Here is a 258,564-nt window from a genome sequence, read left to right on the forward strand (position 1 = left end):
TTGCATCCTCTTTACAAAAGATGTATTTACTTGTTTACATCCATACTGCAAATTGTTTTCCATAAGAACCATGCTCTCACTGAAGGGAACAACATCCACCCGGAAGCATGATTCTGACACCAAAGGTCTTTCAAGAGCCTTACTAGCAACAAAATTAGAACCACACACAGAATGCTTATCAACACTCATAGGCCCATTGGTTCTATCCATATTGCCATCACAACTACCTTTCATGGAAGTGTTACAAGCCCTAATGGGACTTACATGGCTTGGAACCTTTTCACTGATAGGCATGTCATTACTACGCATAGGATGGCCATTTTCTGCTTTGAAATTTTGGCCACCAAGGTTCCCCTCATAGGCTACCTTGGTATCAACAAGTGAGCTGTCTTCTTACAGAAATTGTTGGAAGCTAGGATGCACTTGTACTGAGCGGGGAAAACTCCAAAAGCTTTCCCAACATCTCTGAATATGACCCTCGTAATCAATGGCATACATTTTTGCTTCCCTTAACGACTTAGGATTCCGCAGTCCCACTTGGATTTGCGTATTAATCTCTAAGCCATTCAGAAAGAGCTCACATAGCACATCATCTGGTAGAGCACTAGCTCTTCTTGGCCAAAGCCTAAGAGTACTATCAAAGGCTCTAGCATACTCTTTAACAAAAGGATAAGACTCCTGTCTAAACTGCATAAGCTGCCCTAAGACCTGAATCATAGGGAGCTTCTTTTCATACTCATCTAGAAATCTATCACAAGACTCCTCAAATGATTTGATCGACCCTCTTGGGAGGCTCCAGTACCATTTCCTTGCCTCTCCCTTTCGGGTACTTGGGAATACGAGCATCCGATGTATATCATCGAACCCACTTGCAATGCAAGTTAGGTAATATTCTCTTAAATGAATCATTGGATCCTCATCTGGCAACCCATAAAACACTAGGAGATCCCTATAAAGAGGAGGACATTTAGTCCTCCCTTTTGGGATCAACACCGGGTCATTAAAATCTTCATATTCATCATGATCTGGGTCCAGCCTCTTAGGATCTTTAACCTCTTCCATCCCCACCCTTTTCGGTGTAGGGGGGTTAATATCCTCATTGACATCCCTTTCTGCCAACTCACTGAGTGGTCTAGGGATTCCTATAAATTTCAACATGTCCTTTTGATTCCCTCTTAGAGGGTCTTCCATACCTTTCCCTTTTAAAGGAAAGTCCATAACGGGTTTATATAAGAGCTTTTGGTCCTTATCTACAGCCGATTTATCATTACCACTTCTTAAAACTTGGGAACCGTGCCTTTTAAGCAACGGTTTTCCCTTGATAGCTAGGGCTTCTAACATCCTTGTGATGCCTACTATGTCGTCATGGTGGCCCATTACACAGGATGTCTCAACCACAAGCATATTCCATCGTATATCAGCACTTTCCCATGGCATTATGATTTTAGCATGATGACCTGCTGATGCCATAACTACCCTAGTCTCCAACATCCTTGTTTCATGCCCTCTAGGTTGATGGATGGTTAAATATGATTTCTCTTGGGTAGAGACCATACCAAGGCGAACCTCGGCCCATGCCATCGTATTAGAGGATGGGTAAACCACTAATAAAGAATCATCGAGACCAAAAGAAAATGCAGAGTGTTGGCTGACTTAACGAGGAGAAAGTTCAATGCTAGACCGCAAGACATGCCCGATGTCCAGATGCTACAAACCAAGGAACAACTACCTATCAATTGGGCACTGGAACTAAACCATTGGGAGCAGTGGGAGAACAGGTGCATGCCATTTGAATTTGAATTATTCTACCCTTCTACCCTAAATTGAGTGCTACTCCCTCAAGAGGTTGAAGGAGCCATCAAGGTCACAAAGAGATTGGGGAAGCGATGGTTGGATGAGAGGGCTACAAAGCACGCATTATGGATAAGGGAGCCTATGAGGTACTAGGAGGATAAGATCACAGAAGAGCCAAGAAAGGTCAAAGGCTATGAAGCCCAACCTAAATGGCTCTAGGACACTAATTTTGAGGTATAGATGGCTTTTTGCAACACAGTACCATATGAAAGGGATGACCCCACCTACATGCTTACTCGAGGTGCCACAATGTGGATTTTGAATAGGGGAAGCATGGCAGGTACAACTTCCCTTTGACCTAAAATGTCAATGCCACCATTCTTGAAGAATGCCTCATCTTTGGAGCACAAGATGTCCAACCTTCCATTATCCACTTTTTGGATGAGTTCACGGCATGTCCCAACCCTACTTTCCTTATCACTTGTAATTACCTTTGCCTCTTGCAAATTCTACTAAAACAAAAACCAATAGCCCAAGAAGAGCACCTGCCACCTCTCTATTTTGATATCAATGTAGGGATAGACAGTTGTGCAATGACCTACCTAATGTTAAGGGCTGCTCTCTTGCCAAATTTTGCATGGGCCTTTCTAGAAGATATGAATGATAGCAGGTTCTCAAAATGTAATCATCCTTTCCTCTCTACTACCTCTCTCAATGTAAAAATCAGCCAAAAGGGCTACATACAAAGCTATGCTTTCCTTAGCAAATCTCTTAGGCCCCCTCGAAATGTAACTATTGAAGGGCATCATGATGATGTATAGTGTGCTCCCTCCCAATGTATCTCATTAAAAAAAATAAAATAAAAATAAAATAGGAAACAAAGAAAAGACCCACACAAAGCAAAAGGAAAGGAATAACGAGGTTTCCCATGTAATATCAAAGTGCCACAAACATTGCACCTAGGGGTTCTCAAGTTAGATGCATCTGGTGGCCTCATTTGGCCAGCTCCATGCGTAACCCCCTAGCCCTCCCTATCCCCCCACTTCACACTTAGGGCACATCAAGGACATGACACACCTAGGGAGTTTGCGCTCACCTATGAGTAGACCTATCTCCCTAAGTCACACCCACATCACCTTTCCTATATGCAAACTAGGTCCTCAAGTGTGGGACAACACCATAGGCTTCCTTGAGGTTTGACCCAATTCCCAATTTTACTAGCATAGACACCGTGTTGCACTGCACAATGAGGTAGGCATACTCCCCAAGTAGTATACTTCCTTTTTCTTTTTCAAGTATACTAAACAATTGTGATCAACCATCGACATCAAAGGGCCCCATTACCCACTCAAATCTATCCTCGACCTCAGCAATCTCTCATCCAATTTTGTGATGCTTCTTCTCCTTGTTCAATCTCCATGAAGCCCCCATCATCAATCCACATGGCAACCCCAGCCAAGCCCTCATCAACAAGTGCCCACAAGTGCCATGGGACCAACAATTGGCTAGGAGGGGGTAATGTTAACCCCAGTGCAAACAAAGCAAAAAGAAAATTAAAAAGACACAAGACAAGTGGAAAAAGGTGGCCCAACCAAAGAAATACAAGGAAAAATTTCCAAAAACTCAATGACAACCTTAAAATTATAGGGCAAGCGCAAAAGAGCAAAGGTGCATTTTAAATATAAAAGTACACTCTAAATCTTTGTGAAAGAGCACCAAGCTCCCTGTGCATTTTGTAAATGTAGATGGGCATAGGTGAAGGCATAATGCAAATAGGAAGGGAATAGGAAAAGAGGGCCTAGGCTCAAATGGCCAAACATGTAAAAAAGGGATGGGTGCCCAAAAGTATAAAAGGTAAAAAGTGAATGAATAAGCTCGTTCTTTTGTGTGGCCAAAACTAGCTCTCCTCCTCCTCCTCCTCCTCTTCTTGCTTGCTTGCTTCAGCTTGTGCTTAAGAGAGGGAGTGAGACAAAGTGAGGGAGTGAGTGTGTGAGGGTGAGGGACCATCATGGAGAAACTCTCCATCTTCTCCTCTCTTCTTCTTCCTTCTCTTCTCTTCTCTTGTCTTACGCAGTGTAGCAATGGAGCTTGGAGCTTGGAGTGTTGGGGGTAAAGACGCCTCCGCCGTGCCGCCCCGTGTATTACTACACTGACAGTACCCACCACTGCACACTGCAGGTGGCGGGCGCCCGTCACGTCACTTTATTCTTTATTCTTTTAGTGACAGTTTGAATAAAGGAAGGCCCGGTCACACATTGTGACTGTTGGAGTTCCCATTTCTTATCTCTCTCTTTCTTGCTCTTGCTCTCCTGCCATAGCTCGCGTGCAAGCTTCGATCCTTCTCACCTTTCATGGAGCTTAAGAATCAATCTTGCTTGAGCTTGCACCTTAGATCGCGGAGTTACCGGAGTGCTTGAGGGAGGAGGCAACTCGATCGAGCATGGAGGTAAGCTCACTACACTCGTAGGTGTGAGAGCACGTACAGCTATGTGAGAGATAGCCATTGCACTTGGCTTGAAACGCATGAAATAATAAGTGGTCCGTGTGTCTTGGCGGTCGAGCAAGAAGCTCCCACAATGGGCCATAGAAATGTGAAGTTTAAGGTTTTTAAGGAAATTGGATTATTTTGTATAATTCCAAGTCAAGAATCATCCATGAATGTATTTTTTTGGTACTACACTCTTGTTTATATTTCAAAAAATATAAAGTAATTATAGTATCATTGATGATGCAACTGGCATTATGCCATAATACTCAATTTCTTCCAAAAGAGTCTAAATATCCAGGATTTCTTCTTGCATACTCCAATAATGGACAAATTTTCTGCTTTGAGCTATTATAGATTCCTATCAGGCAATCCTTTCTTATTCCTTCTAAACACCATGTTGTTTCTCTTAAGCCATAGAAACTCCAAGGCCACTCCTAAGATGAGGCTAATCAGATTCCAAGTCTTGTTGTCAAAGTCTAAATGGTCTACAAAGAAGACATTTGGCATCCCAAATTCACTTCTCAAATTGGCCCCTTTTAACCATTTCTTGAGAATCAACCATACCGGTCTCATGTGCATACAATCCCAAAATACATGATTTTATGTCTCCTCTACCACTCAGCCATAGAATGGGCACAATGGAGAGACCCTAATCTTCTTTGTGAGTCTAGTGCATAGAGGTAGCTTCTTTTATCAAAATTCTCCATCTCATCACGTTGATTCTAAAGAGGGAGATGCTTTCAAACATTGCAGCCTCTCCTCTTCCAAGTCAATATCTTTGCCAAGGAACATTTCCTTCATCCATTTATGCTTCAGGGTCAATAGAATGGTTGGTGAAGGAGTCTTAATATCCCTCATTCATGTACAATGTGCCAAGGCTTTCCTAGCTAGGCTTTTTAGATCATATAGCACAAAATTAGTCCTCTTAACAATAGAGGTTTGCTAGTCATCTTTGCATGATTGAATAATAGCTTGCAGCCAATCAACTTCCTTCTCGTTTGGGCTAAATTTCCTGGACAACTCATGTTACTGTAACAAGCCATTTCTTTATGAATCCCATGCATCCTCCCAAGTCCTTAGTCCTTTGTTGTGCAATACTCTGGATAGTTTAGAGTTATGGAAGCATCCAAATATTTCTATTCAGTGAAGAGTCTCCCTTTGTAGCACCCCTCATCTTCTAGTTAGTATTGACCATGAACTTCCTTCACTACCTAGCTAGACCTTGAGCTACCTCAAAAACATGTATTTTAATATGGATATACATGCAACCCAAGACATCTTGACAATGCATATCCTCCCACCTCTTCCCATTGATCTTAACGTTTGCAATCCAATGCATAATTAACACCATCCAAGGCTGAGATCCATTTAACCTTCTAAGTAGTGCGAGAGTAAGACTTTCAGCCTTGAATTTTCTCATGAATCCATAGATAAGTATATTTTTTATACATATGTGAATGCTGCCATTTTTTATAAGAGGGTGGAGATTCAGCAATCCAGACTATGCCACAATGGTTGGTCTAAATATTGTGTGGTAGTAAATTGGATGCACCTTTTTCTAGTTGTACTTGTTTTTGCTCTCATAATACCTCTTATATATCATATTGTTATGCATTGATTGTTCCTAGTTTTTGTAATAAGGATGAAACTCTTTCTTTTGAAGAAACATAAAATTTAGAAAATTGGATTGCTCTTATGTAATGTGAACTATTATCAAAAATGGTACTTGATTTTTATGTGACTTGCCTTGAGGAAAAAATATGATTGATAGTAAATTGGTATATAAGTTGGAGCAAAAGCTAAATAGCAATGTTGATTGTGATAAGGCTAGAATTATGGCAAAGGGTTATGCCTTGAAGCCCAATGGGTCCAAGCCCGCTCCTCCCCTCTTCCTATCTTTAGTTAAAATGTCCCACCCAATAAGAGGCATGCCCTCTCTATCTCCCTTGGACCAGAGAAAACTTCTTAGTACCTTCCCAATGATCTGATTCCATGAAGTTTGAGAAAAGGGCAGAATAGAGCCCACATAAACAATGACTGACAAAAGGATGCTCTTGATGACAATCAACTTGCCTGTGCAAATGAGAAAGGGACTTCCAATCTACTTTGTACTTTCACGTGAAATTTGTCAATGAACCACTTGAAATGTTTGTCTACTTCAACCACTAAGGCATTGTCATTTGCAAAGAATTGAACCATTGTTTGAGATCGATCATGAAATGGTAGCCCTCTAATGGAGCCACCCTGTAATGCCTTATCCACCCTCCTAAGTAGAGGATCAATTATGAGAGCAAACAAGGGGTGCCAAAAGGGCACCCCTATCTTATGGACCTGTGAAGCTCAAAGGATGATGTAATCATACCATTTATGCTAATAGTTGTAGTTGCTTCCTTGAACAAAGTGGTTACCACATTAATTAACACTAGACCAAACCTCGTGGCAACTAGCACTGCTGAGATAAATGCCCAGTTCACCCTATCATACACTTTGTCCCAATCCATATTGATTAGGACAATGTCTTTTTTGCAAACTCATAGCATGATCTATTGACATTATCAAGTTTAGCATCACATCATGGACTAAACCAATTGATTAGAACCTATTAGCATGCTAAACTAAAATTTAACTCTTAAAGGCAATGCTTTAGCAAGCACTTTATAACTGAAATTGAGCATGGTGAGGGGCCATAAGTTGGAGAACTACGTCCTGTCCTATGCTTTCAAGACAAGTTTGACTAACAATGGGTTCTATGATGGGCAAGGGGAAGAGTATGAAGAGGCTAATGACCAAGGTGACGATCATGAAGACCAATCATATGAAGAAGACCAAGCTAATCGGCAAGTTGATCGTTTAGTAGAAGACAATGCATACGAAGATCACTTGGTAAATGATTAGCCGTATGGACCATTTGAGAAAGAATATTTGCATATTGAAAATGAAGACTCTAAAGTTCTTGATCATGCTTATGATGGATTAGTTGTGCATCAACTCACACTCAATCAGGGACTACACCAACTAAAAGAGAAGTTGGATGCATATGACTATGGTTATGAAGACTTGGATAATGATTTTGATGACAAGTATGCTGATAATGAGGATGTACATGAGATTCATGATGGCTATAATATGATGGATAATGGATATGCTTATGGCGATGATTATAGGTATCTTTCTTCCTATTCATTTAACCCAGGTGGTCAAGATTATGAGTTTGATGATAGTTTTTCCCCTCTTGATCATTATTATGATTGTATACCTTTTGATCCAAGAGATTATGGATAGTATTTTGCACCTTCATTAGGGCAACATCCATATTGGGATCCAAATGTTTATCTTGCAGAGGTTTATTTAGTTGAAGACTAGTCGTTTTATCTCTTATTCTAAAATAGACAATTTGTAGACAGCTCTTTGTTTTGGCTCAATTTTAATTCTAATTTGATTACAAAGGAGACATACTTATATGCGCTAAAGGTATGTCCAATGAGCTTTCTTTTGACTCATAGCACACTTGATTTGGATATTCCCTTCAAAAGATATCTCAATTTTACTACAACAGGGCCTGTAGTAGATAATAAGCTACCTATTGTTTGCAAGTGTCTTTTCTTGGAGTTATGGTGGTATAGTTCTCAGTTTTATCATTTCAAATCGATGTCCATATAGTCTATTTGCTTTTCCACTTCTGATGCTATCCATTACTTAGTAGATATTAGTGTTTTTCCTATTTTTCTAGCCACTTATAACAAAGTAGAACTTTGATTCCCTTTACATTCAACTATTGTAACCAAGCCACCAATGTTTTTGCAGGCAAAAGCTTCTTTTGAGTGGGGATGGAATGTAAGAGATGGAGAATAGGGTACATAGGGGTAGGTATAAAAGGTGAAAGTACCAATCATTTTGTATCCAGATTTGACATAAGTACAAGTCTTTTCTTGTTTCATCTCTCTCCTCCTATCCTTTCATGGTTGCCAACCATCTCTTTCCTTCTTTTCTATCTTTATCTCTCCATTTCTAGTATTTCTCTCTCCTTTTCTAGAATTTCTCTCTCCTCTACACTCTTCTTATCTCTTTCCTACAGTCTTCTCTCTCCTCTCAAGTCCCTTCATGACATTTAAGAGCGATCTTGTTTTGGAAGATGAAGATAATGCATAACGGTTTAAAAATGTCATATTATTGGAGTTTGTGAATCTAGCTTGGGATGATTCAAAGAATGACGTTAAGGCAAAGCCTAGCTTGAGACATGATGGATGCTTATTTGCAAAAATTAAGATGTTAACTACCTTAATTTCGTAGGTATTTCAATTCATATACACCTCAATTTTCAATAGAGATGGGTGAATAGGTGAGTTGTGGGCTTCCAATTTCTTTGAGAAAATAATGATCAAGATTGATGTAAGATAATGAACACATAAATTGATATAGAAGAAAATTGGGTTGATGTCTGAAAGGTATATTTCAAGAGATACAAGGGCAAAAGTCTATGTTTTTGGACAATAAAGGTCATAGGGAGGTAAAGGTATGAAGAAAAAGTAGAGAGACCAAAATGTTCCTCATAGTCTTTTTGAAGATCATGTTCAAACTTATCAAATGGGAATGAGATTTTCTCCATCGGTAGTACTTCAAGTTGTTTAGATATAGGAGCTTGAGTTGGATGATAGTTTGGATGTTAAAATGAAAGTTAAGCCAATGTTACAAACTGTAAACAACAAGGTTGGGAACTTCCTTGAAAATTACCTAAATTAAGCAATGATTTATGTCTAAGTATGTAATTCGTTCGCTGAACTAGCCGAGAGGATTGTTTGTGCTTGTATTTCATATGTATTTAAATTAAGAAGTTGTGCAAATGTCATTAATGCTGAAGGATTATGCTATCACTCAGAATAGGAAAATTGGTGAGTTATAGTCTAAAGTTGAGAAAAGCTCAATAGAGGAGGGCATACATGTTTACTTGTTAGTATTTTTGAAAGCAAAAGATATTAAAATGGAACTTGCAATACCTGATGCTAAGTTGTAGGTTAATGGGCTGCTATTTGGGATAGGTAGAGGCAGTATTAGTTGGAATACCTGAATTTTGACCAAAAGAAGTAGATTTTTAGAGATAAAGTGTTTGTTAAACTATTTAAAGATTGGACTTTTGCTTTGGAGTCCAAAATGAAGACAAGTTAGAGAATTTCTCTAATATGATGGTTAAATTGTAGACTAAAAATCATATTTTGTAGCAAATAATAGTCTCTTTTGTACCTAAAGAAGTAGGTTATTTTTGGAATGGAATATGTTGAAACACAAGGATGTTTGCAAATTTAGAAAAGATAAAATAGGCATAGACTCAAATGGGTAATACTATTTGGAAATAAACTAAGAGGAGATTAGAGGTAGGATAGAGGCTGTAGTCTCTCAAAACCTTTCATATCGAGGAGCTAAGAACAGCAAGTTAGAAAGGATGAAGAGTCGGAGACAAAAATTGCTAAGCCTAACCAAAACATTAGTTGTGTTCAAAAGTAAGCAATAATGCCTCAAACTCAAGAAAATGAAGCCAAAGTCTAGATGAACAAGTTTCAAAGTTCATATTAATGTTCAACAATCAGCTCAACTTACTCCAAAAGAAATAGCTAGGTACTTTGAGTAAGAGAGAAATGTTGGTCCACTTGTTGATTCTTAAAATCCAATGTCTTCTTAGTCACATTTCAATTGTAGGATACTAGTTCGGTTTAGTTGTTTTGTTTTCCCATGTGAGTCGGATAGTTAATATTGGAACATAAGCTTTATAAATGCAATTTTGATGAAGGATTATGAGTTTAGTCAAGATTGGCATCCTCTTCACCAAGTTGTGCTAATTGTTGAGGTTGTCAAGGCCTCTAGACTTATTATGCATTGGCCCTAAGGTCTTTGGAAGATATGGATAATCATGCGAATATTTTGTGTTCTAGTAGTTGTAGAATCACACTACTGTTCAAAGTGAGAGGTGCATAAAAGTTAAAGTTATTGCATAAATCATTATATTTGAATTGTTTTGATGATAATTCTAAGTGGTATTTTGTTCATTAGAATAAGAATGAAATAGTATTTTGATTTCTTCATTGTCTGTGCAATATTCAATTCTTTGAAATAATATCTTGATTTTCTCATTATTTGTGCTATATTCAATTTTAGTTTTTGAACATCTAATAAGGAATGATGCAATGTTTGATCATTTTAGTTTTGCATTCCAAGTGTCCTATCTATTTGTGCACGGTCAATGGTGACCTAGTACATAAGGTCGCTCACACACACACACACGCACACACGCACACACGCATGCACGCACTGTGCATCTCTCTCTCTCTCTCTCTCTCTCTCTCTCTCTCTCTCTCTCTCTCTCTCTCTCTCTCTCTCTCTTTGTGGCAATGGTGGAAGCAGGAAGGGATGAAGAGGGAAGCAACAACTCTCAAGTTTGTGCACACAAGCATAAGCTATCTTTTTAATTTTATATGTCATAAACATGAATCTTTGTTTTGGGTGGGGATTTTGAATCCCTTTATTCCTCTCTTACCCACTTACAATGCATGTTTGCAACTTGCCCCCACAAGATTTTACAATGTATATGTGGGTTATTTAATGTATATAGCCCTACTGGACATTTTATTTTTGCTTGCATGTTAATACAATTTGCATGGGAGTAAACTTGCCTCTTAGATTATACAATAAACATTATTCTTATAGTGCATGTATTTTGAAAACTAACTCCAAAATGTTGTGGATTGGTTATGGGACTAAAAGCTTAGTAGAAATGTGATTTGAAGAGTCATTGCATCCTTAAATGCTATGAAAAATAGTTTGTTAAATTTTTGCCTTCCCTCTTGGTCTCTTCTTGCTGTTTCAAATGCCAATTATCATGAAAAGGCTTTGTTATAGTTGGAAGATAAAAGAATAATTAGTTTGCATAAAAAGAGAATGCAAGCATGGGCCATAGAAATGTGAAGCTTGAGCTTTTTAAGGAAATTGGGTTATTTTGTATGATTCCAAGTCAAGGTATCATCCATGAAAGTTGAAATTGAGATATATAGTCCCTTGTCAAATTGTTTAGGATTTGTGTTAAGATTCCAATTGAAAGATTTTTTTGATGTTGAAGTCGAGAAGTTTGTCAATGGCTTTAGGTTGAAGCCTACCATAGGTGCCTATTACAAACAAGCAAAGTTTTTTTCCATTGGTGAAAATATAAGGATATGCTTTAATATCAAAAATTGCATGGTTTCCATGATGAGGTATTTGTCAAATTTGTTTAGATAAGTTGATCCAATCCAACTTCCATTAGTAAACGGTGATGATAATAAAGTCAGCGATGGTAGACTTGAATTAATGAGGGAGTGGAAAGCTAGGTGTATAAGTAAATTATTTATATGTATACTTTGCATGCCATGCCTTGTCATTCCTTACAGCGATTATTATTTATTTAGCTCTTAATTCATTGTTCTTTATGCTTTCAAAATACAATCTTTCATTTGCATGTCTCTTGCTTAGTTGAATGCTCTCAAGCAATAGATGATAAAGATGCATCATGTAGATATGAAGTCTTCAACATCTATTCCTTTTTAAAGTCTTTACATCAAAGAAGATGGTATGCAAGAGGACTTTGAGTAAAAAGATGTGGGAGCTCTCGCTTAACCGCCAAGACCCAGGGACCGCTTATTGCTTCAAGTGTTCCAAGCAAGCTCTCATAGCTATCTCTCACCTAGCCAATGCGCCGTCGATCCTCTCGGGGCATAGTAAGCTTACCTTCATGCCGAAATGAGTTGCCTCCCCTCTCGCACACGCCAGTAGCTCCACAATCCTAGATGCTAGCTCAAGCATCCTCAAGCCTCCTTCATATCCAAGCTCCATCCACCTTAGCTACGCGCGCAAGAAAAGAGAAGAGAAGAGAAGAGAGAAGAAGAGAGAAGAGGAGATGGTGAAGAGCTTCACCCTCTTGATCCCTCACTCCCACACACTCACTCCCTCACACTCTCACACAACCTCTCTCAAGAGCACACACACAAGCAAGGAGAAGAGAAGACAGGACTCTTGTTAGCCACATACCAAAGAATGAGCTTTCATTCACTTTTTGAACTTTATATACAAAATCCTAAATTTCCATGGGCACTCATCCCTTTTTACATGGCCGGCCATTGTGGCAAGGTCCCTTTTTCTAATTCCCTCTTCTTGCTTCATGCCCTAAGACTATACCCGTCTATTCTTTTACAAATGGCATAGGAGGGAACCTGGCACTCTTTTATAAGGGTTTTTAGAGTTTTTTTAGGCGCCTTTCATTTAAAATTGTGCTTTTTACCCCAACTTAGCTTTAGGGGCTGCCTTTATGCCTTCGCTCATTTTCCATCCTTTTTTCGCTTTTTCTTCATTTTTCGCCATCTCGAATTGGGGTTAACATTACCCCCCTACGAGAGGGGTGCCAGTCTCATGGTAATTCTAGCTGTTTGTTGGGAATGGGTAGGCGGTCGGCAAGTTGCTGATCAAATGATGGGGGGGGCCACATGTGGACTCGGATGCTTTGGAAGCTTTGGCAATGATGTTTGTCGGAGAAGCCAATCAGATGTCAAGTGGATGATGGGGCCTCCGAAGTTGATGGTTTGCAGCATTTTGTAATACCTAAAAGGAGAAGGTGCAGTGCTCTACCTAAGGGAAGTGTCTACCTTACTGTGTGGTGCATTATGCTCGTGCTAGTGGAATGGGGAGATGGATCTAACCACGGGCAAGCTTGGGTGATGTCCCACACTTGAGGACCCCGTTCGTGCGGTAGGGAGGTGCGATGTGTGTAGCATAGGGTGGCAGGTCTAATCATAAGCGAGTGTCACATCCCTAAGTATGTTCTGCCCTTGATGTGCCATAAGCGTGAAGTGGGGGGTCAAAAAATGGCTAGGGGGTTAAGAGTGGAGCCGGCCGACCGAAGCCACTGGACACGCCTAACTTGAGGACCCTTAGGTGCAATGATCGTGTCCTATGTGGGCCTAGTTGTGTCTTCATGTAAGTCTTTCTTTCCATGTCTTCTTCTTTTTGTGATGTGTTTTCTTGCCTTCCTTTCTTTCTTTCTTTTTTTTAAAAAAGCCAGGATGATAGCCAATTTCTAACTTTCGTCCTCAAAGTGAGGTGGAGAAGGGGGCTGGATGTATTTGCTCAAAAACTGCCAGCTCTACATGTATCCCTTGAGATTCATGCGAACATGGAGTGAAGTGGTGGAGAGGAAGGGATGGTTACAACGGGTGAACTGGCTATCATTCATATCTTCAAGAAGAGCAAGGCAAAAAGAGGATAGAAGGCTAGCTCTCATCATCAAGCACGTCATGGCATAGCTATCGATGGCGTTAGGATCAAAAAGAGGGATGGAAGTGTAAAAATTACACGACTCAGTGAACAAAATCTGAGAAAGAGATAGAGATAGAGAGTACACAATAGATAAGAGGAGAATTAGAAAATTTCTTTAGCTTCAAACAACTGATATAGAGATGGCTCTGTCCACCCATGCACTTCCACAGTGAAGCTTAGATAGCGATCTAGATAAAAGATAAGTGAAGAGCTTAAGGCTAGCTAGAACAACTCTGACTGGGTGAAAGATAGATCATTGATGGCTGTGAAGGGGTTTAGCTTTTATAGCCCGTGAAGACAGTTAGGTCGGCATGACCAACCTATCATATGAGCCTCCACTAGTCGGCCAGGGAATATTCCCTTTACCATCGGACCGAGGACGCTACCCCCAAACCCCCGCCAGGGGGGCCACTGGCTCCCCTAGGACCCCCTAGCTAGGGGCCGCTTCCGCAACCCCCAGACCCCAAAATAGGGGCTCTCAACCACTGTCCAGGCTCACATTTGGCTTCTCCTCATAATGGGGACCTTATAACTTTGAGCACCATGGATCATTGGTGGCACCTTATGAGGGTGGGTCATTGAGCATATCTAACAGGAAGGGCACATTTTTGTGGGGCCCAATTGTACATGAGGTTTAAGTCATGCACCCTAGTCCATTGCCACCTTGGTTTGTCTAACAGATCTTGGAGTGGCTTGAAGTTTGTTGCTGGATTGCCAGCTAGCTTGCCAGTCAAATACTCCAGAATCTCTTGGAGTTTTTAATTATTTTTTGGCACTTGGAATGTGACAGGTTTAGGTCGCCCACGAAGGGTTCCTGCCATCATGCAAACTAGTATGGAGGGTGTGTCTTTTGACCTGCCAATTGTCTTGATGGCCTGCTCGTATGCCTCATGATGTGAGAATGGCAAGTCAATCGTAGCAAGGACATGCATCCAGTCTCGCTCATCCTCCGAGCATGGGATATACTTGGTCAAGGGCCCATAGGACTTCTTGACTTGAGCGTTACCTTTAAGCATTGCAGAGATGGTATCCAAGTCAACTAATGAGGTCTTCCATGTGTCCATCTCTACCCTCATAGCTTCCATTCTATTGCCAAGGACGATTAAGCTATTACCCCAATCTTTGATGACTCTGGCATTGTGCATCCAGGGTCAGCCTAATAGGATATCGTAGTCTACTCCCTTCATGACTATAAAGTCAATCGAGAAGTGAATGCCTGCGATTTTCACCGGCCAGCTTTTAAGTACCTCGAATGGTTTCACTCTCATACCCTTTGCTAGTGTGACATTGAACCTGGTGGTCTCGACACATGGGTTTCCCCAAGTCTGAAGCACTTTGTGACTCAGGACACTAACCCTTGCTCCTATGTCTACAATCCCCTTTCTCATTGTGTCACCTAGGGCTAAGATAGGTAAGATTGCATGCATCTCAATGCCTTCCTAGAAAGCATTAAAGTGCAAGGACTTAGGCACAGAGTGCAACATTAGACTCGGTATTTGTGTCTCTGCATCATGGTCATACAGGCCTGCGGCAACTTGGTCTCATGATCCTTCAACCCACTGCTTCAAGTCTTGCCATAGGGTGGGATGCTGCCTAAGCAGGTCTCCCAAGCTCAGCGTCACAGGGGTGGTCACAAGTGTGGTAAGGAGGTCGTTGGCTGCTCGTCTTTCTCCTATTTCAAATTGTTTTGGGCAATGGCTGTGACTGATTTGCTGGCCTGTAGCATCAAGGCTTTGCCTAAGCGGTACCGCTTGCGGCGCAGTCGCATCTCTCAATTTTGGTCGAGGGGGCGGTACCGCTTGCGGCGCAGTCGCATCTCTCAATTTTGGTCGAGGGGGTGGGACTGGTATGCTCATGCTAGAGAGATCTTCGATCTCATCCTCTAGAATGGGCTCAGTATCTTTAGGTGCTCTTAGGCCTCTTTTACAAATTTCTTCACTTTCTTGATAGCCTCTAGTTGGTGCTTCAGATGCGGGTATTCCCCTACTAAGCTTAGCACTTCCCTTTTCGGTCGTCTTAGGAGCTAAGGTTTCTACCTCTTCCTCGGTGACCTTCTTTCCAACAGGCAAAGTCATGGCACTCTCAATTTTCAGCATGATCTTAGCTTTGGGTCTCTTCTTTCTCCGTATATGGCTCTCCTTCCCGATCAAGGCTGCATCAAGGTTGCTAGGGCTTGGCAACGATATGTCAGCCTGCTTCGTTTGTGCTCAGGTCATGACACACAATGGGATAGGTGTGGCCTCCCCATCGAGGTCGATGTGGAACAACCCCAATGGGACGGATGGCACATTGGCTAGGCTTAAGGATGGTTTTCACTTGGGACAATCAATGAAGAGATGAGTGATTCTGCACTTAGGGCACCTTAGGTCTACCTTGTCTCTATTTGGTTACTCCCTTTCAAGACAACGTGATGAGACATGCCCTGGATGACCGCAAGTCTAGCACATGATCGGGTCCTACGTCTGCCCTCCTAGACCTCTACCTCGGCCTCTTCCCAACGCCATCACCAGTATTGGTTGATAGTCCATAAGGATTGTGTTGCCCTTGTTGTCGTGCGAGACATATGGGTAGACATAAGTCTCTTCCTCATTTGGCTCCTCCACGTAGTGGACTGGAGCGTCACTCCGTAGATGGGTCACGTAGGGACCAGGCAGTCTAGGTATGCCTGTAGGGTTTATGTCCATTCTAGGAACAGCTGGTTTAACGTTGTTAGGCATAGGAAGGGCCAATGGGGCTCCCCTTCCAAAGAATTGTTGGGGTCTGCTCGCTAGATATGGCTGGTCGTATGGTTGTGAGTACGGAAGTCTTCTCGGTAATCTACAATGTGCAACATCGTGACCGAATCTTCTGCAATTAGTGCAAGGTTGTGACATAGGGTCTTGACACTCAGCAGACAAGTGGTTTCTGCCACAGTACACGCATTGGATGTGTGGGCGCGTTGGTCGTCTCAACATATCCTGCAATTTGGCTATCTCCATTTTTACCTCAGTCAAGTCTTGGTTTGTCTCAATGGCTTTCCCTTTGTCCTAGGCTGTTGGACCTGATCATTCACTAGAGGCTGACGCTCTCTCTGAACTCTGCGAGTTGGTCTCTTCTAAATTTGAGCTCCTGGAGCTCCACCCTTTCAGCTAGTCATCTACTCGAATGGCCTCTTCAAATGCCCTAGCTAGCGAGTCCCGCTGTAAGCTCGAGTTGCCTGCCAAGGCCTTATAAAGCTCCTCACTCCGTATTCCACTGATAAGCATGATAGACACCGCTCTTTCAGTAGGTCATTCGCCCATGGGGATTCTCTTGAAGAGGCTCCTCACGTGGGTGACATAGTCATGGCTGTCCTCTTTCTCTTTCTGCTTGACATTAATCAGTCTTACTAGCAGATTGTCAAAGTATCTAGGCTCGGAGAATCTCTTGATGAAGAGGTTTTTGAGGCAATTAAAGTCCGCTCATTCTCTAGCATCTAGACTCGTGTACCAAGTCCTACCCTTGTCGTCTAAGCAAAGCCAGAATGCTTGAGAGCGTTGAGTCAAGTCGGTGAGGCCGTTGGCCTCACAGACTTGCTCGAATTGCTCTACAAAGTTGTAGGGATCATCATGGGGTTGGTACTTGTCGAGTTGCTTTGCAACGATTGGGATTCTAGACTGGCCCTTAGAGCCTTGGTTTGCTCCTAATCCTGCTAGTAATGATGTCAGCACTCTGCTCCACTGTTGTGTTGTTGAGCAATTGCTTCATGAGAAGCTCACTCAATGTCAAGTCTCCTTCCAGGGGTCTCTCATGTTCGGTCTGATTCCCGCCTGCTAGGTTTAGCACCCGCTGTACCTCACACAATTCTGCGTTCTATCTTAAGCTCCTAGAACACACCGGCCTTGGTTGTATTTCACTATGTCTTCTTGCAGTGCCTTGTGGGGTAGCTTCCGTTCCTCTTCCAAGTCTGTTATGATGTCTTCTGCCATTCTGCCGCAGTGCTCATACCGAGCATGCGCATCGTAGTGGCTCACTAGCTGTTGAATTACCTCTGGAAAAACTCCTAAGTCAAGTTCCTCATTCGGCCTTCGGTCTAAGCTTTCCTCTGTTATGATCACATTCTCGTGCTTCACCAAGCTGTCGATCAGGTTAAGCAAGTTGATCAGATCCATTTCTCTAGCGCCGCTTGCTTGGTCCTACTTTGTGCTTTGGTCGTCCATCTATGTCTTGGGATCTTCTCCTATTGGTGGATTCCTTGAGGTGCTTATCTGAGTGAGTTCATTGACTTATTGCATCCAATCCTCAATTTATCTCTACTCAGTGCGTGTGTGCTCTTTCCCATGCACTTGAGCTCAATCAGGCTTTCAGCTGTCCTTAAGTGTACTTCAAGTGAGGAAATTCAGGGTGAGTGCAGAAAACAAGTATCTAAGCGGCTTAGATACTCTCGCTTCGTTTTAGGCCTGATAGGCTTGTTGACCTACTTATGGCCGTCTTGTCAGGTTTTAGGGTCTCTTGTTGCATTGTCTTACATGTTTTAGGTTTGTTTAGGGTCTTTGGCTCAGCTAGCTTTCACTAAGACTCTAGGTCTTGCAATAGCCTACTCAAGCTACTAAGTGGCTGCGTCCTACGAATTTGTCTCTTCCCCACGCCAGAATTGAGTTCTGTGCATCGGGAGGACTCGAAGGTTTATGCGGCCCGAGCTCTAGTCGGGTCTAGTCTAATTTTCTACAAATTTGGAGACTCATCCCAACTCGTTCGAATTACAGGGGCCGAGTGATGGATTCAAATGGGCTGAGGGCTGAATGGAAGTTGTGGGCCGAGTGTGTCGCTCGGACGGGTTGAGTTATTGTGGTCGAGGGCCGAATGGGAAGCTCAGGCAGGGTGATTTAGACGAGCCGAGGAGATTCACTCGGACGGGTCAAGGGGTCTATTTGGACGCGCCGAGGCACGCGGGCTGAGGGCTAAGTTTTGATATGGCTGAGTGGACTTTGGGCCGAGTGAGTTCGTTCGGACGAGGTGACTCGACTAGTAGGCCAAGTCAACCAAGAGTAAGTGGGCCAAGGGCTAATTCTAGGATTCGACCCAGGAACTAGTCACTTGGATGGGCCGAACGGTGTGTGACGACGGTCGGGAAGCCATTAATTTACTCAAATCTTGCGACACATGCAATCACATCACACAAGAGCTTCCAGATCAGTACCAAGGCATAAGGGGAAGGGCTTGATATACCTGGAATGAGCAGTAGGCTCCCTGGCGGCAAGATTGAATCGAATCTCCAAGAGCTCTCTCTCTCTCTCTCTCTCTCTCTCTCTCTCTCAATGTCAGGGTGTGAAATGGGCCCTTTCTTGACCTCTTGGCTCTTAAACCCCTTCCCGGGTAAGGTTTTGATGTCCCCAATCACTCACTTGTAGACATTAAACATCCCAAGCACTCTTTTTTCCCTTTTTTGTATGATTTGTGCCCTGTTTTACATCAGTAAACCCTATGCTTTTCTTATTCAATTTCCTAATCTTAACCTACGCTAAATGCAACAAAGATCGAAGGCAAAAAACTGAAATGATTTCTCCCTCTTTTCCAATCATCAAACCAACAAAATAACCCAAAGTACTTACTTGTTTCGAAGATCAAAAACCCAAACTTCATACCTATCTCAAGCTCCGTTTCGAGGATGAATCCCTTACTTCGATGCTCAATATGAGGTGCACAAGTGCTCAAGCTTGAATCCGTTGGTCCTATCAATGGAACCAAAATGTGGGAGCTCTTGCTCAACCGCCAAGACCCATGGACCGCTTATTGCTTCAAGCGTTCCAAGCAAGCTCTCATGGATATCTCTCACCTAGCCGACACGCCGTCGATCCTCTCGGGGCGTAGTGAGCTTACCTTGATACTGAAATGAGTTGCCTCCTCTCTCTCACATGCCGATAGCTCTATGATCCTAGATGCTAGCTCAAGTATCCTCAAGCCTCCTCCATCTCCAAGCTCCATCCACCATAGCCGCGCGCGTAAGAAAAGAGAAGAGAAGAGAAGAGAAAAAAAGATAAAAGAGGAGATGGTGAAGAGCTTCACCCTCTTGATCCCTCACTCCCACACCATCACTCCCTCACACTCTCACACTCCCTCTCTCAAGAGCACACACACAAGCAAGGAGAAGAGAAGAGAGGACTCTTATTAGCTACACACCAAAGAAAGAGCTCTCATTCACTTTTTGAATTTTATATACAAAACCCTAAATTTCCATGGGCACCCGTCCCTTTTTACACGATCGGACATTGTGGCAAGGTTCCTTTTTCTAAATCCCTCTTCTTGCTTCATGCCCTAAGCCTATACTTGTCTATTCTTTTACAAATGGCACAGGAGGGAGCCTAGCGCTCTTTTACAAGGGTTTTTAGAGTTTTTTTAGGCACCTTTCATTTAAAATTACACTTTTTACCCCAACTTAGCTTTAGGGGCCGCCTTTACACCTTCGCTCTTTTTCCATCCTTTTTTCGCTTTTTCCTTCATTTTCCACCATCTCGAATTGGGATTAATAAAAGGCAACCCAAAAGAATAATCATAAAGTTCTTTATGGACCTTAAATGTGATCTTGTTTTGGAAGATGAGGATCATGTTGTTGAAATATTAATATTTATAGGCTATAAAATATAGTTATACTTCTTTGAACTAATCATATGTATGTACATATGTGTGTGCACATATTAAGACTTACAATGTACACACAAGCATATGTATATATATATTAATGAGAGAGAGGGAGAGAAAGAGAGATTTTCAATGACAATAGTTTTTGAATAAGAGAGAGAGAGAGATAGAAACAAGTTCTTAATGAGACACACATGTGCATGCATGAATACACACATACATATAGAGAACAATCAAGATAGGTTTGTCTAGTGTATATTAATTAAAGATATGGCTTTTAAATATTATTGCTTGTAAAAACTCTAATCCACCTTAACTGAGTAGTTTATCAAGTCTTTAAAAGCTCTCTCTCTCTCTCTCTCTCTCTCTCTCTCTCTCTCTCTCTCTCTCTCTCTCTCTCTCTCTCTCTCTCTCTCTCTCTCTCTCTAGCTTAGATGAAATTCCTCTATTTAAAATGATTTGGCCCAAGTACAATTACACTAAAAATTCACATTTTTATTATAATTTCAAAGTATAAAACTTTTTAAAATCTTTGATAAGGTCTTTTATTTTTCCAAATACACACTGCAAAAGATAATAGCCATTGTACATTATGTTAATTATTAGTTTTCTATGTTAGGATAATTTTTTTTCCAAAAGAGAGGACCTTTTTTTTACTCATAAGGTCCAAATTTTTCAATATAGTTCATTAAAAAAGTCTCAATCTACTATGTCTCGCATTAATACATATAATAGATATACACATAATTTAATCTTCCTAGCTAGTAATTATTTTTTATCTTCTCTCTCATTAAAAATGTGTGTGTGTGTGTACTCTTCTCTCTTGAGTCCTAATGATATATATATATATATATATATATATATATATATATATATATATATATATATATATATATATATGAAAAGTGAATATAATGGCTATGCACAAACATATACATATAGAGAGAGAGAGGCACATACACACATACACTACTTAATTTATTGTTTAGTTAATAATTGAATTATTAAATTTTTAAATTAATTACTAAATAGAAATATTAGAGGGAGGGAGAGACAAAGACGAACGAGAGAAGAAAGTGCGAGAGAGAGAGATTATGTGACTTGCTTTGACTCTTTTTTTGGACGAGAAGGGGGTTGCTAGCAACTTGTCGAGAAGAGGGTTGCTTGCAACCCCTTTTTAAGATGAAAAAATAAATGCACAAGTCGCCTTCATTTCTTTGAGGGGCCTTGTGAAATTTTTTTGTACTGAAGAGGGGGTTGCTAGCAACCACTTCCCAGTGATTTTTTTTTTTTCGCAAGTCCTCTCTAATTTTTTTTTTTACTAAACATGGAGCTATCAGCAACCCCTTCCTAGCCAAAATAATAATAATCATAAGTCCCCTTAAAGAGATGGAGGCAACTTGTGAATTTTTTTCAAACCGAGAAGGAGTTACCAACAACCCTTGTTTGGCGATAAAAATTCTCATGTCCCCTTAGAGAGATAATGGAGGGGAGTTGTGATTCAAAGCTCTCTCTCTCTCTCTCTCTCTCTCTCTCTCTCTCTCTCTCTCTCAATGAGGAAACTACTACAACATTCAAGTGGACAAAGATTTGCTCTTTAAGTTTACGTAAGAGATAAAGAGAATTTCAAACCAAACGATGATATTGAGTCTCAGAAGTCATGCAAGTTACCAACATGGAGACTTCTCTATAGGCATAACTAGGTATCCTTCTATAGAAGTGTTATAAGATTCAAGATACATGCTCGACTTTCTTATATACTTAAAATATATATGGCGAATATTATGCTGGCACAAAGGGAGAATAGATGAGAGAAAATAAAAATGTAGAGAGAGAGAGAGAGAGAGGTAGAGAGAGGTAGAGAAATTGGCAACACACTAGGGACTGAAAGATGGGCCAGTCCCCCCCTTGTGGAGTTATATTATTGACAAGGAGCAAGCTCCTCCATTACACATAAGCAAGCTCTTACTTGTAGATCTTGGAAATAAGATCACGGTTCCTTGCACGGTATACAATGGGCTAACACTTGCACAACTTGGAAGTTGGTACTGTGATCCTTCTTGAGTCTCTTTCTCTCCTACATTATATGTGTAGGGATCTCCTCTTGTGGTGCTTGATTTCAACAGAGCTTCTACAGCACTTGCACCTTCTCTTCTCCTCTTGGAACTTGTTTTCAGTAGAGCTTCCGCAGCACTTGATTTCAGTAGAGCTTCTGCAGCACTTGCACCTTCTTTTCTCCTCTCAGATGCATGCAAAGTGATGCTTCCTTTACCTCTCTTACACCCAAGGAGAGCCCCCTCTTTTATAGGCTTTCAAGAGCTTCTCTTCTTGGAGAGAGACTTGAGTTGATCTTCATGCAAGATGTGGTTGTTCCAGGACCTACTCTAGAGCATTAATTTCGAGATGTCTCTCTGTGCATTATTTGGATGAAAAAACGTCCAACACAAAAGTTGTAGATCTCACTGTTTCCGATAACCTATGTTGCCCGTTTTTAGAGATCGTCTTTCTATCGCGAGATATTGTGAAAATGGATTCACCATGCCTTTTTTTTAAAGAACAGCTTCTCAAACTATACAACTTGTGGTCCATGCATTCACCTTAAGGAGAGTTCATTATATTGCCTTGGGCCTCAACCTTAAGATTGACTTTCGCATAAAAGCTGTTTGTGTCTTTTTAGACCTTAGAAAGATAAAATCACTTCTCTCATCATTTTCAAAGGATCACATCTCTTGTCTTTCTTAGTGAGAGAATTACCTCTCCTGTCTTTCTTAATGAAAGAAAAGACCTTAAACCTTGACTTGTAAGGGAGAGGATGACCCCAAATGAATGCAATGCTCATTACACATAAGTAAACATTCCCAGGCATCCCCGGATGCACACTTCCTCTTCTTAGAACTTAATCCATCTTCATTTATGTGTAACTCCTTGGTTACACTTGAAAGGGAGCGATAAATCGAAGGTTGGACTTAAGAGCTATGGCGGGAGAGCAAGAGCAAGAAAGGGAGAGACTAGAAATGGGAACTCCAACAGTCACAATGTGTGACCGGACCTTCCTTTATTCAAACTGTCACTAAAAGAATAAAGAATAAAGTGACGGTGACGGCGCCCACCACCTGCAGTGTACAATGGCGGTGACTGTCAGTGTAGTAATATACGGACGGCTAGGCAGAGGCACCTTTACCCCCAACAATCTCCCACTCAAGGCGAATCTGCCCCAATGAGGAGTGAAAAGAAAAAGAAAAAAAAAAGATAGCATATGTACAACAGGATAAGGAAAGACGTCATCTCATCCCATGCCCATCAACCTCTTGAGGAAGGCAAAGCGCTATGTAGAGAGGCTTTTCTGAGCAGATCTGCAGGATTCTGGTCAGTCGAGATCTTGACAAGATCAACAGACTTATCCTCAACGACCCCATGTATGAAGTGATACCTCACCTCAATGTGTTTTGTCTTCGCATGAAAGACCAGATTCTTGGCTAATTGAATAGCACTCATAGAATCCGAATGTAGTGTAGGGATAGCATCAATACCAAGGTTAGCAACTAAATGACCCAACCAAATGGCCTCCTTGCAAGCCTCAATAGTTGCAACATACTCGGCCTCTGTAGTAGAAAGGGCCGTGCATTTATGCACCCTAGACATCCAAGAAACAGCACCTCCAGCATAGGTGAATACATAGCCGGAAGTGGACTTTCTACTATCTGCATGTCTTGCATAATCAGAGTCAGTGTACCCCATGACTCCTGTATCCTGGCTGCCATAGCATATGCACATATCTGCAGTGCCCTTCAAGTACCTCAGGATACCCTTCACTACATCCCAATGCTTCTTGCCAGGTGTAGCCACATAGCGTGCCACAACACCAACTGCAAACGTAATATCTGGACGAGTGGCTATCATGGTATACATAAGACTGCCCACTGCGGATGTATAGGGAATCTTGGCCATCTCGGCCCTTAGCTCATCTGCCTGCGGACAATCATCCTATGATATCTTCACATAAGAAGGCAATGGATAGCCAATAGGCTTTACGTCCTGCATGCGGAAGCGCTCAAGGACTTTATGAATCTACTCCCTATGTGACAAGTAGAGGAGTCTCTGATGCCTGTCGCGTCTAATGCGCATACCAAGTATGTGAGTGGCCTATCCCAAATCTTTCATCTCAAAGCTCTTCTTGAGCTGAGCCTTAAGAGCATCTAGCTCATCATGAGCTTTCTCTGCTATCAGCATATCATCTACATAGAGTACCAAAATCAATAAAGAACCATCACGGGCTTTCTTCGTGTAAAGACACGGATCCATAGCACTCTGGCTATAGCCCTGTGACTGCATAAAGGCATAAAACTTATGATACCACTCCTTAGGTGCTTGTTTCAAGTCATAAAGACTTTTCTTCAATTTGCACACTAGGTGCTGCCTGCCAGGTTCTGCAAAGCCCTTAGGCTGCTCCATATAAATCTTATCATGCAAGTCCCCATGTAAGAAAGCTGTCTTGACATCCATCTGGTATAAATCCAAGTCAAGGTGAGCAACCAAAGACAAGACTAAGCGTAGGGTGGTCATCTTAACCACAGGAGAAAAGACCTCGTCAAAGTCCACACGATACTCCTGCTTAAAACCCTTTGCTACCAATCTAGCCTTATATGTCGGCTTGGGGTATCCAGGGGTACTTTTTAGCTTATACACCCACTTGCATGGCAAAGCCTTCTTGCACGTAGGCAAGGAAACGAAATCCCAAGTATCATTCTTATGCAGGGAGTCTATCTCAGACTACATAGCCCTCTCCCAAGAGTGACTGTCACCCTTGCGAATCGCCTCATCATAGGTGAAAGGCTCTCCTGCATTTGTAACCAAGACATAATGCATCGAGGGCTAAAATCTATCAGGTGGACGTATGTCTCTAGTAGACCGTCTCACGGCAGGCTCTACTGCCTGCCCAACTACCTGTCCAACACCCTAACCATGAGCATCTCTATCAGGCTGCCTATGCATTTTGTCTTCATGGAAGACTACATCATGACTGTGGATGACTTTCCACGCCTTCGGATCCTAGAGATGATAACCCATCTCGCCTACATCCCCATAACCAAGAAAAATGCATTTGACACTCTTGGGATCCAGCTTACTTCTCTTGTCCCTGGGCACATGGCAAAATGCCTCACATCCAAAGACACGAATATGCGCATAAGAGGGAGGTTTTCCAGTCCATACCTCCTCTGCAACCTGGAAATCTAAACCACTAGAGGGTGATCTGTTTATGACATGCACAGCTGTACTAACTGCCTCAGCCCAAAAGCTCTGTGGTAGTCTTGCATGGCTAAGCATACTGCGTACATGCTCCTGGATGGTTCTATTCATCCGCTCAGCCAAACCATTCTAGGGGGTGTAGGGGGCGGTCAACTGACGCTTAATACCTCGCTCATCACATAACTGCTCAAAAGCACATGAGACATACTCACCCCCATTATCTGTCATTAGGCATTTTAGCCTATACCCAGACTGGTTCTCAACCAATGCAAGCCATCTTTGAAACACAGCCAAGACATCGGATTTTAACTTAATGGGATAAGCCCAAACTTTCCGTGAAAAATCATCTATGAACGTAACAAAATACTTTGCACCACCCATAGACTGACAAGGCATGGGCCCACAGACATCCGAATGTACCAATGCCAAGGGCTCACTCATGCGTGGCCTACCAAACTTCTTATGTGTAGATCTAGTCTGCATGCCATAAAGACAATGCTCACATGAATCAAAACATGCATAATCAAGGGGCGGTAAGTACTGCAAACCAGAAAGCATTTTCATTCTCTTCAAAGACATATGGCCCAAATGAGCATGCCAAAGAGATACATGTGGGATAGAACCCAACAGACAAAACATGATCAAGGGAAGAAGCTGATACAATCAAGGGGTAGAGACTGTCAGCTTTGGCACCTCTCACAATCACAAGTCTCCCACGACTGATCTTCCATACAGAGTCTCCAAAACATACATGATATCCTGTGTCATCAAGTTGTCCAGCTAACATGAGACTGCATGTCAAAGCAGGTACATGATGTACATCTTGCATAACAAAATTGTTGTCAGAAGGAAACTGCAGCCTAACATCACCAATGCCCACCATATCAAGAGAGATGTCATCACCCAAGCGCACAGAACCCGAAACAGTACGGTATGAATGAAACCACTCTTGGTAAGGTGTCACATGAAACGACGCATCTAAGTCCAAGAGCCAACATTGTGCATACATAGAGTGTATCTTTGTCATCTGCGAAGCACTAGAAGAAGCTGCTAGGATATAATCATCATCATCAATATTCTCAGGCTGCATAACATTGATCTCTTCAATTTTAACACTAGAATTTGCAGGTACTATGCTGTGATCAGAAGACTTATCCTGCACTTTGTTTATCCCCTTATCTTTGTGCCTTTCATTGTGCAATTCATGGCATTGTGGCCTAATATGGCCCTTTTTTCCACAATGGTGACAAGTAACATCTGCATTCCTGCCACGAGATTTGCTACGTGACTTCCCACGAGACTTGGATCGAGATTTCTGAGAATCCCATCCATGGCCACTACCACTGCTATGCTTTCCATATCCATCATTCCTGCCTCTAACTGTCATAGCATGAGACACAGAGAGGCATCCAAATTCTTACGGTTAACCTCTTCCTGCAAAAGAGCACTCTCAACATCAGATAATTTCAAGGTAGCAGTAGAGGCACATAATGCAGTGTGGAATACATCCCATGACTCATTAAGAGTACCAAGCAAGAAAAGAGGAGTGACATGCTCTGCAAAAGTAATATCTTGCGAAGTCAAGTTCTTGAGTATAGCATGGAACTGGCTCAAGTGAGCAGACATAGTCACATTCTCCTTCATGTGCAGATCCATAAGCTGCTTCAGCCAATACATCTGACTCATTGGACTTTTCTTGTCATAGAGATTTTTTATATTTTTTCACAACTGCCATGCACTCTGTTTTTCCTCAAAGACATTATAGTGAACCTGTTTTGTGAGAGACAATACAATAGTGGACTTGTATAACTCATCAAGCTCAAGCCATTCCTTATCTGGCATAGTTGTAGGCGGATGCCCGCTTAACCTCAAAGGTTTGATTTGTGATTTCTGCACCAACACACCTGCCAAATCTGGCTCTTCCAATAAGAGTAATTCATACCATCAAGCTTAGTAATGTTGAAAATAGCATGATCAGTGGACGAACTCGCCATAATGTAGTGGAAGACTGTAGACAGTTCAAAACTACTTGTTGTTTACTGTAGAAAATGACAAAAAAAATCACCAACATCGAGGAAAAATAGCGAAGAAAGTGGAACCAAAGCTGCTACCCACCAAGTACTAGTGAAAGTACATCATTTCAGAGTGTTTCAGCATGAAAATTTCATGTCAGTCCATACATATATGCTTGCTGTAATAAATTTCAGATTTCAGTAAAAGAGAGCTAACAGTGCCAAAATCGGATCCCAAGGCAATCGGATACTACCAAGACCAAAGCTGGGATCATGCAGGCATAGCATAAGCATATGCGGTCGATAAGCATGAATCCAACATCTAAGTATGTCACACAAACATCTGCCAGTTGAGTAGGCACACCCCCCAGGCAACGGGGCAAAGTGTTCCTACCACTACCAAAACTTGACACAAGTAGGTGTCAGTTCACAAAGATACGGATCCAAAACTGAGACTTAGCTCATAAGTATACAGTGAACCAAGACATATGATGTATCATCCCAAAATGTAAGAAGTCCCAAAGTCTCAAGTGTATGTAACTACTCAATAGCATGTAACGGCTCAATGCATAAAAGTGCCACCTGCTCAATGTCTGATAAGCATTCAAGAATGCTCCCACTGGCACAAAAGTCGTATGTACGAGCTCAGGAGCTCAAGCCAAGGCAAGACATAGTGCCAATGACATAAGTCCAAGACAATACATCAATAGTACATCCCAAACATGTAGGCGGTAGAACATCTGTATGTAGCATCCATAAGCACGTAAGACATCAAGTACATCCCAAGATACAACTCTGGCAAGCCAATAAATAGCTCAAGTAAGCTCCGAGAATCCAAGGTCAATCCAAGACTGAGCTCCAGTAGCAATAGGCTCCAAACGATGTAACTAGCATGTAGTAATGGCATAGGCTAAGCATGTCAAGACCGGTCAGACATAAGCAACATACATGCCATAAGTACATCCAAGATGGAGCATCCAAATGCTTTGCAAAGCGAGCTCAAGCTCAATCAACGATCCCGAATCAAAACCAAGCTCTATGTCGAGCCCCAAGTGTCAATACATCACCATATATGTCCGAAACATAGCCTGAAAAGCATAGGCATAAGTATACATGAGTAAAATGACTTCAGCCCAACTATGTACATCAATGATTTACTATTCAAAATTGAGAATTTCAGCACCAAAATCAGCTCCAAATGGTTGCCAAACAATAGGCATACATTCCCCTAACATTCGGGCATCAAACGGGACCAACCGGACATCAAATAACAATGCCAAACAAGCTGTAGCATCAAATGTCAATGCAACACTGTCATAAACTGCCTGTGGACTGTTATGACAGTCCCAAAATAGTGTTCAATTAGTTCAAATGCTATGCCAACACATCAACCATCAAAACCAAGCATCAAAGCATGTTCATATGCCCGAAATGGAGCCTTTCCAAGTGCCAATGGAGGGGGAGAGCTGCTGTTGTGACTGCCAATGCTGAAGACACATATGGGAGGGCTGTGTATTCTGCCAACTGTAAATGCTGATCCTGGGGCTGCAAAAAATAGTGGCCAAGCTTTGGAGGGGTCCGGTTAATGCCAAGGAAGGCCTCAAACAAGCTCCAGCAAGTTTTGTTCAAAGGCAAGTGAGATATAAAGCAAGGGAGCTTCAATGGTGGCTACCCCAATCTTGTTTACAGCTTGCGAGACTTGAGAACTGAAGTAAACCCTGAAGAAAATGATCAAATACCTCTGATGTAATGCCCTGAAGGTGCCCAACAATGCTGAGAAGGTGCTCAAGAAGCCGAGGAGTGACGAGAGCTCAAAGGAGTCGGATATGGCTGCCGGGAAGGAGACCCAATGCAAGTAGGGAGTCGATGGGATGCTGAGAATGTCACGAACCAAGCTCAAGAGTCAGAAAGCAAAGCTCTGATACCAGTTGAAAGGAAGCGATGGATCGAAGGTTGGACTCGAGAGCTATGGCGGGAAAGCAAGAGCAAGAAAGGAAGAGACTAGAAATGGGAACTCCAACAATCACAATGTGTGACCGGACCTTCATTTATTCAAATTGTCACTAAAAGAATAAAGAATAAACTGACGGTGACGGGTGCCCATCGCCACCTGCAATGTGCAGTGGCGGTGACTGTCAGTGTAGTAATACATGGGCGGCTAGGCAAAGGCACCTTTACCCCCAACAACACTTGGCAGATGCTTCTTTCCCCCTTCATAACTTGTACTACCTGTACCAGATATCCCCGTCACAGTGCTCTGATCACCCCATTAAGTGTTCACTAGGAATATTGGTCTCTAAATGGACTTATGGCCATGTTAAATCATCATAAACACTTAAAGAAAAGCGAGTCATTAATTTATTGACACGAATTTATTAAATAGAGAATGCATAATAAGCAATCAATTTAGTGACATCCCTCTGGTTTCTAAACTGAGCGTCAAATGGGGGATAATTCTTAAACTTAACCAGATACTTTTATAATACCTTACGTGACCTTAGAGTATTGTCTTGATGGTGTAAAATTCTTTCAGGCACAAAGAACTCTTCTTTTTCTTCTATGTCAGGTAAATTTTCATTGATTGGTTCCATTGGAGGTTCTCCAATATAGGGACATAGTAAACTTATATGGAAAGCATTATGAATGTTCCGATGACTTGGTAGATCCAAACAAAAAGTCACATCGTTTATCTTATCTGTGATCTTGAAAGGGTCATAATAGTGATTAGAAAGCTTAACCACTTTACCCTTTTGACCTTTTTGCTTCTTTAAGCGAGCCTTCTCAAAATTAAGAAGAACATGTTGTCCCAAATTAAGATCTAACTTACGACGATACTTACTAGCTTTGCATTTCTGTTTCTCTTGTGTTTTTTGGATAGCAGATTTTACTCAAGTGAGAGCTGTATCAATGTCTCTAATAAACTCATCTACTGTAAATATCTTATCCTTCGTAAGAAGGATGGGTGGTAAATGAGGCTTACCATAGATGATCTCAAAGGGTGCCTTACCAGTATTAGAGTGCACCGTATTATTGTATGCAAACTCTACTAAAGGCAAATACTTTTCCCATTTTCTTTGATTATCAGAGACATATGATTTCAAAAGATCCAAAACAATCGAATTAGTACTTTTACCCTGCCCATCTATTTGAGGATGAAAACTTTAACTTTGTCCCAAGGTTCTCGAAAAGAGCTTTTCAAAAGAGGCTAGTCATGTCGGGATCTCGATCACTTATAATGGACTTAGGCATGCCATGATATTTGAAAATATGAGCAATGAATAGCTTAGCCATATGATCACAGCTTTGATTTTCTTTTGCATAGGTATAAAGTGAGCTTGCTTACTGGATCTATCAATGATAGTCTAGATTGCATCGTTGCCTGCTTGTGTGCGAGGAAGCTCCATGATAAAGTCCATGGCTATACTTTCCCAAGGCTCATTGGGAATAGGTAATGGCTTCAAAAGACTAGGTGGTTTCTGCTTGTCATACTTTAGTTTTTGGCATATCTGGCACTCGCGGACATATCTGTCAATGTCAGCTCTAAGAGTGGGCTAAAAGAAATATATTTCCAATGCTTGAGTAGTGGGTAGAATACCCCTATGTCCAGCATATGGAGATGCATGTGCTTCATCCATTACATTGTGTCGTAATGGTAATGCTATACAAATTGCTTGATGATGATACAAACAACCATCTCGAATTAAGTAAGGTGTAATTGACTGACCTGAGTTAAGTTGATCCTATAAGGTTGAGAAGTCGGAATCAATTGCATACATTTTGGGTAAATCCATGAACTCGTTATGGTAAACAGTTGTGATTACATTCACTCGAGGTCGCCGTGATAGAGCATCTACTACCACATTCTTAGTTCCAGATGTATGAAGGATTTGAAAATGAAACATAGATAAGAAATTTGCCCAGCGCATCTGTTTCTCTGAGAGCTTCTTCTGAGTGAGGAAGTATCTTAGACTTTGGTGATCTGTTTTAATAACAAAATCTACACCAAGTAAGTAGTGTTTCCATACTTGAAGAGCATGTACCACTGCCATAAGCTCTTTCTCATATACCGGAGCATGTAGCTCATGATCCTTGAGGCGTCGGCTCTCAAATGCTACTATATGATGCTCTTGGTTAAGCACAGCTCCAGTGCAATCCCCAAAAGCATCACAATGAACTTCAAAAGGTTTTTGAAGATCCGAAACTATGAAAACTGGTTCTTGAGTCACAAGAAACTTAATCTTTCAAAGGCTTGTAGTTGGCTTGATCTGCAGCGAAAAGGCATTTGCTTCTTAGTAAGGTCATGTAGAGGAGATGCAACATATGCAAAATCTCGTATGAACCTCCCATAGCATGAACATAGACACGATAAACTTTTAAATTCGTGTACAGAAGTAGGTGTAGGCCATTCAATAATGGCTCGAATCTTCTCAGGATCCATTCTCACCAAATTGTGAGAAACAATATGGCCCAAGTAATGAATTTTCAAAAGGAAGAATTCACTCTTCTTAGCATTGACTTATAGTCTATGCTTGCGAAGCTCTTGAAAAACAATAGATAGATATTTTCTATGCTCTTCTTTAGATCGTGAAAATATTAGAATGTCATTAAAGAAGACACTTGTGAACTTTGAGTGAGGTCTAAAAATTCTCTCCATCATTCGATTGAATGTGGCGGGTGCATTAGTCAAACCAAATGGCATGATGTATTGAGGAATCTTCAATTATTAGGGCATTCATGAAGACTATACAAATTCATGTGTAGCATAATTCTTCTTTTATGGCTTGACTTTTTGAGAAGAGTTGGCTATGATTCTACCCTTTTTGTGAGAGCACACAACCCACTGTTATAATTTGACCTTGTTGTGAGAAGATAGGCTGTGATTCGACCTTTTTGAGAAGAGTAGACTATGATTTGACCTTGTTGTGAGAGCACACAACCCACTGCTATAATGGTATAATGAATCTACATACCCAATTTGCATTAAAAACTCGTATAGTCCAAATATTGTACAAAAAGCTGTCTTATGAATATCTTCGGGTGCTATTCGTATTTGGTGATAGCTGCTCTTGAGATCAATGTGACTAAAGATACTAGCCCCTTGCAATTTATCCAAGATATCATCTATCCTTGGGATACGAAAACAATTCTTGATTGTGATCTTGTTCAAAGATCTGTAGTCTATGCACATACAGAAAGAACCATCTTTCTTTTGAACAAGTAAGACTAGAGAGCATTATGGAGAAGAGCTAGGTTGAACTAATCCTTTTTTCAACAATTCGTTTACTTGTTTTAGGATCTCCTCTTGTTGACTTGCACTTACTCGATAAGGCGATTGGTTAGGTGGTGAACTGCCTGGGATAAGATCAATTGTGTGATCTTCCGAGCGCTTAGGAGGTAACTCTCCTGGGAGTGATTCACTAAAACAATCTTCATATTGTTTAACCAAAGCATATCTGGCTTGATCAATTAAAGAGAGGGATTCTTTTCAAGTGTAAAACTTAGAAGCATTAGTTGGTATTGTGTGTTCATTAGAGGCATCAAGTGCCCTTGAATCATTAGCTTCTTTTGACTCTCTCACAAAAATCATGTATGCAGAAATAACTTTCTTCATTTCTTTAGAAATGCTAACATGACTAACCATTGGCACAGGCCAATCTCCAACATCAGCAATGCATGCTATGTTCCGACCCTTGAATTGAAATGCAAGGGTCTTCTTAACAAAATCAGTAATAGGTCTAATCTTGTAATGCCGAGGCATGCCTAAGATAACATCGCAGTTACCAATGGGTGCAAGTAGGAAAGATTCTTGGTCACAGTACTCCCCAATTCTAAGATTCAACTTCCCTTGGATAGGAGTAGAATTTGTTGTAAGTCCTTCAAATGCGGAACCTGATTCAATTGGTGTTCCCAATCGATCCGGTGGAATTTGTATCCTTTCAACAGTATCCATTGACACAAATTTATCTGTGGAACCTAGATCAAAGAGTATCAAAACTCGTTGATTGTTGAGGGTTCCCCAACCCTTTAAGAGTTGTCTTTTCTTCTCATTTGAATGAGTATTAACTTGCACAGCCGGAATAGAATTTGAGAATGGTAGAGGAGGATCTTTAACCACATTTGCTTCCTTCCTTTTATTAGGACAATCAAGCTTCATATGCCCTAACTCACCACAAAGAAAGCACCTTCATTCCTCTTTGTACTTTTGTATCTCAGAGGGTGAGAGATACTTGCACTTCTTCTTGTTACCCTCTAGCTTTGAATATTGATCATGGGTAAAGGTAGGTCTTCTTCGATTAGTCCTGTCTCTTGGTTGATCATAGAGCTGCTCTTGTCTAGCTCTATAAGAACTCATCTCCAACTTTCGAGATGTATCAGGTGTATGCAAACTTTCAGCTATGATGGCAGACTCTATCATGCGAGATAAGGTTTCATGTGGATACGCCTTCATGGTTATGTGTAAATGAGAGAGTAGGCCGGCTTCAAACTTCCTTTTCTTCTCTTCATCGCTGATCTCCATGAAATGAGTAACCTTGAGAAGAGTAGACCAAAACTTGTCCACATAACTAGTGACCTTCTCATGCTCTTTCTGGCCCAACCAATCCCACTCCTTCTTGACATCATTCTCAAAATCAGGAGGCAATAATTGAGCATAAAACTTCTTCTTGAACTTTTCCCAAGTCGTGGATTTCCTTCCCTCCAAAATAAGAATCAACCACCAATTGCCAGCGCTGTCTTTCAAGTGCATGCCTACATGCCTTAGCTTGGACTTTTCTGAGAAATTACCATTAAAAAAAGCAACTTTAAATTGCCTAACAAAGGCTAACACCTTAGCAGGATCTCTCTTACCCGTAAGAGTCAAACTTTATGTCCTTATCCCCAGACTTGAAAGTCTTAGTCTTCTTAAGCTTGCTCCTCTTATGGTCCCTCTTTGTCCGTTTGCAGATTGTACGAGACTTAGAACCAAGAGAGTAGGAACTAGAAGTTGATGAGGAGGAGGAGAAACTTGAGTAATCAGGGGAGTAGCTGGTTGGTAAGGGAGATGACTCCATCCTTATCCGCCTCACTCGAGGTGAGGTCTTTTTACTCTTCTTAACCTGAGAGTCCTTCTCCCTTCTAGGAAGCTTCTCAACAATTGGATGCTTTGCACCTTCACCATCAATTTGTGCAATGGTGTTTCTCCCAGTATCACCACCTTTTGGAGGATTCGGTCCTTCATAAGTAGCTTCTTCCCTTGCCCTTAAGCTGTCAATCAATTGATGTACTTCGGGAATTTCCAACAAGCTACGATACTCTATAAATTGAGCTTGTAATTGCTCACTTGTAGGCACTTCATCAGTTGCCATCTTTACCTTCTTCTTACAAGGATCACCTTTGCTTTGAGAAAAGCAAAGAGACCTACTCTAATACCACTGTTATAAGATCCGAGATACACACTCGACTTTCTTATATACTTAAAATATATATGGCGAATATTATGCTGGCACAAAGGGAGAATAGATGAGAGAAAAGAAAGATGTAGAGAGAGAGAGAGGTAGAGAAATTGGCAACACACTAGGGACTGGAAGATGGGCCAGTCCCCCCTCCTTGTGGAGTTATATTATTGACAAGGAGCAAGCTCCTCCATTACACATAAGCCAATTCTTACTTGTAAATCTTGGAAGCAAGATCACGGTTCCTTGCACAATATACAACCGGCTAACACTTGCACAACTTGGAAGTTGGCACCTTTTGATCCTTCTTGAGTCTTCTTCTCTCCTACACAATATGTGTGGGGCTCTCCTCTTGTCGCTTGATTTCAGCAGAGCTTCCATAGCACTTGCACCTTCTCTTATCCTCTTTGAACTTGATTTCAGTAGAGCTTCTGCAACACTTGCACCTTCTCTTCTCCTCTTAGATGCATGCAAAGTGATGCTTCCTTTACCTCTCTCACACCCAAGGAGAGCCTCCTCTTTTATAGGATTTCAAGAGCTTCTCTTCTTGAAGAGAGACTTGAGTTGATCTTCATGCAAGGTGTGGTTGTTCCAGGACCTACTCTGGAGCACTAATTTCGAGATGTATCTCTATGCGTTATTCGGATGAAAAAACGTCCAACAGAAAAGTTGTAGATCTCGCTATTTTCGATAACCTATGTGGCCCATTTTTAGAGATCGTCTTTCTATCACGATATATTTTAAAAATGGATTTTCCATGTCTTTTTTTTAAAGAATAGCTTCTCAAACTGTACAACTTATGGTCCATGCATCCACCTTAAGGAGAGTTCATTATATTGCCTTGGACCTCAACCTTAAGATTGACTTTCACATCAAAGCTTTTTATGTCTTTTTAGACCTTAGAAAGAGAAAATCACTTCTCTCGTCACTTCCAAAAGATCACATCTCTTGTCTTTCTTAGTGAGAGAATTACCTCTCCTGTCTTTCTTAATGAAAGAAAATACCTTAAACCTTGACTTGTAAGGGAGAGGATGACCCCAAATGGATGCAATGCTCATTACACACAAGTAAACGTTCCCAGGCGTCCCCGAATGCACACACAAATACATATATACAATGCTAATGCACTTCCTCTTCTTAAAACTTAATCCATCTTCATTTATGTGTAACTCCTTGGTTCTTGTGTACACTCTTACACTTGGCAGACACTTCTTTTCCCCTTCATAACTTGTACTGTCTGTACCAGATATCCCCGTTACAATGCTCTGATCAACCCATTAAGTGATGCACTAGGAATATTGGTCTCTAAATGGTCTTATGGCCATGCTAGATCATCATCAACACTTAAAGAAAAGTGAGTCATTAATTTATTGACATGAATTTATTAAATAGAGAATGCATAATAAGCAATCAATTTAGTGACAAGAAGTATATTTGTAATGGTATCTTGTTGATGTGTTCTCTATATGTAATAGAACTATGAATGGTAAGTTCATACATGGGCAATTGGAGAAGGGGACATTACAAACTTTGCTAAGGAAATATAGAAATTAGGTGCGCTTGAAGGAGGAGTAGCTCATATATCATATATAAGGATCACCAGATTGAGTAGCAGTGGTGGAGCGAGCAGATGTATCGAAGATGTCATATCTTCCTCGACTACCTAAAGGTGAATTCCCCTCCAACGAGAAGGCATTATACCAGAAATACTTGAAGAAAAAAATGTGCAAATGATGAGGATCTAGATTCATGGTAAGTAATTCCACATGTATGCTTTAGAATATGTCACACTTTTATGTCTTCTTCAAAGGAGAATGCGGCTAATCGTAGGAAAGAGATACATGTGATGCATTTGTTCTTGTAACTCATTCTTCAATAAGAAGTCAGGGTGAAGCCACAATTTTTAAAATGTTTTGATGATATTGATTGGCTACACTCTAGCCCTACAATGAGGCTACAATGATACTATTTATGGATAATAGCATAAAGAATATGCAATGTAATCCACCTAACTCATTTATATATCCATTTACATTTTAAGAAAATCCCATGGATACCATCCTCTTCAAACACATGCTTTCCTATTTGATTGAGGAAAATCCCTTGAATACCATCTTGTTAAAATACATGCTTCCGTGTTTCACTGAGCTAGTAAGTTTTCACGAGGGAGTCTAGGAGTTTGTTAGAGAATACCCATTTCACCCTCCAACATTTGAGTTGGATTGATATTTAATGTTTGCAATAAATATGTTCATTTACTTTGCATATAGTAGTTTACTAACTTGCAAATGCATTTGTGGATTTAGTATTTTTTTTGTAGTTTTTGTAGTAAGTTCATGCAGTATAATGTGAAATGTATCAATATATTAAAATACTTGATTATTGAAGTTTAGAGTTTAAAATGATTTTTTAAAAAATGAATAATAGCTACAAGTAACGAAGCAATACAGAGCTATATTTTATGGAGATTGTGAAGCAATTTTTTGCAAGGGTTTATTGTAAATGTATGCATAACTTTAATCTATATGTAAGCCTAATCAAATGAGAGAGAGAGAGAGAGAGAGAGAGAGAGAGAGAGAGAGAGAGAGAGAGAGAGAGAGAGAGAGAGAGAGAGAGAGAGAGAGAGAGAGAGAGAGAGAGAGAGAGAGAGAGAGTAGTGTGCAAGTATAATTGGGTGTGTCTATAGTTTGCTCGTGTGTGCATAACTAAAGTACTAATACATCAAGATGTGATTATAAAATATGAGAAAAAAAGGGAGAGAGGGAGGATGTGAATGTAAATGTAGTGTGATATCTCATATGTATGCATAATTGACCTATTAACATTGTGATAATATTATTAAAGATAAGCACATAAGCTTAATCTAGTGATGTAAATAGGTTAAGGAGAGAGAACTACTAATTCATTTTGAGAGAGAGAGAGAGAGAGAGAGAGAGAGAGAGAGAGAGGTTATTTAGAAGGAGGAGAGGGAGATAGATGTCGTGGATCCCCAACATATGTGTGTATGCGTGATATATATATATATGGTTTTTGGGGGAGTGATATGTCGATGGTTAGTCCCTAACACATGAGAGAGAGAAGGAGGTTATTTAAAAGAAGGAGAGGGAGATGGATGCCATGGATCCCCAACGTATGTGTGTATGTGTGATATATATATATATATATATATATATATATATATATATATATATATATATATATATATATATGTATATATAGGGGAGTGATATGTCAATGGTTAGTCCCCAACACATGAGAGAGAGAGAGAGAGAGAGAGAGAGAGAGAGAGAGAGAGAGAGAGAGAGAGAGAGAGAGAGAGAGAGAGAGGAATCAATTGTGGTTCTGATGAGGAGAGTAATATGTGGTGATGTAGTGGTGGTGCTAGTGGTGGTAATGTTATTAAGGGGAGTGAGATGTCAGTGGTTGGTCCCAAACATATGAGGAGAGAGAGGAGAATTGGTTGTGGCTCTAATGAGGTGGAGAGTAAGATGTGGTGGTGCTAGTGGTGGTGGTGGTGGTGGTGGTGGTGGAGGTGGCAATGGCAATGAAGGAGCAACGTTGGTGCTTGATATATGCACAAAAGAAAAAGAGGAACAAGTGGACTATGTGGAATATATATATATATATATATATATAGAGGGGAGTGATATGTCAATGGTTAGTCCCCAACACATGAGAGAGAGAGAGAGAGAAAGAGAGAGAGAGAGGAATGTGTAAGTGCAAGTGTATTTGTTTTTGCTCATGTGTGCATGATAGAAGTACTAATACGTCATGATGTAATTATAACATATATGGAAATAATTGAGAGAGGGGAGATGTGAATGTATACGAAGTGTGATATCGCTTGTGTATGTGTAATTCAACCACTAACGTTTTGATAATATGATATAAAATAATCACATAAGTTTAATGTAGTGATGTAAAGCAATTAATGAGAGAGAAGTACTAAAGTATTGAGAGAGAGAGAGAGAGAGAGAGAGAGAGAGAGAGAGAGAGAGAGAGTGTGTGTGTGTGTGTGTTATTGAGGGGGAGGAGGAGAGGGAGATGCATGTTGTGGGTCTCCAAGATATGTGAGAGAGAGAGAGAGAGAGAGAGAGAGAGAGAGAGAGAGAGAGAGAGAGAGAGAGAGAGATGTTATTGAGGAGAATGAGATGTCGGTGGTTGGTCTCCAACATATGGAGAGAGAGAGGAATTAATTGTGGTTCTGATGAGGAAGAGAGTAAGATGTGGTGATGTAGTGGCGGTGCTAGTGGCGGTAATGTTATTAAGGGGAGTGAGATGTCGGTGGTTGGTCCCCAACATATGAGGAGAGAGAGGAGAATTGGTTGTGGCTCTAATGAGGTGGAGGAGAGTAAGATGTGGTGGTGCTAGTGGTGGTGGTGGTGGTGGTGGTGGTGGAGGTGGCAATGGCAATGAAGGAGCAACATTGGTGCTTGATATATGCACAAAAGAAAAAGAGGAACAAGTGGACTATGTGGAATAAAACTCGAGGTTGCCAGAAACAGCTTGCTCAAAAACCTCGCTTCTCCCATGTACTTGATATGAAAAAAAAGTAGAGGGATTATAATATTCCTCATAATCTTTTTGAATATCATGTTCAAACTTATCAAATGGGAGCGACATTTTCTCTATTGGCCATACTTTTGGTTGTTTAGATATAAGAGGTTGAGCTGGATGATAGTTTGGATGTTAAAGTGAAAGTTAAGTCAATGTTACAAACTAAAGCTAGGAACTTCCTTGAAAATTACCTAAAATAAGTAATGGTTTCTATCTTAGAATGTGATTGGTTCATAGAACTAGCCAAGAGGATTGTTTGTGCTTATAGTTCATATACATTTAAATAAGGAAGTTATGTGGATGCACTAAAGCTGAAGGATTATCAAAATAGAAAAATTGGCAAGTTGTAGTTTGAAGTCGAGAAAAGTTCAATAGAGGACCATACATGTTTATTTGTTAGTCTTTTTGAAAACAAAAGATATTAAAATAGATCTTGCAAGACATGATGTTAAGTTGTGGGTTAATTAGTTGCTATTTGGGATACGTAGAGGTAGTTGTAGTTGGAAGACCTGAATTTTGACTCACAAAAGTAGATTTTTAAAAATGTGCAATATTCAATTTTAGTTTTTGAACATCTAATAAGAAATGGTGCAATGTTTGATTATTTTCGTTTTGCTTTCAGAGTGTTCTATCTATTTATGCATGCTCAATGATGACCTAGTACATAAGGTCACTCACATGGACACACACACACACACACACACGGATGCACACACTGTGTGTGTGTGTGTGTGTGTGTGAGTAGTTGGCTATGGTGGACGCAAGAAGGGATGAAGAGGGAAACAATAACTCTCAAGTTATTGCACATAAGCATAAGCTGTCTATTTAATTTTATATGTCATAAACATGGATCTTCGTTTGGGGTGGGGTTTTGAATCCTTTTATTCCTCTCTTGCCCACTTACAATGTATGTTTGTAGAATGTCCCCTCAATTGTTTACAATGTATATGTGGGTTACTCTATTGTATATAGGCCCATTGGACATTTTATTTTTACTTTCAAGTTAATACAATCTGCATGGGAGTAAACTTGCCTCTTAGATTTCTTCATTGTTTACACAATACTCAATTCTTTGAAATAGTATTTTGATTTTCTCATTATTTGTGAAATATTCAATTTTAGTTTTTGAACATCTTATAAGGAATAGTGCAATGTTTGATAACTTTAATTTTGCATTCGAAATGTTCTATCTATTTGTGCACAATCAATGTTTGAACTAGTATATAAGGTTGCTCACACACACACACACACACACACACACATCCCCCCCCCCCCCTCTCTCTCTCTCTCTCTCTCTCTCTCGTTGGCTATGGTGGAAGCAAGAAGGGACGAAGAAGGAAGCAACAACTTTGAAGTTTGCACACATGAGGACAATTTATCTATTTAATTTTATATGTCATAAACATGGATCTTGTTTTTGGGTGGGGATTTTGAATCCTTTTATTCCTCTCTTGTCCACTTACAATGCATGTTTGCATCTTGTGCCATGAGATTTTACAATGTATATGTGGGTTATTTTAGTATATATTGGCATACTGGACATTTTATTTATACTTGCATGTTAATACAATTTGCATGGGAGTAAACTTGCCTCTTGGATTGTTCGATAGGCATTCTTCTTGTAGTGCAGGTATTATGAAAAGAAACTCCAAAATGTTGTGGACCAATTATGGGACTAAAAGCTAACTAGAAATGTGATTTGAAGAGTTATTCTGTCCTTAAGTATTATGAAAAGTTATTTATTGATTTTTTTGCTTCTCTCAATCTCTTTTTTATAGTTCAAATTCCAGCTATCACATATACTTAGTAATTATTATTATTTGGAATTGCTATAATGGCAACTTCTGAAAATTGTGCTTTTCATTTGGTAGCTTCCTTTACACTTTTGGACTTAAACAAGTACTATTTTTAAAAATTTCTATACAACAAATCTTAAGCTCAACTAACAATTCCACCATTGTATCCAATAGATAAGCCGTTTAGTAGAGAGTGGGTGATGCTTTCACTAAATATGCAAGTAATAGTAAAAAGTGATTTTTAAAAGTCACACATACATATGTGCATGCACACATTTGGATTTCTCATGATTTTTCCTACTTGTGTGTGCCTTTGTGGATTGGCAACACACATTGGGCCTCATATCCTTACTAGAATCTCTGATTATTTATGTGCGTCTCCACAGATATACTAGCAACACACATGCTGGCTTGCATCTTCACCACAATCACTAATTGTTGGTTGTAGACTACCTTTGGAGCATATGGCTTTGGGCTTGGAGGCCCATCTCTTTTGAGCATGTTACAGAGATTGTATCTAGCTTTGGCAACCTAAATTTGATTGGACGCTTTTGGAAAAGAAGATGTAGATTGAGGATCATGTCATACCAAATGCAACAAGATATCCAAATTTTGCAACATGAGATTGCACTAATTGTTATGGTAGAGACAATGGGGATTGGAGCTACAATCATACAAATGTGGCAAAGTTATCTATTTTTTGTTGCTATGGGGGTCATCATTGCCATGGTTAATGGTACCTAGGCCCATTATTTGTGGTTTGCTGGTTTCTTCAGTTTTATTGCTTTGTTTCTTATTCCATGATTGGGTAATATATCCATCCTAGCTTGCAATCTCACCTGCAACAACACGTCCCATAAAACGATCTATATGATACCGAATTCTCTATGGCCTAAATTCCTTTGCTCAACAACTTTGAAGCACCTTCCTCTATTCTAAGAGTGGTGCATCGAAGGTATTATGGTTGAGTCAATGCGGCAAGCATGAATCTTGTAACAAAAAGTCTTATATTGCAATGGATGTTAAGATATATATTTTGCTTGTATTGCTACAACTTTCTTGTAACATGCACTTAAACAACCATAAGGGAAGGGAAGAGTGATTTTGTCCAAATGTTAGTTGAGAAATCAAGGAAAACACCATGCTACCATGTTCTTATGTATAGATAGGATAGGGAAAAGGATCTAATTGTAATAATTTGATATTATAGATATCAAAGAGCATCCTATCACACATCCCATTACCTTAGCTTGAAAGCCAAATGAACAATAAACCTTAATTGAAATGAGAACCCCTGCTTGTGACCCTTAAGGAGTTTAAGCAAGCTATAATGTGTACTTATATGAATACATTGTGTGAATACAAGTGTCTGCTACCCAACCAAGCGATGAACCCAATATATTTCCTCTTTGACAATTCTACAAATCATTGTACACGCCTTTATATTGAGGTATGTTTGCTCTTCATAAAGAGTTTTATGAATTTGGTGCAAGAATTACTCATCCATACTGGTGCATAGATTGAGCATAGAGATTTCTTTGTGAGAGAAATATTGCCCTTGGTTTGAATATTGCCACTTGCATGAATTAGAGAAGTGAGAAATGCTAACCAAGTAGACAACTTCAATCCCACTTGCACCCACCAAATTAGAGAAGTGAGAAATGCTAACCAAGTAGACAACTTCAATCCCACTTGCACCCACCAAATCCAAAATATTAGGAGAATCCCACAAAATATTCTCACCCACAGAGAGAGAGAGAGAGAGAGAGAGAGAGAGAGAGAGAGAGAGAGAGAGAAGAAGAAGGATGATGATGATGAGATAATATAAACATAGAGAGAGGGAATATAACATTTATGAGAGAGAGAGAGAGAGAGAGAGAGAGAGAGAAGAAGAAGGATGATGATGATGAGATAATATAAACATAGAGAAAGGGAATATAAAATTTATGAGAGAGAGAGAGAGAGAGAGAGAGAGAGAGAGAGAGAGAGAGAGAATACAAAAACTAGAAATAGAGGAGGAAAAGAGGGGAGAGAAAGGAGAAATGGATTATTGAGTGAAGTTGTCATGTTCGCTTATCACTTCGAAGTTGCCACGAAGCAATCTATGTCAGTGTAGACTATATAATGTTAATTGCATTACATATATTTAGTAGATTTTAGTTAACTTAAGGCCTTAAAATATATGATATCATTTTTGGTAGTTTTTAAATGCAATGCCATTTCAAACTCTACTTGTATGAAGCACTGCAAGGGTATTTAGAAAACTTAGGGTAAATTTTTAAAGCTTGAAGAAGAAAGACAAATCCCTTAGTAGCAAGGAGTTGTTCTCGTGGCCAAGATTCTTTAAACCTTGCCAATGGGGTCACGGCCCAGTGGTTTGAGTGTGGGATGCGTGAGTTCAAAACATTGGGGAAGTAGTTTCCCTTCCCCAATGGGATACATCGTTACGAGTCTAAAATTCTTGCGATCCAACGCTTTGCGCCTATGCCTACGCCTGGGACCCCAGGCGGACCCATTGGGCCATATCACTAGTGCAATGCTACGCACAGCCTAGATATCGTAGATTCCCGCTTTAGACTACACAGGTTAACACAATGTCATTCATGAAAGGTTGATGGTAAGCTCAGTGCTGTTTCATCAGCAGGGGCTGCTGCCATAGCTGCCACTACGGACATTTTAGGAGATATAGAAAGTGGAGCAGTCATGGCTTTGTCTTCTCGCCTTCATCTTCCTTACTCTTACGCCAGGTCTAGCTTTGCGTCTGTCTCCTCCAGGTCTCTCAAACTCACAAAATCCATGTCCCGCTTAAAATGTTTCTGTTCTAGTAAGCCGCACGAACATCTTCTGCATGTTTCTCTCTCGGAGCCCAGCCGGTCACTATTCTTTCTTACACATCCTCGCATTCGGTTGGGATTTCGATTAGAAAGCCGTCGGGGGTTTCTTCACAGTACCTTAGCTTCTTTGAGAGGAAAACAAGACGACGAAGAAGGTCTCATTGGACTACTGGATGATGGAAGCATTGATAACAACGGCAGCATAAGCAGGCCTCAAGATACAAGAATAGAACCAGTAGAGCTCCACAAGGAAGTAGCAGAATCGTACCTATCTTATGCCGTTTCAGTATTAATTGGCAGGGCCTTACCCGACATTCGAGATGGCTTGAAGCCTGTACACCGCAGGATACTGTAAGTAGCACTTCACAATAAAAACCATATTTGTCTCTTATTTCGGTGCTAAGACCATGCGAGCTACAGAGTGAATCGCTCTTTGCTTTGAATGGCAAATGAAGGCTTTGAGTGGCAAATGAAGGCTATTTTACATTATTACAAGCTTGTGTCTTCTTGTGTCAAAGAAGAGGAGATTGTTTAATTGTGGCATGAAGGCTGGGACCAGCATAATTGCTTCCTTTTGCTGCCTTCCCGTAGCTGATTTTCCTGCATAAAGTTTTATCGGTTGTACTTGTCAAGCTCCAATAAAGGTCACTTGATATTGATGTGTTGCCAAGTTGCTTCTTACTGTTTCATTTGGAGATCAAGAATTTGAACATGCATCCTCGCTTGTAGAGATACTTTGCGTAATGAAAGGATGGTGAAGGTCTTTGGTTGGAAGTGGTTCCTTCTCTTGCTTTTACTTGACTTTGATGCACAAAATATATTCAACTTAAAAGTATTCACTTTGATGCAGATGCTTTGTCTTGTTTCTTCTTACTTTTTTGCTTCCTATCTCTAGATTTTGAAGATTGCTCACAATTTGAAGACACCATTTAGTACCATAGTTGCCTTTACAGCCAGCTTGATTCGATGTTTAACTGTTCATGAATGTAGGAGTCAATGGTTTATCATTCGTATTCTTAGCTGTTAGCTCTGTAGTAGCAAGTTCCATGTGGGAGATGATCGCCCCATTGGCATCATTTTTATAGTTAACAACGTGTGCCCAATGTGGCTACAGATTTAATGCAGCCAAAGTTTGAACACACATGCTACATCAGTTCAGCTAGATTTCAAAGCCTTACTTTGTGACCAGATTCTCACCAGCTAATAGAGTAAGGAAAAAGAGGTGGGCCGCGGGATAGAATGAAAGCAGAGATGGCAGTGATGCATAGATAACAGTTGCCTTAGGCTTGCTGTATGCATCCATAATGGAAATCGGGAAAAGAGGGTAGGACAGACACATGCACAAGGGGTATCTTAATAGCCAATTGTGGACTGGCAGCCACAGAAGATGGAATAGGGATAGAATGGAATGGTATAATGATGGGGGAGTTCAGTCATGTTCCAATCTACGATTCACTTCATGATTGCTGCATCGATCTCGGGGGTCTAAATGACAATTCTCACAGTTACAGCTTTGTGAACAGTGGTCTTCTCCGACTTGGTCATCACTTTGTTTGTCCTTGTGATCCTGATCCACATGGTCCCCCTAGTTGTGCTGGTTTGCCATAATTGTCCTTCAAGAAAACCTGCAAAAAATACAAGAAAAGATGTTGCAAATGGGGAAAGCAATTGGGAAGATGATAACTTTGGCCTGTTTGAGGTCCATTTGATTGGTATGCGGCAAGGATGATGATGCCAGCACTGAAATATGGGGAGTAAGATCTGATCACTGTTGCCCAAGGGGGACTGGCTTGCAAAATGCAGGTTTGACAGGTGGCTGGAGGTGGGAATGCAATTGTTGAAACACACACACAAAAAGATGTGCGTGTGTGTACATGCACAAAAGGGGCAAATATACACAGTAGAAATGCGAATAGTTAGAAATTTGGCTCAGTGGGGCTGCTTGCCTTCACATTTGACTTTGCACAATGGCTTATTTTAGGAACTTGTTTGAGAATGCCAAAGAGTACATGATAGATGCCCTCCATTAAAAGAGACATATATCAGAAACTGGCAGCCAGGTCTTCGGCAACCTTGGGTCATGGTATTGTCTTCATGAGCAAAACTAGAACCTTGGCATGTGAAAGATATGTATGTATGGTTATCCCTCGACAGCTGGTGTAAGGTGCCAAGGCATGACATAGTTTAGAGGTAGACTGAGGCACGTTGCTCGTATAGACTGAGGCATTAGTGAGGCATTTACTTCTCACCGTTTGGAAAAATTAGCGCCCTGTCTTGATTGCAGTAAAGCAGCCTGGCATGATAGGAATTTCGTAAAGACTTTAATTAAGGATGAAATTATGAAGGAGGTAATAGGAGTTGGCAACTTGGGGTATGTCAAAGCCATCGACAGTCGGCTATGGCTTGAGAGTCGAGACACATGGTAGAAATGCCAATAGACAGAACAATATCTATGTTCTCTCTTTTTTTTTTCTCGTAAAAGGTAATTGTATTAATTACGAAAAAAAGGTACAAGATTACATGATTACATGATTACAAGAGGCACGAGGGCCCTAGGCCAACGTGCGGGAAATCCCCGTCCTAATGCACTAAAAAGGTTACACCAATCATGGCAACGACCCAGAGGCAATTGCCATATGCCAGGGATGCAAATCCTCCCGAGGGAGCAAGTCGGAGTGCTGGATGAGATCTAACTGCCAATGCAAGAGCCCTTTAAGCCTGGCAATATGTCTCGGTACATTAGAGGCCAAATCAAAGAGAAAAGCATTGCGCATGGTCTATATGTGCCAGCATCCCCAGTATCTGAAAAAGTGAAATAAGATCTTCATATGTAACTGTGGCGGTGTGGGGTACTTTGGGCGCACAAAAACCCAATCGAAAGGAGTTAGTGAGGACCCCACCACTGCGCGCCAGATTTGCGACAAGAGTGACCAGATATTCTTGGCGAGTGGGCAAGAAAGAAAACGATGTCGGGCCGATTCCGCAGTAGTGGTGCAGAAGAAACAATTGCCATTCGAGATTCGACGCTTGGAAAGGGCCGAGGCAAGAGGAAGACCACCAATCATTACCCGGCAAAGAAAGACCTTGCATTTGAAAGATGCCTTATTCAGCCAGCCCTCCATTAGTGTTGCCTGCCACCATGACAGCGATTTCTGCAGTCCCCAAACAGTATTAGCTTTCACACCCAGCCATTGGTGATCTTGAATGAGAAGATGATACACCTGATTAGTAGAGGCCTTTTCCAGACTCAACCGGCCTGCAAGGTCCCAGTCCTGCCAAGGACGATCCACAGCCAAGGCAGGAAAGGGTTGTCTACCCTGAAGCTCGGACAAAAGCTTTCCCCATAAACCACGGTATCCGCGCGGGATCCTGAAAAGTCTCCTAGCAGTCCGAAACGATGCAAGGACATTGCGAGTGGCAAGGGTAGCATCCGCAATCGAAGTCACACCTAAACGGGCCATGCGGTTGAATCTCGGTCTGAGCTGATGTTTGTCTTCCCATGAAAGTAATCTCGATACTGCCAACAATTCCAGCTGAAAGGAGTTAGTCTGCAAGCGGTCCCCCACTGGATGCCAATGGGCCTTTTGGAGCACCGCTTTCCAAGAGCGGACCAAGTGCAGTAACAAAGAGGAAGAGGGATTGGAAAATCGAGAGTCAGCATTAAGGACATGCCACCAGGAGGCCCGAAGTCGTGTGTTACCATGGCGTAGCCCGCTGTCCTCAAGAAAATAACGGGCTATGATGGTCCACGGGTAATGATCCACACACATGGCACGAAAAAGAGACCAACGAAGAGCCAGCATATGAGTTTCTGCATCCAAAATCGCTCCACCACCCATGCGTTTCGGGGTACATGTATGTGACCATGAAATCCACGAAATGTCTGCCTGCAGTGAATCCTTCTTCCATAGCATGAAACGAATGGGATGAGTGAGAGCCTTCAAAGTAGTAGGCATCCACGGCAGCAATGGCAGGAAATACGTTAGCATTGGTAGCATAATTGTTTGAGCCACTTTGAGGCGGACATGGAATGGCCACGCTTGCGACTTCCAATACATAAACTTCGCCACCAGTGTTTGTGAAATCCACTCCAGATCTATGTTCTCTCTCTCTCTCTCTCTCTCTCTCTCTCTCAGTAAATATGCAATATATATGCCAATAGACAAAACAATATCTACCCTAGGAGTGATCACACTATGAATATATGCTAGGGAGTAGTCGGAGAGTGATGTCCACTAGAGACGGATCCTGAGGTATGTAACCACCAATTGTAGCTGAGATGATGCTGAAAATGATAGGGCAGCAGGGTGAAAACCAAAATGCAGCAATCTTTGACTGGAGCTGGTAAATGCAGCAATCTTTGACTGGAGCTGGTAAATGCAGCAATGTACTGCCTGAAAAACAGTGCAGCTGGTCACACAGCAGTATACAGCTGGGAGAGTGATGTTGGATGCTGGGAAGCCTGCAAAAACACAAAATGTAGGCCTGATTTGATTGCTTGATGTGTTGGAAGCAGTCGCTAGGGGCTGAAGATGGGCTGAATGCTGTTGCTAGGCAGCAGAACAGCAAATGCAGCAGCTGGCGCACCTCCTATGGACTGGGTGGCAATAGGTAGCAGGTTGCTAGGGGCTGGAGAGGGCGTAGTAGCAATCCGTTGAGGGCTGGACAGGCACTTGGTGGAGTAGACTGATGGCTGAAATGAACAAGATGGTAAGTGATTGAGCACACCATCTATTTAGAGATGAGGAACCATCCAAATTGGGATAGATTGCTTATGGGACACAAAAACTCTTTTTAGCATTAAAGTTTGAGTCTTGGGGTTGTTTAAATGAGCTAATATGAGCTAATAAAGGTTTGATGGGAAATGCTCTTTTTTTATTTTAACACCTCCTCTCAAGCCCAAAATTGAAACTAGAAAAGGGATTGCAAGCATAGCTCATCCCGTGTTTACCTTGAGATGTCCCACCCCAAAGTAAATAGGGTATCAGTCAATGGGTGCACGTTGGCTATCCAAGGACCTACCAACACTATAGAGGTGATGGTTATCTTATATCAGGAGTTTGAAGGGCCACCCCAAAGAAGCGAAGGCTTTGGACGAAGGGTGCTCATTGATCGCCTATTAGAACCTGCAAAGGCAAGTTTTTTTCCGCTTTTTGAAGTCATTGTGCCTTGGGGGGAAATGAGAGGGATGGTTGGCTTACAAATGGCAAAACAAATAGTATGTACTCAGCCATCTGCAAGGGTGTCGATGATGAAAGAATGATGGAGGATATGGAGGTATGTAAACGCCCGAACAACGTAGTATACTTAACAATTATGATATTCGCTTGTTTTTGAGATTTAATATAAAAAAGAATGAACACTTAAAGCTGAAAATGAAAATTACTCACAAAATTACAGCCATGAAAATGTAAAAGTAATGGAGACAAGATTGAGAGTTGAAGATGGGAAACCCCCCCCCGAAGGAATATATTTCTGCTCAACCCAAGTCCCTTAGGGAAGAGCTCAGTTACAATCAATCTGAGAATGAGGAGAAGCAATTCTCACTCTCACAAGATCATGCAAAGATGTACAAACACATGCATTATCTATTATGCAATGATAAGAACTGATTTCGTTACAGTATGAGAGAAGAAAGAGGGGAAATCATCCTTTCTCCATCGTTGATCAGCAGTACATGGATAGGGCTTGCTTCTTGTTACTAAAATGGAAGAAAGAGCTTGAGAAGGAAGTACTGTAATGAATTTACAGGCTTGCTATTCTGTAAAACAGCAGTGATTTGAATGAAGAAAAATGAGCTCTTATTTATAGGAGAGGGAAGAGCTAGTACAAAAGGGGAAAGTGGAGTAGCACAAGACAAGTGTCCAGCCACATGTCATGAGATGTGACAAGTGGTGGGACTCTTGGAAACTTGTGTGAGAAGTGTTTTGACACTTGTATCTTCTCTATGGCCTTCCTTTTTGGGTTGAATACTGACAAGAATGGAAACAACCAAATTTAGTAAGCACAGTCAGAGTTCAGATTTTACTATTTTTTAGAATGACATCCCTATTTTTTAGGACTAGTATTTTTAGGCTAATTCGAGGCTCCTAAAATTTAGGGACCTTCTAAAATTTAGGGATCCCCCCAATATTTGTCATATGAAAGCTTTTTCCGTGTACATCGCAAAAATGGTATCAGAATCTTCATGTGACTTTCCTATGCAAAGAAATGTGCATTTCAAGCTTTCAGCCCACACATGCACATTGTACAAGCATTTCATGATCATGCCATCTTGTTGATTGTAACTATCTGTTCTGGCGGATCTAGCCCACACTTCAAGGCATCAATCCTTTCTGTGTGCGAGTCTAACCTTGATATGTGTGAGTTCTGGACACAGGCGCCTAATCGGGCCATATAGGTGGAAGTGTGAACTATCTTTTCTCTAACCCACCGCATGGGTCCACCATAACCTGTGACCACTCATCAGTGGCCAGCTCCAATGCACTTTTCTTTATATCTAATTAGTGCAAAGGAAACAAATTTAATAAATCATTATATAGACAAATTAATGAAAAAGAATACAAATTCTGTTTCTATAGAGTTGTGATAGCCCTCTGGCTTTTATTCAGCTATCCTCAGTTGAAAAGCTTCTTGATATGGCTGAAGAATGTTTGGGTAATCCTTCATGAACAATTCATCTACCCATTGTGCATCTGTTGTGGGTAGATTCTTGAATTTTAGTAAGAATTTTCGTGTCACAAGGCCACCTCGTGGTTCGATCCTTGTGAAACAAAATCTGTTCAGGTTCCAAGAGTTGCTCTGTTTCTTCAACTTCTGGGGGATCTTCTGTAATGGGTCCCTTTGGTTCTGGTCCTATGTAAGGTTTTAGCAAACTTACATGAAAAGCATTGTGTATTTTCCAATGAGCAGGAAGCTTAAGTCGATAAGAAACTTCATTTATTTTCTTAATCACTTTGAAGGGTCCAAAGTATCTACTGGAGAGCTTTGGAAAAGATGAATTTTGAGCGGAACCTTGTTTGAGCTTGCTTTTATTAAACTTTAGCAAGACATATTGACCTTTTTCAAAAGCCAAAGGTCTTCTTCGTTTATCTGCTTGCTTCTTTTGTCGCTCTTGGGCAACTTTGATAGTGGCTCGAACTTGATCCATTGCTGTTTTTAAATTTGAAGCAAACTCATCAGCCGCAAAAATCTTATCTTTAGTGCGAATAATTGGAGGAGGAATCACTTTACCCTGTACTATTTCATTTGGAGCTTTTCCTATGGATGAGTGCATTGTATTGTTATAAGCAAACTCCAGTAATGGAAGATATTTCTCCCATTGTGACTTATGTTCACTAACATAAGCTTTCAACATATCCAAAAGAGAGATTCATCACCTCTGTTTAGCCGTTAGTTTGAGGATGAAAAGCTGAGGAGAACTTTAAAGTGGTTCCCAAATTCTCAAATAAAGCACGCCAAAAGTTACTTGTGAATTTGGAGTCTCTATCTGAAATGATCTCAGAAGGCATACCATGTAATCTGAAGATATGTTGAATGAAAAGTCTTGCAGTTTGTGCGGATTTTAATGTTTTATGATATGGAATAAAATGTGATTGCTTGTTGAATCGATCAATTATGACCCAAATCATATCATGACCTTGAGGTGTTCTTGGAATACCTGAGATGAAATCCATTGTGATAGATTCCCATGGATCTTTGGGCACTGGAAGAGGTTGCAACAATCCTGGAGTCTTCTGCCTATCATACTTGGATTTTTGGCATACTAGACAAGCCTCAATAAAGTTATGTGTATCTCTTCGTAATGTTGGCCAATAAAAGTAGTGCTCAATTGCACTTAGAGTGGCTGCCCTCCCTCTATGCCCTGCATAAGGGGGTTCATGACTTTCTTTAAGCACCTTTTGTTGAACAGGAAGAGTGACACAAAGGCGATTGTTCATGAGAACGTAACCGTCTTTCATGGAATAATCTGGATGAGAACCTCCTTGCTGTAAATTTGACCAAATTGTTGCAAAATTAGTATCTTCATCATAAGTATTCTTCATCGTTTGAAAATCTTCATGATGAGCCACTGTAATAGTTGCAATGCGAGGCACTCTAGAAAGTGCATCAGCAACTACATTTTGTTTCCCTGGAGTGTACATAATTTGAAAATGAAACATAGACAAGAAATTTTCCCATCTTGCATGTTTCTCCTGCAAATGCTTTTGAGTCTTGAAATACTTCAAGCTCTGATGATCAGTTTTAATAAGGAATTCATTGCCTAAAAGATAATGTTTCCATATCTTCAAAGCATGAACCACTGCTAAGAGCTCCTTTTCATAAATGTCATACCTTTTCTCCACATCATTTAGACGGCGGCTTTCAAAGGCTACGCCATGGCCTTCTTGATTTAGCACTGCACCAATACAATCACCGCAAGCATCTGCTTCCAACACAAATGGTTTTACCAAATCTGGAATGATAAGAACAGGTCCAGAAGTAAGAGTTGTTTTCAGCCTTGTGAAGGCTGCCTTCTCTTTTTCCTTCCATTGGAAAGAGGTCTTCTTCTTTGTAAGGTCATGAAGTGGAGAAGCCATATGTGCAAAATGCTTGATGAAGCGGCGATAATAAGAGCGTAAGTCAAGAAACGATCGCACCTCATGTACATCATAAAGATGAGGCCATTCTTGGATTATCTTGATCTTTTCAGGAACCATCTGAATCCCTTCAGAAGAGATGACATGCCCAAGGTAATTTATTTTATGCATGAAAAATTCACTCTTTTTACCATTTACCAAGAGTTGATTTTGTTGAAGGAACTGTAGAACAATCTCCAAGTGCTGATGATGCTCCTCTTCATTCTTGCTAAAGACAAGAATATCATCAAAGAAAGTACCGACATATTGTTGATGCTCTCTAAAGATGTGCTCCATCATTCGATTAAAGGTGGCTGGTGCATTGGTTAATCCGAAAGGAACCACCAAGAATTCATAAAGACCGTATGAAGTGCGGAAAGCAGTTTTGTGTACATCTTGTGGTATTACCCTAATTTGATGATAACCACTCTTTAGATCAATGCGGCTGAAAACCTTTGAGCCTCCTAGACGATCCAAAATGTCATCAATTCTGGGAATAGGAAACTGATTCTTCACAGTGATTTTGTTGAGGGCTCAATAATCAATGCACATCCTGAATGTGCCATCTTTCTTTTGAACAAGAAGAACCGGTGAACAAAATTGTGAGCTACTTGGCCTAATTAGCCCACGGTTGAGTAGGTCTTCGGCTTGGTTTCTGATTTCTTCTTGTTGAGGACGGCTCACACGGTATGGTGCTATATTAGGAGGAGAACTGCCCGGAATAATATCAATATGATGGTCTTCTGGCCTTTCTGGGGGAAGCTGATAAGGAAGATCTTTCGAAAAACAATCTTTATACTTTTCCAAGAGCTGAAGTCGCTCTTGGTTTTCAGCATTCATATTATCTTTTACATCAGTGACATAAAGCAAACAACATTGAACACAATCTTTAATTGCTCTAGAGACTTGCATATGGCTTATCATAGGTATGGTGTCTCCAGAAACTCCAGCTTGGATCTTGTACTTCTTGCCTTTGTTGGTGAGTTCTACCTTCTTTTTCTGAGAGAAGATGGTTGAATCTACTCTATGATTCCAGGGCATGCCAAGAATCACATCGCAACCATCAAGGTCTCCGATACAGAAGGTATCTTCGTCACTGTAGCCTTGAATTTGAAACTTGAGCTTGCCAATGTAGGGTGTCACAGTCTTCACTGTGTCACTTTCATCGGCATTTAAATCTTGGCGAACTTCTGCCGGAGTGTCCATCTCTTCATTCTTTAATCCAAGCTCTTTAGCTAATTGCAAGGAAATGACATTTTCATTCGCCCCAAGATCTATCAAGAATAGTGCTTGCTTACCTTGCAATTGTCCCCAAGCTTTTAATAATTTGCGCATCGTTGGAGTGTGAGTTGTGTTTGCAACTACATCACTGATAGCATTGATTTTCACTGGCGACTTAGGCTTGTTGTCAGAAACCTTGCTTTGTCCTTTGTTTGGACATTGCTTCGCTATGTGGCCTGTTTGTCCACATTTAAAGCACTTCCCTTCTTTCATGAAGCGCTGCTTTTCTTCTTCGGAAAGTTGCTTTGCTTGTGGATATAGATTGGAGCAAAATTGAGGAGCATTAGGAGGTGCATAGGGCTTCATCTTCTTTTGATTTAATGGCTGCTTTTGCCGCTGTTTTTGTCCTTCATTTGGGGCTGAATACTCCTCATCATCAGCTACTCTCTTCTTATCATTCTTTTGGAATGATTTGTTGCCATTGTGCTCTATTTCCCATGTCTCAGCATGGTCAATGAGTTCCTTGAGACTAGAACAATGATAATGATTAAGAGCAGTACGAAGTTTAAAATGCAAACCTCCTTGAAACTTCCTAAGCTTTTCCGAACTGCTGATCTTCTTGAAATGTTGGACCTTCAAAAGTAGCTCCCAAAATCTCTTGGTATAGTCATCGGTGACTCATTTTTCCTTTGCCAAAGCCGATCCCATTCCATTTTTACATCTCTTTTGAAATGAACAGGAAGAAATTGGCTTTATATCATGCGAACAAAGGACCGCCATGATTTTGGGGCAGCATGATCATATTTCAACCCCGTCCACCAAGTATGGGCTAAGTCAGTCAAATGTAAAGCTGCAAACTTAATCTTTTCTTTTTCTTTATACTTGTCACGACCATACAAAATTTGAAATTGACGAATAAACTTCAGAAGAAGATCAGGATTTCGGGAACCATCATACATACTGAACTTGATCTTCTTTTCAAGTTGAGATAGTGACTTAGTCTTCTTCTTCTTCTTCTTATGCCTTCGTCCATGCCCGGATCTTGAGGTTGAAGATGATGAAGTGCTTGATGGGGATGAAGATGGAGATGAGGGTGAATAATGTCGACACCTTTGACGATGATGAGGTCTTCCACGAGAAGGGTGTGACTCTTCGTCACTAGAAGAGGGTCCATCAGAGTAGGCGCCAGATGACTTTGAAGAAGAGGATGAGCTTTGACGCAATCTCTTTCTTTGTCTTGAAGTAGAATGGGACTATCTCTTAGAAGTAGTTGGACTTCTTGATCGGCTCCTTTCATTGGTATGGCTTTGTCTCCTTGAAGCAGATGGGCTTCTTTCCTTGAATTCTTTGGGATTCTCAACTTTTTCTAGTTTGAGAAGTTGCTCACGAATTTGCTGATTCTCCTCTCTAAGACTTTGAATGGCTTGAAGGATAGCACTCGACTGATCCATTGAGACTCTAAGAAAAATATGCTCAAGTACTCAATGCAAGGGCTGAAATCAAACAAATTTATAATTGTAAGCACTACCAGTGTTGGGGTGAGGACCGAGCCAAAGCTTTGATACCACTGTAAACGCCCCGAACAATGTAGTATGCTTAACAATTATGATATTCGCTTGTTTTCGAGATTTAATATAAAAAAGAATGAACACTTAAAGCTGAAAATGAATATTACTCACAAAATTACAACCATGAAAATGTAAAAGTAATGGAGACAAGATTGAGGGTTGAAGATGGGCAACCCCCCCCGAAGGAATATATTTTTGCTCAACCCAAGTTCCTTAGGAAAGAGCTCAGTTACAATCAACTTGAGAATGAGGAGAAGGAATTCTCACTCTCACAAGATCATGCAAAGATGTACAAACACATGCATTATCTATTATGCAATGATAAGAATTGATTTCTTTACAGTATGAGAGAAGAAAGATGGTAAATCAGCCTTTCTCCATCGTTGATCAACAGTACATGGATAGGGCTTGCTTCTTGTTGCTAAAATGGAAGAAAGAGCTCGAGAAGGAGGTGCTGTAATGAATTTACAGGCTTGCTGTTCTGTAAAATAGCAGTGATAGAAGAGGGAATATGGAGGAATTTGATAATGGAGAAGTGGGGGATGATGATGGGGATGGATGGGGCCAGTTTCTGACTATTTGTGGGTGCTGTACATGAGTTTACAGCAAAGAAAAATGATGTTGAATGAAGAAAAACGAGCTTTTATTTATAGGAGAGGGAAGAGCTAGTACAAAAGGGGAAAGTGGAGTAGCACAAGACAAGTGTTCAACCACATGTCATGAGATGTGACAAGTGGTGGGACTCTTGGAAACTTGTGTGACAAGTGTCTTGACACTTGTCTCTTCTCTATGGCCTTCCTTTTTGGGCCGAATACTGTCAAGAATAGAAACAACCAAATTTAGTAAGCACAGTCAGAGTTCAGATTTTACTATTTTTTAGAATGACATCCCTATTTTTTAGGACTAGTATTTTTAGGCTAATTCGAGGTTCCTAAAATTTAGGGACCTTCTAAAATTTAGGGATCCTCCCAATATGGGTGTCATATGAAAGCTTTTTCCATGTACAACGATATCAGAATCTTCATGTGACTTTCCTATGCAAAGAAATGTGCATTTCAAGCTTTCAGCCCACACATGCACATTGTACAAGCGTTTCATGATCATGCCATCTTGTTGATTGTAACTATGTGTTCTGGCAGATCTAGCCCACACTTCAAGGCATCAATCCTTTCTGTGTGCGAGTCTAACCTTGATATGCGTGAGTTCTGGACACAAGCGCCCAATCGGGCCATATAGGTGGAAGTGTGAACTATCTTTTCTCTAATCCACCGCGTGGGTCCACCATAACCTGTGACCACTCATCAGTGGTCAACTCCAATGCACTTTTCTTTATATCTAATTAGTGCAAAGGAATTTTTTTAAATAAATCATTATATAGACAAATTAATGAAAAAGGATACAAATTCTGTTTCTATAGAGTTGTGACAAGGTACGATGGTGACTATTGGTGGAGACAACTTAGCATCCACTCAAGGGTGCTTTATACAATGAGATCCATAAATAAATGCTACATGATGAGATTGCACAGGTGCCACTATCTGTCATGGGAAAAATTGTTTACTTGCCCAAGCGCCTTTTAACTCAGATGATAATGATCATGCAATGCAAAGGGTGAGTCCATAGGTAAGGAAGGGTGATATCAAAGATAATGTTGAAACTTTTAGATACTAAGTGAAGGGTAAGAATCTCTTCTTAACCATGGATGTTGATGTTAAAGGTGTCAAAAGATGACATACCAGCGAGATAGTAGGGTTGGCGGGGAGGAATACGGAGTGAACTCGGCAAACATGGAGAAGAGAAAAGAAGAGAGAAGAAACTCTGATGAATGGAATGATGAAGTTTCGAATCATGGAGTGAATGTGATACAAGGGACCAAGGGTGCCGTAGCACAAGGAAGATGATGAAGACAGCCACGAACCTCGAACCGCAATGTCCTCTTGAAGGGGTATGAGGGTAGTGGAGAGGTTGGAGAGAAGAGGTGATGGACTGAATGAATCAGCCGTGAGGAATGAATGAAAGAGTGGCCTATAAATAGGCACAGTCAGTCTAGGATGGCGCCTCTTTTTGGGGCTGCAAATCCTAACGCAAACCTTGAATGCAAAATGTAGAAATGCAAAAACACAAACTGCAGGTGAAGGGTTTCTCAACACCCCCTCTCAGGCCCAAAAAGGGGGAACAGAGAAGAGTGAGGTGGAGATGCAATGCTACATGCTGAAGAACGCTCATGCAGCAGGTGCCACTTGGACAGTGTCCCTCGTGGGGAAATTGTTCACTTGCCCAAGCGCCCTAGTACAAAGATGATGAAAACATGCAATGCATAGGAGGAATGTCAGACTTTGTGTAGTGTCAAGAACCATAAGGATATGCCTGTTTTTGATCTCGGAAGGTGGCTCCATGCTGACCAAGTGACCAAGGCAGGAAGAAGAGGAGGAAGAAGATGTAGAGGATCCCTAAGATCCAAGATTTCCACCGGAAAGGGAACCTGCAATAAAGACCAGTAGACAGAGTTAATTGAAGAACCCGAAACTCAACCTCGGGAGAGAAGCCACTAGCTCTGTGCATCCATGCTGGAAGAAATTCGAAGGCCTCGCCACCAAGTTGAGGCTGAACCTCCGAGGTTTCGATCTAGGTGGTAGCTGAAGATCTTGGATATCAATAGAAAAGATGACTAGTCGAAGACAGCCACCCTAAGAAAGTAGAGGATGGGGGAAGAACTTCATGTGGAGTAGGTTTCCCCTTTGAGGTGGGAGGTGGAGGGGCCCCCGCTGAAGTTGAAGACGAAGTAGATGTCCCCTTTGAGGACAAAGAAATAACATTTTCCTCTGAACTCCCCTCTGAAGTAGATAGGGAATCCAAAAACTCATGGATCACGGACTTCAAAATGTCTAATGACGAAGGAAGTGCCGCCAGTCGTGCCGAGAAAGGTATTTGGGGTGCTGAAGAGCTCCCGGAGGTAGCCTCTCGAACCTGAGTAGTGGAGGGTGGGGAAGGGTGGGGCTTAGAATGAGCAAGAGGTGGGCAATAGTTGCTGTCTCTTAGTGGAGCAAACTAGGTAGCCGAAAAAGAGGAAGGAGTCGAGCAGCCATTGTCTCTTGAAGGAGCAAATTGATGAGGAGACGGTATCAAATAACCACTGTCTCTCGATGGAGCGGATTGTAGATCCGTAGGTCGTTGAAGCCACTGTACTTGAAAATAAGTGGGAGAAGATTGCCGCTGGCATTGCGACGATCTCCAGGAGGTCATAGCGCCATTGGATGCGTCTTATTGCCTTGAGCATCGGATGCGTCTTATTGCCTTGAGCATAGTACTCTGATAGCTGATGCAGAACGATCTCTGTGGCCTAGAAAGAAGAGGTGGCACAAGGAGTGCATGGTGGAAGATGCATGTACTTTAGAGGGGTGGGGAGCAAAGGTCGAAGTTGCCAAGCATCGGTGGTGTATCCGGTGATGCCACAGTAGGAGCACCCAGAAGTTTGGTCATTTGTTGGTAAAGAAGCCATGGATACCAGTGTGCCTTGCTGAAGAAGGAAGAGGTCAACCACTATGAACCATGAACCGCAATGTCCACCTCACACCTCAAGGGGTGGGAGGGCAGTGGAAGGGCTGGAAGTAAGGTGCCAGTAGGAGGAGGATGCGACTAGTAGTAAGAGGTTGCAACTAGTAGAAAAACGCAGGTGGAGAGAAAGATTAAAAACGCAGGTGAGGAGAGAGAAAGACTAAAAACGCAGGAAAAAACAGCAGCAGCAATCAATATGCTGAAATCAGCTGCGAACAGTGTGTGATAGGTTGGAAACAGGCGCTAGATTGTTGTAGACAGCAATGGCCAGCTGAGATTGCGATGTTCTCCGTGAAAGGGGTGTGGGCAGCAAGCTGAAAACACCTGAAACCTGCAAAAACGAGATTTTGATGCAGCGGAAGAAGAAGAGAAGTGGATGCCGAACCCGCCACCGGTCTTTGCCTTTATTGGAGTGAAGGATCTTTGCCGCTGTTTGAGCAGATCCACCTTTGATACCATGTCAAAAGATGACGTACCAGCGAGATAGTAGGGTTGGCGGGGAGGAACATGGAGTGAACTTGGCAAACATGGAGAAGAGAAGAGAAGAGAGAAGAAACTCTGATGAATGGAATGATGAAGTTCCAAATCATGGAGTGAATGTGATACAGGGGACCAACGGTGCCGTAGCACAAGAAAGATGATGAAGACAACCATGAACCAGGAATCGCAATGTCATGTGGTGAGAAATCTAAAGTGATGGGTTTAGCAAACGAATCACCCAAATCGTCAGGAGTCCTATAAGGTTGGGGGAGAGGGATATCATATGCTACATGTATAGTGGTGCGCTACTAAGGTGGTGGTGTATTAGAAGGAGTAAGAGTAGTTGGTATGGTAGTTGGAGGAGGACCTCCTTGCAACTGTCCAGGGTGAGTACCACCTATGGATATGGTCGAGTCTATTGGGGATTCTTAGCTAGAAGACCTTGGGCCTTAGTACTTCACTCCTCATCTACTTGGCCCAAACATTGATAGTGTGTAAAATCTATCCTTTTCAAAGTTGTTACTAGATGGATTTAGCTTCTTTGGTGTCTGTTGTTTTGTTGGAGGAAGGAGTGCCACCTTTGTTTTGGTTTGTCTTTTTCCCATCTTGAGAGTTTTTGCCACCTCCAAAATTTCCCTTGAAGAAGAGGATATGAGAGCCCCCTCAAAGATTGAGAATGGAGAAGAGGTCTTTTTGTGGATTTGATCATGTAGCCTTATGTGATGCAAGATTTGACATTCGAACTCATAGAAGGTTGGCAGTTGGAGTAAAGGAATGATGTGTTGCATAAAGTGAAAGTGTTTAGAAGGTAGCTTGCTTAAGAAAAATGTGACTTGAGCAAGCTAGTAGTGGTGAACTTGGCAAGTAATTGGCTCTACTTAGCCATCTTGACTTTTAGATCATCCCCTTTCTTAATAGAAAACTTGAAACCAGCCGTTCTACTCGAATAGGGTGGTAAGTAACCGGATTTAATACTAATTATAGTAAGCATAAAATTGATATAAATTGAAAACATACACTTTATCACTTTAATTTTGAAATTGGACACCTTGTTGATCCCAAAATTGGTGCCTGTTACGGTATTTCTTTAACTTTTTTTGCAAATGGATGGAGTACATTGAGATCTTGTGACCTTCACTAATCCAAGTGTTTCATGCTGTCAAAACTAACCAACAAGTCTCCAAACCAATTTGCCCCTTGGTTTGCTTAGGGATTGGCCTTCATCGTGTTGCTTGAAAGACAAATTCAACCCCAAATTTGATATTGTCTAGCTGGTCTCTTAAATTTCCCTGAAGTTTTTCAATTTGAATTGTTGGAATTCAAGTCCTAGGCCGTTAGTTTTGAGTGCTGAATGCATTCGGAAAGAAGGATTCGCTCCTTAGCAGTTGGCCAACAATAATGACCAGTGGAAATGATTGTGCTTGTTACAGATTTAAGAGCACTGTTTTGCCTTGTTTGATCAAAGAATTAAAGGATAAATGGATATCTAATGCTTCAGGTTGAAGGCTTGAAGGGAGAGGCAGCTTCAGTTACCCCCGACTACATGCTTGACCCTAACCAAGGGGGTTGTTAACCGCGCCGGGAAGGTCGACCGAACCCGCCGCGAGAGGTCTCTCCGTTGAGCGCTACTTGGAGTAGGAGGACACTTGGGTGCCAGGGGGGGCTCTGGCCGTAAATCCCTCGCCTTTCGGGCCCTGCACAAGAGGCTAACGTGACTCGGGATTGGATCTTGAGCCCGTGGCCAATAATTAAATTGGCTAGGCCAAATTGTCTTCCAAGTATCATTGAGCAGCTATTGACCCTTAGATTATCATTAATTAATTAATTTATGCCTAGTCTTTCATGTCACCACTAACATTAGTGGCCAATAAATTGGTCTAGGTCCAAATTTGACATTGGGTACCGCCTAGTACTTGTCAGACATAACTTATTACAACTTTTGTCTTTGGCACCCACTACATTCTCGAGGTCCTTAGTTTGTTACTATGAAATAATTGCCATGTGCATCATATGCGTCAAACAACCTTGCACATTTGATTAATATCTTAATCAAAAGTTATTGTCAAGATTAGAGCATCTCAAAATTTCACGTCCTCGTGACAAAACTCTTGTATCTCATAATTGAGATTGATTTTCAGATGTGGTCTCTTGCCACACAACGATGAAGAAGATGACTCCAACGATCAGATGCTAGAAGAAAGTGTTGTATTGGTGAATGAAATGCATAACATAACCCCCACATTAACTCGACATTTGTTGTAACATTACGAGCTCTCCATTGACATATATGGTCAAGGTGGGCCAATTGAAGGTTTGGCATAGACTCTTAACTAACTACTAGGCCCCAAAGACCGTGAGACTCAAGTACTTGTTGCATAGGGTTAGACCAAGTGGTGAAATTTAACTTGTTAAAATGAGTCTTATTTGTAAAAGCATTGATCTAATCCTAGAATGGCCACCATAAGCCCTAGAGGTTGTGATAGATAAATATCCTCATACAGGTCACCATTCAAGAATGTGGTCTTGATGTCCAACTGATGTACATTCCAACCATAATTTGCAGCCATAGCAGTGACACACTTAATTGTACACATAGGGGATGCAGGAGAAAATGTATTCTCATAATCTATACCAAGTATGCTGGGTTTTAGCAGCATTAAATGCAGAATCAGCCATGGAAGTGTCATAATTGTGTGTTAAAAATGCATAGTCCTCTACAAAATTGGATGTAGCAACACCATTAGAAGGTTTTGAGGTTGATGTCTCTTGAATAGCCGAGTTGGAGTCTTTCTTCTCCTTTTCGGCAAATCTTTTCTTGCATTCATCAATGTAATATCCATGTTTCTTACAGTAGTGGCATTTTTCCTTTTTCTTTTGCCATTTTTGTGTCTTGGGCAGCTTTGGTAGATGCTTGTCCCACATTAACTTTGCGTTGATTGTTCACATACTACTTTGCTTTACCCTTGCCTTTGTACTTAGAGAGCATGGTTACATCACCTGAACGTATAGCAATATTTTTCCGAGTTTGTTCCTCTTGTAACAAGAGACCCTCCAACTCCGCGAATGTAAAGGGTTGTTGGCCCCCTCTCAAAGACAAATTCAGTGAGGTGTGGAACCCAAGATAAGACTTTGGAAGTGATTTTGGAGTGATAATCACCATATCTGCATCCAAATAACCTCATTGATATTCGGGATTTGCTCATGTAAGTCTTGCAAGTGTGTAATGTGATTAGTCATGCTGTCACCCTCATCCATATGTGCATTAGCCAATTCTCTTCACAAGTAAGAGATTTTGGCTTCATTTTGGGCTGCAAACATACTTTCCAAGACATCCCAAGCTGCTTTAGAGGACTTGCATGAATGAATATGAGGTATAATTGTTCTCTTGATTGACAAAGCAATCAATGACAAAGCTTGTGCATCCTTTGAATTCCATCTCCCTTGATTTGCTATAGGAGGAGCGGGAGCAGCAGTAGGGGCAGTTGGCTGCCCTCTAGCACCGCATTGAGGTGTTTGAGGTGCAAGGTCTTCCAATTGTCCCAAATCATTGGTGACTTAGTACCAAATATCCTTTGCAATGAGTAGATCGTGCACCATAAAACTCCACAAGGGATAGTTGGTGCCATTCAATTTATCCTTGAGTGCAGACTCCCAAAATGTTGTGATTTGTAGTGTCTTGATATGCCATTGCTGCAAAAATAAATGCACAAATTCAGTAGCCAAACACTTCCAAGCTGAAGTGTGAAATGTACTCTCCCAAGTACCAAAATCCTAACACGGGATCTTAATGCAAGCACAAAATTGTCAGACTCCTCGAAAAGCATGCCATCATTGCACAAATCAATACCCAATCTACAATTTACAGTGATTCTGTACAGCGATTCAGTATTGCACCACTGCACTTGCCTTGAAATGGGTGCCAAGTACAAATTTCAGCAACTTAATGCTGGAAATCTCAAATCTTATTGCAATTTCCCAAAATTTTTTAAAAGTCTCTGCCAAATCTGACATGAACAGCAGGATAACACTGTTGTAGCACCAATGTCTTGTCTTGGGATGCATGCCAAACAAAAATTCTCCAAAGAAATGTCAAGAAATCAAGAGCTGGGGGTGTCAGCAATTGGCTGGAACAGCAGACAGCGAAAATTGGCGTGTTGGCATCAACAGAGTGTTGGCATGGTAGTGGTGGCGTTGCAATTTGGTGAGGAAGGTGATAGGGTGAGGCATAGGCGACAGACTGGAGGTGGGGGTGCTGTAGACAACGTAGATGATTGGGGCGTCATCGTTGGCGTTGCAGGTGGCAGCACTATTGGGTGTAGGGCTGGGTGGCAAACGGTGGGTCATAATGACGGTGCTGCACAGTGTAACTGGCAGACCTAGGGCAGCTGTGGCGTTGTAGGAAGAGGTTGGGCAGCGTTGTAGACAGTTGGTGGAGCTGGCAAACAGGGTGCTTGTTGGGATTGCTGGGGCTGCTCATTGGCTGGGCAGTATGGTGGGCGGCACACACTTGCAAACTTGGTGGAGCTCCTCCTCCTAGCCAACTAGGATCTGCAGCTGAATTGGAGCCGGTGGTGGTGAAGGATTGAATGCTCCGATACCAAATGTTGAAAGCAGCCAGCTATGGAGGAGAGAGAAATGAGAGAGTGAACAATAGATAGTGTGACCTGAAGACGGAGTGTACTTGCTTAACTGAAAGTGATAGAATGAAAGTACAACCTAGGTCTAAGGTAGACCTAACCCCTTACTCAACTAGAGTCAACTAACTCTAAATGTAATGACACAACTTATTACTTTAGTTGTGTTCAGATTGCAGATTAATACTAAAACATTGGGCACTACCCATAGAATTGGCAAATTCTAATATGTCGGTTGTTATGCTGTGGTCACCACACTCTCTTCACATCAGTTCTTATCTTTGTTCTTTTGAACCGTTGAACTCGTGGTCTTGGGCTGTTTATTTATTTCAAATTTCACTAGATTTGTAACAAGTTTCGCATAGGCAATTGTGACAATTGTGCCAATTGATGGTTCATGTTTGAGCGGCCTATGCCGAATTTATTGCTTTTGCCCCTAGTTTCAAGGAGTTCTATGTGTTATTATCTTCTCTACATATCATTAAATGGCTTTCCTGTGCTGCAACATTGATGATAAGCTTAAAGGACCTGATTATCTCACTTGGAGTGCTGTTATGAAAAGCTTGGTTTGTGCAGAAGTGACTTTGGTATATTATTTCAGATTTCACTAGATTTGTAACAAGTTTCACATAGGCAACTGTGACAATTATGCCAATTGAAGGTTCGTGTTTGGGTGGCCTGTGGCTGGTGCTGAATTTGATTGGTTTTGCCTTTAGTTTCAAGGGGTTCCACGTGTTATTTTGTGTGCCTAGGTGTTTTTGTTTCTTCAAAGTTCCAGCATATGATGTTGTTATTTCTTCGTGTGGCGGTTCTCAAGAACTAAGCTTAACAAAAGCCCTTGATCTGTTTTGTGTAAAAGATTTTGATTATTGTGGACTGGCATTGTGCCCAATGAAATCTCGTGTTTTAGTGGTGTTGTGGTGGGTTGTTCTCCTTTTCCCTGCGTCACTAGAAGCTTTGTGTAGTATTTTGCTGGTCTATACTCTTTTGTTTTTGCATAGGTTAGCTATGTAATGTTAATCATTGTCAAATGCACTCAGTAATAAGTGTAAGAAAAGCCTTAACCTTCTGAATAAAAAGCTCACTTTCTGCTGGTCAGACTTTGATAATCGTAGACATTGGCTTGAACATTTTGGCAGTTTTGCAATGCATGAATTGGGATTGTCCTCAAAAAAGCCTTTCAAGAAATGTGCACGAGTTGTTGGTGAGGTAGGTTCAACCCTTTTCTTAACACCACATCTTTTGTACATTCAACAGGGCTCAAGGGGGTATTTTCATGATGTTGTTGTACAAATTCCCAATGTTTCCAGGTGTTAGGAAAGTTTCATCCCCATGGTGATAGTGCTGTCTATGAAGCTCTAGTTCGCATGGCTCAGGTAATGTGAGATTCTTATTCAGATCTTTATGCCTGCCAACATGTGGAATACTCTCTTTTTTATATGCCCAGTAGTCCAAAATGGTGCATATTTTGAATTTGCTATTGCATGTTTTGTGCCTGTCAGGATTTTTCTCTGCGATCTCCACTGATCAGTGGACATGGCAATTTTGGATCACTTGATGCAGACCCCCCAGCAGCCATGCGGTATACAGAATGTAGACTTCAAGTGAGCAAAGGCAACATTTCTCATTTGTTTGGATGATAGGCACTTAGAGCTGCAGCACTTGTGTTGCTGCTGAGTGCTGTTTGTTTTGAGATGTGAAAGAAATACTAAATATGGATGTTGGCAGGCTCTCACTGAAGCCATGTTTCTATCGGACCTTGAATTGGACACGGTATTGTGTTTGCAAAATACTAAAATTTTTTATGGTTAAGCTGTTGTCGATTGTTTGCATTAATTTCTTTCGGTCGCAGGTTGATTTTTCCTCAAATTTTGATGGATCTCAAAAAGAACCTTCAGTTCTTCCTGCTCGGCTGCCGAATATTCTTCTAAATGGTGTTTCTGGAATTGCTGTAAGGTTTTCTAGTCCAACAGGTGTACCATCCCTGTTTTAAACATGATCATATAGTTTTGCTGCTGACGAGTGCTTAGTTCTCTTCTCATATGCCAGGTAGGCATGGCAACAAATATTCCACCTCATAACTTGGGAGAAATAGCAGACGTGCTATGTGCATTCATTCACAACTCCAACGCTTCTGTAAGTATACTACTGTTTTGCTCATTAATTTTCTGAACTGGGAGGTAGGAATGATTCTGGAGTTATTATATGCAGGAAGAAATGTTGCTATAGATATTTAAGCTGTCAAAGGAGGTAGGTTTTGGACTTTTAAAACTGTGTAGAGAATAAGTTGTTGAAGGGGGTAGATTTTGGACATTTGAAGCATGTGTCTTGGTTTTGTGTGTTTTGATTTTGTAGGTTTGCTTGCCAAAACTGTGTTTTGGTGGGAACAAGTCTCTTCCTACCTTAATTAGGAACCTAGTAACAGTGATTTTAGTTCAAATGAGTTCAAGGCAAGATTAACTCACTGTCTTTAAGTATAAATTTTTTAAAACACTTCCAATTAGACAAAGCCAACCTTCATAATTTCAGTTCTTAAATCAGATCAAGAATGCATGAATAGCTCACTGGAGGTGGTGATATCTTGCTCTTTTTGGATTGCTTTTTGTCTCAGATTAGTCTATTTTGAGGTTTTGAGAGGCACCTAATGTCAAGAACTACAGAACAGATTGCCCCATAGTCTGCAACTGATGATTAGGACTGGAAAGATAGTTGAAAATGACCAATCAAAGTGATCTAACTGATCCAGTTGAGGTGATCAGGCTTCCAATTGAGGCAATCAGCAGGAGGCCTTTGACAACTGGCATGGATCCTGCCTCTAGGGTTGTGAGGTATCCCCTCTGTAACCCTAGAGGAGTCCTCCAGTAGTCGACTAGAACCCCTAGGTTTCACACCCATCACATGTGGCTTCCCTCTAGGAAACGGTGGACTCGGTTGAGTGAGGGAGTTTTGGACCTTGGTTCTACTCCACATGGGAGCCATTGGACGGTCTTATATAACATCCATTTAATAAGAGTCACTTCACGACCAATTCAAGAGGAGAATAGCTAACATTGCACTTGGTTCATAGTGAGTGGGCAGCCTTTCAAACTTCCATGGCCTCAAGAATCAGTACTTTACCAAACTCTCTTATCCAACTGGAGGTGGTCACAATATAGCAACTCTACATAGTGTTGGAAAGCTATTGGACATATCACCTAGGATGCAACCTTAACTTAGCAAGATTGGGGCATATATAATCGTACACTCTTTGATAACCACATGATATTTATGAACTTGAAGGCGCACAAAGCTCTCCTATCTCTCAAAATCCGTCCTATGTCAGGGGGCACTATTGCTTGGTCCTTTGCCCTATAAAAGGTACTCTAGTATCTCTATACAAACTCACTCCAGGTGGTGAACCTCAGCCCACAAGATGGGTTAGCAACATCCCTTGAGATGCTCATGACTCCTTGGCTTGGGGATTTCATTTGTCTTTGCATTATATCCTTTTCCTTGTCTAGCTCTCACAAGCACGGCTTCAAGATGAATCATAACGTCCAAAAACATAAGTCATCATTCCAAACCAAATCTCAATGACTTCATGATATGCATAACTCTATCCTTGCTTTTCCTATTTAATCTTTTCTATTTCTTTTTGCTTTCATTAAGTGCACCATAGTTACCATCACTCACCAGATCGGAGGGTTCTATACACTTAGGCACTACATTTGGGATCTCTACATACTCATTTCTAGGGGATGTACCTATGATGGAGGCTTCACCTCCCACACACACACTTTTGAGCTATCCCTCTCTGGGAGTGCATTGTAGAGATGCTCAAGTGTCCATTATTTGGTACCACAATTTGCCTCTATGCCATTATCTAGTGGACCATCCAATCATTACATTGTGTCCCTTGATTTTTCTAGAATATCGCTTTTATCTTTGACTATTTATAGGCCCGCCTAGCTATTTTTAGTGGATTTTCTCTTAGCTTTATGCTATTTTTGGCCTATATAGATGATTTATTCAATTAGTAAATTGATTGAGGTTTTTTTCTTTATTCTTAAGAATTGATTTCATTAGAATTTCGGTAAGCTCAATTTATTGTAAATGACTTAATTATCTTGGCTAGACCAATTGTGAAGATATGCTAGGGTTTGCATTGAGGAAATATAGAAAGTACGACCACGATTGAAACACAAAGACTTAGACAGTGATGTGCAAAACTCAAACCTAAAACACAAAATGCAACATGGAAAATGCAAAAACGAAACATAAATAGAGAAGAAAGAGAATTTTGAAGAAGTGAATGAATCAATGCTATAAATAAAGGAGAGATTATACAAGATGCTCAAGGATAGAGCTATCCAATAGTTGGTGGCTCTTGTGGGAGTAGGCTAAGGGAGGGGTCGATGTGTGTGGTCCATTGGAGATAGACCTTGAGTGTAGTAACCACTTGTTGGAGCAGAGGTTGATGAAGCATAGTGTTGAAAACACAAAAATGATTTGATGTAGATGATGGAAATTGACCACCGGTAAGTTGTAACAATGGAAAGTTGGGTGATAGCTGTAGACTACGTAGCAACAGTTGCTTGTTAGAGTGAAGTAGTGTGGAAGCGTATGACCAGAGAGAGAATAGAGAGAGAATAGAAAGAGAGAAAAAAAGATAGTGGAACGCAAAGAATTTGCAGTGAAGAATGCTGTATAAGGATGTAGGTGTCACGGATATGCCATGATTAAGTGTATGGATTAATTTTGCTCATGCAATATGAATCCACACCCCATGTGAATGCACCCTTAGCAGGACATCCTTGAGTCAACCATGCAAACCCATCCTTGCCATGTCATCATAGAGCCTCCTAGAAGATATGCATGTCATTGCTTGCATCATCGATTTTGTTATCATGGAATATTCTAGAAGATCTTTAGTCGCCCTTTAACACCTATAAAAGGAGGGGCTCGCTATAGAGCTCCTTAGTCTTGCCAATACTAGTCTTGGGAGCTCAAGGAGTTGAGATCTCCGAGTAAGTAACTTCAAGTTCTAGTTCTAGTTCTTGTCTAGTCATGGTATCTAGTCTTGTCTTGTCTTCCATTATACTCTTGTTGTCTTGTTACCTTGTAATCTCGTAGTACGAGATCTTGTCTAGTACTGTCTTATATCTTGTTCATTCTTGTCGAGAGAGATCTTGTAATTCTAATATCTTGTATCTATATCTACGGTCTCAAGTTGTGGGATTCTTCATATCCTATCGAGCCCTGTTGTCTATATCTATGGTCTTGGGTTGTGGGATTTTTTGTATCTTGTTAAGTTATCATTGTATCTTGTGTCCCTTCGTGGGATTACTTTGTAATTAGAATTCTTGTAACAAATCTTGCATCTAGTCTAGTCTCTTGAGCACAGTTTAGGGCTCTCATAATAGTTTGGCAAGCCTCCTTTCTAGCCCTACTGAGCACCATGAAGACGACCCTTGAAAGAATCATGGTCTCCCTTCAAAACCTCCAACAACAAATTCAAGACTTGAATGAACGATAAGCGCAACTTCGAATAGAACACCCTAACACCTTATGCATCTAGGCCCTGCGCTTCAAGAGATGTAAGACCAAATCCGAGACTTACAGAACAATAGAGGAAGTGATCAGATAATTCCGCGTGTTTATCAATTCCCAACAAGAGAACCCAAGATTAGTATAGAGCTCCTCTGTCTTGCCAATGCTAGTCTTGGGAGCTCAAGGAGTTGAGACCTCCAAGTAAGTAACTTCAAGTTCCAATTCTAGTTTTTGTCTACTCATGGTATCTAGACTTGTCTTGTCTTCCATTGTACTCCTGTTGTCTTGTCACCTTGTAATCTCATAGTACGAGATCTTGTCTAGTACTCTCTTATATCTTGTTCATTCCCATTGAGGGAGATCTTGTAATTCTGATATCTTGTATCTATATCTACGGTCTCGGGTTGTGGGATTTTCTGTATCTTGTTAAGTTATCATTGTGTTTACTTTGTAATTAGAAATCTTGTAACAAATCTTGCATCTAGTCTAGTCTGTTGAGCACAGTTTAGTGCTCCCATAACAACATGTATGTACATGGGTACAAAGAGTATGCCTGTGTATGTCTCCACCTCGAAGATCTAACACTCTGTGAACCTGGAGGGCAGCCTCCACAATCAGTAGCTTGGAAACCTAAGATCAAAATTGAGAAAGTGTGTGGAGATCGGGACCATTAAATAGCCAACAAAAAACACAATAAATAATGCAGGTTGGCTGCATTAAATGCAGCTGACTGTATAGTAGTTATTCGACGTGCATCGAGCTGACTTGCAGAAGGCTGTGCGACCTGTCTTGCTGTACCACGTGTCACTTGCTTTGCATGCCGCCTACTGACATTAGCTGTAGGGACTGTCTGCTATGTGGCTTACCTAGTACGATTGCAAGAAAATGCTCAGAATTGGAATTGCTTGTCCAGGGAATGCCAATCTCTAACACCTCCTCTCAGATCTTGGATAGGGCAGAAGGCTAAGGGATTTGTAGTGCTGTGGAAGTAAAGCTTGAGGAAGCGCCTTTGTAAACAAGTTTGCAAGATTGTCCTCTGTCTTGTAGTAGACCAAGGCAATAGTCTTGTCAAGAATCTTCTCCTGAATGAAATGGTATTGGATCGCGATGTGCTTTGTTCGAGCATGAAACACAAGGTTTTGGGTCAAGGCAATGGAACTCTCATTGTTGCATAGAAGAATAGTAGGATTTGTTTGCAGGCAGCCAAGCTCCTCCAAGAGCCGGCAAAGCCACACTGTCTCGCATGTAGTAGAAGACACTGCCCAGGGTTGTCTTCGTACGTAGTACGGACTGATTTGTATAGTACGATCCGTATGGTACCGTACCATACGTATTCGTATGATCTAGTACGAAAAATTGGCACTTTTTGGCCACTCTTCCCCAAGGCTATAACTTTCTTTCTTTCTTTATTCTTTCTTCTTTCTTTCTTCTTTCTTTCTTATTTCTCTCTTTCCCAAGCCTTTCTCAAGCCTCTCACACCCTCTTTTTCTCTCAAGCCTCTCTCTCTCTCTCACACACACACACACACACACGACCCCCCTCCCCCCCTCCCCTCCCCCCCCACAACACACCCTTTTGTCTCTCAAGCCTACTCTTATTTGTATGATCCTTCATGGATGATATATCTACTCCCATCTATGTAGTGTACCGTATGTATTCATATGATTTAGTATGAAAGAATGGGCCCTTTTTGGCCACTCTTCTCCAAGTCTACATATTTCTTTTTGAAATATGTAGGCTACATATGATTTAGTATGAAAGAATTGGCCCTTTTTGGCCACTCTCCTCCAAGCCTACATATTTCTTTCTTTCTTTCTTCTCTCTCTCTCTCTCAAGCCTTTGATACCCTCTTTTTCTCTCAAGTCTCTCTCTCTCTCTCTCTCTCTCTAGCCTCTCTCTTTCTCAAATTTCTCTCTCAAGCCTACTCCTATTAGTATGATATTTCGTGTATGATGTATGCACTTTCATCTATGTATTTGTAACTTGTAGGTAATGGTAGTGCACATTGAGCATGCGGCATGAGGTTTTGGCATGTTACCCCTTAAATATTCATCTTATATTCTCTCATAGCGTTGCTATTTAGACTTTAAACATCTATTCTATTATCTTCAGTCCAAAATAATCGAGTTATAAAATCTTAAGATACCATTTAGTATCGTATTTTATCGTACCTTATTGTATCGTACCTTTTGTACTTGACATCTATGACGCCGATTGATATTTTGCCTTAGTCGAAGATATTGCAATTGTGGGTTGCTTCTTGCTACTCCATGAAATAGCACCAATATCCAAGGTAAAGTAATAACCTATCGTGGACCTCCGATGATCCACATCGCAAGCCCAATCAGAATCACTCCATTTTGTAAGTACCAAGTCTGTATCACCTGTACCTATTGGATAATAGATCTTAGGATCAGGGATCTCTCGTAGGAACCGCAAAATCCTCTAAGTAGTTTGCCAATGCACCAGCTTGGGCTCACTCATGAACCCAGCAAGTACACCTACAACATAACATAAGTCAACATAAGTATTGAGAAGCCAGATTAAGGAGCCAACCAAGTGCCTATAACGTGTAGCATTTGCCAAAGGAGAATTGAAATGAGTTGTAGCCTTCCAATTCGGGTCCATAGGAGCGTAAGAGACTTGCATTGCTCCATCTCACACGTAGTCAAGAGCTCCTGTACATATCGTTGTTGGGAAATAAAGATCCCCCTCGGAGTCTGATAGATCTCATGACCTAGAAAGAAATGAAGAAGTCCCATATCTATCATCTCAAACTTCTCATGAAGTGCTGCCTTTGTCTGCTCGACCATCTTGGCATGATCACCTATCACAATCGTCGTCCACATAAAGGACAAACAACACATGACCTCCACTTGAGGTGTGAACATAAAGTTGGGGGTTGGCCTTGAAATGCCTATATCCTAATATCTCTTGGAGGAATGAGTCAATCTTCTTATTCTAAGAATGGAAAGCTTGCTTAAGACCATAGAGAGCCTTCCTCAACCTGTTACACCTTACTATCAGAAGATTCGAAGTCTCCAAACCTATATACCTTACCATCAGAAGATTCAAAGCTTGGAGGCTGGTCAAAATAGATCTTCTCCTTCAACTTCCCATTCAAGAAGGCAGACTTCACATCTAGTTGATAGGCCGGCCATCTCCTATGGCTAGAAAAGGCAAGAACAGCATGAATAGTAGCCATTCGAGCGGTAGGGGTAAAAGTATCATGGAAATCAATGATTGGGGGTTGTGCAAAACCTTGCGCAACAAGGCAGGCCTTGTGCTTGTACAACATGCCATCATTGCAGTACTTGGTCTTGAAGACCCATTCGACTCGAATGATCTTCTTATGAGGAGGCTTTGGTACAAGGGACCAAGTGCCATTGCTCGATCATGCCCCGCCAATGATTATACTGTAAAATCTCTTTCACGAAGATGGGCTCTCAATCTTGCATGGCACAAGTCATCAAACAGTAATTAGTGTACATAAGCTCAGTGTGGTGTGCCTGGTTCCTCCAAGAATGCTGTGGGCCATCCTATGGTTGCCACTCCTCAAGTACCCCCTCAATCCTTGCATCACGATGAGTGTCATGAGCCCAATGAGGAGGCGGCTAGATCTCCCTCATTGGTATTCATTTGTTGAAGTTTTTGGAAGGTCCACCAACTATTGGGGGGCAATCGGTGAGTCTGGTGGCTGAGAACTAAGATCCTCATATGAAGAAGAGTCCACACGAGGCATAGGCTCTAGAGGGACAATCGTTGGCACCTAGTCATCACCGGGATGTCCAAGAACGGGGTGTTCCTCACCCCCCTCTAAGGTTGGAACTTCCATGAACCGAACATCACGGCTTGTGTAGACATCCAGCTTAACGGGATCGTACAATAAGTAACCTTGAGAGTGCGAGCTATAGCCCACAAACACGTGTCTTTTGAAGCCACGTCAAATTTGTCACGTTATGTTTTCGGGATGTGAACATAGACGTCCCACCCAAAAACCTTGAAATAAGAAGCATCCGGCTTAGACCCAAAGTTTGCCTCATAAGGGGTCACACCAACAATGGTGGAAGTAGGGGATCAATTAAGAATGTGAACTGTAGTAGCCACAGCCTTAGCCCATAGACATTGAGGTGTCGGTCGATGCTCCATCATCGTACGGGCTCATAGAATGTGAACTGTAGTAGCCACAGCCTTAGCCCATAGACATTGAGGTGTCGGTCGATGCCCATAGACATTGAGGTGTCGGTCGATGCTCCATCATCGTACGGGCCATCTTGAGCACTCAACAATTCTTCTGCTCCAATATGCGATATTGCTGAGGGGTGTGTGTGTTGGCAAACTCCTAGTGGATAACACAGTCTGCACAAAAACGAGTAAGCTCATTAGAAACAAATTCTCCACCCTTATCCGATCGACCAATCCATAAAGTTGGAGAACGCCTTTGACTTCAACGTAAAGAATTAAGCCCATGCCATCCTACCATAATCATCCACAATTAGCATGAAGTACAAGCTCCCTTTAAAGGATTCCGTTCTCATTGGTCCACAAAGATTGGTAGAAACAAGCTCCAAGGGTGCTGAAGACTGCCTCGAAGCCTTGCTGGGAATAGCATCATGAGTTTGCTCCCCATGGATGCAGGATACACAAGGTTGCTAGCTTGTCACAATATTCGGCAAACCTCAAACAAGCTGTCCCTTAGACACATTCTGCAGTTAATCATAGGCAAGATGGCCAAACTGAGCATACCAAAGCTCGGACCAAGTTTGAGAAGTAAGCAGAAGAGAAGTCAAGGCCGAAGAAGACTGCAACTTATAGACTCCATTCTTCTCATAAGAAGCAAGAACCCGTCACGATTCATGATCAAGAATCCGAAAAGAATCCACATCAAACTCGACCAAGAGGCTGAGGGCACAAATCTTGTGCACCGAAAGTAGATGGTATTCCAACAGGGAATGCCATTGGTTAAAAGAAAATAAATAAAATAAAGACAAATCATTTTGGGGTGGGGGGGTAGGGAGCGGAATGGGGAATTAGAAAAGAGGTAAGATCAAGATTTCTCTTTATTCTGAACTCAGATGTAAGAAGTAAAAGAAGGCTGATTTGATGAAGGTAATAGTTGGTTCTTGCAGTTTGGACAATCTCAGAGTGAGAGAGAGAGATGCAGGGACTTGGGAAGGAGAGAGAGTAGCCTGCATTGTGATGAAACAAGGGTGGAAAACTGTACAGAAGAAAAGCAAGCTCATTTGTTGAAGAAAAAAGTGAAAAAAGTCAATGGGTGTTCCTGCCTGCTTGTTCCCTATGTGGGGAACAGGACAGGAGCATTGTTAATAGGCATTCCTATCAGGGATAGGTGCAGGAACTTTCCTAGAAATAGGATAATGTTACCATTTCTGGCTGTTAGGAATGGTAGTCTGGTTTTCCAAGCTGCCATTCTGCCCATGTTGCTATGAGTGTGACCCTCCTTATCACTCCATTATCAAAGATTCTGAGTGCGCCTTCTCCATCTTTATTTGCAAAGTGGTTTTCATAGCGTGACCTCCTTCATCACAACATAAATACTTCTCCTTTGACTTTGATGATTGCTCTTCTCTTATTTCTTTGAGCTGGGTGAAAATCCCCATCCATTCTCTCCATCCATACCACCACCAAATCTCTAGCTTTGTTGCTGCTCCTCAAGCAGAGGTGGTGTGAATGCCAAATTTTATCCAAGAAGACTGTAACTGCTCCCAATACTAGAGCAATGAAAAGTTGAGGTAGAATGGTAGGATGGAGGCTACCTGTTCAACAAGTTATGAGCAAGTTGTACACTGTAGACTACAAAGTGAAAAAGATCACAACGAACAAACACCCAAAACAACCATAGAAGAAGTTAATGCATACAGCTGGCTGTCCCTTTCTGATTCTATTCTTTCCTCAAATTGATTTTGCAAGATCCTCTAAGCTTTGATGGGAGTTTCTGCTGCATTTGGGTGACTAGAATAATTGAATTTACCAGAGTCCTGATGAAGAGTGAAAAAGTATGAGAGTTTCTGTCCTTTTAATCCTCAATGTGAAATTACGGTCCCTGACCTGAAGATCCCCCTCTTTAAGGAAGAAAAATCCTTGCAGTATCATGAATAAGATCGATTTTAGAACAAACAAGAGTAGAGATGAGAACAAAATAGGAGACTTAATGACACAAAAGAATGACTTGTATTACGGATGCCAAATGTCTCATATAAGGACTTTAGGTAATAGTTTATAATGTACCACCTATTGAAATAAATGTTGATGAATTAGCAAAGAATGGTACCCAGTTTTCCCTTTTGCTTAATCATGAATGCCTAAATAGTCTGGACTGCAAGCCATAGTCCAAGAACGACACACAATGTGAAATCTCGACAATTTTAGTGCATCTGCCTAAAAATTTTCACCTGATTATTGAGATTTGAATATTTCAAGTCTTCCATTTTTCCAAGCTAAGGCAACCTTTTACTTTTCTAGGTGAAGGTATTTGTCTACAACCACTCAGGACTTATACATAGTCTACAATAACTTACTTTAATCCACTTGTCTAGAACCTTTGTAAAGTCAAAATTGGAGTATTCCATGATATAGGTTAAGGCATTTCTGAGCTTTCTACTGGATCAACTTAGGCGAATTCTACGATTTGAATTCTGTCTACTTCTTCAGTATTTTGTTAAAGGAATTTACCAAGATTTTGATGAGCATTCTTGATACTGGTGAAACCTCTAGTCTATAGACCTTCCATGCACCAATACTCAAGCCAATACTACAATAAGAAGCTCCTTCACATAGATGTCATTGAGCTAGCACTAAGATTTCGTCTTGCTGGCTGGTTGCAGCTTCTTGTTTCTCAGGTCATTGAAAAGATACTTGATACCTGGTAAAATCCTGCAAATATCTAACAATACCTTCAAAATGCCTTAGATATTGTAGTAGGAATGTAATCCAAGAAAACTTCTTACCTAATGCACTTCTGAAGGAATCCAACTATTGCATTTCTTCTTTATTTATTTCTCTTTAGACCGGAGAGCTTAGGCAACAAGCTCAAAACGATTCCCATGATTCCAAAACTGTCCACCTATATATTATTAACTGTTTAGTATTTGTTATAACTTCCCATTAACCCCAACCTGCTCACAAGTATGAATGACTTCTGAACGTTTCATGTGAAAGAAACTAATACTAGGCTAATGCCTCTACAGTTCAACCAGGGTAACAATCTTAGCCTCAAAACTCTTTATAGACTTACAAGACATGAGTCGCATGGCTACATTTACAAGAAGTGAGTTGTGTGGCGACAAGCAAGCAACTACATGCAATTCCACCATATAGCATACATGCATGTGGAGTTTATTCTATGTTTTTCTTGTATCAGTATGCCTTCAACAGCTAACTCTTTGAAGTGTTTAGTCAGCCATTAAATTTTTTAGTACATTTGTTCTGTTTCTAAGAAACTGTTTCTGCAATGCATGTGATAATTTGTTGGCCTAAATGTCAGGAGCAAGAGCTTATGGAACATCTTCCAGGTCCTGATTTTCCAACTGGTGGCCAAATTCTTGGCTCTCTTGGGTATATCTCTGTCTAAATTCACTATGTAGCTTTTGCAAATCTGGCCCTAGCTATTTGATCTCATTTCTGACTGGCTGCTATCAACATACAGTATTATTGAGGCATACAGAAGTGGTAAAGGTAAACTGACAATACGAGGAAAAGCAACAGTTGAACAGGTTGACAAGAAAAGCAATCGGAGTGTCATCGTAATCACAGAGGTCTGTTGCTTTCATGTGTTGAGTATGTGCATTGCTGTAAGTGGTTCAGTCTTTCTGCCTCCAGGTGTTGTAGTAGTAGCTAATTACTGTACTTACTTGCAGATGCCTTACCAGACAAATAAGGCGATGCTAGTACAGAGAGTTGCAGAACTTGTTGAACAAAAGGTATGTTTAGGACTGTTGTTGTTGCTATAAAGAGACTTTCTGCAGCATTCCCATTTATTTATGCTTGAGAGTTTTTTGTTATCATGAGTTTCCATGCAAAATGCATCAAAGTCGTACGTAGTGAGACATGAGCTTAGCTTCTTTTCGAAAGTCCTGCTCGTCCCAAGCTACAGTCTTTAATGCTGTCAATCTGATAGATCCTAGCTTCCTTGTGTCAATATTGAACTGGATTGGGATTGTTTATATTCAAGAAGTCGTGGCATGTGACAGAAACAGCAGATTGAGATTTTCATCACAGTGCTTTATCATTTGCATTTGTTGAGTTTGTAAGGAGCTTCAAAAGCTGTTCATATTGACACTTTGTTGGACTCTCTGTCTATAGACCTTGTTATATTGCATTGCACAGATTATATTGCTTCAATGCCACAGTACATGATTTTACTGGTGTCACATGCAACCACAATCAAAAATTATTTTAGATGATACATTTGATGCTATTTATGCTGAAAGAATCTGCTTTTGTACTGATTATTGTGTATTTAGGTTTTGGATGGGATAAGTGACATACGGGATGAGAGTGACAGAAGGGGTATGCGTGTTGTTGTGGAGGTATGTTTCTCAATTGTAATTCAAACTACAAGACAATATAGTGCTGTTGCTTGCATAATTGGGCAGGACTAATCAGAGGTTTAGTATACATGCGTTATTCTCTTGAGGTAGTCTTTACGTGACTAAGTAGGAAAGTATGGACATTATTTATTGGTTATTTACTGAACTAAATATATGTTACATTTCCTTCAGTAAAAGTACTAGTAATTGCTGCAATATAGAAGATTATTTGTAGACCGCTCATATCTCCTATGCAATTGCTGTACCGGAAGGAAGGGTAGAGGGGCCAATATTGGGCTGTGATAACCTGACCACTTCCACCAATCCAAGTCTGTGAAGTAGGCACATCTGTCCCCATCTCCCTGGGGGACTGTCTCCTCTAAAGACTGAAACTCACCCCTTGCAGTTGCAAAGCACCACCTAATTGTGGTCTAATCTCCTCCCAGTCTCCAAAGCAGCAGCATCTAAGGGGGCTCAACTGTGAGCTTAACCAGCAAAGCTGTGCTTTGCAATGTGTATCAGTAACTCTAAACTTGCCTCTATTCTCTGCTGACCCAGACTGAGGACCAAGAATCATCCAATGAAAGCCAATTGAGGCTGAAACTTTCTGCTTTTACACTGGGCACAGCCCTTGTCCACCATAAAATATATCATGTCTCTAAATATCTATTCTTTCTATAATGCCACTGTTCTGCTGCTGCTGCTGACCACCAGATAGCATTGCTGGGCTGTGGCCTTGCCTGCCACCACACCTGCTGTCCCCCCCAGCTTCCACCTGTCACTGTCAGCCCGCCATTCTCCCAGCTTCCACCTGTTTCTGTCAGCCTGCCATCTCCCTGCATGTGTCCTGCCTGCTCCTCCTTCCTTGCTTGCACTGCTGTTTCCCCAGCTTGGAACCTGTCCTTGCCTTTCCCTGCATGCGTCCTGCCTGCTCCTACAGCCTCATCAAGTCATCAGCACCCTGCAACTGCCCTTGTCAGCCCTGCCAGTGTCCTGCACCTTGTCTTCTAGCTGCAGCTCCCACCTGTCCCTCCTCTAATCCCCTCAGCTGTTCCTTCCCTTCCCTTGTCCCGAGCCTTACCCCCAGCTGTCTCTGCCTGTCCATCTCTGCTAACCAGCCCTCACTGCCCATTCCCTAATACTCCCACCTGCCCCCACCTGCCATGGAGCCCATTGGCAGTGCTCTTTCGCGAAGTTTCTGCACTTTCCTCCTCAATTCTCTCCTCCCTGCAAACAACAGCATAAGGCCAGCAAAGCTTAGACAGTTCAGAAGCACAGGAATCTGCATGACAGCTGGAATGAGAAAACTTAGTTTCTGAGGCAGTAGCCGGTCTATCTTCTCCTTTAGGGGGCTTTGAGTGCAGCCCCCATGTCTGATATTACCCCACAAATTAGGTTTGATCCTGAAGCAAAAGCTTGGCATTAGAGGCAGAGTGGCAGCCATGGAGGTGTCATTCTGGTATGCCAATTGTTAGGTGACAGACCACCGATGCAACATTGAAAGACATGATAAAGGAAGCTTCAGTGGTACCCTTGGGAGGGTTATGAAAGTAACCCCACTAGGGAAGGGGTGTTTTAGGGTCGTCGGCTTCAGAACACTGAAGTAGTTTGCAGTTGTGCTTGTCACCAATCAACTAGACATTTGAATTGCAGTGGCTTTTGACAGATTTGAGGGCTTACTTAATGCGTGTTTGTGAGGGATAGAGATGCATGCATTTGAGGCATCAAATTGCCCATCCAAGAGTTTGAGGAGTTGTTGGATATAGAGTTCGCAAATTAGAGTTGTCTATCTAGAGAACTTGAGGAGAACCTCAGGGCCTTTGGAGTTGCGATGGAGGTGTCTTGTAGAGCCTTAGGAACCCTTATTGATTGACACAAATTCTATGGTTTTTTGGGTTTGTGACACTCAATAGCTAGATTGGAGGCGCATGACAATCATGCTTGGGTTCCGTGTGATACTTTAGTGAGATACACCGGTTCTTGTGTGGGCATTGATATTACCTTACAGCTATAGCTGATACCCTTACCCTTTAGTATTAGGTAAGAGCTACTTTATTAGAGCACAACAAAATAATCACTGGTAGGGAGGTGGTAGTGGCTAACCAGGTTTTGTTGCTACCATGTGGTATATTACATCATGTTGAGCCTTCTATAGGTCATGCATGGTGGGGTGAAGTACCTCATGAGGAATTTCATTTGGTTAGGCAAGATGGAATTCCAACGAGGGCTAAAGAAACTTGGGTTCTAATTATTTAGCCTAGATCCAAGGGTGGCGTGGGGATCATTTATCTAGACAAAGTAGAGCGCTAGCGGTGAAGCTTTTTGTGAGGGGTTGTCTTACAAGCTAGGAGCTGTGGAAGAAGTTATTGCTATGGAGATTAGAGACTATTGTTCTTTCTCATGGAGGACCATGGCAGCATAGTAACCATTGGATTTTTCACCACATCCGAGCCATAAGATTTTGACAATGTTTTCGATTGTTGCTGCATCTATTATATGGGCTTGAAGATCAATATCTACAAGACTTAAACTTTGCTAGATTGACCCATGTTGAGGCAACCATTTTCTTCAACCAACTACTCAAGGTAGAGAGGCTATTGAGCTAAAAATGCATTACAAACTGATTAGCTCTTTTAAACAGGCCCAAAACATGTAACTACCAAAAACCTTCATTGAAAAGATTTGTGTTTGTATCCCATAAGCCAAACCCTAATTTAGGAGGATCCATTCATCGATAAATAGACAGGCCACCAGCATTCAGTCCATCTCGTTTTGCAGGTTCTCAGCCGTTCTTTAGTGGCTGTCCAGCCCCAAGTGGCTGCTGCAACGTCACCATAGCCCTTTGGTGCCTGTCCACTACTGTTGGTGACTGTTTGTAACTGCTTATGAATGATCTTTCAACCCTAGAAAGATGCATCTTCAGTACCTGTTGGCCACCCTGATTAGCTTTCTCATGGACCTTAGACAACTTGAGTTTTTTCTTAGTGCAAGTCTGTACAGCATTTGGCACATCTTTCTCAACTGTTGAGATGTTGTTCTCAGCTTGGGTGATCAGTTTCCAACACTTTCAGCTGTATGCTGTTGCATTCAGCCAGATTCAGCCTCTAGACCGCTGTGCTTTTGTTACGAGCTTGTTGCTTTTCCATTCTCAACATTATTTCAGCTTCAGTTGGTGGTTACAACACTCGGGATCTGCCTTCGATGGACGCCATTCTCTGACTAGTCTCATTGCTCTGCCTTTGAAAATCTTGTATACTCTTTCCATCATTTACAACTTTGATTCATTCACTTCAGAGTTCTCTTCTCTATTTGTGTTTGTGTTTTTGGGTTATTGTTTGAGTTATTGTGTTTTAGTCGTGTTCCTACATTCGGTCTTTTTTAAGTGCAAAGCCTAGTATATCTTCATATATTATTAGAGCCTCCTCTTTGCATTGCATGATCATCTCTGTAAAAGGGCTCTTGGGCAAGTGAACAATTTTCCCATAAGGGACATTGTTGCATGCACATTCTCATCATATAGCATTATTCTATGCATTTCATTGTGTAGAGTACCCTTGATCGGAGTTGAGCTGTTTCAATTGGTAGTTTTTTTACCATCTTACCACCACACCTCCATACTTCTTTACCCCTTTACCTCTTCATCCTTTTATTTCATTATCAATTGTGACACCCATAGATGGTCGAGATAACTTGTCTATTTTGTGATGTGGTTGGTCTAACCATCCCTTTCATTCTCCTCCTAAAAACCAAAAAGACAAAAAGGTCTACCTTTGTGGGTCTTGGTAGGCCATTGGGTAGTCGACGAGCATCCTTTATCCAATGCTTTGGCCTCTCTAGGGTGATCACTTGGGCTCTTTGGGTAAGATAACCATTGCCTTTGTAGTCTTGGTAGGCCATTGGATAGCTGACATGAACCCTTTGTCTAATGCCTTGGTTGCTTTGGGGTGGGACGTTGTGGTAAAAATGGGCTTGAGCTTTTCTTACAGTCCCTTTCTAGTTTTAGTTTTGGGCTTGAGACAGGGTGTTGGGTGTTCAGCTAAAAATGCATTACTAATTGATTAGCTCTTTTAAACAACCAAAAAGAAGAAGAAAAGAAACTTGTTCTTAGATAGTTTTCGTGTCCCATAAGCCAAACCCTAATTTGGGAGGATCCACTCATGTATGAATAGACAAGCTGCCCACCATTCAGCTCATCTTGTTTTGTGGGTTCTCAACCATTAGCTCTTCTTTAGTGGCTGTCTAGCCACAAGTGACTATCGCCGTGCCATCATCAGGCCCCTCAAGGCCTATCCACTATCATTGACGATTGCTCCTAGCTGTTGGCTGTTGCTCATTCAGCCCCATACAACTGCATTTTCAGCTCTTTCTAGCTGCCATGCTGATCAGCTTCCTCATGGACCTCAGACAGGACCTCAGACAACTAGTGTTTTGCTTAGTGTAGGCTGGTATGACATCCGACTCATCTGCCTCGATTGTGGTCTTGCTGTTCTCAGCCTTGGTGATGCAGCCTTCAGCTGATGTCATTAGCGGCCGCCTATTTGTTACCTCTATTGCTTGTGTTTACTGCTGCAGCAGGCTGCTCTGTATCAGATTTGTCTCCCTTAGTTGTGGGCCTGCTCCATGCTGCTTTTGTGACAACTATGCACTCTTGCATTAGAGATGCTTGGGAAGAAGCCACATCATACATGGCTGCGAAGTGTGTCTTCAATGGCTTCTTCAACTCCAAGTTTGAGTATGAGTGAAAATCTACAAGTACTTGGGTCTTGCCATTGATGAAGGCAATGATCTTGCAAGTGTGATCAATAATCCTCTTAATCCACTCTAATTTGCCTAAAACTTCCATCAGAAGCTCTAGGCGATTTGTGCATGGTGTCTATACTATGGATGGAAATTTGGCCTCAAATTCCCATCTCATTGATGCACAGTTGGAGGCATTTTTTGTGACCACTTGGATTATCTTTTAGACCCAGTTAGGATCGATGGGTAGAGTATGTTATACATCCCTGATGAAATAGCACAAGGTTAGCATAGAAAGAGGGAATGGCCGTTCCGGCCCGTAGGAACGACCTAATGCATTCCAAACCCTTCGAGGAGGTGAAACGGCTAGGGAACGTTCCTTGCCATTCCCAAGGCCGTTCCTTAATTGGAACAACTGTTCCAAGCTTGCTGACGAAAAATTGACTTTTTTTCTAGTTTTTTCTTTTTGCTTGTGTCACACTCCTTCTACCACATGTTCACCCATCTCCATTGCCTAATGTGCATACACTAATCTCTCTCTCTCTCGGGTTGAAGATTCAAAGTATCAAGACAAGCCATGAGCCAATCACGAGTCCATGCAAAGTTCAAATTTGATGCATTATCAACTAGTACAAATCACAATCAAATTTCAGCCTATCCTCAATTCCAAGGTAATCATCCATTTATATTGTCTAATTTCAAGGGAAATTGGGATAATTGGGGCAATTCAAGGAAATTTGGAGCTATGGGGGTAATCGAGTCAATTTTGGGACATTTGGGTCAATTTGGAGCGTTGAGGGGTATTGGAACAATTAGAGGGACATTTGGGGCTATCGGGACTGTGTGGCACTGTTGGGGCTTTGAGGGCAATTTGGGCCAATATGGGGCCATTTAAGGCAATTTGGGCGATTTATAGCACCAAGGGGCTATTGGGACAATTTGGGTCATGCAGGGCATATTTGGGGCACTTAAGACATGTGCAATTTCCCCCATTCCCGTTCCCTGACCTTGGACGTTCCCCTTATTCTAGGGGATCTCGTACTTGTTCGCGTTCCCTGTTCTCACTCCCCGTTCTAGGTAACTATGGGGTTTAGTATTTGGACTAAGCCCTCAACACAATTGTGTTGCTGATGTTGCTGGTGGATTTGCCTTACCTCTCTTTGATGTAGCATGTGTCTGGTACCTTGGTATCCATGGTCGGTGTGCTACTTTGATCTCCTTAGTTCTCTAGATTGTCACTCCTCTCAGTGTGGGTGCTGTGTGTGTAGTCACTATTGGGAAGAAATTGGTGAGTTATGATTGATGTCCCTCTCTTTGTATAGTGCCAACATGTAGTAATGATGGGCAGAGCCTTTGAATTTGAATTAGAAACTGGCCAAAGGGGTGCTAGTTTGGGGGTTCGATGGCTAGTTCGAGGGAGGTGTCTCCTCCAAATAACATGGAGTATCTAGCTCGGAGTGTACTATAGGCTCTGCATCTGTAGATGTGCTCCTTGCTCTCTAGCTCGTCTTTGCATAATTTGTAAATTTGCTTAGCTGTGGGAATATGAAGCTGATGGCCAAGAAAATAGCCTCGATCATGATGGGAGATGTAGCAAACTTGGCTCTCATGATTTATGTGGTATTGATGGTTTGGTGTAGGTCATTCGTGAGAACATGATGATTTGTGTTCTCTCAATCTGTCCATAGGTATGTAACCAAATGAGGGGTCCAAACAAGTGCACCAAACATCATGGTTGGTGTGACCTATGTGTCAAATAGCCACTTTTGTGTGCCTAGTTGCACTAGCTCTCTATCATGGCCAATGCTGTGTATCCTCACGTGACTTGATCTATGGTTGCGTATGCCATGGTGAATCTCCGAACGGATGCAGTGAATGTGACCCCTAGGTAGATATATGAATCCACAACCTCCACTTGTCCTCCTCCTAGAGTGAACACTAATCTCCTCCTCATTGGGGTTGATGAGTGAAAGATTAGGATCTTGGTTTTCCCAACATTAACCACCAATCCATGCTATGTGCAAAAGTCATGAAGTGCATGAAGATGTTGCGGTAGACCCTCTTGTGACTCGGAGACAAGAGCAATATCATAAGCATAAATCATAATAGAGACCACTATACTTGCTATCTCCACCCTATCACCTCCTCATGTGATGTGATCGTCTACCTCGATGCAGAGTCCGAAGAGTGTAGGGGAGAGGGGACATCCTTGCTTCACTCTGATGGTGCTAAAGATCATGTTTGAAAGTCCTTTGGGGCATCTCACTTGGCCTACCATCCTCTCATACAGTGCATAGATGCACCAAATCATGTTAGAAGGGATCCCCAAAGTTTGCAGCCTTTGTAGTAGTCCATATTGTGTAATTGTATCAAAGGCTTTGTGGAAATCAACAAAGCAGTAATAGTAACTCAAGATGAAGGGAACTCGGAGTGATGAATGAATATCAAATCATATGCTGAATATGATACAATGGTCTTGAAACCTTCGGTGTCTTGGGGAACTAGGGATGAGGCTTGAAGGAGGAGTTGGAGACACGGATGTCAACCCAAAGAGCGCGTGACACTCTGAACGGATCCCAGAACACAGATTATCTGAATATCTGATGAAAAAGGTGGTAGCAGTGTAGGTAAGCCAGAGGTGGCAAAACACAGATCAGTCTGAGTCGATGATGATGTCAGCTGTCCTAATCAGCTGCAGAGGGCTGGCAATCAATAGGGTGGCCTGCCAGGCAGGAAAACACATGTATAGCTGGTGAGGAAGACCTTTGGAACCAAAATACAGATGTTGAGGCAGTAGATGACTGCTGTATGCGTGTTGGCTGGTGCTGGGTGGCCTGGAACAGCAGCAAATGCAGAGTCTCTGATGTGTAGACTGCTGAATCAACATGAACAATTGGGCGGGATCACAAAGGTGAATATGCAGCTGGTAAGTAAGGGAAATCAGGTTGCCTGGTTTGGGAAGAAGGCGGCTGGGTGAGATGATAAGGATGATGATGATGCTGAGGAAGCTCTCCGAATCAGGTCGCCTGGTTGGATTGACTGCATGAACTTAAGGGATGCACTCACACAAATCCTATTTGTAGAGGATTTGAGGCACACTTGACCTACTGCCAAAAATAAGCCTTTTAATAATAAAAAAATATCTTAAGTTATTTTGAAAAAGTGGAGAAAATGTGAGGGATTGTCCCAAGAAAAGGTGACTTGAAGGCCAATCAAAATGGAAATACAAGCACTGCTCAAGAGTTACACATAAGTATGGCTTCTATTTGTGACTTGGGTTAAGGGGGCCCATAGAGAATATAATTATGGTGGGCACCCTGGTACGATACTTATTCATATGGTAAAAAGGTTGGGTAGTTAGAGTGAATGTGCACATTTAAACTTTCATTTGTGTGACAAGGAAGGCCAATCTTTGGAGAAGGTAGCGGCGACAAGCAGTGGGTTTAGGTTGATTTGTGTGCCATGGAGGTATCCTCTCAAGAGTAAAGGAGTTATACTTGAAACCCTTACATTTGTTAAGCAAGCTACCAAAACTTGCCTCTCAATCATAGTTGTTAGGTACGAAAGGTATGATACGGTATGGTGTGATAAAATACAGTACTAAATGGTACCTTATGATTTTATAAGGTAGAGTACGATATTAGTATGTAAAAAAAGTAAGATGTTTTTAAATAACAAAAACCATAAATCATTAAATGATAGATCATAGAATACATGTTTAAAGTGGAAGTAGCCATTTCATTACAGAATAAGATGAATACATGAGGGTGACCATTGCGGTCTTATGGGCTGTGCAAAACATGCGATACAACTACAATCTAGTATATTTGATACAAAAAAGAGAGAGACCTATGAATCTATGATGAGGCATCACTATCATCATCATCATCATCATCATCATCATCAGAACCAAAACCATCTGAGTGCTCATCAAGAGAGTATGAAGATGACTCCTCGGTATTCAATGATGAGACATACTCATACTCATCCTAACTAATGAGGTTACCATCATCATCAAATGATGGCTTCCTAGGTGGCGGCTGTGCAGGCAAGGAGGGGATGTCATCATGAGGCACAGGATGTGAGCTACTAGAGCCTTGGCTTATGTATGTCTACAAGCCACTCAAACCACCCCTCCTCGATGATGGAGGGCGTCGAATGACCACGCCCATGTGACCACCTACTCGAACTCCTCGCCCATGAGCATGCTGACTGTGAGTGTCACGAGTATCTGCTGCTATAAGCTCTCTATAGAGCTCTGCAAAAATCATCTCCTTCTCCTTCTCCTTGTCCTACTCGGAAGAGTGTTGCCCATCAACTTGAATGCATCAACATTCATCTACACAATGCAGTGATGCATGTAAGATTGATCATTGTAAATGCTAAAGTCTAAATTGTAAAGTGTAAACTTCAAAGTTCAAAGTTTAAAAGTTAAAACAACAAATTTTAATTGTTATGGTTAAGTGTTTAAACTTTACTTGCTTCTGACCCATGCTCATCATAGTTCTCATCATGTGTAAGTTAGTGCGGCAGTAGACTAGCCGCTTTAACTGTTGTGTGCTAAGCCGATTGCGAATCTTTGTGTGAATAAGAGAATAGGCACTCCAATTTCTCTCACATGTATCCGAAGAGCAATCTTGGGCAAGGATCCTCATGGCTAAGGGCTGAAGGGTCTCTAGTGCATATCCAAAGTTTTGCCAACAAAATAAAGGCTTCACAAGTGACTCTCTCCTCCAACAAGTGGGAGAAGCAAAAGCCACATGTCCTCTTTGATCTACATAGCATCCTAGCTCCTCTAGCACTGCATTGTGGTCATCCATAGGGACCACACGAGTCAAATAAGTAAGCTGGTTTGAATGGAAACTCTTTATCATCCATGACCGTCGGTGACTTGTAGGCCGGAAACCATGGATGGGCTTATGCATCCACGCCTATCTCCTCTCTGCTATCTCTAAAATATATGTATGCTATATCTCTGTGATCACTGTACAAGCACGTGTCTCCACCAATGCCGCTCTAAAGCAGTCAATGAGAAGGCCCATGGTGGACCCCTCGCAATCACTCATATGCAACACCCTATAAAAGGGAGTCATGACAATGACAACAACACGGACTTTTTGCCAAAACTGCTCATTAAGGCACAAGCGCTGCATGGCTTTGGCCTCCTCTATCTCATTCTCATCCCACTCATTCCATAGAGTGGATACCACTGTTTGGCGCAAGGCAGTGGACGGCACCTCATAAAGGCGCTCCAGCAATAACCGCATGTAAGCAAAGCGAGTTGAAGGAGGCTTCTTTAACTCCAGTGTGCTATGCTTACAATACATCGCAAGTACCTTTACCTTTACCGTGAAGAATGTGACAATGGATGTAGCTTTGCGGACCACCTTCTTCACCCACTTGAGCTTCCCAATGTCCTCCATGAGCAAGTCTAAACAATGACTTGCACACGGAGTCCACACAATCGTAGGGAACTCGGCCTCAAGCAAATGGTCCATGCACCGACAATTCGATGCATTGTCAGTAACAACTTGCATCACATTTGAGGGGCCCACCTACAACCACAATTTACAAATTACAAGTAAGTATTACTAACGATACTTGGAAATTGGAGATTAGAGAGAGAAAGAGTCTAGAGAGAGTTGAAACTTGAGCCTTTGAAGTTTCAAGTTTCAAGTTTCAACTTTCAAGATTCAAGAATGAAAAGAGATGGGTCCTGGGGGTTGGGGGCCTTGCGGCCTGGGGGAAAAGAGAGAATCGAGATAGATGATAGATACTAGAGAGAAGTTAATTATTAGAATAGAGAGATAGATAGTTATGCATAAATCAAATTTCAGTTATGAATCCTGATAGTATCATAATGAAAGAAAGTGAAACAAATTTAAAAGGCAAATTGCAATGTATACCTCAATGATAGCTTGTCGAATGTGGCGGTAAATGAATGCGCCTGTCGTTTTTCTCCCTCTCTTGCTGTATCTATGGCCCGCAAAAAGTAAGTGCCGAGTGGACATGAGACGAGTATGTTGATGATGCCCCGTTTCTTACGATCACTCCATCCGTTGGTGAGAATGGAGCAACCATATTTTATCCATGCGGCTCGAATAGGATCAAGGGCTCTATCAATCCTCTCCTTCTCTTCATCAATCTTTTTTGTCCTCATGTGATTGTATATAACACCGGTCCACCATCCTTCACATGGATCCACATTGGCAATGGCTTTTACCATCTTCTTCAACTGCTCTTGCTCTAAGACATTGAATGCAAGATTGCCGTGTCAATCATCATATTTTTCTTCCATGTCTCAATTCGTTAAAGCAGTCCCAAAAGAGACATTGTGCCACTTTGTATGAGACACGAGAACTTTTGTGGCTCCAACAAATTCTATAAAAGGGACGTGGTGTGCACACCACCATTCATTTTGAATACTTGTGCCTAGCCATTCCACCACATCATCCAGCATGTGGAGGTGAGGTTTTGTTGGTGACTGATTGTCTGCTGCAACTCTAGAGGCTGCTGTCAGCTTTTTTGTGGGGTTCTGTTGCTGCCATTGGCCTCTATGTGTCATCTTACCACTTCTCTTTAGTTGCCAGCTCATCTTTTACTTCTTTTGTTGCCGTTTTGGAGGTTTCCTAGCCATTGTTTGCTGTCCATGCGCTGGCATTAGCTCTGTTTCTTCATCCTATCAGTGGGAGACCTGATTATTGATTGCCACACAGGCCTGTGGCACATCACCACTTCGTTTATGTCCTGGAATGCCTCAATTGTGGCTTTCTTTGCTTGCAGATCGGCGTTGCTATTGCTGCATGACATCAGATTTTGCATCATTGACATCATTCCCACACATCTAGAGCAAACCCTAGCACAATTTCTCAATTTCGTCATTCTGAACTCAAATTGGATGTGATTGATTATCATCGCTTAGAGAATTTAGATAAGGACATTATGTTTCAAATGAGGTTTTGACAATGCATCTTTTTGATTTTTCAGTTGAGCATGTGGTTTCAAAACTCAACATTTTCTTTGGCAAAAATCAAGCACCTCTCATGTCTCAAATATGGTAGATAAAGAATAAAATTTCTTTTGGAATGCTTAATTTTGCTTTGAACTCTATGAGTCTATCCTTGGACCCCTCAATATTTAACAAATGTTTCATGCTTTCCTCGGAAACTATCACACCCAAATACCAGCAAACGCAACAATGAGAAGTTGGATTTGATGCAGACAGTAGTGAGGAGAGAGAAAGATTAAAAACGCAAGCAGGACAGCTTGTAGGAGAGAAATAGGAGAGAGAAAGCCTAAAAATGCAGGTAGGACAGCTTGTAGGAGAGAGAAATACTAAAAACACAGGTAAGACAGCTTGTAAGAGAGAAAAAACTGCCAACGCAGGTTGCAGATGATGTGGTAGGCAGTACGGCAGTAGGTCTGTGCAGGAATAATAGTCGCCGGGTTGGGATCAGCTCCAAACTGCGAGAAGAGGGTTGGAAATGAGGCGCCAATTGATATAAATAGTAATGGACAGCTTTGGCTGAGATGTCCTTTGCGAACGGGGTGTCGGCAGCAAGCTGAAACACTTGAAATTTGCAAAAACGAGATTGTGGGCTAAATGGAGGGCAACATACACATTTATAGAAAGTTTGGGTATTCCTAAGTGGGTTTATGCTTATGGGACACAGAAACTCTCTAGGATCGCGTTTCTTTTAAATAAACAAGGTTTCTTCATTAATTAAGTAGTTTTGGGGCTGTTTAAGTAAAGCTAATGCATTTTTAGCTCAACACCCTCTCTTAGGCCCAACAACGGTGCCACGAGAAAGATCTTTTACCCCAAGATATCCCATCCCAAAGTAGCTAGAGCATCGGATAAAGGGTGCACGTTGGTTGCCTAGTGGCCTACTAAGACTACTGAGGCGATGGTTATCTTACCAAGGGAGCCCAAGTGATCACCCCAGAGAGGACATGGCATTGGACAAAGGATGCACGTCGGTTGCCTAGTGGCCTACCAAGCTCTACAAAGGCGAATGGAATCAACTATGGACTTTTTTGTTGTCGTTTTTTTTCTTTTTGTGGGAAATTTAAGAGATGTAGCATTTAGTGGGTGTTTAAATCAGTTTTCATATTGTTGAGTATCCATGCCCCAAACGTGAGAATGATAAGAATGGTCAGACCCAAGACCTTCACAAAACAAGCATACTATCCCTACTATTACTAGGTGTCGGTGAAGAAGGAAAATGGTTGTGGATATAGTAAATATATGAAGCAAGCAAGCAAGCTATAAGGAAAAAAACTGCCTTGGAGACTGCCATGGGAAATGCCACGAATATGGTGGATCAAGAGTCGATCACTCCAAAAGATTGAAAAGGGATAAATGCGTATAGATGCATGTTTATGTGAACAAAATGCCAATGCACGGGGTAATGCAAAGGGTGACGATGCCACTTGGACAATGTCCTCGTAGGGGAATTGTTCACTTGTCCAAGCGCCCTTTAACAATGGTATCATCCTGACAGTGCGGATGAAGTTACAAATGTCCATAATACAATACAGAGGAATAAATGAATGAATGTTGAAAAAACTATAAGTATCATCACTGTCATTATCAAGAGTAGAAGTCGCCTCCTCTTATATTGGAAGAAAAAGCAAGAGGGAAGCACCTTCTCCCCGCCAAGCTGAAGAAGTAGGGGAGGTTGTATCCAAACCAATCCTAGGTAACAGGTATTGAAGATTTGACCGGTTGACTGCTTTGGTCAAAATATTTGCAAAATTGTCGGATGTAGGCACAAAATCTAGGCGAATAGTTCCTAGCTCAACCTGCTTTCTAGAAAAATGGAAGTGGACTACCACATGCCACGTCTGTGGTGTAATGATTGGATTGTCCGCAAGGGCAATGGCATTCTGGTTGTGGCAGTAGACAATGGTAGGAGAGTCGCATATGGGAAATGAAGTGTTGCCAGTAAACTCCTTAGGTAGATAGCCTCAGTGGTGCCATCGAAGAGAGTCCGGTACTCAATCTCGGCGGTGGAAGCCGCCACTGTCTCTTGCTTATGGCTTGACTAAGAAATGGGAAGCCGTGCCCAAGGTAAAGAGGTAGCTGCCATGAGAATGCCGTGTGTCGGGATCTCCTGTTGAATCAAAATCAGTGTACCCATGCAAACATAAACCAGAACTATATGTCAAACTAAAAAAATAAGTACACCATAAATAATGCAACTCACGAAGACATGCAATTCAATGTGACATCGTACGACGTAGGTGCTGTGAAATACTAAGTAAGCTAAATCTGGCCTAGTGTGAATTAACCAAAGAGGTTTTTCTACAATAGAGTGATACGTATGTGCATCGAAGGGCTGTCCTAGGGTATCCTTTGACAAGTGGACAATAGGATCAAGGGGCGTGGCCACTGGCCGTGTCTAATTTGAAGTGTGCTGTTCCACTAGTTGAAGTGCGTACTTTTGCTATGACACAAAAATGCATCCCCTAGAATGAACTACCTTCAATTTCAAAAAATAAGACAACAAACCAAGGTCTGTCATCTTAAAAGTAGCACTAAGCTTTGCCTTGATGTTTGCAATGGTAGTAGAATCTGAGCCTGTGAATGAGTAAGTCGTCAACGTATAGTAGGATATAGCGGACCTCTCTGTAGTAGATCGAACATATAAGTTCGGGTCATAAGGGATAGAATGGTATCCATGAGTCTGTAAGACTCATCCATCTTATGGAACCAAGATCATGGTGCTTGCTTTAACCCATAAGTAGTTTTCTGCAACCGGAATATCTTATCCCTTGAATTCCTTGAAGAAAAGCCCGGTGGCTGCTCCACATAGACTTTCTCCTCCAAATAACCATTCAAGAAGGTACTCTTGAGATCCATCTGATATATTGGCTAACCGTGGTGAGTAACTAGCGCGAGAAGCAACCGAAAAGATGCCAACCGCGTAGTAGGAGCAAAGGTCTCTTCATAATCAATGCCATATTTCTGTCGAAACCCTTGCATGACAAGGCGAGCCTTGTACTTATCTAAAGTCTCATCAGCTTTTAGCTTAGTTCTAAAAATCCACTTTGTCTGGATGACTTTCTTATGGCTTGGACGATCCACCAATGTCCAAGTCTCATTTCGGTCAATACTCTCTAGCTCCTTCCCCATGGCATCTCGCCATTGAGGGTGTTGAAGCGCTTCTTGCCATGTATCCGGCTCAGAATGCGCTATGTATTCGGTTGTAAATAGCAATGCAAATGAAGCCTGAGGAGCAAACCGTGCAGATCTTTAGGTCCTTTCGGAGTGGAATCCTGTGGCAGGATCCTTGAATCTTGCATGGTTTGTTGGTATCAGCGAGGTAACGGGTCTAGCGGAGGGGGCCTGGGAAATGAAGAATTTGCAAGAATGTCAGGAGTGCGAAGTAGACCAAGATCAGGAGGCACAATCTCTGATGATGTGAAAGGAGGAATAGGAGTGGAGGCCGGTGCAGAGGATTGCACGATATCCCTCTCGTAAAAAACAACGTCCCTTCTAACGATCACCTTGTTTGTCCAAGGATCGAATAAATGATAGGCTTTTGCTTCAGAGGAATATTCGACAAAAATAAGGAGATCAGTACGGGGAGTGAGCTTTTCTATCTTATCATCAGGCATGTGCATGTAGTCATGACACCCGAAGACTCTGAAGTGGAAAATGACAGGTCGAGAGCCAAAAAAATGCCATATACGGGGTCTTCTGAAAAAGAGCCGCAGTCGGGTACCGGTTGAGGATGTACACCAAAGTGTTAACAGCCTCGACCCAAAGTTGCTCAAGAAGCTTTGTTGCGAACAACGTAGAGCATGCCATTTCCATGATTGTTCGGTTCTACGCTCTACGACTCCATTTTGAGAGGGGGAGTTAGTAGAGGTGAGCTGGCGAGACATGCCATGCTTTAATAGAAACTTGAAAAACTCGTGGGAGATAAAATCACCACCGCTATCACTCCTCATGCAACCAACACGACGTCCAATCTGGTTATGAACCAATAGCACCCTAGTAGAAAAATATGTGAAAGCATCTGACTTATGCTTGAGGAAGTACACCCACATGTATCTAGAATGATCATCCACGATAAAAAAAAAGTACAACGTGCCATTTAAGGCTACAGTGGTTGTGCCTCACCATGAGCAAAAACTAAACCAGTCTAAGAGTCAAGGATCTTGACTATGGCCACTGTAAAGATAATTGCTCGCCCCAACTGGCAAAGCTACTGAACAGATTACAAGTTCACCCCGAGCTGGGGGACATGGTATATATTGTCTAGTGAAGTTAGATCCGGATCCTTTCAGTGGCAAAATTGACGCTACCTTGAGCTTGAATCTTGAACGAGGACTTGTTTCCTATGTGGACTCGCCTAGTTGTAGGGGCTTGGGTACGGAAGATGTCCTCTATAGGAGTCATATAATGTGTAGCTCCACTGTCCACAACCCAAACAGGAGTTGAAGTGCTCGGTTGTGACGAGTGGGTCTCTGCAGTAACCTTGTCAGGAGGCAACTCATAGATGTGGACGAGACTTGCATCTGTTGTCTCTATGAAGACGATGTGGGCCTTTGCAGACCAGTTAGACAAGCCCTCTGAAGTTGAGAACGTTGTCGACTAAGATGGCTGAGCAGTGGCAGTATGAGTCTAACCTTTAAACTGCCCCTTGCTATCACCCTGTCTCCCTTGCTGGGAGTTGCACGACTGAGGGGCGGGGGTCTGAGACCTAGATTTAGGTGCTGTTTCTCTGGCCTTTGATCGACACTTGTCATCAAAATGACCAGCCTTTTGACAATGTTGACAATAGCTATTCTTTTTAGGTACATTCTGCCACCCTTGTTTGAGTTGTGACTGGGAGCTTCCTTGGGATTTATCGGATGGATTTTGTTTTTGATTTTGAGTGGAGGTTTGATTTTGTTTGCCCTTTTTCCTCTGGGGAAAAATTCATATGAAATAGATTGAACAATCGTGCGTAATGCAACAACTAACACTCAAATTCATAGAAAGTAGGCATGGTAGGCTTTGAAACTATACCTCCACAAAATTGAAGTATTTCTTGGGAAGTTTGTTTAGAAACACTATGACTTGATTGTAAGAGGATTTGGGAGTCCCCGTAGTGGAGAATTCTGCAAGAAGTCATCGATACTCAGCCAACTTGACTTTCAAGTCATCCCGATCAGTGATTTTAAAGAGTTGGAGCTCATGGTCAAGATTTATACAATGAGTCCTATCCCGAGCTGCATAGTGGTCAATCAAGTGTGTCCATTGTTCTGATGCTAAGTTAAAATGCTGAAGCTAAGAATGAAACTCAAGTAATAAGCTCTGTATCAGCTCGTCAACAATAGCGGAAGCATTCCTAGCTTTCCATGAGCGGACAACCTCGTATGAAATAAATGTGGGATTGGGTTGGGGTTTCAACCCTTGCACAAGATCCTATAGGTTCTGGGTGTCACGCACATGTCTCATCAAGTTCGATCAAGTGGTAAAGTTTGACCCGTTAAAACGAGTCTTATCATTGAAACCGCTTTGTTGGCAGAAGATGAGATGGAACCATGAGGTGTCGGGATAGTGGGATAAGATGGAGTTGGAGGGTAAGATGGTGGTGGTGGGTGTGTTTGATAGGAAGAATGAGGGGGAAAAGGTGGGTAGGAAAAAATAGGCTGGGAGTGTTCAGTGAGTGCCGATTGATGCAGAGGTATTGGAACATGAACGTTTCCATAAGGTGCCGATGGAGATGGAGGCACTGGGACACGAAAGCCCCTGTCGGTTGGCGCTTAACAACATGACCAGAAGGTCCAATAGGTAATGCTATAGAGGCAAGCTGTGGTACCAATTGATCCACACTCGAGAGAGATTGGGGGGGGGATACCCAGGTTGCAATGATCCCAAAAGTGTGTGAGAAGAAGGTGGAACACCACCCGATGGAGGAAAGGATAAGGTCTTAAAGGCGGTGCCTATGTTTCCATAACTCCCCGGTGCGGTGTGGTGTGCAACATGAGATGTTTGATAGGAGAATGTAAATGGTGTGAAGGAAAGTGGAAAGTAGCGGAATAATGTATTGGGATGGGTGGGTTTTGAATTTGTGGTGTGAAAGGTGGAGATGCACTTTGTTTATTTTTACCATTTAATGATTGAAAATGAAATGATGATGATGCACCATGTAATGTAGAAATAGGAACACCAAATTTATTTTGATTTTAAGAACTAAAAAGAAGGAAGGGTAGAAGAAGAGGTACTTGACTTTTTCTTATAATCCCCACGACGCGTGTTAACATACAAGAATTGGTCCTCAAGAGAACCTTTACTATAGTCAACGGATTGTACTCTATCTTCCTCATGATTTCTACTAGTATATTTCAAAGCAAAAGAGGTAAAAGACCAAGAAACAAAAGACGAATCTAAAGTACCTTGCACCGGAGTGGATGGAAGAGGATGAAAGAATGGAACATACTTTGGATCTCTTTCTCCAACAGGGGGGCTCATCCTTGAGGGAGGTCTCGACGGCCCTGCAATATCATCAGATTTATGTGCAACATTTGAAGAGAGAAGTTCATGCATACCTTCATTGAGTAGCTTCTCCTAAAGGACAATTCTTCAATTGAGCTTCTCAATCTTTTTTCGTCTAAAGTCCATGATCACGTGATATTCTTCAGTGGATAGCTTGTATAGCTTTTCTTATGTGTTGTCAGAAGTGTTTTCCACTATGTTGGAACTTTGTGGAGCAAGTTGTTCTGTCGACTCTCACTCGGTTCTTGGCATAGGTTGTTTTGGAGACTAAATTGATGTTGATGTGTTCGAAATTGTTTGAACCTACTATTGTTCTTACTTCTTGTGGAGAGCTTTCAGATCAAAGGCCTAGGTTTCTCAGAGAGTACCAGGCTCTGATACCATGTAAAGAAATTCTCTAACACAGAAATACAAATAACAATCGTACGACAAAGTACAAACTGATAAAAGAACCCATTTAGGGTTAGGGTAACTTAGAGACTATGAACACAGAAAATAACTGAAGTGATATAATCTCTGAATATACAATGCTCATGCAGCAAACACTTTATGCAGTGAATGAATATTGAACCTCGAACTCTTGTATCTCAAGGATTAGGGCAAGGGTAATGAGCTGGAGAGTTTCGTACTTTGAACGGATCCCGAATCGCAGCAGGGCAACCTCCGGATGTCACCAGGTGGTGATACTTTTTACAGTTGCTTTTCTTATTTACTTATATAAATATTTTATTTTTCTTTTCTTTTGTTGATATTGCTTTTTACCCCCAGAGTTCTCTTGGAATAAGCGGGATCTTTGCATGGCTAGAAGAGACGGCCACTGGGACAAATTGGACTAATGGTTTGTCTGAGCCTTACGACCAGTTTCATATTGAATGGGCACTGAAGAATAGAATGCCAGTGGTTTGGGACTGTGTGCTTAGCCACTGGAGATGGTGCAAGACAATGAGCCTGGCCAAGATAGAAGATGCACATGTGAGAATGCTCACGGAATAAAAGTCACTGTAACTGAGCCACATTACACTTTTGATGTGGTCGGAATGATAAAAGTTGCACAGAACAACTTGAGGAATGCAGGGGTCACCATCTCTAAAATTTAGGGAATTACTATTTTTGGAACCCAGAATCCGTTCGCGTCATTGTCTTCGTTTTTACATGAGGATTAATTCTCTAGATGTGTCGAGGTCAAATTTTGCACCGATCATGGAGAATTTTAGACCGGAAGGTTTAAACGGGAAAATTGTTACATGTATGCCATGTGGCACAAATTTCCAAGAGAGAGAGAGAGAGAGAGAGAGAGAGAGAGAGAGAGAGAGAGAGTATATTATTGAGAGAGAGAGAGTATATTAACGTCTCTAAAAGGCCAATGTGGCCTATGAGACCAAAGCGGTACATACAATGATGGTGTGTTTCTCATCTGGAATGAGAAAAAAGATGAAAAACATGCCTATAAGACTGAAAAAGAAATGAAGTAGTGTCCTATAAAAGGGGAAACATGTCAGTGATCTGAAAGTGAGAGTAGAGAAAGGAAAACTCTCCATCAATGATATGTCTGTTATCTAGGGAGGTGTATCTCTGCATGGCTGAGGCGTCTCGGCATCTGTCTCCTGTGGCGCTCAATGATGGCTTTAATTTGTCTGTGGTGTGGATGTCTAGGCCTTGGTTCGGGTGGACGTGGGCGCCTAGACCGGCTAAGTGCCACTGCTCTATCCAAAGGGACACCTATAGAGGATGAGGTCCAATTATGATGTACTCCTGTAGGCTGTGTGGCAGTAGTAGTGGTATCTGCCATACTTTGTCGTGTATCGGTGAAAAAGTCAGTGATTGCTCTCTGTTTATGTGAGCCGAGCTGTGGGGGCCTCCTACTCCGTAGAATTGTTGCTCTGCGCCTCTGGAGCTCCAAGAGGAAAAATCCCAAGCATCTCTGATCCTCAAACTGCATGATCTGTCTCAGGGGTCCAAAACCCTCTCGAAACAGACAGTGGTATCTACCTCGTATGTCATAATATACAGTGCATCGGCAGATGTAGTGTTCCTCCGTCTCTGGCTCTCTGTCGCATAGTGGGCATATGCGTTCTTCTGTCTGTATACCCTCCCATCTGCCTGTCTCAATCCTCAGGTGGTGGGATGAGGTGCGGATCTGACCAATAACTGTGCGTAGTCCATGAGGCAGCTGTGTGTCCATGTAATTGGGTCGGGTGATGAAACCATCCTCAGATACCTGAAAGGAAGTGGGTCTGGTAGTGTGCCATCCTCGTGCCATGGGGGGAGGAGGGTCGGATCCAGGTCTTCTCCGTATCTAACTTCAGTATGTCTGCTCTGATCACATGGTTTAGCTTTGATCGGCTTAGGTCAAGTGTAGGGCAATCCAGGCTATAGTCAAAGGGGGGTAGTTTGTCAATTTGCAGCCCATGTAGACTCATCCATGTACTCATCTGAGCATACCAACAGTGTCTGTCACCGTCTGCTGCTAGTTGTCTAGAAGAGGCCAGGGCTAGCCGTGGGTATCTATCTTGGGGGAGCTCCCATAGTCTATGTATGAAAGTCATTGCCTGGACCAAGGCCTTAGCCACCATGGGTGATGCTCCCAACTCAGCTCTGATAATCTCATGTGGGGTCGAGCTCTTCGCTCGTATCATGCGTGAGATCATCATGACCAGTGGTCTTTCCATATGCTTCCATCCGTCATAGTATTCCTTCTCTGGTCCATCCTGGTCCCCCAAAGGCTGTCTCCTCGTGTGAAAGAGACTCGGACCCCAAATAGCTGCCCCATATAGGAGTGTGGGTGTAACCAGGGTGTCAAAAAGCCACAGTTTGGTGCGCGGCTCATGAAATTGTATGCGAGCACATTGCCTCTCCAATGCACCTAAGGCTGCATATGCTTTTGCCAGACGAGCCTCTGATGTCTCTCTCCAAGAGAACTGTGGTCCTTTCAATGTGACCCCCAAATAAACATACTGCCTAACCATCTCCACTGGCTCTCCGTCGAAAGTAAACTGGTGCTCAGCTCTTGTCACCCAAGCAGCTGAAGTGTTAAATACCATAACTTTAGTTTTCCCAAGGTTCACCTTAAGATCTCTATCTCTGCAAAAAGCTGATAATGCATCCAAGTGTCTATTTAGTCCCTCAGGTGAGTCAGATATAAGTACAATATCATCGGCATAAAGCAGTAATGGTATCAGCACTCTAGCTAGGCTGGCTCCGGCCCCACCAGTCCTATCCACATATTCTGAAATTTCATCTATATACAGCCCAAAAAGTGTCGGTGAAAGTGGACTGCCTTGTTTCACCCCAATGGTGCTATTGACTGTATTTGAGATGCCCTCAGGTGTTCGTACTCTGCCTGTCACTGTCTCATACAGGGCATAGATACTCCACTGTATCTCTACGGGCACATCAATGTTTTGCATTCTCTCATGAGTCTAGCACATGGCACTGTGTCAAAGGCCTTGCGAAAGTCCACAAAACAGCAATAGATCTTTTTCTTGAATGCCTTGCCTTCTTCGATGATTGCCCTCAACGTAAAGATATGGTCTAGAGTTGTATATCCCCTCTTGAAGCGAGCTTGGCCTTTTGACCTCAGGCCATGCATCTCGGCCCATTCACTCAATGCTTGTTCCACGATAGAGCCATATATCTTGGCCAGCATGTGTCCAATCATGATAGTTCGGTAGTTACTAGGTAGCGCGGGGTCTCCACTCTTAAAGAGCGGCACAATAATATGGTCTGACCAACAGGTTGGAAATCCCTCACAAACTGCCCTATTAAAGATGTGAGCCGGCGTTGGTGCCAGAATATCACATGCATGCGTGAAGTGTTCAGCCACTAAACCCTCATGGTCTTGGGCTCTTCCATTTTTCAGTTTCCATATGGCATTCCTCACTTTTTTTTCTGTGATAAATCTGCAATTTGCTGGTCTTGAGGTTGAGGGGAGTGGCATAGGCTCTTGGCCAGGAATATCATAAGAGTGTGCAAGCATATCCATGCCAATCATTCGGTCTAGTAATTTGTAGGGGTGGCTGGTTCTCGTGCATCTTTTTCCATGCTCTCTTGCTGTCCTGCCCCAAGAACATGGAATACATTTCTGTTTCTAGTCTGCTTAGGTATTCCCGCTTCTTTTTGCGTACCAACCGTCTGAAGAGTGTTCGAGCATGCTTATGTGTGCATATGCCAAGTGCCATCTCTTGCTGAAAACGTGCTCGTGTCTCTCTACACTCATCATCATACCAGCCATTCTGTGGAGCATTACCTCGTGGAGGTTTATCTGACGGTGTAGTGTGTGGGAAAGCATATGCTGCTGAAGTGTGTATTATCTCGGCCAACTGTCCTGTAAACTCATCCAGAGAGGCCTGTGTGTCTAGCTCCCTCAATGCATCTCGCACAGTAATGCTGTATATGTGTGAGGTCGCTTCCACAAAATCATAGCGTGGTAATTTTAGTATGTGTGACTGTGCTTCGTGTATATGCCCATATTGCATTGTGAAAGCTAGAATAGCATGGTCTGCTACTAATCCAATTGGTCTGTCTGAGATTTCAAAACTTTTTATATCAGGTAGCAAGTTGGGTGATCCAATCAAATAGTCCACTGTGCTTGACCCTTTCTTGTTATTCCAACATGTGAAGCCATTAGATCTTGGCCACTGTGGTAGCCCGTTAAGGATGGCCAAACCATGCGTACTTCCCAGTGCCAGTAGGTGTGTTCCATATTCTGTTATCTCTCTATCTTGGGCTGATCTAGCTAATCCCACTTCATCTAATGCAATATCTCTGAACATCTCATCACTAGTGTCAAAGAAAGCAGATTGGTTGTTTCCTGTGCGTGCATTAAAGTCTCCTGCTAGTAGAACATCCCCAATTCTCATGTATCCCATTATGTCCTCATGTAGTGGTGCATACGGGGATGTCTCTTCAGGGGCAAACTTAGAGTATGCAGGGGGAAAGTAGCATATGGCAATATACATGTCTCGAGTTCTGCTTGTACGTAACCTAATCCACATGTATCTTGCCTCTACATCTCTATGTACCACTTGGACTGTATCTCGGAGCTCTTCTCTAAATAGAATTGCCACGCCTCCTGATCCCCTCGTCCCTTCAGGCCATCTAGGCTGAGGGCGATATACACTTTTCCATCTATATCCATATACATCAGGTAAACGGCTGTCTTTACATTGATGTGTCTCAGTATACATAGCAATGTCTATACCTTTGAAAGTATTCTCAAAATAACCTGCATCTGTCTTAAGGGAGCTATTGTATTTCCACAGTGTGAACTTCAGGGTCTCATAGGCCGCGCACCGTCATGCCGTCCTTTTCTCTGTGATGATGACTCTTCCATCTCTGTATACAGCCCATTTACCTGCTTTCCGTGCCTCTAGAACACGTGGCATATTTTCCCTCCTGTGGGCTAACTGGGCTGGGGTGAGGTCTTCATCTAGGTAGATCTTTTCTCCTTTGAGAGCGATCCTCTTGGAGAGGAAGGCTCTCTTTTTTTCCAGGTCTCCAAACTTCAAGATGAGGACTTTTGTTTTTGTGTCAGCCTTCCCGACTCGCCAAGCCCCAATGATGGGTACATTTGTAGCTCCAATTTTGGTGGCAAGAGATGTAGCATCTTCAATTGGGGAGCTTTTCTCATCTAGTCCAACCACTCTTACGTGGAGTGCGCGTGCTTGTCTTTTTGCCTCTTCTTCCAAGGTGGCATTCATGACTTCCACTTTGTTGCCATTCATTCCTTTGTTCTTTTTTTTTGCCACATCTATCCATTCTGCATTTTCTTTGACGGTATTCTCAACATTCTCTATTTTCTTTTGGGTGCCTTCCACCACACTTGCACATGTGTGCATGTCCTTTTTTAAAACATCCATTTCTTTTTGTAGTTCCGGTGTGGTTTGTGGTTCCTTTTGTGCGTCCAGTTTCTTTTTGCATTCCTCTAGTTCTTCTTGTAGATTAGAGATCAATGAGTCTTTCTCTGCCATGCGTGCATCCAATGTTTGTTGCATCTTCTTTTTCAGTTATTCCATCATTTCAGCTCGAACCCGTTCTTGTATGTCCTTTTCCATTTCCTTCCTCATGGTACGTATTTCAGCACGGAGTATGGTCAACATCTCCTCATATAGTGTTTCATTAATTTTGCGGGATGTCTTCCCATATCTACTCGACCCTGGAGAGACATTCCAATCTCGGGTTTTACGCCCATAGGTTTTGTATCTGGTGTTTTTTGGCGGTGTATGAAACATTGTCTCCATGGTTGGTTTTGTGATTCCTTCATTGTCAGTTTCTTCCATCGTAATTATAGTGTGCGCTATAGCATAAAACTGTTTACAGTCTGAGTAGAGTAGTAAACCAGTGATATAAACTATCACTCTAGCATGAACTAGAGACAATATATCATAGACTGTCAATGTGACTGCATCATAAGATATGACTGTAGCATGAAATGTTAATGTGCGTCAGTCTGAAATCACGCAGGTTTCCAGTCCACACAGCATGCAAGGTTCGCATCAGTCTGAGTACATCTGCAATCTTAGTGCATTCACAGTGTCTGCATTCATGTCAGTCTGAGAGAGTGTCTGCAATCTGAGAGAGTGTATGCATACGTCACTGCTGCCACAGTACATTCACAGTGTCTGCATTCATGTCAGTTTGCATTCATGTCAGTTTGAGAGAGTATCTGCAATCTGAGAGAGTGTCTGCATTTGTCACTGCTGCTATAGTACATTCACAGTGCCTGCATTTATGTCAGTCTGAGAGAGTAAGTGCAATCTGGGAGAGTGTTTGCATTCGTCACTGCTGCCATAGTACATCCGTCACTGTTGCCACAACATTCATTTGTCGCTGCTGCCACAGTCCGTTCGTCACAGTACATTCGTCAACCTACATTCGCCAGACTTCATTCGTCAGAGTACACTGCTCTGCCAGATACGTGTGCTGGTGTCACGTCTGTCTTGTCTGCATCCGGCTCGTCACACCTGTTGTGTCAGCGTTTGTCCGTCACATCAGCATCATGCCCGCCACACCGACGTCATGCCCGTCACACACGCCAGCTTCACGCCCGCCACGTCACGCCTGTCGTGCCAGTTCCCCGTCGCGCCAGCTCCCCGTCACTCCAGGCGCCAGCTCCCCGTCACGCCAGCTCCCCGTCAGCGACCAGCCAGGCGTCAGAGCATACCCGTCAGGCGTCTGTCAGAGCATACTGCCAGGCGTTAGAGAGAGAGAGAGAGAGCATTAAAAAAAAAACGTAATAGGCATAAGGGGCAGATGGGAGAATGAGGTTTGGAGGAGCTGAGGGTAGATTGCTGCAAGAAAACCAGCCATGGAGAGTACTTCTATGTCTCTGACTCAAGCACGGCGGTAGAGCTTGCTCCCTTTGATCACCTCTCTCTCTATTCTTAGAAGAAATGCTTTGCACGATGGATTGATTCCATCGAAGTAACAATTTTGTGTTTTCTTTGCTCATGCTGAATAAGAACAATGAACTTTGCTCATGTTGAATAAGAACAGTGAACTCTGCACATGCTGAATCGTAAGAACAGTGAACTCTGTTCATGTTGAATAAGAATAGTGAACTCTGCACATGCTGAATGTAAGAACAGTGAACTCTGTTCATGCTGAATAAGAACAACGAACTCTGCACTCGCTGAATCGTAAGAACAGTGAACTCTGCTCATGCTGAATAAGAACAGTGAACTTTGCACATGCTGAACAGTAAGAAGAGTGTGCTGGATAGTAAGAACAGTGAATTCTGCACATGCTGGACAGTAAGGGATGTTGATCTAGACATGTTGTACTGTTCCTATGCAGTTGGGATTTACTTAGAAGAGATGAAAACCAACTGTTCACAGGTTATGTATTTGGAACATTACCATTTTTGTAATTTTCTATCTTTTAATTGATAAAGAAATACCGAGAGGGGCGCTGGTCTTCGGGGCCAATGTGGTGTTGAGCGAGGGAGAGAGGTCTCTGTTTATGTGTGTGTATGTAAAGTCCAGGTGTTAATCGAAGGAACTACCGCTTTATGTGAGTCATAGACCGGTTGCATCCGGATGTCGAACACCAGTAAACACGGCAGTGAGAAGCCGGATCTAATGCAAACAACAGTGAGGAGAGAGAAAGACTAAAAACGCAGGTAGGAAAGCTTGTAGGAGAGAGAAATAGGAGAGAGAGAGAGACAAAATGTAGGTAGGACAGCTTGTAGGAGAGAAAAAGACTAAAAACGCAGGCAAGACAGCCTATAGGAGAGAGAAAACTGCCAAACGCAGGTTGCAGATGACGTGATAGGCAGTACAGTAGCAGGTGTGTGCAGGAACAATAGTCACCTGGCTGGGATCAGCTCCAAATTGCGAGAAGAGGGCTGGAAATGAGGCGTCAACTAATGTAGACAGCAATGGATAGCTTCGGCTGAGATGTCCTCCGCGAACGGGGTGTGGGTAGCAAGCTGAAACACCTGAAATTTGCAAAAACGAGATTGTGGGATAAATGGAGGGCAACATACTTATTTATAGAAAGTTTGGGCCATCCCAAGTGGGTTTATGCTTATGGGACATAGAAACTCTCTAGGATCGCGTTTCTTTTAAATAAACAAGGTTTTTTCATTAATTAAGTAGTTTTGGGAATGTTTAAGTAAAGCTAATGCATTTTTAGCTCAACACCCCCTCTCAGGCCCAACAACAGTGCCACGAAAAAGATCTTTTACCCCAAGGCGTCCCATCCCAAAGCAGCTAGAGCATCGGACAAAGGGGGCGTGTTGGTTGCCCAATGGCCTACTAAGACTATTGAGGCGATGGCTATCTTACCAAGGGAGCCGAAGTGATCACCCTAGAGAGGACATGGCATTGGACAAAGGGTGCACGTCAGCTGCCCAATGGCTTACCAAACCTTGCAAAGGCAGATGGAATCACATATGGACTTTTGTTTGTTGTGTTATGCAGCAGTGAGAAGCTGGATTTGATGCAGACAACAGTGAGGAGAGAGAAATACTAAAAATGCAGGCTGTAGGAGAGAGAAAGACAAAATGCAGGTAAGACAGCCCGAAGGAGAGAGAAAACTGCCAAACGCAGGCTGCAGATGATGTGGCAGGTAGTACGCAGCAGGTCTGTGCAAGAACAGCAGTCGCCTGGCTGGGATCAGCTCCGAACTGCGAGAAGAGGGCTGGAAATGAGGCACCAACTGATGCAGGCAGCAATGGACAGCTTCGGCTGAGATGTCCTCTGCGAACGGGGTGTGGGCAGCAAGCTGAAACACTTGAAATCTGCAAAAACGAGATTATGGCTGAAGAGGGCAGCATACGCATTTATAGAAAGTTTGGGCCCTCCCAAGTGGGTTCATGCTTATGGGACACAGAAACTCTCTAGGATCGCGTTTCTCTTAAATAAACAAGGTTTCTTCATTAATTAAGTTTGTTTTGGGGCTGTTTAAGTAAAGCAATGCATTTTTAGCTCAATAGGGAGAGGTCTTGAACGGATCTTATTAGATATGTGCTCCTTGGATATTACTTTTGTGGGTGTAGTTGAAAATTGTCCATATGCTTCAATGTTATAGAAACATCTTCTGAAATATCCAGGATGTGGGAGGTTGTTTTGTTCGTTGGTTTGGAGGGGCGGTAGGGCTATTAGCTTGTGAACTTGTGGGCTTTGAGGGGATAGTCAATGTGAAGGGTTGTTTTGAAATTATAAAATGATGCATGCTCATCCTAAGAGCTATTAATTTAGATCTTAGTTTCCTAGATGTACTAGTGTTGCTGTATCAACTCTCTGTGGCACCACACTCATCCTAAGAGCTGCTAATTCAAATCTTACTTTCCAAGGATATCCTAGCATGGGTGTAACACAACTAGTTGAAACTCCACCTTACAAGTGCCTAAAAAGCTTTAAAATGAACACTGTAACAGGGAATTCCAGGCTAATTGACTGTATTGCACACCTTACAAGTGCCTAAAAAGCTTCAAAATGAAGAATGCAACAGGGAAATCCAAGCTCCTTGACTGTATTCCACTCCTCTAGAGATGTCTAACTTTTAGGTAAATGAAAATTACTAACTTTGGGTACACTAACATAAGAGATTTCCTATAAGGTGCTGCTTTGGTCAAGTAATGCAACTCAGCACAAATACTTTGTGCATGGCAATAATGATCCTGACTAAGTACTCTCAAATTCGCAGGTCAAAAGGGGTGCTAATCCAGAGGTAGTTCTAAACAACCTATACAAGCATACCTCCCTGCAGACGTCATTTAGTTGTAACATGATTGGGTGAGCAGCTTTCTTTTTGATATTACTCCAATTATAATATTGTGTTTTTGTGTTCGTGGCTGAGCAAATGCTGTCTGTTCTGGACTGTTATGAGTGCTCGTTCTTTTGAAGTCTTTCTCTTCTGACTGGTTGAACAGAAATGTTTGCTTCCCAATTGCCTGATAAAATAATTTCACATTAGATGAGCAACACTAGGCCTCAAAACAGTAAAAGTTAGTGATTCTGTGTCGCTTCATCAGTTACTCTTTTCATTTACACTTGATTCTGGTAAGTTTTTCTTTCCAAGTTTGCATTTAGTTTCAGTTTTTATGAACAAGCTTTTGGCTTCTCATTAGCTTACTTTCAGACATTTTTTCTTTCCAAGTTTGTGTTTAGTTTCAGCTGTTGTGAACAAGTTTTTCCCTTCTCATTACCTTACTTTCATACATTTTATCTTACCCCTGCTCTCTCAGTCTGTTGTCTATCGTTGTGATCCTGGAGGCTGGGGACCTTTTTTGTATTCAGCCAGATGGCGGTCTGGTGGTTCCATGTAACTACAGAGCAGGGAAGAGTCTGGACAAGGCTGTGGCAATATATTCCAAGCTCTGATGATTGCTGTTGCAGTAGTGGCCTCAAAGGTAGAGGGGAGGCCTCTAGCCCTCGTGCTTCAAAAACCATGTGATGCAGAGGATGCAGAACTCCAATGGTCCTTTCAGTCCAGGAGTGCATCATCGGAGTCTGTTCAATGATTACTCCCACCCAGCAGGAGCTGTTTAACAACACAGCTGCTTTGAACAGTACTTTGTTGTAACTTCTTGCATCTTAAAGGTCAAGGCCTTGCCTCTCCTAGTGCTAGATGATCACTGACTTTGTGCTTTGGCTCTTTGTGGATTTCCATAATTTGTCAACCTTATGCTCCACCTAGCCAATGCATGATCTTAAAAAGGCCCAGGAAGAGGTGATGTACCACCTAATATCTAAGAGAACTTGATTTGCCCCCACCACTTTGTCTGCAAAGCATGCTTTGCTGAGCTCCCGCTACTTCCTGATGGTCTAGAGAAAGGGCGCTCTTTGCTATCAGCCCTCTCTGCATCCTGTATGACATCCGAGGTAATGCAGGTTAGCCTCTCCAGGAATCATTGTAACTTGTCAACTGGCATCCATTTCTAGGTTAGATGAGGGGCTACCACATAATCCAGTAGACATGCCTTGGTTGATTTAGGCTGAAGCTGAATATTGGCTGTTGCAAGTTTCCTGAGTCTTTAAAAGTTCTTTATCAATAAAAAGCTGGTGTTCTAGAGAAATGAGTGTTCTGAACTTCTTGTCATGAGAAAGCTGTTTGTGATCTCAGCCCTAAAGAGAAAAAAGTGCAAGGGGCAACCCTGCTTCACGTATTTGGGCTCTCCTGTGGGGAGTGAATGAAAACTGAGGGGCTGAGCAGAGGACTGAAAGTTCTCTTGTCTGCTGTCCAAGAAGGCCTATCTGGTCTATATGTCTATAAAGAAAGCCCAATCTGTGATGCACGCTTCTGAAGATCAACTAGCATCGATAGTTCATCATGCATAAGGTGAATCAAGGTGCGCAGTCCCTAAAGCTGAATATGTTGACGAAATTTTCTCTACTTTCTGATATGCCCAGTCTAAGATGTACGGAAGAGGCCTAAAATATGAGACTGAAGTAGGTAGGCGCCCTAGTAATGTTTAGACTACGTCTTCGATCCTTAAAGGTGAAGAAGCTGTTGAGATCAGTGCTGCTGCAAGTGCTAATATAGAGCATAAGTTGCAGCATCTTAGGCAGTGAAGTGGTGGGACCTTATTTTAGCTCAAGCTGGCTTGCCATGCCAGATTTTTGAGTCTGTGTGGACTTAGGGGTGCTTCCACAAATGGGAGCTCATAGCTAGCATCGTTGCTTGGTACCTTAGACTGTCATGGTGGTTCAGAGAGTGTGAGGAGTAGAGATGCTTTGTGGCACTTTCATTCATGGTTAGTTACACATGGTTTGGCACTACAGACCTCCTGATTGGTTAGTTACACTGGCCTTACTTTGATGTATATTTTTTGTTTTGACAGTCCTTTACAGAGCTATTTCAGTTCTTTCCTTGGGATACTTTGTCTGGAGAGGATTTATTAATAGAATTCTGTTGGGAAAAAAAACTTTTATATGTTAACTTGCACAAGTGTAAGTTGTGAGTGCTATCAGATTGGAAGGTTTTGTGCTTTGAAAGATTTCCAGAACTGTTCCATTGTGGATGTTGGAGTGTCATCTGAACAGGCTTCTGTGGCTGCTGTACATCTGCTTTAATTTTGGTGTACTTTCAAGTTGCATTCATTCTTTAACTGTTTATGATGTGCATAGAGTGATTCTTACCGTGTTTTGGAATTAGGTAGACACTAGAGCCCAGTAACATTCTCACCTTGTTAGATGCACAAAGTTTGGTATGATTTATGTATTTCCCAGCCTGACAGTTTCCTAAAACTTTTGCACCATTGTATGCAGGATATTGAATGGAAAACCAGAGTTGCTAGGCCTCAAGGGTTTTCTGGAGGTATGTCATATATGATCTGTCATTCTGGCTACTATCTGCTTTTGAAAAGTTTTTGTGCATATAAAAGGCCAGTTTTAATCACGTCCTATAGTTGGGAACAGCACCAGATAGAGCAAGTCTGGTACTGTACATAGTGCACAGATAATCTTGGAGAAAAGAGATTATGTCAATATACGAATTACCTTAAAAGAGCTAGACACAGTGACAAAATGTTTGCATATATGGCAGTGTACCTGTGTTTGTAGGACCACATTGGTGAAGGCTGTGAGACTTGAAATTCACTCAAGTAACATAAACCAGTAGCTCAACTGAAGGCTCAATCAACTGGATTTTATTGTAATGATACGGTTGAAATATAAGAATATGTTTTTCTTTTGGACAGTGCCTTTGAAGTTTTTGGTGCTTGCTTGACCCATTTTGTGCCGATTTATGCATGTGGTTTGGTGTAATACAGCTAACTGAAGGCTCAATCAACTGGATTTTACTGTGTAATGATAAGATTTACATATAAGAAGATGGTTTTCTTTTGGGAAGTGTCTTTGAACTTTTTGGTGCTTGCTTGACACATTTTGGGCAGACTTATGCATGTAGTTTGGTGTAATAAATCTTTCTATCGATGCGTCAGAGTATTCTCTGATGTTGTGACCATGGTCCTTTTCAGGCATTTCTAGATTTTAGATGCAGTGTCATTGAAAGAAGAGCGGAGTTTCAATTGAGACAGGCAAAAGACAGAGAGCACATTGTCAAGGTAGGCCAGTCTTTTCAATACAATATATATCATGTTCATATGTCAAGTTCCAGTTCTATTTAATAATCTAAAGGAAGGAGGCATTGTTTTTCCAGCATAGAACTAACATGAAAGATATGAACTGGCATTAACTTACATCTTGTACATCCTTTTTACTTTTGAGCTTATGAAAAAAAGAAATCAACTCTTTGTTGCAAGGGCTCTGACTTTGTGAATATCATGAGAATGTTTAGATACATGCAGCAACATTGTCTTTTGGAACTCTATGGCTCGGAGATTACATAATGGAGGTGACAACTTGTGTTATGGACAGGCTAACACCCCCTCCCTCTTTTTTCGGAGTCTAACTCTATTTAGGTGGTAAAACGGTGGTTAGGTGAACCCATGACCTAACTGTGTTGCATTGTCATAGAGACATGAAATTTTGAGATGCTCTAATCTTGCTGATAACATTTGATTAAGATATTAATTAAATGTGCAAGGTTGTTTAGCACATGTGATGCACATGGTAGTTATTTCATGGTAACATGCCAAGGACCGCAAGGATGTAGTGGGTGTTGAAGGCAAAAGTTATAATAAGTTATGCTTGATAGAATCTAGGTGGTACTCCACGTCAAATTTGGGCCCAGACCAATTTATTGGCCACTTATGTTAGTGGTGACATCAGAGACTAGGCATTAATTAATTAATTAGTACCGGTCTAAGGGTCAATAATTGCTAAGGGATACTTGGAAGACAAATTGGTCTAGCCAATTTAGTTATTGATTGGTGGGATTAATTTTTTTGAGCACTAGAATAATTATTAAATTAGTTTTTATAATTAAAATGGGATTAGAAGATTGCCACTTGACAAAACTTGTCCATGCAAGTGAGAATAACATTTTTAGGGGTTGGTGGAAGTCTATTCCAGCCATTGTAAGAGAGGAGGAGGTTGTTAGAGAGCAAGGAGAGGCTACTGATGTGATTTGCAGCCACCAAAGATCATTTCTATAGCATGTGACAACAGTTTAGAACATGTGTGAACAGCAATAGTTATAATATGTGGCATTGATTGAGTCATGATTATGCCGTGGATGGTTCAAATTTCATGCTTCTAGATATTTTTTTGGGGCTTGGCATTACAAATAATTTGTTGTCTATATTTGCTTTTAATAAGCATGGCTTTTAGGTCATCTTTGAATATGACAAATGTATTGTTAGAGGTCAAGAGAATGGATTATACACTTAGGCTATTTGGCACCCTGTATAAGGGTCTCTTTTTGTTGGATACGTATGATAGATGGTCTCATGATGCTATGGTAGTTAGTAGTCTTTTGCTTGCAATACAAAATGTGGAGCTACGGCACGCTGTGGATATATGAGTTTCGGTTGTGTGGTGATCCTTTAGTGGTGTTAGATAGTAGATGCATTGCCTCCTGTGGAGACCCTATCTCGTTATGTATGTGAGGGATGTATTATGGGCAAAATGGATAAGTTTGCTTTCAAGAAGGATGATGTAGTGCATGCTGTTCGGAAAATGTAGCTTATTCACTTTGATGTTTGTGATCGTATGTGATTTTTTTTAAAAAGTACCTCTTCTAAAAGATTGGTCATGATTTGGTGATAAGGTCCTCAACTTGAAAGGTACCTTATCACATGTTGTTATATACTTTTACGTGTATATTTATGGATGCCCTACTTTTTCCCTACAGAAATAGCCATATTGGCAATGATTATGAATTTAGGGGCTAAAAAATGACCCTACTTTTTGTTTGACTTGTTCGGGGACCCATATTTTTAGCCTAAAAAGTAAAAAATCGCCTAAAAGAAAAACAAGGGTCCTATGAGAACATGTACACTCGGGGGTTATCTTTACTTTTTCACCTTTATCATGATGGCTACTTTTGGTATATATGGGTGTATGGGTTGAAAGTAAAATTTGATGTGTTTATGCATTGCAAACATCTTGTTTCAAAGCTTAAGGTTAAAATTGGCTTGAAAGAGGAGACATTTCGCACGGATAGAGAAGGGGAATACATGTCTAGTGCTTTTGAGATATAATTGCGTGAAAATGGCATTATGCATCAAGCCATTGTATGAATGACACCTCAACAAAATGGTGTTGTTGAAAGAAAAAATTAGACACTTACGGAAAGGTCTCGTTGCACTCACTAAAGCACTAAAGAGGATCATACCATTTAAAGCTTGGCATGGCAAGAACCCCAAAGTTGATACTTTTCGGTGTTCTGATGGATAGCCTATGTACATGTTCTAAAAGAGCTTCCATGAAAGCTCAATAGGCAAGGTTGTAAAATGCATATTTATTGGCTACAATTCGGAGAGCAAGGGTACAGAATCTTGTGTTTCATTAGGAGTATTGTAGTGGCACGAAATCCTATAACACATTGAGGTGCATTGTCACTATGTTAGAGAGAGATGTTATGTAGGAGAGATCATCTTGATGTGTGTATCCACACATGAAAATTTTGCAGACATTTTCACCAAAGCATTTTCATGTGAGTAGTTTGGACCTTTTTGAAAGTCCTTGAACTTATTATCCTTTGGTGATTGATCATCCTTGGCACTTTATCACATTTTCACCAAAGCATTTTCATGTGAGGAGTTTGTACCTTTTTGAAAGTCCTTGAACTTATTACACTTTGACGATTGATCATCCTTGGTACTTTATCACATTGGCATTGTAGGAGGATGTTAGAATTTGCCAATTCTGGGCAGCGTCTATGTAATTCATGTGGTGTGGACACTTTAATAATAAGTGTCAATGTAGTGTGCGTATATCTTGTGTCCTTTGACATTGAAGAAGTGACACTAGGGACTATCTTGTGAGCAAGTGCCAATTCTATCCTCTCTATTCACATCTGACAAGTTGGATGGGATGACCTATCCTCTATGGCCATGTCAAATGGAGCGTCTCCTTGATACATATAGCCTTTGGGATTTTGTTACTGTCCCTATACTACGCCCTATTGTGGATCCCTGTGAAGGTGTGACCTCGGTTTTGGAGCTTTATGGGATCGACTGAATGCTAGAGCTTGCTCTTTTTTCTTTTTGAGTTATGCAGGTTTTGTGCACATGCATGTATGACATATTTGAACTGTTGCAGAGGTCTGGCAGAGATTGGTATCTCTCTACTAGATCTAAACATTTGGGCATTGATTATCTCTTGAGTTGAACCTATGACAAATTTTTACCGTTGATTCCCCTATAACGAGGGATCACATCCACTGAATGGCGGAGCTTTGGGATGAGGTTGCATCCCTTGGTTGTAACATTTCTTCGGAGGACCTAGCTTTGACAGTTTTCTCACATCTTTCGTCATTGACATATGATGTGTTCTACATCAGTCTTTTCACTTCTCATAGTTGGGAGACTCTCACTTGGGAGGAGTTAGTCTTGTTTGTGCTTGAGTTGGATGCATGTCACAGTGAGACAGATTCTTGCAGAGCCCATTCAGATGGTTGTGCTTATGTGGCTTTATCTCTAGGTACAAGACAAGCCAAGCAAAAGAAAGGGAAGAGGAAGAATTTGGAGTCATCTTCCGACTTTGATACAGCTTTTGTGGTGAAGCTTAGAGGATATCCCAAGTGTCCTTATTGTGGGAAGATCTCACACTTCAAGGTGTCTTCTCTAAACATATTTTAACACCACATTTCTTTGAGATGCTGTAAATGGTTTTGGCCAAGGCTTTGCAATGAAGTCTTTAATCTCCTCAGGATACTCTAAACTCTGTTGTATAGTCCACCATGTCCTTAAGGGGTGTGTTTAATAGAACATGTAAGATACCACATGAGTTCAAAAGAAATGGTAATTTATTTTGTAAAATTTACCAGTTTATATTTACAAAAGAGGTTTTTAAATTAAAATGTGAAAAAAATCTGCAAGTTTGGTAAAGTAAAAGGGGTCATTTTATGGCTTTATAGCATGTAGAGAAAGGATATTTTTTGATACCCTTTGAACATATGTTATATAGATGATTTATTATAGGTGCATCTCCCAAGACCATGTCATCGATACTTCTTTCATGTTTGACACTTCTTCTTCCATGTTGCACATGGCATACATGATGGACTTTATTACATGGTATGCATCGACCACCACAAATTACCACCACTTATCCTATTCAAACAGTAAAGAGGCAACTGGCAAGCCTTATTCCTCACTTCCATTGTTGGAGGGGATACCCTAACCTTTGTTCGGGAGCAATGGGTGGAGCCTTCATCTACCTCTACTTCGTCACCCACCATTACCACCAAGTCAATGTTTCTACACATTTATTAGTTGAGGGAGCCTTTTTCAATTGTCTTGTCTTCTAAGCAACCTTGGCTCATTGATAGTGGTGCTTTGAGTCATACAACTCTCTGAGGTGATTTGTTGCAGGATCTCTATTTGTTGGAGGGTATCGTCACTACTAGTGATATCTATTCTGTGTCTATTAGTGGTGTTGGCTCCTTGCCTCCATTGTCTGATCGTCCATGGAGCTTGGTTCCAGCAGCCCTACATGTCTTGAACTTGGGCTTCCCTCTCCTCTCAGTTCACAGTCTTCCTAGACTCGGGCCTTGCATTGTCTTTCTCAAGTCAATCGTCATTGTTTAAGCTATCATGAACTTTACATCTATTATCAATAAATTTCCAAATCTAGCCAATGTTGGCAAGCGTAGAAACATATATCAAATTCTTTGCCTTCTATGAAAGCAATGTCATTGATAATAGTCAATACAAATTTTCCAACTACTCTGACATGATAAGTGGAGTTATTAGTACGTGTCACAATACTGCCCTTAGAGACATACTCAAGAGAAGTAAATAGATTGTATTGAGAACTAATATATAGGCTATGCTGAGAAGTAATATACCTCATGGCAACTATTAATATATCATACATTCGTGGCAAGAACCATGGAGAGAAGAGTCATACCTATATTGGACACAAGAGCCACTTTTGTGACAACTTGGCAGAGAGGGGGACTATCTATGCTCCATTCCCCTTGCATTGTGTAGGGTTCTCTGAGGCAATTTTTTATTGTCGCACCTATTCTCGATTGTGCACCATTTGTCCAGTAGACAGGGTTGTCTCCGTAAGTAGTACGGATTGATCCGTACGGTATGATACGATACAATACGTATCCGTATGATTTAGTACGGAAAAATAGACACTTTTTGGCCACTCTCCTTCAAGTCTACAACTTTCTTTTTTTCTTTCTCCTTTCTTTTTTTTTCCTTCTTTCTTTCTTATTTCTCTCCCCCAAGCCTCTCTCTCTCTCTCTCTCTCTCAAGCTTCTCACACCCTCTTTTTGTCTCAAGCCTCTCCTCTCTCTTCTCTTCCTCTCTCTCTCTCTCTCTCTCTCTCTCTCTCTCTAGCCTCTTCCTCTCTCAGAACCATAGTTACACTAGTACCACGTACAAAAGGTTTCATACTATGCCATGCTTTAGGTACCGTACCTTACGTACTAGTACCATAAGGTACCAACTTAATGGATACATCTTTCCCATTTGAACTATACTTTGAGACTAGCTAAATGCTTCTTATATTAATATGATTCTCCCATGAGATTAGGTTATTTGAGATTCAAATAAATTTTCTCAACCTTCTCTCTCTCAAGCCTACACTTCTCTTATTTGTAGGATCATACATGCATGATGTATCCACTCCCTTCTATGTAGTTATAAGTTGTAGGTAGTAGTAGAGCATGTTGCCCATGCAACATTAGGTTTTGGCATGTCACCCTCAAGTACTCATCTTATATACTCTAATAGCATTGCTATTTAGACTTGAAATATCTATTCTATTATCTTTAGTCCAAAATAATCAAGTTATTTTTTTCCGTACTAATATCGTACCGTATCTCATAAAATCTTAAGGTACCATTTAGTACCTTATTTTATTGTGGCATACCATATCATACATTTCGTACCTGACAACTATGCCCATCGGTTTCATCCCATCCTCCACCATCTTCTTTGGTGGTTCCCTTGTACCTCCATCCCATTTAGAGGGGGATAATATTGGTAATCTCTTGCTTGTGAGCCTCAATTCGGGTTAGATGAGAACATTAGGATCTTTGACGCTGTCTTTGTTCATCATTTTATGTGCTTTAGGCACTTTAGATGGAGAGCACATAAGTGCATTTCTTTTGGGGCACATTTGGTTGTCCTGGGTGCCCACATTTTGGGTCTGGCCCCTTTATTACCAGTTGTGGCTCTAGTGTGCCTATATGTAGGTGGCTTGGCCTTCCACTCTCATTATCCATCATTGATCTTTTGTGATCAGCCAGCCCTCCTGATCCTCTCATCCCCCCTACTACCATTTTGTGCCCACACTGATGCGTAGAGTTGTGTTGATACTTTGTAAAGAAATGGTGTGGCAAACACAGAAAATGCGAAGTGCACAACAACTCATAGAACACAATCTATAGATTGTGGAATAAGAATGAATGATACAATTAGGGATTGTGTCTCTAGGAGCAGGCAGAGGTGTTTGAGAGTGGTGTTAAGAGTGTGTTGTACTCTATATGGATCTTGAAACACAGCAGCAGCAGTCCGCCATTGTCTCTCTCTGTCTTAGAAGAAGATGGCAGCAAAATGCAACTCTAGCAGCGGCAAAATGCAGACTAGATCTGGTTCGTGATGGAGTTAGCTCTTTGGTGATGGGAAGAGACTGGGGGCAGCTGGTATCTGCAGCTAGTAATGTAGCTGATAGCAGTTTGGCGGCCAGAAAACAGCAAAACCAAGGCTGGATACGATTGCCAATCAGGTTGCCAGGTGGAAGGGGTGTCACCAGCTAGGCCGCAGCTGTCATATGGTGATCCTCCACTAATGATGATGTCCTCAACGCATGCAGCAGGCTGAGATGGACGAGGAGCAGCTCTGGGTGGGGTATAGGCAGCAGTGTGAAGGTAGAGGGCTGATGGCCGAGGGCTGAGTGTGTAATAATGAGGGATAAGGATGCACTAAACAAGTGACACAATTAGAGGATTTTGGTGCATTTCTTTTACTATTAAAGAATAAAGGCATTTATTTAGGTAATTAGCAAGAAATATTTTTGGGGCTGTTTTAGGGAGAACCAATAAGGGACATCAATGCACACTAATTTAGGATTAGTGGAAACCCTGACATTAGTAGCTCAACAAAGGCAAGTGTGATGGAGGAGCAACATACGAGTAACTTGACGGATAGAGGGACCTCCTTGGGAGGGGGGGACAGCTTGGGGTGAAGAGGGACAAAGTTTAGAAGGGTGCAGTTGGGGGCAGGTGGGAGCAGGAGGGTGAATCTTACGTATATGCATTGTGATTTGTCTGACTACCTTTTCTTGAAGATTACCTAGGCTTACAATGCTTGTGGATTGTGGTGAAGCTATCTTTGTTTTATCTTGTGGGGTTGCCAGAAGAGGAGGGTGACTATTGTAGTCAAAGTGTGAACCAACAGTCATGGTCCTGATTGGTGGCAACAACTAAATGTACTTTTTTTGGCTGGTTTTCATCAATGTTCCAGTAGAAATGTAAAGTGCAAAAGAATTAGAACGTTCTTTGCTTCTTTTTCTTTTTCAAAAAAATTAATGTTTTCTCTTCTTTGCAAAATACCTGGACTCATTAGCTTGTATGCTGTTACTTCTAAAGCTAAAGCTCTAAGCCAGTGGGTTGACTTAAGAACTTCACTGCCTCCAACAGCTTGATTTTTGAAGTTACTTCATAACTTCTTGAATGAAACAAGAAATCTCTCTTTTGGTTAGCTTATATGCATGGACTTGTAAGTAGAGTCAAAGTTGGTTGAAGTCATACATGCAAATGTTAAAAAAAAAAAAAAGTGTATAGTGGAATGTCTTTTCATAGTAGTAACCAAAGTGTGTCATGTTTTCATGAAGGGTATTTTACTTGGTTTGGAAAATGTTGATCAACTCGTTGAACTGGTGCGGTCTGCAAAAGATACAAGTGTTGCTAATGAAGCTCTTCAAAATGGTAAATCATTTGAGTTTTGCTAATTGATTTACCTAATAAGTCACTCAAGTGGCAAGCATGTTTTCTAAACATTGGAAAGGGCTTGACATTTCATGTATGCTTATTGGGGGTTCTGTTTTAGCTTTTCCCTTTTGTGAATTCTTTCTAATTTGGTACAAAGTCACAAACAATTTAGAAAGGCCCCTGGTAGCCGAGGAATTGATCGCCAACAAGATTTCTCGAGAGCAAGCTATAAAACATGAGATATAGGCCCTGGTAAAGTGAGCACATTTTAAACATTCATACTATTAGTACACAGCAGGGGATCATCTCAATTGACACACGCCCCGTCCCTCTTGTTTTGAAATTTTTACAATAGATACAATTTGATTCCCTAGAAGGAACAGGAGAGTGCTTCCCATGGTTACTTTGCATTTTACTGTCCAAACATGCCAGGATTCAAGGCTTGGGGCAATCTATGAGCAAGTCCCCCTCACATAAACATGATACAACTGCAGAAATTTGTTGTGATTATGATCTTGTAACCACATTTATTGGCAGTTCAAATGATATTAAATTATGCTGTTCCACTGCTATTACAATGGATCAATTTGCTGTTGAGTTAGGCATCTTGGTGGGTGCCTCATAGAGGGGAAGGGGAAAGGTGAGCCTGTAGGACTACACACCTCCCAAGGGGGGCAGGGTAGGACTACTAAGCCTGTTGGCTCTTCTGAATCCCAACAACCTTCCCATGGTGTGCCATATAGAGGCCTCTAAATCGTGTTAAAGTCCTTTGCGTTGGGTGTATAGTTGGGTCTAGTGAGGTGGGCCGTAGCCCAATGGGAGAATACTTGGTTGTAGGGTGCCTTGACTTTGGATAGCATAAATGATGGTTGGGCTGAATACATGACAGTGATTACTTCATGGCAAGAGAGGTTGGGGCTACTAAGCCCGTTGGGTCTTTCAAATCCGGGCAACCTTTCCAGGGCGTAGAGGCCTCTAAATTGTGTTAAAGCCCTTTGCGTTGGATGCATGGTGGGGTCTAGTAGTGAGAAGCTCCTATTGTGTGGGCTTTAGCCCAATGGGAGAAAATGTGGTTGTAGGGTGCCTTGACTTTAGATAGCATAAATGATGGTTGGGCTGAACAGGTGACAATTATTAGCTTCATGGCTGTTAAAAAGCTTTGCAATGATCTTTATAGAGGGGATCTTGGTCAGTTTCCTGACACATTTTGGAATGTGGCTCAACATTGGCAGAGGAGGCTAGTACAAAGATGTTCAAGAGGCTTTTGACGTCCTTCAGTGATTTACTTTTCCCCAAACTTAGGAAGAGAAAGGGGACGGCAGGTGGCACACTCTAAAGGAGAGGGAGAGGGAGAGGGGAAAGTGGGGGGAAAATTACAGGGTTTTTTTTGGGGGGGTGGGGGGAGAGGGCGCTTTTGAATCCTTTTTGTCATAAACTTGCAAATTTTTTCAAAACCTTGCAACATTGAACTCTCATATGCCACTACTTGTTCATCCTAGATTAGAATTGCACGAATGCTATTCCCACATGTATCAAAATTGGATGACATATACTTTTTTTTCTAGTTAAATGTTGCAATTTCTTAGTGCCCCACATTGTACCATGTGAGCATTTGCTATGACATTCCATATAATAAGGTTTCCAAAACTGGCCCAATTCCTTGTATGCCAAACAGCCCTGCAGGACTTCCATACTTTCCATACATTCCACTTTGCAATGTTGGTTGCATACCGATGTCAGCATACTTGTCATACGCATTCCTCAGTAGACTGGAATAGAGTACACTGTGTGCTTTGCAAACTTGGAGACTGTCATTGAAAGGTATATGTAGAGACAGATGCCCATGAGAGTCTATTTGCTGAGGGACATCCACTTCTAATCCATTTACAGCTTGGTGTCCCTTTTCATTCTGATCGTTAGGTGATTTAAGATAACACAATGATTGCCTTTTTCTAAGATTTCTGGCCCTTATACTAGTCATCATTACTGTGAGATATTTCGCTGAATTTTCGGTTGCTGAAATTAGATTACAGCAAGTCATGTTTGCTCTTGAGACAACCATGGGCTCAGCTACTTAGAGAAGATCGTGGTGTCCTTGTGATGGAACAGTGAATCCAGCCTTCATAGGTACTACAAAGAAGTAGAAACAAAAATAACAAACATGATTAACTAAACTCAGACTTCAGAAAATAAAGTACTCACAAATGTGGAGCTAGACTGCTCTCACAGTTGCACAATGACACCTCTTTGCCCCACCTGGCCCCCTTTCAATATTTGTTTAATCTCTATGAAGTTAGAAGTGCTTGCACAGTTGCACAATGACCCCTGTTGGCCCCAAACCTTGGCACCGGTTTTGGTATTTGTGAATCTGATTGAGGACTTCCCAATTTGGGGCACAAAAATCTGATGGCTGATGTATATGCTATGCTGAACCATCAATAGTTCTAAGGGCATGCCACAGCTGCCAATTGTTCTAGCGGCACACTATTCTTTGTGAATTCTGATGTGCAATTGCTCGAAGGGCATAATCCCCTATGAAACCTAATTGTACAGCCGCAAAACAGTCATGAAACCTGTAATTTACAGCAATAGTCAATCCTTACAGCAATAAATCAATCCTCATTTCTGGCCTGAATACTTTGTGTGTCAGGTGTTTTCACCACAATCAATGACCTTTCACATGGCAAAACTAATCAAATCTCCCCCCTCCCCCCTCCCCCCTCCCCCCACCTCCTAGAGCAATTTGGGACTCACATTGCCCCATTGCTGATTGCTCCGAATGTCCCAAATTGCCCGATGCCCCAAATTGTTCCTATTACCCCAAATTACCGATTGCCCCAAATTTTAAGTGTCTACAATTGAGGTTTGAATCACCCCAAATTTGGGGCATTTTGGATCACTTATTGCCCCAAATTTGAGGCTTTTATAGCAAGGGTTTGGGGCCCGGATTTGGTTGCAATGTGCCCAAATTCAGGGCATTTGGGATCTGAAATGGCCCCCAAATTTGGGGCATTTCGGATCAGTCATTGTCCCAAAAGTTGGCTTTTTCAGCAAGGATTTGCAGCTTAAATTTGGCTGCAATGTCCTTTTTTTTGGGCAACTTGTGGCAATTCTGCCCATTTAAAGCGTCTACAATTCAGGGTTAAATCGCCCCCCAATTTGGGGCATTTTGGATCAGTCATTGCTCCAAATTTGGGGCTGTCTCAGCAAGGATTGGGGCCCAAATTGGCCTGCAATGTTGTCAATTTTGGGGCATTTGGGATCTGAAATTGCCCCCGAATTCGGAGCATTTTGGATCAGTCATTGCCCCAAATTAGGGGCTTTTTCAGCAAGGATTTTGAGCTGAAGTTTTGCTGCAATGTCCCCCAATTCGGGGCATTTGGAATCTGAAATTGCCCTAAAATTTGGGGCATTTTCAGCAAAAGAATGCAGGTTGAAATGCCCCGAATTTGGGGGCTGGAATTGCCCCAACTTCAGGGCATTTTTAGCAAAGGAATGCAGGTTGAAATGCCCCAAATTTAGGGGCTGAAATTGTGTCAAATTTAGGGAATTTTCAGGAAAGGTATGCAGGCTGAAATAGCACCAAATTTTGGGCATTTTTAGCAGTCATATGCATGCTGAAATTTGGCCTGCAATTGTTTGCAATTTCATTGAATTTTACTGAATAGTTGTCAAGTTTTAAACAGATGGCAATATTGACATCTATTGGGTCTTCATCATCCTCAATAGGTACTTTGTCAACAACTTGAGGAAGTCGAAGCACTACTTGCTCATGGTGGGATGAGGTAGATGTGAAGGCCATTGAGAGGTGGAGGGACTCGCCCTTGGAAATGCACTATTATGCTCGCACTAGTGTTCTTGATAAAGTGAGAGTCCATCTTTTGCATGAGGAGGGAAAAGAGGTGTGTTTTTGCAATAATGTATTAGGTAAGAAGAGGCGGGAGTTGCTTGATTAGTTAAGTCTATTGGAAATACACTTGCCAAGATAATAGTGGGTTCATCATCATGGACTCCAAGGCTAGCAAGACGTGGTGCTTCTTGCCAAACATAGTAGAGGATCCATCATCATGGACTCCACGGCCAACAAGGTGTGGTGCTTCTTGTAGAAGACCACCAAGATTGCTGGATACACAGCCTTCTCATGGGCCATCGGTGGTAGTAGGTTGTGGTATTAGACAGAGTTTATTTCATGGTTCATGGGAACCAAGGAAAATAGAGGACATAGATTATTGGCATACTTTTTCTACCATGACCATATTGCATTCAAATCAGCCAAGTCATCGTAATTTGTAAATATGGTGATAAAGATTGTAGACTATGGGCCCACATAGGTCCCCTTCATTAGAAACTATGAAGACTACACAGCTTCAGAAGGAGAGAGCATCCTTAGAGATTGCAACAACAAATATTCACAATCAATGGGCAAGAAATGGGGTGACATTGATAGCATATGGATGGAGTGATATACACCATAGGTGCATATATAGCATTGTCACATATCCTCTTGGGGATGTATATTTTAATGGTAGTTATGGGGCTTTAGAGATTGGAAAGAGTACATATGTATTGATATTCAAGTGGTGTGAGACAACGCAGGCTGCTAGGGCTGAAAATGCCGTGCAATTTGAGGCTGAGAGTGACCGTACAAATAGGGAAGGATGAAATATTTTAATAGCAATGTATCCACATATCACCTTGAGTCCATGCATGGCACATTGCTTGAATAATTTGTTGAGGGATATTGGAAACCTGCCTTGGATTGCATCTCTTGTTGTGGAGCCCCAAGAGGAACACCAAGGAAAAGGGAATTCTCTTGCAAGAAAATCTATCTTGTAACATCAACAAGCTTGTTTATCATGTTTCATATGATCACAATGAAGAAAAGAACACCAGGCACAACAAATCTTCATGCAGCATCATGTAGATCTCCCACGGTTTTTAATAGAATCAACCATATTCTTCAACATCTTCACAAAATCCATCAATAGAACAAAGAAAGCAAAGAAATACACCATCTTTGAATGGAAATACATCACATAGTATTCATCTTCAATATCTTCATAGTCTTCTCTCTCAATCTCTCATATACAATCACCCTGTTTCAGTAGAATTGGCTATCTCTGACTCTCTTTCTCTCACTCTATTAATAATACATCATATCCTCACTACAATCTCTCAAAAATTACCCTCAATAATCACTCTTAGGTCGTGGATACCCCTCCCAAGAGGTATGTCTGATATGAAGAGTCACCAGAGCCACTACAGTGTCCTTTCATAGCTCACTACTGTCACTTCACTCTAGTCTTCTCTTGAGTCTTTAACAGCTACTTCTTCCACTTCCTTCAGCTCTTTTGCACTTGTATTCACCTCTTTCCAAGGCTAGAAAACTTTCCCAAAATCACACATACATTCCACAGAACACTTACAGAAGCATACAGAACAGTCTACAGAACAGCTACAGTACAGAACAGAACAGAAGCAGAAGCTCTACAGAAGACCTACAGAAGGTTACAGAAGGTCATCAAAACCTCATAACTCATTCTCAAATCATTCCAAACTCTCACAAACCATTCAATAAACTTTCACAATATCTCATTCTTCATCAATGAATACTTCATCCCTCCTTACAGAAGACAATCAGAACAAAACAGACCAAAACAGAGCAAAACAAAAGGTATACAGAACCAATCAGAACCTATCAGAACATCACAGAACCATCAACAAACATCATGAACTTCCAAAACACAATTAATATCATCCAAAACACTCTCAATCCACTTCCAAATCAACCAATCATCCCATAAAATCAACCATTCAGCTCTCAAAAACAACAAAAATCAGCCAAAAAACAAGTCATTTCAACACTCAACATATCCCCACACTTAATAAGGAAGCGTCCTCGCGACCCAGGAAAAAGGGAATACAAGTTCAAAAGAGCTCAACTTTGATCTTCAATATCTTTGCAAAAAGAATCCATCCACCACGACCCTATCTTATAACCTGTTTCTGATATAAAAATACAAAGAAAGGAAAACTCTTTTGAAATTAACACCTCTTATCAAACTAAAAATCATCACAAATTTATAAAGGATATAAGAGTTTGCTTCTTCTTCATCAGCATCAGCTTCAACTCTCCAACCACGACCCCATCTCTACAAATCTCCAAAACATAGCTCGTACACGAAATCCAATAGGAAACCACTACGTTCGTTTGACATAAATGAACTCACAACACAAACACTAATACACAACACAACCATCTGAATGACTTCTTCAAAAAAGAGAGTTGTTCATTAGAAAGCTTCCACCATACATTGGAAAGGTATCAATGAAGATGATCCCTCTTAAAAGATTGATGTTGTCGGAATCGATCCATAGATAAGGATTCATCTACAAAGTTTTTAGGAGGATTTTGAAAAAATTGGAGACAGCACATCCTTTCCAACAGGACTAAGTATCTGCTAGGCAAACAGAGGGCATGAAAATACAGTATCTCCAGCTGCTGGGAATCAATGCTAACATTGACATTCATGCACAACTTTGGAATAGGCTTTGAATCAGTATGAGAGTGCCTATGGATATACACCAGGTACCAAGCAAAGTGAGCAGTTAATCTCACTGAGGGATCTGCAGACTGTGAATATTGCTGGGCAAAATGAACATAGTTTTGATAAGCTTGACTCGAAGCTGTCCATTCTCCTGGAATTATTGGCCAATTAATCTGCGGTCCTGTAAGGCAATCATCTGAACTCCATCCCCTTCTTCTGGAAATCTGAGTATCAAAACCGTCATAGTCACTAACCAACTGAGGTGGTTGAGATATGGAAGTGTTAGGAGAGGGTAATGGAATAAGGGAAAGTGGATGTGGGGAAGGATAGGAAAAATCATAAAAGGAAGAAAATGTTAAAGAAGGAGTGACAGAAATTTGTAAGGAATCACTAAGGAACGGTGTTAACTGATAAATAGGAAATGTGGAGGGTACATTTATGAGGGGTGAAGGACAAGGTGGAGAAGGGGAAAATACCCTATTCTCAATAAAGGAACAGTAAGTGAAAATAGGAATTTGAGGGAAATTTGAAGGTTGGAAAAGAAGTGGTAAAATTACTGTGGAATTAGTTTGACAAAGGGAAAAATATATAGCATAGCGGTGAGTCAATTGTTGGTAATAGAGGAGGGTAGGAATAGAAGGTCCCAAGAGAGATCGTCTATGATAGGCATCAAAGAAGGTAGCATCAAATGGATTATGTTTGGAAAGATAGGTTAAGAGATCCATCCTCAGTTGGTTAGTACTCTGGGCAAAGGTAGGAGCTGTGTTTTGTCTTTGATTGAGGACCACCGAATCAATCATGGGATGCCACGAATTATCCTGACAATCAGCTACTTTGGAGGAATAACTTTGAAACATATCAGCTATGCACAACTCCAAATGATTGACATATAGAACAGCCTGTAAGACCACATCCCCCACATACCATGCCATATCTACCTTATCTGGGATTAACAAATCTCCTCGGAGATACATGTATAACATCAACATGGTATCTGGCGTGACAGAATCTTCAAAGACCATTCTGACTACCTCTGTCAACAACTCAGCAGACCAAGCTCCACTCCAGCCATCCTCTGGAAAAGGTAAATCCATCGTGGAAAGCTTCATATAGAAGACCAACTTCTGTAAGTGGTAGTGGACAAAGAAAGAATGGTCGGGCAAGACATATTCCTGAAACTGCTGAAAGGTAGACCATAACAAGTCCATTCTGGACTGCAATCTTTCCACTTTATCTTGGAATAGAGGCACAAAGTAGCCTGTCTCTGTAGGGCAGCCAAGTCTTGCTGTGAAAGAGAAGGAATTAATGGAACAGGAGGGCTTGGAGGAACAGAGCGGGACTTTGCAAGCTGATCTTGCAACTGCTGGATTTGGGAGGCTTGGTTGGCCATTGTGTCATTAGCAATCTGTAAAGCTGAAAGCTTGTCATCTAAAAGAATTTGGAATTCTTTCGCTTAGCTGGACATCCTCTCCTTCTCTGCTGAAAGGCTAGTAACCTGTGACTGAGCCTCGAATAACTGGGTCTTCAATGAAGAAATCTCATCGCTTGGAGTGGCAACCAGTTGGGTTTGCTGTTCCATTTGCTTAAATAGATCTGCTAAGGTATCCTTAGCAGAAGCTAACTCGGATGTTGCCTTATGCAACTGGTCTTTGGACTGCATGAGCTCTTCATAGAAAGATGCGTACAGCTGTTGAACACAGGCTGTCACTGACAACTCAATGGAACTTTGAATATCCTTGCAGAGGAAAGGAATGGCATCTCCTGAAACGAGACTGTTCAGGGAAGGAACTGAGATCTCCAAGGATCCTTCTCGATGTGCTCTGAACAGGTTATTGCAAGTGAGATACCCAGGGAGTTCACTGCCAGAAGTAGCAGGGATAGGCACTGAGGGAAGTACAGCAGGGGCTTTATCCGCTACCCTCTTCAAGCGTTTGCGTTGTATGACCAGGGGAGGCGGAGAATCATCATCCTCAATGTCAATAGGTGCTGACTCGTCTGAAGGTGGAGGAGGAGGTACTGGATCTGATGGAGGAAGTGGAGGTACAGTCTTCTGTAAACCTGAATAGGTCAAGAAGGCAGACAAATATGATCCGTAGGTAACATTGGTAACATTACCCCTGGTGACTTTAACAAAATGCTGATCCATTTTAGTAAGGAGATATGTGCTCCAATCAATAGCAACTCCTTTTAGCACCATCCTGGAAGTTGTGAAAAGCTCTTTGGACAAATAGTGGGATGGCGTTTTGGCAGGCATGAACCTGTCCTGAAGGAACTGACACATCGTCTTCCATACGGGATCAGTAATCATAGAAAACGAAACTCCTGAAGAGTTTATCACTTTCTTAACATCAAGGACTTCCCTTGTTTGCTTCTGCAACAGCTTGAGAATCTCTTCATTAGAGAAGAGCTGACGAGTGGTCACAAAAGGTTCTCCTTTGAAGGGTAAAGACAGAGCCTTCCCTAAGCCGCGAGACGTCAAAGTCATTGACATTCCTTGGACTACGCCTGTCTTCTTGCTGTAAGAGGCCAGGAACTCATCACATAACGACGGATCCTCTGGAAGTAATGGAAAAGGAGTGGCCACAAAAGCAGCAAGTCCCGTCTTCGTGAGGGGCTCAAAAGTAAGTAGGGACGAGTAATCCCTACTAACTAATAGGACGTACTGGATAGGGGGAGGAGCATGAGAAGGCGCCATTCAGATGGTTACACACACACCACAAACACAGACAATCAAGGAGAATGCCTGCAAAGCAACAGACAAAAACCAAGGATAAGAGAATTATCAATCAAACGTGACACGACCTACTAACCCCAAGCAAACCACATCTTAGAAAAAAATTTGAGATGACCTTGAGACAAATGCGACCGAAAGCTTCATGCGATGCATCAGACAAACACCCTGAACCCCGTATCAGGCAATAAAAGAAAAAAAACTGCATACCGTACTCGTAACCGTAACAAAGATATGAAACCAAAACCATACCATATCCGACACATATCAATACATCTGTGATAGAACCAAGACTGGACCATGGAAAATAACACCAATGACTGCGCACACCCATCCCACAAAACGCTTCAGTAAAAAGGGAATTAAGTGCAGTGAGGGGGAATTAATTTAATGAAGAGCTGATTTTAATAAATTATTAAAAATGGGTGAATTTTTATTAGGTGATAAACCTTAACAAGAAAACGGCGGTTCCTTATTAGTTATTGAATTACCAATTATTAGGTTAAGCGGTGCAGTTATTCGATTCCCGGACTTCGATTCCCGACTGGGTCTCTAAATGCAATTCATTGATTATAAATTAAGGTGATGTGGAGCGCTTTTTTTTTCCAGCGCGTGCTCATGTGACGGCTGGTTCATTTTAATTAAAAATTTAAAGTGCCTCTGTAGCGCACGTAGCGCGTGCTAAGTGAACGGTTGGTTCATTTTAATTTAAAAAGTATGTGTGTTTTAGCGCGAATGCGCGTGGAAACTGTGGGTGAATTAAAGGGTTCATTTTAACAATTAATTTGTGATTAAGGGGGAAATGAAAATAAAACACATAAAATAAATACTTGGAAGGGGTGTGTATGTAATGCAGAAATGCGCACGGAAGAGTCCACCAAAAGAAGGGAATCCAGTAAAGGAAAAGTAAAGATCATTGATGAAACAACAATGACAACACCTTAGCAGATGTGTTAATTTGGTTTTTTTTCTTGTTTGTGGGTTTTTTTATTTTTATGTTTATTTTTTATTATATTTTTTTATTTTTTTATCGTGGTAAGTTGGGATCATTTAGGGTTGAATAAATGGAAAATGAGCAAGGGAGGTGAGCGGAATTTTTTAGAATTTTTTAAGAATTTTTTAGAATTTTGAAATGAATTTTCTACATGTATTGGCAATTTGGGGGTTAAATGAGGAAATATTTAATTTCCAGAAATTTTAGGGTAGGCAATTGCCAGCAGACAAATTCCCAAAAATTGACAAAAGGCAAAAGGAATTGTTAGAAATTTTTCTGAAATTTTTTAATGGAAAAATTAATGTAGTGATTAATTAAGTCACCTAAATCACATTAATCAGATAAGTCAGTTAGGCATAAGTCAATTAAATTTGGTTAGTGGGGTAAGTCATGTTAGTCTACCTAAGTGAAGTCAGGTTAGTCTAAGTTGCTTAGGTTAGTCAACTAGGCTAGGTTAGCTAACTAAGTTAGGTTAGTCAACTAAGGTAAGTTAACTAGGTTGGGGTTAGTCAACTAGGTTAAGTTGGGGTTAGGTTAACTAGGTTGACTATGGTTAGGTTAAAACTAACCTAGCTAGGGTTAAGTTAGGGTTAGGGATGGGGGTTAGATTAGTTAATCTAACTCAGATTAAGTTAGGGTGAGGTTACTTAATTAGGGGTTAGATTAACTAAATTAGGGGTTAGTTAACTAAATTAAAGGTTAGTTAACTAACCTAATGAGGGTTAGAGAGGGGGAGGTGGTGGTGGCAAATTCGGCGGCGGCGAGTCGGTCCTGTGGCGGCGGGCGTCTGGTGCGGCTTCGACGGCGGCGACGAGAGGCGGATGACGGATAGCCAGGGCAGGGGATCGGGGAGGGAGAGAATGGGGAGGGAGAGGCAGGCGGAGGCTGGGGGGAGGTGCAGGAGCACGGCGGGAGGGCTGGCGGCAGACGGGGGGGCTGGGGGAAGGCGTTGGAGGGAAGGGGAGAAGCAGGCGGCGGGCGGGGGGACGCTGGGGGAGGGAGAAGACGACGGGGGAGGGACGGGTTGGGGGAGGAAGGAGAAGGCAGGAAGGTGGGGGGGAGGAAGGAGAAGGCGACGGGGGAGGGAGGAGGCGCTGGCGGGGAAAAGGAGAAGCAGGCGCTGGCGGGGGGACGCTGGGGGAGGGAGGAAGTGCTGGCGGGGGGGTAGGCAGTAGGTGAAGCAGGGGAGGGAGGAAGAAGACGACGGGGGAGGGAGGAGGTGGAGAAGGAGGGGCTGGGCACGCAGGAGGAGAGAGAGAAAGAAAGGGAGAGAGAAAGAGAGGGAGAAGGGCGGTTGGGGGGAAGGGGTGGGGAGCAAGGGCGCGTACCCCCGTCCCGCGTGCGTGCGCGGGACGGGGTAAAAGAATTTGCCGTGACGGGATTGAAATGATGCGGGGAAGACGGTACGGGTTACGCGGACACGACCGGGGCGTGTGGAGACTCGGAAAGGCGAAAAAGGGCGCGTTCACGCGCAAAACGGGCGCGAGAAAAAACGTAAAAAGAAAGAAAAATTAATAACTCCCAATCCGGACGTCAAAACGAAATAGCGTAAAAACGAAAAGTGGGCAGGACGACAGGGGGAAAACAAGGAAAATACGGGACGGGGGTTCCGGGAGGGGTAAAGGGCGGTCACGTGCAAAAAACACAAGAAACGAACCAAAAACGCAATTTAAAAATTAATATCAAAAGATCCGTGCATCGGAATGAGGTGCAGAAAAAAAGAAAACTGTGCAGAAAGATGTGCCCGACAATCGTATCACATCAAAACATAATTCCGGCTGAGATAAGACGTGTTCACATGGGAAAAACCCAAAAAACAAACCCGAAAATGGGAGCAGAAATTAATATCGGACGAACCATTCACCGGAATGACATGCAGTAAGAAGGAAAAATGTCCGCAGGAAGGGGTGGCACAGGGTGATCACGTTAAACCGCAGTTCCGGTGGAAGTAAGAGGGGTTCACATGTGAAAAACTCCAAAAATACTCCCGAAAAGTCATTTAAAATTTAATAAGTAAAAATCCGGAAGTCGAAAAAGGGTGGAGGAAAAACGAAAAAGGCCAGGGAAGGCACAGGGGACACGGCTGTCAAATCAAATTGGAATTCCGATGCAGATAGGGCAGGTTCACATGGAAAAATGTCAAAAATACACACGAAAAAGTCTTAAAAAATCGGAAAATTAATAACGGACAAACCATGTATCGAAATGATGCGGAATAAAAAGGAAAAATGTCAGGGGAAAAGCGCTGGTCAGGGCTATGACATCAGATCACGGTTTCGAAGCAAGAAAAGCGCGTTCACATGGAAAACCGTCTAAATTGCGTAAAATGCTTCAAAAATTAATAACTCAAAAACCGTGCACCGGAACAGGGGTAGGTAAAAAGGAAAAATGGACGTTCAATGGGAGGAACAGGGCTATACGGTTGGATGGGGACTTTGGTGAACGTAGGGTGCATTCACATGGCAGGACCTCAAAATCAGGGAATGAAGGAAAACTGCAAGGAAACAGCCCCAAGGGTGGGTGGAACATAACCGGAAGGGTGGGAAGGGATCCCATTAGGGTAAAAGCAAGGCATGGCATTCATGCATGAGCAAGATAAGGCATATGCAGAGGGGTATGCAACATAGACGCGCAGGGACGCGTCCCCACACTTAAGACCTCAACGGATAGGGTTAACCGAGCAACAGGGACCTAGGACCACACCACAGACCATCCACTAACGTCCCCACACTTAAAACATGACCGGCACGAAGAAACCAAAGTGTAGGGTTAGAAAAACTTGGTCCGTTTCGTCAAGAATCAAGGTTGAGTGTTGACGGCACGTCCAATGTTGTTGTCGGTGCTGGAGGGACCAAGGTATCTTCTCGGCACACGACCGTCATGGCAGGGACCACGCGGCAGCACCCAGGGAGGTAGCTGATGGAAGGAATCGCAGGAAATTCGTCGATGATGAAGGATACTACACTCAACTCACAATCACTCAATTGAAATGAAAGAACAGTCACTCGCCCCATGACTAATATCACTTGAGGAAGCATGATTAAAATCCATATCTCATACCCGGTTGAGGAATCGACAAGGGGGAATGGTGCAGAAAGGAGTATGCTAGGGTGCACAGTTGATGGTGCATTAGTGCGTCCAACCCGTCTGGCATAGGTGCAAGAAGAAAGGCAAGGGAGCCTTACAGTGCCGTGTACAGAACAGGGTGACGTGTCTTGTGTTGACGGTAAAAACCCATCCCATGGGTGCATAGGGAAAGTGGAACATACCTGACTCCAAGTGTCGTAACGTCCCTCAATCTCACCTCTCTGTAATTGATTGAAGAAACTTTAGTCACACTCAACCCACCCTCTGTCTCACGCTCTGTGGATAGATACAGGAGGGCAGTCTTTTCCTAAAACCCATTGATGTAATCCTCACAGGCACTTGTGCAAAGATTGTATGCCTTGTGCGCATTTGATGGTGCAACAGTGCATCCCGCCCTGTGCCGGCATACGGTGCGAGAAGGAAGGCAAGGGAGCCTTATGGTGCAGTGCACAGAAACAAATTGTGCTTTGTGCATTGAGAGGCCCATCCCGTGCGTGCAACACTTCATTCACACTTCTCACCTCTCATTCGATTTAAAAGGAAAAGACTGGTCTCTCACCCCACCCTCTGTCTCACTCTTTGTTGATAGATACAGAGGGCAACCATACTCACTTTCCCATCCGGTTAGGATGAAAGCTCACAGCACTCTGTTGTTTGTCGATGAAGATCGCGTCATCAGTTGTTGAAGAGGCGTACCACGGGAGGTAGCCATCAAATCGAACGTTGTATTGGACAGGAACATAGCGTCTGCTAGAGGACAGGTAGTCGCTTTGCAAAGAGACCCAGGACACAGTGTACCAAGGGAGGTAGCGTCGGAATTGGATCCTAGGGATATCAATTAATGAATCCACTTTCTGGACTGCTGGGTGTTACCACCTTTTCCACAGCCAGCTTCTCGCCCAAGGGTGTTTATCACCTTTTCTTGGAACGAGGCCTGCTATGACAGGGAATTGCTTCCTTTTCTCTCATAACAGATTTGTTTGTTTGTTTTTTTTTTTTCTTTCTTCGTTGGTTTTCTTTTTCTTTTTATTATTTTCCCCTATTCCCGAGGGTGTTTCCACCTTTTCTCGAAGAATAGGTCGGCATGACAGGGACCTTAGTCCTTTTCTCCCATGACCGATATGTTTTTTTTTTTTTTTTTTTTCCAATATTGAGCAGGGGAATGGTAGAAAGACCATTTGTCAGAACCCACCTCGCCACTGTCGCTGGTGGAAAATAGAGGATAAGAAATCAAGGCTGGAAGGGGGTTTTGAGGGGACAGAGGGTTGCGTCCACTTCATCAGGAGTGATTGAAGAACGGCTATCAGAAGTAGCATCATAACAAGTACAGTGCCGCGCCAACGAGGGAAATGATCAAGTGTCCGTAATTGTCAAGATCCCCAAGGAGGGAAGTACTTCTTCAAGCGATATCCGTTGATCAGAAAGGGATCATCAGAGGCATCAACAGTCTGCACTTGGACAGAACCATTAGGGTTGACTGCAAGTACATTATAGGGGCCCATCCACCGCTGTTGGAGCTTGCCAGGAAACTTGCCAAAGCGTGAATCATAGGCTAGGACCAAATCACCTTATTTGAACTCTTTGTGCTTGATGAAACTGTCATGGTAAGCCTTACGTCGGGCTTGCGTGGCTTCCATGCACTGTAGAGCCATCCGACGAATTTCGTCTAAACAGTCCAAATGCAGGAGACGGCGTTGCAGTGAATCATCATCCCCCAAACGCTCTTTGATCGCCACTCTCAGAGGGTAGTTCCAATTCAACAGGAAAAACAGCTTCTGTACCATACACCAACTGGAAAGGTGTCTGTCCCGTTGCTGCTTTATGGGAGGTTCTGTACGCCCAGAGGGCCTCTGTAAGTCGATTGTCCCAATCACGACGATGTGCGGCAATTGTTCTGGTCAGAATCGAGCAGAGGATGCGATTGGTGACTTCGACTTGGCCGTTGGCTCTGGGGTAATAAGAAGTGGACTTGCGATGGCGGATCTTATACAACTCTGTCAACTCTTCCATGACTTTGTTAAGGAAATGAGTGCCTCTATCACTTACCAACTCTAAGGGACTGCCAAAACGGGTGATGATATTCTCATACATGAACAGGGCCACGTTGTTACCATCGTCCCGCTTTAGGGCTTTAGCTTCACACCACTTTGTGACATAATCTGTACATACGAGGATGTATCGGTTCTGTTTCCTTCTGGTAGGAGGATCAATTGGACCTACGAAGTCAATGCTCCACTTCTCAAACGGCTTCAACGGAAGGATAGGTTGCAATGGCATGGCACTTGTCTTCGTGGGTTTCCCTATTCTTTGACAAGCATCACATCTTTTACAGTAATCATAGGAATCTTTGTGGATGGTAGGCCACCAATATCCCGCTAGCAGAGCCTTCCTGGCTGTAGCTTCTCCTGCAAAGTGACCTCCACATGGCTCGTCGTGGCAAGCCTTCAGAACAATCCCAATCTCATCCCCTGCAACACATCTTCTGAGCATTTTATCTTTGCCTTTCTTGTACAATGCACCGCCTAGCAGGGTGTATGGGGCTGATTCTAGCATGAGCTTCTTCCTTTCCCGACTAGAAATACTAGGAGGGTACTGTTGGGTTGCTAACAAATTGGCAATGTCCGCATACCAGGGAGTGACAGTTTCTACCAAGAATAGGGAAGCATCAGGGAGGTCTGGATCATCTCGTTCCTCGTCTGCAGTTTGTGGGATACGTGACAGATGATCAGCTAGAACATGGAAACGACCAGGCTTAGTAATCACCTCAAAGTCGAACTCCTGGAATAAAAGGAGCCATCCCATCAATCGTCCTTTCACATCTGCTTTGTTCATCAAGAAGGACAGGGCCTCATGATCCACATAAAATTTAAAGTGGGTAGATAGGAGGTAATGGCGAAACTTCTCCAGGGCAAACACCATTGCCAAGCACTCCAGCTCGGTCACTGTATAGTTCCGTTCCCTATCAGTGACTTTTCGGCTTGCATAATAGATCGGTTGATCCAACTTTGAGGAGCCCTTCTGGCAGAGGACAGCACCTAAGCCTTCAATTGATGCATCAGTGTGTACATGGAACTCTTTCGTCCAATCAGGAGGTTGCAGAATGGGTGCCTCAATCAGACATTGTTTCAGAGTGTGAAAGGCTTTGTCACATTTTTCTGTCCAAGTAAACTCTGCATCTTTCCTCAGGAGCTTGTGCAAGGAAGTTGCCTTTGTTGCAAAGTGAGCTATGAACCTTCTATAGTAACCCACATGGCCTAGGAATCCCCTCAACTGTTTGAGGTTGGTGGGTGCTGCCAGAGCTGCAATCTTTTCAATCTTTGCAGGGTCTGTTGATATCCCTTGTGCAGAGACAATGTGGCCCAACAGAACTCCAGAAGAGACCCCAAAGATGCATTTGTCGGGGTTGAGGGAAATCCCATACTCCCGGCATCGATCAAAGCATTGTTCCAGATGTTCCCAGTGTTCACGGATCAAGCTATAGACACAGAAGTCATCTAAATATACCTCAATAAAGTCGTGCAGATGATTTTGAAATGCGGCCATCATGACTCGTTGGAAAGTAGCAGGCGCATTGCAGAGCCCAAATGGCATCACTCGGTAAGCGTAGGTCCCCCATTCTGTGGTGAAGGTTGTTTTGGATTGGTCTTCTTCTGCGATTTGGACTTGATTGTATCCACTGAATCCATCCAAAAGAGAATAAAGTTCATGTCTTGCCATTGTGTCCAACAGTTGATCTGTGAAAGGGATAGGAAAGTGATCCTTCTTTGTCTTGGAATTAAGCTTTCGGAAATCCACACATATTCGCAATTTGCCATTCTTCTTGGGTACAACCACGATGGGTGAAACCCATTCACTATTTGCCACTGGATAGATGAACTCGGCTTCCAGAAGCTTCAGAGCTCCGCTTTCACCAATGTGGAATAATTCGGGTTCATTCGCCTCTGTCGTTGCCGTACTGGCTTGGCATCAGGCTCCAAGTCAATATGATGTTGACATATTGTGGGATCAATCCCCTTTAGGTCTTTGTAAGACCATGCAAACACGTCCAAATTTTCTTTCAACAAATTGTACAAGGTTGACAACTCCTCTTCTGGGAGACTGCTACCCACCTTCAAGTGGCGTTCAGTGCCTTCTGAATCCACAAAGGTTAACTGCCTTTCACCTTCCACTTCTCGGATGAAGGTCCCGCGGACTGCTTCTGGGTAGAGATCCGACTCCTTCAAGGGAGTGGTGTCCTCGTCTGATGTCCCACTAGAACTCACTTTTTCTTTTGGTGGAGACTTAGGTTGCTCCTTAAGACGTTGGAATGGGATTAGAGCTGTTTCGGGTTTGGTTTCAAAATTAATTACCTCTTGGCTTGAAGACTCATCTTCTGATGATACATCCAGGAACGTCACATAACAGGGACCCTCTAATGCCTGTTGGGTTGGTGGGACTGGTGCTTGTTGGCACGGTGCATCATCATCATCTTTCTTTGGCAAGGATGGGTTAGGACGGCAGGAGCCACTGTTGAAAGATAACTTATTCTTCTTAACCCATTTCTTATAAAGATTTTGCATATGAGATGATCCATTTACTAGACCAAATGGTACCATTGCCATTTTGTCCCATAGCATGAGGTCATCGGCTTCTGATGCTTCTGGAACTTCTTCCTCAAATGTATCCTCTTCAGGTGGGATAGACTCTTCCATTTCACTTTCATAATCTTCTTCGTCCATATCATATCCATCCTCTTCTGTCTCTGTTTCCGCTTCTGCTTCTGCTTCTGCTTCTGCTTCTGCTTCTGTAGGAGCTCTGTAACAGAAGAACAGATTCTCTGGTTCCTCTCCTGCCTCTGTCTCTGCTTCTGCTTCTGCTTCTGCTGTGGCCATGTAATAGGGAGAGCAGTACATCCATGCTTCTATCTCACTGTCAGAAGTGATTTCAGAAGGCATTCCTGATTGAGGCAGGAAGTATTCACCCATTGATAATGGCTTTGCATCTTTTGGAAGTCGGCTTACAGTATCCACTGTTAAGGAATGTGCCACTGTTTTCTTGGGAAGGATCTGTTTTATAGCATCTTCGTCTGCTGATGTTCCATCTTATAGCCTCATTAGGGGAGTCAGAAGATAATTCCAAGGAGGTGGATCCATGTCCTTTTTGAGAACCATACAGTTTCAGCACCACTTTGTTGGGTCCTCTACCCAAGGTCAAGGTTCCTTTGAACCAATCCGTCCTTGCTCTGGCTTCAAAAAGCCATGGTCTGCCCAGTAACAGAGGATAAGATGTACCATAAGAGTTTGGCTTCACCACCAAATAGGTCAGTCAATAATCTTTTCCAGCCACTGTAGTCTTCACATATGGGAGAATGCCCAAAGGCTTGATTCTACTCTGATCCGCCAATCTGATGAGCCATTGGGTGGGTTGCACACCTTGTAGGCCTAGATCCTTCATTGTCACATCCGTCATAATGTTTACTGATGAACCTCCATCAATCAGTGCATTTGCAATGAAGCAGCCTTCTATCCACACACCAGTCTCTGGAGTACCCGGATCTAGAAAAGCATTAGCCACATCCACTTCTTTTACAGGCTCTGGAGCCTTGTTGGACTTTGTCACTGTTGAGGGAGCAATCCTTAAACCACGTCTTTTTGTCAGTATACTTTTGAATCTTTTTCGGCAACTGGGGGACAATATCAATAATTGTCGGAATGTGAGGTTTGATCTAAAGGTATCTAGATCTCTGACCAGATCGTATTCCTTAATAGGATCCACTGGCTTCTCTAACCGATTAGGGAATGGGGCAACACCCATTTTCATTTTCCCTCTTTCTTCCATCAGAGGAATTACAGGAACTTCTTCTGCCACTTGTGGCACTTCCTCCTCTTCTGTATCTTGGACCTCTGGTCCTGTCTCTGTAACTGTCTCTGTAACTCTCTGTGGCACTGTAGGGCTCTGTACGGCACTGTTAGGCTCTGTTCTGTTCTGTTCTTCTGATGGAAGATTGAACTTCACTGTTCTGGCAGGGGGGTTATTTTCTTTTTGGATAGGTGGTTCCTTCTGCTTTGCACGCGTGATGGCAACAACTTCCAATTCCACCAAATTAGAGGTAGGCTCTTGGGCCTTGGCTGGACTATCAGTAGCACTGTTTTTCACTGGGGCTGGGCTTGGACAGTCTTTTGCAGTGTGGCCTTCTCCTTTGCATCGACTGCATAAGGGCTTGTAATCCACTGACCTTCGAGGATTTGGACAATTTGGTGAGATGTGTCCCTTTTCTCCGCATTTATAACACTCCACTTTTGATCTCTGACCACCGCCAGACTGTCTGCCTTTGTAACTTTGGGAAGGAAATCTTCTGTGTCCGAAATTAGGACCAAACTCTCTAGGCTTGGGTCCAATATCTTGTGTTGTAATTTTGGATTCCAACAAGTTAAATCTTGCGTCTTCTTCCTTCCTTCTCCTATTATGCATCTCCTTCAGAGAGCAAATGTCCTCTGTATGATTCTTCCGCAAACAGTAGGAACAGAAGGCTCCAGGGATGGTTGGTTTTCGTGTACATTCAGTGGCGAAATGGCCTGCTTGATGACACTTACCACACCAAGTATTTGACCGCATCACATCTCTTCCTGCTCCCGTAACATTGGATATGCTTGCGGTATTCACTTTCAACGTCTGTAGTTGTTCTGTAATCACATCCATCAACTCCTTTTTAATGTTTGCAACTGAGTTGGATAAATAATTCTTCAAGCTTTCTCCTCCGGACGTACTGGCAGGAGGGTTTTGAGGAGTCTCTGTAATCACTGCATAAACGGGTTGGGCTGGTACAGAGGGGTCTCTGTTCTGGTTCTGATTCAGTGCTCCTGTTTGAACTGTTGGCTGTTGGCTCCAGTTGGTAGGATTCCACTGTTGGTGCTGATTTGTCATTGAGGAAATTGGTTGGGACCATTGTTGTTGTGGTTGAGCCATCATTTGAGGCATGGATTGTGGCCACTGTGGATTTGGTGCACTGTACTGTGATACCGGGGACATCTGTTGGTAGGGATAGGGAACAGTCCCTGGAACTGCATTTGGTGGATACATCATTCCTGGCATCAGAGGAGGTAGGACTCCTCTTCCTGTATTCATCGCTAGTCTAGCTTCCACTTCATCGTACAGTCTTGCACCTTCTGTTGCAGCTTGTAGTGTGGCTGGTCTTTGTAGCTCCACAAACTTACGGACTTCTGGTTGTAATCCTCTTAGAAACACCCCCTTCTGAATGCCATCATCTAGATTATGGTTAGTCTCTCTCTTCAGGATGGATTCCATTCGTGAGACATAAGCTTCTACTCTTTCTCCAGAGGATTGACTTAGGTTCATAAATTCCTCTCTCATCTGCTCTTCAAAACCTTCACGCCTAAATTTAGTGAGGAAGGCCAACTTCAGGTCGTCCCATGTGCCAAAAGTTCATGCTGCTTGTCTCTCATACCACTGAAACGCCGCGCCCTTGAAAGTGGCGGGGAATATTGCCAACCAATGCTCAGGGGTTCTGGCATTGTTAGCCACACACGCTACCATAAACTCTGCTACATGAAGATCGGGGTCTTCATTGTACTCTCCCTTAAAAACTGGCAATGGGACTACATTCACTGGTCTGTCATCAATATTTCCAGGACGGATCTGGCTTGGAAGTGGACCTCCAGCAGGAGGAGGAAGGGCTTGATGTGCCATTGGGACTTCTGTAAAGAGTTTCGCAAGGGCGTCCAAGGCGGCTTCTGTTGCGAGCTCGCTCTCGGCTCTGATTCTTGCTTTCTCTCTTCTCACGTACCTCTGGACTCGTTCCAATGCTTGCCTCTTTATTGCGTCATTCATCAGAGGTGTGGCTCCACTATGTTGTTAGTGCTCCACAGAGGGTTAACAGAAGGCTTCAGTCTCTGGAGGACTTTCTAGCTAACATTTCTTCTACTTCTTTCTTTTCAACGTCCTTGAATTCTGCTTTCATGCCACTGCACAGAGGAAGGTATTCGGTTTTGAAGGTGTCAAAATGCATACGTCTGAGCATGGTGGTGGTGCCATCATCATAGTAATGCCAGCTTCTGATGGTTTCAATAGTGTATGTTGTGAAAAACACTCTGTCTACCAACTTCCAGTGGGTTGCTAATTGAACAAATAGAAGATTATCAGTACACCAAGCATCCCATGTATCTTGCTGTTGAGCATCCACGAACAAATTCCAACTCTTTTCCTTCTTATCTTTGTGAACCTCTACAGACCAAGACTCCTGAAGCTTCTTCACAATCTCCCACTTGATGTTGTCTGGAAACTTTTCAATGAATGCCAAATCTTCCATGGATGGTCATCCCCTCTGTTTCTACTCTTCAGTTTGTTCCCAAACAGTTTGCCACCAAGATGCAAGTTTCTGCTGCTTCAATAGGAAGAGGAAACTGTCCACCACATAGAGTATGCATCATAATGGTGATGTGTTTCCGCCATTGTGGGATGAACTTCTTGTGGAAAGTGGCTTTGATTATGAGAAATTCCAACTCTTCATTGGAAGAAGGAACTTTACAAACATCCATTGAATTCTTCTCTTCTTGGCAATGCCATTTCCTTCATTTTTAGCCTCTTCTGATGCTTGTTGATGGCAAGGTTCCCCGGCTGCGCACCAAAAACATGGAGCCCCAAGAGGAACACCAAGGAAAAGGGAATTCTCTTGCAAGAAAATCTATCTTGTAAGATCAACAAGCTTGTTTATCATGTTTCATATGATCACAATGAAGAAAAGAACACCAGGCACAACAAATCTTCATGCAGCATCATGTAGATCTCCCACGGTTTTTAATAGAATCAACCATATTCTTCAACATCTTCACAAAATCCATCAATAGAACAAAGAAAGCAAAGAAATACACCATCTTTGAATGGAAATACATCACATAGTATTCATCTTCAATATCTTCATAGTCTTCTCTCTCAATCTCTCATATACAATCACCCTGTTTCAGTAGAATTGGCTATCTCTGACTCTCTCTCTCTCACTCTATCAATAATACATCATATCCTCACTACAATCTCTCAAAAATTACCCTCAATAATCACTCTTAGGTCGTGGATACCCCTCCCAAGAGGTATGTCTGATATGAAGAGTCACCAGAGCCACTACAGTGTCCTTTCATAGCTCACTACTGTCACTTCACTCTAGTCTTCTCTTGAGTCTTTAACAGCTACTTCTTCCACTTCCTTCAGCTCTTTTGCACTTGTATTCACCTCTTTCCAAGGCTAGAAAACTTTCCCAAAATCACACATACATTCCACAGAACACTTACAGAAGCATACAGAACAGTCTACAGAACAGCTACAGTACAGAACAGAACAGAAGTAGAAGCTCTACAGAAGACCTACAGAAGGTTACAGAAGGTCATCAAAACCTCATAACTCATTCTCAAATCATTCCAAACTCTCACAAACCATTCAATAAACTTTCACAATATCTCATTCTTCATCAATGAATACTTCATCCCTCCTTACAGAAGACAATCAGAACAAAACAGACCAAAACAGAGCAAAACAGAAGGTATACAGAACCAATCAGAACCTATCAGAACATCACAGAACCATCAACAAACATCATGAACTTCCAAAACACAATCAATATCATCCAAAACACTCTCAATCCACTTCCAAATCAACCAATCATCCCATAAAATCAACCATTCAGCTCTCAAAAACAACAAAAATCAGCCAAAAAACAAGTCATTTCAACACTCAACATGTTGCAAAGAGCAACAAGATTGTCACATTTAGATGTAATCATCAGTACTTGCATGCTGACTTTTGCAAGAGAAGTGACAAGGGTCCTCTCAAATACTCAAAAACACGATTTTCATATAATTTCCTCATACTTGGTGGATTGCACTATTGTAAAGATAGTTGTGTTATGCAATACATATGTCTTTAATAGAGAGTTTTGGGGTGAGGTGAATTGTACTAATCAAATGGTTGATTCTATTATGCCTATGTTGAGACTTGCAGATAGTATGGATCCATGCATTGGAAAGATCTATGAAGGTATGGATTAGATGATTGAGAAGTTGGAGAGTTTGGAGCCAAATGCTGACAAGAATGAGCATATTAAGTAGTTATGCATTAGTAGATGCAATGAGTATGACTCTCCTATGCATGGTGCAAGATATGTTCTTGATCCCAAGTTGCAAGGGAAGATGCAAGGAAGAGACCTTGAGGTAGTCAAGGATGGGAGTAGATTGCTTGTAAGGCTCTATCTTAGCCATTAGATGCAACACAAAATAAAAAATCAGCTTTCTGTGTATAAGCAAAACAAATAGTAGAGTTTAGCTATTTGTATTCTTAAGACTTAGCCAAACAGTTAGCTCTTCTTGTTTAAAGTACCTATGGAGTTTATTCAATCATATGCACTCAAAGAAAAGAGATCATCTTGGTGCAATGAAGACGAATGACCTAGTTTATATGAGCTTCAATCTTTGCTTGCTAGCTTATATATCAATTGCAAAGGTGGATCCTTTTGTACGGTGGAAAAGATGATTATGATGATAGTGGCGGTGCTAACAAGGAAATTGTTGAGTAAGATGAGCATTCATGCCTAAGGAAGCCATCTTCCATGAATGAGAGCACTTAAGCTCTTGGAACTTTTGAGTATTGACTTGGCATCAGCTACGAGATCTGTTGGGTATTTGACTCATGCCTCACTTACGCCTACGCTCATATGGGAGTGTCGGTGATCAGTAGGACACTGGGGCACTTTTTACTCTCGGTAGGAGAGGTTGTTTCCCCCAGACTTATGGTCTTATTGTCGTATGTACTTATGTGCTTATGTTACACACATTTGGGCACTTAGTGTGTGTCGGGTATGAACACCCCCTACAACCCTAAGGTTTAAGGGTTGTACTTGGTACTTTCTAGTTACACTCATTGAGTCTATTCTCTTGGGTGTCGTGCATCAACTCTGTCTCTCACTCTCACACTGTCTATTGAATCCCGGTTGCACCTCGATCCTTCCATCTCACATTTGGTATCAGAGCAGTCTTTTGTCTGCTGTCTGCAGTCCCCGGCAGCTCTGCCCAATCGACCAGTTCAGCAGCTCAACCTGCAGCTCGTCTGCCCGCCAGCACCGCCTGATCCTGCTCGCCAGTCCCCGTCAGGTTCTCCCTAAACTGCCTGTGCAGTCGCCAGCTGGCTTGGGCGCCCCTTGCCTCTAGCACGTTTGCCTCCAGCAAGTCTGTCTCCAGCACGTCCGCTAGTCGCCACCAGTCTGAAGGGCGACGCCAGCTCCAGCGCCACCAGCGCGCCACCTGTCAGTGCCGTCAGTTGCAGGCGCCACTTCCTCAGTACAACGAGCCATTCGCTCGTCTGACGAGTCAACGCCTGCAGCTCGCGATTGTCCTGCCGCCTGCCTGACGACCAGCCACTTGCGACGCCTGCTCGCGACTGTCCTACGAGTCAACGCCTGCTCGCGACTGTCCGCCCGCCTGTCTGACCAGCGACCTGCCACTCTGCTCGTCAGCCTGCTCCATGTCAGGTACATTTTAAACAAAAAATTTTAATTTCAGCCCAGAACAAAGCTTTGGAAGAGGAGGTTCATACGCGGCAAGCACAACACAGGTGTGGGATAAATTTCATGCAAATTTCTAGACTGGATCATCAGAAATTTTGGGGCTTTTGTGTATTTTGGGGACAGTTGCATATGAACTGCTGGTACAGTCACAGAAAGAGTATTTTGACAGAAATTTTGGCAAAAATTTTGGGGATTTTGATATAACAGTGTTGTAGTGCACTGTTTGCACCTTGGGAAGCGTGCATTAAAAGACAATTTTCTGACAGAGTACGCCCTTGCACATTAATTGCAAAAACGTGTTTGCTGCAATTTCTGGAAATTTGCAGGTTTCCAGTTCATACTGCTTTGACATTGCTCATTTTGTCTTTGGAAATTTGTCATCATGGCAAATCAGGGAGGTGATGTCTTTACGTATGTATCCAAGGAAGACAGATTGGATGGAAACAACTATTCGCTTTGGTCATTCATGATGAGAAATGTATTAGTAGCCAAGAATTTATGGGATTATGTCAGTGGAGAGGAAACTCGACCGGGAGTTGTAGCTCCCGTTACTCCTCCTTCCCATGGCGCACGTGCACAATGGGGACCTCAGCCCGCTCCACTTCAGCCACTTCCTCCAAGAATTGCAGCTCAAAAAGCTTGGGATACACGTGATGCACATGCCTTGTTGCTGATTGCTCTGGCAGTTCAGCGGCCCATCATACCTCATATCCGTTCGGTATCTTCTTCACGAGATGCATGGTTGACTTTGGAGCATATGTTTGCAGGAAAGAATGAGACTCGGATCTCTTTCTTGAAGAAAGAGTTGGAAACTCTGAAGATGCATGAAGGTGATTCTATGCAGGATCACTTAAATAAGATTCAGGACTTGAGGGAGCAGCTCATGAATGTAGATGAGTATTTTTCGGATGCACAGTTGATATCCACCACCTTGAATTCCTTACCTCCTTCGTACTTGTCTTTTCATACTGCATTGAATCTCACCATGAGGATTGCTGAGCACCCACTCACTTTTATTCAGTTGGTTAGTTTGCTTCTAGAGGAGGAGCAAACACGGAAAAATAGTGGTGTGGATGCTATAGTCTCTGAGCAGGCTTTTGTGGCAAGACAGAAAGGCAAAAACAGCAAGGTGAAAAATGCTCCACAGAGTTCTGACACTTCGGGCATATCGCAGAATCAGACACAAGGGGGGACGCAAGCAAAAAAAGGAAAATGTCATTATTGTAAGAAGCCCAGCCACTATATCACTGAGTGCAGGAAGCGCATTGCCAAAGAGAAGGAGTCAGGAATGTCTGTTTCTATTACTCCTTCCACTACTAGTGAATCCGCGTCCTTTGTTCTGGACAGAGACTATTGTTTTTAGACTTGCAGTTATGACATCTCTTGGGCCGATAGAGCACTTAGCTGTACAGAGGATGCTGACACTTGGTTCTTTGATAGTGGTGCTTCTAGACATAGTACATCTCGCAGAGATTTGTTTGCTTCAGTTAGTGCATCTCCCGTTGGGAAATCGGTACAGTGTGCCAATAATGCATTATACCCTGTTCGTGGTATTGGGGAGATTGAGCTCATAGCCATTGATGGCTCTATTCTTCGCCTGCAGGATGCTTTGTTTGTGCTTGGAATCAAGAAGAATTTTCTTTCTATTTCTTCTTTGGCACGTTGTGGTTTGCAGGTCACCTTTGATGATGACCGTTGCATGGTTAGAGAAAAAGAACGCATGACTTTGGTCTTGACAGGATCTTTGTGTCATGGCTTATATGAATTGGATGCTCTTTCAGTAGATTAGTCGGCATACTTGACATCCACTCTTACTCCTACTATGATACAGGCAGAGTTATGGCATGCTCGTTTGGGGCATGTAAACTTTGGCAGCTTGATGCTTTTGCAGCGTACTCAGATGCTGGATGACTTACCTCTCTTGGAGAGACCTCTTGAGCACTTATGCGAGGGATGCATTTTGGGCAAAATGCATCGGTTCTCATTTCCTCGTGATGTTGCTTTCAGAGCAACAACCAAATTGTAGTTGGTGCATTTAGATGTTTGTGGGCCTATGCAGACCATGTCATTGGGCGGTTGTTATTATTTTGTGACATTCATTGATGACTTTACACGTTTTTGCTGGGTCTACTGTTTGAAAAAGAAGTTAGAAGTGTATGATGCATTTTTGGCTTTCAGTGCACTTGTTGAAAACCAATCTGGATGCAAGATTAAGACTCTCCGTTCGGACCGAGGGGGGGAATACATGTCCTCTATGTTGAATTCTTTTTTGCAGCTGAAGGGCATAGTCCATCAGTATACTACAACTTATACTCCACAGCAGAATGGGGTAGCAGAGAGGAAGAATCGGTCACTCATGGAGATGGCCAGATGTATGTTGAAGGCAAAGAGCTTGCCTCATAGTTTTTGGATGGAAGCAGTCATGTGTGCTTGCCATATTTCTAACAGATGCCCTACCAAAGCCTTGAAGACCATCACACCTTTTGAGGCTTGGAAACAGCCGTAAACCTTCTGTTGGTCACTTTCATACCTTTGGGTGTCTTGCCTATGCCCATATTCCACAGGTACTTAGAAGAAAATTGGACAACAAGGCTGTTAAGTGGATTTTTATGGGATATAGCAATGAGAGCAAAGGCTACAGACTCTATGATCCCGTTACAAAGAAGGTTTTTGTCAGCAGGGATGTTGTTTTTGATGAAAAATCAGAATTATCCTTGGTTGGTTTGGATACATATCAGGCTGCCCGTGATGTTTTTGAAGGGTTGCTGCCCATTACTTTTGGTGATTCAGCTGGAGGTTCAGAAAATGAACCTAATGTTCAGCCAGCTGCTCCTATGGAAAGTGCAGAAATTCAGCCATTGGCTGATCGGAATATTCAGCATCATGCTGAAACTGAAATTCAGCAAGAGCTTGCACATAGTCAGGATGCTAGACAGCTACCTAGATGGTATTTGCAGACTATGCAAGATAGTCCTTTGGATGCACCCATAGCTGGTCGTACTAGAAGGCAAACTCGTTTGCATGATTTGGCACATACCATGGAGTTTATTATGGCAGCAAGTACTTTTGATAATGAAGAGCTTGAATGTTATGAGGATGCACAACACAGTGTGCATTGGATGGCAGCTATGCAGGCTGAATTAGATTCTATTACTAAGAATCAAACTTGGGATTTGGTGTCCTTGCCATTTGGGAAGAAAGCCATTGGAACGAAATGGGTCTACAAACTGAAAAGAAAAGCAAATGGATCCATTGATAAATACAAGGCACGGCTGGTAGCTAAAGGCTATGCACAGAAAAAGGGCATTGATTATGAGGAGACATTTGCTTCTACTTCCTGTATGACGACCATCAGGTCTATGATTGCTTTGGCTGCACATTATGGTTGGACAGTGCATTAGCTAGATATCAAGACTGCATTTTTAGATGGGGAACTTCAGGAGGAAGTTTATGTATAGCAGCCCATTGGTTTTGCAGTTGAAGGCTTAGAATATTTGGTATGCAAGCTAAAAAAGGCACTATATGGTTTGAAACAAGCTCCTGGAGCTTGGTATGCAAAAATAGATGCTTTCTTGCTTGGTCAGGGGTTTCTAAACAGCTCATCTGAGTCTACCCTTTACGTATGTAAAGAAGGGGGATCTATGCTGATTATATGTCTTTATGTTGATGACCTTTTGCTCACTGGAACACATGTTGATCAGATTTCAGCATTCAAACAAAATTTGCAGCAAACTTTTGACATGTCTGACTTGGGAGTTTTGCATTACTACTTTGGCATCCAGTTCATACATAATACTCGAGGTATTGGGCTATCACAGTCAAGGTATATTGGGCAGCATCTTGAGAAGTTTGGCTTACAGGATTGCAAGCTAGTTTGTACTCCCATGGAACTTGGACTGAAACTGTCATTACATGATGACAGTGATTTGTTTGATATACATACATATGCTCTTGCAGTTGGATGTCTTATCTATCTATGCAATACTAGGCCGGACATACAGTTTGCAGTTTCAGCTTTGAGCATGTATATGCATCAGCCACGTATGTCACATTGGCAAGCTGTCAAGCATGTTTTTCGCTACTTGCAGGGTACTCGTTCTCTTGTATTGCTTTATGCCAAGGGGGGACCATTGCAGTTACATGCTTATAGTGATTCTGATTGGGCTGGTGATTATGATACACGTCACTCCACTAGTGGCAATTGTTTCTTTCTTGGTTCTTCTTGCATTTCTTGGCTTAGCAAGAAACAATCCACTGTTGCCACATCGTCATGTGAAGCTGAATACAAGGCATCTTTCACTACCACAGTTGAATGCGTAGGCTTAGACACTTGCTAGCTGATTTGGATGTATTTGTTACTGAGCCTACTCCTTTGTTCACTGACAGTCAGAGTGCCATTGCAGTGGCACGGAACCCAGTGTTTCATGCTCGCACGAAACACATTGAGATTCATTATCACTTTGTCAGAGAGAGGCTACATGCAGGTGATATCAGCCTTGTCTATTGTCCTACCACCAGTAATGTGGGAGACATCTTCACCAAAGCTCTTCCTTGTGACAAATTTGAAGCATTTCGCGATGCTTTAAATTTGATATCCTTTGGTGGAGGATGATCCTTGTACTCTTGATCACTCTTCACTCCAGGGGGGTTTGTTGGGTATTTGACTCACGCCTCACTTACGCCTACGCTCATATGGGAGTGTCGGTGATCAGTAGGACACTGGGGCACTTTTTACTCTCGGTAGGAGAGGTTTTTTCCCCCAGACTTCTGGTCTTATTGTCGTATGTACTTATGTGCTTATGTTACACACATTTGGGCACTTAGTGTGTGTCGGGTGTGAACACCTCCTATAACCCTAAGGTTTAAGGGTTGTACTTTGTACTTTCTAGTTACACTCATTCAGTCTATTCTCTTGGGTGTCGTGCTTCAACTCTGTCTCTCACTCTCACACTGCCTACTGAATCTCGGCTGCACCTCGATCCTTCCATCTCACAAGATCTTGTAGCTTGCATCTGTAGTTTACATTCTATGGCTTTGCAATGCATATCTTTTGGACTTATACATCATTGTTGATTGCAGTGTGCCTTGAATCTCTATTATAGTTGATTATTATGTCTCTAATTTCATGGATTATGGCAAATATTGAAATAAGATGATTTATAAATTAAGTCTTGAGAGTTAATATGCTAATTTATAAATAATGAGTACATGATATATGGTTGATGTGTGATTTTTGTATTAAATTATTAAAGTCATTTCTATGCATTTCCAATTCTTCATATTTGTAGATCCAAAGAGTTGGCTGAATTTTCTTTAAATACATATATACATACATTTTATTTTTTATGTGTGTGTGTGTGTGCGCGTGCGTTGCTTCCTTGGTTCCCGTTCCCTAACTCTAGGAGTTTATCCTTGTTCCGAGGGGTCCTATTCCCATTCCTGTTCTCATTTCCTGTCCTTGGTGACTATGATTTAGTCATACTATATTGTATGTTTCATACTTGATAACTATGATTGCAATTGAAACTGTTTAGTAAGAGTTGTCAACTTAAAAGATGCGCAAAGCAAGGCATGGTTGTTTGGAATGTTAATTAAAATTGAACACACCGAAGCTAAGAGTTGCTCCATTGTTGCGAGTTTGTACGGTTGAACTATAGCATGGTGGAGCCCATATTGTCTAGCAACTCTTTGCACAAGACATATGACTAGATCAACAGAAGCAACTCTAGTACTAGGGATGACAAATATAAAATGATATAGGAGCTGCCTTCTATATCCATCAAAGCATTATAAATTTCAGAAAGAGTGATTAGAAAGGACATAATTAATGTTGCTTGGCCACAATCTTGAACTCTTTGGTAGAAAGTATCATTACGTATAATATACATGTGGTTCAAGCTACTTCAAGTCAATGGGTAGAGTGAAAGATATAGCTGTGCTACAAAGGAAAAAGTCAAGGTCACAGATCCTATTTAAGGATTGTTGATGCAAGAGTATTCCAGTCATAGCATGTCCATAAGACCATGTCTAGATATAGAGTGAGAAGTATCTGTTAGCTTGCCCATTTTTGGGTTGTTAGTCTGTCATCTCCTGGTTGTGAGCTCCTGTTAGAGTTTGATGGAGGAAGAAGAAAAGAGAGAGCAAGCTTGACCCCAAGTTGAAGATGCTTATCTTTTTGGAATACATCACAATTGCGAAGGGCTATCAGCTCTATTGCTTGACGACTCAAAAGATTGAGGTAAGCTAGGATATGATCTTTGATGAGGTTACATCCTTTGAAGACGCAATTGATGGTTCTTTTGTTGTAGGTAGATTTTCATCATCGGCTGATCCCTTCCTCCCCTTCCTCCACATTTTCTTCTAGGTTACTCATTAGTACCCCTTCTTCGTCTGCAACTCCTCCCTCCTTTCTCTTCTCCCTCTCTTTTGACCCTTGAGGGCTTCTTCATCTACTATCTTATCCTTGAGTTTTTCCACCCCTTCTTGGATAAGGAGGATTAACCTTCCCTTTGTGAGGGGAAGTCCTTAGCACAAACAGGGGCTTTATAGGTATTGAAGGTCTCTTGCTCTCCTTCATAGCAAGATGAGTCCATCACCATCTCTTGGTAGTATTAGTGGCTCATGCAAGATTCAAGGATTACTTAGTTTCTTGAGATGGCTCTTGGTCCATGAAGATCAGTTAGGATTTAGGCCTAGTGGGATAGTCCACTTTGTGCGAATTATACCTTGATGTCATAGACTCTTTAGGACCATGAGCCACTATGGTTGATGTGTAGGTTGAGCTCAATTCTATCGAGTAGAACTAGACTTGGAAGCTAGTTCCACATCCAAAGAAGCAGAACATGATTGGTGTAAAATGGCTCTATAAGTTCGGGTATCTTGCGGATGGAACCTTGGACAAGCATAAAGGCTTAGCTTGTTGCCAAGGGATTCTCTTAGTTGGGATGTTTGGATTACTTTGAGACCTTTGCACCTACTGCTCAGATGTCCACTACTCGAGCTATCTTGGCTCTAGCTAGTCATCATCATTGACTAGTTTATTAGATGGACATGAAGTCGGCCTTTTTGAATGATGTCTTGGAAGAGGAGATTTGTGTCTCTCAATCTCCTAGTTTTCTTGTGCAGAGGAAGGACCATATTTATAGTTTGTAGAAGGCTCTTTATGGTCTCAAGTAAGCTTCTCAAGGTTGGTATGAGAGGATTGATTGCTTCTCCTTACAGAGTGGTTTCCATCGTTTTGATCATGACCCCAATCTTCAATATAACATTGAGGGTGATAGGTGTGTGTTGGTCATGTTGTGTGTTGATGACCTCATTATTATAGGGAGTGACTCATAGGAGGTTGATCAAACTCGAGAGATTGTGTCACGAGTTCGACATGATGGATCTTGGTATCCTTCATCATCTTTGGATTGGAGATTTATTAGATGACACACAGCATCTTTATTTTGGAACACAAATATATCTCAGAGTTACTTCCGAAGTTTGTATGGCCGAGTGTTGGCCTATTTCTTGCCCCATGGACCGCAAGTCTAAGTTATTTGCAGTAGGTGATGCCCTTCCGTATGCTACACACTACGGGTGCCTTGTTGGCTCTTTGATCTAGCTAATCTAGACTAAGCTGAACATCTTGTGGCTTTGCTGTCTTCTTTTATGAAGACTCCTACTCAAGCTCACAAGAGAGTTGCTTTGCGTGTTCTACGCTATCTACAAGGGACTCGATCCTATGGGATCATGTATGGAGAGGGGGCCACTCTTTTTGGATGGAGTGACTCTGATTGAGCAAGTGATGTCCACTACAAATTTTGCTTTCTCCCTTGGATCGAGAGCTATCTCGGGGAGCAATAAGTAGGAGCCTAATGTGGCACTTGCTTCTGTAGAGGCAAAGTATTGAGGCCTTTCTTTGATGTCTATGGAGGTAGTGTAACTTTGTCATATGTTGGTGGAGATTGGCTTTTCGCAGATAGGACACCCACTCAGCTACGTGTGGATAACCAAAGTGCCCTAGCTTTGGCTAAGAACCCCATGTTTCATGCCCGCATGAAACACAATGAGGTTCAATACCGTTAGGTTCAAGAGCGGATTGTGGATTCTGAGTTATCAGGGTTTATTGTCCCATGGAGGACAATGCAATGGATGTCTTCACATGAAGCCATTACCCAAGACTTCCATGCTTCATCACATGAGGTTGTTGGGTCTTGGGTCTTCAGACACTCTCAAGATCGGAGAGGGGGTGTTAACTTGCCTATTTTAGGGTTGTCAGTTTGTCATCTCTTGGTTGTGAGCTCTTGTCAGAGTATGACAGGGATATGGGAGTTCTAACAGCTCAGTGTGTGTTTTTGAGTTATTTTTTGTCATTCTGCTGCCCTCAGACACATAATGATTGCCACATCATCATTCGGATTGCCACATCATCATTTTCACAGGCAGCATGTGCAGTTGGACTGCATTAACTGCAGTTGGCAATTTTTCATGAGCTGGTTGGCCATGTTTTTTTGGCCCAGATTTCATGTCTGGACAGCTTTTGGGGACTTTAGCTGTTTATAGCTGTCCCCCACACTTGGCAGACCACATTTTTCTGCAGATTGCTGATTTGCAGACTCCGTCTCGGTTGCTGCATCTGCCATCATCATTTTCAGCCTGATCTGGTGCCCTCAGTGACACTTGGGGCTGTGTGCAAGGATGGATTAGCCCACATGGTTGTTTTCAGCATTCATCTTCAGTCAGTGCAGATTTCTTCCTTCTTGTTCTTGCTGTCTCTCTCTTAACTTTCTCTCTATGTTCATGGGTGTTCTTCTGTTGGGCACTCTCACAGGATCCACACACATGATAAAGTCACCCATGAATAAACGAGGCCTACCAATTTGAAGTCACGAGTGTAACTATTGCCATTGTTCATGACAATGTGCAGTGACATTCAATGCATACAAACCAATCAGCATCATAACTTCAAAATGAGATGGGATCTCAATCACAAGCAATTGCTAGATAGATCTTGTTTGACCAAAGGTTGATTTCAATTTCTCATGTACAATTGTCAACACATGGAATAGTTCATTGATGAAACCCCAGCGTAAAATAATTGAGATCCATGACATTGTACTATCTTCTTTGCTTCTTTATGAATTTTATGTTCAGCTACGGAGAAGACATTTGAAGCATTTGCATGCAACACTCCACATATCATACTGTTTGCTTTGTGAGAAAATACCCTAAACATTTCAAGTGGCGATTTTCATGAGGAGCAAGGCACAAAGAGACAAATGTAGGTATAATACTATTACTGCCTCCCCTTTGCTTTTGTTTTCAATGCAACTAGTAACTCTTCATCCATGAACCCAGCCAATAGTGCAAATGTGTTTCTCACCACAACGATCTCTCTTTAAATTAGATGGATGATCTTAGCATGCTGATGCAAGAATGTATGGCTGAAAGGTGTAATCACTTTTCCTCCCTTGTCAAAGGCAAGGTGAGCAAGTGGATTATGTGACCTAACCACTTAGGGTTGTTAAATATAACTGGGCATAGTACTTGATAACCTCTGGTCTTTTGTCACAAGCTTGCAAGTGGGTGTGTCATTCCTCCTTGCATAATTGTGAAGCACTTCATTATGAACTATTTGGCTACTAGCAAGAAGTACGGTCTCCAGCTTCTTGCCCTTTTTGTTGCATATCTTTGCTATTCAGAATTCACAAGGTAGATCCCATAAGTTTATGTATGTATGTGACTAATTGAGTGAGGGCCTCCACTACAATTGGTGTGGCCACTAACTCAGCTCTGATGATCTCATGTGGAATTGAGGCCTTACATTTGATCATCTTGGGGATCATGGATATAAGGGGTCTCTCCATTGACCTCCATCCATCATAAGTGCAACTTCATTTGTTGCGGTGATCAAGACTAGGCCCTCATACTTGTACTCTATAGAGTAATGGGGATGTGACTGGTGTTTCAAAGAGCCACAGCTTGGTGTGGGGTTCCTAGAGTTGTAAGTGTGAGCACATCCTCTCTAGACCACCTAGTGTTGTGTATCCTCATATTAGTTTAGTGTCTATTGCCTCTCTCATGGAGAGAGTGGGACATATGAATAAGACTCCTATATATATATAAGAATCCACATACTCCAAATCCTCCTATTTGTATGTGAACTTAGGTGCCGATCTCCTAACTTATTGTGGTGTAGTATTAAACACCATAACCTTGGTTTTACAAAGATTTATTGAGAGCTCACTGGCCAATGCCTAGGAGTGTAGTGCATCCAAATATCTTTGTATTCCCTATGGAGAGTTAGCTACCAATACAATGCTATATGCTTATAGTAGGGGAGGTATCCAAGTGCTAGCTAGTGGAGCTCCTCTATCCCCTTCCTGAGAGATGTAATCAGCAATCCCATCAATGTATAGGCCAAGTAGTGTGAGGAAAAGAGGGCATCCTTGATTCAACCCAGTGGTGAAGTGGATAGGTAGTGAAAGGCCTTTCAGTGTTTGCAATCTACCAATAATCCCCTCATATAATGCTAGAATCTCCCAATTGAGCTCCTTAGGCACACATAGATCTATTGGCCATAAGCCTTGCTCTCCTCAATAGTTGCTATAAGTGCGAGAACATAATCCAATGTAGAGAGCCTCTCCTAAAGCGAGCATGTCCTTGTGCTTTGAGATTCCATCTCTCTATCCAATTGATTAACTCATGCTCTAGAATGGAGGCATATAACACGTCCAATGTATGTCCAACTGTAATAGCTTGATAGTTACTGGATAGAGTAGGATCGCTTGAATGGAGGGTAGGCACAATAATGTTTGCACTCTAGCTCTTTGGAGGCGTTATGGCTCTCTTAAACATGTGACCTAGTAGTCCTACCACCAAGTCCCTAGCATGAAGCAAGTGCTTGGCTACTAATCCATCACGATCCTATGCATTGCCTCCACAAAGTTTGTCAACAGCATGTTGGACCCTACTTTGCAAAGAAGGTGGTAGTCTCTAGGCAAGGCGTGTGGGTGGACAATGCTCTCTAAAGGCGTCGGGTTTTGGTCTTGTGGCACTCTTCATCATACTAACTGTTCCAAGCTATCACTCTTGTGGAGGCTCTCTATGTAGGCTGTGAGTGTGGTCTCGGGCAAGGCTTTGGTGGATCGGGGAGAGGAGGTTGACCTGCTACTGTGTAAAGAGTGGCTGCATATTGTTCCCATGTATCAAGGGATGTAATGGCTGTGGCTGGACAATGCTCTTTGAGGCTTCAGGCCTCTCTAGAATCTTGGCTTAGGGATAGCTAGTATAAGTCTCTCTCCACCTTGGCTAAGAATGCTCTCTTTTTCCATTGTATATGGCATTCGATGAGTAGTTGTGCCACTTTGTGAGTGGGTAGTGGATCCCAATGCTACCTCTATCCATAGGAGGCTTTGGTCTCATGGCACATATAATCATACTAACTGCTTTCTTTGTGTAGGTCATGAGTGTGGAAAAGTTGCATGTGCTGCTGTGTGTAGATCCTCACTGAATTGCTGGGTGAGCTTTTGTACTGGATTGTCAGGGTATGCATATTATAGTAGTCTAAAGATCTATGCCTCATAGATATTTTCTCTCCTCTTGGAGTCTAGAGAAGAAGTATCTACAATAGATTTAAACATTCCCGGGATGGGCACATGCGATCTACGCACATTTTAGGGCAGATTTATGGATTTCTAGAACAGGTCGGACAATTTTGCAGAAACTTGGACAGTTGCCAGCAGTTGGGTAGGTTTTGGGGCAGGCAGATCAAGTTGGATAGGATGTGCAGGCTGAGTAGGAGGGCCACATGGCATGCTGAAATTTTTCGCAGCATTATTATTATTATTTATGTAGTTGGCTTGTTTTTGCTGCCATTGGCTAGTCTTTGACTAGCCGATTTACCATTTTTTATTATTTATTTTGGCCTATTTATGGCTGGCCTGCCCCCCCAGGTCATTCTCCCTTATGATTTGCAAGTTGAGGGAGATCTTTGATGGAGATACATTTGAGAGTTTGTTGTATATCTCTACTTCCTTCATTCAACATTCATTGGTTTTTGCTCTCTCTTCTCGTTGTGTTCCTTTCTGTCTTTTAGTCCGGTCATATGCTTCTGCATTCATTGCACTTTGATGTGGTATTAGAGTAGCATAGAAAGGCTGATTGATTGTGGGCAGACTTGAAGAGGAAACTTTAGTATGACAAAAGCCATTGTTTTCAGCGTTCGAGGGTAAGTGGGAGTGACGCGCATTGACATTAGGCTGAAATGAGTAGAGAAGCGCAAGTCCTTCACAATACGTGTAGGGATTTCCTCTTGGAGCTTGATTTCAGTAGAGCTTCCGCAGCACTTACACAACTCGAGGGTTGGCGAGCTTGAACTTACACAGATCCTTGCATAGCTCGGAAGTTGGCTCCTTTGATCTTCTTGATTTCTCTTGTTCTCTACACAATATGTGTAGGGCTCTCTTCTTGGTGCGTGATTTTCAATAGAGCTTCTGCAGCAGCACTTTATGGGACCCGAACCGCCTTCTCTCCTCCTCTTACATGAATGCAAAGTGATGCTTCCTTCACCTTCTCCACACCCAAGGAGAGTCTTCCTCCTATAGGCTCCAAGAGCTTCTCTTCTTGGAGAGAGACTTGCGTGCCAAGATTAGAAAGGTTGATCTTCATGCAAGATGTGGCTGTTCCAGGACCTACTCTGCAGCACCAATTTTGAAATATCTCTCTATGGGTTGCTCAGATGGAAAAACTTTTAATACAAAAGTTGTAGATCTCGCTGTTTTCAATAACCCTCGCGGGCTGTTTTTAGAGATCGGTTTTCTATCGCGAGATATTTTAAAAAATCGATTTACCATGTCTATTTTAAGAAAAGTAAATTTTAAACTCTATTCTTAACTTATGGTCCATGCAACCACCTTGAGCCATAGATAAGGAGAGTTCATTAGATTGCCTTGGGCCTCAACCTTAAGATTGACTTCCACACAAAAGCTTGTGTCATCTTAGACATTAGAAAGAGAAAATCACTTCTCTCCTCACTTCTAGAGAATCACGTCTCTCGTCTTTCTTAGTGAGAGAATTACCTCTCTCGTCTTTCTTAGTGAAAGAGTTGCTTCTCTCCTTAATTCATTATGAGATAAAAGACCTTAAACCTTGACTTGTAAGGGAGAGGATGAGCCCAAATGAATGCAGTGCTCATTACATACAAGTAAACATTCCCAGGCATCCCTGGATGCACACATAAATACATATACACAATGTTAATGCACTTCCTCTTCTTAGAACTCAATCCATCTTCATTTATGTGTAACTCCTTGGTTCTGTGTATACTCTTACACTTGGTAGACACTTCCTTTTCCCTTCATAACTTGTACTATCTGTACTAGATATCCTCGTCACAGTGCTTTGATCACCCCATTTAGCGATGCACTAGGAATACTGGTCTCTAAATGGTCTCATGGCCATGCTAGATTATCATCAACACTTGAGAAAAGTGAGTCATTAATTTATTGATATAAATTTACTAAATAGAGAATGCGTAATAAGCAATCAATTTAGTGACACATTGTCATGCTTTTGTTGTAGATATCGAGTTTTCATTGCCTCAAGTGGTCGAACCGGTTTGGAATAAGTGGAAGAAGTACTAGCAAGCAACATTTTTAGAGTCAACAGGGACTGCCCTTGTTTTTTATTCATGTGACAATGTCATTCTTGCTCGATGTGGAGTTCCATGCTATTATAGATTGGAAGGTCTCCATGTTACCCACTCTTTCTCAAGATTAGAAACTGAATGGGTAGGAATACTGCATATAGTAAGTAATGATGCTTGCCATCTCAGAATCCTATGATTTGATGGAGTTCGTGAGTGAGGCCATAGACCCTTGTATAGCTTGTGATTTATCGAAGCTTTCTTTAGATGATAAAGTTGAGTTGGCAAAGGTACATACATATTGGGACAAGTTGAATGCTTGCATTTGATCATTTCTATTTTTCTTATGCGCATCGGCTGTGATAGCCCATACATAGCATTTGACTATTCCTGAGGTTAATACGGTTAGAATTGGATAATTTGTACAATCGGATGATCGTGATGAAGTGGGTGTCTCACGAGGTATAGATGTGGACTTTAAAGCTGTCTAAGTCCACTTCCATGTATGAGAATGTCAATAAGCTTCAACAATTATAGATACATGTCTACAATGCAAGGAATGCGATTATCTTAGAGGACATGGAAATAAATCTTCTCTCATAGTTATTGCCCCAATTTAGTGCATTCTATTTCGCCTTGATTACTTTTTTGTGGAGAGACACCCTTAAGTGGGAGGAGTTGGTTTCGTTGGTCTTGGATTGGGAGGAACAACTCAAGGGATAGAACAATAGGGGAAGAATAATAAGAAAAAGAGGAATTTGAACACCAAGCAAGACAAAGCCAAGGAGTCTACTTGTCACATTTGTGGCAAGATAGACCCATAGGAAGAAGGATTGCCCTGACAAGGACAAGAAGGGTACCAAGAATGAAAAATCTAGGAAGGCATCAGGAGGGTGGCTACTCTTTCATCAACAACCTTTTCACATTTGGAGGTGATTGAGGATTTGGTATCGATGGTTTTTGATGCAACGATGATGGCCCCATAGTCTCCTGAGTGGATTGTGGACGGTGTCTCTTTCGCCATAGAACACCTTCTACAAAATTTTTTGCCCATAGGCATTTGATGTATGGGCAAATTCTCAAGGCAAAGGTGATCTGCAGCTAATTCTGGATGGGTATTATGGTGCTCACACATCAAGGTTCTTTGCGTGCTAGATTTGGAATATTATTTACTTTTGGTAAGCAAGATTTGTACTCTTGGTCTTATGGTCGAGTTCGATAAGGGCTCATTTCGATTTCTTGTTGGACATTTGAGATAAGTTCTTTGTGTAGGTTACAAGGAGAATGGAGTCTACAAGATGTCGACTTCATTAACCTTTACCTCTCTTGTTCTTTCTTCATAGACATTGTGTCATGAGGACATGTATTTTTGAAACCTCACTTAACATGTGGATTAATTTTTAATCACATGGTTAAGGAAGTGTTGCACATGTGAGATGTAACTGGGGTTAGAGTAAATTTACGACCCCTGGACGTGAGGAAATCACGGGATGCCAAAGGCAAAAGTTGTTATAAGTTATGTTACACAGACATTTGGAGGTATCTGGTGTCAATTGTCGGCCTAGATCATTCATTTGGCCATAATTGTCAGTTGGTGACACTAGAAAAGTGGCGTTTAATGGTATCTAACGCCCGTGTGATGGTCAAAGATGGCGTAGAGACACTCGGGAATGGAAGTTGCCTAGCCAATTTAATTATTGGCCAGTTAGATGATTTTTTCTAGGCATCGAAATAATTGTTAGATTAATTTTAAGTATTTAAAGACTGAAAAGTAATAATTAATTTTGACTAATGTTGGAAAAACCATTTGGGAAGGCTGCCACTTGTTAGAAATGCCCATGCAACACTGAAAAACGTCTTTAGAGGCTAGAGAGAGGCATTTTAAGTGTATTCAGCCTATAACAAGAGAGAGGGAGGAGATGCTACTGGTTTGATTTGCAGCCATTGGAGGACCTTTTGAGGCAGCTAGGGGCAGGAGAACACCAATTAACAGCAGGTGATCGCATCTACAGGCTGTTGAGACAGAGCAATATCAGTAAATGATTGATTTTCTTCAGTTTTTTGCATCTACAAGTTGTTGTGGCAGGGCAGTAGTTGCATTTGACTGATTTTCAGTCATTCTTCGCGACAAAACTCTGAATTTTCTCTCTCTACAGCTTTTTCTCTCATCTTCCAGCCATTTCACAGCCTTGCTTTGAAGATCTCAGCATTTGGATCCTTGGAGATTGAGAAATTGCAAATTTCTCTGATGTTAACCTTAATTTACACCAGAAATTAGGGTTTAGCAACAGCCTCAGGAAGCGTGCGAGAAATTGGAAGCTCCAAGACTTGGATTTTTCAAGGCTGAAGGTGAATTTCAACTAAATTCAGGTGGAGGACTAGACAGCCATTGAATTTGGGGCATTTCCATTGTCTATGAAGTGGGTGAAGGCTAATTAAGTGCCCGAATCATGGGGCAAATTAGATTGAAGACTTGTTGGCCACTTTGGACAGCAAGGGGAGTTTGGATTGCAAAGGGGATCTGGAGAATCCCATTGTAAATCGACTTGTTCTTCAATAAAGCTAAAGAAATACCAAAAGAGGCCCTAATTTTGGGGCCAATCGGGTGTGCATTATCCAAGATTAGTAGGTAAATTTGTATTTTCAGATTTGCATTAATTGTTTGCCGCTGTAATTAAGTTGTAATTAGGGATTTACCACCCATCCACGGAAGGAAGGCTCGTTACACATTGACCTAAGCAATGGCATGCTCGGTTCAGCCATCTCAACTACGAGTACCTTGGAAAGGCGGCTCATGGACAACTTGTTCGTGCATTGCTGTTGGGGTGAGTCACACGTCGTGTGTCTTGCATTTGTGGCAAGTAGCGTAGAGATGTGATTGCCAGTAATGCTTTGCGAAGTGCAAAGGCTCCCTTGGAGCTTGTTTCAACAGACTTGTGGACTGATGAAGATGGGGTCCCTTAAGGAGAATTTGTATTTAATGCTAATTGTTGTGATTTTAGCAGGATGGCATTGTCATATTTCTTGGAGTCAAAGTCGAAGCATTCTCACATTTCAAGGATTGGTTAATCTTTGAGGAGAATCGGTATGGTAGGAAAATCAAGACCGTGTGATCCGACAAAGGAGGAGACTTTGTCTCTAACAAGCTTGCCAGGTTTTGTGTAGATCGTGACATTCATTAGGGGTTTTCCAATTTGAGGAAACATTATGAGAAATGTAAATTCGAGTGGAAGAATAGGAGCATGATTGAGACGATGCAGACTATGATGGAGTATTGGAAGACAATAGTGTCTATGGGCTGAGGTTGTGGCTATCGCTGTCTACATAATCAATCACCTACATGGGATGTAGTTGGTATGACACCTTTTGAGGCTTTCTTTGGTCTAAAACTAGATGTGTCTTATTTTAGGGTGTTCGGGTGTGATGTTTATATTCACATGCTAAAGAAACAAAGAGATGAGTTCAAGCCGACTTCCAAAAGACAAGTGTTCGTGGGATACAACTCGTAGTCACAAGGATATAGGCTTTATGATCGTGTTTCATGGGAGATCTATATGAGTCAAGATGCAAGATGTTCTATTGGTAGAGCATAGTTAATAGGAATGGGGAACAGAGAATGGGAATGGAGGGAATGTGGGGAACAGAGTTATAGAAGGCAGCTCCTAGATCAATTTTTGCTTTGCCCTCCCTAGTGCTGGAGTTGCTTCTTGTGATTTGCTCATAGGTATTGTGCAAAGAGTGATTGGACAATGTTATACTTCGATTGTAGAGATTGGTAGCAATGTAGTAACTATTAGGATGGGTGCATTCAATTTTTATTGATATTGCAAACAATCATGCTTTGCTTTGTGCATCTTTTTAGTTGACAACTCTTGCTAAACATTCTTAGTTGCAATCGTAGTTGTCATGTATGAAATGTGCGATATAGTGTGGCCAAATCATAGTTACTAGTAGGAACAATGAATGTGCATGGGCACATGACCCCTCAGAATAATGGGGAAAATCCAAAGTTATGGAATGGGAACTTAGAGAACGGCACAGACGTGCGCACGCACACACACACACTTGGAATCTAGAGATGAATTGGAAATGCATAGAAATGATTTCAGTAATTTAATAACAAAACCACTGGTTAGCCCTATGGTTGTATACATAATTTATAAATTAGCCTATGAACTCTCAATACTTAATTTGTAAATCAGTCTATTTCAATAACATGCATAATTAATGAAATTAGAGACGTAATAATAAACTCTATTAAAGATTCAAGGCACATTGTAATTAGAAATGGTGCATACATCCAAAAGATATTCATTTCAAAGCCACAAAACGGGCACTTAGGTCCTAGCTGATGCCAAGTCAATACTCAGAAGTTCCAAGAGCCTAGGTGCTCTCATTCATGGAAGATGGCTTCCTTGCGTTTGAAGGCCCATCTTGTTGAACATCCTCGTTATCCCCATCACTATCATCATCATCATGATCATCTTTTTCCACCTTACAAAAGGATCCACCTTTGCAATTGATGTACAAGCTAGCAAGCGAAGATTGAAGCTCACATAGACCAGGTCATCCGTCTTCATTTTACCAAGACGATTCTTTTCTTTGAGTGAATATGATTGAATGAACTCCATAGGTGCTTCAAAGAAGAAGAGCTAACTATTTGGCTAGGAATATGATTAGCCAAACTCTGTAACATTGGAGTTTTTGCCCCATAATTTTGCCTTGCGGTTACAAGATTATTTGGTTGAGTTTGGAGGACTAGCTTAGGCGGCTGTCCCCTTTGCCTCTTTTTCAGCCTTCATCCTAGTGGTTGGATTGCGCTTTTGTGAAATTTGTGGATTTGCTGGAATGGTTACTAATGAGATTTATCATAAGGTGGTTGAGGATAAGAGATGGGTTATTCAGAAAGCAAACAAAGTTTGGTCTACTCGAGAGTTGCATGATTGCATAGCAGCTAAGAAACACGTCACGTTTCTTTGAATTTGAAACTTACGAAACGTTTCTTAAAGTACGAAACGTTTTTGAGAGTAAAAAAGTGGGTATTTTTATTTATTTTTATTTTTTTGGTGAGTTGGAACCCAAAACATGGTTTTTTTGACAAAAACTATTGGGCAATGTTAAACATGATGATGATGATGATGTGTAATGACTCGTGAGGGCTCAAAATTTTGAACGAGAGATTGATTTTTTTGTGATTTTGTCTAGTTATTGGACTTTGTCAATCTAGTATCTATTCTTGTCTTGAAATTTGAATACAACTTTATTCTCATTTACAAGTTATTTATGATATATTACGATTCATTCTCGATTTTGACATTTGTCAGTTTGTTTTGAAATGAGAATCATGATGTTGCAACTTGACTCAGTCCATATTATAGATAGGCTATTTACATGTTAATTTCAATTTTCTTTGTATGATATGTATGAATTATAATGTTTGAGTTCTAAACCATAGTATAGCTTGTCCAAAGACTAACTTTGACATAAGTGACAAGTCAATAATGGATCATGGATATGTAATGTATAATGTATTATTCTCAATTGACTCTATTATCACTCAAGCTCAAATAGCCATTCTTTGTTTAAGAGAGAGTTCCATAGATGTTTAGAACCTCTTTTCCCAGTCAAAACTATTAAAAATCCCTATATAAAAAAGACCCGTGTTTCTTATTTTACCCCCTCTTGAAAGAAACTTACGAAACACGTTTCTAATGTTTCGTTTCTAAACGTTTCTAATGTTTCTGACTGCTATGCATGATTGGTTGCCCCAACTGTGGAAGTCCAAGATTCCATATCAGGGGAAAGCTTTTATATGGAGGCTTCTTATCACTGGTCTTCCCATAGGGCATGTGTGCCGGATCTCCCATGGTAGATGTATCTTTTGTTCACATGTGATGAAACCCCTACTCATCTTTTTATTTCCTACCCGTTGTTAGATAGATTTGGCACTTGATTTTCCTAGTATGGACCTCTACGACATGTCAGTGGATGGCCACTTGTTGTTGGGTCTTGGGAAAGACAGCCACAATACAGCCTGATGGTCCTTCTCTCTTTCATTTTATGTGAAGGAAGGTCTCTGGCACATCTGGCAGACATGTAATGCATTCATTTTTGACTTGGCCCTGGGTATCCACAGTCACATAGGTCAGGTGTGAGGATTACTATTATGGCAGATTACTTCCATGGTTTTGGCTGATCTAATTCTCGGACAGGTGGCTGCTCCATTTCTAGATATCGTTCGCACCACCCCTGTTGTGCCCACTTCATGATCCTGTTCACTTGTCCCATTAGCATTGTACTTTATCGCCTTTTGGCTTCATTTGTATTTGCTGCCTGTTCTGATTCTGCTTAGCTGGTCAGAAAGCCTGTTGTAAATACTCCACTTCATTAATTCAAACATCTTCACGAAAAGAAAAAAGAGATATGGGTACATTGCATGCGTTTATTTACAAGAATGGAGGTTGACTTTGTTTTGCTTCCATCAATCTCTATGCAACTTTCCTTCACTACTCTAAATAGAGTGAGTAGATCAAGAGGAGTAAGTGTCTTTTTTTAACTCATTGTAACCCACTGTTTCTCATGATCAATTAGTTCAGGGGGAAGGTGTTATGTTTTCTCCGGCCCAGTTATTATTATGTTTATAGGTAGACAAAGTCCTTTCGGCAAATTGGTTATCATCCAGCCTAGTAGGGGTTTATGGAGGATTATATTTTAATCCATATGGGCCATGGGGACATTGAGTCTAGTCCATTCGTGAAAAGGATGGGGTTTAGTCCATTGGGCTGTATCTTTTGTGTGATTCAATGGATTTGTTTTGTAGTGGAATAGTTTTTGATGTATCATTGACCGAGACGATATCCATACTGGTTCCCATTGCAAACAAGTATTTTTAGTCCATAAACAGCTTGATAAATTAAATAAAAAAGGGGGCTGGGGGAGCGGGTTGGGAAATTTAAAATTTTGATGTCAGATGTAATCAGTGTTTCACATTTCGATAGATGCATTATATATGCTTGGATTTGTTGGCCTGAACATTTATTTTCAGATGTTCAAACAAAGATTTTCTGAAGGGTTTATAGGTCTTGGTCTTACAAGAACAACATTACTTTGTTGCTGTTGCATGTGAGAATTGTTACAGATGTCCTTTTCTCAGATATGTCCCGTTTGATTTAAATTTTGTACTGCAGAGTTTGGGCTGTCAAGTCTGCAGGCAGATGCCCTTTTGAGCATGTCCTTACGAAAATTGACTGGTTTAGAGGTACTCACTGTACTTTTTGCTCAACTACAACAAGTTTTGGCCTTCCTTGTTTTAAGAAATTGGTTGACTCATAAAGGGAGAACAGGCCTTAGGCAATTACACTTTGGGAAATTAGGTGGTTAACATCACAGTCTACACATAGTGTGATGAGTATGATGACCACGGTAAGTGCACATGTGGTTCTATTTCTATGATAGTGTAACCGTTTGGATATTTCATCATGACACGTAGTTATTTAGCCCTTATTTTGGCAAAAGTGATGATTTTTGGGTTGTTTGTGATTTAATGACACATATCAAAGGTTTTAGAAGAAGAAACATTCCTTGACATAAAACAGAGCTGTATGCTGAATATATCTCCATGCTAATTTAACTTCAATCCTTTTAGTTTTGAAGCCTAGCAGGAAGGCATAATTGGGAGGATATAAGTATCTAATGGAAACAGCTATCTGTATGTGTAGAGTACTGTAGATCCCAAAAATTACAGAAACAATCTTGCTTGGTTCTGAATGTCCACTCCCCTGAAAAGATTTGGATATACTTTTTGGTGTTTACTGTTCCACTGGAATAACCCTGTACTATGTTGCTCGACACACTAGCTTGTTGAAAAGATATATCTGATATATCTTGGTAAGGGAGCTTCAATCGCTCTTGCAGTGATCTGTATCATTCATAGTTACTGAATACTACCCAAAAATCCACTTTCTGCCATTTCACTTCTCTTTTGTCTGTTACCCATTCCTGTTTCTCATCCCTATAGTTTCTGAAACATGGTTTTCATGTCCAATGGTGTCTGACTAGTACCATCCAATTCTTGTATGGTATTAATCAGATTAATAAAATTTGGACGTATGTCCAATGCAAAAAGAATTGTGCATACAATTTTGAGGTCTGTACTTAATATTGGGACTTCAAGTAATACTCTTGGAACATTGAGTGTCTTTAGACTAGGAGTTTACATATGGAGAGCTTAAGGATAAAGAGGATGGGGGGATTGAGAGCACAAGCGGGGCGTAGGTAGGGTGAAGGAGAGCGTCAAGAAGTAGGGGATAGAGAGCTTGAGGAAAGAGAGTTCAGGAGTAGAGAGCTTGAAATTTGAATTTGAAATTAGAGGAGGGAGAGTGTGTGTGTGTGTGTGTGGAGGAGAGAGGACTAGGCCTAAAAGCTAGCGCAATCCTACCCTATCTCTGTGTGCAAGAGAGAGAGAGAAAGAAAGAAAGTTATATTAATGTCTATGAAAGGCCAAGTTGGCCTATGAGACCAAAACGTTACATACAAAATGTCTGGGAAACTTTCCAGGTCCCAGTAAAGCTACCATTTAATGCTATGATAAACTAATTGAGTAGGTACAAAATGGTATATAGGCTCGGTACAATTCATATTTGTTGAGAGAGAGAGAGAGAGAGAGAGAGAGTCCCTGTGCCACCAGTGGAAACCCTAGAGCGCCTCAGTCCTCGCTTCCTGCCTGCAAACGCCCGCCTGCGCCTCCGACGCCCGTGTTGGTGAGGTTTGCTTCGTCCCTGTCTCTGGCTGCCGGGTAATGATTGGTGGTCTTCCTCTTGCTTCGGCCCTTTCCAAGCGTCGAATCTCGAATGGCAATTGTTTCTTCTGTACCACTACGGCGGAATCGGCCCCACATCGTTTTCTTTCTTGCCCGCTCGCCAAGAATATCTGGTCACTCTTGTCGCAAATCTCACATTGCCAAGTAGCCTAGCGTTGCCCCTGCCGTCGCCTAGACCTGTGCGCTCTGATAGAGTGCACCGTCGACGCCTGGAGCTTGCCTGCCTGTTCCGCCCCTGTTCGCTTGTGCCCGCCTGATCCTACTCGCCTGACGACTGCCTGCTTGAGCCGCTTGTGGTCGTTTCCTCTGCGTCAGCGTGCAACGCCTTGTGGCCCCGTCGATGCGTGAAGACTGAACGCCTTTCGTTTGCAGAAACAGGTACCTCTCGTTTGCTGCCCTGTCAGTCATCTGCACGGCGTCTGCCTGTGGGTGCCTGCCCTGTGCATCTTGCTGTTCCGCGACAAAGACAGGGAACCCTAACCTGGCATCACGTGACTGCAACCCTGCGCAGATCAGAGAGCTGATTTGCTCCTGTAGAGAGAGAGAGAGAGAGAGAGAGAGAGAGAGAGAGAGAGAGAGAGAGAGAGAGAGAGAGAGAGAGAGAGAGAGAGAGAGAGAGAGAAAGACACGATGAGCAGCGATGGCGGACCTTCAACCCCCGTGACCTAGCGACCAGATCGTGGTCTCTGCGCAGCCGTTGAACCTGTCTGTACCTGCCGCTCCTGCGCCCGTCTGTACCTGCCGTTGCTACGCCTGTCGCAGGTACGCCCGCCCGTCTGTACCTGTGCCTGTCAATCTCTGCCCGTCGTCTGGACCTGCGCCCGCCTTCATCCACGCCTCACGACTGCTCGCCGGACGTCTACTGCGCCTTTGTGTGCCCGCCTTCGTCGACGTCTGATGTCTGTCCTGCCGGTTAAACGCTGCCCGTCGCCTGTACCTGCAGTGCCCTTCAACTCTGCACCATCGACGCCTGCCCTGTGCCTGACCCCTTGGCGCCTGCCCCGTCGACGTCTGACCTGTGCAGAATGCTCCGCCTGTGGTTGACTGCTCTGCGTCAGCGTGCAGGGCTGACGCAGCCCCGTTTAAGCCTCCTGTGTTTGACCCGTTACACGGCGCCCCGGTTCATCTGCGCGTGTCTGTCCTGTTCTTTGTTGCAGTCCTGTTGCTGCAGCCGGGTGGTGCAGTGATTTTGCAGGTCTGCGGGACCTGCAGAGCGAGTGAGAGAGAGAGAGACAACGAGAGAGAGAGAGAGAGAGAGAGAGAGAGAGAGAGAGAGAGAGAGAGAGAGAGAGAGAGAGAGAGAGAGAGAGAGAGAGCTCGCCCTCTGTGTGAAGACAGCAGTATGGCTGGCCTGGATTTGGATTTTCTTGACCGGACGGTGGCAGCCCTTGGCCGTGATTCCGATGCAGAGGAGCCGGAAGATATGGTGCCATGCACGGAGGAGTTGCCGCCGAGTTCTGAACAGCCGCCTGCCGGCAAACGCTCCAAGCATACGCCTGATGAGCCAATGAGTCCTCCGGAACGCTCCTATGCGCAAGTGGCCTCTGATCCTGTGGATTCGCACGAAATCGACTGGGAGCATTTGCTGGACTTCGCCAATACTCTGCTTGGCGATTATGTCCAGCATAATACCGAATCTTTTTCTGTTGCGGGAACGGATGATGTGCTGGAAGCCACGGTGGACCCCAAATCAGTCTTGCGATCCTTCTCGGTGTTCTATGACCGTGCAGTTATACTTTTCTTCACTGGCAGGATCCCAGTGCTTTCGCATATTCGCCAGTGGCTGCACCATCTATTGCAAGGGGAGTCTGTTGAGGAGATCTTCCTTGGACCTCGCGGGTTTTATGAGGTCTTGCTGAAATCGGAAACGCATCGCGCTGAGCTCCTGTCCAAGTTGCCGCTATTCTTTGATCGCCGCTTGGTTCATGTTGTGCCATGGCGCCCCATGGCCGACTTCCAGCGTCTGCTTCAACGCGAATGCTCGGTGTGGGTAGAGGTGGAAAACTGTCCGGCGGTCTATTGGCCCATGTTGAAGGATGCGATGGCAGTTGTGGGAATAGTGCTGGTTCCCCCAAGCCTCAGGGCGATGAACCGCAACCGTTTATGCATGCTATGGGACACGGCCAGGAAAAGGCCCGCGTGGCTTCGCCTCAATTGTTCGGGCATGCATCCTTTGTATTTTCGCTTAAAATGGGGCAACTTTGCGGGCCACTGCTTTTCATGTGGTAAATTGGGGCATTTCATGGCCGAATGCCCTGAAAAGCAATCGTCTTTGGACGTTGCGCAGGTTGTGCTGCCCAAGGACGACATGGTGCTTGATGCCACGCCCCAGGAAGCCCTTCAGTCTCCTCATGTCATGGATAAAGGCAAACAACAGGTCCTGAGTGTGGATTCCCGTCGCACTGACTGGATTGAGGCACGTCCTCAAAAAGGTAAAAAGTTGGATGCAGGCCTGGCGGATCCTGGGCCTCCCGCTTCCCAGGATTCCGTGCGCACGTATACGCGCCGGAAAGAAATGGCCACTTCACAGCAGGCTGCGCGTCCTAGGGCCCCGTCGGGCCCCCGCAATCAGTCTCCAAGGAGAGCTTATACCGACGGCCCCAGAGGCCCACCTGCCAAGCTGGCGTTCGATGCCAAAGGAAATGTTATTACACCCTGGGATCGGCGTTATCCCCGCCCCTCTCCCAAGGCAGTGGATTTCCCTTCTACCTCCAAAGTAGGTCGCCAGAATTCTTTTGCAGTATTGGCTGATTTTCTGGATGAGGGTGTCCTGGATGCTCTCGCGGAAAAGGTGAAATCGAGGCAGCAGGTGCCTCGTTCTTGACTTCCTTCTTTGAGGATACATGAAGATAGCCACGTGGAATGTGCGAGGCATTTGCTCTCGCCATAAGCAACATGCCATGTGGACCGTCTTGCACGAGAACCAGTGGGATGTATTGTGTGCAGTTGAGCACAAAAGTCACGGTGAAGCAGGAAAAGTGATGGATTGTGATGGATTCCGCCTGTTTTATGCAGGGACCCATGCTACGCACTATTCGGGCGTGCTGATGATTGTCCATGAGAAATATCAGCCTGTTCTTGTTAAAAATGATGTGCAGGGCCGCTTTCTGGTGATCGAAGTCTTATTTGAAGGAGAGATTTTATGGCTGTTGGGCCTCTATGCTCCGAATGATCCCGCATCTCGACGGGATCTTTGGTCCACTTTGCAGGGCTCCATGTGACTCGGCCGAAGGGGGTTCTTGATGGGAGATTTCAATATGTGTATTGACTCTTCTCAGTCCACTTCAGGGCATTCGGTAATGGATACGCCGGAAAGCCGGATGTGGAGTTCCTTTGCTTTGCACGTGCTCAAGCAAGATCTTTGGTCGTGGCTTCACCCTTCTTTTTCAGGGTTTACTTTTCATTCCGCACAATATGCAACTACCTGGTCGCGACTGGACAGAATGTATATCATGCAGGGCGATGACTTTCTTCCCGACATGCTGGAAATGAAGGTCTTGCGGCAATATGCGTTGTCGGACCATTTCCCCCTCCAGCTTGAGATGCGGACACACTCTAGTGCACCTTTTGTGCAATTCCTGGATAGGCTCCCTTTACGTTTCAACTCCTCTTATTTGAAGCATTCAATTTTCCAGGGCTATATGTAGCAGCTGATTGAGAGGTTCTTATTGGACTTCGCCTCTGAGGGCTGGCCTTCATTTGTACGGCTGCTCTCTAATGTGCAGCGGGTTGCTCGCCAATATGGGATCCATCATGCCTCGCTTTGCCGCCGACGTCGACATGCAGCAGAAGACTTACTGGCTTTGGTCCGTTCCTTGCTCCTGGATTCCCCTGATGATGATTTTTTGCTGTCTCTGGAGAGGCGGTTGGCCCATCTTATTCAAGTGTTTCAGTTGAAATCTTATCAACAGGCCAAGCTGCACAACTTGATGGACACAATGCAAGATAGCGCCTGCCAGTCTCATAAGTTCTTTCGCGCCTTGCATGCGTCTCCGGCCCGCGAAAATATGACCAGACTCCAGGATTCGGAAGGTCGCATGGTCACGGATCCGCAGACCATTGTCACTATATGCAGAAACTATTTTATGGAACTTCTTGGTTCCTGTTCCTCGCCTTCTAGCCAGGTTACGCATGCCCGCGCGGTCTTCTATCATCTGGTCCGCCAGCAGGTTCCAATTGATATGCAAGCCGCTTTGGAGACGGATATTTGCGAGGAAGAGGTTATGGACGTTTTGTTGCACCTGCCGAATGATAAAAGTCCTAGCTGGGATGGTCTCACTAATGAATTCTTTCAGACCTCGGCCACGCAGTTGGTGAAGCCATTGGTGGCCATGTTTTAGCAGGTGTGGGAAACGGGGGTCATACCCTCCTCATGGAAAGAAGGCCTTATCAAACTAATTCCAAAGATCCCTTCGTCGTCAAAGTTGCAACACTGGCGACCAATCTCTTTGATGGGCTCCATGTATAAAATCTACTCCAAAGTGCTGGCGAATCGGCTCCACAAGCACCTTCCAGCTATTGTGCATCCTCTCCAATATGGTTTCATTAAGGGCCGCAACATTCTGCATAATATCTTAAATGTGCAAATGGCTATTGACTATGCGCGGCACTCCGGTCAGGAAGTGGTATTGATCCAATTGGACTTGGAAAAGGCGTTTGATTATGTGGACTGGTCTTTCATTCCAGACCTCATGTCGGCTATGGGCTTTGGTACCCGAATGTCCCGATTGATCTACACCATTAGTGCTGAGGCTTCCTCCAGAGTTATGCTTAATGGTGGAGTTACAGAGCCATTTGTCCTTGCACGCTCGGTCAAACAGGGTTGTCCTTTGAGCCCTCTCTTCTTTGCCCTGGCGACTCACCCGGTCCTTTCAATGTTATCCTCCATGGCAACCTCTGCCCAGCTGGCCGGGCTGTCTCTTCCGTTGGGTCAGCACTTCGTTAGCCAATCTTTGGCTGATGACACCTTTATGATTTTGCAGGCGGACAGGGACAACATTCCAGGGCATTAGATGTTTGGACACTCTTTGGTCAGGCCTCTGGGCTTCGCATCAATGCCCTTAAATCAGCCATTCTCAGTTGTACGGAGCCTGATTTGCAGTCCTTAGGCTGGCAAGGCTAGGTGGTTTCCCGTGGCTCCATTGTCAGGCATCTTGGATACCCATTGGGGGTGGATGTACGGCCAAAAGCCCTGCTGGAGTGGATTTCACAAAAATTGGCGGCGAAGTTTATGTATTGGAAGTCGCAAGCGTGGCCATTCCATGTCCGCCTCAAAGTGGCCCAGACAATCATGCTTCCAATGCTAACGTATTTCTTGCCTTTGTTGCCATGGACTCCTACTACTTTGAAGGCCCTCACTCATCCCATCCGTTTCATGCTATGGAAGAAGGATTCACTGCAGGCCGGCATTTCTTGGATTTCATGGTCACACGCATGTACCCCTAAGCGCATGGGTGGAGGAGCTATTTTGGATGCACACACTCATATGTTAGCTCTCCGTTGGTCCCTTTTTCGTGCCATGTGTGTGGATCATCACCCTTGGACCATCATAGCCCGTTATTTTCTTGAGGACAGCGGGCTCCCCCATGGCAACACACGGCTTCGGGCCTCCTGGTGGCATGTCCTTAATGCTGACTCTCGTGTTTCCAGTCCCTCTTCCTCTTTGTTACTGCACTTGGTCGGCTCTTGGAAAGTGGTGCTCCAAAAGGCCCGTTGGCACCCAGTAGGGGACCGCTTGCAGACTAACTCCTTTCAGCTGGAATTGTTGGCAGTATCGAGACTCCTTTCATGGGAAGATAAACATCAACTCAGACCAAGATTTAATCGCATGGCCCGTTTAGGTGTGACGTCGGTTGCGGATGCTACCCTTGCCACTCGCAATGTCCTCGTATCAATTTGGACTGCTCGGCGACTCTTTAAGATCCCCCGTGGATACCGTGATTTGTGGGAGCAGCTTTCGTCGAAGCTTCAGGGTCGGCAACCCTTTCCTGCCTTGACTGTGGATCGCCCTTGGCAGGATTGGGACCTTGCAGGCCGCCTGAGTCTGGAAAAGGCCTCTACTAATCAGGTGTATCATCTTCTTGTTCAAGATCACCAATGGCTGGGAGAGAAAGCTAACACTGTTTGGGGACTGCGGAAATCGCTGTCATGGTGGCACAAAACGCTGATGGAGGGCTGGCTAAATAAGACACCTTTCAAATGCAAGGTTTTTCTTTGGCGGGTAATGATTGGTGGTCTTCCTCTGGCCTCGGTCCTTGCCAAGCGTCGCATCTCGAATGGCAATTGTTTCTTCTGTACCACACCGGCGGAATCGGCCCGACATCGTTTTCTCTCTTGCCCGCTCGCCAAGAATATCTGGTCACTCTTGTCGCACATTTGGCGCGCGGTGGTGGGATCCTCGCTAACTCCTTTCGACTGGGTTTTTGTGCGCCCGAAGTATCCCGCACCGCCACAGTTGCATGAGAAGATCTTATTTCACTTTTTCCGATATTGGGGATGCTGGCACATTTGGACCACGCGCAATGCTTTTCTCTTTGATTCGGCCTCTAATGTACCCCGACATATTGCCAGGCTTAAAGGGCTCTTGCATTGGCAGCTAGATATCATCCGACACTCCGACTTGCTCCCTCGAGAGGATTTGCATCCGTGGCATATGGCAATTGCCTCTGGGTCGTTGCCATGATTGGTGTAACCTTTTCAGTGCATTACTACGGGGCTTCCCACACGTTGGCCTAGGGCCCTCGTGTATCTTCCCACACGTTGGCCTAGGGCTTTGTGTCATCATGTATCTTGTAATCCAGTAATCTTGTATTTTTTTCGTAATTAATACAATTACCTTTTACGAAAAAAAGAGAGAGAGAGAGAGAGAGAGAGAGAGAGAGAGAGAGAGAGAGAGAGAGAGAGAGAGAGAGAGAGAGAGAGAGAGAGGTGGAGGACCGAGAGAGAGGAGAGAGAGAGAGTTTTGGAGATGGCGCGTTACGGGACCTGTCGCGACTGTCCTGTATCGTCCTGCGCAAACCCTCGCCTGTACCAATGCGCCCCGTCGGCTGCCTAAGGGTCGCGTGCCCTTGCCTGGGCTTGCGCCGCAGGGCCCGCTGCCTGTGGCGTGCACACGCTCCGACGCCCTGGTCGTCTGACCTGTCCGCCCTCCGCTTCCGTCTGCGCCCGCCTCACCCTGTGACTCCCTGCGTCCGTCCGTGCGTTCGTCGAGCCCGCCTGCGCCCGGCTGGCCTTGTGTGCCCCGCCCCATCGCCGCCCCTCTGACGGGTGGGCTTGGCGCCGCCCTGCGCGCCGCCCTGACCCCTCGTCTTGACCCGCCTGCCTGCCTTGTGATTTCGCCGCCGCCCGGCCCTGCGTGCCGTCTGGCCCCCTTCCCCCAGGGCAGCGTGGGCTTGACTGGATCCTGCGTGCAGCTGGGGACCAACAATCTATCCCTGTGCAGGATCGACCTCACCTAACCTAGCTCGCTCTCTGCCAGGACGAGTGTGAAGTCAGCAGTATGGCTGGCCTAGATCTGGATTTTCTTGACCGGACGGTGGCAGCCCTTGGCCCTGATTCCGATGCAGAGGAGCCGGAAGATATGGTGCCATGCACGGAGGAGTTGCCGCCGAGTTCTGAACTGCCGCCCGCTGGCAAACGCTCCAAGCATACGCCTGATGAGCCAATGAGTCCCCAGGAACGCTCCTATGCGCAAGTGGCCTCTGATCCTGTGGATTCGCAGGAAATTGACTGGGAGCATTTACTGGACTTCTCCAATACTCTGCTCGGTGATTATGTCCAGCATAATACCGAATCTTTTTCTGTTGCGGGAACGGATGATGTGCTGGACGCCACGGTGGACCCCAAATCAGTCTTGCGATCCTTCTCAGTGTTTTATGATCGTGCAGTCATACTTTTCTTCACTGGCAGGATCCCAGTGCTTTCGCATATTCGCCAGTGGTTGCACCATCTATTGCAAGGGGAGTCTGTTGAGGAGATCTTCCTTGGACCTCGTGGCTTTTATGAGGTCCTGCTGAAATCGGAATCGCATCGCACGGAGCTCCTGTCCAAGTTGCCCCTATTCTTTGATCGCCGCCTGGTCCATGTTGTGCCATGGCGCCCCATGGCCGACTTCCAGCGTCTACTTCAGCGCGAATGCCCGGTGTGGGTTGAGGTGGAAAATTGTCCGGCGGTCTATTGGCCCATGTTGAAGGATGCGATGGCAGTTGTGGGAACAGTGCTGGTTCCCCCAAGCCTCAGGGCGATGAACCGCAACCGTTTATGCATGCTTTGGGACACGGCCAGGAAAAGGCCCGCGTGGCTTCGCCTCAATTGTTCGGGCATGCATCCTTTGTATTTTCGCTTAAAATGGGGCAACTTTGCGGGCCACTGCTTTGCCTGTGGTAAATTGGGGCATTTCATGGCCGAATGCCCTGAAAAGCAATCGTCTTCGGAGGAGGCGCAGGTTGTGCTGCCCAAGGACGACATGGTGCTTGATGCCACGCCCCAGGAAGCCCTTCCGTCTCCTCGTGTCATGGATAAAGGCAAGCAACAGGTCCCGAATGTGGATCCCCGTCGCACTGATTGGATTGAGGCACGTCCTAAAAAAGGGAACAAGTTGGATGCAGGCCTGGCGGATCCTGGGCCTAGCGTGCTCCAGGATCCCGTACGCACGTATACGCGCCGGAAAGAAATGGCCACTTCACAGCAGGCTTCGCGTCCTACGGCCCCGTCTGGCCCCCGTAATCAGTCTCCAAGGAGAGTCTATACTGATGGCCCCAAAGGCCCACCTGCCAAGCTGGCATTTGATGCCAAAGGAAATGTTATTACACCCTGGGATCGGCGTTATCCCCGCCCCTCTCCCAAGGCAATGGATTTCCCTTCTACCTCCAAAGCAGGTCGCCAGAATTCTTTTGCAGTGTTGGCTGATTTTCTGGATGAGGGTGTCCTGGATGCTCTCGCGGAAAAGGTAAAATCGAGGCAGCAGGCGCCTCGCTCCTGACTTCCTTCTTTGAGGATTCATGAAGATAGCCACGTGGAATGTGCGAGGCATTTGCTCTTGCCTTAAGCAACACGCCATGTGGACCGTCTTGCATGAGAACCAGTGGGATGTTCTGTGTGCAGTTGAGCACAAAAGTCACGATGAAGCAGGGAAAGTGATGGATTGTCATGGATTCCGTCTGTTTTATGCAGGGACCCATGCTACGCACTATTCGGGCGTGCTGATGATTGTCCATGAGAAATATCAGCCTGTCCTTGTTAAAAATGATGTGCAGGGCCGCTTTCTGGTGATCGAAGTCTTATTTGAAGGAGAGATTTTATGGCTGTTGGGCCTCTATGCTCCGAATGATCCCGCATCCCGTCGGGATCTTTGGTCCACTTTACAGGGCTCCATGTCACTCGGCCGAAGGGGGTTTCTGATGGGAGATTTCAATATGTGTGTTGACTCTTCTCAGTCCACTTCAGGGCATTCGGTAATGGATACGCCGGAAAGCCGGGTGTGGAGTTCCTTTGCTTTGCACGTACTCCAGCAAGATCTTTGGTCGTGGCTACACCCTTCTTCTTCAGGATTTACTTTTCATTCCGCACAATATGCAAGTACCTGGTCCCGACTGGACAGAATGTATATCATGCAGGGGGATGATTTTCTTCTCGAGATGCTGGAAATGAAGGTCTTGCGGCAATATGCGTTGTCGGACCATTTCCCCCTCCAGCTTGAGATGCGAGCACACTCTATTGCTCCTTTTCTGCAATTCCTGGATAGGCTCCCGTTACGTTTCAACTCCGCTTATTTGAAGCATTCAATTTTCCAGGGTTATATGCAGCAGCTGATTGAGAGGTTCTTATTGGACTTCGCCTCTGAGGGCTTGCCTTCATTTGCACGGCTGCTCTCTAATGTGCAGCGGGTTGCTCGCCAGTATGGGATCCATCATGCCTCGCTTTGCCGCCGTCGTCGACATGCAGCAGAAGACCTACTGGCTTTGGTCCGTTCCTTGCTCCTGGATTCCCCTGATGATGATTTTCTGCTGTCTCTGGAGAGGCGATTGGCCCATCTTATTCAAGTGTTTCAGTTGAAATCGTATCAACAGGCCAAGCTGCACAACTTGACAGACACATTGCAAGATAGCGCCTGCCAGTCTCATAAGTTCTTTCGCGCCTTGCATGCGTCTCCGGCTCGCGAAAATATGACCAGACTCCAGGATTCGGAAGGTCGCATGGTCACGGATCCGCAGACCATTGTCACTATGTGCAGAAATTATTTTATGGAACTTCTTGGTTCCTCTTCCTCGCCTTCTAGCCAGGTGACGCATGCCCGCTCGGTCTTCTATCATCTGGTCCGTCAGCAGGTTCCAGTTGATATGCAAGCCGCTTTGGAGACGGATATTTGCGAGGAAGAGGTTATGGACGTTTTGTTGCATCTGCCGAATGATAAAAGCCCTGGTTGGGATGGTCTCACTAATGAATTCTTTCAGACCTCGGCCACGCAGTTGGTGAAGCCATTGGTGGCCATGTTTCAGCAGGTGTAGGAAACGGGGGTCATGCCCTCCTCATGGAAAGAAGGCCTTATCAAACTACTTCCAAAGGTCCCTTCGCCGTCAAAGTTGCAGCACTGGAGACCAATCTCTTTGATGGGCTCCCTGTATAAAATCTACTCCAAAGTGCTGGCGAATCGGCTTCACAAGCACCTTCCAGCTATTGTGCATCCTCTCCAATATGGTTTCATTAAGGGCCGCAACATTCTGCATAATATCCTAAACGTGCAAATGGCTATTGACTATGCGCGCCACTCCGGTCAGGAAGTGGTATTGATCCAATTGGACTTGGAAAAGGCGTTTGATTATGTGGACTGGTCTTTCATTGCAGACCTCATGTCAGCCATGGGCTTTGGTACCCGAATGTCCCGATTAATCTACACCATTAGTGCTGAGGCTTCCTCCAGAGTTATGCTTAATGGTGGAGTTACAGAGCCCTTTGTCCTTGCACGCTCGGTCAGACAGGGCTGTCCTTTGAGCCCTCTCTTCTTTGCCCTGGCAACTCACCCGGTCCTTTCAATGTTATCCTCCATGGCAGCCTCTGCTCAGCTGACCGGGCTGTCTCTTCCGTTGGGTCAGCACTTCGTCAGCCAATCCTTGGCTGATGACACCTTTATGATTTTGCAGGCAGACAGGGACAACATTCGAAGGGCATTAGATGTTTGGACACTCTTTGGTCAGGCCTCTGGGCTTCGCATCAATGCCCTTAAGTCAGCCATTCTCAGTTGTACGGAGCCTAATTTACAGTCCTTAGGCTGGGAAGGCCAGGTGGTTTCCCGTGGCTCCAGTGTCAGGCATCTTGGATACCCATTGGGGGTGGATGTACGGCCAAAAGCCCTGCTGGAGTGGATTTCACAAAAATTGGCGGCAAAGTTTATGTATTGGAAGTCGCAAGCGTGGCCATTCCATGTCCGCCTCAAAGTGGCCCAGACAATCATGCTTCCAATGCTAACGTATTTCCTGCCTTTGTTGCCATGGACGCCTACTACTTTGAAGGCCCTCACTCATCCCATCCGTTTCATGCTGTGGAAGAAGGATTCACTGCAGGCCGGCATTTCCTGGATTTCATGGTCACACGCATGTACCCCTAAGCGTATGGGTGGAGGAGCTATTTTGGATGCACACACTCATATGTCAGCTCTCCGGTGGTCCCTTTTTCGTGCCATGTGTGTGGATCAGCACCCATGGACCATCATAGCCCGTTATTTTCTTGAGGACAGCGGGCTTCGCCATGGCAACACACGGCTTCGGGCCTCCTGGTGGCATGTCCTTAATGCTGACTCTCGTGTTTCCAGTCCCTCTTCCTCTTTGTTACTGCACTTGGTCGGCTCGTGGCAAGTGGTGCTCCAAAAGGCCCGTTGGCACCCAGTTGGGGACCGCTTGCAGACTAACTCCTTTCAGCTGGAATTGTTGGCAGTGTCCCGACTCCTTTCATGGGAAGATAAACATCAACTCAGACCAAGATTCAATCGCATGGCCCGTTTAGGCGTGACGTCGGTTGCGGATGCTACCCTTGTCACTCGCAATGTCCTCATCTCGTTTCGGACTGCTCGGCGTCTCTTCAAGATCCCGCGTGGATACCGTGATTTATGGGAGCAGCTTTCGTCGGAGCTTCAGAGTCGGCAACCCTTTCCTGCCTTGACTGTGGATCGCCCTTGGCAGGACTGGGACCTTGCAGGCCGCCTGAGTCTGGAAAAGGCCTCTACTAATCAGGTGTATCATCTTCTTGTCCAAGATCACCAATGGCTGGGAGAGAAAGCTAATACTGTTTGGGGCCTGCGGAAATCGCTGTCATGGTGGCAGAAAACGCTGATGGAGGGTTGGCTAAATAAGACACCTTTCAAATGCAAGGTTTTTCTTTGGCGGGTGATGATTGGTGGTCTTCCTCTGGCCTCGGCCCTTGCCAAGCGTCGCATTTCGAATGGCAATTGTTTCTTCTGTACCACACCGGCGGAAACGGCCCGACATCGTTTTCTCTCTTGCCCGCTCGCCAAGAATATCTGGTCACTCTTGTCGCACATTTGGCGCGCGGTAGTGGGGTCCTCGCTATCTCCTTTCGACTGGGTTTTTGTGCGCCCGAAGTATCCCGCGCCGCCACAGTTGCATGAGAAGCTCTTATTTCACTTTCTCAGATATTGGGGATGCTGGCACATTTGGACCACGCGCAATGCTTTTCTCTTTGATTCGGCCTCGAATGTACCCCGACATATTGCCAGGCTTAAAGGGCTCTTACATTGGCAACTAGATATCATCCGACACTCCGACTTGCTCCCTCGGGAGGATTTGCATCCGTGGCATATGGCAATTGCCTCTGGCTCGTTGCCATGATTCGTGTAACCTTTTCAGTGCATTACTACGGGGCTTCCCCACACGGCCCTCGTGTATCTTGTAATTAGAAAATAGAGAGAGAGAGAGAAAGAGAAAACCTCTTCACATGATGGCTTTGTGTCATCGTGTATCTTGTAATCCAGTAATCTTGTACTTTTTTCGTAATTAATACAATTACCTTTTACGAAAAAAAGAGAGAGAGAGGTGTCTCCTGCCTGTCTCGATGAATCGTCTACAGCCACCCCATCAACTTCACCTCTGCCGCGGTTCGAGGCGCCGCCTGCGTGTGCTCCTCCTTTCGTGCAGAGGCGCCCAGCTCCTGTGAAACCCTAAACCTGACCTTCGTCAGAGAGGCAGCGTCCGGGATCGCGTGCCCTCTACTCTGTACACACAGAGAGAGAGAGAGAGAGAGAGAGAGAGAGAGAGAGAGAGAGTGTGTGTGTGTGTGTGTCGGTCAGTCCTTCTTCGAGATCAGTTCGTCATACACGATGGCTGGTTTGGACCTGGATTTCCTAGACCAAACGGTGGCAGCACTTGGCCCGGACTCTGATGCTGAGGAACCCGAGGATATGGTTCCGTGCATTGAAGAATTGCCCCCGGGTCCTGATATCCAGCGTGCGGGCAAACGTACCAAGCACACCCCGGAAGAGATAGGCGTTACTCCGGATCGTTCCTATGCGCAGGTTGCTTCGGATCCGGTGGACTCTCAGGAGGTGGACTGGGAGCATCTGTTGGAATTTGCCAACACTCTGCTTGGTGAATATGTTCAACATAACCAGGAAGCCTTCTCTGCCTCTGCTCCAGACGATGTTCTGGAAGCTACCGTCGAGCCAAAAACTGTCCTACGCTCCTTTTCGGTATTTTATGATCGCGCGGTGATTATCTTCTTCACTGGTCGAATCCTGCTGCTTTCCCGTATTCGCCAATGGTTGCAGAGTCTGCTACAAGGGGAATGTGTTGAAGAGATTTTTGTTGGATCCCGGGGTTTTTTTGAGGTCCTCTTGAAAACAGAGACGCACCGTGCTGCTCTCATGTCTAAACTGCCTTTGTTTTTTGATCGTCGATTGGTTCATGTAGTTCCATGGCGCCCGATGGCAGATTTCCAGCGCCTCCTGCAACGTGAATGCCCTGCGTGGGTAGAAGTGGAAAATTGTCCGGCTGTTTATTGGCCGCTATTAAAGGATGCTATGGCCGCTGTGGGCACGGTTCTGGTCCCTCCCAGTCTCAGGGCTGTGAATCGCAACCGCTTGTGCATGTTATGGGATACTGCACGGAAACGGCCTGCCTGGTTACGCCTCAATTGCTCTGGCATGTATCCGTTACACTTTCGTTTGAAATGGGGCAATTTTGATGGCCATTGCTTTTCCTGTGGACAGTTGGGGCACTTTATGGCTGAATGTCCCGAGCAACAACACGTTTCAGATGCAGCTCATGTTGCTCCGCCCATGGAAGATATGGTGTGTGATGCTCCGTCGCTGGATCCTATCCACCCGCCCCAAGTTCTGGCCAAAGGTAAACAACAGGTTTCGGGTCTGGATTCCCGTGCCACTGATTGGGTTGAAGTACGTGCCAAAAAAGGCAACATGATTGGTGTTGGCATGGAGAGTACTGGGCCTACTACCTCACACGATTTTATGCGAACATATATGCGCAGGAAGGAAATGATGTCGTCCGAGCGTTCTGCTCCTGCTATGGTTTCTTCAGCTCCCCGTCATCAACCCGCCAAGAAAATGTATTCGGATCGTCTCAAGGGTCCACCTGCACAGCTGGCTTTTGATACCAGAGGCAACGTCATTACTCCGTGGGACCATCGTTACCCACGTTTCAACCCCAAGCAAGCCGATATGCCGTCAACCTCCAAATCGGGTCCTCAGAACTCTTTTGCGGTGTTGGCAGATTTCTTGGATGAGGGAGTCCTGGACATTCTCGCCGACAAAGTCAAATCGAGGCAAGCTGTGCCTCGTACCTGATTGTGTTTTGTATACACATGAAAATAGCCACGTGGAATGTGTGAGGAATTTGTTCTCGTCACAAGCAACATGCCATGTGGATTGCATTGTATGAGAATCAGTGGGATGTCCTATGTGCTGTTGAGCACAAGAGTCACAGTGATGCCGGTAAAGTTGTGGATTGCCATGGCTTTCGTTTGTTCTATGCAGAAACACAGGCCATGCATTATTCGGGTGTGCTCATGATTGTACATGCCAAATATCAGCCTGTTCTTATTAAAAATGATGTTCATGGCCGCTTTTTGGTGGTTGAAATCTTATTCGAAGGGGAAATCCTATGGTTACTTGGCCTCTATGCTCTGAATGATTCGTTATCTCGCCGGGAGCTTTGGCAGACTTTGCAGACTTCCTTGTCACTTGGCAGACGGGGCTTCTTCATGGGGGATTTCAATATGTGTGTTGATTCTTCCCAGTCTACATCGGAGCACTCGGTCATGGATGCGCCGGAAAGTCGTATGTGGCACGACTTGGCTCTTGCTGTTCTTAAGCAAGATCTTTGGTCCTGGCTACACCCGTCTTCTCCAGGCTTTACTTTCCATTCGGCTCAGTATGCCACAACATGGTCGCGGTTGGACCACATATATATCATGCAAAATGATGATTTTCCGCCTGAGATGCTCGAAATAAAAGTGTTGCAGCAATATGTCTTGTCGGACCATTTCCCTCTGCAGTTCGAGTTGCTTGCACAACCCATTGCCCCCTTCAAGCAATTTCTGGAGAGACTCCCTTTGCGTTTCAACTCCTCCTACTTAAAGCATACAATTTTTCAGGGCTATATGCAGCAATTGCTTGACAGATTCTCCTTGGACTTTTCCTCTCAGGGCCCTGCGTCATTTGACCGATTGCTCTCTAATGTGCAGCGGGTTGCTCGGCAATATGGGATCTATCATGCCTCTCTTTGTCGGCGCCGTCGACAGGCAGCGGAGGACCTGCTGCTTTTGGTTCTCTCCCTGCTGATGGACACTCCGGATGATGCATTTCTGCTTGCACTGGCCCTGCGGGTGGCCGATCTTGTTAAAGAATTCCAGTTAAAATCATATCATCATGCCAAATTGCAACATCTAACAGACACTTTGCAAGATAGTGCATGTCAAACCCATAAGTTCTTTCGAGCTCTCCATGCCTCTCCTGCTCGAGAGAATATGACCAGACTCGAGGATGCACAAGGCCACCTTATCCTGCATCCACAGACTATTGTGCATATGTGCAGGAATTATTTCCGTGACCTTCTCGGTTCCGCTTCTCCTCCTTCAGCCCAAATTACTCAGGCCCGTTCGGTCTTTTATGACCTGGTCCGCAATCAACTACCGCAGGACATGCAAGCTACTCTGGAGTCAGATATTGGTGAAGCAGAGGTTATGGATGTCTTGTTACACTTGCCCAAAGATAAAAGTCCGGGTTGGGATGGTCTCACCAATGAGTTCTTTGAAGCTTTCGCTACCCAACTGGCGAAACCATTGCAGGCTCTGTTTCAGCAGGTGTGGGAAACAGGGATCATGCCTCCCTCATGGAAATAAGGCCTTATTAAACTGCTTCCAAAAGTTCCTTCGCCATCTAAGTTGACACACTGGCGCCCCATTTCTTTGATGGGTTCCATGTACAAAATCTTTTCCAAAGTAATGGCGAATCGGCTCCATAAGCATCTCCCTGCCCTTGTGCACCCTCTCCAGTACGGTTTCATTAAGGGCCGAAATATTCTACACAATGTTTTGAATGCCCAATTGGCCATTGATTATGCCCGGCATTCTAATCAAGAGGTGGTGTTGATTCAACTGGACCTGGAAAAGGCTTTTGACTATCTGGACTGGTCTTTTGTTGCTGCCCTTATGTCTGCTATGGGCTTTGGTGCTCGCATGTCTCGTCTGATTACACCATTAGTGCTGCGGCGTCTTCGCGAGTCATGCTGAACGGAGGTGTTACCGAGCCATTTGTCCTTGCCTTTTGTCAGACAGGGGTGCCCTTTGAGCCCTTTATTCTTTGCCCTTGCGACACATCCAGTTCTTTCCATGTTATCACATATGGCCGCCTCTTCCCAGTTGGCCGGACTGTCGCTTCCTACAGGACAACATTTCATTAGCCAATCCCTGGCGGATGATACTTTTATGATTTTGCGTGCGGACAAGGATAACCTTCGAAAAGCATTGGATGTTTGGGGTCTCTTTGGCCAAGCGTCAGGCCTTCGTATCAATCCGCTCAAATCAGCCATTCTAAGCTGCACGGAGTCGGATTTGCAGTCCTTGGACTGGCAGGGTCTGGTTGTTCCTCGAGGTTCCATTGTCAGGCATCTTGGATACCCATTGGGTGTTGATGTTCCCCCAAAGCAGCTTCTGCAGTGGATTTCTCAGAAGATGGTGGCCAAGTTTATGTACTGGAAGTCTCAGGCCTGGCCTTTTCATGTTCACCTCAAAGTAGCCCAGATAATTATGTTGCCAATGATCACATATTTCTTGCCATTGTTGCCCTGGACTCCTACGACTCTGAATGCTCTCACTTAGTCTATTCGCTTCATGCTTTGGAAGAAGGACTCATTGCATGCAGGTATTTCCTGGATCTCGTGGTCGCATACGTGCACCCCCAAAAGCATGGGTGGCGGAGCTATTTTAGATGCCCAAACTCACATGCAGGCACTCCGTTGGTCCCTTTTCCGTGCCATGTGCTCGGATGATCATCATCCATGGGTCGCTATCGCCCGTTCTTTCCTTGAGGGTCATGGGCTTCGGCATGGCAATACCCGACTCCGGAGTTCTTGGTGGCACGTTCTTAATGCGGATTCGCGGTTTTCCAGTTCTTCTTCATCGCTGCTTACTCATTTGGTGTGTTCCTGGAAACACGTCCTTCGAAAGGCTCAGTGGCACCCAACGGAGGATCGCCTGGCTACTAACTCTTTTCAATTGGAATTACTGGCAGTCTCGCGTTTACTTTCGTGGGAAGGTAAACATGAGCTTAGACCACAATTCAACCGGATGGGACGTTTGGGCCTGTCTTCAGTTGCGGATGCCACCCTTGCCAGTCACAATGTGCTTATCTCGTTTCGTACTGCTAGGAGGATTTTCCGGATCCCTCGTGGATATAGGCCTTTATGGGAACAGCTCGTGACGGTGCTCCAGAGCAGACAACCCTTTCCTGCTCTTGCTTTGGATCATCCCTGGCAGGATTGGGACCTACAAGGCCGGCTGCCTTTGAGCAAAGCTTCTGCTAATCAAGTGTATCATCTTCTGATTAAAGATAATCAATGGCTAGTTACTAAAGCGAATGCTTTATGGGGATTGCGTAAATCCCGCTCGTGGTGGAGGGTCACTGTGATGGAGGGCTGGGTCAACAAGACACCCTTTAAATACAAAGTCTTTCTTTGGAGAGTGATAATTGGGGGTCTTCCGCTTGCTTCGGCTCTTTCCAAGCGACGAATCTCCAATGGCACCTGTTTCTTTTGCACCACTACTATGGAATCCGCCCGCCACCGATTTATTTCCTGCCCCGTCGCTAAGAAAGTCTGGTTATTTTTGTCGGCCGTTTGGCGAGGGGTGGTTGGTATCACACTGCGCCCCTTTGATTGGGTTTTGGGCCAGCCCAAATACCCTACTCCCGCACAGCCACATATGAAGCTCATGTATCACTTTCTTCGATACTGGGGCTGTTGGCATAACTGGACCATTCGGAATGCTTTTCTATTTGACTCCGCCCATAATGTTCAGCGGCATATTGTGAGGCTTAAGGGCCTCTTGTATTGGCAGTTAGCTCTTCTCCATCGTTCTGATTTGCTCTCTACGGAGGACTTCCGTCCTTGGCATATGGCAATTTCCTCCGCATCCTTGCCATGAAATTGTAACTTGTAGTACTTAGCACCTCTTCCCATGATGACTTGCATTGTCGTCATGTATCTTGTAATCAAGTAATCTTGTATTTTTTTCGTAATTAATACAATTACCTTTTACGAAAAGAGAGAGAGAGAGAGAGAGAGAGAGAGAGAGAGAGAGAGAGAGAGAGAGAGAGAGAGAGAGAAAGAGAGAGAGGACAGAAGCATGGCTGGGCTGGATATGGCTTTTATGGACCAGACGGTGGCAGCCCTTGGTCGGGATTCTGATACAGAGGAACCGAAGGATATGGTTCCTTGCACAGAGGAGATGCATCCTGGTTCTGACCTTGCGCCTGCGGGTAAACGCTCCAAGTATACTTCCGAAGAGACAATGGTTCATCAGGAATGTCCCTATGTGCAGGTTGCCTTTGATTCGGTGGAGTCACAGGAGATTGACTGGGAGCACTTGCTGGAGTTTGCCAATATTCTGTTGGGCGATTATGTCCAGCATAATCATGAAGCTTTTTCTGACTCGGGAACTGAAGAAGTTCTGGAAGCCACGGTGAACCTGAAAACTGTCTTGCGCTCTTTTTCGGTGTTTTATGACCGTGCGATTATACTCTTCTTCACTGGCAGGATCCCAGTGCTTTCCCATAATCGCCAGTGGCTGCACCATTTGCCACAAGGGGAGTGTGTTGAGGAGATCTTTGTTGGGCCCCGAGGCTTCTATGAGGTGGTGCTGAAATCGGAGAAGTATCAGACGGAGCTCCTGTCCAAACTGCCCTTGTTCTTTGATCGCCGCTTGGTCCATGTTGTGCCATGGCGCCCTATGACAGACTTTCAGCGCTTGCTTCAACGTGAATGCCCTTGAGGTGCTGCTGAAATCGGAGAAGTATCAGACGGAGCTCCTATCCAAACTGCCCTTGTTCTTTGATCGCCGCTTGGTCCATGTTGTGCCATGGCGCCCTATGATAGACTTTCAGCGCTTGCTTCAACGTGAATGCCTAGTGTGGGTTGAAGTGGAAAATTGTCCGGCTGTTTATTGGCCATTGTTAAAGGATGCCATGGCCGTTGTGGGAACTGTGCTGGTTCCCCCGAGCCTAAGGGCCATGAACCGAAACCGTTTGTGTATGTTATGGGATATGGCCAGGAAAAGGCCTGCGTGGCTTCGCCTTAATTTCTCTGGCATGCATCCTTTGTACTTTCGCTTGAAATGGGGCAACTTTGCCGGACACTGCTTTTCGTGTGGAAAATTGGGGCATTTTATGGCCGAATGCCCAGAGAGGCAACCGTCTTTAGATGATGCGCATGTTGTGCCGCCTATGGAGGACATGGTGCTTGATGCCCCGTCACAGGAGGCCATCCAGCCACCTAATATTTTGGATAAAGGTAAACAACAGGTCCTGGGTTTGGATTCCCGTAGCAATGATTGGCTAGAGGCACATCCCAAAAAAGGTAAAAAGTTGGATGCTGACCCGGTGGATTCTGGGCCTAATGTTTCACAGGATTCCGTGCGCACGTATATGCGCAGGAAAGAAATGGTCTCTTCGCAGCATGCTGAGCGTACTATGGTTCCTTCTGCTCCCCGTAATCAGTCTACGAGGAAAGTATATACAGATGGTCCAAAGGGCCCACCTGCTAAGTTGGCATTTGATAATAGAGGTAATGTGATTACACCCTGGGATTGTCGTTATCCCCGTTCAACTACCAAGACAGTGGATATTCCATCTACCTCTAAAGCGGGCCATTAGAATTCTTTTGCAGTGTTAGCTGATTTTCTGGATGAAGGTGTCCTCGACATTCTAGCAGACAAGGTTAAATCGAGGCAAGCGGTGCCTCGTTCGTGATTTCTTTTTTGAAAATACATGAAGATAGCCACGTGGAATGTGCGAGGCATTTGTTCTCGCCATAAGCAACATGCCATGTGGACTGTCTTGCATGAGAATCAGTGGGATGTCTTGTGTGTGGTTGAGCACAAGAGCCACGGTGAAGCAAGAAAAGTTGTGGATTGCCATGGGTTTCGCTTGTTTTATGTAGAAACACATGCTATGCACTATTCTGGCGTGCTTTTATTGTCCATGAGAAATACCAGCCTGTCCTTATTAAAAACGATGTACAGGGCCGCTTTGTGGTAATCGAAGTTTTATTTGAAGGAGAGATCTTATGGTTGCTGGGCCTCTATGCTCCGAATGACCCTTCATCTCGATGGCATCTTTGGAAGACTTTGCAGAGCTCCGTGTCACTTGGCAGAAGGGGTTTTTTTATGGGGGATTTCAATATGTGTGTTGACTCTTCTCAGTCCACTTCAGGGCATTCGGTGATGGATGCTCCGGAAAGCTGGGTGTGGAATGCCTTTGCTCTTGAGGTACTTAAGCAAGATCTATGGTCTTGGCTCCACCCTTCTTCTCCAAGGTTTACTTTTCATTCCGCACAATATGCAACTACATGGTCGCGGCTGGACCGAATGTATATCATGCAGGATGATGATTTTCTTCCTGAGATGTTGGAAATGAAAGTCTTGCAGCAATATGCCTTGTCGGACCATTTCCCTCTCCAGCTTGAGATACTTGTACAACCCATTGCACCTTTTATGCAGTTGCTGGATAGACTGCCTTTACATTTCAACTTGTCTTATTTGAAGCATCCAATCTTTCAGGGCTTTATGCAGCAATTGATTGAGAGGTTTTTAGTGGACTTCGCCTCTGAGGGCTTGGCTTCCTTTGAACGACTGCTCTCTGATGTGCAACGGGTTGTGCGGCAGTATGGGATCCATCATGCCTCTATTTGTCGGAGGCGTCGACACGCAGCGGAGGATTTACTGGCTTTGGTTTGTTCACTGCTGGTGGACTCCCCAGATGATGAATTTCTGCTGTCTCTGGCGCAGCGTGTGGCTGGTCTTATTAAAGAATTTCAATTGAAATCTTATCAACAGGCCAAACTGCACAACTTGACTGACAATTTGCAAGATAGTGCTTGTCAGACTCATAAGTTCTTTTGCGCCTTGCATGCTTCTCCGGCTCGAGAAAATATGACTAGACTCCAAGATTTAGAAGCTTGAATGGTCATTGATCCCTAGACCGTTGTCAATATGTGCAGGAATTATATTCGGGATCTTTTGGGTTTTTCTCCGTCACCTTCTGACTAGGTTACGCATGCCCGCTCTGTCTTCTATGATTTGGTCCGCCATTAGGTTCCACTTGATATGCAAACTACTTCGGAGGCAGATATTTGTGAGGATGAGGTTATGGATGTTTTGTTACACCTGCCCAAGGATAAAAGTCCTGGTTGGGATGGTCTCACCAATGAATTCTTTGAGAGCTCAGCCACCCAACTGGTGAAGCCATTGGCGGCTATGTTTTAGCAGGTTTGGGAAACAGGGGTCATGCCCTCCTCATGGAAAGAAGGCCTTATCAAACTGCTTCCAAAGGTTCCTTCATCATCAATGTTGCAACATTGGAGACCAATTTCTTTGATGGGTTCGATGTATAAAATCTTTTCCAAAGTGCTGGCGAATTGGCTCCATAAGCACCTTCCAGCTATTGTGCATCCTCTTCAATATGGTTTCATTAAGGGCCGCAACATTCTGCATAATATCTTAAATGTGCAAATGGCTATTGACTATGCCAGGCACTCTAGTCAGGAAGTGGTATTGATTCAATTGGATTTGGAAAAGGCTTTTGACTACTTAGACTGGTCTTTCATTGCAGAACTTATGTCTGCGATGGGTTTTGGTAATCGGATGTCATTGTTCTTTGATCGCCGTTTGGTCCATGTTGTGCCATGGCGCCCAATGCTAGATTTTCAGCACTTGCTTCAATGCGAATGGCCGGTGTGGGTTGATGTGGAAAACTGTCCGACTGTCTATTGGCCACTGTTAAAGGATGCCATGGCCATTGTGGCCACTATTTTGGTTCCCCCGAGCCTAAGTGCCACGAATCATAACCGTTTGTGTATGTTATGGGACACTGCGCGGAAAAGGCCGGCTTGTTTACGTCTTAATTGCTTTGGCATGTATGTTATGGGACACTGCCCGGAAAAGGCCGGCTTGTTTACGTCTTAATTGCTTTGGCATGCATCCTTTGCACTTTCATTTGAAATGGGGTAACTTTGCAGGGCATTGTTTTTTGTGTGGAAAATTGGAGCATTTTATGGCCGAATGTGCAGTGAAGCAACAGACTTCAGATGCTGAGTATGTTTTGCCTCCCATGGAAGATATGGTGCTTGATGCTCCGTCGCAGGATGCGACCCAGCCACCTAAAGTTTTGGATAAAGGCAAACAACATGTTTCGGGTTTGGATTCCCGTGACAATGACTGGGTAGATGTACGTGCCAAAAAAGGTAAAAGGTTTGGTGTTGGCATGGCGGATACTGTGCCTAATGCTTCACAAGATTCCTTGCGTACTTATATGCGCAGGAAAGACATATTGTCTTCAGAGCACACTACTCATGCTATGGTTTCTTCTGCTCCTCGCGATCGGCCCACTAGGAAAGTATATACGGATGGTCCGAAGGGCCTACTTGCTAAGCTGGCTTTTGATGCTAGAGATAATGTGATTACCCCACGGGATCGTCGTTATCCCCGCTCCATCCCCAAGACAGTGGAAACACCGTCTACCTCTAAATCTGGCCGTTAGAACTCTTTTGCCGTGTTAGCTGATTTTTTGGATGAGAGAGTCCTTGATATTCTAGCAGAAAAGGTTAAATCGAGGCAAGCTTTGCCTTGTTCCTGATTTTCTTTTTTGAATACACATGAAGATAGCCACGTGGAATGTGCGAGGCATTTGTTCTCGCAATAAGCAACATGCCATGTGGAGTTTATTGCATGAGAATTAGTGGGATGTCTTGTGTGCTGTTGAGTACAAGAGTCACGGTGAAGCAGGAAAAGTTGTGGATTGCCATGGGTTTCGCTTGTTTTATGCAAGGACACATGCCACGCATTATTCTGGTGTGCTTATGATTGTACATGAGAAATATCAGCCTGTTCTTATTAAAAATGATGTACATGGTCGTTTTGTGGTGATTGAAGTTTTATTTGAACGAGAGATCTTATGGTTACTTGGGCTCTATGCTCCAAATGACCCTTTATCCCGCCGGGATCTTTGGAATACTTTGCGGACCTCCTTGTCACTTGGCAGACGGGGTTTTTTGATGGGGGATTTTAATATGTGTGTTGATCCTTCACAGTCCACATCAGAGCATTCGGTGATGGACGCTCTGGAAAGCCGTGTGTGGAATGCGTTTGCTCTTGCCGTACTTAAGCAAGATCTCTGGTCATGGCTACAGCCTTCTTCTACAGGGTTTACTTTTCATTCTACGCAGTATACAACTACATGGTCGCGGTTGGACCGCATGTACATTATGCAGGATGATGCTTTTCTTCCTGAGATGCTGGAAATGAAAGTGTTGTAGCAATATGCCTTGTTGGACCATTTTCCTCTACAGTTTGAGATGCTTGTACAATCCATTGCACCTTTTAAGCAATTTCTGGATAGACTCCCTTTGCGTTTCAACTCGTCTTATTTGAAGCATTCAATCTTTCAGGGTTATATGCAGCAATTGATTGATAGATTTTTATTGGACTTCTCCTCTGAGGGCAATGCTTCTTTTGAACGATTGCTCTCTAATGTGCAGCGGGTTGTTCGGCAGTATATGGGATCCATCATGCCTCTCTTTGTCGGCGGCGCCGACAAGCAACGAAGTAATTACTGGCTTTGGTTCGTTCTCTACTAGTGGAGACTCCAGATGATATATTTATGCTGCCATTGGCTATGCGTTTGGCTGATCTTATTAAAGAGTTTCAGTTGAAATCTTATTAGCAGGCCAAATGGCAAAATTTGATTGAGAATTTGCAAGATAGTGCTTGTCAGACTCATAAGTTCTTTCGAGCTCTCCATGCGTCTCCTGCTCGAGAGAATATGACTAGATCCCAGGATACAGAAGGTCAAATGGTCATTGATCCTCAGACTATTGTGAATATGTGTAGGAATTATTTTCTAGACCTTCTTGGTTCTACTCCTCCACCTTCTGACCAAATTACTCATGCCTGCTGAGTTTTCTATGATTTGGTCCGCAATCAGGTTCCACATGACATGCAAACTACTTTGGAGACAGATATTCGTGAGGCGAAGGTTATGGATGTTTTGTTACACTTGCCCAAGGATAAAAGTCCCGGTTGGGATGGTCTCACCAATGAATTCTTTGAGGTTTTTGCTACCCAACTGGTGAAACCATTGACGACTATGTTTCAGCAGGTTTGGGAAACGGGGTTCATGCCTTCCTCATGGAAAGAATGACTTATCAAACTACTTCCAAAAGTTCCTTCGCCGTCTATGTTGAAACATTGGCGACCAATTTCTTTGATGGGTTCTATGTATAAAATATTTTCCAAAGTAATGGTGAATCGGCTCCATAAGCATCTTCCTGTCATTGTGCATCCTCTTCAATATGGTTTCATTAAGGGTCGAAACATTCTGCATAATGTCCTAAATGTGCAAATGGCTATTGACTATGCAAGGCACTCTAATCAGGAGGTGATATTGATTCAATTGGACCTGGAAAAGGCTTTTGATTATTTAGACTGGTCTTTCATTGTAGAACCTATGTCTACTATGGGCTTTGGTACTCGGATGTCTCGTTTGATCTACACCATTAGTACTGCGGCTTCTTCGCGAGTTATGTTGAATGGTGGTGTTACCGAACCATTTATCCTTGCACGCTCTGTGAGACAGGGTTGCCCTTTGAGTCCTCTTTTTTTTGCTCTTGCGACTCATCCGGTTCTTTCGATGTTATCTCATATGGCAGCTTCTACTCAGCTGGCTGGATTGTCTCTTCCTTTTGGACAGCACTTCATTAGTCAATCCTTGGCTGATGAGAACTTTATGATTTTGCATGCGGACAAGGATAATCTTCGCAAAGCATTAGATGTTTGGACTCTCTTTGGTCATGCTTCTGGTCTTCATATCAATGCTTTGAAATCAGCCATGCTTAGTTGCACGGAGTCAGATTTGCAGTCATTGGATTGGCAGGGAATGGTTATTCCCCATGGTTCCATTGTCAGGCATCTTGGGTATCCTTTGGGTGTTGATGTTCGGCCAAAGCAACTACTAGAGTGGATTTCACAGAAACTGACAGCTAAGTTTCTGTATTGGAAGTCACAGGCGTGGGTTCGCCTCAAAGTTGCTCGGACAATTATGTTGCCAATGCTGACATATTTCTTGCCATTGCTGCCTTGGACTACTACTATATTGAATGCTCTTACTCAGTACATTCATTTCATGCTATGGAAGGACTCCTTGCAGGCAGGCATTTCATGGATTTCTTGGTCGCATGCATGTACCCCCAAACGCATGGGTAGTGGGGCTATTTTGGATGCCGAAACTCATATGCTGGCACTCCGTTGGTCTCTTTTTCGTGCCATGTGCTTGGATCATCACCCGTGGGCCTTTATAGCCCGTTATTTTCTTGAGGATCACGGGCTTGTGCATGGTAATACCCAAATTCGGAGCTCCTGGTGGCATGTTCTTAATGCAGACTTTCGGTTTTCTAGTCCTTTATCATCCTTGCTTGCTCATTTGGTATGTTCCTGGAAATTGGTTCTCCAGAAGGCTCAGTGGCATCCAGCGGAGGATCGCTTAGCTACTAACTCTTTTCAACTGGAATTGTTGGCAGCCTCGCGATTACTTTCTTGGGAAGGCAAACATGAGCTCAAATCAAAATTTAACCGCATGGCACGTTTGGGATTGACTTCACTTGCAGATGCCACCCTTGCCAGTCGCAATGTGTTGATATCGTTTCTTACAGCCATGAGGCTTTTCAGGATCCCTCGTGGATACTGTGATTTATGGGGACAGCTTTTGATGATGCTCCAAAGTAGACAACCCTTTCTTGCCCTTGCTTCGGATCGTCCCTGGTAGGACTGGGACCTTGCAGTCTGGCTGAATTTGGAAAAGGCCTCAGCTAACCAGGTGTATCATCTTCTGATGAAAGATCATCAATGGCTGGTTACTAAAGCTAATACTGTATGGGGATTGCGTAAATCTCAGTCATGGTGGAAGGTAACTGTGATGGAGGGCTGGTTGAACAAGACACCTTTCAAATGCAAGGTCTTTCTTTGGAGGGTGATGATTGGTGGTCTTCCTCTTGCTTCAGCCCTTTCCAAGCGTCGAATCTCCAACGGCAATTGTTTCTTTTGCACCACCAGTGTGGAATTGGCCCGTCATCGATTTATTTCTTGCCCTCTCGCTAAGAAAATCTGGTCACTCTTGTCAGCGGTTTGGCGAGTAATGGTTGGTTTCTCGCTAAGCCCTTTTGATTGGGTTTTTGTGTGGCCCAAATACCCCACACCGGCACAGTCGCATATGAAGATCTTGTTTCACTTTCTTAGATATTGGGGCTGTTGGCACAATTGGACCATTCGGAATGCTTTTCTTTTTAATTCCGCCTTTAATGTTCAGGGACATATTGCTAAGCTTAAAGGTCTCTTGCATTGGCAGATAGATCTCATTCGGCACTCTGACTTACTCCCTCGAGAGGACTTACTTCCTTGGCATATGGCAATTTCCTCTGCGTCTTTGCCATAACTTTTGTAACCCTTTTGTCGTTTAGTACTTTATAAATATAATATCCATTACAAAAGAGAGAGGGAGAGATTGTCCATTTGATGGATGAGCAAGGTGTTATGGTGACTGATCCTACTTCCATCATTTAAATGTGTGTTCATTATTATAAATCTTTGTTGGGACCACAAGAGATTCTTTTCAGATGCTGTTCGCTTTGCTGATCAATACATTTGCGATTTGGTTAGTAATCAAGTTAAGCCTGAATGGGTTGATTTGATGGAAGCTCATATCACAGAGGCTGAAGTGGAGGATGTGCTGTCCTATTTACCACGAAAGAAAAGCCTGGGTTGGGATGGGCTTTCTAATGAGCTTTTTTCAGCCCATGTTGAGTAGCTTAAGGACCCATTAACTTGCTTGTGTTAGCAAGTTTGGACTTCAAGTAGGATGCCTTTAGACTGAAAGATTGTTGTGAGTCGATTACTACCTAAGATTCCTTCTCTGACCTCTTTGAAACAATGGAGACCAACTTCTGTCATGGGTTCCTTGTACAAAATCTTCGCTAAAATTATGTAAATAGATTGTAGAAAGTATAGCCGTACTTAGATTGTAGAAAGTATATCCGTACTTGCTTCATCCACGACAATATGGCTTCGTTAAGGGACGGAATATATTGCATAACATTTTGAATGTTCAACTGGGGGTTGATTATGCGAAAGCCTTAGGCCTGTACATTGTTATGCTTGAGCTTGATCTTGAAAAGGCATTTGATCATGTCAGCTTGTCCTTCTTGCAGCAGCTGATGTCCACCATGGGATTTGGTCCTCGCATGACTTCCCTTGTTGATACCATTAGTCTAGGTGCAGTCGCTCGCATTGCACTTAATGGAGGGATCATAGACGAAATTGGCTTGTCTCGATCTCTTCGGCAATGCTATCCTCTTACTCCTTTGCTATTCGCTTTGATCACTCACTCGATGCTCTCATTGTTGGATACGTTGGTTGATCAAGGCGAGATTGTTTGCTTGTCTCCTGCTAGCGGTGCCCAACTTTTGGGTCAATCTTTGGTGGATGATTCCTTTGTGTTTCTAAAGGCTGATTGTACCAATGTTAATTGGGCAATGGCTGGAATCTCATTGCTTTAGCATTAGGACTTCATATCAATACTCAAAAGTCTACATTGCTTTCTTGTACGGAGAGAGATTTGCAAGTTTTGGGTTAGCAAGGAGTTGTGATTTCTAGAGGAGATACTACCGGACACTTGGGTTATCCTATTGGTGTGGATGTACCTCTCGTGCCTTGCTTGATTGGATGTCATCCCGTATACATGATCAGTTCATGTATTGGAAATCTCAAGGCTGGCCTCTTCATGTGAGACTTAAAGTTTCTCAATGCATCATGATGAGTATGGTTTTGTTTTCTTTGCCACTACTTCCTTGGACTAAGAATTCTCTTTTGGAATTGGTTCAGCCTATTCGCTTTACGTTGTGGAAAAAGAAAGGGAATCATTTGGGCCATGAGTGGATTTTGTGGCAGTATGTGACTACTTCTAAATGGATGCGAGGAGCGGCTTTATTGGATGTTAATTTGCATATGGTTGCTTTGAGACTTGTACTTTTGTAAGCACTGTGTGTACAGATTTATACATGGTCACATATTGTAAAATTTTTCATAGAAAAGAGTGGCATCTCTCATGGTAGCACAGTTATTCAAGCTTCTTGGTGGCAGGCGTTAAACTCTATAAGGCCTATCTAGGTCTTCCAGTCTTTTCTCCCTTCTCATTTGATTACATCCTGGTAGAAGATGTTACGTTTTGCAGTTTGGCACTCTCTTGATCTTCGTAAGGAGGAGAATTCGCAGCAAGGAGAAGTGTTGGCTACCTCTAGGTTGTTGGATTGGCCTGAAAAAGATTTGCTGCGAGATAAGTTTCATTGCATGGCTCATTTGGGGTTGCAGTCAGTCCATGATGGTGTTATTCTTGGGCAATCCAATCTTTATTCTTTCCGGCGTATTCGTCAGCAGTTTTGGGTGCCTCGTGGCTATCATGACATTTGGTCGTCCATATAGGATAAGCTTCAGAGGTTCTCTTCTTTGATTGCATTACAGCCATTATCTTCCTGACAACATTGGATGTTTGTGCTTCATGATGATTTTGAAAAAAGGTCAACAAATCAAATCTATCACTAGATGGTTTAGGGAAAGAGAATGATTATTGGAAAGGCTAATAAATTATGGCATATCCGGGATATCAAAAGAAAGTGGTAGGAAAGACTCCTACAACTCTAGAAGTCTAAGGTTCCTTATCAGGGTAAAGTATTTATGTGGAGGTTGCTTATTGGGGGGTCTATCAATTGGGAATGCGTTGCGTGCTCGCAAGATCTCTCATGGTCGCTGTATATTTTGCACTACATGTGGCAAGGCAATGCTTCATCTCTTTGTCTCGTGTGCTATTGCTCGATAGATTTGGAGCTGTCTCTCATGTGTGGTTTTTGGTGACCCAGCAACGGATTTCAGCCTGTTTGTGGATTATGGAAAGAATGACTTCTATGTCTGCTTTGCAATCAGATTAATCTTGCCTCTTCCGTTTTCTTAGATGGACAGCTTTGTGGCATATTTGGTGTACTCGGAATGTCTTTTTTTTAAATTTGGCCACAAGTATCCATGGTCATGTGGCCCATATTCGTGGTTTAGTGTTATGGTAGATCTCCTCTACGGAATCAACTGATCTGGCTCATGTGCACTGAGTTTCACATATGGCAATGGAACCCCAATTGTTTTCCCCCCCTCCATATTGAAATGCTACAAAACCTTGGAGATATACTCTTCTTAAGATAGATAGAGTAATCCTTTTGACCTATCTCTGAGTATTCGCATGCCAAGAATGTGATTTGCATCACCAAGATCATTCATGTCAAAGTTGCCATGAAGACTTTGCTTCAGTGAGTCCAAGGCATGAGTATCCCTGCCAGCAATCAGCATATCATCAACATAGAGAATCAAGATAATTAGGCTGCTATCTGCTGCCTTCTTGGTGTACAAGCAGTGATCCACTTGACTTCTATGAAAACCTTGAGACTGCATAAATGTATCAAACTTATGCTACCATTTTGTTGGTAATTGTTTCAGCCCATACAAACTCTTTGTGAGTTTACATAGTATCTTCTCTTTCCCTTTTTTCACAAACCCTTCAGGCTGCTGCATATATATGTCTTCATGCAGATCACCATATAAGAATGTAGTCTTCACATCCATCTGTATGAGCTCCATATCTTGAGCTGCAACCAAGCCCAACATGGTTCTCAATGTAGTTATCTTGACTACAGTGTTAGAATATCAAGCTCATTTAGTGTGTGTTGACCGACATGAGCTGGACACAGCTAGTCTAGCCATAGTAGTTAGATACATTAAATAAGTCGGTCCTTTGGTGTGAATGGTATTATGACCGTAGGTTGTATCTTTCACTATTCAGTGTGGTTGGAATATATAGTGTGTGAGAGAGGAAGCTTGTTGCTTCACTCTGCCTCTTTGAATCTGAACATGGTATCAGAGCCATGAATGGGCTCACTGGTGGAATGCACTCAATAAGAAGACTTGAAGAGTGAACTGAAGAGCTGGAAAAAGAAGAGGACTGACTGTCATTTCCATCAAAGGTCACACTAGAGGTATGTACTGTGAAGCATTGGAGTCTCATGGCTTGAAGCAGGGTTGTGGCTTGCTGAGGAGTCTTCCAAGGACTGATTGAGCACCAGGGAGTGCATCATTATCATAGTAATGAGCAAGATGTGCAGCAGCACAGATCTGCCCAGGCTGCGTGTTTGCGCCTGCTGAAGGCATGGCTTCTGCTGAAGCAAAACTGACATGAGCAGTGTACAAAAGGTCATCAAATGCTAGTGAGCAGACACTGGAAGGTAGTTCAGGGTTACAAGAAGTCATTGCTTGTGTTGGAGTTCTCTTATGAGCTAAAATCAGAGTACACAGACCTGGAACAGAAGGCTGAACTGCTGTATACAGTGTATATACAGCATATGCAATACTTTGGAAGAGCCTTGAAGCTCTCTGACATGCTTTATGGACCTCACTAGAGCCTAGGAGCATTCTAGAAGACATAAGTATCAGTTCTCAGGACTTTGAGCTGAAGTTCCTTGAAGAAAATACTCAGATTTGGAAGTGTAAACAGGCTGGAAACCTGTCTCAGAACAGTGGGCAGCAAGCATTAGCTTTCACTGAAGCATTACTTGACACTTGGCTGGGATCTACCATATGTATGGCATGGGATATGTATGCTGGAGGTTTATGGATTGGGCTGAGCATCAAGGGATCATGGAAGTTGAAGTCTAAGGCTGGTGATTACTACAGTGACATTGTCTCAGTGGTTGCAAGCGGTAAATGCAATATATATAAATTGGATTCATGAAGACAGGATGCCTATAGTTACCCGAATGCTCATGTATTGAACCTAAAACTTCAAAGTGAATGTCTAACATGATTTGAGGCTATTTTTGGAGCTGGTTTGATTGTGGTTTACTGAGAAGTTGCTAACTGCAATTTGTAAGCAGAAGGCTTGATACTTATACTTGCTATTTATGCACTGATTTGTGCCCCATTGGTTATGCTCAGTTTGCTACATGTACTAGCAAATGTCTATGAAGGTTTAGGATATGTATGCCATGTATACTACTCAGTTTTGAGCTTGAAATCACTGCTGGTCACTCACAGAATTACAGTTTTCAGACTGCATATATGTACCCTGGCAGTGAGGTTGCAGGAGTTCAAACCGAAGTGAATACATAGTATTTGCATTGACTGCTTTACTCACAGGTTAAGCCACTTGGTGTGAGCTGTTTTGGACTGTTAGTGGGCTGAAATACCCTGGTTTTTTACTGCAATTAATTGCAGAAAACTGTCATAAACAGTTCCGGGCTGAAGTTGAACTGTTAAGAAAATCTTGGTTTGCAGGTAGTCAGGCAAGGTCTGCAACATGGCAAATGCTGATAGAACTGATAATGTAACCCAGATTGTGGGAGAAAAGCTTGATAGCAACAATTATGCAATATGGAAGTTCCGCATGGAGAACTTTCTGATAGGCAAAGGATACTGGGACTTAGTGACAGGTGTTGAGGCGGAACCTGAAGTTCCAGATAGGAATCCTACAGCTGATCAAAGACGAGCACATCGAGCTTGGACGGAAAGAGCTCGCAGAGTTTTACATTGGCTATCATTATGTATCTCGGATGCTATGGTGATGCAGATCATGAACTGTAAATCCCCAGCAGATGCATGGAACATATTGGTCAGGTACTATGGCACAACTACGAGTGCCAGGAAGATACAACTGAAGCAAAAATTCAACAACATAGAGAGGAGGAACAGATCCATACAGGACTATGTCACGGAAATTAAAACCTTAGCAGATCAGCTCGCATCTGTTGGCTCACAGGTAGAAGATGAGGATATGGTTGCAGTGACCTTAAATGGCTTGGGTCCGGAGTATAAGTCTTTTGACACTTCAGTATCTGTGCGAGCTGAGATGCCTGATTTTAATGAGCTGGTTGCATTATTGATTCATGAAGAGGTGAAGCTTGGCTTAGCTACAGGGTCAAGCAGCTCTAAGAATAAGGATGCAGTTTTTTATTCGAATCAGCGTGGTCGTGGTAGCCGTGGTAGAGGCTATGGATCTGGCAGAGGAGGCCAGCAGAATGCATCCTATAGTAATAGCAATCAGCAGTCATCAAATGCAAGAGGTAGTGGCAACTTTCGAGGCAGGGGGAGATCGAACTCCCGTGGCAGAGGCTCATGGCAGCAGCAGCGTCAGTCAGACAATCCAAATAAGGACAAGGATTGTCACTACTGCGGAAAGTATGGGCATATTGCAAAGGATTGCTGGAAGAAGCAGGGAAATCAGAAGGGCAAGCAGCATGGACATTATGCTACGTCTAGTCAGGCAGATGACTCTGGTGATAGACTGTTTGCCATGCAATATGTCAAAGATAAGGCTGCTGAAAAATCATCTGATGATGCAGTGTGGTACATTGACTCGGGGGCGTCGAATCACATGACCCCTCATGGTGATTGGTTCACGGATATGGTGGCTGAAAAGCATGGCTATGTATGCACAGGTGATGACACGCAGCATAGCATTGAGCATAAAGGCAAAGTGCCTCTAGTTGTACATGATGGCAGGAAGAAGAATCTTCATGATGTTTTGCATGTTCCTTCGATTACGAAGAACCTATTGTCTGTGGGTCAAATGACAGAGCAGAACTTGCAGGTTCGCTTCAATAAGCATGGATGCTTTATTGAAGAGTTTGGCAATGGATGCAAGTTGATCGCGAAAGGCCACAGAAATGGAAGAATGTTCACTCTTGATGCTACACTGCCAGAGCTGAATTCCGCTATGTTTGCTCAGGGTTCTGGCACTATCAGGGACTTAGAGATTTGGCACAAGAGAGTGGGGCATGTCAATTTGCAGAGGCTGCAGACCATGCAGAAGAAGCAGCTGGTAACAGGGCTACCTAGATTCCAATATTCAGATATTGGTCATGTCTGCGAGGCTTGCCAGTTTGGTAAGCAGTCACGATTGCCGTTTGTCAGGCATGTAAGACAGAGTACACGACCACTGCAGTTAGTGCACTCTGATGTTTGGGGACCAGCTCATAATGCATCTATGGGGGGTTCCAGATACTATGTATCCTTCATTGATGACTACAGTCGATATACCTGGCTTCACATATTGAAAACAAAAGATGAGGTCTTTGCTGTTTTTCAGAAATTTAAGGCACAGGTTGAGAAGGAATTTGAGTGTTACATCTCTTGCTTGAGATCTGATAGCGGTGGGGAGTATGTCTCCAATGAATTTGCTGATTTTTTGGCTGAAAATGGCATTCGTAGGCAGCTAACCTGCAGCTACACTCCGCAGCAAAACGGAGTAGCTGAAAGGAAGAACAGGGTTCTGATGGAAGCTGCTAGGGCCATGATGAATGAGAAGCATATGCCGCTCTACTATTGGGCAGAGGCTGTTGTGACAGCCGCATATATTCTAAACAGGACTCCCATTGCAGGCATTCATGACATGACACCGTTTGAGAGGCTCTATGGCTATAAGCCGGATGTAAGACACATGAAGGTCTTTGGCTGCCTTGCTTATGTGCACATTCCAGATGAGAAAAGGAAAAAGTTGGATCCCAAAGCGCATAAGAGTGTGTTCATTGGATACTCGCAGGAGAAGAAGGCATACAAATGTTATGATCCCTCTACCAGGGAGACTTTGGTAAGCAGGGATGTCATCTTTGATGAGCTGGGCTCTTGGTATGTCTCACCAGTTGCAGTGCCATCCGATCTGCCTTCCACTCATGTATCTACAGTTGATATGCAGCAGAGCACTGCTATGACAGGACCTATCAGTCAGACAGTATCCCCATGGACAGGGAGATTGAGGAGCTCACCGTCCACTGACACAGGTATGTCAGTGAGGGGGAGACATGATGTCTTGGACAGCAAAGGAAAAGAGAAAGTTAGTGAGGATGGTATGATGACACCTGGCAGAATGACTTCGGGCTATGAGTCTAGTGATACTTTAGACAGCGAACTTGGTATTCCGACTGTCTATACGCCTGGCACGAGGCAGAACAGGTACATTCCGCCTCATGAGAGAGGTGAATCGAGTAGTGCACCACAGCCTAGACAATCGCAGAGGGTCAGATACCCTGTTGACAGGTTGACGTACTCTGGTTATTCTGCAAAGCATTATGCATACATGACAAAAGTGATGGAGATCAAAGAACCAGGTACTTATGCTGAAGCAGCAAAGGATGAAAACTGGTGCATGGCTATGGACGAAGAGATGAAAGCCTTGGCTGAAAATCAAACTTGGGATTTGGTACCACTTCCTGAAGGGAAAAAGCCTGTTGGCTGCAAATGGGTTTATAAAATCAAATGTAAGTCTGATGGCAGTGTAGAAAGGTACAAAGCAAGGCTGGTCGCTAAAGGATATGCTCAGCAGTATGGCTTGGATTATGATGAAACGTTCAGCCCGGTTGCAAAAATGGCAACCATACGAACTGTTATTGCCTTGGCTGCTGCAAAAGGCTGGAAATTGCAGCAGATGGATGTTAAGAATGCATTCCTCAATGGTGATTTAACAGAGGATGTATACATGGTTCAGCCGGAAGGGTATGAGCACCCTGATTTTCAGCATTATGTGTGCAGGCTGAAAAAGGCACTGTATGGGCTGAAGCAGGCTCCGAGAGCCTGGCATGCTAGGATCAGCAGTTACTTGCAGAGTCTTGGATTTGTTGTTGGCAGGGCTGATCACAGCCTATTTACAAAGAAGACTGACAATGGCTTGGTAGTGCTGGTCATATATGTTGATGACCTGATAATCACTGGAAATGATGACATGGGAATTCAGCATGCTATGAAGATGCTGAAATCTGAATTTGACATGAAAGATCTGGGAGATCTGAAGTATTTCTTGGGTATTGAGGTCGTACCAGATGAAAATGGCTTATGGCTGATGCAGAAGCACTATGCCATGGAAATGCTTAAGAAGTATGGCATGGCTGAATGCAAACCACTGGATACACCTCTGGACCAGAATGTAAAGCTAGACATGAACACTGGGGGTGAAGTAGAAGATGTGACTATGTACAGGCAGATGGTCGGCAGTCTGATTTACTTGACCATCACTAGGCCTGACTTGAGCTATGCAGTAGGGCTGATAAGCCAGTTTATGCAAAAGCCGAGAAAGCCGCACTTGGATGCAGTTAGACGCATCATGAGGTATGTTAAGTCCACTGTAGACTATGGGCTGTTCTATGTCAGAGATAAGCCCTTGATATTGATTGGATACACAGATGCAGATTGGGCAGGATGCTCAACTAACAGACGATCTACGAGTGGCTATGCCTTTGGCTTTGGTAGCGGCATGATCAGTTGGAGCAGCAAGAAGCAGCCTACGGTTGCTTTATCTAGTACTGAGGCAGAGTACAGGGGGGCTGCATTGGCAGCATGTGAGATTGCTTGGCTGCTCAAGCTTATGGCTGACTTGGATATTCAGGTTGATGCTCCAGTGAAACTGTTATGTGATAATCTGAGTAGTGTACTCCTGGCCATGAATCCAGTTTACCATGCCAGGACAAAACACATAGAGGTACACTACCACTTTATTCGTGAGATGGTCCTTGCAGGAAAGGTTGATCTTATGCATGTGAGGACTGATGAGCAGGTAGCAGATATCTTTACCAAGTCTCTGGGTAAAGATAAGTTCTGTGGTTTTAGACAGCTACTTGGAGTACATATGTTGTCTTGAGCTTGAGGGGGAGTGTTAGAATATCAAGCTCATTTAGTGTGTGTTGACCGACATGAGCTGGACACAGCTAGTCTAGCCATAGTAGTTAGATACATTAAATAAGTCGGTCCTTTGGTGTGAATGGTATTATGACCGTAGGTTGTATCTTTCACTATTCAGTGTGGTTGGAATATATAGTGTGTGAGAGAGGAAGCTTGTTGCTTCACTCTGCCTCTTTGAATCTGAACAATACAGGAGAGAATATCTCATTGAAGTCAACTCCATGTTCCTGCTTGTATCCCTTTCCAACCAATCTTACTTTGTATCTTGGCGAGGAACCAAAAGTGACCTTCATCTTGTAAACCCATTTACATGGAAGGGTTTTCTGCCCTTTAAGCAACTGCACAAAGTCTCAAGTGCCATTTTTCTCAAGAGATTTCATCTTCGACAACATGGCTTTATACCATTTCTTGCTGTCCTGTCTGTCCATTGCTTCCTTGAAGCAAGACGCTTCACCACAGTCTCTCAACATGACATAATCAGCCACATTGTTTGCACAAGGAACAAATCTATCAGGCTATCTAGTAGCCCTAGACGATCTCCTAACTGAATGATCTTTGTTTGTTGGCTGTTCCTGCAAAATTCCATTATCAGCTTACTGTTCTAGGTGTTCCTATACATCTAGTGGCTCATCATTATGGGCAATAGCTAGTTGATCATTGCCAGCATTATTTTTTGCGTTTGTAGGTTCATTTACAATAGGTATTTGTTGCTGTACAGTGGGCAAATTTTGTTTTTTAAAATGTATTTTTTCTCGAAATACAACCCTACGGACCTCCTCGGCCTTTTCGGGTTGTTTATGCATGTGATCTTCTCGGAAGATAACATCATTGCTACGTACTACTTTCCTTTTCTCAGGATCCCATAATCTATATCCGATTTCACTCTTGTCACCATATCCTAGGAAAAGGCATTTACAGGACGTTTACTCAAGTTTATTGCGTTTTTCTTTACGAATGTGCACAAATGCTTCGCAGCCAAACACTTTCAAGTGTGCATACGAAGGTGGGTTGCTCAACCATGCTTCTTGGGGAACTCCCTCTTCCTCGCCTCCCCCCCTTTTCCAAGACCTGTTTGGTGACTGATTAATCAAGCGTACGGCTGTCATAACAGTCTCTGCCCAAAAACTATGGGGTAATGTAACATGAGACAGCATTGTACGGACCTTAGCTTGTATGCTCCGATTCATACGCTCTGCAACTTCATTTTTGGGTGGATTATGAGGGGTAGTGAGCTCCCTCTTTATCCCTTTGCTCTCACAAAATGTCTCAAAGGCCTTGGATACATATTCCCCACCATTGTTAGAGCGAAGATACTTAAGTGTCTTATCAATTTGATTTTCAACCAATACCAAGACATTTTTATACTTGTCAAGCACTTCGTCCTTGCTACGAATAGGGTAAACCCATACCTTCCGTGTAGCATCATTGACAAAGGTGACAAAATATATCTTTCCCCCTAAAGATAACCTTGGCATCTGACATACAACGGAATGTACTAACTCTAGAGGAGAAGATTTCAGCGAAAGAGACTTCTTATGAGATGCTTGTGCACTTTCATCCAATTTGACTCATGTGTCCCGACCGGCCATGCCACAAAGAAACACTTGGTTGCTCGGTCACGGTAACAGCATGGTCACGCACACTAGATACATGTAGTGGATACAAAGTATCACTCTTGCAACCTTTGGCAATAACCCTATATCCCTTAGAGATCTTCTATTTCCCATTACCAAAGGTGGTATGAAAACCATTGTCATCTAGTTGCCCTGCACTGATCAAGCTTTTTTTGAGCCGAGGTACATGCTGAAGTGTGAAGACAAAACCATGCTGAAATTGCAACTGCACATTGGCAATACCTGCAATGCCACATGCATAGTTGTCCCCAAGATGAACAACATCATGTTGACCCCCTGTATAGTTAGAGGACCGCTCACGATGAAGGGTGACATGAAAGGAAGCACTTGAATCGAGAATCCAAGTATGCATGTCATTATTTGTATCTACAAGTAAAGTATGTGCACTAAAGTGTGAAGAGACAAAGAGTACGTAATTCCTACTGTCACTATCATGAGTGACTACATTCACATCTTCAACTTTGACACTGCTCTTAACTCTCTTTTTTCTCTTCCTTGCTATCATCTGTCTTCTTGCCGTTTCCTTTTTCTTTCTTCCATTTGCAGCAGTCACGTTTAAAGTGACCCTTCTTGCCACATTTACTAGACATATTGTTGTGCCAATTCATTTCTTCCATGAGTAGAGCACTCTCTACATCAACATACAAAAGAATCACATTAGAATTGCTCATAGTAGTCCTAAATGTATCCTAACTCTTTGGTAGAGTGCAAAGCAAGAATGCAGCCTTAAATTCTTCATCAATCAAGAACTTCAAGGCAACCAGCTGGCTGAAAATGGAGTTAGACTCACTCAACTGAGTAGACATTGCTGTACCTTCTTTCATACGCAAATCCATAAGCTTTTTCAACCAATACACTTTGCTTGTGGCACTCTTCTGTGCATACAGTTCTTCCAGTCGAGTCCAAATAGCATATGCAGAATCCAAACCTTCAATGTTAAACAGCAAGGCATCAAAAATCGATAGCTCGATGGTTGAGCGTGCAAGCTCATTTAACTCCTCCCAATCTTCCTATTCCATATCTGCGGGCTTTGCCCCTTTGGTCTTAATCGGCTTAGCTTGCTTCTTCTCCAACAAGATATTATAGCATTGTTTTTGCTAGACTGCAAAGTTATGTGCTCCAAGCTTCTTAATGTGCATGAGATTATTGTTGTCACTGTTGCCAGCCATAATTTTGAGCCCAAATCTGACAAATTTTTTAAGTAAATGCAGGCCCAAATTGTCACACAAGTGAGCAAGGTACAAACAAGTACCAACCAGCAACAAATGACCACGTAGAAGCTGAAATTTCAGATTTGTAAGTACATTTTCAGAAGCACCAAAACTTGTGCTACAGCACTCCACAACTGATTACAGCTGTTTCAAGGGCAAATACATCACATTACATGATAAGTCCCAAAATTTAGCTGCAATTTCTGTTGTGCATGCACCCATAGGCACAAAATTTGACACGCACAGTCAAAAGCCCCCTTTTTTGTGCTGAAAGCATCAGCCATATGTTTGCACTGTCTTTGACATGCATAGAATAGGCCAATTTTACCAAAATAGAGAAAGTTTAGCGAAACCCCCAAAATTTTCCAAGAGCTAGGTGTCCAAATTGCATGGAATTAAACCCGCATGTACATAAAATGACCAAATGGTGCACAAATTTTGCCCAAACAGCAAAAGCCCCAAATTGCATAGGTCCAATGTGCATCAATGTCGAGAAATTGGGTAAATTTTAGCCCAACTTTTGCATGTACATGAAAAATCCCAATTGTCAAAGGCAAAATATCACAAAGTCTTGCAATTTTTGAGAGAAATGGTCTTGCTCTGCATCACCATTCCCAAATCCAGAAAAAGCCTCAAATTTTCGGCCCAAGATTGCACAAATCTGCACTCTGTGATTACACGTACAAACCCGTGATTATACGTACAAACCCCCTCAAAAAAGGGGTAGAAAATGATTTTTTTAAAGAAAAAAAAGAAAGAAAAAAAACGTGACCAGGGGGGTTATATTGACTCACTGTGTAGTCGCCACACGCCGGTCACCAGGTCCTCGCCCTGGGGCATGTCGTCTGATCGAGTCGCAGCCAGTCTGTTGCCGTGCATCAATTGCCCTGTCGCGCGCTTAGCAACTGTCGCCCACGACCTCACGACCTGCTCGCCTTTTGCAGTCCCCCTTCTGCAACGGTTGCCGGTTGCTACTTGTCGAGCCCACCTGGGACTCTTGCAACACCTGCCGTTTGTTTCATCTCGAGAAGCGTGCACTCCTTGTCGCTTTGATACTAGTTTGTTGTGCCCTGCGGTGCAAGGTTCGAGACACACACAACAGAGAGAGACAGAGAGAGTGCAGAGTAGAGAGGAGAGTGAGCATGACTTGTGGGTACAATGACGAGTGTACCTCTTTAGGTTTTTAGATAGATATATATATGAAAGTTTAAGTGTGCTAAGAGTGTGTTCACACCCGAGCACATATAAAAGTCACGAGGGCCCTTTATTCTCAACAGTTAAAGTTTCGGAGATTTATGTTTGCTCTTTTTCTTAGCTGACCTGTTGGTGTGATGTCAATATTTCTACTTAATTCGGTTATCTTCACGAGAGCGAGAGAGAGAGAGAGAGAGAGAGAGAGAGAGAGAGAGAGAGAGAGAGAGAGCTCTTGGAGATTCGATTCAATCTTGCCGCCAGGGAGCCTACTGCACTTCATTAGTCAATCCTTGGCTGATGAGAACTTTATGATTCTGCATGCGGACAAGGATAACCTTCGTAAAGCACTAGATGTTTGGGCTCTCTTTGGTCAGGCTTCCGGTCTTCGCATCAATACTTTGAAATTAGCCATTCTCAGCTGTACAGAATCGGACTTGCAGTCATTGGACTGGCAGGGTATAGTTGTTCCCCGTGGCTCCATTGTCAGGCATCTTGGGTACCCTTTGGGTGTCGATGTTCCCCCAAAGCAGCTACTATAGTGGATTTCACACAAGCTGGCGGCTAAGTTTCTGTATTGGAAGTCTCAGGCCTGGCCTTTCCATGTTCGCCTCAAAGTAGCCCAGACAATTATGTCCATCAAATGTGGACTAGGTTCTGAAAGCTCCCTGAAACTCCAAAATATTACTGTTCCGGTTGCAATTCGTGTCTCGCTTTGTATTCTTCCGGTTTCTTATAACTATGGCATTGATGGCTTTTTTCGCCTCTGTTTGAAAAGACCACCCCTTGCAAAAGGGTAGAAATCTTAGTCTGCATCTCCTTGTCCTTTAGAACATGTGGTGGACCTTGTTGGCCATGCTAAAGATGTTGACCTTGCATCTTAATGGTAGAGTAGAGATTCACACATACATTAGGATTGTTTCACGTTTATGATCATAATGGCCTTGAGATATATAGTAGAAATATTGTCTTGTTAAACAGAGAACTGAGATTTGGTGTTTCATGTAGAGGAGCAAATTTGCTGATGAGCATGATGTATTGACAAATGAAATACATGACCTTAAGCAACTACTTTCAAGTCGTCAACGCATCCTGCAGGTATACACATTCTGGATTGTAAAGTTTAACTGAAATTTTTGCTCATTAGCATCCAGTGGGGAAACTCTGGCTCATGTGGGCATATGCGTTATGGATTGTAGATTAAGTAATTGTTAATAAGAATGCATTGGAGGGTTGTCATGGGAATTCTGATAAATGTCTTTCTTCTTTTTCAATGTAACTTCTGCAATGGGCTGCTTATGAATGCATACACTTAAGTGAAAAGGGAAGGCCCACTGTCACATGGTTGGTACCTGAGGTCTGCAAAATTGGACAAATGCCAATAGAAATGATGTGAAAGGGAAGATACTGTAAAGGAAACAGTTTAGCTGTGAGAAATTTTACTAAAGTAGTAAAGGAATAAGCTAACAGAAGGAAGATAAGCTGGCAAAATGGCAAAGAATAAGTAGAGAATAGAAAAGTAAGCAGTCTTGCAGGAAAGCTTAGAGCCATCTTTTGCTGACACATTGCATTGGAGCACTGCCCTGTGCATGTGGGAAAATCCAAGGTTTACTATTGAGAAAATTGTTGAATTTCTCTATTCATGACAGTAAGCATATGCAGGACTACTATCCTTAGTCTATCAATGCCTTGGATATTTGGTGCATAGCTGCACTAGTACCACATACAAGAGGGTTTATACGATGCTGTACTTTAGGTACTGTACCATATGCATCAGTATCATCAGGTACCAACTTAATGGATACTTCTTTTTTGGTCTAAGTTGCACTTTGGTATGAGTTAAATGCTTCTTATACTTATATGATCCTCTCATGGCATTATGTTGTTTGACATTTTCTTCTCCACCCGTTTTTGTCGGAAAAAAAAGGTTTAAGTAGCTTTTAGGAGGGAATAATGTATTTTTATTGTATTATACCTTTGAAAATCTTAATGTTCCAATTTAATGCCATATTTTATCATATCATACTGTATCAAACTTTTCGTACTTGACGATCATGGTCTGCCATTTACTATGTACAGCCTTTGGTTGGCAAAGAATACATTATTGCTATTTTGGGGCATATCAAAACAAGGGAAAATTGGCAGATTATTCTTCCACCTCAGGTTCTTTAAATACAGAGACTTAATCGATTTACCTGCCCCTAATAATATGCATAGGGCTTCAAGGAGACATGAACATCCCTCAAGCAGGTATTGTTTTCATCTCCAGTGTACAATAGAGATTGTTAGATCAATTTGCGCCCTTGATGTGTATCTGATAAATTGAGACAGTACATATCATACGACCACTAAATCATAAAAGTGCATGTGTTTTCTGCATGTTAATGAAGGAGCTTGATAATTTGTTGAGGATTATGGATCACACCATGGATGGTGGTTTTCAACAAATATACAGACTTGAAAATCACAAAAAAGGTGAAAATTATGGAAGGGAAAAATTGATGGAATTATAGTGTTGACAAACAATTTAGAGATGCAAAAACCATCCTTTTGTGCAAGATTCCTGAGAGTGGGTCTGGTGGCACTGTCAATCCATGTTTGCAAGTGCAGCATACCCTCATGTGTTCTGATCTGTGTTTAATGTCTCATGGATGAATGGCTTTCTGTGATGGTTGAGTTTAGCTTAGGTATACATATGATTCTGCCACCTCCACTTGATTGCCTCTCTTTTATGACTGGCCTAGATGTGTGAAAGACCATGACCTTGGTTTTTACAAGGTTCATTGAGAGCTTCATCTTTGTGCAAAAGTATCTAATACATTCATGTGGCATTGTTCACCTAGAATCAGACATTCGGATAATGCCATCAGCATAGAGTGGTAAAGTAAACCAATAGTCTATATGGTTGTGCACCATTACTGCCTCCTCTAGCTATGAACTCAGCAATCTCATCTGTGTACAGGCTCAAAACTGCTGGGAAGAGAGGGCAACCTTGCTTCAACCCCATATTACTGTGTGCCCCGTGTGATCTACCAAAGTTTGTGGGAAGAGTGGGCCGCCTTACCTCATGCCCATAGTAGTGTGTATCCCCTGTGGAAAAGCACATTAGTTTTCATGGTTGAATGTTAGTTCACCTATCTATTGAAGGAAGAATTTAAAGTTGTTTGGTGCTTAAATGCTGAAGACAATTGAAAGGAATTATATGAAACGTTAGAAAGCAAAACTAAAAGTACTTTGATAATGAGACAGCGGGGTGCAAATTGATTTCTCAGGAGGGTGGCAGGCTAGACTTGGACAGAAGGCAACAGGGTCTAGCTTTTCTTGATGTTCTGTGGAGGAGGATTCATGTCATTGGGTTGCAAGTGAAGTCATGGAAGCTGGACCCATGCTTCACCTGGTTGAACATTCATGAGCGGCAATTGTGGATGTGGGAGAGTTGAGCCCTGGATGAGTTGGATTTGGACTAAAAGAATGGACCTGGCCAGTATCTTCAATTTGACAAACTTTGGTGAGTTTCTCCACCTACACAGAAACTGATTGGTGGACACATACTGATGCAAGATAATATGGACTGGGTCACTTTGGCAGAGCTCTGGTCCTCCGTTATTCACTTCTGTGGTGGACATTGGGAGCATCTTCATGGAGATTTTTGGCATTGATAGGAGCGCTGAGAGCTGTTCCTTCACACTTGGGGCAACATAACCTTGTTCATACTAGGGGATAACAAACCCAGGTGACATTACAGTCCCCCATCTTGGATTTCTTCCCAATTCCCTGTAGGTTGCACCCAAATATTTGGGATTCTTAGCTCCAGCTAGGCTGTTGAGCACTTGCACTTCGAGTTCCATTTGAGTGATATGAACAGGCACACTTTATTTTGCAAAAAAAAACCCCAAAAAAAAAAAAACAAAAAAACAAAAAAAGAAGACAATGGGACATGATGGATCCTCACTTTAGTGGTGGGTACAGTCCATTGTTGTATCCTGGATTCCCTTGAGAATCGTATAGGCCACTATACACACGTTTCAGGGTCTGTTCAGGACTGGCATACATTGGCCAGATTCCCCATTTTCCAACTGTGAGAACAGTGTTTTTGAAGTGTGGGTGAATGTAATAGCTCTAGTATTCACAATAAATTAGTATCTGGCCATTATGTTTAATAAAAATTTTCCCAAAAATGATCTTCTGCGATTTATATAGAATGTCAGAAAGACATTAAGAATGCAGCAAGGTCTTCAGACCAACTAGTACCTTTGGCTGAGACAACCCCCACAGATGTCAGGTGCTTATGTGATCACAAATTGAGAAAAGGAGTCTAAAAGGCTCACATCCAGAACTGAGCTGTGGCGCTGCCAATTGATAGTGAGCACATCAATACAACTCCTGCACTATCCTGCTTTACCTTCTACCTAGATCTGGATCACTCCCACATGACAGAAAGAAAGATGTTAAATTTGCAATGACAAGAGAGCAAAATAGAGGGAGAGACAGACAACACAGACAAGAGAACCAAGAAGAGCCACAATAGAACATGCACTATGAGAGGTGAAAATACAAGAGTGCCTCAATACATTGGCACATTGGCCAGAGCTCCAGCCTAAATATTTTCTTGGGGATTGGCCAAAGGCCACAAAAGAGATGGCCTCAAAGCCGAAAAGAGGCCCGGATTGTTCCATGTCGGCATAACTTTGGGTTGACTCACTAGTGTAGATGCCTTAGGAGTTCCTACTTCTGACATCCTCGAACCATTATCGTATATTGATACATCTGTTTACATTGCTTTCCATGCATAGTGAGATGTACATGTGGGCATGCATGTGTTGAAAACTGCACACATGTTTGATACCCATGATCACATTCTCTAAAGGAGAAATCCTTCTGCATGCTTAATCTGTTTATTTCAATTCTTTCCTGTGCACTTTACATAGCGTATTTTGTTGGTGTCTGCCTGTGGTTGTAACCTGAAAGGTTGCTATCAAATTCCTACCATGGTAGATGCTCAGTTTAAGAGGAATCACGGTTCTTAAAAATTGTGTTTCTAAGCAAGCATGTGCTTTACTACGAGCAGTTCCTCTGTCTTCCTGTTGAGATATTAATTGTAGCTTAGTGATTCCTAACCAGGAAATATAGTTGTGCTTGAGAGAACATCATCATAAATTTTTGGTTTGCCTAGTGATGGCTTACTTTATTATCCAAATTTGAATTTTACCTCTCTTTTATGCAATGAACATAGTGTTACATTGAAGTATTTTAATTTTAGTCTATTGCTTTGCATTTCAGAAGCATGATATCTACAATCTAGCTTTGCTGAGCATGCCAAATTAATACCTTTGGAAACAAGATTGAATTGGACTTTCTCCTCTCTTTTCTGTGAATGTTCTGCAGGTTGTTGAAAGGGAAGCTCTTGCAATCAAGAAGGATTTTGCAACTCCAAGACGTACTGCTTTGTTAGAAGATGATGGGGTATTGAATGATATTGACGTGATAGCAAATGAAGAAGCCTTGGTGGTAAGCTAGTTATGGGATGGCTTCAAAAATCATATGATACTCCTGATTTTGGTACTTAGTTTTGAATGGCTTCAATAATTATATGATACTCCTGATTTAATTTTGTGGTTTGGGTCCTAGACACTCAGCGAAAAGGGCTACATCAAACGAATGAAACCTGACACTTTTGCAGCCCAAAACCGTGGCACTGTTGGTAAAACTTCAGGAAAGCTCAAAGCAAATGATGCCCTTTCTGAGTTCTTTGTGTGCAGGAATCATGATTACCTTCTTTTTTTCAGGTACTTTTTAGCAATGTTGAATTTTGTGCAGAATCTGGTGTTTTCTCAGTTTTGTTCTGCCCTTTTTGCTCAAGTTTCACATTTTATGCAGAGTTTCATCGTTTGTAGTCTTAGAAATAGCAATTTGTATTTGAAGCCAGCATTAGTCCCATCATGGACTAGCTGTGAATCCTCTCATCAGCTTCTTGCATGTGCGGACAGCCCCTAGCAGCATTCTGACTTCCTTCGCACCACTCCCCTCTGTACTCACTGTTTGTCCAGTGCCACTTGACTTTCTCCCATTCAACTGTATTCTGTCCCCCTCTTCTTTTGGGTGCCTATACTGTCACCACCCTCCTTGTTGCTGTTTCACGTGTGCCCTGCTCCCCCACTTGTGAATGCCGCCAACTCGCGTTCTCGTACCGCTGCCTCTACCCTGCATGTTCCCTTCTCATTCTTCTGTACACCATGTACTTACTTCCTTGGTAGAGTGGTTTCACCATCTTGAGGTTTTCAGCTCTCCCACTCTTTCCCTGGGTACCTGGTCACCCTCCTTTCCCCAAGACTTGCAATGAAGTTTTGCCACCTAGTGGTGGATTTAGGCCACCTCTTCAGGACTGTTCTACTAGTCTGAATTTCTAGATGCAATGATTGCCATGGGGATATCAAAGGTTCAGGTCGCAGTCTTGTAGTGCCTCTAGTGTGATGAGTTTGGAGACCAGGCTGGAGAGTGCATGTAGTTTAGCCAAATGCTTGCTGAGCACGAGATTCTTCTACAGGTGGAGGCCCATCCATTGATGGATGCCTTTGGACCCACCAGAGTTCAACATTGGCATAGCCGCTAAGAAACATGTTTCTTTGAATTTGAAACTTACGAAACGGTTCTTAAAGTACGAAACGTTTCTGAGAGTAAAAAACGTAGGCATTTTTATATATTTTTATTTTTTTGGTGAGTTGGAACCCAAAACATGGTTTTTTTGACAAAAACTATTGGGCAATGTTAAACATGATGATGATGATGATGTGTAATGACTCGTGAGGGCTCAAAATTTTGAACGAGAGACTGATTTTTTTGTGATTTTGTTTAGTTATTGGACTTTGTCAATCTAGTATCCATTCTTGTCTTGAGATTTGAATACGACTTTAGTCTCATTTATGAGTTATTTATGATATATTACAATTCATTCTCGATTTTGACATTTTGTCAGTTTGTTTTGAAATGAGAATCATGATGTTGCAACTTGACTCAGTCCATATTATAGATAGGCTATTTACATGTTAATTTCAATTTTCTTTGTATAATGATATGTATGAATCATAATGTTTGAGTTCTAAACCATAGTATAGCTTGTCCAAAGACTAACTTTGACATAAGTGACAAGTCAAAATGGATCATGGATATGTAATGTATAATGTATTATTCTCAATTGACTCTATTATCACTCAAGCTCAATTAGGCTATTCTTTGTTTAAGAGAGAGTTCCATAGAGGTTTAGAACCTCTTTTCCCAGTCAAAACTATTAAAAATCCCTATATATAAAAAACGGGTGTTTCTTATTTTATCCCTTCTTGAAAGAAACTTACGAAACATGTTTCTGACATTTCGTTTCTAAATGTTTCTAACGTTTCTGGCTGCTATGAACATTGGTGTGGAAGGTTTAGGTGGCATGACCCTTTCACGAAAGAAAACACAACACAACGGAAGATAACAATGAACACAACTACAAGAGAGAACAGGAGAGAGTAAAACCTTCTTGTTATATCAAATTTATACAACTGACAGCAGAAGATTGTGTCCACCTGTGCACTCCTATGAGCTTTGATAGTGATCTAAATAGATGTTGGCTAGGGGCTAGTGAGTTTAGAAGGTATGAGCACTTAATAATGTTGGAGGTTGAAGAGTCATAGATACATATGGGTGGTTTTCCTTGACCCACTATCCAGGTGGTTCAATGGACCCATTTGCCCAACATTGAGTCAATGAAGATGTTGAGGTAGTTTATCTCCGCCTTGGTAAATATGGCTGTACATTTCTCCTTGTCCAACAATGCTCCAACTCCACTGCTCCATCCTTGAGGAGCTTCTGTACATCATGGTACTACATATCTATATGGTTTGTGTAGGCATGAAACACATGGTTCTTTTCAATCAGCACGTACCTTTGACTGCTGCACTTCATGGTTGTTACCTCACTCACTAGAAATGTGATGTCTCTCAAAATCCTCACCCGAATTTCTTCACAAGCAACAAAGTGTATTGCCTTGTACTTATGCTTTGTTGAAGATAATGCCACTCTAGGTTGCTTCTTACTAATCCAAGAGAAAATTCTTGATCCATGTTGGAAGCAATACTCGGTACGTGATAGCTTAGAATCAATATCTCTTGCCCAATGTGAATCACATGTTTGACTCGGAAGCAATACTCGGTCCGTGATAGCTTAGAATCAATTCGTAGATCATACCATAGTCTTTAGTACCCTTCAAGTACTTTAGCATCTATATCCTTACTCTATCAAGGTTCTCTTAGGGCTCATTTGAGAACTTGCTTGGGACTCTAGTTGTGTAACTAGGATCTTCTAGTGTTGAATAGAAAGATAACAATTTTCTATGGGCTTAATGCAGTAGTTGATGTCCACAAGTGGTGATACATCCTTTGATTATAGTTTCACATTTACTTCCATCTGTGAAACCTTTGTTTTATGATCAGTCATCTTGAATTCTTTAGAATCTCCACAACATACTTTTTTCTCCAAAGAAAATAAATAATCTTTTAATAAATTCCCTCGAGACAAAGTTTCCCACGGCCAAGTACAAAGCACAAAAGAGCTTTGTAAGGGACTTTTCAAAAAAAAAGAAAAACAAACAAGAACTCTATTACAAATCTCGATTGGATGACTAGTTGGGAGGTCTGTAGTACTAGATCAAATATGGTTGACAATGAAGGAGAGTGCTAGAATCCTAGGACTTGAGAAAACCATCTCTCCTTGTAATTTTGAACTATCTTGTACCCTTTTCCATCTCCCATGGAGAGTATGGATATGTTTGAGCCTTTGTAGTGGATATGTCCAATAGATGGATAGCACAAGTAGCTCTCGTCTATGACAAAGCCCATAAATCCACTCTCTGTGAAAAATCTGACATGAGTCGTGTATGCAATGTCTCTGTGTCTACTTTGGGTTTTTGCATCTAACGTAAGGAACATGGTCTCTACTTCAAAACCAAGCCAAGTACCAACTGCTAATCTCTTGTGTATTAGTATCTAGAGAGAGATCAAAAATTTCCTAGGTCTAAGGCTATTCTTCAATGCCCTATAGAAGACAACAAGCAAAGGTGGTAATATACCCTGTGTGCAATGCTAAGTTGTTGCTAGCATCACTTTGATCCAACTGTTTTGGATCCTCCTCCCCAATCTAGTGGTGTATTGAAAAAATGGAATATCCCCAAGTGTCTTTGCAAATGGGTTGCTCTATATCCACTCCCCAAGGTCCCATTGTAGTTTTGAAGTGGTGGCCTTTTGTATGCCCAATGTATTTGGTTATCCATCATGCTTGCCTAAATTCTAGGTCTAACTTACAATGTCCTGTCACAATGAGCTATATCTCTAACCCTCTTTCAAGAGCAACCTATGGACCCATACTAATCAAGTTCCTCTCTCTTGAGTCTGCCATCATTTGCATTGAGAGAGTAACCACTCTCTTTCCACTGGTAGGTAGACACTACTGTGAAAGGGTTCTTTTGAAGAACCCAATCCATGTCTGAGAAGTTTCTGTATTACACCTTCACTGTAGGGGTACCAAACTTTGATGCTCTCTATCATGTCTCTATTTATTTGCAAAGCACTCCTCCATTGTAGAAGCTTTTTGCGAAAAGAATATCCCATATCTTCAAAGAATGTCGCCATGAAGGATTTGTGTTGAGGAAAGATCTTACTCATTATTTGATTGAATATCGAAAGAGCAACGTCCTGTCTTTAATGGTGTGGCATTCTCTATTTGGAGTACTTGGTTGACAAAAAGTGGTTGCTTCAACATGGGTCAATTAGGTGAATTCTTGTAGATACTCATCTCCAAGACTTGATATTAGTTGCAATAAGTGTAACGTAAAAACTATTCCGAAGCCTTGTAGCAGATACACGAGTCTCTTATCTCCATAGCAATATCTTCTTCCATGGCTCCTTGCTTGAATAATGACATCTCACAATAAGCTTCACCATGAGTGATCTGCTTTGATTGTATGAATCATGCCCAAACTACCCTTAAGTTTGGGCTAAATAATTCTATCATAGGCTACTTTAGTTGTCATTGGACTTCCACTTCTACCTAACCAAATGAAATTCCTAATGAGACACTTTACTTGGCCAATACATGATCTAGAGAAGGTCCAACAAGAGGTGATACGTCAACGTGCTTGCGTGGGGCCATGGTAGCTGAGAAAGAGTGTTCAGAAAGAACAGATTGGTAGGTAGACTGTCGGCGCACGAACCGGTGCCATCTTCTCGTCACAAAAATTACACATCAAGAAGCTTCTCAATACCGGCTACCACTTCAGCCTTTACATAATTATATGGTTACATTGCCAAATATACACATTATATTTGCTATTTAGTAGCTACTAGTTGCTAGGAAGAGTTCAGAGTTAGGGCTACCTTCATAGTTACGCAGTTATTTGTTTAACTCCATGCATCCTCTCACTATGGATCCTTGATCAGTGGCTTCCTGTTGGAGTCTTTGAAGGCACACAATGCACAATGCTAGTATGGACTTTAGTTCTGGGCACCCCGGCACTTAGAGGGATTCTGATTGATGTAAGTGCGGCCTTATCTTTTTTGGTGGTCGTGGATCATGCTTCTTAAAACTTGCTTATATGCTCGATACAGTGCAGTTCTGTAAATTTTTACAGACATGAATAAAAGGATGTTAAAACTTTTGCAAATGAAGCTGCAGATGTTCGCTGATGTTTTTGAAATTTATGGTGTTTCTTTGCCATTAACTGTTTGTAAGCTACTGCTGGAATGTCTGGGAATCTTCTCTGATTGTGAAAGAAATGTTTTGATTGTCTGTTTCTTGGGATTGTATAAAGTGAGAAGGGAACTGTATATTCAACACGAGCATATCAAATACCAGAATGTTCTCGAACTGCCATTGGCAGCCCATTAGTCCAGGTCAGCTTCTCAATCTGCTCAATTGTGTGCCCAATTGCTACATAATGCTCACCAGGTTTAGTTGTATGATAACAATGTGCTGTTGCAGTTACTAGCTATTTCTCCGGGAGAGCGGATAACCTCTGTCAAGTCGGTGTCTAGTTTCAAGGACACGGACTTCTTGGTGATGCTGACAGCTGGAGGCTTTATTAAGCGCACACCATTAGCTTCCTTTTCAGCCATAAGATCGATAGGGATTACAGCTATTCAGCTGGTTTGTGATGCCAATGCACGATTGATGTACATATTAGCAGCTTTCAAGGTCAGCATGCAACACTTTCTTGGGTGTTTATCTTTGACGCCAGGTACCAGGAGATGAACTGAAATGGGTGAAACTGGCTGCTGAAGGAGACAGTATCATCATGGGGTCTCAGAATGGCTACATTCTGCGAGTAATATGTGATGCCACCGTGGTATGAGCCTAACAGCTTGGTCTCCATTTTTCTCTGCATCCTTGGATTTGCTTGGAGGATGGAGATTTATTTCCTGTAAATTCGGTAATATGTCAAAATTGAATGATATATCTATGCTATATGCTTCAGTCTCCCATTTGCTTGTAAAATGAGTACCATTCTTTGGTTGTCTATAAATATAAGCTGAGGAACATTCTGTAGCAGAAAGATATCCCAAACACCAGCCTCAATAGCCTTTGTCCCCTTATATGCCTGTTTCATTTCTTCCATCTTTCCATCAGTCCTTCACTGGCTGCTCCCTTTTTCGCATGGTTGCAGGCTTCCATGACTGCAGTAAGCCACTTTACAGCTTGTACTCCATTTCATCTCATTCCACTCTACACTCCAAAGGAACTGGACCTCAAGTGTACATGTACAACAATGTTTGTGATTGCGACTGAGAATACAATCAGAATGATACGATATGAGTGATTGTAGTTTCCAATGTTTTCATAGGGTTAATGGAGATGGATGGGTACAGATATAATTAGAGTCTGGTATCAGATCTGTACCTACAAGATATGAATCTCCACATTGCAAGGTTTCTTTTTAGCTCAAGATTACAAATGAACTCTTGGAGCATGTTTTGGATCTGTAGACTATCTACACTGCATGAAACTATTCAATTTTTTACCATGCTGATTTCCTCTCAATCACTTGGAGCAGGTATTGGATCTGTAGACCATCTACACTGCACAAAACCATTCAATTTTGCACCATGCTGATTTCCCTCTTCTTTATACTTCAGAGGTTCCTCTCTTACATCACTTCAAGACTTCTTTGATCTTGAGCTCTTCCTCAGAATTAGCTAGAACTGTTTAATTATTCCTTTTGATTGAAAGATGCCTCACCTTGAGAACCATATTGGTCACTGTTACAGACTTCTCAATGTTGATAAGTAGTGTTCCCTCTACTTCTTATACTTTAATTGGTCATGATTACACTGAGCATAGGCCAAAACTAGTGTAATCTGGAAAAGTGGGGTTGGTGGGCATTGGGCTGTGAGCTAGTCCTTAGGGTTTATGGCCTTTGAAAAAGCGCTGCGGCACACTTAATCCCACATTTTTCACAACATCTTCACAGAAAGCAAAGCACTAATTGGGAATGCCATACCACAAGAAATTTGAATGCACCCTTTGAAACTAATATATCTATAATAGTCTTGTATATTTAATTCTCTTTCTTCTCCGTTTTCCTCGTGGTTGCACCTAAATGTTAGTAACTTTTTGGAGCTGAGGTTGTTTATCCTTGGATGCTAGTGCTCCCTAACTAGAGTGTCATGATCTTAGCCTTGATCTTGCCATGTTGTGGGCTGCCCTAGCCTTGAGAATGCTTTATCTTGGGCTCTGAATGTGGAACTCTCTCCGTGCTATAACACAGAACTTGGGAGTAGGTTACTTGAAGAGTAGTTTTTGGGAGATGTTTTAGACAAAATGGCAGTCAAAATCCATATTAATTTTGTAGATGGCTGGAATATGATCCAAGTTAAAATTCTCCTTATTTTTTCTAAGCAAAACAGATATTATTGTCGAAGGTTGAAGGATCTGATCATTAATTGGGTACATATGGATCTGTTCATTAATTGTTCTTTTGCATCTATGATTAAGTTCAAAGGATCTTTACTTTGGTATAATTTTGGCTTTTCAGTTCCGTGCGACAGGGAGAACATCTCGGGGTGTGAGGTCAATGAAACTGAATACTGATGACAAATTGGCAACCATGGATATTGTTCCAGCTGCAGTCATTCATCAGTTTGAGTAATCTTCTATGTCCATTTGCAAAGAATCATCTGATGTTATAATGATGAGTGCTGCTATCTAAGGTTTACAGTAAATTTGGTGAACATTTGTTAATTCTGCTAAACGGCGTAAGAAATTGACCCCAAAAGAAAACCACCAGAAGTTTGTCTGTTGATATGTGGAGCATGCGTGTAGTTTGAGTCGGTCTGAGATTGTAAATATCCGTTAAAGACCTCCTGTGGGACTTTGAGCTCCTCCTCTTTTGGTAATCGCGAGGTGATCCAATCCCATGAGTGGAGAACAACACAGAGACCTCTGGAGACCATTCCAGAATCTGCATCTGTTGCCAGATGACCTAAGGTACAGCTGGCACCATCTAAGGTTTAGAGAAATTTCAGTGAACATTTTGCTAATTGTGCTAAACGGCTTAAGAAATTTAGCCCAAAAGAAAACCACCAGGGGTTTGTCCGTTGATATGTGGAGCATGGGGTGGGTTGAGTCGATCTGAGATTGAAAATATCTGTTAATGACCTCCTGTTGGACTTTGAGCTCCTCTTTTGATAATTGCGAGGTGGGGGGTGATCCAACCCCATGAGTGGAGAACCACACAAAGACCTCTGGAGACCATTCCAGAATCTGCATCTTTTGCAAGATGACCTAAGGTACAGCTGATCAGAGCTATTTCTATAGAAACAATTTATCTAGTCAATGGCAACATGTATCCCTTTGGACTGGGGCATCTATTATCATTGGGCCTGCTGCAACTTCAGCCCAAATGTATGGCTGTGTATCTTATGACCTATTGTCTCTCAATCTTCTGATAATCTTGGAGGGAAGGTGGGAGAGAGCAAGGGAGGGAGGAAATTAGGTATTGCGAATGATCAGGGCTGAGGGACAGAGGGAGGGATTCAGGTGATGCAAGTGATCAAGGCTTGTACAACTTGTTAAGGACGTGCTCGAGCGGGCAGGAGCTAGGTCCATACAAATGGAGCAAGCATGGCTCGGAGTTTCCAGCCAGATGATGTGCCTGCATTCAGACTTGGAGAGCATACATGGTATCCAGGCACCAATGTGCATAGGTGGGTTTTTGTGAGTGGAGACAGATCCCTTTCTTTTTAAGGAAATTTGGATGTGCTAAAGATCATTTATGGTCCGGTCACATCAGCAGCTTGTGGAGGCAGCCATATGTGGCATTTTACTGAGACACCTTCTTTCACCTCAAACATGAATGGGTTCATCATAGGTCCTGGTCTCGGTCTCGGCAGCTGCTTGTGAAGATGGTCGAATCTGTACAAGAGTGGCAGCCCCAGAACGAGGATCAGATGTCTTTCTTATGTAATTGAGAGCCAGAGTCCGTGATTCCCAACATGTTATGGAATTGGAGGGAGATTCCTCTCCTATTTCCAATATAGTTTTTGGCCACTTTCCAAGATCATGGACTTCCCAGACAAGAGATGCCTTGGTCTCTTACTCTAAGACCTCTGGAGACACAGAGTCGCGACAGAACTCAGCCTGAGATTAAAGCTCCACCTGACACTTGATAGAACTACGAAGCGGCGCCCAATCAGATGGACCCCACCATAAAAACCCCACCCATCACCTGTACACTACTGTAGGATCTAGGCCATTGTCACAGAGCACCACAATCGCTGCCCATGCCTTTGCAGCGTTGACAGCATGACACCCATTTTAAAGTGGCCCACGGGGATTTGGGGATGATGAATACATATACTTTTTATTTGGTGAGAGGTTGTTTTGGATTTTAATATAGGTTTGTTTCTTTCTTCTTTCTGCACGACACTTCCAACAACCCATGCACGCTTATACTTTTTCTCATGGCGAACATGTGAGGCCCGAAATAGTTGCTTTAATTTAGTTCCTTCCCAATTCGGTTCCCTTTTCTGGCGGTTGTTTGTTTGGTTTTCTTCTTTGTTGTGTGGCGGGGTGAATTATATGACACTACTCAGGAGAGTACATGCACCCATTAAGTACCATCTTTGAGCTGCAGGAAAAGGGATACAAGTGCGCCCTGGCTTCTCTTTGTTACAGAGAATGGGATTGGAATGCGAGTACCCCTGAGGGAGTTCCCTGCAAGTCGATTGAGCAGGAAGGGCCTTGTTGGGTGCAAAGTACGCTTCTACTCTCGCCTATTAAGGTTTTCTTTACAGGAGGTTTATGCAGTGGATTTACTTCAAATAAAGTGGCCTAAACCTATATAATCTGCTTCCGACAGTTTATTCAGGGAGGCGATAAACTCGCATCAGTTTTCATTGTTGGATCTACCCTATCAGGTACCGCTTCCTTCACAAGTTACAAATCACCTACTATTTTTCATTATTTTGATGCTCTTTTAAGGCACACTAGATTAGCAAAGTAAGAGACTTCAATCAATAATTTGCAGAGGATGATGAAGTTGAGGAGGAAGTCGTACTCGGCAGTCATGGTGGCATGCTCAATAGAATGAAAGTCAGCCAGATTCCTGTTCGATTTCGGCGGAGGGCAAAGTCAGTACATGGGCTAACTTAGTTTGTAGTTTCGTATCTAAACAACTCTTTGAAGCTAACACACTGAAAGTTATGTGCAGGGGGGTAAAGTTGATGAAGCTGGAGCAAGGGGATAAATTAACATCCGTATCTCTCGTCTCACCATCTGAAGCTGACAGTCAAGGTGTGAATGCAGACATCGTTGAAGTACAAAGTGTTTAGGTTCATTCAGGAAGAATCAGGCAGTGTAGATATATGCCAGGTCCTGTACAGCAATTCACTTTTGTTGAGCGGCTTAAGATAGGCCAAGACTCCAGAGATTTTGAAAAGAGGAAAGTGATGTAAAGCATGAGTCTGAAGCATGCAATTTTGATTCTATCCTTTATCTTCTCCTTCATGCATCAATTTTGATTCTATCCTTAATTTTATCCCTCCAGCTTGAACTCTAAGGCATTACAAAATATACATGTTGGGAAGAGTTCTGCGTAGAGGTCCTCAAATAGGGACGTTATGAAATATACATGTAAAACTTAACATGAACAAAGCGATCATAGATATGTTCACACAGATGAACTGTGCCCTGGTTCTGTACCTATTCCTCTTAACCTCCTAAAAGGCATTCCCTATAAGCCAACTAGATGAAATATGGAAGAACTGTTGCTTCCACAGATTCCTCGAAAGGAGGTTTTTACTTAATGAGCTTGGGATATTCGCATCAGATTGAAAAGCCCCAAATTTTTGAGTGGAAATTCTGCAAGTTCCAGGTGAATTATAGTTGCAAATTACCAAGTTTTTGTGACCCAATAACATCCTCGGTATATCATCAAAGTTGACAAGAGAGGTTTTCCAAGTTTCCATTTCCACTCCTATCACTTTTGCCTTGTTTCCAAAGAATAATAGACCATTGTCATAATCCTCTATAAGTTGTTCATGCCGGATCCAAGGTCTTCCTCCCAACTTATCTACCCAATCAATTGCCACATTGGAAATTGGCTTGGTTTGAAGCATTGAGCATGAACCAATGGGCACTTTTTCGGTTGAAGGTTCTAAAGTTGCTTTCTTTGAGCTATGGGAGAATGATATGCAGCCTTTAGGATAAGTAAAGCTCTACTTCGCAATTATATTAGCTTAAGAAACTCATGGGCTTCATATGAAGGAAGGCACTACTATGTCAGCCCACTTGAATTAGTTTCATTTTATTTCTAGCTAGCTTACGTGGTAGGGGATTAGTTTTAAAGAAAATATCAAGGCCATAGTATTACTTATTTCTCCCGTTGAGTCTTGGGATATCTTCTATACTTTTGCAAATTATAATACTCTTGAAGATGGATTTAAGCATATACAAAGTAGATCGCCATTGATGTATAAAGAATATGTAGAAATTACATGGCACAACGGATAGAATCGAAGCAAGGAGTAAAGAACACAACAAATATGAGAAAAACAAAGATTGCTTTAATTTCAAACGAACTAATACAAAGATGGCTCTATCCACCTATGCGCTTTCACTATAAAGCTTAGATGGCGATCCAAACAAATGATAGGCGAAGACTTTAAGGGTAGTTAGAAGAACTCTAATTGGGTGAAAGATTTAACAATGGCTTCAAAGGAGTTTTTCTTTTATAGCTCGAGAATGTACTTTGGTCAGTATTTTCAATCATATTATGAATCTTTCTTAGTTAAGAAACATTCTAGGGATTATTTTCTTAACTGTCAATGCATTGTACCTCAAGTTGTTACCAGTATAACTACTCTATTTAATCCAAAGGTTAGATTTACTAAGGTTATATTTTTGCCATTCAATCACATTGATCTCATTTGATATACAAGTCAGAATCCACCTAATGTGCTCACACATGGCTTCTTCTCATAATGGAAACCTTGCAACTTTAAGCATCATGAATTATTAGTGGCACCTTAATGAGGGTGAGACATTGAGCATATCTAACATTCTTCCCTTTGCTAAATGTCTATCCATATGTGAACTATATTTTTTGCTCAATGCTAAGACTTTAAAGATGAATTCAAAGGAGATTCTTTGAAAGAGCTTTGGTGAAGATAACTACACCATTCTTCTTCATTGGATAATAGATCAACTCTATTATTATATCATTAATCAAATCATGCACATAGTGATATTGGATCTCAATGTGTTTGGTGTATGCATCAAAAACTAGCTTTTTGGCAATGATAATGCAACTTTGATTATTATGTCATAGCATTGTTGGATCATCATATATTTTCATATGCCATAAGATCTTCCTTGACTATATTGCTTTACATATAGCAAAGCAAGTTGCCTTGTACTTTGCTTCGATAGAATACAATGCAACTATTTGCTTCTTTTATTGATATAAAAGAAAATTCTTGAATCTAAAGAGAAACAATATCCAAAAAGTGATTTTTTAGAATTGTTGTCACCAGTCCAATTTGGGTCTCAGTTTTTCATAAGAGCTTTCAAAATTGTATGTGACACCATAGTCGTTCCCTTCAAGTATATGAGCACTTGCATCCTAGCTTTCCAATGACTTTCTTGGGGTTTATTTGAGAACCTACTTAAAACCCCAACAGCAAAATTGATATATGGCTTGGTGTTACACAAGTAGATGAGACTACTAACCAATCTCTTGTATTTCCCAATGTTTGCTAGTACTTATGTATCCTTAATGGATAACTTCACATTGATCTCCATAGGTGTAGTTATCTCCTTACACTCAATCGTGCTAAATGCTTTTAAGATTTATCGTGTACACTTATTTTGAGATATGAAGAGTTTACCAAATTTCAATCCTCAAACAATAGTGCAACAAGCCAAGACAGTATATGGATACTCCAACAGTCACAATGTGCAACTTGTCTTCTTTTATTTTATTATCATAGAAAAAATAAAAAATAAAGTAATAACGATAGGTGGCTGTCACCTACAGTGTAAAGATATGTATACACTGTGTACAAAGTAAATGTGGACAGCTAAGCACAAGTATTCTTTAAAGGAAAAGTAAAATACTTAACTATGGAGAAAACAAGAAAAAAGTGACAGTGTACATACAAATAAAATTGGATTAAGAATAGGTGACATTTCATCCTATGTCCATTAACTTCTTAAGGAAGGCATAACATTCTATTGAAAAACTTTTAGTAAGCAAATTAATAGGATTCTTGTCTATCAAGATCTTGACAAGCTCAATTTGCTTATCCTCAATCACCTCTTTGATAAAGTAATAATGGAGCTCAATGTGCTTGGTTTTTGTATGAAATACCAGATTATATGCAAATTAGATGGCACTCTTAGTCCAAATGCAATGTAGGAGTCAGTCATACCAAGGTTTGCAACTTGATAGCCTAACCATCAAGCCTTCTTGCAAGCCTCAATAGCTTTACTCAGCCTCGATAGTAGAGCAAGTCATACATTTTTGCACCTTGGATATCTAAGAAACAACACCTCTAATAAAGTGAAGACATAGTCAGAAATAGACTTCATACTATCTGTATATTATCCTACATAATCAAACTCTATGTAGCTCATGACTTTAGTATCATATCCACCATAATAAATGCACATATTTGCAATGTTCTTAAGTTATCTCATGATATTATTCACAACATTCTAATGTCGCCAACCAAGTATTGTTATATATCAATCTGCAATTTCCATTGAAAATGCTATGTCAAGTCTAGTGGCTACCATGGTATACATCAAGCTACCCACTGTAAATATATATGAAATCTTGGCCATCTCAGACTTCTCATCATCTAACTAGGGATAATTTACTTGACTTACCTTCACATGATAACATAACGAGTAGCTAATAGGCTTGTCACCTTGCATATAGAATCGCTCGAGTACTTTGTGGATGTACTCCTTTTAGATTAAGTAGAAAAGTCCCTTAGAGTGATTATGTGTAATGCGCATATCAAGTAGATGAGAGATATATAGCATGTCCTTCATCATAAAGCTCTTCTTGAGCTGAGTCTTCAAAGCATCCAACTCAGCATGAGTGCTCCCAACAATCAATATTTCCTAAACATATAGTATTAAAATGATAAGGCTACCATAGGGGCCTTCATGTGGACCCCAAAGGTGATAGCCCATCTCACCTATATTACATATCCAAGAAATATGCATTTAATTAACTGTCTTTGAAAATATAGCAAAATGCTTCACATCCAAAGACTTACAAGTGTGCATATGAGGGAGGTTTAGCTAATCATATCTCCTCTGCAATAGACTCTACCACCAAGATAGTGTATTGGGATCCATTAATCAAATGAATTGCAATACTAACTATCTTAGCCTAAAAATATTGTGGTAAGTCTATCTGATTAAGCATATTACAGTCTATTTTTTAAATAGTCCTATTCATGCACTCTACAACACTATTGCTTCAATGAATCATAAGCACCCCCTTCATAATAACATTAAAGTAAACCTACTTAGACAAGATAAGAGAATGGTGGACATACATAGCTCATCAAGCTCTTTCCAATAAACTCTATTTTAATTTTTTTTCTTTATTCCCTTAGTTTTCAATGGTCTAACTTGTTTCTTTTACACCAATACCCTACAAAAAACTGAGTCTTCTAATATTTGAAATTATTGTGATCCAACTTCTCTATATTAAAGATAGCACTGTCATTGGAAGCATTTGAAACACTTGCCATTATGTCTACCAACCAAAGAGATTATTGTGATCCAACTTCTCTATATTAAAGATAGCACTGTCATTGGAAGCATTTGAAACACTTACCATTATGTCTACCAACCAAAGAGATTATGGGCTATTGAAGATAAGGAAATCAATTCCAAAACTGATCCAAAAAGCATACAATGGAAGTGAGAGTGAGCCAATACACTACTTTCCATAAGTAGGAAGTACTAGACTGTTGAATACAAGTATCTGCTCTCAAAGAAACTACTCAAAATTGAATTGTAGCATGGTTTAACATAAAACTGTAATAAATGTAGGCAAAAAATCATAATATAAAGCTCCCACTACCAAGGATATTTGGGTAGTAACTGAGATATACAATGCAACTAGCAATGTAAGATAGAACATAAACTACCAATGTACCAAATGTTGTCAAAGACCCAAAGATGTCAAATACTTAGATGCAATCCCAAACAAATGGGTAGCATGTACATAAGCCAACTATACATAAGAATATTCAAAAGCAATAGAGATCCACCAATCTACAACTAACTCATTGCATATGAATAGTGAAGCTCAAGTACATAATGAAGCATCCATCCAAAGCTAACAAGTCCATCTGATAAGAGGAACTATCAAGGTATCAAATCAAATCTAAATGAGCCCACAATCATCAATGTTTGCAACAAGGGAAGTATATACATAAACCAAAGAGCATGTGAGAGTCGCCCACTTACTCAAGAGTCCAAGCTTTGCAATGTAAATATCAAAGTGCTCCCAGAGAAGAAAATTCGGAATTTCCAAGGGAAAAGCAAAGCTCAATATATGTGTCCCATAATATTCAAGTGTCCAAAGACATGAAGCAATACATCCAAGAGCATGTACCAACAATAAGCCTTCAAGCCCATAAGTGGGAAACTAGTGAATCAAATAGCCATTGCAAATGTGTATCCAACGAAGCTCAAATACAAAGCTTCGAGCTCAACATAAGTATATTCAAGCATAATAATCAATGTCAAGCATCAATACATCCATATAACATCCCCAAAGCATTTGTAGACATTCAATACATAAGCATTCACTGTGTATGCTTGCTACCCAATGGGTATAAGAGCAAAGAATCCTGCAATGATGGAGCTATTCAATCTCTAACAAATCCAAAGCCTTTCTCAATCATCAATACATCATTTGAGTATAACAAACATGTTTCATAAGCATTTTTAGAGCATTAACCAAGCAAATGCTTGTTGTGTAAATAGTGAAAGCAAGTTTGTCTTAAATGATAGATGAACGGTGGCTAGCCTCCAACACTCAAGACAATGATCAAAATGGAAACCTTCAATACCAAGGAGAATACCAAGCAAGTGAACAATGTTGGAGCAATGTATGGAGCTTGATCAAATTAGAGATAACTAAAAGGGACAACCACCAAGACAACATGCACAATTCACAATGCCGATCTTGGAATGCCGATCTTGGGGATGATGTAGGCTGCTCTAAATCTCATTGATAACTAGAAAATGCCCAATCTAGTGGAAGGCCCTATTCATTGTTGGAAGGTGTGGAGCTAATTGGGGAAGCAATGGGACTAGTCAATGGTATTTGACACACATAGTCAATATGTGCATATTAGATTTGAGACACATAGTCAATATGAGCTCATATTGACTATGTGTCCCAAATCTAATCTACACATCAATGGTATTAGATTATGATGTTCTAACAAATGTTTCAATTTCATATTCAATCCTACTTGTAATAATTGAAGTCCCCCCTAGTTTCACAATGGCATTTCCAACTCATGGCAAGGCCCAACAAATTCCAACTCTAGGCCATTTGCATTTGTCTCTTAATATTATTGATGTAGATAATTCAAGCCCTATGCTATCCAACACTTCTTCTAAGCTTATCATGTGTTATCAATGTAATCAACACAACCACATTTCTTGTTGTTTCCTATTGGACAACAATAATAATTAAACTATTGTTTACATCAATTTTCTTGGAGTGGAGAAATATAATGATGATCTAAATTATAGTCCACATTTCAATAAAGAAGCTCAAAGGTGAGAAAGAAAAATGTACAAACTGATAATCCAGTTGTTTTTAAATCAATAATCTAGTAATAATAATCAATCTTTCAAGTTAGAAATTTTCACATTGCATAATGGTTTTATGAGAGGATATTCTTGTTCTTAGAAAAAATGAAGGAGAGTAGAAAGAGCAATTATCTTTGTATTTTTTTGTTTGGAACAATATCAATGCTATGTGAACCCAAAAAAGAGCAATTTATCTCTATTTGAAACAAAATATATGGATGTCACTTTGCTTCTGGAGAAGGCATTAAAGTAGGCCTTAATAAAGCTAAAGTTATCTCTACTTTCTTAGGATTTGCAAGTTTTTATCGAAATTTTGTTCATCATTTTTCCTTGCTTTCCTTGCCTCTAACCATGTTGCTTAAGAAAGGATTTATTGTTTCATTGGGAAAAAGCCAACAAATGCCTTTTGAGTTTTTTATACATACATTGACATGTTTTCTAGCGTTTCACTTTTAATTCTCCTTTCCCTTGGTTGTAACATATGCTAGTGGTTTTGGTTTTGGCTTTATTTTAATGTAGAATTCACACCCATTCTATTCTTTGGTAGTAAAATAAAACTTGAAATTTTTGTAATGGGCTAAATATTTATGATAAATATTAATTATTAAATTTTAAAATGCCTCATCACCTAGCCTCAAATTTCTAATCCTCTTATTCAATATTAGATTGGTTGTAAAAATATTATCACTCATATCATAAGCTATCTGACTTGTATTCAACATGCGAGGTGATTCTTGGTAGCCTAGCTCATTCAATGAGATTATTTGACATGGGACTCTATATTATTGTTTTTCCAAAGGTTATGGATGTTGTCCACCATTGAATTTAATAAGCACACCCACTATTGTTTTCCCAAAGGTTATGGATGTTGCCCATTATTGAATTTAATAAGCACACCTACTATTTATGAATCTTGAGATTTATTCCTCACACACGCACACATGTTTCTTGCAATCCAAAAAAGAAATTTGAATTCAGGAGAGCCAATGCATGAAGATCTCATTTTGTGTAATGATTGATTGCAAAGGACTTAATTTGGGCAAAATATGACTACAATTTTCGATACATGCATAGAGGACAAATGACTCTTCCTATCGAACTCTACTCTATTTACAAGTCTTTCTAGTTGTTTTATTTACAAGTATGCAGCCTTTTGATTCTCATTTGCATTTGAATTTATTTTTTTAAGTATATGCTTATTTATAAGCATTGAAAGCATTGTGCAAATCTTTTGTTCAAAAATATTTTTTAAATTATGTAAAAATATTTAACATGCAAAGAAAATGAGAAAGCAAATAAAAGAAAAACCATCCTTAGCTAAACATGTAAAAATATTTTTACATGTTATACTTCTATCCCACATGTGGTCAGTCTATCAACACTATCACCGAGGTAATATAATAAATTAGGATTTCTAAGGAAGTGTAATGTGTGAATTGGATGCTAGACACATGTAGTGATCAATTTGAGAAAAAGGCCTCTCTCTCTCTCTCTCTCTCTCTCTCTCTCTCTCTCTCTCTCTCTCTCTCTCTCTCTCTCTCTCTCTCTCTCTCTCTCTCTCTCTCTCTCTCTCTCTCTCTCTCTCTCTCTCTCTCTCTCTCTCTCTCTCTCTCATGTACACACACACACACACAATTATACTTAACACAAAAAATAGTTGATCACAACACAAGGTTGGGTATAATCTTCTCCCCACGGGCAAAGATGAATTAGTTGGACGAGATGGAAGTTTAAAGTGGTGACAAGAAAGAGAATGTAACAAGAGTGGTATGTTGAGTTCAATGAGACGTTGAGTTGGACAAGATGGAAGTTTAAACTAGAGTTTTTGTTGGATTTTCAAAGTAGAGTTCAACAAGAAGGACTGAGAGTTGAACAAGACAAAAGTTCAAACTAGAGTTCAAGAGACTGATAAATAGTTTTTGAGCTCAATGAGTTTGGAGTTCACGAGCACATGATAGTTGGAGTAGAGTGAAGTCCGAGTCAAGTACATTAAGTACTAAATTAAATAAATTAATGAATTAATTAAATATTTTTTAATACATATAACTTAATTAAAGATGTTTATAACTTAATAACCTAACGAACAAGTGATAGAGGAGTTGAGCAAGGGAGTCCTCAATGTTTGACTTTGCGAGTGAGAGAAGACGGCAAATTCAAAGTGAGCAAATTTGACAAGTGACATAGGAGAATCGAATGAGCAAAGAGTGTTGAACTAACAACAATGACAACAACAAGCAATCAAGTACACAAACTTAAGGAGTCGTAAAATAAATTTATACTTGCAAGGTAATGTGATTTGATAGTCACAACAGTAATTATTTAGTTAGTAGTAATAGTGGATTAGTTAGTAGTGTGATGGCTTTATGCAATTAGCTCAATGTGATTCAATACTTACTATTTAATTATTTAATTATTTAATTTATTATTTTTTTCTTGCAAGATAATGTGATTCAATAGTTACGATAGTAATTATGTAGTTAGTAGTAATAGTAGCTTAGTTACTAGTATGGTGACTTTATGTGATTAGTTCAACCTAATTCAACATTTAGTTATTATTTAAATATTTATTTTATTTTATTTTTATTTAATTATTTGATAGTGATAGAAATTATTTAGTTAGTAGTGATATAGCAAATATTATGGCTTAGTAATAGCTATAGAATGTATGTGATGGTCACTTGGTAGTAATAGTTATAGAATGTATGTAATGGTCGCTTAGTTAGTAATATGGTACCTTAGTTGGTAGTGATGATAAGTATTTAATAGTCAATACTGTTATATCTTAGTTTGTTGTAATAGTAAATAGAGAGTGTGTGCAAGGAGCGAGCTTTTGGAGTGAGTTATGATGCCAACTTTTTCTTGGCAACCCTATTCTTTTCACATGGTTCACATATTCCATCTTTTATTGCAATAGTCACCCTTACAACTACCTCCAATTGTACTGCCACCAACACTACCACTTCCTCCACCAGCACCACCTCCTCCACTATTAGCACCATCTCCTCTATCACTACCCACCACTACCTTCTCCTTCTCCAATCTTCTCCTCCTCCTCCTTAGTACCACCACCATCTATCTCTTCTTGGAGGTTAAAGATTGCATATATCTAGCCACCTATCTTTACCTTATACCCAAAGCTTGTACACCTCCACACTGTAGGTGTGGCGACCATCATTGTTATCTTTATTCTTTATTCTTTGTTATGATAGAATTATGAAGGGAACATAGCTCACACATTATGACTGTTAGAGTTTCCACACACTGGTCTTGCTCTCATGAGTTCAAAATTCTATTGCGATTGCTCTTGCTTCTCCTTGTGCTCTTCACTCTCTTACTACTACTCACCCTTTCAATTAGTATCAAAGCAGACATTCGAAGAGCTTCAACGATTCCACTTCATCTCAAGAAAGAGAGATTCAAACCAAGCTTCCATGGCAAGCATACCTTCAATCATTTGAGATAAGTATCAACTCCCTACCTTCTCGAACTTCTTCCTCAACTCTCTAATAGGACCTTTAGCCATTGGCAAGTGACCCTAGAAGGTCAAGAGCAACAAGAAAACCCCCTAAGAAGCAATCTGCATTTTTTGACACAAGTTTAGGGGGTCTATTCTACTCATTTTCCCTCAAACATTGTACTCTAGCACCCCTCTTGCTTTTTGCTCAATCATTGGGCATTGTTCCTAACACATTGGTCTCTGACTTGGACATCATTCAAGGAAGAGATATTTAACCATTGACTATCATTTGTGGATAGACATGATATTCATAGTTTGGGATAGCAAGCATTTAAACGTTTATGCTTCATTAATGATTATTCACTAAGATTTTTATGTTGTGATGATGTATTGATGCTTGGGGATACTCTACAAATCAAATAGAGCTCATTTTGCACAACCAAATTGGAAGGTCCTTTGTTGTTTGGATAGCAACCATATGCTTTGAATATCATTGTAATCTATGCTTTTATGCCATTTGGGAATGCTCTCTGGTCATATATATGCTTAACATTTTCGGTCATGTATAAACATACTCTTCTTTAAGCCTTGAGCTTTAATTTTAAGTTCTCCTACATTCATATTTGACAGAGATTGCATGCTTAATGATCTACTATCTACAAGCTTGGATGTTTATGTTATTTATATGCTCTCAAATGTATTATTTGGTATCTTTGGGCTTCCAGATACTATGATACACATATATTACACTTGTTTTGCTCTTGGATACTTTGTTTTGCTTCTAGCTCCACCTTTAAGCACTTTTCTTGAGGGAAACCACTTGTTTTGGTAAGTCTTGGTCTAAAAGATGTAGGTTAAGCTATTGAAATGCAAAGGTATAAAGCCAAAAGACTTGACATTGATATTTAGGAGAAGTTTAATTAGCTATGCAAGTCCATGGTTATTTTACATTTTGTTTAATCAAGTATATTTTAATGTCATTGAGACTACTAGTGGTGCATGGTAGTTATGGGAAAGATATGTGATCTTTATGATAAGAAAAGTCCAACATACTTATATTGACTCAAGAAGCTTGTGGACCTTTCTATGAAGGAAGGCACTTCTATCTCTACTCATTTGAATGAATTCCATTCTATTTGCATCCATCTTACATTACATAAGATTATCTTTGATGATAATATTAAGTATATATTTTTTGCTTGTCACTCTCTCAAAATCATAAAATACATTTTGTACTACCATAAGCAATTATGCTCCTAATGATGGCTTTAAAGAATCAAATGTAGAGGGAGTTTTCCTCACTGCTGAGGTTAATAGAAAGAATGTTAATGCAGTTCGTGCCTCTCATGCTCTCATAGTTCAAAGTAGGAATGATAGTAGAGGAAGTTATGACTACCGTGGTAGAGACCCATAGTCAAATAGGTCCAAGTCTAAACCCCATGGGCAGGCTTGCGTAAATCCCATGATCTTAAGTCTTCAACTACATATCATTATTGTGGTCAGCATGGATACATACGGCCATAGTGCCATAAGATGTGTCAAGATAGGTGAGATAAAAGCAAATGGAAAATGCAAGTAATACTAAATCACTAGATAATTAGCACATCACTAAGTCTACTGTCAAGATTAAATATATTAATGCATTTGAGTACAATTCAAATGATTACATATTGATTGCTTCTTCACTTGATGCCACAAAATTGAGACTGATGGTTAGTCCTCATTCTTTGAGTGTTGGGATTAATGCATTGGAGTACAATTTAGTGATTATATATTGGCTTCTTCTTCACTTGGTGCCACACAGTTAAGACTAATGGTCAATGCTCATTCTCAGAGCGTTGATTACTTGATTCAGAGACTTGCTTTCATATGATCATGCATCATAATTGGTTTTATATCTACCATACCATTTCAGGTTTTATTAAAAACTGGGAGATGATCATGTATGTGATATTATTGGCATTGGTTTCTCGACTTTGATGAAAAGCCTTATCTCTCATGGACAATTGGATGGTACTAGTTATCATATTTGTTTTAGTGATTCTGCTTGAAAAATCACTCATAGCAACCTCATTTTTGGTAGAGGTACTAAACTTGGTAGTCTTTCTCCTTTTCTTATTTTTGGGTATACTAATCATGTATTGATAGTCACTAATCTTCCTTGTGTATCTCTGTGGCATCATTGCCTTTAGGCACCTATCACTCAAAGGAATGAAAGTTTTGGCTAATTCTCAATATCTCCCATCCCTGGACTATTCTTATTTTGATGTTTTTAATCTATTTTATCTAGTAAGCTGTCTCATATGCATCTTTCTTATTTTAATCTATTCTTAAATATTCCCAAAGACAAGTGCAACAATATGCATCTTTCTTAAATATGGTGATGCACGTGAGATGAGCTATTGTCTTTGGGATCCACGCACTCAAAAAGTTATATGTAGCCATGATGTTGTGCTTTATGAGAATAAGATCCATAGGGAACCTAAGTAGGTGATTGAGGTGCACAATGTAATCTTTCAGGAGGAATCTTCTATTACTATACAATGAGTCCCCATTAGACATCTTGTAATTGTTGATACTCTAGTGGCCTAGGATCTGCACATTATGCTAGATCATGTTAATGATAGATAGAGAGGATAAGATGTGTTTGCTCCATAACCAATTTTGCAATGCTCTAGTGGAGCCTTATATCCTCCTGATTATTATGAACCCTCTATGCATTGTGTCATATAGTAACAAATTCTAATGAGATTGTTACTTATGAGGCTATGCATAGAGGTGACAATTCTTCTTGGGAGAGGGCTATGTAGTTTGAGTTTAACTCATTGCAAAAAAACCATACGTGGGAGTTGGTTTCCTTGCCTAGTGGAATGTATGAGTTGAGCAACTTTGATTGCCCGAAGCCAGTATATAATGTCCATTTGGTTGTAAAGGGTTTTAAATAGAAAAAGGAAGTTTGACTTTGATGAGATCTTCTCTCCCAAAATGATTACCCTTCGCTTAGTTTTGACCTTGGTCGCATAGTTAGATATGGACTTGTACTAGATGGATGTTAGGATGGCTTTTCTACATGGGGACCTACATGAGGACATTTATATGCAACAACCTAAGGGCTTTGTGAAAAATGTCAAGGAACACCTAGTGTGCGAGTTAAGGAAAAGTATATATAAACTTAAGCAGACGCCTAGGGAATGGTATCATAAGGTTGATGCCTTTATGCATTCATAGCCTTACTCCTATAGCACTATGGATCTATATATTTACACAAAAGAAGGATCATAAAGGTAGCCTTATTATTTTGGTACTCTATGTTGATGATATGTTGATTTTCTGGAAGTGCTCATGATGAGATGTTTGCCTTAAAGACTCATCACAAGAGCAACTTTGAGATGGACACTGGGTATGCTTCTCATATACTTGATATACCTATTACACACAATCATAAATGATTTTAGTGGCTATATGTCGCTTAATGGCTATACTTTTATTTTTTCAATTTTTTTTTCGAAACTTGAGTAGGTTGAGCTATAACTCCAAATTTATTTATTCGCCAACATTTCTAAGGGATATTGAGATTTTGAAGGCTCTTTCATCATTCATGCAAAACCAATATTGAAAGAACTATATTAAATTAGCCATAATATTTATCAGTTATGGGATGTATATAGAAGCATTCGCCACATGTACATAGTACTCATGCACATAGTACATACATAGACACATGTCACATACTACTTATCCTTGCTCCTTCTTTACATACCCATACACGTGACTCACACACACCCCTCTGCACACACACATTACTCAGCATTACATCTACTCTTGTATTCATACATACATATACACAATTCTTAGATTCAAAAGATTTGAGGTACTCATGGTCCAATAACTTGAGCTAGTCAGGTCTTTAAAGCATGCATCTTGAAAGTCGCAAAGCAAGACAGAGCTCTACCTAAAACCCATAAATGCTAAGGGACTTCCCCTCTTCATAGACTTGAGCACAAATAATACCTCCCCTTCAATTAATTGTTTACCCAAGAGCAAGCTAATTTCAGCAAGGTGCCAAGGACTCTCTCCATTTCCACATCCAAGATTTTAGCAACACACTAGGACCAATCAACAACACTCTTGGGCTCAACTTCGGCTAGCACTGAGAGATGCTTGTGGAAAACATTTAGCATATCCTAGTCATAAGTAAAGATGTATCTATTTTCATCCTAAATAAATGTGATAGTCTCAAAACATTAGCATATCCTAGTCATTAGTAAAAGTGCACCTATTTTTGTCCTAAGCATATCCTAGCTCAATTTTGAGACTATCACATTTAGGACGAAAATAAATGCACTTTTACTAATGACTAGGATATGCTAATGTTTTGAGACTATCACATTTATTTAGGAAGAAAATAGATGCACCTTTACTAATGACTAGGATATGCTAATGTTTTGAGACTGTCACATTTATTTAGGACAAAAATAGATGCACCTTTATTGATGACTAGGATATGCTAATGTTTTCCACAAGCATCTCTCAATGCTAGCCGAAGTTGAGCCCAAGAGTGTTGTTGATTGTTCCTAGAGTGGAAATCAAAGATTTTAGCAACACACTAGGACCAATCAACAACACTATTGGGCTCAACTTCAGCTAACACTGAGAGATGCTTGTGGAAAACATTAGCATATCCTAGTCATCAGTAAATGTGCATCTATTTTCATCCTAAATAAATGTGAAAATCTCTCTTTGATGCTTAGCTTTGAGAGAATTGAAGTAAAATTGATATGGAGTATCTCTCAGGAGGTCCCACCTAACTTAGCAAGAGGATCCAAATCGAATGTTTGAGCTGCTAACAAACAATGATAAGTAACAATGTTGATCAAGAGGTTGGGACCCTGAAGGTAGTTAGCTATGTGCAACTCCTTCTCGAGTAGGGTTTTATACAAGAGGGGGTGATGCTCTAATTTTGGGTGTAGACCAGGTTACATGAGAGAATGATGGAGAGAAGAGAGACGTTGTTGCAATGAGCTGGATTCGATTGAATTGTTTTGGTGGTACATTGCTACTCTACATTGCTCATGATTTGACAATCCCTACAAGTACTGTCAACTCGATGCATATACGATTTCTTCTAAAATGGGCATTGAGAGTTGTAATTTTACTTGATCTCGTTGACTTGGGATTGATCCTAAATTTCTATGGCAAGTGCAAACTAGGGATAAGCCTAAGTGCTCTAGTATTCTTCTTAGGCAACATCTTTAATATGACTCATCATGACTAGCAGTTGCATGCATGAGGCCTTGATTTTTAGGAAGGATGTCCATCATTTTTTCCACATTGGTCATTTGGATTGAGACAAACTTTTGTGGAGTACTAGGGAATTGCCTTCTTATGCGCATACTTCAAGCTAAGTTGAGTAACACCTTAGTAGGATCGAGAATCATGCTCTATGCTAGGGTGATAGCTATGTGAACACAAGCATTTCTAGTACATGGTGCAAGTGAAACTCACGAGTCACTACATGGTCTAGGGACTAAAATAGCTGTAGCTAGTTTTCCACTTAGCTCACCAAGATAGCGGTACTCCAGTATTACCTTTTCCAATGGCATTTGTGTACATGGTGGTATTACTTTTTTATTATAAGTCAGTTGTGGCTAAGGGAAGGAGAAATTGACACAAAAGAACAAGGTTTGTGGGTGATAAGTCTAGTAAGAGATGTTGAAGACCTTTAGAGCTAGCAATGCGGGTCGAGGGCTAGAAGTTGTATTTTAGGTGCGAGGCACCGACCTGGGTGCATAGAGTCGAGTAAAAGCATTTACAAGTCTAATCTTTATGTGAAAAAACCTTGCATGACTATTTGTTAATAGGTGTGTGCACCCATAATGTTCTCCTAACGATAGTAACTCCATGGCTTCTTTGTGATCAAAGGTAAAAATATCTTCTACATATGCTTCCTATGGGCCTTGGAGTGTAGGAGCTCATTTCCAAGTGAGTAATACTTATGCATGGCAAAAGCAATGATCATGGTGATGCCATTTGCTGATCATCTTGTAATGTGTTGTACTCTCTCAAGTGCCTCTTATTGGATATAAGGAATGACAACAATAGCAAAAATGGCATTTGCAATGTTGTGTAGTTACTCCAAAGCAACATTGCACCTTATTTTCCAAAGAGTAATGTTTATGTAGATTTTGATTATATAAATGGAAATGATGATAGGCAAGAGAATGTTTATGTAGATTTTGACTATACAAATGGAAACAATGATAGGAAAGATAATGTGGGTGAGTTCAAAGCTTCACAAGAGACAACTTAAGCATTTTATGAGCTAGATTGCTATTTCTAGATTATGCTAGCACAATTTTTGATGCATTTCTCTTGAGATAATGAATATTCCCATGTAGTGTTGCCACCGTACTTTTATCTAAGTGTGAGTTGATCAGGTTTGATGTGGATATGAGATAAGCGTGATACAAGCTAAGGTTCATATGTTGGGGATAATAGAAAAATGGTGATATTGACCATATTTGCACTATGTTGATGTAGAATTGTGTGTATATACATGCATGCATGTGTGTAGATACACATGAGACACATACACATAATTTTTGTGTATACGAGTGTTTTTGTGTATCTACACCAGTGTATTATAGTACATACGACTACATGTGCACATATATTTATTGTATAACTCTATAAAAGCATGAGCACACAACACATATACACACAAATTGGATATCAACATATATGCATTGGCATGCCCCATCATTTTAATACACATACAAAATATTTTATAGGAATGTATTCATACCTATGCATGCATGTGTACAAGCACACGTACATACATATGTATGCTCATGTATGCATGTGTACATGTGTACACACACAATACTATAGACGTAAATGCATGGATATGCATATATAGTCTCTACCTCAATCTCATTTTAACATTCATATAATAATTATGATATCTTAACATCTCCTCACCAAAACTTACTGTCAAAATAGTATAAGGTATACTATGTTATGCATATGAACTATAGTTGTGGGTTGTAACAAAGGCCAAGAGTAGACTAGGTTGATCAATGAGAGCCAAAATGTAGACTAGCTAGCATGGAATCATGGATCATTGGGCTTTATAGCTGACATGGTATTGTGTACACCATTGGGAATTATTTATTTCTTCATATACACACACCCTCTTCTCTCATTGCACACTACGTAATTGCATACATAGACACACACATATACTTCCCTCAATGTAAACTATATAATCACACATATTACATAATTACACAAACATATGCATAGTTATGATTTCTCAGCATTTTCTTAGCAAACCACTTTGTCAAAATAGTAAAAGGACACTCAAATGCACTCTATTTATGGGTTGTAATAGAGCCCAAACACATGTTGATTTGATCAATGAAAATTGGAATACAAACTATCTAACATCAAATGATTGATTAGCAAGTATCAAATTATTGATCAATGGGCTCTATAGCCAACAATATACATAGACACCATCACATATTATTGACTTCTTCAGATACACACACATATAACCATAGTATATAACAAAGCACCCCCCCCCCCCCCCCCCCCCCAAACACAGAGAGACACACACACAATCTACTTGCATGGATACAAATACATACATTCTTATAAACACATTTAGGCAAGATGTGTCAAACTTGGAAGAACGTCTTAGTGTTAGTGTTAAGGTCCACTTTATGCTTTTTGAACATCCATCAAGGTACCCATATTATAGCACATCAAGATATCCATATCAGACCACAGGGCGGCTCTTGAAGAGGGCCTCAGCATTGCAGAGGTTGGCATCTTCGCTGGTTTTTTGCTAGAATTTGTCACCTCGCATTTGGATCCAGTCGAAGAAGATGAAGAAGACAAAAAAGAAGAAAGAAGACAAATGACAGGTGGATATAACGATGTTCTGTGGATCAGGGTGCATGGGTGCCAAGCTATCGTGCTACTTGACTTGGGTAGAGATGGTAGAGATTTGGTCCCCTTCAGTGTTGACGATGACAGCGAGCAAGTTCAGGATCATATTGGCGACGAGGATAAGATTGATGAAGCGGCTACAAGCAGCAGCAATAATAGCAAGGAAATAACAAGACAAGATTGGATGTTGAACAAGATCCGCAAAATGTCCTTGGAGACGATGTGATGCTGCCCTTTTGAAAGACCCCAAAGCTAGCATAGAGTGCATTACCAGATCCCAAAAGGATTACAAAGTGCTCGACGAGATGGAGTTGAGGGTAGGGCTAATGATGCAACAGACATCATTGATATTGCTAGCTCATTCACCATGCTACAATTTCATTGGTAATTTATTGTTCTCTCCTCCATGTGGAAGCTTTTCTAGGGTTTTCTACTACTGGAGAGATGACCTTGAAAACTCTTGGTTATTGACCTTTATCTAGGGTGCAAATGTCAAGTCCATAGAATGTGAGAGAGAGGTGCTATTAGTAGTCACCGATTTTAAGAAAGTAGAGGATATATTGGTTTAGACCTGTGTGCAAGAAGCAATGCTTGGGCAAAAGGCGACTCAGAGATATGTATCGTAATACATGAAGACCAACTTGCATAAAGCCAAGAAAGCCAGCTACATTATCTGTTTTGGTGGAGACTATGGTAAGCATAAAGTCAAGTATGAATGTTTGAATTACTTTTTCAAGATGCATAGACACTTCCATTTGATATCATAATGGATTCATACATTATAGATGTACATACTAATGACCTGAAGTACTAGAGAAGAGTTTGTCGTGCATCAATTAACACAATCCTTGAATAACTGAGTGATATGACTATTTTTAATCAACACCTATTGTATCAGTTAGCAAAATCTTTGGATAACTAAGTGATGATCATCCTAATTGGTACTTCTTGGTTATGGTAGGGAATATACTTCAACAGGGTATAGGGATATGGTTGAACTGTAAGGTCCAAAAACAGGTGGTACATTGTGACTAGAGGTCCTTAGAATTATTGTTGATTCTCATTTTGCTGAGAAGTATGGCTCTTTTATACATCGTAGCAATATCTTTTTTATATCATTGGCATTTCTTTATGTAGTCATAAATTTCAAAGTCATTCCTTTGCTAAACAAGTAGTCATTCCTCAAGAGGATGTAAGATTTGTTTGGAGGATGTAGGGTTGGCTAGATACATTCCTTGAGAACTCAAAATCTACTTCATCATGGTTTGCTTCTTTGAGTGAAGCTGCAGGCTTGTTCACAAGATTAAATCGGAACATATCATGATGCAGAAATCATCAATTCCTTGTTATAATTTGGCTCATTATGAAAATGATCATGCACAACCTTTCATTAATCATAATTATCTATGTTCCTTTTAATTTAAGAAATAGTTTCTTTGATTGTTGCTTTGTTCATCTTCCATCATGAGATGGGGACTCCTATCTTGATAAATCTGGAGTGTTGAATCCTTGAACAAGTCTCTTATAACTAGGAGTTTGTAAAAAGGATGGAAATCGTTGATGTGTAAGGGTTGAAGAATTCTGTTGAGAGTTTGTATAATTGTTTGACCTCTGATCCGACAATTTAGTTGGGTTCCATCTTGAGCACACAAAGATTCTTTTGATGGAGAAAAATAGTCGTTGGATAACAATTGTTATGCCCTATTGGCTTCTGCAAGCACCATTCATTGTTGTCCTTTGAAATTCTTATGGAAGGAAGCATAGATTTTGTCAAGGGCTTGCCAGAGCTATAAATTTGTTGTTGTAGTAGAGACGATATGGGAGATGGGTAATAATCCATTTGTCTATAATTTGATCTCCTTGCCCAAGGCTTCTTTGTGATCAAGAGCATAAATATCTGCTACATAGGCTGACTATTGGCCTCCGAGCATAGCAGTAGGGTCACTTGTGTGTGGGCCATGAAGGATTGCAATAATAGTAGTAGCATGCATTAGATAGGCTCGGGCAGTAGGGGCATAGTCTGCATAGAACCAGAAAATCCATCTATGGTAGATATAGCCCCATCTTCATCTACACATGCTTACCCTTTTTCATCAACATCTCTGCTTGCATAGGTGTTGGGTGAGGCCGGTCTATGAAAGCCTTTGAACTAACTGAGAACTATTGAAACCTGGAGGAGAACTAGTTATCCCATTAGGCAATGTTTTCTAATATTTGTAGGTTTTTGAAAAACAAGTTGATGGGTATTAGAAGGCAAGCTAAGAGAAAATCTGGTCTACCAAGGACCTTGAGACTCAATTTTGAACTTCTTTGAGGGTATGGGTTTCAAGTGTCCTGAAAGAAAAAGCACTCCTGATTTTCTACAAGATGTAACGTCTTTGTTACTTTCCCTCATAACTAACTTATAGATTACATTTTCGTTGTAGTTTTGCTCTTTAAGTGTACTCGTTAGTGTGGGATGACAAACCCAAAGAACTCACCATAGATTTTGCACCTTACAGGTTACATCCAGGAAGGATCGGGAACAATATTGGGCTGACAAAGCGAAGTCTTACAGGTTCATCACTGCAAAAGAGTTCTCAGATGCTTTCAACTCTTATCATGTGGGTCACCATGTTCAACAAGAGTTATCTGTGCCATTTGACAAATTAAGAAGCCACCCTGCGTCTCATACCTCTCAAAAGTATGGACCTAATAATTGGGAGCTTCTTAAAGCTTGCTTTTGGAGGGAAGCCCTACTTTTGAAGCACAATTCATTTTTCTATGTTTTCAAAACAATCCAGGTATGCTGCCAAAAGATTTGTCATCAAAACCAAAAAGAAGCACCTGATGTAAGCTTGCATAATATCTTGTAGACCAGATATAGGATTGGTGTAAAATAGGATGCTTCATATCCTAGAGCAAGTCAGAAACTTAGGTCTATTAATTCAGTATCCTTATGTTCATGTTGATGGATTATGTAGAAGGTTTTATGTACATGTTTCTTGTGTGTAAACTATTAGGTACAAGATACCTAAAAATGAACATACAGGTTTTTATGGTGTACCTTTATTTGGCTTTGTTTGTATTGTTTGGTTTTTTTATTGTGGGGCCTTTTTGTGGTGGGGAGCTCAGGTCAGTCTCATGGTCAACTATGATCTACTAGTAAAAAATGAATATCCCCACGAGCCAGACTATGAACTGTACCTACAGAGAATTGGAAGGAGTGGTCCGTCTGGCAGAAAAGGTATGCAACGATTTTCTTCAAACAAGCTAATTTAGATTATATGGGTAGAGCTTCATGATGAAACACTATCGCAACTATGAAGAGCAATAGACACTAAAGTTGCTCAAATTAAAGAGAAACTAGCCATTTATGTGCAATAAGCTCCATGGGTCGGATTTGAAGTATAAAAGGACCTTGAATTGAGGTGAGTTAGACCTATTATAGGATTTCACCTTCAACAAGGGCTTATAAAGCATTACATGTGAGTGGAATGTTACACCACCATTAAATCTCAACTGCAAGCTGAAAAGAGCATGTTAGTGTATATGAAGGGAAAGAACTTTTCAAATGTATCAACAATGAAATACCACACAATGGTTTAAGGCTCAAAGGAACAAGTTTTTACACAAGGATACAAAATGGTACACAAGAAACTTGGCAAAAGCTGGCCAAGCCTAGAGGCCATAAAATGTGATAGTGTAGATGAAAATGGCCACTGGGTGTAGCACTTTGGATTGAGCATGACAACTAATATGTGTGATTCTTTGCTAGAGTGTGCACTGATTAAGCTGCTAGAAAATGCAAACTTGCTGAAAACACAAACTAAGGAAGATCAAGTTTTCCCATAAATAGTTGAAATTGACTACAAAACAAGCAAAATGTCTGCAGAACAAATGCCAAAGCAATAGCTCTAGGAAAAATGCAACCTATACAGCAGAAAACACAGGGTCATTCCATTAAAATGTAGACTAGAATAGGCTACTTGGTGGATGAAAACTATTGCCCAACTCTCACAACTAGTGCTTAGGCTTTCTCAGATCAGGACAGTAGCAAATGCAAATCTTTAGAGTAGTCCATGTGTGATCAGACCTGAAAATAGTAGTCAAAATAGTTTGGTAGAAAGTATTATGTTGCATTGTTGTTTATATTTTGGTGGACAGAGAAAATGATGAGGTGCAGACTATGAACATTGTGTCTTCTTTCTGCAAAATTCCATGGAATGGTAAACAAAACAACCTTATCGATAGGTTTGAACATCTATCTAGTACATTCTTTTCATGAGAATTGTTGATAAAGATAGGACTTTATATATATATATATATATATATATATTTGTTTGCTATGTGACAGATTTGAGGTTGTTGAGCCATCCCTCTATCAATGCATCATTGAACAAGTAAGAAGGCAACTTCTAAGAGCTAATGTAAATTATGGATATATCATATATCTGTGTATGATGTTGGTTTGTGAAGCAGTACTATAGTGCTAAGATGCATGCATATAATACAAATCTATTAGCAATCGCCTCCTAAATAGGCAAAGCAACTTGCATGGGTAGGCAAGGTATGTTTCTGCATTTCTATTCTTCATTTCTGCAAAATGTGTTAGATTGTGGTTTCAAGGATCAGTGGAGCTCCTCAAAACAATAGTATCAAGCTATGAAATGCACTCATCTTTTATCTCTATTATAAACATTATCATGGATATTTTTGTCCTGTGGAGTTGTTAAGAAGACCAAGAGTGAGTGAGAGAGCATTTATGAGAGTAGAGCTCAATTCTTGGTTCACTATCATTTTTTCTTTGTAGCTGGCACTTCACTTGACAAGGTTTATGCCCCGTGCTACCCATTATGGGAATGATGTCTGATGTGGATGCTTTTGGATTTGGCTGCAGTATGGCAGATGTTTGGGCTTGAATCGACTTACAGTTGAGAATTTTGTGGAGCAGTTTGCATTTGGTTGGATTATCACTTATGCAGCTTGGATGCTATTTGGCCCTTAATGCCCAAACTATGGATCTTGGATTTACTTTGATGCAAATACATGTTTTGAGCAATGCTTGCTCCATTGTCTTGGTAGTTGGTTATTGAGATTTCATTGCTCATTGATGCTTGGTTCTTTGCGGGTTACTCCTTGATCACTAGACTTCTTGACAATGCTTGGGTTTAGTAGTTATGGCTTTGTTGCTTCTGTGTTGCCTAGCTTCTATGCTAGTTGGGTTGCTTTTGCCCATACACATCAAAGAGTAGTTTCTCTTGATGCTTACCTGGCTATGCACTTTGTCTACTATCATGTACTTTATAGAGCCACTTATTTGGATGTTGTTGTATCAATACTTGGGCTTCTCCTGGAGCTTGACCATTGTAGGATCTTATGCCACTTACCAATCTTGCATTGACTTGGATGCTACTATGTGGTCTAATGTGTTGCAGAGTCATGTTTGCCATTATGGTTATGGACTGATTTCATGGCTGAATACCATATGCTCTTATGAGACAGATGTCTTATGCTTTATTGTACTGTGGTTGGTTATGTCATGCAGTTAGCTACAACTCTTTTTCATGTGGAAGCTTTTGCATCCTTGGTTGATGCCTTTATGTCCTCCCATTTGTTGAGGTTTCATGAGCCTTTGCAGCATGCTTCTACCACTGATGTACTTATAGATGATTGTCTTTATGAGCAGGTTCCCTCCGTTGGGATAGCCCTCGACTACTTGAGCTCCGTGGATGCTATGGATAGCCCTATTCATGTTGACTTAGATTCCTTGTCGTCTTCTACAGGTTCTTCTACTTCAGATATTGTTTGCTTCCATTGTGGGAAGCTTGGGCATGTTCAAAGAAAATTCTTTAGACGGATTAGAGAGTAGCAGAGACAGAGACGGACTCGACATGGGAGGTTGTTGGGGTAAAAGGCCTCTTGGCCTACCCGTGTGTAGAGATTCATAGACAGAGACAAGAGTCAAGAGCGAAGTGCTCTCACTTTCTTTCATTATCTAATAGACCACACACATAACATAAGTGTATACAATAGTACTAAGGTCCATAGGACCATTCACACTGGGTCGAAGACCACCGACTTATTTAATCTCCCACACTTGCTCATACAGCTCGACACAGCTAATGTCGGTCATACATACTCACAGGAGAATAATAGGAGCTTGATATTCTAACACTTCCCCTCAAGCTCACATCATCTGATGAACTCCAAGTGGCTGTCTAAAACTACTAAACTTATCTTTACCCAAAGACTTGGTAAAGATATCTGCAACCTATTCATCAGTCTTCACATGTATAAGATCTACTCTCCCTGTAAGAACCATCTCTCTGATAAAATGGTAGTGTACCTCTATGTGTTTTGTCCTGGCATGGTATAATGGATTCGTTGCCAGGAGTACACTACTGAGATTGTCGCATAATAAGGTCATTGGAGCATCCACCTGAATATCCAAATCAGCCATAAGCTTGAGCAGCCATGAAATCTCGCATGCTGCCAATGCAGCACCCCTGTACTCTGCCTCAGTATTAGACAATGCAACCATTGGTTGCTTCTTGCTGCTCTAGCTGATCATGCCACTTCCAAATCCAAAAGCATAACCACTCGTAGATCTGCGATCATATGAGCATCTTGCCCAATCCGCATCTGTGTATCCAACCAATTTCAAGGGCTTATCTCTCATATAGGACAGCCCATAATCTACAGTGGACTTAACATATCTCATAATCCGCCTAACAGCATCCAAATGTGGCTTCCTGGGCTTTTGCATAAACTGACTTATGAGCCCAAACGCATAACTCAAATCTGGCCTAGTGATGGTCAAGTAGATCAGACTTCCAACCATCTGCCTGTACATAGTCACATCCTGAATTTCAACTCCAGTGCTAATGTCCACCTTGACATTCTGATCAAGGGGTGTATCCAATGGTTTGCATTCAGCCATGCCATACTTTTTCAGCATTTTCATGGCATAATGTTTCTGCATCAGCCATAAACCATTTTCAGCCTTGATTACCTTAATACCCAAAAAGTACTTCAATTCACCGAGATCTTTCATGTCAAATTCAAATTTCAGCATCTTCATTACATGCTGTATGCCCAAGTCATCATCACCAGTGATTATCAAATCATCAACATATATGACCAGCACTACCAAGCCACTGTGAGTCTTCTTTGTAAATAGGCTGTGATCAGCCCTACCAACAGTAAATCCCAACCTCTGCAAGTAGTTACTGATCCTAGCATGCCAAGCTCTCGGAGCCTACTTCAGCCCGTACAATGCCTTTTTCAACTTGCATACATAATGCTGAAAATCATGGTGAGCATACCCTTCTGGCTGAACCATATAGACATCCTCTACTAAGTCACCATTAGAAATGCATTCTTCACGTCCATCTGCTGTAATTTCCAGCCTCTAGCAGCAGCCAAAGCAATCATAGTGCATATGGTTACCATCTTGGCAACAGGGCTGAATGTTTCCTCATAATCAAGTCCATACTGTTGGGCATACCCCTTAGCAACCAGCCTGGCTTTGTACCTTTCCACACTGCCATCCGACTTGCATTTGATTTTGTAGACCCATTTGCAGCCAATGGTCTTTTTTCCTTCAGGCAGTGGCACAAGATCCCATGTCTTCTTTTTAGCCAAGGCATTCATTTCTTCATCCATAGCTGCATACCAGTTCTCATTTTCCACTGCTTCAGCATATGTACTTGGTTCTTTGATCTCCATCACTTTTGTCATGTAAGCATAATGCTTTGCAGTGTAGCCACTATATGTCAACCTGTCAACAGGGTATCTGACCCTTTGTGAACGTCTAGGCTGTGGTGCACTGCTCGATTCCCCTCTCGCATGAGGCGGAATGTACTTGCTCTGCCTTGCGCCAGGCGTGTAGACAGTCGAAATACCAAGTTCACTGTCTAAAGTGTCAACAGACTCATATCCAGAAATCATTCTACCAGGTGTCATCATACCAGATGCATCCTCAGTAACTTTCTCTTTTCCTTTCCTGTCCATGACATCATATCTCCCCCTCACTGATATACTGGTGTCACTGGACAGTGACCTCCTCAATCTCCCTGTCCATGGGAATACTGTCTGACTACTAGGTCCTGTCATAGCAGTGCTCTGCTGCAAATCAACTATAGATACATGAGTGGAAGACATATCCGATGGCACTGTAGCCGATGATACATACCAAGAACCCATCTCATCAAAAATAACATCCCTGCTCACCAAAGTCTCCCTTGTAGAGGGATCATAGCATTTGTATGCCTTCTTCTCCTGCGAATATCCAATGAAAACACACTTATGTGCTTTTGGATCCAACTTTTTCCTTTTTTCATCTAGAATATGCACATAAGCAAGATAGACAAAGACTTTCATGTGACTTATATCTAGCTTATAGCCATACAGCTTCTCAAACGGTGTCATCTCATGAATACCTGCAGTGGGAGTCCAATTCAAGATATACATGGCTGTCATAACAGCCTCAGCCCAATACAATAATAGATCGGCATCTTCTTCTCATTCATCATGGTGCAAGTAGCTTCCATCAAGGCCATGTTCTTTCTTTCAGCTACCCCATTCTGCTAAGGAGTGTAGCTGCAGGTAAGCTGCCTGCGTATGCCATTTTCAGCCAAAAAGTTGTCAAACTCATTTGACACATACTCCCCACCGCTATCTGATCTCAAACAAGAGATATAGTAGTCAAATTCCTTTTCAACCTACTTTTTAAACTGTTGAAAAACAGCAAATACCTCATCCTTTGTCTTCAAAATGTAAACCCAAGTATAGCGATTGTAATCATCAATGAATGTCACATAATACTTCAAGCCTCCCATGGATGCATTATGGGCTGGCCCCCAAATATCAGAGTGCACTAATTGCAACGGACGTGTACTCTGCCTTACATGCCTGACAAATGGCAACCTTGACTGCTTACCAAACTGGCAAGCATCGCATACATGACCAATATCTGAATATTGGAACTTGGGTAAACCTGTAACAAGCTATTTTTTTTGCATAATTTGCAGCCTTTGTAAATTCACATGCCCCACTCTCTTGTGCCAAATTTCCAAATCTCTAATAGTGCCAGAACCATGGACAAACATAGTTGAATTCAGCTCTCGCAAGGTAGCATCAAGAGTAAACATTCTGCCATTCCTATGACCACGAGCTATCAACTTGCATCCATTGCCAAACTCTTCAATAAAGCAACCATGCTTATTGAATCTAACCTGCAAGTTCTGCTCTGTCATCTGACCGACAAATAGTAAGTTCTTCGTAATCGAAGGAACATGCAATACATCGTACAAATTTTTCTTTCTGCCATCATGATCCACAAGAGGCACTTTGCCTTTATGCTCAATGCTATGCTGCGTGTCATCACCTGTACAGACATAGACATTTTTTTCAACCACCACCATATCAGTGAACCAATCACCGTAAGGAGTCATGTGATTCGATGCCCCTGAATCAATGTACCAAATTGCATCATCGGTGCTTTTTTTAGCAACTCTGTCTTTTACATACTACATGGCAAACAATCTATCTCCTGAAGTATCATCTGCCTGACTAGACGTAGCAAAATGTCCATGTTGTTTGTCTTTCTGATTGCCCTGCTTCTTCCAGCAGTCCTTGGCAATATGCCCATACTTCCCGCAGTAATGACAATCCTTATCCTTATTCGGATTGTCAGATGGACGCTGCTGTTGCCAGGAGCCTCTACCTCTAGGGCTAGATCTTCCCCTACCTCTAAAGTTTCCACTACCTATTGCATTCGATACCTGCTGGTTGTTATTGCCATAGGATGCATTCTGTTGGCCTCCTCTACCAAATCCATAGCCTCTATCTCAGCTGCCATGGCCGCGCTAATTCGAATAAAAAACTGCATCCTTATTTTTAGAACTGCTTGACCCTGTAGCCAAGCCAAGTTTAACCTCCTCATGTATAAGCAACGCAACCAGCTCATTAAAATCAGGCATTTCAACCCTCACAGACACAGAAGTGTCAAAAGACTTATACTCAAGCCCCAAGCCATTTAAAGTCACAGCAACCATGTCTTCATCTTCAACCTGTGAACCAACTGATACCAACTGATCTGCAATGGTCTTAACCTCCGTGACATAATCCTGTATAGATCTGCTCTTTCTCTCCATGCTGTATAGATCTGCTCTTTCTCTCCATGTTGTTGAACTTCTACTTCAACTGTATCTTCCTGGCACTTGTGGCTGTGTCATAATACTTGACCAAAATGTCCCATGCATTCTTAGGAGAGCTGCACTTCATTATCTGCATTACCATGGCATCTAAGATACATAAAGAGAGCCAGTGCAAGACTCTACGAGCTCTTTTTGTCCAAGCTCGGTGTAATCGTCTCTGATCAACAATAGGTCAATCTGGGAGCTCAGGTTCAGCTTCCATTCCAATCACCAACTCCCAATAGCCTTTCCCTATTAAGAAGTTCTCCATGCGGAACTTCCATATGGCATAATTGTTACTGTCAAGCTTTTTTCCCACTATCTGGGTTATGTTGTCAGTCCTCTCTGCATTAGCCATGTTGTATGCTCTGTCTGACTACCTGCAAGCCAAAATCTTCCTGACAGTTTAGTTTCAGCCTGCAATTGTTTATGACAGTTTTCAGCAAACCCTGTGCTCAAACAATCAGTATTTCAGCCTAAAAACAATGGTACATTCACCTCCTGACACTTGACAATTACCTAGGTACTGTAGCCTGCATGTACGGACTGCATTCAATGCAAAACCAGCATGTATTTGGGAAACCTGTTCATGTACAGACAAGCAGTCTATAGGCTGAAAATGATAGTAACCAGCAGCTCTTCTTTGAGCTCAACACAGAGGATACATGCCCCAAGAACACTTACAGCAGTTCAGAGCTTTATCTCTGTATATGGAGTTCCAGACATGTCAGTCTGACACTGTATACATCATGTACTGCAAGTACAAGAGAAAGGTACACTTGCTGTAAATTTCAACCAAGCAAAGATAGTCAATGACAGTATATTTTAGTCCACCAAACTCTTCAAAATGTCACAAACATATGCCACCATACATGGGAACCAATACATAAACTTGTCAACACCGATGAGTGTCCTGTCTTCAAGAGCAATGTCAGATAATGCATTCATTGTTCATGACCAACCAATAGAGTGTCAAAGTATTTGTGTTCTGATCCAAATTTCAGTTTCCAAGAGCATACCAATCCACAACCAATTTAGCAGACATATCCCATGTCATCAAGGCCGACAAAAAAACATGCAATCTTCCAAGATAAATAAGTGCTTCCTGTAAACTATGAATGACAGTTTTCAGCCTGTCAAGAGCTCACAAATCTGAGTGATTTCATCAAGAGAGTACACCTTCCAAGCATGACATTCAATACATATGTCTTCCTGAGCATATGTATGCTATATCAAGTCCTTCCAGGCATGTGAGAGAGCTCCCAAGCTATGCCAAAGAAGTATATTTGCTATGTATTCCTTGCTTGTGGCAGGCCTGGTCTGAATTTGAGATCTGTAGCTGACTGTTTCAGCTCTTATCTTGGCTCCAACTTAACCATTGCCATGTCAGACTATCAAGATGTCTTCTCAAGCATGTATACAAGCTACAAATGGCATAGATGATGCTTATCATGTCCATGAGCATCCAAGGCAGACCATCAAGCAATCAGGCGCAAACACGCAGTCTGTTAGAATGTCTTCAGCAGTAGCTTCCCTTGTCAATAAACAGTAAAGAATCTACCTACAACAAAACTAGAAAACAAGGGTAAACCAAAAAATGAGGAAAAGCCATTGATAATTGATTTTTGTCATGCCATAAATATCAAAAAAAGATTTCATAAGGATGACTCTCAAAGTAAGAATGTCAATATAGATTAGAATCCAATGTCCTTTGTAAAGTAAACATTTGTTAAAGTAAATATATATACAAGCAATATACATTTCAATATATGAGAAAAATATATGGAAGTGTATAGTGATATTAAAAAAATTTTAAAGCCTTGAATATTTAAACAATACTTTGAAAATGGATCCATTAAGAAAAGTGTATCAATATCTTAGCAATATCATTGCTAAGAGAAGCAATGTATGCCCTATATAAAAACAAAGCCCAAATAAGAGAATAAAGGTGCAACAAACTTTGAAAAAATCAATGAAAACAAAGAGAAGCCTTACCTCAAACAATAATAAACCACAGAATCTGATAGCTAAATATTTTTCTTCTTGAACATACTCTTGTCTTAAGGTAATCCTCTTTCTCTACATCACGAAAAACATTTACAACCATCTAGCCAAATACTTTGCCCATCCTCTCATAGTTAACTGGGCCAAGAGACTCAATCTTTCTCTTGCAAATAACATCCTCACTTTCAACCTCCTCTTTTTCCCCTCCAAGCTAGCCTCTTGCTAAGATGCACCTCTTATAGGATACAAGTGAATAACAACTTCAAAACTTTATCAAACTTATATCTTAGCCTACTTACCATATTGAAGTCTTGTTCAACAATGTGATCTTGTGTGCATAGCAATAGCAATGTAAGCATAATTCATGAAATCAATGATGAAGTTCTCTACATCCTCTTGTCAACAAAGTATTTGGCTTTATGATCAATAGAATGTAAGGGCTTTAAAACTTTATCAGACCTATATCTTAGCCTACTCACCATATAGAAGTCTTGTTCAACAATGTGATCATGTGTGCATGGCAGTAGCAATGTAAGCATCATTCATGAAATCAATTATGAAGTCCTCTACAACCTCCTATAAACAAACTATAGCTAAAATATGCCACTTTTTATGAAGTCCATCAACATTCGCAACCCTAGACGACACTCTATTTGAAATATCCTTGACTACTTTAATAAATATTACTTTTGAGACAATATGGTTGGTTGCCTCCTAAGCTTTCCCAGTCTCTTTAAAGCATTTGTGCATGAGCCGAGTTTTCGAGAAGGAGGACTATTCGATATGTCACAAAAAGCACTATTCCTACTCACCAACCGAGCATCAATCGCACCATATCAGTGAATACCCAAGTGGCTAGCAAATAGGACATGAATAGGACAACAAATGAATACTCTACATATATGGAACGAGGATGACCTAAAATGGGTTTCACAAGGGGTGTACCCGTGCCATGACTAACTAACTAGAGAGAAGTGCTCACATGACAAAAGATGACAAAATGAGGTGCCCAATCAAAAAATCCAACTTATATAGTGACAACCTTGGCAATGCCACAATCAAGCGCTCATTAGATTGGGATGTGAGGGTTTCCAATACTTGAATGCAATAGTTAAAATTGTGACACGTGTCATCCCCAATTTGCTAATAGTTAGATTCCTACCACATGTCACCTATACTTACAAATTGGCCCGATTTGCTTTTGTGTAAGATTTTTTTCACTTTCTTACCTTGTACCTATTGATCATTTGTGTTATTATTTTCAGCCTATCCTTTCAATTTGATATGGAGCGACCAGTACACTGCATGGATCGTCCACCAACTCCCCTACCATTGTATCAATACACGTCTTGAGATCCCCTCGCACCCTATCTCTATCACCAAGAAAGACCTCAAATACAGAGTGATTAATACACTCCATGGAAAGTCCACCAATTGCCTTTGTGCCATTTTAGCATAATTATTGAGATCCCTTCACCCTCTTCTCTATCACCAAGGAAGACGACTAATAGGGAGCAACCTACAAAGTCGAGCTTGTTATGGTCTCTTGTGTTTGTGTCATATCTACTATGGAGTTCTAATTCTGGATGTCTATCATCCTGAGCTTTCTTCATTTTCCTCTATTTTGCATCTTGAGTTGTCATGTCTAAAGAGGTAGGATCCTTGCCAATTTCTTCTATCAAAGGAGTGAATCTAAAAAGGGAAGGAAGGATGACCTCCACGACATCCGAGTCAGATAAAGGAAAGGAAGGCCTTATCCTTGATACACTTTTAGCCACGTCTCTATGTTCTACAAGTGCAAGGATGTCCCTTAGCAAAGGAAAATCCCATTTGAGGAACCCAGACCTCGCCCAAATTACAAATATTACACCCTCTAAGAGGCTTCCACATTTTCATATTCAAAGTGGTATTGAATGGTTATTTTTCCCAATTTTCAAGGATATATTTATCTACCCTAAATCAGATCTAGATCAAGTGGCAAATTATTCAAAAGACTTTTGCAAGGAGGACTATGTAGAGTTTGAACATTTAGCAAGCCCAATTCTACAAGTGGACTCAAAAGATTTTGTTCACATGCCCATTGGAAACTCGCCCACACAGAGAAGACATTGTTCACAAAGAAGTGTGGATACCATTCTTTGGACAACTTCTATACATCAAATGTTGTATGCTCTATTCACCTAAGGAAATGCAAGCTTATGTAAAAGTCCATCACATTCATTATGTATGCTCCTATGAAGTATCCAATTACATATGATGAGCATCATGTGGAAGCAGTAAAATCCTCCTACTATTACATGCCTAGAAAGTTGATGGATAACATGTAGAGGATCAAGTCAACCCTCAAATGGAAGCATCTATTGTAAAGAATCTAGATGTTGCTCAATCTATTATTGAAGAAAGCATTGTAAAGATTTCTAAAGTATCTAACTCCTTGAGCTTCATTGTACCTTCTTTACCAACATTTTCAATCAAAGACAAGGAGTACATACCATTGTCTAATGTCCAAAGGCTCTTCAATTTGGGAGATAACTATTATTTGACAACTATTACAAGGCTTTTGCATATACTAATAGCATAATTGATGTTGAACATGAATCCAAAGATGAATTTCTTTTACTAGATACACAAATGTTGGATGACAAGTTTATCAATGCACCCAAGATCTTATCTCTATGTTTGATTGAAGAAAAAGACGTTATGAAGGAATTACAGAATACTGATAATGAATTTGACCAACTTTAAGAGAGACTGGGAATTTCCAATTTTGGAAGAGAAGAGTTAGAGTATGCAAAGAAACTCAATGACATCAAGGAAACATCATCAATTAACTTATGGAATCCAAGTAAACTAGAGAATAATAAAAAATCAAATGCTACTAACTTTTTTTTTTCATGAGTATCCATAGTCTCCTTTTCACCTTATGTTCTTTTATTGGGGGTAAAGGTGCATGTGCCTAGCCGCCCATGTATCACGGCACTGATAATACCTACACCTACATATTGTAGGTGCGACGGGTGCCCATCATTGTCACTTCATTCTTTATTCTTTTAGTGATATTTGAATAAAAGGAGGGCCAATCACACATTGTGACTGTTGGAGTTCCCACATCTTGACTCTCTCTCTCTTGCTCTCTTACTCCATCCACCATAGCTCACACCTCTCTTGCTTCCGCTTACTCGTGCTTCCACTTGGGCTTCTCCCTTCATCTTTTCCACATCTCCTTTTCATCTTATATTCTTTTTTCTCTAGTTGGAGATTGCAAATGAGAAAAAATCTTGGGAAGAGGCAAAGGATCAAGAACTAGTGATAGATATTGCACTTGGACATTTCCAGAGCCAAATTTGATCCGCATGTTCTTTTGCTTTTGCATAGCACTTTTTGAGAGTAGGCCTCATGGCTCATTCTCTTTATAAAAGCACTTACAAAGCTTCTTGGCTATTTAGGATTACTGTATAATGCCCACAAAGTAATGTTTCTGAAAAAGGTAGTAACCATTCGATTTTTTGGTTATACTCCTAGCTATTCTGTCTTTAGAGCTAGGTACTTTCTAGCATTTTCCTCTTATGATTTGGAAACAAATCAAACAAATATCAAATCCATATCTAGCTATAAAAGGAGAACATTTTTGCATTATAGAGAAAAAATTCTTAAGGAGGAAGAGGATGTAAAAAGTATTGGAAGCTAGCTCTATGTATATTTGGATATTCAAACTTTTCATAAACATTTATTACATTCTTCATTCTTTGAAGTTATCTTCGAAAAAACTTATTGAATAATTCCTCAAAAGCATTTCTTTATGTGACTCCACCATGCCTTGTGCTGTGAAAGTAACACATACATACTTGACAGTGTAATTTTTCCATTCATTGGCTACTATAAGTTGCTAGGGGCCCTTGCTCTTCCACAAAATAAGGCCCATGAATACGAAGAATGTGATACATTACATAAAAGTAAGAGTTAGTTTATATCATTTACTCTTTTATTTCCAAAATATAGAGATTGAATTCTCTCTCATTTGTATCAAATATCCTTTTCCTCTCATGCTTCCTTTATTGCCTAAATAAGATTTGTGATTGAAGATCTATACTCTTTTGGATACTTTAATGACATCTGCTTTTTCATAAGCACTTTCAGAAAGATGTTGAGTATTTTCAAACCTCCATTCATAGAAATGTAACTTGAGATGTGTTGGCCACATTTATCATGATCTTGCACAACTCTCCCCAATACTCCCACATCACATTTACTTGTTTTCCATCATGATTTTCCATAAATCATCTAGCTTTTGCACCTCCCATAAAGACATCTGCTAAGATATCTCTTATTTCCCCTAAAACTATTAGATCTTTTTTCAAGTGAACTTGTGCCCTTTGAAACTCCATTCTCAATAGTAATGCCTCACATTTATTAATATACTTATCCAACAAGGACATTGGTTTAATTGAATATGCATAGTCAAGATGAGTCTGAGAAGCTTGTTAATTATTCCACTCTCTATATACAAAGCACAAATATGAGCGTTCTTAAGAGAGATTGAAAGAACAAGATCCCATAGGTTCTCCTTATTTTTTAATTTTCTCCAATCTATAAATTCTTTGATTGGGACTTTTCCCTCTAGTCACAAATTACTCCAATCTTTACACCCCCATACTTTCCATGCAATAAATACAAGGGTATTTTGCATTAGTCCCATTGCATATTCCATGCACACATTTGATAGTCTTTAAGTCAACACTCATATGTCATTCTACATTGAAACCACCAACCCCATCAACTATTAATGTTTCTCTTTTGCTTTGAGACTTAATAATATCAGGAATATATGTATGAGAGAACAACCACTTCAAGGTTTGATGACTTTCAACTAGTACTTGAGCTGCACCAATCTATTAGATCTCCATCTCAAACTAAATCTTAGGATGTTGTTTGTGTCCCATGCCATTACTATATTCTAGTGCCCTATTCATGGTACGAATGCTAACTCTTTTCATCTTTTATTCTTTTTTAATTTGCACTTCGTCCAAATGTAGCACTAACTTTAAACATCTACCATCATATTCTTGTACTGTAAATATATACATATGAACCATTGCAATTTGCACTCATTTAATATCAACCCAAATATTTTTAAATGTGTTGTATTCAAAGATAGCTTTTGTTTTCTCTTTTTTGTAGGGCATTGGCCCTTCAATATAAATGTACCCCCAAAAACATGTGAAATTCTACTATTCATAACTGTCCTAGCAATTGTATCTACAAGGGTTCAAGACAAATCAAATGCACCTATCCTATGACATCTAAGATTTTTGAACCACAATTTAGAGAGAGCACAATAACCTCTATGAATGATATCTATAGTGTCACATTTCTCAACTACTTCATTTGGTTTTACAGTCCCTTTTAATTCTTTCACTAACTCTTTGGGTGTTCACTCTCAAATCTATATTTTTTGGTGATCGAAAATTTCTCAAAATATCCTTTTTATTCATATTTTATTTTAAAAGCTTGATTTTCTCCTCGTTCCCTTGGATATTAATGTCTAATATGCTAGAGACATATATCTCTTTGCAAGATTTAGTCTCCTCTTTTTTTAACCCATTTACACAAGTTGGTTATATTTTTTAGTGTTCATTTTCTCTCTCTAAATCCTATCATATTTTCTTTTAAGCGCAATAATTTTTATTGCAAGGACTAGTTAGTATTTTTCAAAACGTCAACCTTATTCATCAACTCAAAAATAGTTTTCTGTACAATTATCAATGCTTCTCTCATTTCAGGCAGCACTGTCTTATCTATACAAAAGATAGAGAATATAACCTCATGTAATACCCAAGCATTCCATCACAACCATCTCCAATATATCTTATGAAGTCGTTTCCATCCACCCATAAATCTATATGCTTCCTTCCTTCTAATTATAGTCCAACAATGCTTGATGATATATACTTCTCCATGATGGATAAAGTGGATCTATTTGAATAGTAAGTTTATATTTGCATGCACTTGCACGTGTGTTACTTAAAGAGATATTGTTAAACGTTTTAGCATAATAGAATCAATCGTGTAATAATATCACAAAGAAAAGCAAGTGCACAAAGGAGAATGGCGCAAGTAATGAATGTGGGAAAAGTAATAAACATGTTTTAGTATGAAAATCTCAGCAATGCAAAATTTCGCATGTTCCAAGAAAACAATCGAAAAGGTGACCCTGACATGGATTAAGAAATGCAAGCATTTAATGGCCAACCTCTTCAACTAACCATATATTCTCTCATTAATCACATTTGAAGAACTAAAATTGGGGGGTTTATTAGTATAAAACCTCTTCTAATTAGCAACTAAATTATTTTCTTACAAGTGCCTTTTTTGAAATGTTTTTTGCCCTTATGCCATACAACGTATGAAGCGACCAATAGCACACCATGCATGACACACAAGGATGGAACTTTGGACAGATTGATATTCTTTCAAGAGCTTCTCTTGTATTGTTGTTCTGTTGTTTTATGCTCTCTCTCACATAATCAGGTCATGTCTTAGCTTCAAATTGTCTAAACTCTCTCCTCTCAAAACCCCATGAAAGTAAGAAAGGAACAGATGCTCAAGAGATCATAGTAGACTTACCGAGTCTCACCTTCCTCATTATTATAGTCTATAAGGAAAGCTTGAGAATGGCATAGTTGACTTGGGACCAAGGAGAGAGTTGTGTGAG

The 258,564-nt window shown here is 42.0% G+C and overlaps 1 protein-coding gene across 2 annotated transcripts; it reads left to right on the forward strand.

Moving 5' to 3' along the window:
• Window positions 1-43,674: 43,674 nt before the first annotated feature.
• Window positions 43,675-221,898, forward strand: GYRA (DNA GYRASE A). Of its 2 annotated transcripts, XM_087683667.1 has the most exons (27): window positions 43,675-44,436; window positions 65,301-65,370; window positions 65,472-65,537; window positions 65,664-65,765; window positions 65,890-65,934; window positions 66,014-66,112; window positions 66,211-66,297; window positions 77,195-77,265; window positions 77,357-77,465; window positions 77,568-77,630; window positions 78,174-78,239; window positions 106,621-106,709; window positions 109,185-109,233; window positions 109,895-109,981; window positions 117,840-117,933; window positions 163,659-163,729; window positions 206,877-206,966; window positions 211,254-211,376; window positions 211,497-211,654; window positions 216,712-216,793; window positions 216,882-217,046; window positions 217,138-217,245; window positions 218,932-219,041; window positions 221,032-221,152; window positions 221,257-221,314; window positions 221,425-221,527; window positions 221,608-221,898. In XM_087683667.1, the coding sequence occupies exons 1-27, from the start codon at window positions 43,955-43,957 to the stop codon at window positions 221,726-221,728; spliced, it is 2,889 nt and encodes a 962-aa protein (XP_087539793.1). In that variant the 5' UTR covers window positions 43,675-43,954; the 3' UTR covers window positions 221,729-221,898. The 2 variants fall into 2 exon arrangements, with proteins under 2 accessions (XP_087539793.1, XP_087539795.1); XM_087683669.1 differs by lacking the exon at window positions 65,301-65,370 and having other exon boundaries at window positions 44,316-44,436; window positions 65,419-65,537.
• The last annotated feature ends 36,666 nt before the right edge of the window (window positions 221,899-258,564 follow it).

This window comes from Lygodium microphyllum, chromosome 8 (genome assembly GCF_053477565.2).
Source record: "Lygodium microphyllum isolate KBCC chromosome 8, Lygodium_microphyllum_v1.1.10, whole genome shotgun sequence".
NCBI classification, from domain to species: Eukaryota; Viridiplantae; Streptophyta; class Polypodiopsida; order Schizaeales; family Lygodiaceae; genus Lygodium; species Lygodium microphyllum.

Coding starts and splice junctions, on each gene's coding strand:
- GYRA (XM_087683667.1), top strand. CDS start 43,955: ATGGCTTTGTCTTCTCGCCTTCATCTTCCTTACTCTTACGCCAGGTCT. Junction 78,240..106,620: donor GTATGCGTGTTGTTGTGGAG/GTATGTTTCTCA, acceptor TCAAATTCGCAG/GTCAAAAGGGGTGCTAATCC. Junction 163,730..206,876: donor GAAAATTGACTGGTTTAGAG/GTACTCACTGTA, acceptor TGTTTCATGTAG/AGGAGCAAATTTGCTGATGA.